At 38.1% G+C, this 288358-nt stretch overlaps 12 protein-coding genes and 1 long non-coding RNA gene across 14 annotated transcripts; 6 read left to right on the forward strand and 7 right to left on the reverse strand.

The window, feature by feature from the left end:
* The first annotated feature begins 500 nt into the window (after nt 1-500).
* LOC114456366 (synapse differentiation-inducing gene protein 1-like) lies at nt 501-9635 on the forward strand. The gene is made up of 4 exons (XM_028438085.1): nt 501-848; nt 2678-3168; nt 7843-7980; nt 8979-9635. The coding sequence occupies exons 2-4, from the start codon at nt 2749-2751 to the stop codon at nt 9135-9137; spliced, it is 717 nt and encodes a 238-aa protein (XP_028293886.1). The 5' UTR covers nt 501-848; nt 2678-2748; the 3' UTR covers nt 9138-9635.
* A 14970-nt stretch (nt 9636-24605) lies between these two features.
* vsx2 (visual system homeobox 2) lies at nt 24606-31715 on the reverse strand. The gene is made up of 5 exons (XM_028438076.1): nt 31295-31715; nt 31049-31133; nt 30595-30718; nt 25169-25349; nt 24606-24922 (listed from the first exon to the last, which is right to left on the reverse strand). The coding sequence occupies exons 1-5, from the start codon at nt 31713-31715 to the stop codon at nt 24606-24608; spliced, it is 1128 nt and encodes a 375-aa protein (XP_028293877.1).
* A 4409-nt stretch (nt 31716-36124) lies between these two features.
* On the reverse strand, nt 36125-51005 carry lin52 (lin-52 DREAM MuvB core complex component). The gene is made up of 6 exons (XM_028438096.1): nt 50959-51005; nt 48556-48630; nt 48418-48455; nt 48216-48282; nt 48015-48098; nt 36125-36404 (listed from the first exon to the last, which is right to left on the reverse strand). Exons 1-6 carry the CDS (start codon nt 50975-50977, stop codon nt 36349-36351), a joined length of 339 nt encoding a protein of 112 aa, XP_028293897.1. The 5' UTR covers nt 50978-51005; the 3' UTR covers nt 36125-36348.
* Nucleotides 51006-51956: 951 nt separating this feature from the next.
* Nucleotides 51957-63364, reverse strand: pomt2 (protein-O-mannosyltransferase 2). The gene is made up of 21 exons (XM_028438045.1): nt 62811-63364; nt 62386-62470; nt 61219-61323; nt 61027-61135; nt 59164-59272; nt 57814-57973; nt 57625-57731; nt 57463-57545; nt 57070-57179; nt 56918-56978; nt 56762-56822; nt 55758-55836; nt 55446-55597; nt 55271-55362; nt 55104-55180; nt 53890-53961; nt 53735-53794; nt 53554-53659; nt 53333-53473; nt 52974-53085; nt 51957-52460 (listed from the first exon to the last, which is right to left on the reverse strand). Exons 1-21 carry the CDS (start codon nt 63095-63097, stop codon nt 52355-52357), a joined length of 2274 nt encoding a protein of 757 aa, XP_028293846.1. The 5' UTR covers nt 63098-63364; the 3' UTR covers nt 51957-52354.
* A 2646-nt stretch (nt 63365-66010) lies between these two features.
* Nucleotides 66011-183267, reverse strand: LOC114456338 (latent-transforming growth factor beta-binding protein 2-like). Its single transcript, XM_028438029.1, has 40 exons — nt 182045-183267; nt 175796-175869; nt 163560-163818; nt 137635-137900; nt 135503-135685; nt 130233-130439; nt 127023-127306; nt 125561-125663; nt 117530-117604; nt 110049-110171; nt 109795-109959; nt 106890-107210; nt 104823-104842; nt 104571-104607; nt 102801-102926; nt 101328-101456; nt 101070-101189; nt 100628-100747; nt 98529-98648; nt 97318-97440; nt 97088-97213; nt 96045-96170; nt 95703-95828; nt 94255-94380; nt 93693-93818; nt 90367-90492; nt 90116-90235; nt 89893-90018; nt 87438-87560; nt 86006-86128; nt 77637-77765; nt 75770-75904; nt 74140-74337; nt 73979-74071; nt 72740-72868; nt 71944-72084; nt 71031-71204; nt 70665-70931; nt 69403-69552; nt 66011-66806 (listed from the first exon to the last, which is right to left on the reverse strand). Exons 1-40 carry the CDS (start codon nt 182473-182475, stop codon nt 66631-66633), a joined length of 6126 nt encoding a protein of 2041 aa, XP_028293830.1. The 5' UTR covers nt 182476-183267; the 3' UTR covers nt 66011-66630.
* Nucleotides 136440-150664, forward strand: LOC114456377 (uncharacterized). Its single transcript, XR_003672820.1, has 3 exons — nt 136440-136544; nt 149834-149983; nt 150550-150664. It is a non-coding gene; the product is annotated as an uncharacterized LOC114456377 (long non-coding RNA).
* A 24542-nt stretch (nt 183268-207809) lies between the features above and the next one.
* Nucleotides 207810-228475, reverse strand: arel1 (apoptosis resistant E3 ubiquitin protein ligase 1). Its single transcript, XM_028438039.1, has 22 exons — nt 228376-228475; nt 226978-227208; nt 225950-226118; nt 222667-222887; nt 220873-220944; nt 220242-220468; nt 219895-220132; nt 218876-219045; nt 218604-218784; nt 218276-218520; nt 216091-216168; nt 215859-216000; nt 215627-215748; nt 214817-214892; nt 214632-214741; nt 214367-214546; nt 213921-214046; nt 211778-211907; nt 211649-211707; nt 211462-211551; nt 211199-211374; nt 207810-209992 (listed from the first exon to the last, which is right to left on the reverse strand). Exons 2-22 carry the CDS (start codon nt 227123-227125, stop codon nt 209890-209892), a joined length of 3063 nt encoding a protein of 1020 aa, XP_028293840.1. The 5' UTR covers nt 227126-227208; nt 228376-228475; the 3' UTR covers nt 207810-209889.
* On the forward strand, nt 228418-230457 carry fcf1 (FCF1 rRNA-processing protein). Its single transcript, XM_028438091.1, has 8 exons — nt 228418-228510; nt 229285-229349; nt 229445-229516; nt 229599-229747; nt 229829-229901; nt 229982-230069; nt 230176-230270; nt 230366-230457. The coding sequence occupies exons 1-8, from the start codon at nt 228508-228510 to the stop codon at nt 230412-230414; spliced, it is 594 nt and encodes a 197-aa protein (XP_028293892.1). The 5' UTR covers nt 228418-228507; the 3' UTR covers nt 230415-230457.
* A 1358-nt stretch (nt 230458-231815) lies between these two features.
* Nucleotides 231816-241343, forward strand: vash1 (vasohibin 1). The gene is made up of 8 exons (XM_028438081.1): nt 231816-232072; nt 233358-233732; nt 234269-234357; nt 235740-235796; nt 236040-236114; nt 236431-236812; nt 238655-238764; nt 240045-241343. The coding sequence occupies exons 2-8, from the start codon at nt 233517-233519 to the stop codon at nt 240115-240117; spliced, it is 1002 nt and encodes a 333-aa protein (XP_028293882.1). The 5' UTR covers nt 231816-232072; nt 233358-233516; the 3' UTR covers nt 240118-241343.
* Nucleotides 241344-244389: 3046 nt separating this feature from the next.
* Nucleotides 244390-252656, reverse strand: angel1 (angel homolog 1 (Drosophila)). 2 transcript variants are annotated; one of them, XM_028438043.1, is made up of 10 exons: nt 252388-252656; nt 248369-249235; nt 248049-248284; nt 247343-247412; nt 246833-247275; nt 245605-245740; nt 245394-245504; nt 245245-245278; nt 244996-245159; nt 244390-244888 (listed from the first exon to the last, which is right to left on the reverse strand). In XM_028438043.1, exons 1-10 carry the CDS (start codon nt 252479-252481, stop codon nt 244728-244730), a joined length of 2316 nt encoding a protein of 771 aa, XP_028293844.1. In that variant the 5' UTR covers nt 252482-252656; the 3' UTR covers nt 244390-244727. The 2 variants fall into 2 exon arrangements, with proteins under 2 accessions (XP_028293844.1, XP_028293845.1); XM_028438044.1 differs by lacking the exon at nt 248369-249235.
* A 2094-nt stretch (nt 252657-254750) lies between these two features.
* Nucleotides 254751-259232, forward strand: lrrc74a (leucine rich repeat containing 74A). Its single transcript, XM_028437179.1, has 13 exons — nt 254751-254943; nt 255121-255296; nt 255382-255489; nt 255598-255691; nt 255905-255954; nt 256029-256110; nt 256205-256290; nt 256367-256561; nt 256651-256746; nt 257719-257862; nt 257987-258091; nt 258207-258292; nt 258635-259232. Exons 1-13 carry the CDS (start codon nt 254835-254837, stop codon nt 259230-259232), a joined length of 1929 nt encoding a protein of 642 aa, XP_028292980.1. The 5' UTR covers nt 254751-254834.
* Nucleotides 259233-261076: 1844 nt separating this feature from the next.
* Nucleotides 261077-272117, forward strand: rps6kl1 (ribosomal protein S6 kinase-like 1). The gene is made up of 12 exons (XM_028438046.1): nt 261077-261190; nt 262451-262570; nt 262642-262815; nt 263057-263181; nt 263875-263967; nt 264083-264130; nt 266207-266339; nt 267289-268638; nt 269687-269776; nt 269872-269954; nt 271718-271813; nt 271917-272117. Exons 3-12 carry the CDS (start codon nt 262680-262682, stop codon nt 272025-272027), a joined length of 2265 nt encoding a protein of 754 aa, XP_028293847.1. The 5' UTR covers nt 261077-261190; nt 262451-262570; nt 262642-262679; the 3' UTR covers nt 272028-272117.
* Nucleotides 272118-274205: 2088 nt separating this feature from the next.
* dlst (dihydrolipoamide S-succinyltransferase) lies at nt 274206-286018 on the reverse strand. The gene is made up of 15 exons (XM_028438070.1): nt 285862-286018; nt 282745-282778; nt 282615-282651; nt 281729-281790; nt 281560-281634; nt 281426-281481; nt 281119-281227; nt 280375-280536; nt 280134-280219; nt 279939-280036; nt 278033-278163; nt 277591-277664; nt 277424-277507; nt 277148-277315; nt 274206-274889 (listed from the first exon to the last, which is right to left on the reverse strand). Exons 1-15 carry the CDS (start codon nt 285922-285924, stop codon nt 274755-274757), a joined length of 1374 nt encoding a protein of 457 aa, XP_028293871.1. The 5' UTR covers nt 285925-286018; the 3' UTR covers nt 274206-274754.
* Between the last annotated feature and the right edge of the window lie 2340 nt (nt 286019-288358).

Below are 288358 nucleotides of genomic sequence, written 5' to 3' on the forward strand. Positions count from 1 at the left end.
GCACAGTACAACCCTATACTCTACATTAATGTTGTGTAAACTGGTTACAATGATACATTTCAACATAATAAGAGGATTATTTGAGCAGGTTTAAATGCACATTTAAACTGGCATGCTGATGATAAATGCAATTGGATTCGTGTGAAATATTAATTATAATAAATGTGCAATAAATCCAATTGGGGGTTATTTCCGTGTAATAGTCTGAAGCAACGATGAGCCACGTGGATTTCTGTGACAGGTGACAATGACATTGGGGAAAACAGTTATTAAAAACAGGATGAGAGGGAATCCAAGCAGACATGATCAGAAAGGTTCCCAGTGGGTTTAGAGAACATTCATACCTCCAGTTCAGGTGTCAATTCAATATACAGCATGATCTGTCAGAAAGGACGTTGAACAATGATCTGAAATGTTTTTAGTATCAAGCTGATTCAAAGACAATCTATACTGTGCTTACGCAACAAGGAGAAAGCCGTCGGATCTGGGTAAAAATCGCCCCCATCCACCCAGTGAGAGCAGGAGACACCGGGCGGGTTAACGTGGTCAGATCCGTGATCGCTAAAAGAGTTAATATCCAGACTCGCTCAGCCAATAGCTTGTCTGGATTCTGCTTCAGCTTCCGACAGGGTTTGTTTGGAGCCTCAGTGCGCGGTGAGATCCTGCGCGTAAAAGTCCGCCCTGTGCCAAATGCGCTCTGACACGCACGGAATGACGCCCTCCTGCACACGGATGTACACGTTGAGCTTTATAAAGAGAGGTTAGCCTTAACCTAGCGTCTGTTTCTGAGTGCCAGAAGCTCCGAGGAATGATGCTTCATAAACAAACAGGAGGACTTTCTGCTCCAGGTAGGAAAACTGCGCTTTGCTTTCTAGAAATGTTCGGGTTGTGAGGGTCATTTTGGGGAGTCATCGTCATGCACGCTGCTGAATAAACTTTTATTTAGGCAAATACCATTAGATTCGTTTCATGTTATTCTAAGGCATAATCACAAACTGCCATGAAGCAAAGACCGGATTGACAGTGTGTAAGCCTACATGTTATCATCTGAACACACACGCGCGCGCACACACACTCTCTCTTCTTGGATAGTCAGGTAGATTATTGTGGAGGTGGGGTGTGACGTGTGGTCGGATGTGTGTAATGGAATTCTATGTTATCTGCAGTCACAGCCTGAAAAGCATGACAACAAACAGGGCAGATGACAGTGTGTGTGTGTGTGTGTGTGTGTGTGTCAGAGGCCACAATAGAACGTTTAAAGGTTATTGATGCAATTTTTTTGCACAAAAATCCATTTTGGTTTTATTTTGCTGAGCGCGTGTATTTTATTCTGCAAGATTTGGTTCCTTACATCCCAGACTTCATAAATTATTACCCTGACCTTTTCTAACCTGTGGAAAAATCTTACCTTTTCTCTTGCACTTCGATTTGAGCTGAAAGAAAGTTAATGATTTTACATCTACAAGTCTAATTGGTAATGATGAAGCTCTACGTTTAAGGTTTTACCTTTTATTTGAGCACATGAGCTAAAACATGGCTCATCGTCCCCAGGTTTGATAAAGGCGGAAAAAGTCGAGTTTGCATGTTCTCTGGGTAACTGGCTTCTCAAACTTTTTCTCTTACGCCCCTTTGAAAAATAAAACATTATCTGGCTCCAAGTTAGTTTAAAGTAAAAAAAAAATTTAATCTTTATTGGGAAAAAGTAAAAACTGTGACTATTCCTCTCATAAAAACTCATTAAATAATATAAAATGTGCAATCATCTATTTAAGAAGAATAAGAATAAAGTAGGCTAATAAACAATAAATAAGAAAGCCAGGAAATTATAATTTATTTGTTATTTATTTTAGGTTGATTCATATCTCTATAGTGGGTGAAACCAATTTAAATTATCATCAGACAAAAACTGAGAAGAAAAGAAAATTGGTCAAAATAACAATGATAATACTTTGTCTATTCTACAAGGCAACAGATATTCCCTGTAGTTTAACTAAAAAATATTATTGCACACTCAACTATGCTCAGTTCACACAAACTTTTAACAGCTCTTTAAAATCCCTTAATGAAGATATTACTACATAAAAAGCCATTTCCAAGATCAGCAGTTAGCTAAAGTGGCTTCTTGATAAAACTGTATCTATTTGCTCTCTGTGATCAAGCCCAAATTATTTCTTTTAGTTGCCACAATTTAAAAAAAAGAAGTAGTATTTAGTGATTTAGTAGCACTGTGCAACACAACAGCTTGCACCTCGAATCAAGATAAGTGTGTAAAGAAGATGGATGGATGGATCGATGTCTATCATAACTTTTCAGGGAATTCTCAAGGGTGGTTTCACAAATGGCTCAACTTTATATGCATTGAAAAGAACAATGAGACCTGCTGCACTTTCCCACATTCTTCCAATAGATTATTTAGTATATAGCATGGAATATGTCATTTCCTACATGTTTCTAAAAAGCCAGCGGCATGGGAGAAAACGTCTAGCAGATGGTGATTTCCTGCATCAGGCTGGTGAGAGCTTGCGAGAGGAATGGCAATTCCCAAACAAGATGAAATATCTGTATGAGCCCATATATTAATATGTTCTGAAAGTCTTTTTGAAAAGTTTGAACACATTGTTTCGATGTTAATTTCCCTCCTCCAGATTTTAATAGTCTGACATGTTTTTCTCCTCAGCTACAAAAATCCTAAACCATCTATGGACTCCAACCTTTGATGAACTTCTCATCTGAACTAACCCCCCCATCATGGAGAGCTTAAGTGAACTTCAAAACCCCCTGCTTGACAAAACCAGCAGGCATCCGGTCCACAACGAATACCAGTGTGAGTTCCCCAGCCAGCAGCCTTATCAGGACAATCTAATTGGCTACTACTACACCAGTGCTGACAACAAGCAGAAGACTCAGCAGTTCCTGGATGCCACCTCTCTTCATCTGGCAGTGGAGGCTTTTTACAGACCCAATTTCATCTTGTATAAGGACAATGTGAGCCTTCACAGCAAGGACTCAAAGAGTGAGAGCTTTGAGACGACTTTCACTGAGAGCAAGGAGGCTTTGTTAGACGGCGTTTCCACGGAGAACACAGTGGGCAGCGTACAAGAGGAGAAAGATGTGAAGATCCAGACAGTTTCATACGACGTGGAAGACGAGCAGGGTCCAGAGTATGAGGTCAGAGGTCATGGAAGAGCAAAGTTTGTCACTAGTCGAGTCATTACTTGGTGTTCTTGAATTACACTTCGATGCACTCACCAAATACAGTTTCAAGAAGATATTAGCTGATAAGTAATGAGTATTTTTCAAGCAAACAGTTAAACTAAATATGCAATAGTTCTGCAATAAGCTGTGTTTGCATATTACATTTAGTGTTTGTTAAGAGCAAATTATAAAAGCAGTAAGCTCCATCTGCAAAAAGACAGATTTGTTCTAAAATTGTATTGATTCTAAAAGTTAATTGTCCACACAGAGAGGGCAAAAATGACTAAATAACTGGAGAAACCTTTTAAAGTATTGTTGCAGAATAAGATAAAGGGAAGAAGTGTTGCATGCTGCATAAAGTTTAGCATTAAATAATAAAAGTGCAAGGGAGTTAAACTGACAATAGAGGATGGACTAAATACCAGTTTAAACAGACTTCGAGACCATTACTTTTACTCAGGTCCAAATCATGGGCTATAATGAAGATAAAACTGACAACTGATCCGTTTTGAGGCAATGTTGCACATCAGGGAGCATGGATGTGACTGTTCTGTCATTGTTCTCACAAAGGATCACTTTGGGTTTACATTTTCAGTTTTTCTTACTCTTAAATTTTAACCAGAAAATACAGGCTTGGGACCTTAAAATGCAGCATCTGTGTGGACAACATTATGTTTACAAAAATAAATGTGGGAGGTGCTTAACAATATTAAGTAACGGAATGACAGTGTTTCCAAAAACTATGACTGTGTTCGAAATGGCACACAAACCTATTATACACTATAAACTCAATGAGTATATACTGTCTACTATCTACTATAAGTATGATTAGGATGATGGCCATTCGCACTTCCAAGTTTCCAAAAATGTATTTCGAACCTACGACAAAATCCTGAAGCACACTGAGGCTAAATATCTGTTGATTCGCCACCTTTGAAAGTTCTAAAAACATTTTAAGCGAGAAAGTGAAAAAACATAATATGAACTTGTGGTCATTTGATTCATAAAACTCACGTATATACATTTCATTTTGACATTTCGGAAATTCCACATTGTCGGCCATTGTGCTACTGACGAAACTTCCGGTTAACTTCAAAACAAGAGCGCTATTTACAAAAGTATTAAAAAGCTAATGGAAGACCATTCGGGCTGAACTGACACACAACACAATAAGCACAACTATAACATCACATTTCACCCTCACCTTAAAACAGTCGACTCTTCCCCACCCCTTCCATTGTCCTACCCTGACTCCCTCTTCCCCCTAGGTGTAACACTGTCCTCTCTTTTTATATTCTCCCTTTAAAAAGTGTTTCTTGCCCTTCCATAGGGAGGGCTGGTGATGATCACAATTATGCAATAAAATGTATTCACTTACACTTATTTATTGTAGTGTTGACCTTCGACAGCATGTGCAGACAAAGTAAAAAAAACAAAACAAAAACAAAAAAACCTAATGGAAGACAAGAAGAGATGCATTGAAAAGGGGATGTTTGATTAATTAGCTAGAATTCGGTCCCAGGGCGATTTCATATTACGCTCGCAATGCATCATGGGGTGGTTGAGTATGACTAGTGTGCCTGCCATTCACACTGTCCCGATATACGTAGTATACACACGGGTATTTCTCATGTACTTAATCTTTTCATACTATCTAATGTGAAAGCACTACATTTTGACGTCAAGCTTAGTATGAGTTAATATGACATTTGGAACATGGCCTATGTGTCCTTAACCATTGTGGAATGCAGCCTGAGCCTGGTATTTATTAGGATTCCATTTGGTTAATATACCACTTAGGTCGTAGTCTTAAGTGTCATACAGTTTCTTTAAATCAATTGTCTGAAGAAAAACTGTGGCAGTAGAAAGAGCACCAGCTTTTTGAAAATATCATTTCACTAAAAAGAAAACCCAAGGCTGGGAGTCAGCAAGAAGGATAGCACCCTAACTGGGCTGATGATCACACCAGCTCTTGTCACTTGGAGGCCTGGCAGATAAATAGAGACATAGAAACAAGTGCCGTTAGCGCCATAAGCGACGCAGCTGATTCATGTGATGGGAGCAGGTGTGTGCCGGAAGCCAAACTTAATCTACATCAACCCAGGGGAGCTTTAAGCAAAGAAAAGCCCCCTCTCCTGCTTAGATAGAATACTTCTTTTCTTTTCTAAAATGTGCATGTGTGTTGAAGATTCATCCATGTACCACCAAAGCACACAACCAGTGCCACATGTGAGCCAAAGCAGCTTTTCTCTGCACAAAATCCCTTATTTAGAGGCATTTCACCATCATGGGATGAAAGCAAAAAAAAAAGGAACAGAGCTAAGCTTGAAAAGCTTCATATGTGCAGGATTTCAGAATGCACAGTAAGGAGGATCTGTACTCACTATACATGATGCAATTAGGGGAAAAGCAACTCTGGAAATTCTGTAAGTGGCTGTTTGACACCGGTGTGTTGAGAGAAAGTACATTGTCGGGAACAAAAAGAAGATCTGGTACAAGCTATAACTAAATGTGGCTACAGGTGTGTGTGTGTGTGTGTGTGTGTGCGTGCGTGCGTGCGTGCGTGTGTGTGTGTGTGTGTGTGTGTGTGTGCGAGCCCCGGTCCACTCCAGACACTAACAAGGCCTGGGAGAGAGCTGTGACAGGGTTGTTAAAGGCAGTGTGGCTCACTGGGAAGCCTCATCAGTTATACTGGCAGACCTGACTGAGACTGTGAACCTGCTCGTCACTCAGGTGTGCTATCAGGCTTTGGTACACAGATGAAAAGAGATTACTTCTTGTTTGTGACCACCAGTAAAACCATGTAATTTGAGCTAATCCAGCTGCCGTGTGGCTGGATCACGCCTGCATGCTCATAAGGCAGATAACCAGGAGCATCATCTTTTGACAGATGGTTGGTAACTATTCAGATAATTGTGCACTAATCCTTCACTCACCTGTAACTTGCATAAAAAAAAGATAACAAAAAAAAACAATGTTATGATTATGTAAAACAGTGCAGACAAAAAAAGAATGCAAAACATGAACCCAAATTCTATTTTCTTATTTTAAAGGAGCAATAATTAGGGATGGATGATACGGACCAAGACTCATACTTTGATATTGTTTCTCAAAATGGCGATGTAAATCTTGATATTTTTAACGCAATAAAGTTGAATGCAAGCTGATGCAAAATGCCACAAAGGCACATTCATTAATAAATAAACAAAATACTTTATTTTTTACTACTGTAATGTGTGTTTATCCGATTCCTATTTTCAATTGTCTTTTACTTAATTATACACTAACGTTTATTCTTTCTTTCTTTCTTTGTTAAACGTTTTTATTCTTTTATTTGTGATTTTTTTTCTTAAGTGGCTGTAACAAAAGCAACTTCCCCCTGGGATTAATAAAGGAATTCAAATTCTGATTCTGAAATAGCTGCACAATATGTGCCACTTTTGGCTTTTTCTCCTGTATGAGTGAGTTCTGTAGAGTGGCTTGTTTAGGGAGAAGTCTCAGAAATCCATCTAACTGTGCTTTTCATTCTGTTATGAGAAGTAGCAAAAGCAGCGACTCCTAAAACGAGTATTTTAACACAAAATAAGCTATGAAATAAAAACATATTGTTATCCATTATATTGTAATTTTCTATATCGCCAAAATAGAAATCTCGATATATCTTGGATCTCGATATATTGTCCAGGCTTAGCTATAATGATTCGGTATTTATTCAGAATTCTAAATAATTTCCAGCATTCTAAAATACATTATTGAGTAACCATTTAACCATCATCTATTCTAAGATAAATTGTTACGGCTTCTGTGAGTACCTTCAATGAGACTGTTTCATCTTCTTAAGGATGTGCTTGTCTGGTTCCTCCAATCTTGGCTCACATATTGATTGCAGTGTTGTGCTTTCTCTTCCCCATGCTTTGATTGATCCCTAAAGGCAGCAGCATCAACAAATGAAACCTGCACCTGATGAGTCCTGCTTATTTAGACAAACACTGCTGCTTTCTCTCCTCTTTTCTTAAGGTCACTCATGCAGCCACATCCATCTGCTGCAGGCGTCATTTATCTCATGCTCTGAGTGGCATTCAAATGTATCATTCATTAGCCTGCTCTCTTGTTGCCTTGGTTTTTTAGTGCCGACACTGTTTTGCGGGCTGAATGAGCGTCCTGCTTTCTAAGGTGTTGTTGGTGTACTAAAGAAAGATGGTGTGTGGCTGTCGGAGCAATTTGCCACATAATGGATACCGTCTTCCTGCTGTTTCTCTTTTCACCTTGCAATGATGGAACTATCCATTAATCCTGTGTTATCTGTCAGGCCGCTCATGGGTGTTGACATGGAAATCCTCTCTGGCTGGCTGAGCACATCCTGTTCTGTGTGGCTTTGAAGGGGAGATACACTGGCCCAGGGTTGGGGGATCAGGACTAGGATGGGAGTTGTCACACTGCATCACACAGAAGGGCTTTCAAATTGCTGGTCTCGACTTTTTAATTGTCAATTTGATCATTTTAATGTATATCCAATTGTTTCAAGACCCCTGCAGATTAAAGAAAGAATGTGTCCATGTTACTGATGTGTAAATTAAACCCTCAGCTACATCCACCACTCCCTTTTTCTGACACCTAATCATTTTTCATGCACCTGTTGTCTTCCAGAGTGACAGCTCCAGTGACAGTGAGAGTGAGGACAACTTTATTGTTCTTCCCCCTCGAGACTACTTGGGTCTGGCCATCTTCTCCATGCTCTGCTGTTTCTGGCCCTTGGGCATAGTTGCCTTTTACTACTCTCACAAGGTAAAGGCCCTGAGACCTCAAGCAAAGTGATTTTCTCTGATAACACTGCATTCTACTTAAGGTCAATGAAAGGAAGCTCTCAGATAAGTGTTCCCAAAGACTATTTTCCACTTTTACCTGCCATACATTGGTTTGAGATGACTGTGAGTGCACTATGGTAGACTTGTCAGTTGTTCATGTTCCAGTTAGGCAACCATTTAGCCTGGCAATAAGCCACACCCACTTCCTTACTTTTTGTAAGAAAGAGGGTATGGTAATGCCGTTTCTGCTCACTTCCACGATTCGAAAGTAACGTCATATCTCCTGCGCCAAGCAATGTAAAAACAAGTATGGCGCCCGAAAAGACGTTCAGAGTTTTGCTCTGCTCTGTTTTTAAAAGACCAGGAGATATTGTTGAAACCACAAGAAGAAGATGCTTTAAAACCGTTAAGTCTGTACTGTACTACCCTCCATTTTCCTCTGCCGGCTCTGTTTAAGGAAAAAGATCTACACCTGTCGTCACGCCCGCTCTTTGTTTATTGGTTACTCTGTGTGTGGTTGTCCCACCCCGCCCAGCCCCCCAGAACTCAAACGCCTTGTGAACTCTTCCAGATTAATCACCAGTATTAAACATTGAATAATACAAGGAGATTAGGAGGGATTCCGGGCTAGAAACTATTACCATTGAGAGTTTATGTTTAATGTTATTCTAAATGAGCAGACTTTATATCAAAGGTGATTACCTTGCCTGTAGTCAATTATAGATATATATAGATATATTCCAAATGAAATAAATTCATGGCAATGCTTGTCTATGTTTTTGATAGTAAACCCAAACACCCAAACAACCCATTTGTCACTGTCAGAGGAATAAAGAGCTAATTGCCATGGTAACTAATGGCTCCCTGAGAGCGTTCCTTATTTTCTCTCTTTTAAACTGTGACATAACACCTACTCATACACACAGCCCTGATGAGTAACACACTGGCTCATTCCACTTTCTGCTTTGTTTTTGTCAGTCTGGCAAGGCCATAGCCAAGGGAGACTTCTCCAGAGCGGGGATGAGCTCCAGAAGAGCCCTATTCCTGGCCGCGCTTTCCATCACCATCGGAACAGGGATGTATGTGGGGGTGGTTGTGGCCCTCATAGCCTACCTCTCCAAGCCAGGACACGTATAGCACTCGGATCAGTTGGTTTGGTGGAAGATGATGAGGAGAACACTGAAAAGTTATCCTTTCCCTCCTGAAGAACTTTGTGCAGCTGGTGGAAAAACAAGAAGCTGTAAAAAGAAAAACAGAGCAAAGAAGAGAAGTGACTGGAGTTATATTTGGATGCTTTCTCGGTCTACACAGTCTGAGCTGTACAGGAGTATAAAAACACTACCTACCTTTAGTCACATCATTTTTATTTGACCTCTATAGGTGTACTATATATATCAAATACAGATAGTGTTTTAATTACTGTAAGCAAACATCCTTGAAAAAAACTGTAGAACTCTTATGTGACTGTTCATACATAATACTTTTTGTTTTTCAGGGGAGAGAAAATGACTCTTAATGGAAACAACAAATTAAGGTGTTGACAGTGAATCCAAAGCTGCTAAGCAGTGAACAAAAGAGGCATTAGTGCCCAATGTGTATTGTAAATTTAAATCAATAAACTCATTTGGCATGAATAATGAATCTAAACCGTGTCTCTTACTCCATTCTTTATGTTCTTGCTTAGCGTTCAACAGCAAGGTTTCAATCTACTTGAAGGTAATCAGCTTGAATAATGTGTGTTTTTTTTTTTTTTTACGGCATTATATGACAAGACATAAAAGGAATATATATGGTGAGTAGCTAAGCCAACTGATTACATGGTGTAAAAGCTGTTGTCCCAAAGTTATTGTTCAATTTAGAGTGTGAATGTCTTTCAGAAATGGTTGTACTTTAGGGGTGGGTTCATGATACGATACGATGGATGACAATGGGCTGACGATAACGATACAATTCATATTTAAAATGAAATTAAAAAAATTGCAGTTTGAAAAAAAAACATGCTTTTCTTTGACTTTAACTAGCATACTTACATACTTCTTCTGGGTATATGTCCTTTTCAACTCAATAGGAATGTCAAAAAACAATAACATAAATAGGACCAATTTTTCCACAACATAAATATCCACAACCCAGATTTAAGATATAAACATGTCCTCTTTCAAGAGTATTAGCATGTCTACATTTTCTGGCAGTACCTGAGTCCTTTGGGTATTGACTATGTCTCAAAGACAAACTCACTTGGGACAGATGTAGCAGGGATGGAAAGGTAGGATTCAAACTATATATCATCTTACCTTTAATGGTTGAGTGTAGAGCATTGATGCTGTCCTTTAGCTTTGGGGGATAAATATGGTGATATTATCGATTATTTAAAAGGGGCAATGCATATTAATAAACTGGCATGATGTAAATGAGCCAGAGTAAGCCAAAGGAGGCCAGTTTTCATCTGGTGTCCCTTACATTAAGGAATTAAAGATGGATGGAAAGATGTTATTCTGTGCCATGTATGATTATTTCACTGAACACACCAGATGTTAAAAAAAAGACCAATTTCTGTAATTCCCATTTTCTTAGGGTGACCAGACTTCCCGATTTAGTCCCGGTGTCATGGACTGGGTTTACCTCCATACTGAGATTATTTTACAATCTCAGTATGACTGCTACGTACTGAGATGTACCCGTGCTGGAATTGCCATACACAATATCATAGAGATTTCTGTACTGATTTTAAAAAATGCTTAAAACACATCAGTCGACCATCAATAAAAAAAATCGACCAATGATATAAATGATGAAAATCATATTTTTTTTTATCACTACAACAGCTTATTATTGTAAAGTTACATTAGTTTAACTGCTATTATTGCAATGTATATTATAATAATGTTTTTTGGAAAATAAATTATTCCTTTTCGTATTGAGTTTTATTATAATCATGTTTTTTTTTGGAGAATAAACTATTCCTATTCGTATTGAAATTGCTGCATAAGACTATTACTTTACTCAAGTTGCTGACTGAGATTGTCACTCACTCAGCACGGCAGAAGTAGTAAAAATCACAGCGGAACTAGTTAAAACTCATTTTCCAGTAGTGCGCATGCTCATAATCGATCTCAGTAAGAGGTAAACTCAGTCCGTGACACTGGTTTTTAGAGTTACGTGTTCTGGTCGATTTCTCACAAATCATTGTTTTTCCACAAGCTCAGTCCCGTTTGTCCAGTTTATTAGGAAATGGACGTCTGTTGCCACTGACCGAAAAGACCCTGAAAGCAGCAGCGCATTTAACTTAAAAAACGTGATCCCTGTGGACTGTGACCTGTCAGTCACAACAGTTGCCATGGTAACGCTTGCAATTTAAAAAAAGCTTCCACGTGTTGCAACTCAGTGCTGATTGGTCGATGGCACTGACAATATTACTTGTTCGCTTCCTCTTCCTTTTTTTTATTATTCATAACTATTTGATGTTAACTTAAAATGTAGGGTTTTTTGACTAATGGCCGCTTTAAATTTGGTTCAACCGTTGCAATAATACATTTAATCCAAAAGGAAAAAAAAATGAAATGTAATTCATGTGAAAACTATAAAAATAAGTTTCTTTAGAAAACTGTCGTCTTCTCTGGGAAAACTACTTTTGTGTGTGAAAAATGTGATAACCCTACGTGTTCTACATTACTAACTGGAAGGACAAATGGAATTATAACAATTCCCTGCATATTTCATACTTGTTGTATTATTGAATGATGTTGGGAGAATAAAAACATGCTTTGACTTTGGTTAATAATAAATCAGAGTAAAGATATGTTCCATTACTTTTTGTTATCATGCTAACGATACGCTTAATGCTACAATGCTTCAGGCTAATGATATCCCACATTGTTGGTATGCTATCAGAGTAATGATTTACTAACGGGCAACAATGCTATCAGGCTAACAATATGACATCATTAAGCTAAAATAGAGCTATAGTTAGTGAAGCATATCTAAGTATGTCTCTTATTTATTAACAGCTTCTCTCAAGCAAGTCCCTAATGCATGAAATGTGGCTATACGAGGCAGACGGGGGCGAAAATGCCGCTCTCATCAATGGCGGGTGTACAGGCTGTTGAAGAGGGCTTACTCGGTGAGAAAGTGCAGCTCTGCATGTTTTCTCTCCCTAGCTAGGAAGCGTCACCCACGCCCGAGCTCCACTCACACACCGGCTTCCACAGCTAACTCAGACCACCAGCAGCAAACTGGTTTTGTTAGTCATCCACCCCCAGGAATAACAGCAGGTTGAAGCTGGTTTGGTTTTAAATGCATGGTATGGATTTAGGTTGAGTATTGTCTGCAATGAGTGATAATCAGTGGTCAAAGTACTCACGTTACTGTAATTGAGTTGCTTCTATGGGTATTTGTACTTGAGTATATTTCTAAATCAGTCATTTTACTTGTACTAAAGTACGTTTTGAAAGAAGTAACTTTTTTTTACATTTCTACAACCAACCGTTACTGCGTAAATTATTATTATTATTTTTAAAATGATCAACAAACATTGTGAGACTACAAAAAATGAAATGACCAGACAACAATCAAATCATAGCCAACCAACCAGATAATGCACGGCGCCAAAACAGCATTGAATGCTGGTTATTTTCTCAGAGTTAAGAAATGTAGTTAGACTTAAAGCCTGATCATTTTTTTTTATCATTTTATTTTATTTTTTAAATAATTATACATTTCGACAAACCTTTTATTTTATACAGATACCTTTGTCAAAAATAAATTGAGTTCCAATTTCGCAATTTCGTCTCTTCTTTTTTAAATTTATACATGAGATGTTTACTGTATACAAGGGAACCGTAGCAAGATTTATTACCAAAAATAAAACTAATACTTTTTACTTGTACTTGAGTATTCTATGTATGACTTACGTGTACTTCACCTTGAGTACAATTACAATCAAATAACAGTACTTCTACTGTATATATCATATATCAGGACTCTCTACACCTCTGGTCATAATTCAACTAACACGCAGTTTGTCTCCGTTTGTGAAAAGGATCTCAGTTGAAGTGCATTAACACTTCACGGAAACACACGCACACATACGTCAGAGGTAGAAAATGTAATGAATGAACAGGAACAAAAAAAAGTGCAGAAATGAATCTGGATGGATAAACACATAACAGCTGAGTGCTGCATTAATAAGGTGCATTCTTCTCTTTGTAAGACTGAAAGGCACTTTCAGATTTCTCTTTTCATTTCATGAAATGCTTTTCGCCTCTTTCTGACGCATAGGCCCATACGATTCCTTGAGTGTGCCACGCTGCTGAAAAGGATCCATTAAAAGTGGTAGCAATTATACAAACAGCATGGGTCCCCATGTGGTGACTTTCTATCTTTTCAACAATTTTGCTAAAAATGGTCCTTAATGTGAATCTGAGAGTGAAAATGTGCGAAAAAAAAAAAGAAGCCATTTAGAGACCCAAATCTTATCTGGGTAGAATAAATAAACTGATTGTCTCAGCATTATGTAAGATATCCTGAATCTGAATGGTCTCGTCCCTCTGATAGATTACAGACACTTGAATGATCATTTTTCATGCAGGCACATAAAATTGAATGTATATTTGATTATTCCAGGACACTTTCTAGGCCAACGGCAGCACCGACAACTCCAGTGAAGTGAACTAAACTCATCATTATACAGACATGAATACCAATGAGCTTTGTACGACCAACTCAGCATTCTACATGTTACATATTTCAGACGCTTTTTTACTCCACTGCAGTGTGTTGACTTGTTTTACATTTGCATTCCTTCTATAAAACTGTGACCTCTGCAGGTTGCACGCCTCCAGATGTACGTTCTCTATGAAAAGTCTGCAAAACAACTCGTCCTCTCACAAGCACAGAAAGAAAATGTGGGTTTAAATGATGTGACAGCTACATTTCTGTAAACAGCTGCTATCGAAAACATGTGATTAAAATCAGGAGGTGCCAGCATCTCACTCAAGCTGTGCTCAACATGGTCCATGACCCTAAAAGTAGGACAATACCAGGGGCAAAAGGGAGACTTTATGAAGCTTTTGAAACCAATGAACATCATTCCTTTTAGAAGTCAGAGGTAAAGGCAGAGGGTAGTGACAGAGGAGGATGAGATACGTCTAGAAATACTTAAAAGTGCCATTGATGTTACTGTACTGTGAGGGCTGAGAGAGGTTTGCAGAAGTGCAAAGACATGAAAGGCGTTTGTTCCTCTACCTTCTTCCAAGATCTTTTGATTGAAAAGCTTGAGGATAGCTGACAAGAGTAATACCATTTCAATGTGGTCTATTGTAGTTATAGCCACAAGTAAAGTTTTTAGCAGACTAAGCCTAGTGGCTTGCAGAAGAAAGAGTGGGTGTACAGAGATTTTCGGAGTCGTCTTACGGTGCCACATGACCTTGAGCTCATGTGAAAACAGTGCACAATCTGTTTGAGTGTTGGAAATGAAGCATGTAGCTAAAAATTTTTGTCCCGAACATTTAGGATGTGGTGAAGTGCTCTTTAGTTCTTTTGTAAACCCGGACTCATTTTCAATTCTTACCTTCGCCAAGGAGGTAATATTTCCACCAGTGTTTTTTTTTTTTGTCATTTGTTTGTTAGCAAAATTACGTCAAATATACCAAGTGGATTTTGACAAAATTTTAACCAAAGATAGACCTTACGTCATGGAAGATTCCTAAAATTTTATGGAATCTTCCATAACGTAAGGTCTGTCTTTGGTTAAAATGTGGTCAAAACCCATTAAGTGCATTTGACGTAATCCTTCTGAGGGGATCGGGATTAATATACAGATTCTAGATCAGTTTAAAGAATCTAAAAATCTCATCTCTCATCACTGGCAAAATTTCAAAATGTCTTATCTTGGTTCGTAATTGACCGATCTTTATGAAATGTGACTCAAAAAATGGGGGTGCCCATACATTTGGACCTACTGTATCGTCACTAATGGGAATATATATTTCTTACAAGTCTTTGAAGTGTGAACGACCATAGTACAATGATCTGGAGCATTGATCCACATAACTGCAAATATCTGGTAAAGAAGATATTTGGAGCTTGATGAACATTTTATGCTACTTTTTCCATCTACTGTGTTCCATGAAGCATCTTGACGTAATGATTGAAATACTAAGATTGTTTTTTTTTTGTTTTTTTTAATGTAGCAGACTTTTAACCATAATGGAATGGCTTTCAATGCCCCTGTATTTCTGTAAAAGGTTGAGTACCTTCCCTTCCACCCCTGAGCCCTTTGCAGGTTGAATCTATATTCTCTGCAGGTTTTTATGGCCCTTTTTCAGTGTGCACCGGGAAATGAAGACATCCCTGCAGCGTGCTTTAGCACAACATGTCAGTATTCATTTCTGTAACCCCTGTCTCTCTGTGTATCCAGCTATCCTCTTCATTCTCCTTCTCTCACTCAAAGCACACATTCACATCAGAGTTGAGGCAATCTTTGAAGCGGTTCCCAAACACACACGCACACACACACACACCTGCTTATCTGCTCTCACACCTTTGTCACACAGCAACATGCTGCTCTCTGTGGCGTCGGCATTTGCCAGGACACACTGTGGACTGATAAGAGCCTCACAGACTCTTCTGACTTCAATTATCATTCATGAGCAACGTGGGAGGACTGTCTCAGTGTTAAGGTTTCTCTATTTTTTTACAAGATCACACAGGACTGTTTTTTTTTTTTTATTTCTGCTTTGAGCATTCCTCAAAAGAGCCAAATTTAACCATCTTCATTTATAGCAGTTTTTAGATAAGACCCAGCCAAATGGAAGGGTTTTTAATTGCAACTTGAGTACCCTAGAAATCTCACAGGGTGGAGTAATGGTGTGTTCTGACACATGGAACACCAATTGGGAAACAATACATGCTGTTAGGATAATATAAGAACAAACAGAGTCGGTAACACATTACTTGAAGTTTTATACATAAGGCTGACATTACGCTGTCATTGGCCACGGTTACTTGATGTTTTATCATTCGGAATTAGTTATTCCGAATTAAATCATTCAGAATTAAAGTGTTCTGCTTCATGTTTACATGGTAATAGTAACTCCCGTATTGAGGTTTACATGGAAAACCAGTTAATTCCGCTTTAGGTGTGGGGGTTGGGAATACTCATGTCGAGAAACACACAACATCCATTTTATTGTTGGCTGTAACACAGAAGACCACATATGATAACTATTTTTTCCTTTATTTTGATTGCAGTTTTGAAGCATCAGCTCGACAATAACGCACTTTGGTCCACGGAAAAGCCCACAAAAGCCCAGTAAAACTCCGGAAAACAATAACCAGGAATAAAAAGTTGCTCCCTCATAAAGATAGTAGCTCTAACAACCGTTACAATGATAAACTTTGGCGATATTACAGCCTGTGCAGCAGTATGGGGATGCATTTACTCCATCTCGGGTATCACCCGTCCAGTGAAGCCTGTTCCGTTTGCTGATCTCCATGTTTTCATTATATCCATGTCTTTTAAGGCTCATTAAGTAGTGTCGGCTCTATTCCGGGCCATGTTGGATTATGTCGTCACCCAGCGCGTCATCGCCGCAAGTCGTAAATGCGCTGAACAACTGGAATAAACTTAAAGCGGCTTTAATTGTTGTTAACTTTTTACAAAAAAGAGGAACAATTTAATTCGGAATTAAAAACGGAACAATCCAGCTACCTAATTCGGAATTAAGTTTAATTCGGAAATAAAATAGCATTAGGAATTAAGTGTTTACAACATCAGGTTAAAGAGGAATTAACTTTTATTCCGCTTTAAAGAGGAATTAAAAGCTACCATGTAAACATGGCCACTATCTGTCATTAGCATGAATAAAATGTCATTAAGCCGTCATTAGCTGTGTTTCAATTATCCTTGGAAATGCGCAAAATCTCAATAGCGCAATTCAAACTGGTAACGGAAACACCAGTAATTCGAAAAACCACTCAAATATCGCTAAAATGTTTTTACGCTTTCATGAGGAGGAATTTCAGACGTTTTGACTTTTTCTGCAAATACACGTCACACAACGTCACGTACCTGGTCACATGACCACTTCTCTCAGAGAAAACAATGGCGCGGTACATGTAAATAGAAGAAGAAACCGGGACATTTCTTAGCATTAGACTTAAAATGTATTAGTGCCACATTAGACATGAAACAAGGTAGGGTTAAGGTTAGGGTTCAGGGTTAGGGTAACGAACAACTTTTATTGACAGCCCATCAGTGTTGGGAGTAACTAGTTATTTTTGTAATATATTACAGTAATATATTCCTTTTTGAAGTAACTCAGTAGTGTAAGTCATTACAAAAGTGAATCGTGGTAATCTATTACTTGTTACAATTAAAGTAACTCAAGTTACATGCATATTTCATTTAAGTGCACATTTGCTTTGTTTTCTCACTGTTTGCAATTATTTGAAGAAAAAAAGATGATCATTATCGTTAAATATAACTTATGGGGAACAAATAAGAGCTTTCTGCTCCTGAAACAGCAGAAGTATTTGAAACAAAACTCAGACCAATGTTATTCGAACACTATCAGTGTGATATAATTAGTGTTCTGGACCATAAGTAACTGAAAGTAGTAAAAACAGTAATATTGTAATACAAAATATATTACATTTTTGTCCCAGTAACTAGTAATATAAATATATTACAAGTTTAGAGTAACTTACTTAACACTGCAGCTTGATGACACCTTATTAATGCTAATGACAGGTGTCATGTGATAATACTGACAGAGCAATGTCAGCCTCTGTGTATAAAACTTCAAGTAAAGTGTTACCACCGAGTCTTATATAGTTGATGTCTTTCCCAGTTGACTGGAGTTGGCATTGGAAAGCACTCACAGATGGCCTGCTGAAAATACCAAGCAGCACTGAAGGCAGGAGGATGGTTTCAGAGATTGACTGCTGGTCTTTTGCCTCACATCATAAATCTTCCACGGACAAGCAGTCAAGTCCAACTTGAGGAGATAACTGATATCCCTTTCCAGAGTGGGCAGCAGTAACAGGGCTGTTGTCTACAAAGCTGAGCTTAGACAGAGGAGGTTATCCAAGGACGAACTACTCCAATTACAGCACTGTAAACATGGTACTATTGCGCTGCATTTTACATTAAAAGCGGTCTCAGCCAAGAAAATACATATAAAAAAATATGTTTAGTTTAAAAACGAAATTAATTTCTCATTGCAATATTAAATCTGTCAGGCTAGTTAATGAGCAAATGAGATAATAGAAATGATGTTATGTCTGCTTCGTCTTCTGTTCCCGACTGACTAATCCAAATTAAAATATTAAGCATTGAATTGCCTTCCACCATCTACAGCAGATTACCATCAGCAATCTATTCCAAAGGTTTGTGCAGCTACTTTTTATCACACAAAGAAAATGAAGTGATTGCATCAAATGTATATTCATCAGCATACTCATTTTAGGGAATTCTGTGAATAGAAATAATTACGTTTACTTTCCAGTGAGATGACAAAAAGAAAGGACAGCTTTGGAAATATGAACCTGTGGCCTGTCAAGCTTCCTCTGGACAGCAGCGAGGATCATTTAGCTGCAGTATCAATTCAATCTCCATTAACCCACAGCAGACAAGCTCATCACCATCAGCACCTGCAGGGTGACAAGAGACGGCAAATATCGATCAAGATATCCGATCATGTCTGCGATGAAGCTTGTACTATACCCTTGCTATCATTTTATTTTCTCACTCTGACAGACGAAGATCAATGTTGAAAATGAAATATGTTCCAGCCCCTGGCTTTCAATATAGTGACTATATTATGTCAGAGATGTGATATTACACTAGATATATCTATGTGCATACCATCCAACTTCTTGTCTCTACTTTTGTTTTGTATATAAGGAAAAATAACAAAAGATCAAGACTGCCATCATGTGGTCAAGATTCTGAAGTGTCTCCAGAATTTCTAAATTTAGGCAAGGCAAGGCAAGGCAAGGCAAGGCAAGGCAAATTTATTTATATAGCGCATTTCATACTCAAGGCAACTCAATGTGCTTTACATGATAAAACATTCAATTGTTTAAAATCAATAAGAACATTTAAATCAATAAGAACATTTAAAATCATCAGTAAAATCAATTAAAATCATCAGTAAAATCATCATTACATCAACAACATGACAAAAAATCTCTCTCTCAATCATATGCAGTAGAGAAAAAAAGTGCCTTTAACTTTGATTTAAAAATGTTCACATTGGATGCTGACTTCAGCTCCGCTGGCAGTTTGTTCCACTTCTTTGCAGCATAACAACTAAAAGCAGCATCACCATGTTTACTGTGAACTCTGGGCTCCACTATCTGATCTGTGTCCATAGATCTGAGAGACCTGCTGGGTTCATACCTGACTAACATGTCACTGATGTATTCTGGACCAAACCCATTCACAGATTTATACACCAGCAGCAGAACTTTAAAGTCTATTCTGAGGCTGACTGGGAGCCAGTGTAAAGACTTTAAAAGAACTGATGCAAGCATAGGGACAGTTATTAGTTTTACCCAACGCCTAAAAAAAGATTTAAATGCAGTCAAGGCAAAACAAACAAATAAAAGCAGTTGACCATTTAATGTCACTCTATTGCCTTACTACAATACATTTTCATCCATGGAACAAACTATGCATTATAAACCATCTTGTTGCAAGTGAAAAATAGGATATTTATCTATAAAAGCATTTGAGAGTAATGAGGTTTTACACGCAATATAATTTAAATCAATCTACACAGGTTAAGGAATGCCAGTCATTCTCAGTTGTGTTGATTTTTAAGTGAAACTACATCAAATTGTGAATATTATTTTTTTGCCATAAAACTTGCAGTGTTCAGACATCATTTTACAGCATGGACAAACATATCAGGTGATTATTTGTAGTTGTTGTTGTTGTTGTAATAGTAAGCACTAAATTTAGTATATTTAGACAACTAAACATGTCTAAGTGCATGCAGAAAATCAATATTTAATTTATTTGTAAAATATATATATATAAATATATATAAATTATAAATAAATAAATACATAAATGAATAAGAAAGAAAGAAAGAAAGAAAGAAAGAAAGAAAGAAAGGAAGGAAGGAAAGGAAAAGAAAAGAAAAGACAAGAAAAAAGTTTAGATTAAATAAAATACTTAATTTTTCAGCACATAAAATAAAAAAAAATAGAGAAAAAAAATTATGAAAAAATAAAAGCATTTACACCAAAAAGGTAGGCGATTTCTAGGACTCGGTGAAGCCAGGATAAACACAGAAAAATAATAGCAAACTATAGCATACTGCAACTGAGAGACATTAAAAATGCAACAAATTGTGTCTTTAAATAATTCAGTTTTAGTGTAGTTTTACATAAAAGATTTGAAGCAGATTTGAAGTATTAATATAATGTGCTTTGCTAAAAAAAAATTAAAAAATTGATCCTTAAAATAGCATCACTTTGTTGTTTCAATATTTCACACTTTTAACATTCAAAACAGGGTGTTTTGTTTTTTTATGCACAAAATCACTGCTAAACCAACACTGTTTTGTTTTTTTAGGCAGATAATTATCAAAGGTAACAAATTCATACATTAGTACACATGATAAAATATTAATAAATGTCTTATACTAGCGACAGCTTGTTGACGTTAGCTCATGTATGCAGCATGTGCTAGTAAAACTATCAAAACATAGCGCTCATTTAGCATTTCAAACTCTTTAAACTGACTAACGGCGGGCTACATATATTTAATAAGTACAGGAATTAGTAATAGCTTCTGTCTTTTCTGTCTGTCTCCTGATTATTTACCTTTTCCATTCAACGAAGGGTCCATGTTTGTTTGAAGCGCCTCACACATGAAGCGGACTGCTCTGCGTTGCCAGATAAGAACAGTATTTATACCCATAAACTGTCAAAACCCCACCACGTTCTTCAAGCACCTAAAACCCAACCTGGCAACACAGCTTCCGCAGCAGCTCACTCTCCTGTCCGTGCTGCTGCACTGTTATAAAAGTTTTTAAGGAAATTAAGACATACTTCTTTATTATCATTCATTCATTATTTATTTAAGAAATGAAATTTGATAAAATGTCTTAAAGTGTCATTATTTGTTTGTATTTTTTGTCCAGCTGCTCCATTAATTAGCTATCGGACCTCATGCTAGCCGTTAGCTAGTTCATAAAGCTGTGCTCAAAATTATACAAACACCCATTATAATTATAGCAGCAGTAGTTGAAGTTAATAAAATCCTCCTGATTACTCTTGTAGACATAAAAAAAAGTCAAAAGTAAAAAAAAAAAAAATGTAGAAACTTGCCACCAAGGCCAGTTGAATGTGGCTCCTTTAATGCAGGTTTTAGATGTAGCAATGCTAGCATTAGCTCATCTTAATAAATACTAAATATTTACCACTGTTTCTCAATCTCAATTTTTGTGCAGACAATTTGTTGTACATTAAAAATATTTATTTTTGTTATGAAATGTTTACAGATGTATTCTTTTTATATATTAGTTTATCTTCCCTTTATGCTTTCAGGTAATTAAACATGTACATTTGCCAAAAAGAGAAGACATTGTTTTGTATTCACACACTGGACTCTCTACACTCAAAGGGCTTAAATGTAGATTTTGACATGAATGCTTTGTTACAAAATCTAAAAAATTGTTTTAGGCAGTGCATTTGTGTATGCAGTGTCCTCATCCTTTATGTCATATTTGTTCTATTTCCATACTATCTATTTGTGTTTATAATTAATTTTCTCTGTAGTTTAGTTGTCTTTATGTGTAGATTCTGATGGATATGTAAAATGCTTTACTTTACTTTATTCATCATGGCTGTGCAGTCAGGACTACAAACTCCTCCTCCTCTTGCTTCTGAACTACATCTCCCACGTGATCAGGAATGGTGTAGCAAAGGTGTGACTGATTGCTTGTATCACAAAAAGCCTGTTCATTGTAACCATACTGTTTGTTACCCTGATGAAGGTCCTCTGACTGAAAGCTTGGCTAAAAAATGTTTTTTACTTGCATTAATCCAAGTGTGCAGATCTCTGTTTTTTTGCACAGATTAGTTTATGAAAATGAGTTTTGGGCCCAGAATGATGATTTTAATGCACATTCTATTATTGATAAAGTCATTATGTCTATGACTATTGTCAGATAATAATGTTCAGGCTTTAGTTGTACTGATAACACTATGCAGCAGAGGGCAGTAAAGTACCTTATATCAGGACTTCTTATTAGTATTCCTTTCCTGTGTGATTTCTATGTTCAGGGGGAAAAAGACTCTCAAAAGGATGTACATGCTGCACCTAATCTCACCAATGAAAGCCTAAGCTCAGAAATCCAGCTAAAAAGAAATTGAATGTTAATAATGCATTAGTGGAGATTTCTCCATAAATCATAAATCTCCCTGATCTCACTTTTCCTGGATTGACATGATCTTATGAAGGTCTTCAACATGCAGATTGCTCATCACTAGGGATACTGTGAATTACCTCCTCATATCCAATGTAAACAGCTTGATCTTCAGTAAATCTGATCTAATATAACCTTCTATTCCACTCTTTAAGGATTAAAAAGCTCTGCACTTTAGAGGAATAATCCTCACTCACTCTGTGTATGTCTTGGCCTAAATGACTGTATTAGACTACGGCTTTATGGAGGTGAAGGCTGACTCGGTATGTAAACTCACTCACATCCACTCTGAAAACTGCATAAAAGGCTTTTCAAAAAATATCTTTAGAAATATATTAGTATATACAGAACGTGTGAGATCATTTAAGCCATTGTTCTATTTAATACATTAAATAGAATAATGAATAATAGAAGCATTCTTTACCTAAATGAGGCTTAGAAACTGTTCCCCAAAGACACACCCCTAATTTGAACCCTCTTTTAAAAACCTGTATGGGGTTCAGAAGTTAAATCAAGGAAGTAAAGAAGAAAATGATAAACCAAGCAAGGTGAAGCATCTCAATTGCACATAACTTTTTGGTCTGGGAGCACTATGTTCTTGTTTGGTGCTTACTTTTAAATCAATATTTTCTGTAACCACCTCAGAGGAAATGTGACATTTTATTACCGCCCCCAAGCAGGTAACATTTTCACCAGCATTTATTTATTTTGTTTGTTTGTCTGTTAGCAGGATTTTTTCAAATGTACAAAACAGATTTGGACAAAATCTTTACCAAAGACAGAGACTAAGGTCATGGAAGATTCCAATTTTTTTTGGATCAATATACTGACTCTAGAGTTTCAGCTCTCATAATCAAAAAAGAATGTCTATTTGTACGGTTGCCGTACGGACAACCCCCGGTGTTATTGGTACGTTTACCAAAGTACAAGTAGGTGGCGTCTTAGCGTTAGGTTATAACCCAATATCGCAAATAATTTTTATGGTTAGGTTTAGGGTAAGGTTTAGTCTATAGTCACGTGACCTAAACTGGTCAATGAGGGGTGCTGCGTACGGATAGAATGTCAGTATATTGATACGGCAACCGTACGGATAGCCACTGCCATCAACGGCAAAATTTATCAGTTCTTAGTTGACCGATATTTTTGAAATTTTGCGCAGTTATGTCGGGTTCGTTCCTCAATTACCCCACAAGTTCAATCATGATCGGATTCAGATTGCACATTTTATCGCGATGTTTTGAAAAAATGGGGGTGCCCATACATTTCAACCTACTGTATCATCATTAATGGGGATAGAAATTCCTTAGTGTGAATGAACAGTGCACACTTGCACCCCTGCATATACTGAGAAAGATTATAGTGACTAAGCCAAGCATGCAGCTGGGGACTGTCACCTAATGAGCCTGGTCAGCAGAGCATCATGTGACAACAGGTAGCCATACACGCACAACAAGGCCCACTTTGGCCATTTCCTCCATTCAGTAACGCTGCCACCGCATTTACTACTATCTCAAAATAAATAAATGTGGAAGAATTGACACCAAAAGCCACATTTAATAAACTGCAATTCCTATCTCATGTTTCATCTTCTTGATTTTACACCATATAAAATGAAGGACAGACTTTTGTAAGAGTACAAGAAAACATTGATCAAATTGTGCCATAGTGAAAGAGAGTATATCAATTATATACAGTGTGATAAACAGCAACAATGACTTTCTTCCTCTTTTAAGAGGTCTGTCGGTGAGATCTTTCTGATTCAAAATGTCACTTTTTTACCACTGTACAATAAGATTAACATAGATGCCACAAATGAACTCTCACACTCGGACGTTTCATTGGAAAAATTGGTATGTTGTGCTTTTTACTGGATAAATTAATACTCATCTGGCTCAAATATATTATTGTGGGACACTCAGTATATACATTCAGATGTTTACACCCACGCTATCAGAGCTTCCCGTCTATAGATTAGCAAAATGGTTTGCTTTAAAGATAAAAGTCGGTTGGATCCTTCTGTGCAGCAGCCAATCAGATGACTGTTCTTCTTACAGAAGTCCAGACATAGGAATCAGGATAAACCTGATGTATGGTGGCTAAGTACACATACCGAGAGCAGCAGGGCTCATGAGTGTAATGGTCCTCAATGTTGTCGCACTGACTATGAGCTTTTCTGCTCTTCTGCAGGACTCTGAGGGTTACTGGCCTTCTCCTCGGCCGCCTGCGTTTCCTTTGTGCCATCTAGCAACGCGTCGTGTGACACGGTCCCCAACACTTTAGCACTGTGCTCCTGTGCCTTGGCCCTGAGTGCAGCGATGCTGTTCTCTCTCAGTTCCTCTTTAGAAATGGTGGACTTGCCTCCTGGTCTCTTCTCCTCCACCTCAGTGTCTTCAGCCCTCTGAGAGATTGGCTGCCGAGGTGTATCGCACCGTCCTGTCGCTGCTGGAGTCACTGTCTCGGCTGACTTTTTGTGCATCCCTGTAAAGAGTTGCGGGTATTCAGATTTAGAATAGCGTCTGTTGATTGGTAAGCCATCTTGGACTGAAAACAGCAAGCAAAAATAGTTTAGGTTTAGAGAATAATGCGTATTAGGGGATTATTGGATGTTAATCTTGCCTAATAATTCAAAGCAAACAGCAAACAGAGCCTCCAGTGATTAGAAGAAGTTTTTGAGAACGTAAAGATGTAGAAGTATTGAGCATCTACTAGAAAACGAGTCCTTACCGAGCAGCCAGGGAGCACAGGACTCCATGATGCCGTCTTTAGCTGACTTGAGGATGGACTCTGGCAGAGGGATGGAATGCCTCACCATGGCTCCATACAGTCCATACTCTGCCATCACAGTGCTGCGACCCCAGCATTTCTCCCTCTTCCTCCACTTAGCTCTGCGGTTTTGAAACCACACCTGTGAGGGCAGAAGGAAGCCCTCAATTACGAGTTAAATTCTCTGCGCCAGCAGACAAGTATAGGATGTGAATGTAAGCAGGTCATTGCTTCAGACACTCAAACAAATAAGGCAGTGGCTATCCGTACGGTTGCTGTATCAATATACCAACATTCTATCCGTACTCAGCCCCCCTCATTGGCCAGTTTAGGTCACGTGACTAAGACTAAACCTAACCGCAAAACCTTTACCTAACCCTAAAACACTACGTACGTGTACTTTGGTACTTCGTGTGACTAAGACTAAACCTTACCCTAAACCTAACCATAACCATAACCATAACCATAAATTGTAATGACATTGGGTTATAACCTAAACCTAACCCTAACCCTAAACCTAAACTTAATCCTAACCCTAATCCTAACCCTAATCCTAAAATTATACGTACGTGTACTTCGGTAAACGTACAAATAGCTCCGGGGGTTGTTCGTACGGCAACCGTACGAATAGACACTTTGAACAAATAATATGTGTAATCTCTGCAGCACGTTTTAAATCCACTTCCAGTTCTCGCATTATTTCTGACTAGGGCTGTGATTCACATTATTAGTTAGTTAAGTAATCTAAACTACTCATTAGTAAATCTGGATACACTGTAAAAAAATATATTTCTTTTTCTGTAAAAAAAAGAAAGAAAGAAAAAAAAAGAAGAAGAAGGCAATAACCAAAACACAAATGATTCATTATTCTAACTATTGTTCTGTGTTGATGTTAAAATGTTTGTTTGTTTTTTGCATGTGTTTTGCATGCTTTGGATTTTCAAAATTGCGTTAAACAATTTAAACACAGGTACAATCGTTCCTGGTCAGTGGTGAAGAACTTGACGGTTGAATTTGGGTTTTTTAGTTAATTTGAGGAGGATTTTTGTTGAGTTTGTATGTTTTAACAGCAGTGCCTTATATATTATAGTTAAAAGGTCTTTTTTTGTTTAAACATTTAGGATTTATGTTGTGTATTTGGATCTAAGTTCTAAGATCGGCTAAACATCATAAGCTTTGTGTCCTTCAGCCCCTTTTCTTGCACGGCGCCTTTTCTTTTACAGCTGTTGCCAGTTTGTTGCTTGTGCTTATCTGAAATAAACGAATAAAATCACAGAAAAATACTGTACAACGATGTTCAATAGTGTATTTTATTATTATTATTATTATTATTATTATTATTATTATTATTATTATTATTATAGCCCAGTGGTCCAACAACTATTGTAACCTTGGTACTACTTGTAAAACATTGCTTTCTTTAAACTTTGTTGATAAAAATTATATCACCTCAGTTTTTTTGTTTTTTTGCAATAACACAAAAAGTTATAACATTAATTACCATTATTTGCAATTCTAAGGTTTTAAGATGTACTTCAACAACATCATAATGGAAAGAAGAATGCCAGTACAAAACGATTTTTGAATTATGATGAGGACTAAAATTGAAACTCACCCATGCATTTTGTTCCATGGGACTAGATTATTATAATTTTTTACCTTATTGAAAATAATTTGGAAAAGCTGTGCTTATTATAGATCTCTAGGCTTATTTTCAATGTTCACATAATATCTATCTTTTATTAAATATTTATTAAAAATAAATAATTTTACCATACAAAGCACTCAATAATTTTAACCTAATATACAGTATGTTAATGGTTACAGCTATAATTCCCAACATAAAATTGGTAACTGGATTAAAGGTTGACTTTTTAAAATGTGAGGCAGAGCATTAAGGATCAGTTTGGATCTCAGATCAGGGGTTTAGCACTCACTCTTCTTTAAAGACTTAAAACCTTCCTAATCAGTATGAATACCTGCTAAACCAACTCCTTTCCTTAGCTATGCTGCTGTAGGTTTATAGATATCCTTGTGGTGCAGAAAGCATCTTGAAACTGTTTCAAAAAGTATAAAAGTGCATCTTAACTTACTAGTGTATAGTAGTTACAGTTACAAAAAATGATAAATGGGGAGGAGCATGCACAGAGGCTTCCTATTGGCTCCCCAGTCCAAAATAAAACACGATAACCAAGAAAAAATAAAGGATTTTGTTCTATACGGCCTGGTTCTTTTGCTCTATAGTTCATTATGAACATGTTTCCCCAGGAAATACAGCATATTAACAAGTAACAGGAACAGCGCTTGCTATAAAGTGACAATCCGGCATCAAAATTGTACAGAATTTATAATGAACGCGCACACATGCATGTTTAGTTCGATTTGGGACTGAAATTTGTTTCTGTTTAATATTTATCTATTAACAGTTAAAAAAAGAATTAATGCAGCCAAACTGTATCTATAATTACAGTACATTATAGAATAGAATAGAATAGAATAGAATAGAATAGAATAGAATAGAATAGAATAGAATAGAGGGGAAATTCACATTTGCAGCAACACAGTAAAAGAGCAGAGAATAAGAACAAAAATAAAGACTAACAAGAATTACTGACATGAATTACAAAAACAACAACAGCAGCAGAAAGAAAAACAACAAATGTGCAAATAATACTATAATATTATAAATGGTAAATATTATAGTTAATAATATTCAGGTTTGTCAAGTGAGATGCATGTTGTCATACAATTATTTTGTACCAATGATACATTTGGGAGAGGATCCGGGGTTCCAAACTCACCTAGGGCCCCAATTTGTTCTCTGTTCTTTATTTTCCTTATGCTTAACCCAAACTAAAAAACAGTCTGTCTCCATCTCTGAACCAGGTTCTTCTTTGTAATTATAAGCAATGCTGTATGATTGATTAGCTGAATAAAAATCCGAATTTCAGGAGGTATTTTAAAGTTGATCTGTGTGATTCAAAGTGACCTGAGATAACAACTGTCCCGTGTGAATTCAGTCCATTGATTTCCCTCAGGCTGCTGCTGCTGCTGCTGCTCAGTGCTACAGGTGGAAGTGACACCTCTGCCTCCTGTCACTGCTCATCTGCATCACGTGATGCCTTCACAGAGCAGGACAGTCCACTATGTGTGTGTGTGTGTGTGTGTGTGTGTGTGTGTGTGTGTGTGTGTGTGTGTGTGTGTGTGTGTGTGTGTGTGTGTGTGTGTGTGTGTGTTAAACACTCTGCTGGCCTTGTGCTGCTGCAGACTGCCAGTGCAGGGGGACAGCAGATTAAGGATTGAAACATCGTTTGAAAGTGTATTTTTTCTGTTATTTCCGACGTTATAGCACTGATGCCCTGTTTATGAGAGATTGCTAATCTGGAGTTTGTGTGATGTGATGTGATGTGAGCAGAGGGTGCTGAGTGAGGACTGGAGCAGCGACCCTGGGGCGCACACAGGCTGATTGAAAAATAAGTTAATTTCAGGCCCGATCGATGGCGGCCAGGCGGGCAAATATCACGGGAAATTAAACCACCGGGACTCCGGGGAGCGACGCTATTGACCCGCGCTAATAAATTCAATGTAGTTATTTCATTTGATCTCCCTGCGTCTCAGCAGCACAGCCAGGCCTCCAGAGCTCGTCTGATTTAACTAATTACACTCAATGAGAAAATTGGGTGTTAATTTTATTTAGGGGTTGGGAGGCGACTTATTTATTTATTTATTTATTTCCCTTTATTATTTATCCACGGCTGTGGCTGTTGCAGGCCGTAATGAGAATGAGATTAAAAGGCGGCCCCGGCAGATGGATGGTCCGGGTCACACTGCAATCTCAGTCCGCCTTGATAGCTTTGATTAGGTCGTTAGCAGGAGATCTGCTCCCTTACAACTAATGGTTTTACATCCGACTGATGCTGATGATCAGCTGCACATATTCAGCCTGGAGAGGAGAACAGGCTTTGTTCACAGCCTCAGATTTAAAACACAAACGCAAAACATATCTCTATATGCAAATAAACGACAGGTTCAGACTATTTTAGACTATTTGTTTTTCTAAAAATGGTTCATCACACGATTTTCTCCATTGAGTCACAATAATTATCCCACATTAAACATTGATTTAAAGTGTATCCTATATATTTTCCGTGATATTAAGACGAATAACATTTGGTTTGAAATTCTATATGAATAGTTGGCTTTTATTTGGCCAATCCTTTTTAGATTTTAAAAAACAAAACATATAAATCCCTTGAAGCTATATATTATCACTGTATCCCCGTTTTGTGATTAAAAATGATCTAACACAGTTATTGCATAATAGTAGTAATAATAATAATAACTATTATTATTATTATTATTATTATTATTAATAATATTATTACCTGTATTAATAATCTCTGTCGAGTCTCTCTGAATTCTTTTTAGATATTTTTGTCTAGCTGCCTGAGCAGAATGGAGCTTGTAATGTAAAATACATTTTATGTGGAGTTTGTGTATTAATTCAAAACTACTTCAAAATATATGAACAAAAAAAAAATCTCAATAAAATAAAAGTTAGGTATACAATGACCAAGAAGATAATCAAATCTATAACTAGGCTACGATAACGTTATAGTATTTTGTTTTTTCCAAATTAAGATTACTTTGTTAAGTTTATGCATGGCACAAAAAAATGTATTAGCTGCCTGCTTTATTTTACGACTACAGAGTTACAATTATTACTAAGATGTATGAACTTCTTTAAGTTATGTTTTTCATCATTTAATTGCCCATGAGGATTGATTATTATTATCTCCTTTTAGTTGAAAACTGATTTGTTAAATTACTAACTGAAGTGATTGTTATGTCATAAAAGGAGCTTATAGTAGTCAAAATAATTGGTCATGGTCACAAAGTATTTACTAAAGTGATACATGCATTTTCCCCCTATTTTTTCTCCAATTAATAATAATAATTTCTATTTTTTTATTGTTTATTAGGCCCTCCACCATCGTTCTTTCAATAGTGAAGCGACCTCCATATGTTTTCTCACATCCAACATCTGGACAACAGAGGTTGGCTCATTTAATTCCAGCAAGGCTTTTAGTTATGAATTAATATATGCTATATTAATGTGCAAGAATGTTTTCATGTTGCATTTCTCCACATATGTAAGATATTTTATGATCTAATTTCTATCTTAAATTAATATTTAAAATTTTTGTGTGCTGACAGTGGAATATTTTATGAATTCTGCATAATACAGAACCCTATATTCAAATGCATTTAACAAAAATAAAGCAAATCAAATTTGCAGTTTATAGCAAAAATGAAAAAAAAAAAAAAAAAACTAAAACAAATGGTAAAAGTGTAAAAATACAATGTATGATATTAGTATTATTTACCTGTATTCTGTCTTCTGGCAGCTCTGTTTTCATGGCCAGCATCTCTCGGGCATAAACATCTGGGTAATGTGCTTCATTAAAGGCCTTTTCCAGCTCCTCCAGCTGAAATGAGGTGAATATGGTCCTATGTGGAAAAACGGATTATTATTTTAATCTTCACAGGACTTTTGCAAATTTCAGTAAATCCCTAAAAAAAAGAAGATTATCAGTAAAAGAAGCACAGATTAATTCATTATTTTAAATAAATAAATAAAATGTGATATTGCATTTATAAGGAATATGTGGTGCATCAACCTTGATAACAAATTATTGCATATTAAGACCACAAAACGATTTTCAAAAGAAGTCAAATAATCCAAGTATTAAAACCACACATTAATGTGATTTATTTCCATTTAAGATACATTTCTTCTATAGACAATATATAACTCAAATAAACAAATGAAACACTGACCGGTGACGCCTTTTCTTGCGTTTCTTGCTTTGACTCATTGAATTCTTTGATAGTTTTCTTTCGTTTGATGATAAATCTTCTGAGTCTGGATTAAAAACGGGAACAAAAAAAAGGTTATGGTTAAATGACAATAAATAGATATACCTTTTATTGTAACAGTTCATTTAAAAACCTTATTAATATTATAAATAATAATAATAATTGGCCACATGCATGGATGATGATATTAGTTTCCTTGGTGTGTACCTGAGCTGGCGGACTGGCTGGTGTCCAATGGGCCGGACCTGCTGTGTGTCTGCATGTGAACATTTTGTCCATCCGTTAGAACCGTCTCCAAAAACGCTGGTTGGCTGTAAAACGAAGGAATCCCACCGGGCCCGATTAATCCCATCCCAGCAACACCCACACCGGCGGTGCTCAGCATGGACCGAGCCGCGATCAGGTGCGCCCCGGCCGGCAGTGAGCTCAGCGGGTACCTGGGTGCTGCGCTCGGCTCCTTGTTCAGGCCCAGGATCTCCTGGATGCCGAACCCGGTGCACCTGTGCGGCTGCTGGGTCGCGATGCTGCTGCTCTTCGGCTGCAGGCTGTTAGTATTACCGCCTACTGAGCTTTTCTCCGACTGATTCAAACTTTCCGATAAAACATCGCCCTGCTGCTTCCCCGTCATGATGCAGCGCTCCTAAAAAAAAAAAGAGGCCTATTTCTTATTGTTATAATTCCGATTAGGTCCCCAGTGTATGATCCGCTCCGTGCAACACACACACATAGAAAGAGTCCAGGAGAAAATGGTCCTTTTATCCAACAGGTCCATCCCAACAAGAGGCAGGGGCTTCCAGCCAATCAGCTGCAAGGATACAGGATTCCTGTGGATCAGGGATGCAGCACATAGGCCCTAAACGCCCTCCTCAGATATGCATTTTCTCCTGGACTGTATGGATGGTAGGAGAAGGATTCAAACTATTTTACACAAAAATGAATGAACATATTCCTTTTTTTTTTTTTTTTGTATACTGTCAACATGCAGCTGACAGAAAAAGGCAAAAGAGCAGAAAGAAAACAAACGTACGTTCAGTTATATCAAATAGCCTATTTTAAAGATGTATTTGCTAAAATAATAATACTTTGCTATATAGAAAATTAAATCACCTCCCTGGCATGTGATACTTAGACGTTTTGGGAAATTACCTCACATACACGGGTGGTTTTTCTGGCTCACACGATGAATAGATAATTGATCTCCAGATGTAGTGCATGGGAAACTCAGCTCACGCAAATAGAAAAATACTGCGACAGCTGGACGACAGTAGCCCATGCAGTCTGCCCGGCTCTGCCCGGCACTAATCCCACATCAGTGCAGACTGCAGCAGATTAAAGCACCAGGGTTTTCTCCGAGGAAAAGCGAAATGACAGTAATACAGGTTTATCATGGTGAAAAGCATAATAATAATAATAATAATAATAATAATAATAATAATAATAATAATAATAATAATAATTTTTGAAATGTAAAATATTATGAATAGATTTTTATTTTTTGTAGTTAATAAAAAAATTCATTGATGACATGGGAAAATTGCATTTAAATTGAAGGCCAAATGAGAATATCTGGTAAAAGGGCTAATTAACTAACATCAAAACCCATCCACATGTTACAGCTGATTAATGTAGTTTTCTACATTATACAATAATAATAATAATAATAATAATAATAATAATAATAATAATAATAATTTTATATAGGCCTTTTTCATTAACACTCAAAGCCCTTTACATTGATGTGCATTATTCTTTCACTCCACACATGGTGGTGGTAAGCTACTATTGTAGCCACAGCTGCTTTGGGGCAAACTCATAGAAGCGAGGCTGCCATAGTGCCCCATTGGTCCGTCTGACCACCACCAACACTCACTCACACCACATTCATACTAGGCAATGTGGGTCAAGTGCCTTGCCCAAGGACACAACGACAATGACATAGAGTGGAATTCGAACCCCCAACCCTACGATAATTGGACAACCCACTCTACCACTGGGCTGAAAATTCTAACAATGCATTGTTACATGCAGCGTCATGTAAAAATACATCAAACTTTACATATTTCAGTGGCAGTAACAATCAAAAATCATGTATGTAAGACCTAATTAAAAGCACTAGTCATTTAAAATGAACAGAAATAACAAATCTGATCTCAGAAGGTGTGAAATGAGCAGCTGATGCATGAGCAAGGAGAAAAACGTCACTGCTGCAATTACAAACAGGCCAGGTGAAACTAACTAGGGCCTATTTAGTGCACTGCTATTAATGAAGAAATCAATGTTATTATCAGGATATGCTAATGAGACACCAGCCTGCTGGGATCCAGCCATTTATTAACCAGGATGGCTGTGAGTCACCATGACCCATCCATTACATGGAGTTACTGCCTCTTCTCACTCCATCACCTTTCCTATAACTGCACACACGCTATGTTTTCCTTTACCACTTCTACCTCTGTGTTCCTTTCCCGTATTAATCCTCGTCATGAAAAAAAAATGGATGCACACTCATTTGCATGCAGAGGAGATGCAGCCTAATAAGGCTGTAGATTAAGGGAAGATTTAGTCCAGTCATTCGTGTAGATTGGGTTGCCAATCAAAGACGTGCAGGATCTGAAGGCTGGAGATTAAAAGAAAACAGCTGTTGGAGATATTTTTTTTGTTTATGCACCCCTCACCAAGCTTTACCTTCTCATCATCATCATGATCATCATCATCAGCCTTCCTCCTGCTTCAGCTCTGCATTGGGGATGTTTGGATTCAATGTATACATCTTGGTAGAGGTGTTTGTATACACACAGCTCAGGTATCCTTCACACAGGAGCAGGAGGTCAAATCTGATAATAAAAAAAAAAGATGAGAGATAAAAACCGCCCACTACAATGCATATCTAATGTCATGCATGCCAAAAGCTTGAAATGTATTTTATATAAATAATATTTACATTTCTTGGTGATTACATGGAAATATATAGGCATACATTATTGGATTACAACTTTTAATTTGAAGGTATTTTGCATTTATACATTTTGTGTAAAAAACAAACCTCCAGTTTTGTGAAATCTAAATAATGGGATGCTTTTCCTTCTTCTGCTAAAGCCCACATCACAGCCAGAGCTTGTATTTTTCCAAAAGCACTCAGCCACGGGACAAGCCCTGAAACCCCGCAGCTTTCTCATGACTCCCCCACAATGGTCTGTTTGGTAGCTGCCCGTTAGTATTGCTTAATTAGGCGGGGAGTTGATTAATGTGAACTAATTGACAGCTAATTTAAGGACTTCAGGCACATCAGATTGACGTTGTTCGGGGCAGGCTATGTCAGGTCTGAGAGAGCATTGCACCGCAAAGCTATAATGGATGGATGAAGCGTTTCTCTTTTCCCCTCTCTCCATTGGATGAGCAGCTCTGCAGAGAGTGACCTGCTCCTGGAGGAGTCTGTCGGCTGCAGGAAGCCACCCGTAAGAGCAGCAGATTGAAGATGTCAGGTCGCTTCCCACGTCAACGCTCAGCAGAACAATCAATGCTCCCCAGTGAGCATCAACAATTGTCTGGCCTCAACTGGTTTCTGTGGCAGCAAGCCTGAGCTGGGCTGAAACTTCATTTAAGTTATATAATATAATATTCCCAACATAGCAACATCTTCCTTTAAAGAATGAAAGCAATTTACAGCTCTGTTCTAAACTAAAGATCAAGTTTAGTTGTATATAATGCTTCTGAATTTTTCAAGGATTTAAACAAAATTGGGATAATATCATCCAAAACATTACACATCTCAACTGTTTTAGCTGGAAAGAAAGCATAAAAACACATTCTCTCAACCTAAATATTGTGTGCATTGTAAAACATAATGCAAATATTATCATTCTTTTAAAAAGGTGTGAAATTGTAGTATAATTGTAATAACCTTATTTACAATTCATGTTGCTTTGTGTAACTGCTTGTATGTAGGTTCCACAGTCTACACACATTAGGTGTCAAGGGTAAATTTCCTGAAAAAAACTTGTCTGAATAAATGAAACTTTAATATAATATTCAAAAAGAAGTCCAAGAACTTGCTGGAATTATTACGCGGAAGTCAAAGACACATCAAAGCAACCAGCAGACACCTCTGAAGAAGACTTGCAGTAGACAGTCGAAAAATGTCAGGATATCAAAGTAAATTTCCCGAACTTTAACATATTATTCAAAAAGAAGACAAAAAGAGCTTGCTGGAATTATTACATGGTAGTCAAGGACACATCAAAGTGATCAGTAGGTGCCTCCGAAGAACACTGGTAGTTGACAGTCGAAAAAACACACGTCGGGAGATTAAAGTACATTTCCTGAAAAAAAGTTGTCAAAAATAAAAAAATAAAAAATCCTAATCTCACCATTTAGAATGACCATGCATTTAACGCATTATTTGATAGAAAAGTGTTCCGTGTATTCTTCTGTGCGCACACAAATACACACACAGACAATGGAGGCCACACCGTGTAAGGTAGGGGGCAATAGTGGCCTCTGTCCGTGTGAATCGGAAAGACGATTAGGGGCTTATTAGTGGCCTGTGGGGAAGTGTAAGTTGGGAGTGAACGGCTGGAGCTCCAGCGACATCCCCTGCAGAGAACAGTCCGAGGCATTGTCCCACCTAATTATGGCAGAGGGACTTCTTTTTGTTTCCCACTCTGCATGCCTGTCCGATTCCCTTTTTGCCCGTCCGCTTGCTCCCACACTGCTGAAGTGTGCTAATTAGAAAAGAAACGGTCCTCGTAATTATGTCAACTCTTATTAACGATGATGACAATGAGCAATATTATTTTTACGCAATGTTTTGTGTCGGAGACTCTGCTTCCAGTGCTCATTAGAAGGAAAACATGTCCTGGTTGGAGGGAATGCTGCGCACACAGCAGAGAGGTGCTGCACCCTGTGAAATGGCACAGGAATGAAGATATTGCCCTAATTATACCATCGTCCAAAATCTGATGGAGCTTAAATCAAACATTCATATTTAAAAGTTTATTATGCAATCCATCTCACAAATATGTTTGTTTACAATACAAGTCATAATAAATAGAGAACATTTATTTAACAACAGTTTACAAGTCACAGAATAGTTAAAATAAAGGTTAATCATAAAAGCAAATGAGTTTAAGGGAATCATCAGCTGTGTGTGAGTGGCTTGAACATCGAAAGTCACTGTTTGTTGTTTTACAATTATAGAAACAGCAGAATCATCCTTAAACTCTACATGTACTGTCATCTAAAGAGGAGAAGATCCCTAAATGTCACTTTTTGGGTCGCTCCAGGACGTTCAGGAACTTCCCCCTGGTCATTTCTCTGGCTGGAAAACAAGCACAAACAAACATTTATTTAAGACAAAAAAAAAGTCAGATACGTGCACATACTGTACCTACGGTCGAGCTCAAAATGATTGTTGGTTTTTCTGATTCATGTGATGTAATCGTTGCATTTTGTCGACTCTTATTATCAGTTATATGTGACTGACAACACACAATATTATTAGTTATAATAATAGTTATTTACGCACTTTTAAGGCAAGTCAAGGCAACTCAATGTGCTTCACAATCAAAAAGTGCAACAGAAAACAATCAACAGCTTAAAATCCATGAGAACATCATTTAAAAAGGTTTACTGATTCCAGTTTCCTTATTTAACAGTGACAAGCAGAACCCACTTAGAACCTTCCTACATGTCTCCTCTTGGTCCGACATCTTCAAGACTCTAAGTTCTTGATCAGATTCATGTCAGCACTCTGAGTAGGCTATTCTAGGACATTGACATCATTGTCTTTGAACCATTTCTTCTCATGCTTGATGATGGTACTCCAGTTGTTGCTGAGCTTTTTGTTGTTATTTCACTTGTTGAGGATATTTAACTCATAATACAACTTCACAAAATGTATTCCTTCCATCACAGCAAGGGTGTGAATAATGTAGGGCAGTGGCGGCCTAACGGTTAAGGAAGCAGGGCTTATAAATGAAGGGTTATCAGTTTGAATCCACTGTGGGACAAGTGAGCAAGTATCTTCACCCTAACTACTTCTAGGTTGTCATTGCAAATAAGAACTTGTTCTCAATGACTTAACTGATGAACTAAAGATGAAATAATAGAACATTTTGAGCTTGACTGTACATTCAGGAGTTGCTCTGTTTGGTTGTTCACTAATCCATTGCTTCCTAGGTGTCATATGTCTACACAGTTTTTTTTATTTTTTTAGCCATGCTAGTTTATATTCTGGGTAGGGTGGTTCACAAAATATTTTTTTCCCCAAACTTTGCCAGATTACCTTTTGCCTTGTTCCAATTGACATTTTAGCATCTGCACCAAAATGGAGTTAATTGCTGCACATTTACTGTATGTATTGCACACTTTTTTAACAATGTTAATGTTTTTATAATGTTTGAACTGTTTTAATGTTCTTACTAATTTATTACAAATACAGGGCGGACCATTAATGACCATATTTACCTTTATATCGTTCAAGTTTCTGATATCTGTGAAAGTTACGGATTCTTCAAAAAATGGGAAAAAGTGTGCCACCCTTTACTGATGTTATATTGGCTCAATTTTTGGTACAGATGTTCAAAATGACAACATAATGTGATCTGGCCAAATTTGGAAACTTTTACTTATACCAATATATTGTGAACCACCCAAATCCTGGGTATGTGCTAATGCACATTGAGTATTTAAACACACACACAAAGAAAGAAAGCCAAACACCCTTATTATGAACCTTATCAGGACGGAAACTAGAAATTAATTTTTGGAAACAGGCAACAAACAACATTCCCGTATTTTATAAAAAAGCTTTTATCAGTAGCTTGTTGGCTACTGAGTCAGGTGCTAACTGTGCAGCTGTTAAACTTAACTACTTATTCAACATTCTTTGGTTTGTTGCTAACTTCAGAAAAACTGTGAGACTTACATGGCTTCAGCCCTGTTCCCTTTAGAGCAGTTGGTTGGTAATGCAGAGCATGAATTTAATATCTAGACTGTCACACTGGGAGGCAATTTATACAAACATCTGTTCATTCAGGAAACGGAGAACAACATAAATGAAATAGGGAAGAGCGTTCTGAGCGCATGCCTGCTGTCTCAGCGTAACAGTACACTGAGATTTAGATGCAAGCATCCATTAAAGTGCTTATTCAGGTACTACTAAACTAAAAAAGATGTGGCTCTTACTGCAGCAGTCTGGTTCTCTAATGCGGGTGTGGAGATGAAATTAAAACGAAATGTAGAAACAAATATTAAAATTTTCGTCCTTACACTACAGAAGTGTGAAGACAGTAAAATAATTTCCAAGCAACAATGCAAGTCCATATAACAAACGCGAATTGAAGAGAATTCAACACATGTAGTGTAAATAAAATGTAGGGAATTATTCACATAAGTCAGTTTTACAACAAGGTAGACATATTTGAATGGGATCCTGTGAAGTCAGCCTTGATGAAATGAGTTTTCAGTGCAAACAATCATCACCGTGGAGACAGTGGGACTGTGAATATCACAGAAATAGAAAAGCATTCATGAAAGTGACAACACTTTGTTAAAAAACATAAAAAGATCAGGCCATCTGTTCCTACCGAGGTTTAATCAGCTGTTAGGATGAGTTCCCTTTAGCAACTTCATTTGGTTTTTAACCAATCGTGTACATCAGATAAATATTAGACTGTAGAGAAGCAGGAGGAAACTCATCCCCCTTGAAGATGCTTGCTCCCAGGATGTGATTGGGATGTCAACTGCAGCAGCCCAACCTCCCCTCAACACATCGGCTAATGAAAAAAAGCCAGGGCAGTTAGTAATTCAGATGAGCCGCCCATGGTGGAATGATAATGGTGCATTTGGGCGTGGTGGCACATCACCTTGAGGTGTCCATCATTAGGTTAAGGATGATGCTAATTGAAATGGGATGGATTCATTTTGCTCTTCGCTGTCCCTTCAAATCACCCCAAACAAAGTCATGCAGAGGGGGCTTTAGATTGAAATGAAGCCGTCGGAATTATACGCGAGAAAGCAATTACACCGCCATGACCCCAAAAATTGTTGGTGAGCTCACTCTCATATTCAGAGTACCGCCAACAGGACGAGTAGTTCATATTTCAAATTCTTTCACACTTTCTTCTCCGTTATTATCATATCTACCATTTACGGTCAAGGCTAAGCTTTAAAACTAATTGTGGTTGGTGGCATTAAACGCCCTGAGATTTCTCAGCCCCATTGATGCCTCATTAATGACAGTTAAGTTTAGCCCCCTGTGCTAAAATCACCTTCATCATCACTATTAAGACATTATTAATAGTTTTTACTGATGATTTTAAATGTTTTTGCTGCTGATTTTAATGTTCTTATTGATTTTTAAGCAGTTGAATGTTTTCCGTTGCACTTTTTGGTCATGCAAATCACATTAAGTTGCCTTGTGTATGAAATGCTCTATAAATACATTTGCCTTGCCTTGCCTATTAACCAAGAATGTGTGGCTTCCTTTGTACACAACAAAAAAAAAGAATACATTGACAGAATGATTAATATAGTGAATGATGAGAAAATATTACTAGATGATAGAAAATAAACCTCGACAAAAATTGATCATGTTAGGACAATTTAAGCAAAGGGTTACGTACTGTATGTTGCTGATAGTGGTAGTCAAATTATAGCCTCCTCAGGTAAAGGCCTTGGTGTGTGCTATCAGTGTGAGATGGTATCTGGCCTGCTTAGAGCAATCTTACCAAAACCGATCAGGAGAGAGTTCTGTAATTACATGACAATGATACTGTATATATATAATAAAGTTATAGTGCTTATTATGGGTATTTAGTTATTGATTATTACTTGAAATTTGATAAAGCAGAAACCAATATCCTATTTACAACAACTCAATTAAAACACACATTTTCCAATTTCCCCCGGAAAGAACATGTACCGATATCTATCTATCTATTCATCCATCCATCCATCTACCGGTATCTATCTATATCTACTGGTATCTATCCTTCTATCTACCAAAACCTATCTATCTACTGTATATCTACCGATATCTATCCTTCTATCTACCGGTATCTGTCTACCCATCTATACCGGTATCTATTCATCTATTTACTAGTATCTATCCTTCTATCTACCGATAACTATTCATCCATATCTACCGGTATCTATCCATCTACTTACTGGTATCTATGCTTCTATCTACCGATAACTATCTATCTATATCTACCGGTATCTATCCTTCTATCTAACAATATCTATCTATCTACTGTATATCTACTGGTATCTATCCTTCTCTCTACCGGTATCTATCTATCCATCTATCTATGTGTTTTTAGAGTGTTTTATTGAAGCTTCTTTTCCCATATATAATCAAGTTAAAAAATAAATGAAAATGAAACCGTTTGGTTGAGAAATGGTTTTCTTTGATCACGTTTTGTTTGGCACTATCATTCCATACAAAGATATCTACTTTTTACTTCATGTATCACAAGAATAAACTAAATCCAGCTGGTATGCAAAAGAGGACAAAACAAGATTTAAAAAAATGAAGTAGACTCGGAAGCTTCTCAACACACTCACACACTGGGCTCGTCATACACCCAGAGAGATCAATACTGATTAGAGGGACTTAGAGATTTGTTTAGTTGATTAGAAAGGTCAATTACTAATTTTGCACTAAGTTAATCAGCATCTTGTTACGGCTGCCATCCATACTAAATGACACCTTATGGATTGTGCGGGCCTTTGCCTTGCCCTGTTGATTTGTTGCTGTCTAATTATCATTTAGCCCTAACTCGTCAGTTTCTATCACAATCTACTGCAGCTCTTTAGTAAACACAGCCCCAACACACTGTACATACAATGTTCCTTTTAATCGGCTACTTCAAGTAGCAGAAATTTAATCTATAGTTCTGTATGAGTGCAAATCCGGAAATTTCATTTGCAACCTGTGAAGAAATGCTTGGGGAGGGGTGTTTAAAATGTTGCATTTTTTACTAATATGACAGCTAGCACGTTGCACCCGTGTCGTTGTAATCTCCTGTTCCACTCTGGTAAATCATTCTCATTTGGCAAATCCCAGGTGGATCATATGTAAAGTCAAGGGATACGCGGTGGTGTAACATCTCACTTTCCTCTCATTTACGGAGAGTGATTTGGGTGTCATTGTCACAGCCTCCTCCCAGCCCACCACCACCTCTCCCCTGTGAATAAAATGAGAGTAATCATCACTTTGTCGCCCAGATTTTTCCACCCCGCCCTCCTCCATTGGCGCGCTCGGAGCAAGCTGCTTAGACCCCTGTTAGCAGGCAAAGACAGATGACCACCTGGGTTAACAGGAGTCATGGACCCCCGCCCTGACTGCCCCAATTCACTTTCATTAAGAGTAAGGAGGACGTACGTGACCCTCACTGGCCATCTCTGAGTGCTGCTGTGCTATTATGGGATGTAAGCTTTATTTAATGGATTTAACATCCACTTTCAGCATCATTCTCCCAGGGGAACAGTGCGTCACAAAGGAGATGACACACGCACGCCACGCGCCGCATACACACACACTCGAAGACTGGAAACATTTGGAGGCACACGCTGGTGGCCTGTCCCGCACCCAACACCCCCGCAACACATACACCTGACGCTCATGTTTGTGTTCAAAATTCAATTACCCACTTATTGATACTTCACAGGGATATTTAAGATGCAGACACGAGCTGTGATTTCCCAGGGGAGCCACTGGTTCCTCTTTATGTCCCAACTGAGAGAGCCGACCCCTCCTCCTCTGAAGCATTTTCGCCTGGATGAAACACACACGCACACACACACGCAAACAAACACAACTGCACTTCCAACCCCTGCCCCAGCCTATGCCTGTTCAAGAGGTGTCCTTATTAATAGGCAATCAGTCAAATATCATTCATTAAAAACCCTAAAAGGTTTTACAGCCACACAATAATTAGCCAGGAAAAAAAATCCAATGAATTCCTAATGCCTTTATGGAAATGAGGTGTCATTTCAGATCTGCTCAGGGAGGCGGCAGGCGGGCAGGACTGAGGAGCGGAGTGTGTTTGTGTGCGTGTGTGTTATGCCTCCACCTTCTTTCACACAGCTCCAACACTAATCCCCTGCTTAAGATACGGGTGAATATCTATCTGATACAGCAGTGACCTGCTCACAAGGAGACGTCCCTGCCCTGCTGTGGTAAAAACGTGTGCGGAACCACAAACATTTTCGCAGCACGACAGGTGCAATGACAAATGCTCGCACAAGTGTGAAAGAGCAACTGAAATTGCTTGAGCAATGCCACGGTGGGAACCAATTTGAGCAAACTAATTACACACGGCCAAAGTTAACTGAGTTGTGAAATGACAAAAGTGGGCGGTTGCTTCACTTTCTGAGTGAAGAAAGTGCCGTCTTGAAGAACATACTCCACAACAACCACCATCCATCGTGGCTATGGAGTGAAAAGACAAGCCCGTTGAAACGGCGAAGGTTAGGAGAGATAAGAAGAGCAGGAGTGGTGGTGGAGGGGGGACATCCACTGTTCCTCATTCAGCAGCTGTCAGCTCCAGGCACTTCATAACCGCCCGCCCTGCGGTCAGCACGCCCTGATGGATTGATAGAGGCACATAAGCACCGGTGGAGCCCACTGAATGCAATCATATTCGGCAACAGCGTGCTACTAATAGGCCAAAGATTGATCCTGAGGGCGAGGAGAAGGTGGTGGTGAATGTGCAGCCATTAGTAGCTGTCAGGGAAGAGTGACCTTCAGTCTCACCTTCACACAGAACGAAGCAACTCTAAGGGTTCAGCTCAGGTCAGCCAAGACTGGCATTATGGCATGGGAGGGGGGGTTGGAAATGACAACAGGTAGCCCCACACCAAGAGATACAGAACTACCATGTCTCCTTACCTTCTGAGCATTGGTTTTAGGGATAAGAAAATCTGTTTTAGTGACACAATCTATTATTCAAACCAGGAAAACCTTGTTTTGAGTTTTACAAAATCCGGTCTAAACTTAAGAGTCAAGTGCCTTCACATAGTACACGACTGCCGTCGCTTAAATCGCCCGTGATGAATTGCTTGAATATTGTTGCTTTTTTTGGTCGCTTCACTGCTCCAGTGATGTGACGACCGGGGAGTAGTGTGTCTGCAGAGCAGGAGGCAGTGCTGAGAGGGATGCTGCATCAAGAGGGCTGTAGACTTCTTCTCCAGCCGTAATTTTACAGCACTTATAATAGACAGCGCCACATGTACTTACGGTTTAACTGCTGAACATACGGAGTTACTAAAATATGAGTTCACTCAAAATATGATTAAAATTTAAAAGACTTATTCAAGGAGTATAACGCTTTCATTTGGCCGCCTAAAGTTGAGGATGTGTACAGCCCTCTCAGTGCAGCCTTCTCGCTGTAGCAGGAGGGCTGCAGCCACAGCTCTACAGACAGTGATGGCCTGAGAAGTTGTCGCTTGAAGTCACATGAAAAGTTAAACATTTTTCAACTTAGCAACTTGTCGTGCCATCTAGTCGCTGGAATTGCGCAAGTCGCGTCACTTGAAAGGATGTCGCTTGATGTCGAGTCATACATTGATTTGGAATGTAATGTAATGCGTTTTGGTGGGAAGGCATCTTTAGCGATTTTCCCTTAGCAAAGATTACAAGTTTCAGTACATTATAATGGTCAAAGGTAAGAGGCTAGCAACCAAAATATTTGACTTAGAAAAGAAGATTTGTTGACAAAGAAGGACCCACTACTTAATGTAGCAAACAATTAGATGTTTAAAATGGGATTTGCCACAGTTTTCTTCATTTGTGGTTGACCTTTAAACACTTTCAAATGGCCTGCACAAAGATTTCATCTTTTTGAGAGAGGAGAGGAGCCATGGGGTCTGTAGAATGTTGCTTTTTTCGTATTAAGTAGCAGTAGTAGTAGTAATAGCAGTAGTAAAGAAAAGCAAAAACTTTCTTGCGGGCCAGCACCAATAGTCCCATTAACTTGTACCAGGTTAAGTTATGAAATGGCTGTTGTGAGTCCCTTGAGGTGGAGTATCTGTCCTCTTTTCTGCTTTCATATAGTAACATCTGTATTATTAACTCACACCTCTGGATTGGGAAATTCATTCGATAATAAGACTCAGACGAGCTGATACACAATGTGCTTGCAAACAAATGGTAGAGCATTACCCAGTAAGGAACTTCTCCTAGTTTCATAATTACAGTTAGACCTCAGACCTTAATATTAAACAGTGTCCAGTGCATGCACAGTACAGTACGATCAAAGCCTCCGGTTTTTAATGCGAGATTTTGTGGCACAAGATTTGATGTGTATGTGTTTGATACACTTAATATTGACACTCAGCCACTTGTTTTAGAGAGAAAAATGCCATAATAATGTGTGATATTGTCCCAAAATATGGAGGTGAGGGTTCAGTCCATGCAATAATGGATAGTGAAGTTTTGTATTGCCAGATCTGACATCTCAGTCTCTTTGTAATATATTCAAGCAGCTGTTTACAGGGAAAAAAAGCATTTAAATGCAATATATTGTCCCAAAACAAGGGTATCATATTGCCTTTCTGCCTATTTTCAGATTTTTATTGTTGTTTTTTCCAGGTTAAATAGAAATAAATCTAAAAAATAATTTGATCAATAAATCAAATATTGCCATTTCCGTAGGGAAGTGAATTTAGTATTTTCTGTCTGTTTTCTGTGACCACAAAACAATTGTAGGCCCTATATAAGCTAAGGATTTCAGCATTAGGCACAAAGGTAGCTAAAATGAGAGAAAGGAGCTGATCTAATAAGAAAAAGCTGTTTCTATCGTAATCCACTGACCAGTTGTTGACACTGATATGTGAAGAGACTGAGAGGACTGAAAATAGCAAAACCTTAAAAATACCAAAATAATTTTTAACCTGTTATCTTTTATTTTGTCAATAAAATCCAACTACTATTCTTTTTTGTTGGTGCTCTAAATGTAGCCAAACTATAATCTACAGTATGTATTAATTAATATAGACAAAACTACTTATCTTTAAATAGTATTTTTGGACTTTCTTGTGTTGAAATGATAACTGTTGATGGCTCTTACGTAAGGCTGTAGTCATGATGAGACAACAAGTGTAAAAGTGTAATATCCACAGCCTGGAGCAGCCGTGTTAGCAGGTCCTTCACAGTGCGTCCCACAGGAACGCTCAGCATTCAATTACCTCCAATAACAACACTTATCAGAGTCCTCAGTTTTCCCCAGAGACTCCAGGCCTGATGCCCACGCTCAGCCGCCCACGACAGTGGCATTCATCACGGGGCGGAGTAACAGCTGGGGCCTCTGGAAGAGGCACGCGTCAAACCCCACTGGGACTGACTGGGATGGCGTCACGCAGCCATTTATGAGAGCACTGGTGGGGGGAGGAGGAGGAGGGAGCTGGTATTTGTTTTTTTGCTCTCTTATCAATCACATTTCAACAAAAAAGTGACAAAAAGTTGCACAATAGTTGTGACTTTTAGGCAGAAGGGGATGATTTCAAGATTGAGTTTCCTTTTTCACAGCAGTGGTCGGTGAGTGTTCACTGCTTGATTGTGATCTGCCCATTAACCAGCTTCCTCTTTAATGGTCCACATGTCACAGGGGGGGGTGATTGGGAGGGGGGAGGGGCTGTAAATCCTGTCCCCTGCCCTCGATATGCCGCGCCTCAGCCGAGTGTGTTTATGGGCACTGAAGAGTGCACAAACATGATGAAAAAGTAGCTGAGATTTACAAGGACTCCCCCTGACAGCCAGGAAAAGGAGAAAATTAAACCAGAGAGCATTAAACAGGCACCGATTACAGGCCTGCTCCGACACCAATAATAACCATCATTGTGTGCCGTCATCCTCAGGTACATGACATGATTGCAAATGCCCATGGCCCGGCTTCTAAACAGCAGACATCTTCCCCAGAACACACACACACACACACACACACACACACACACACACACACACACACACACACACACACACACACACACACACACACACACACACACACACACACACACACACACACACACACACACACACACACACACACACACGCTCAAGAACATCTAAGAGATGATGAGACGACTTGAGGCCCACAAAAGCACAAAAAGTCACACACGTTTTGGATGTTTTCTTTTTGTTAAATTCATCTCTTTAGGGATTTTTCACTTGCCTCTTGTTCTCAGATCCAGTAGGAGCAGAAACACAGGCACCGTGGATGACACAGTGAAGGGAACACCTCAACTCCTCATTATTGGCAGTGCTTTTTCCAAAGAAAACATGCAGACCACTTCTTCTATTCGGGGACAGTATGAGCACTTAGCAACATGTCTCTAATCCATACTCCAGCAGGATTATGACAATGGAGGGATTGGATTAAAAAAAAAAAAAGATTTTGCATCCATCAAAGGCTCAGGTATTTATTGTAAGGGCTCTTGTTAGTACACTATTCCCTTATTCTCAGCATTTCCATTTAATAGGATTGCCTTAAATTCCTTATGTAGGCTTATATTTGTAGTTTGACATTAAAGTTTTAACATCACAAGAAGTCAGTATTGGCGATGTTGAATATGTAATTTAATGAAAACATGCAAACTTAAGATGTGGATTCAACAATGTTCACACTCAATAGTAATGTAGAAGTACATAAATAAATGCAGTGAGCACCACCTAGTGGTGACAATTGACTCGACAGTTTCCTGCCTACAACACAACTAAAAGGCATGGGTGTAAGTATGAGATGCTGTTCTTGAACACTTTGTATAACATGCAGAGGCTTCTAGTGAAGATTTATTAGCTATAGCATTAATAAAAAAAGACTATCCTGGACATGTTTTTAAGTGGGTATGTTCAACAGTTATTCAAAGTGTAAATTTATGTATAGCAAATTAATCATAAACAGGTCAAACTAACACAATAAACTACATTTAATAAGGTATAAACATGGGGTGTGATTAGTAGTGATGTAGGCTTGCTTCACCCTAAATCTAATGACTCTAAACAGAGAGAGCAGTGCCTGACTTTATGCTTCCCACATAAATAGGGAATTATTTTGCAAGTGAAAAAAAACACCTGCTTTTGCAGCTTTATAAAATTGCTTCAAAAGCATAAGCCCATACATTGGCAACTTATAGACCTTGGTCTGATTTTGTGTGTAAGCACACAAAAATACATCAAAAACACAAAAACAAAGAGGAAATTCACAAAACAGCAAAAATAGTTGTGTCCCGATCCAATATAGATATCAAATATCGGTCGGATATCAGCCTGAAAACGAATGTTGGATTCAAATTTCCAATTTTTTTTGTTTTTTGCAATTCATTTTTTATTTATTCTATTCAATTATAGAATACTGTAGGTATTATGTTGAAGGTTAAAATGTATGTAACCAATTGGTTTATAATAAATAGGTCAGTTTTTCTCATATCTACTGTTGCTGACTATTGTTCTCTGTTTGAGTAACATCACTTGATCAAGTCTTTTCTAACATTCCACACTACAAAATAAGTAATTATTCATTTTTATTAAAAAAAAAAAAAAAAAAAAAGGTAATAAAAGTATGTGCGATTCATGCTGATATTGTATCGGATCAATATCGGTATTGGCCGATATAAAAGGCTGCAATATCGGTATCATATCAGAAATGAAAAAGTTGTATTGGGACATCCCTAAGCAAAAACACACAAAATGACCTTAAAAACAAACAAAATGGCCCAAAAATGAAGCGAAAATACACAAAACACTGCAAAAAAAAAACACAAAATAACAGACAAAACTAAAATATACGGTACAACAACAAAAATACGCAAAATAACTCCAAAAACAAACAACCCAACAACACAGAAAATCCAAACTAAATGATAAATAATACATAGATATGAAGTGCATGCAGAGCTGTATTTGTGTGGGTTTTGTACTCACACTCCTCTAAGCCCAGCTGGTAAGCGAGATTCTGAAGTCCTTTGACTTTCTCCATCATGTTTGCTGTGGTCAGACTTCCCAACTCTGCAGACAATTTAATACTCGTCATGTCTGTACAAGTTGCTTCTGCCAAATCACATTTCATTTAAAAAAATCTTCAGTCTAATAATTAATATACACTATTAAACTTCCTAAAAATACCTTTCAACATCTCAATGTCCTCTGTCTCCAGTGCGGCCATCCACTTAGGAGGCGAGTTAGTGATGGGCTGCAATGAAGATGAAACAAAGATGTTATAAAACAACTGACGGATGATATGCAGGTGTTGGCTGTAGCGGCGCTCGATCTGCCAAATAATTATGTTGACTGTAAATCAAACAGCTACACTCCAACTATAACTTACATTTTTACAAGATGCAGCAAATTCAGCAACCCCAGGCACTGTGATGGATCATGAGGATAATTAGTGTTAAATATTTCATAACAACACAGGAACTAACGATAAAATTTAAAAAAAAGAAGAGGGAAGAGACAGACTTACACTGCTCTGGCCACAAGTCTGGAGACGCTCGGTCCAATTTTTCAAGGCTTAGCAGAGACGACTCAAAATCATCTCCTACAAAATAAAATAATAAAAAAACAAAAACACAAAAATTACATAGTGCCAAAAAACAACCAAGTAATTTTATGGCACTTATGTACAGGTCATTTGATGCCCAAGGCAAGAGTGGACAAAATGAATAAAAAATAAATAAATGTTTTTTTTTTGTCTATACACATGATGTACACATTATTATTTATTTTAAATATCAAGACAAAACAATGCAATTCTACGACAACAAAAAAAATACAACCTATTTTAAGAATTAAAATAATCACTGTAAAATAATATAAAATATAAAATTTAAAAATTAAAATACACTGTACATTGTAACAATATAACACCAACAGGTATAGTGCAAATGTCCTGAGGGAAAAACAACAACAATGGCGCAAAATCCAAAAGCAATGCAAAACAGTGCAATCAACAGTTAAAATAAAATATTAAACATAAAAGTTTCAGGGCAAATTTCTACTTTCCTGTTTGGTTTTACTAGTCAGTAGCACAAATCTTAAAACCAAAGAACACAATGTGAAAACAAAACAATAAAATGACATAGAACGAGAACTAAAATAAAATAAATACGCATAAATATGGGCAGAAGATCAGCAGGTATAGTTACAGATTTTTTACATTATTTTTTAATTACGAGAAAACATGTACAATGACTGTAAAGGTTATGTTTCATGTTTGTTATATCTTTTTAAATTATCATTATTTTTAGTATTAATTTTATTTGGGGGTGAGTTCAATTTGGTGCCCCTCCAGTCGATAGCGCCCTAGGCGGCCGCCTGTGTTGCCTGTCGGGAAAGCCAGCCCTGCTTATATATACAAGCATATAGAAAATGAAATACATGTTTTAGCTACTCAAATAAACTCCAAATGTTCAAGCTTCTACAACGATAGGGAAAATAAATTATTTTTAAGAGCAAGACAAATGTAAAATAGGAGCAAAGAAATCCTGATAGATGCACCCTTGTTTTTTAATGTCTCACAGTTTATTCCAAAAACAAGTAATCTCCTAAATAATAATAATAATAATAAAAATAAACTTCTATCTTTACATCTCCAAACGTAAAAAGCCCTCTCCAAAGCTGACCCATCTCAACCTTTCTTTAGCAAAACACCTTTTCTAATATTATTGTTTGCTTACAACAATAAGACGCCTTTATTATGAACACTATGATATTTACTTGTTTTAAATATTTTTTCACCTGCTTTTAAAATAAATATAAAGTCATTAAGCAAACACCTTAACTAAAAACAAAGACACGTGGTTATACTGGCTGTACATCTCACTATAAATGCATCACACATTATTAGTCACAGTATTTATTTTATTGCAAAACAGGAAAAAACTCACAAATGTTATTTTAGTTAATTGGGTGAACAGTAAGATTTTCTCCCTCTAACATTTATTGGGATATACAGTATGTGTCGATGTCTCATTTGTCTACAAAGTGGCCCTAATTGTTACGATGTTTATATTTATATTTGAATATTGTGTTTATATTTTATTATTTGTGTTTGTCCTTTCTTTCTGACTACTTGTGATATTTTTCTCCTGATTATTTATGCCTTTCTCATTTTTTTTTTAAAATGATGGACGCCGGGACTTCTGACCATAATTTTGTTATATGTATGGCAGCATATGCATAATTATAATAAAAATATTCTGATTCTCATAGACATCAAGTGGCAAAATATTTCAGTAATATGAGGTATTTTAAATGTATCTGTTGAATGTTGATTACAAATGTACAGCCTAAATAGAGAGCTCTTATTGTGAAAGGCTAGAAAGGAAGTAAAGAGATGTTTTGTGTGTGTGGCATTAATTTGGTATAGAAAAAAATCACAGAGGAATTGGCACACATAATAATATAATATATTTACCTTATATTTTTTAATAATATATTTTCCTTCAGCAATGTTAATGGCAGCGAGATGCAGAAGAAAGCCTGTGGTTGATATCAATACTCTGGTATCCATTATAACGTCTTATATTGTCATACATTAGTAACATTAGCGGCAGTATACAAAGGTTTTTACTTTTTTTTTTTCAAAAATGTTGTTATATATTACAAAATATGCAGACATAGGACCATCCGTGCAGATTAAACCCTGATGTCCGATGGATGTAACACTGGCGACAAAACAGCAACACAGGGCTGCTGCCGAACAACTAACACCTCCAAACAGTCCAAATACAGCATAAACAGACGTATTTCAGCATTTCCAGGTACTAACTAAAGACAACGTTTAAACTCTAATCGTTTAAATGTGACTAAAACGACGTTATTGACATTTTACCGCAGCGTATCAGGATAAGGAATTAGAATTTACCTCCATTTGGAGACGCCATCTTCACAACAATCACGTGACTGACGTTAGCCAATGGCTGCAGCCGCTCGAGCTGTTGACGCGTCATTGTATTTCAAAAATAAACCAACAGGGGGTGCTGCAGAGACGCAATAATAACTTTTAAAAACTACTTTCACCTTCAAATTGTGTTCATATCATGTTAAACCTTGTTGCTTCAGGTAAAAAATGACCAGTCCATTAAAACGCCTCAATTAAACTGATATAACACATTTATTATTACTAATTTTGGCATTAGATTGTATTAATAACTTGAGCTTCTTGTGAAAATCACACATTTTGAAACTCTGTTATTTGCGGCTCTATGCCTCATTGTATTGGATTACAGCATGAAGTTAAGTTTGACAAAATGTAATTTCTGAATTGTAATTTATTATTTTTACGATAAAAAGTAATTGGTTGAAACAAAATGTACATTTGTCTAGATTAAAACCATTTAAAATGTTTACACAATCACAAAAACAAACACTTTTTGTCAAAAGTGACTTATGTTAGCTTTGATATCTCTGTAGGTTATCTCCATATAATTGTCTTTGCAAATCTTGGGACAATCTAATCAAAATAACTCCATTTTCCAGAGAAATAAGTTTGAAACTGGCCAGAACACAACATTAGCATTAAATCAATTAATTTGTATTTAGGTGAAAAGCGAATTTTAACAAATCTACCTTTACCAACATCTCTACCAATGAGAAATTTTGACAACTTTCCTAAACTATAATTTCATTTGTTTGGGTTTTTTGTGTGTGAGATCAATATACATTTCAGGAAACATTACAAAGCTAGAAAATAACTGCTTGAACAGCTTTAACATCAGAAGTTGTGATTGGTCGTGTGTATTCCATAATAGAGTAGAGGTGGAGAAAAATGTAATATAATTTTACAGTTTTGTCAATGAGAAATTCATTGTAGAAGAGCACACAAAAATATACAATATTACAAACATGAATGAGCACAGAATATTATTATTTTTTTTTTTATTAATCACAATCAAATGTAAACACAGGTTAAAACAGTTTAAAAACCTAAGTCAGAAATCAAAAAGAAATGTAAAACCAACACAAGGGAAATGTAGAATTAAAGCATCACTTTCATTGGTTCATTTCAGGCACTTCAGCTCATTGTAATGTTTAACAGTACAAAGAGGATCCGTGGTGGAAAACTGCCTGGTGAATGATAAGTTTGTCCTCTGTGCTCAACAACACTGGCGTTCGTACCGTTTGGAAGCTAACCAAGTTCTTTACTGGCAACTAAAACATCAGGAAATGCTACAAAATACTTACAATAAATAGATGCCATCAGTAGTTTGTCCAACACCGAAAATGTGTGAAATACTTGTGTAAAATAACTCTAAGGTTGATTAAAACTCCCAGGATGCCAACCACTTTAGTCCAGCCATTGAACTGCCCGGCTCGTGTGAAAGAGGACCCATCATGCCGTAGGAGAGTGGATGAAACAGGTAGAAACTAAAAAAGAAGACAAAAAAAGCAAAAAAAAAACAAAGGAATATTAAAAAAGAAAGAAAGAAAGAAAATGAGGGGGGAAAAAAATCTAAAGTACAAATGTAATGGCAATCTTTAAATAGATTCTTATGATTTCATTATGTTTTGCTCACCAAATGGCAAAGACTTTTGTCAAGTACACAATTATTAAATTTCAATAGAAAATACAGTGATTCAACTCACACGTTAGTTAGAAAGGAACCAACCCATCACTGGTTTAGGATACGTTTTTAAATTACAGCATCAAAAGAAGAAGAAAATTAAACCCTTAAAGATAATTTCAATATGTTAAATTAAAAATGATTTCATTTTTGGACTAAAGAGACATCACTATAAGTCACTGATGATAGTTTATAGTCTCTCCTTTATAAAGTTGCTAACTGGAGTCTTAAATGTTAGATTTTAATAAGAGCTGTTAGATAGTAACACGGATCTGACACTAAAGACACAATGTTGTGATAAAGTAAATGAGCTCACCTGTAAAGCACAGCCAACAGAAGCACCATCAGCCCGAACCTGAACAGCCAATCACAGTAAGGTGGGCGGAGCAGCAGGTCAGCACTTTTCAACAGGATGTCCAACGTGATTCCTGAAACCAACGGTAACCAACGAGTCAGTTGGTTAAATAGAGATAATGATAAGTGGTCTGTGGTGTAATGTCTGTAATGTTGCTAACTTTTTAATTTTACATCCTTTGTTAAGGCCAAAAAATTATCATTTCTTTTTAATTGAGGATGAATTATACTTCACAACTGCTGAATGATTGATAACTAATATAATTAGGTAGTGTTTGATTGAAAATTAACGACTTTAGAGGACGCTGTTAGCTTTGCTACCTGTTAGCATGCTGTTGAAGAGCATTGCAGGGAAGTAGTGGTGATAGTAAAGGATTCGGCTCATGGTGTAAAAAGGAACATAATGAAGAAGCCAGCCAAGAAGCAGAAGTCCTCCACCGCTCTTAAGCACACGAGCATGTTCTGAAACAGATGGATGGATGTTTAATAACATATTTTATCCCCCTTAAGCATCAAAGTGGAAACACATCCATCCATTTTACCGACTCTCTTTGCAGCCAATGGCAGACCTCTCTGGATGGCTAAGGAAGCCACAGACACCATGAGGAGATACAACGCCAAGCTGAACAAATGTGTCCACCAAACCACCTGCAAAGCACAACTCAATCAGACAAACTCCCACCTCTTACTGAGAGAACCAGAGTGTGAGTAGAGAGGACATACCGGGTTTCCCAGCAGGTAAACACGATACTCGGTATCATTCACTCCCGAAAATCTCAAACCCTTCAGAATAAAAAAAAAAAACTGAAATTAGTCAGGTGGTGTGTCCAGCTCGGGCTTTAAACTGGGATCTTCTTCATGTGAATCATGAAACATACCTGGTAGTTGATAGGCCAGTGCCAGGGCTTGGAGTTCATTTCGCTGTTTTTTGGTTTTAGGCCACTATTACCCTTAAAAAATATATACCAGGGGTGTCAAACTCATTTTAGTTCAAGGGACACATATGACCTAGTTCAGTGGTCTGCAAACTTTACTCTCAAAGAAGCCATTTTGCCTCATCTCACCTGGATTAAAGTCCTTCTGGAGCCAAAAAAAAGCCTTAAGTGATGTATTTGAAGGGCTACAAACAATAACTTGAATTTGATAACACATGATCATGTCGGTCAACAGGGTTAACTAATTGATAATTTATTTCAACATATCAAGGATGCATATTAAGTTAGCAAGTTGGCAGTTAATTGAATATTTCACACAAATAAACACAAATAAAATAAACACAAATAAAATAAACACAAATAAAATATCTATTTTCTTCCAGAAGTCTTTTTGTTGGTTTAGTTATCTTACCAGGGATTTAAAACTTAAGGTTTGCCACAGGTGCCGTAAAGTTGATGGTCTGTAGATGTTTAGGTGGTGAAGTAGGAAGGTGACAGATTTATTGCACAATGTGATATAATTTTAGGTTGACAAATGGTTATATCATGATTTCAATTGATGTCAATGTCAGTTATCATTAATACCCTCTGTAATAAATGACAATTTATTATTTTAATATTTTTTTATAGCTATAGGGAGCCATTGTAAAAGAGTCAAAGAGCCACATGAGGCTGCAGAGCTGCAGGTTGCAGACCCCTGATCTAGTTGGACCTCAAATGGGCCAGACCAGAAAAAATCTATGTTTTTGTGAAGGAAAAAACACAAATTCAAACAAAACCCTGAAGTTAAGCAATTGTTGAAAATTCCTGGACTTTGCAACAAATTTTCTCAAAATTTGCAATGTAATTTCACAGAATTCTGTAGAACAATTTGCAAGAATTTTCCAGGTTGTTTTTTTTCTTTTAATAATTGCGATTTAATATTAATGTAAATAATGTAGTACTGCAACCCCCAGCAAATTGTATCTACAATTCATGTGGTAATTTATAAAAAAATTCAGTTTTTGCTGTCATTTTTCCTTTGAACAAAGTCTTCCTGCGGGCCGAACTACATGCTCTGGTGGGCCGAACTTGGCCCTCAGACCTTGCGTTTGACATATGTGACATACACTGTAAAAAAAAAGCTGAATACTGCTTGGTTCTGTGCAGCTACTTACTCTGATCATAACAATGTGAGACTCCACAAGTACTTCCAGAAAATTGGGTTTCAGAATTGAAATGCTGATGTTGGGCACTGCAAAGAAAAATGAAACATTTTCCATTTCCATTTAGTGTAAAACTCAACAACAATGACAACAAAATAAAATGACAAAACTGATCCTACGCTTTGGATTGAAGTGATCCTCAATATTCCACTGAGAGCTCGGAGTCTCCTTTATGTACGGACTACAGGTCACCTCTTCCTGTTCCCAGCCCCTGAACAGGAGCATAAACCAACCTTTCACATAAACATACACAATGTAACTAACAATAGAAGCAGGAACGAGGAAGATTCTCACCACTTTGGAAGGATCTTGCCGGAGGAGAAAAGCACGCAGCCGGTGGCTCGGTGTCGAAGACGGACTTTGCTTCTCAGTACCTTCACCAGGTCACCTTTGTGACCCCCACACACCTCCACCTGCCATAGGTCGTTAGCATCACCCGTGCCATTCTACAAACAAGACAGATATAAAATAGTAGAGATAAAATAAAGTAGAGATGACTGAAATTAAAATTTAAAATGTTTTTTCTTTCAACATCTAATACAGATTTATGATGTCTATCACAAAAGTCTTCCATATAATGCACGTTCATGCGAGTGGCTCACTCACAATGCCGTATCCTGTAACCTGGTGGTGCTTCTTTGTCAGTGGGGCTTCATGAACGTGACTGTGCAGGTTCCGAGTTGTTCTTAAAAGAAATTGTCATAAAGACAAACCTTGAACTCCAACTTCAATATTGGAATTTGCGATGATGCCATTGAGGTGAAAAGAGGGAACAATGCTGCGTTCGATTGTACTCGGAACCCGGATAAATCCAACAGAACGAATCAGAAAAGTGCAATTAAACGGCCCTTGATCTCAATATGCTGACTCGGGAATTTGGTAGGATCCAAGCAGCCCGGGTCGATCGGAATGGCATCTTAACAAAATGGCGACTCCCACCGTGAGATGTAAACAATCACTTTCTCCTCAACTTTTACTTTTATGTGTCGTCTAATTTGGCTTTTGTGTTATTAATTCAATTCAACTATATTTATATTTATAGAGCGCAAATTACAACAAAGTAATCTCAAAGCACTTAACAAAATAAAGAGTCTATAGTGGGAAAGAAAGAACGCAACAAGATCGACATGAACAAACATTTAGCGACACTATTAAAAGTGTAGAATAACTTAGTGGTGGCATTTCCATTCCCACTCTGTTCATTTGAACGCTGCTCAGCATAAGTAGTGATGCCCGTATAGTTCAATGCATTCTACAGTGTGGTTCAATGATGCACTTCTCTCTTACTCTTACCCTCAAGGAGCTATTATATTAGCCCAGCAGGCATTTTTGCACCTCAAAAAACATTAGCTTACGACTGGCCAGTCATGTTTTCCGACGCATTAACCTCAGAGGTCGAAATTGACAACCCGGACCTTTTCGAGTTCCAAGTGCAATCGAACGTAGTATTATTGCCCCCATATTAGGAAAGCTGTGATATTGTCATTTCAAACTAATGAAGACTCCTAGTTGACAACAATTGACTTCTTTCAGCTTTAAGAACATTCTAATACTGCCTATAAAAAGATGTGACATGCTTTATTTCACATCAGTGAGTTTGTGGTTCTTACTCTTTGTGCTCCAATCGAATTAAGTCACCATGTCGTACCAGGTCAGGGCTGCCAGACTGAGCTGAGTGCACACAAACAAACAACACAGTTATCAGGGTTCAAACACCATATTCAGTAACCACAAAACAAATCCCATTGGAATTTTCTCATAATTACTTTTATTCGGTCTGTGAACCAGCCACAGGTTGTTGTAGTCTTTGTGCAGGTAGGCTGTGATCTGCCAGCCAAAATAAATCACAAAAATGTCAACATAACAATCCATAACAGATTAATAAATAAGTATTTTAACATTACATCTATGTCCTGACCTGCTGCTGCTTCGCTCCCACTCCTTCAGGGTATAAATGCCAGTGCGAGTGCAAGTAGCCTCCAGCAATACGAAGGTTCTTCATGGTAATCGTGGAGCCGTAAGCCAGATCTGCACCAGAAAAATCACGATTTTGGGAGGATAATGTAATGACACCAATGTGAGGATGAAAAATAGTGTTTGATCATTTGTTGATAGCAACAAGGAGAAGCATTACTGAATGTGGGGGGAAAAAAAACACATTGGCATGTTACTTTGGTTACGATACTAAAATGTAAGCAGATCTGTCAGCCCGTTAAGTTGATCTCACAATATGAATTTTTATTTGACCCTTGTTCTGTCTTTTGTAAACACAGCAGCAGCTGCTTTCACTTAAATTCAAAGCCGGGCTCACATTCAGGCATGGATGCATTGTGCAGGTTGTTTCCAATTAGACGAGACTGGAATGCAGAGCTGAAGAAACCGTCTCCTGGTCCACTGGAAGCAGAAAACAACAGGGACCGTGTTGTGGTGAATATCACCATGCAATCACAGTTGATTTAAAAGCCATACTCACCTTTTATTCAATACAGCAAAGTGAACTGTAAATATTGTGACGTAGAGAAAGAGAGGAAGCAGGATGAGGCCCAACACTCGAGCCAAGAAGTGCTTTCCAAAGTCCACCTGAAGCCATGAAATCAATGACAACATTTAATTGTATACTTTTAACAACAGCCATAGTTGCTGATCAAACGCTGCTGTGTACCAATGACAGGCTCAGGTCTCCCAGAATCCTCCAGAGGTCCGCAGCTGTGTTCAGCCCCACCAACAGGATGACAAACAGGCCGACGAATTTTACTCCTAAAGCCCCAGCGAGGCTCATACCAGTCAGTACCAGCCACAACCACCAGGAGGCAGCGAACGGCCTGAAAGGAAGCAGCAGTACATCAAAAAAATAAACCGACACTTTATAACAAATTGTACAACCAATAATAGAGAATTAATAGAAAAAACGGCATATAAACCAAATTGAAAAGCTGAACTATTGAATTTGAAAAAACAAACATTTGGTCCAAGAGCTCAATATCTAACAACGACACGAAATGTAACATAATCCAAATTGTTCTTAAAAAAAAGTAAGAAAACCTGAAATGTAAGAACTGTTCAATAATGTAACAACAGGGCGTGGCTCAAAACGTTATTAAAATTTTTTAATAATACCTGAAATGTAATAACTGGTCAATAATGTAACAAGATGCTGAGCCAAAAACATAAAAATTGTTTGCCTTTTTGATATATATATATATATATATATATAAACTCTTATATATCTTTTACTTTTATTGTTATTTCTTTACTTTTCTGTATTCTGCAAAGCGGCTTTGGGTCCCAAAAAAGCGCCATATAAAATTGATGTATTATTACTATTATTATTATATACGGTATGTGTGTGTGTATATATATATAGTAAGAAAAAAAAAGTTAAAAAAAATGTCAAAATTCTCCAAAAGGCTTTAATTATTATATACATATAAATCCATAAATCATAGACTTACTCTATGATGTAATAATATTATTACACTATTAAGGGAAAAATGTTTTGCCTGCCCCATAATGTTATAATGACGGTAAAAACGTTTTTACATTTTTGGCTCAGCATTTTGTTACATTATTGACCACTGGTTGTGACATTTAGGGTTTTATTACATTTGGTTTCATACATTTCGGGCTACGCCATGTTGTTACATTATTGACTAGTTATTATATTTACATATCGGGCTGTAACAGTCCCTGCTGTGTTTACGCAGCCATACTGTACACCTCAAACTAAAAAGCAACTAAAATGATTGGGTGAAAGAGGTATGTGGAAATTTTATATTGGAAACAATACAAAGATAAATATATGGATACTTAATGTGACTCTGCTTCTTATTATTTGCTCTTCAAATAAATTGAAACCAACAAAACAATCAGCACTAGCATCAAACTCATAAAAGTCAATACAATAAGTGTGCTTAATATAATGAACAACCTGAGTGTATTTACTATTGAATTTTATCCAGTTTTTATCAACACTGCACTGGTTACCAAAATAAGACAAAGGCTGGTCTCTTACCTGTATCTCTGCTGTTTGAACTTGACCATACTCAGCACTGCTGCCATGATAAAGAACATGAGTATTGGGTCTAACAGGATGTACTGGGTGATGGTGATGCAGCCAGTGTCTGTTGGAAGGATGACAATAAATGGTAAATTATTAGCATAATTAGCAACTCACAAGCAAAAAGAATGGTAAACCTATGGTGGTATGGAGGTAGATTGTGTCTTTATTATTCAATGATAATAAAACAAATTCAATAATAATAATAAAAATAAATTCAAACAAAGAAAAAAAAGTTTTCTTTATATTTAAGACCCAAATAATTGCAATTGAAATTTTTTTTTTTGATTAAACTTTTTTTGTATTGAAGTAATCTTTTTTGTATTTGGGCCATAATATGGGTAGTACATTTGTGTCTTCATTATTCAATCACAAAATAAAACATTTTAATAAAAAAAAGTTTACTTCAATCAAAAATTTTCAATTTAAGAAAAAAAGTGTTCAAATGCAATATTTGGGTCTCACATATTTTTTGTATTTGAACAATTTTTTTTTTGATTGAAAAGATTTTTATTAAGAATTTTTTTTTATTGAATAAAAAAGGCACAGATCTAGATCCATATGGTGGTACCTACAAACAAACAGGGATTTATTTACATTGAGAGCTAAAAAAAAGATGGACAAAGTTTGCTTATATGAAGTAATTATTTTCAAAGAAAACAAATATTAATGTCAAGCTATTTATAAAACATTAACCTAAACACATAACATGTCCGCACTTGAAAAAACTCGACCTGACATTTAAAAAATCCTCAAAATATTAACTGTCACAAAAAATAATTAACACTTCAGTGAATGTATAGTTGGAAATGGTTCATCCATTACACCTGTTTATGTATAGCATTTTATTATGTACTAGTTTCTGTGACAAACACAAAGATAAAATGTTTTGCCACTCATCAAGAGCCCTGAGTGAATGTCACCTTACAGCAAGGTATCAATGGTCCGCCTCCTTTCCTAGAATCCCCATATTAGTACCATTGTTTTGATGCATGAAATGTTGCAGGGTAATGAATTCAGATTTACACCTACATATAATATCAGAGTCTAAAAATAGACTTTAAAAAAAAGCCATTTTTTTCACCAAAAACTATCAGATCGGAAACATTTTAGCACTAATCTAAAACCCTGAGTGAATGTCACCTTAAAGCAAGATATCAATGGTCCACCTCCTTTCTTCTTTAAATTCAGTCCACGACAAAGTTTTTTTCAAAATCCTCAAAAACGCTGTTTTTTTTCTGCCAAAAATCGACCGACCGGAATTTTTTTTTCATTACCTGGAATCCCCTCATTAGTACCAATGTTTTGGTGTGAGAATGGTCGGTGGGTACTGATTTAAAATACAATCCAATCCAACTTCATTTATGAACCCAGGAAGAGGGGGACACAGTTCTGTACAAAATTGACAAAAGTCCATGCACTATAAGATAAAACAATAAAACAATACAAAATATAAAATAACAGTGTACATAATATCAATGCAAACCGTACGCCTAAATAAAAAGATGCATTTTTAAAAGAGATTTAAAAACAGGCAGAGATGGAGCCTCTCTGATATAAAGTGGCCATGCGTTCCATAGCTTCGGACCTGCGACTGCAAAAGCTCGGTCAACTCTGAGCTTTTTTCTGCTGTCTGGCCCACTTAGCAGTCGCTGGTCAGCTGATCTAAGCGCCTGAGCAGGGACATAAAAGACCTACACCACTCTAAACACACAGACAGATGGACGGACGACGAACTGATGACAATACCATTCGGGCGAAGTTGGCCGAGGGTAAAAAGGAACGATAAGCACAAATCTGATGCAAACAGTATCTCACCAAATATGAGGAGTGTGGCAGTGATGAGAGCAGCGGTGTGAGAGTGAGACAGCTCCAGCACGATGAGGTAGGCAAAAACAGGGAGGAAGGAGCCCAACACAGCACAAAACTGTAGGAAGACATGGAACGTAAAGCAGATTTCCTCTAGAATCGACAATCTCCATAGTAACGCGTGTGTAGAAAGCAGCTTACCCCTCTCATCCCCCAGTAGTTGTGGTGTTCATATTTGTCGCCTGGCTTTATGAAAGGGAATGTACCGTTGTAGCCAGTCATGTAGCCAGCAAGACCGATCAGCATCTGCAACAGAGGGAAATCTATTAGAAGATGAGACAGTGACCAAGTTAACTAACCTACACAAGTAGAGAAACTAGGGATGTACGGATATATCCTAAATTGGCTAAAAATTGATGCAAATAAGATTGAAATTAAACCCGAACCATCAGCGAGTCTCTGCTAGATCGTGTGTAGTGCATCGTGTAGTATACATGGGGTCACGAGAAGCAATTAACACCTCACCTCAAGTAAAACTAGAAAAAAAATGTATGTAATTATTAAGCACAACAGTGAATAATGACAGACCACAGGACACTGAAACATACTGGGTTTTTAAAAGCCACGGAATAAAAATGGGTTTTAAAAATGGACAGTGACGAGGCATTTCTAACATGTAATGGTTAGGGATGTCCCGATACAACCATTTCACTTCTGATACAATACCAATATTGCAGCCTTGAGTATTGACCAATATCGATCCAATACGATATCATACTTTATTACTTTTTTTGTAGTGTGGAATGTTAGAAAAGGCTTGATCATGTGATGTTAATCAGAAAACAATAGTCAGCAACAGTAGGTATAAAAATAAACTGACCCATTTATTATTAACCAATTGGTTACATACATTTTAACCGTCAACATAATATCTACAGTATTCTACAATTGAATAAATATAATATAATATACATCGCAGATTTTAGATGCAGTCCGGTAAAATATTCATTTTCTGGCTGATATCGGACCGATATCCAATATCGGATCGGGACACCCCTAGTAATGGTAGCTCATTCTCCAGCTTAGGAACTAACAAAATACACTGTAAGAAGGTTATAAGAAGAAAATATATGTTTTAAAACATTTTTGGCAATTTAAATTAAAAACTAAGAATCTGTATTTTGACTAAACTGTTTTTTTCAACAAAATATGATCTCTATGTATTCAAATTCAAGAGTTAAGTGCATCATTACATCCAAATCTTTGATTTGAGTTTTGTTTTGTTTTTTTATCAAATCGGGATTCGAATGGAATCGTTGGTTGAGTGTATCCTTCCACCCCTAACAGAATTACAATAAACTCTATTACCTTTCCAAGTGGTGGATGGACATCAAAGAAAAAGGTGCGGTTGATGTAGTAGCTCCCCATCTTGCCAAAATGTGTTTCATCCCAGCTGCAACAATGAAAGTCATCATATAAAGATTATACATCTTATCTTCCACTCTCTGTGTTTGATTGACTCTGTTGACACCTTCAAAAGCCAACTAAAGACTCATTTATTTGTTCAAGCTTTTAATTGGCTATTCTTGGGCTGCTATGACTTTTATGTTGTCTTGGCCTTTCATTGTGTGTGTACTTTTTGATTCTAAAACTGTGTACTTATATTGCATACTTTTGATTTTAAGCTGTGTTGTGAAGCACTTTGTGGCTTTTTGTCTGTGAAAGGTGCCATTTTAATGTTCCTTACTTACTTACATTCTACCAACACACACACATACAGCAGGTTTACTTACCACACATGAGGAGGTTCTTTTATTTTGTAGAGCCGAGTAGAGAAGGATAGCCCCACCACCAGCACCAGCAGCACTTTGCTGGGGGACACATAGTGGTGGTGACTGGCTGAATCCTGTGTGTATGAGCCATTGGAGGGCTGGGTGTCATCTTCTGACACATGTCCATGAGTTGGACTGTTTTTGTCCTTTGAAACAACAGGAATATTTTGGGGAACTTTCCTGCATCGCACAGCTGAATCGTCCCATGTTTTGCCTGTTAACTGGGATAATGGTTCTTCTTTTTCCATTAGAAAACCACATTTATTCTATCAGAATACGAGGCTGGAATAAAATGTTAGCTAAAATTGCTATACGAGCAAATTTACGAAGCATGCTTTCGCCCAAGATTTAAGTTTTTATTTGTTTGGCTAAAAAAGCCTCTTATAGCACGTTTAACCTGGTCTGTTTTTTGTCGTTTTTATCATTATAATATTAAAAACAAACTCACATTTACATTAGGAAATCTGGCAAATCACGAAAAGCTGTAACAGTAAACCAAGTAAACAAAGCATGGATAGGAGCTCACATACTTATGGGTAATGTAGTCCAATGCGGTTGACTGCGTGGATTAGAGTGGACGCAGTCTAGCGGGATATGACTCAATCTCCCAGAATGCTTTTCAAAAAGCAACACCTTCCCTACGGAAAGTCCGATGGCTCATGTAGAAAACTCTTCATGGTGCATTTAAATAATTCGGCCTCTAGAGGGACCCACAATATTCTAAATGGCATTATTATCATGATATTTAACATATCCAGCTGTAATTAAATTATTAGTTACATTTATTAATTAATAACAGCCGTTTGTTTTTTTTTTAAATTGAATGTTAGATATTTCACAATAAAATATCTTAACACAGCACAGTAGCCTAAATTTCCAGCTCAACAAAGTTACAAAAGATATTAAAATTATTAAAAGTAAAAAATTAAAAAATCCAATTTGATTTGTATCTTTAGGGGCCACTCCTTATTTACTTTTATGTTCTTTTTTTTATCCTTCTCACTTTTAGTTTAATACAAAATACGTTTAAAGACAAACTTTTCAGAAACTATGAACAAAAATCACAAATACTGATATGTAACATGACTTATCCAGTGGTACTTCAGTGTGAACTTTACTACAAAGCAGCATGATAATGAAATAATTCATGCTTTAAAGGAAACACATCCACCCTTTTATAGTCAAGTTAGAAATTTACATTATGTAGAAATGGGCACAAAAGCAGCAGGCGTTAAATAATAAAGTGCATCAATTAAATGACTGGAAACATATATTAACATGTTTTATTTTTTATGACTGATACTGATTACAGCCAAGGTAAAAAAAAAAAAAAAAAAAATGACCACAGCTTTACACAGCATCCTTAATCCCAAGTTATTTGCAGCAATAAAATGCATTAAATATTCCAACTCTGACCTAAATGTTAGACTTCTGGTCTTGTGCAAGCAAGGATTTAAACAGCAACATGACATTTCTTTTGAACTTTTGTAAAATTCAATATATAAAACAAGGACTTTTATTGTTGTGTGAGTTTAAAAACCAAAACAAAATACTGATGTGATGTTGATACATTCATGAAACGAGGATCAAACAGAACATACATGAAATAATGAAGTATGTTTCAAGTCTGTGATCCACAGAAGCCGGTGATGGCGTTTCCAAAGCATTAATTGTCTTTGCACTGAAAATATGGAGACATGTCGCGACGAGAACAGCGCTGCCACTTCCAAAAATATAATTCATTTCTGCTCCACAGGGCAGGGTAAACACACAGTTCCTCTGGTACAATGGCAGTCACTCCTCATACCTCAAAGTATACACATTAAACACATTTGTTTTTTTTTTACAGAGAGAAATCTACAAAGCTATATTGCCAGATTTTTTGTTTTTTTTGTTTAGATATTGTAAGTCAAACAAAACTACCGTTTGTGCTATAATGCATTCAGAGAATAGGTTACAAAAGTAAAACGTAGAAGAAGATCTGTACAAAACAATCCAAACCGCTTTAACAAAGCTTTTGTCTTTACATGCATGCACACACACAAAGGAATGGATTCAAATGCACAACAGGTGACTGTTCTTTATTTCTGCCTTTGAAGCCAGAAAAGATCATCTTCCTTTGTTTAAAGAAGTTTAGCTTTAAAAACAAAGGCTCTGGGCTTATGAAAGGACTGTGCATGTGCTAAATGAACTCTAATTAAAAAAAACAAAAAACTTTTGGAGTTTGTTTTTCCATTGTCTCAAAGGCCACAGCAGTGTTGTTGGTGATTTACTTGTACCAGCAAAGGTTCCACAATGATTTGACACCGACAGAGAAAGTCTTACATGTAGGTTTAGCAGTCGTCTCATCTAAAACACCCGTCCATAAAAAATCCTCACTTAATTTTATTTTTCAGCTTGACAGCAATAAGTCGTACTTCAAAGAGTAACTAAATCCCAAAAACACGTTTTTTTTTTTCCTTTCTTCTGCTGAACATGTGTATTTGGGTATGAAGTAGTGTTAGTGATTGATTCTTGTCCAACTCTTGATTTTTTTTATCAAAGGATTTCAATTTGGTGTATTTTGTTGTAGAAATGTGAGTGACTGCCCTCTATGGGTTGAAACCCAGCTATTACAATAAAATTTAGCAATTGCCTGAGAATGGTGGTTTGTGGCTTCTTACATCACAAACCACCACTTTAAGTCCCGCCCCTTTTATAAAAAGCTAGCACCTGTTGACTCTGAATATGTTGGATTGAGTGAGATAATTGTGAATAGAGATGTATAGTGAGTATTGAGTAGCTAGTTAGCATAGCATAGATTGTTCTTTGGAGATATTATCGTATGGACTGGGCATGGCTTAACTGCTCTAGAAGCCCCGCCCATAATGAAGGCATTTTAAAAAAAAAAAATGCATGAAGGCATTTTTTGAATGTCAAGCCTAGAAACAGGTTATTCTTTCATTTCTCAGGGTTTAGTTACTCTTTGATGGTTTTTGGAAGTTAAATTTAGCGGAAACATGAGTCAGGCTATTATAATGTTGACTGAGTTATGCTGATTGGGCTTTTTTCGCCCACACGGTGCTGATAAAAAATGATTTAAAGCAGCTTTTTGGCAGCTGAAAATCAGAATGGCTTCTAAAATTAGCAACAGCTCAGTCACACACCTGTTGTTTCGTGTGTGTGTGTGTGTGTGTGTGTGTGTGTGTGTGTGTGTGTCTTGGTGGCAAAAACCCAAATCAAATCATACCTTATTAGAGATCTGAATCGTTCTTTATCAAAATACATTTATAATCTCCAAACAAAGTCACTGTAATCAATAAGAGGGACATTATTATTAAGAGAATCATGTGTGCACTCTGAATAAGTTGCTTCTTCTTGTTTCTTTTTACAGAGGCCCGTCACAGAAAAGAATAAATAACATATAAAGGGAAAAAAGAAAAGCAACAGGACATATGTTGATTATCTGCATATCAGACTGCCTGGGGTCACTGTATATAACAGATCAGTCCAAAAAATCCCTTTAAGGCAAATGAATGATGAAAATGAGGGAACACTACATCCAATAGGACACTCACTACAAACGTTCTGCGTGTAAAGGGGCAACAGGAGTGTGTACTGTGCTGTCTGTATATGTATATACATGTTGGCATGTGCATATGTGGTATGTGGGGAAGCGAGTTTTGGACGTCTCAGCGTTTCTGTCCGAGGTTTAGTGTCCGGCCCTTTGGGGGAGGGGGGGAAAGGCCACAGGGTGAAAGGCGGTCTTTAAGGGAGCAGAAGAAGAAGGAGTCAGTGCGTGTCAGTTTGCGGCCTCTCTAACCCCGGACTCTGGGATGGCTGGGATGCATTTGTGAGGCTTGGCAGATGCCACAAAGCCTGGCAAACAGGTGCACTTGTACGACCCCTCCGTGTTGCTGCACTTCCCGTTTTGACACAGTGGGACAGTGTCGCTGATGTCCTCACACTCATTAATGTCTAGAAGAAAAAAACATTTCCTGATTATCATAAAAACCTTCATTGCATTAGTTTGCACAATTTCTCATCAACACCAAACATGGTCACAAAAAAAATAATAAATAAGACAGTTGAAATCTTACTTTTTAAAAGCAAAGGAGAAAAATATTCTAAACATAATGTGTGGATTGAAAAAAGTAAAAAAAAATAAAAATCATGATATACAGAGACTATCTAGAGATATGTGTCAAACTCATGGCTCGGGGGCAAAATCCGGCCCTTTGGAGCATCCTATTCGGTCCACAGGAGAAAGTAAAAATTACAGAGAAAACATGAATTATTGTGTGTAATGTGTTTAATGTTGTTGAAAAAACCCTCAAAATTCTCCTTCAATTTTCCTCAAATTATTACATAATATTTCCCTTAATTAAATAGAAATTGGTCGCAAAATCTAGGAAATTTAAAGTGACGATCCAGTCGAGACTGATATATATCACTTATTGCTTGGATGTGGTCGGTTTCTTACACATTTTGTATTTTATGTATACGTAGAAGTGCAAACTAGGGCATAATAATGTTAAAATTACTCGTTTTCCTGCATAAAATCTGTGGCCCACTTAAGATGAAACTGCAGCGTATTTGGCCCCTGAACTAAAATGAGTTTAACACCCCTGATATAAGTGGTTGTGGATGAAGAATGCATAGTCTGCTACTGAAACTGAAATGTTTGTATGTTATGTCTCAGGGTGATTGATGACTCACAGTAGGTGTGGTGTGTGCAGATGACTGTCATAAATCCATAAAACTCACGCAAACACATTTCATGCCGACATTTGCTACTGACAAATCTTCTGGGATACTTCAAAACAAAAGACATGTTTACAACTAATGGAAGACAAGAAGAGATGCTTTTGTTTTGAAAAGGTCCCAGGACGATTTTACATTCCACTCGCAATACATCATGGGCCGGTTGAATATGATTAGTGTGCTCACCATGCACTAGGGCTGCAAAGGTTTATCGATATCGAATCGCAATCGTGGTTTTATTGACTGCAATAACCTCAAGAGGCTGAGGTTTTTTAATTCTGTCTCTGGTGTTTGAGTGATGCTCACCAATCAGAATGGTGGAGCCTTGTGATCTCAGAATCAGCTGGTACAGATAAAAGGTCTGAGTTTCCATAAAGTAGATCCTAAAGCGTTTAGACAGACGCTCTCTGATTCCTCCAGAAGAGGGCGCTGTCAACGTAAAACCAAATATTTTTTAAAGTAGATGAATGTGTTTTGTTCTAATGTGGGACAATTTGAGCAAGAATATGTTGTTTGACAGTCTACAATTAACATGACTTCCTTCATTCATCGTTTATGCATTTAAATGTATCAAATATTGAAATCGCGAATTCAATCGCAATATTGGTCTGAAAAATCTCAATTAGGTTTTTAGTCAAAATCGTGCAGCCCTACCGTGCACACTTAAAAAATGTCCCCATCTAATATATATCCTGGTATTTCTCGCATACTCAATCTTTTCATACTATCTAATGTGAACGCACTACATACTCATTTTGACGTAGTATTACTTTAGAATGCCATTTAAAACACAGCCTGAGTTAGAGAAGCCAAATCCTTCTATTAGTTCCTTATCTCTTTATTAACCGACATTTCAGTGGTTTTCAAAGAATTTAAAATTATTCTTGGTAAATTTGTCATAAAGGTTTTTGTCAATGAATTCTTACATAATTGGTAACATTTAGAAAAATTGTGGCCCAACTAAAGTCTTTCTATTTGAAAGCACGAGGCCTTCACCATGACACATTGCAGAATATTTCATGTTGTGTATCTTTAAACAAACATGCCGTCATGTTGCGTGTCCACTGGACAGTCCTGTACTTGAATTCCCAGCCACTTAAAGGCACTGGATAACGTTTCCTCTTGGCCTTCAGGAAAGTTGCTCTTTCCCGTTTTTCCGGGAGGTCTGATTGTCATTTGAAAATGATCCTCTTTTAGTCTTACAACTGCTTGTGGAGATATTTGGAAAAGGAGTTGCACAGCTCCCACATATTCCCGTCATCTTCAACCACCTTCCATGAGAAAGCGGCTGCCCTCGATGCTGATTGGCCAGTGTGCTGAGACATGTTGTAATCCAAGCCTCTCATCACATAAAAAGTCTGATTTTGTGATAAAAATAACAGTATTTTCATGATATAATATCTTGTGGACATGGCTATGATTCAAGGCCTCTTTCACTTGGCAGCATGTGATTGGGGAAATATGAGACCAAAGGGTAAGTCATGATGAAAGTGAGCAGTGCACTGCTTTCATTAGATTCCCATAAAACGACTAAAGGCAAGGCTGATAAAATCAAAGCTTCTCCTTGAGCTTGATAATATGCAGCATGAAAAGTTGTCCTGATGAAATGAATCTAAATCTCTGCTTCAGAAGGTCTAGACACAAAGGGAGAATTCACCAAGTCTTGTTTATAAAATTCGGCACCACAATTTTAAACAAGAAAGACGACGCAGAATTTCCACAATCGATAAGGGGAATCTATTCCATGAGTGTTTTCTGCTGGGAGTCTTTAATGAAAACACAATCAGTGAGTTCAGGGGAAAGGACCTACCTATGCAGGCCATTTTGTCCAGGTTAAGTTCGTAGCCGTCGAAGCAGTCGCAGGTGTAGCCTTCTCGCACTCGAACGCATCGTCCGTTTTCACAACCGTTCAGGATTCCACATTCCTCGGCTCGGAGACCCTCGAAACCTTCAAAGCCCTCTGACAGGAAGCAGAGGTGGGATGGAAGTCATGTTAGAGACACAGAAAAGTAAATAAATAAGTGTAAACTAATAATATACCTGATTAAGGTAATCATTTATGTTCAAAGTGTTTCTAAAAGTAACAATAAAAGTAAATACGGGGTCAATTATATTTGTAATTGCACAATTGATAATTACAATTATGACTTTATTATAAGTGTAATTGTAATCGAATTGTAATTTAGTTCAGGTGATTGACTTTGTAATTGTAATTGGCATGGAAATTCTATAAAAACTGTTAACTACAATTAAATTAAATGCAAAACTGTATTTATTTATTCATTATTTTTTTCAGACCTGTGACATTTATTACATTTTGTGCAATCACATACATATCGAATATTCCTATACCTACACACATACAAAATTATACACACCATTTGATGTTAATACATAAAATGTATTATGTCTTGTGAAAATATAGTTCACACAAAAAAAAAAACATTAATTAGACCCACACATACATACATACATACATACATACATATCTCACATCTGATTAGCATGCCTTGAAACCTTGTTACAGTTTTATGGCGTAAACATACGTAGTTGACAATTATTGAAATATGTTTCATATACACTTTTCCCCCCTATCTGTCAGTTCTTTTGAGGATAATTTGAAATACCAATAGATAGATAGATACCAATATTTTCATGGATAAGGAAGCCTAACAAGGTCACCAGGAGATGAAAAACAAATTGGATGATAGATCATATTTTTTGTGTAATTTACAGCTGGGTCAAAACCGACTCATCATAAGAGATGCTAACAACGTAATTTAACTTTAGTAACTGAGAATGTAATTGTAATTGACTTTCAGGAGAAAAATAATAACTGGATTTTTGATTGTAATTGGAAAAAATGTCAGTCATATAATAATTTCAATGAGTTGTAATTGAACATGGATAAATATAGACGTACTTGTAAATTATAAATGTAAATGACGACAACCCTGAAATACATTCTTCACAGATTAATTAATCTAAATCAGTGGGATTATAAATATGAATAACTTTGACGTAATTATCTACCACAACTAAGTCAATAGTATATACTCATTGCTCACCCACCGGAATGAGGGTCTATTAGCTGGGGCTGACGCTCCTGAGGTCGATGTTGAGGGACACGGGCTGGTGGCTGCTGTTCCCGATTGTCAATATTGTTTAACCAAGGAACCCTTACAGGCACTTCAAAGGGTTCTACAGCGCCCGTGTCCCAGTACGGAGGAGGAGGAAAGTGCTCCTCCGATTCATCCGGACCGTAATCGTACTCTGTCCTCTCACGCAGGCTGTCTGCACCTGGTCTCCTGGGCAGGTTACACATGATGGCGTAGTCATCTAAGCCAAATAACACATGAGAAACACTCATTACTCTAATAGTTGCTATAGAGTATACCTATAAAACATGCATCTAATGTGTTGCATCTTGTTTCTCACCTGAGTCTCTCCTCGGGCAGAAAGCACACTGTCCGCTCCATGCAACCCCGTACAAACAGCAGCATTCAGTGTATGTAGTTCTGCGTCCCTGGAGGGGACCGGCACACATGTTGTCGCCCTCCAGTCGCTGCCAGCAGATGTCCATGTGCACATCATGTTCGGTCTCTGTAGTTTCTGAGAGACAAAAGGGTTGAAATACTCATACAGAAAACACCAATTTACTTATTTTGATGTACATAATTAATAGTCCGGAGGCAGAGACTGATAAGCGTGCATTGCGGTCCATACAAAGTTGTTTTTTTGTTGTTTTTATACCTCTGAGGTGTGCTCTTTAAGAATCTGAATGATGACACACTGTCATCCTTGGGCAATCCGCACAATATGCAAACTAACGCCTCAATTACTGAATTTCCCAGTAACTATGCACGGTATCAAAACAATTTTGGTGTATATACACATGTTTTGAAGGGTAAAGAAACAAATTAAGCCATTTTAATAAAGACCACACCAATATTTTGTGCTGAATAGGCATATTAAGGCCGCCATTACTGAAAATCTTGTTTTCGTCAATATCTCACTATCTACACGGTATCAAAATAATTTTCAGTGTCTATATATACGTTTTTAAGGGTAAAAATCAGATTAAACCATTTCAGCATTGATCGCACCAATATTTTCAGCAAAATATGGAAATAAAGGATGGTCCCGTGATTAGCATGCTGGACTCGCAGTCGAGTGGTTGTGGGTTCGAACCCGCCCACCACCTTGCTGCGCATTCTTTTCACATCACCAGCTTGACATGGTGGTCTAACCACAAATACTAAATTATTAATTATAGTATGCCACAAAATACATTATCTAACTTAAATAAACAATATTTAAAATCTTTAGTGTTTATCAGTCACTGTTTCACCTTCTGTGTTATTGAGGGCGATGCAGCTCCGCCCTGTGCCGTCCAGGACTAACGGCGGGCTACAGAAGCAGTTGAAGGACCCAGCCGTGTTGACGCACGCTCCGTTCTCACAGGTATTTCCAAATTCACACTCGTCGTAGTCTAAAATCACAAGAACAGAGCCACAAAGACTTTGTCAAATGAGTAACATCATTAAAACTATGTACCAATACAACCACCGTGTTTTATTAAGATGTTTTCTTCAGCTGCACAAGGGGAGGAGATACTGCATAGCAGAGTTTCAAATCTGAAAAATGTTTCCCCATGCAATAGAATATTTATGATGCACTATAAGAAATCTCCTATAATACTTCCTTATTTAGGTTTATATTTCACCTAAAAACTATGATCATGCAACTTTCAAGTAAATATGAGGTAATGATGTAAACCTAAAAACACATTTTCTGCAACTTCCATACATGAAATATAATAATTTGTTTTTAACAGCTGTACCATACAGTTGTTTTGAGTAATTTGACCATTTGTGACAGGAAATGGCTTTTAATTTTAAAAGTTAACACTTGTCCAAGCCTTCCTCAAAAACTTTTTAAAAATAAAATTAGTGACAGATTTGTGGCCTCCAACTTGATACATCACTGCAGTGACATGTAGTGCCATTTTTAATTTGAAACTTAAAATGACAAAGACGACAATAACCATATTTAAAAAAAAAAACAGGAGATGATGACAGAAATGAATTTAGAGTAGTAAGAAAAGTCTATGTACTGTTTATGAGTATAGTTTAGTTTTTTCTTACCCAAACACTCAAGTCGGATGTTGTCGTAGTAAAAGCCAGAGCGACAATAGCAGGTGTAGGTGGAAAAAAGATTTGAACACTGTCCATTCTTACAGATATCAGGTCCAAACATTTCACATTCATCGACATCTGCAGAGCGAGAGAGAGAGATCTAATGAATAACCTATATTTCTACACAAACTGGAATCTAACACACAGTAGGGTTGAACAAACTCCTTAACTAGTCGACTTAAGTGTTGTCTTGTGACTCTGCCCACGTGATGACGACTAATCGCAGTACCTGACTTTTGTCCAAGATGGCGGTGTTGTGCCAAAATCTATGACCAGAAAAAATCTGTGACCGCAGGTGGCGACAGTTCCAACCCCTGCGGCTTCTCTGCGGACATTTACTCCCCTTTAAACACTTTATAATTCTTTTCCAGTCTGTCTTTACTTCAGCCACCGGAGTGTCATGTTTAAGGGGGAGTAAATAGCTCCTTATTAGCACTCACAGATTTTTTTGGGTCACAAATTTTGACAGCGATTCTTCAGCAAAGGAAGCCTAAGCTACCGTAAAAACAGCCCAAACAAAGTCTAAACAAGGAAGTCTGAGGAAGCCTCAGGGCTTAACAGTTACCGTAGACTCACGGTAGGCGAAGCAGCAGTGTTCCAGGGTTTACTTAGCTTCTATGGCATGTCCCGTGTCTCAGGGGCTGGCGGTGTTGTGCCAAAGTCTGTGACCCGAAAAAAATCTGTAACCGCTGCGGCTAAAGAAGAAGAGTGCTACGTCAACTGCGTAAACCTCTTCGTCGCTATTAAGGAGCTGTTTAATCTCCCTTAAACATGATGCTCCGGTGGGTGAAGTAAATGCAGACTGGAGAAGAAATACAAACGTGTTTAAGGGGGAGTAAATGTCCACCAAGAAGCTGCAGGGATTGGAACTGTCACCACCTGCCGTCACAGATTTCTTTTGGGTCACAGATTTTGGCACAACACCGGCACTCGGCTTGGCGTCCGCTCTTGGTGATGTCATCGACTAGTCAACGTCGACTCAACTAGTATCCACATAAAGTCGACCTTTAAAATTATGAAGTCGTTCAACCCCTAACACACAGTATCTAAACTCTTCTGTTTCTATAGCATTGTCTCTTCAAGTGTAAAAAAAAATTACACGCAGATTCTGAGAATAAATAACTAGCACTAAAATTATAAAAATGACCAAGATATATTTAGTAAATGTATTAAAGCATGATGTGGTACCTATGTAAGGCCGTTTTTCTGCATGATTTGGTGTCGAAGAAACTGGCGAAGACAACAATCCACTGCCGTGAGGGCACAATTGGTTATAATCATCTGAAAAAACATGGCAAAAAATATCAAGTTAGGAATAAAACAACATTTATAGTCATCTTTGGTAGTACCTCTTCCTGGGACCGGACAGGCATGGATTTCACAGTTGTCTCCCCAACCTGCTCCCACTGTGCAGCAGCACTCCTGCTTGGTGGAGTTGCGAGACAAGACGTTATCGCAGAAGTTTGCGTCGTTCAAGTTGTAGTAACACTCCTTCCTTTCCTCAGTCAAGGGAACAGACGGAGTGATGGGCTTGGAATCAGAAGCAGCTGTGGATAAAGGGACACCGAAAGTTTTTATATTAGACTTTATGGTATCACCAGGTCACATCTGAGCAGCGCTGGGGTGGATAATAATTTTAATTGTAATAATCTGTTGCTGTTGTAATCCTAATTGAATTGTAATTGAGTTCAGATAATTGATTTTGTAATTGTAATAGGAAATTCTATAAAAAAAAAAAAAAAAAAACTGTAATTTCTAATCTCTATATAAAAGCAAGGAAGTTCTGCGTGTGAGCGTGTGTGTGTCTGTGGAGTGAATTTCTCCCCGACGTGGTGTCTGTTCGACCTAAAACGTTTTTTAACAGCTTCCACATAGCCCGAGTGTGTGCATCCATTATTTTGGACTTATTTGGTGGTGCAAAACAAATTGGGTGATAATATTTTTTTGTGTATTTTATAGCTGATTAAAGATATTGGTCAAAACTGACCTGTTACTATAAGAGATGCTAACAGAAAGCTAAAACAAGAGGAAGGATACGTTTTATGGGGTTATTCATTAAAGGCTCAGTAATTGCAATTAATTGTAATTGAACTTTAGGATTTGAGAAATTGTATTGACTTTCAGCGGAAAAATAATAATTGTAATTTTAATTGTAATTTGAAAAAATGCCATTCCCTGTAATCATAATTGAGTTGTAATTGAACATGGATAATTGAAGATGGAATTGTAATTGAAAAATGTAATTGATCCCAACCCCATGCAGGACGCATGAGTCTCCATGCATCCTGCAGGTAGAGACCACCTTAAAGTGCCACCGCTGCTGATCCGGCACATAAGCCCAAAGGCATTGGTTCAGGCATTTCAGCCCTAAGCTGCCGGCTTAGCCAAATGGAAACACTGGCATGTGAGTCAACACACCATTCACTCTCACATGATTGATTCACACACGTCAAAAACAAACAGTGGAATGTGGCAAAAAGGTACACAGTGGCATAACTGGGATTTAGCGGCCCAGGCCAAAAAAATAACATCCTCACTGAGGGGCGCGACTCTTAATAGTCCAAACATATCCGATTAATGTACACACACGCCTATCAAGCTGAAAATGTGGCGCTGTCTCTCTGGTTCTCAAAAGTCGTACAGTTGGAAGAAATTTAAGTCATCACTGCTCAGTATAAAGTATTAGTGTTTTAATGATCTCTAAAAGCTGGAAATAGATGTTGTAGATTGGACCACGCTGGTTTTTAAACATGTCTTAGAATATTCTCTCAGCCCTACTTGGAGAGTTGGTAGCCTTATTTCCAAGTGATTAGCTTAATACGAATGTAGCCATAACCCCAAATGTAAACAGACAGTTTTAAAGATCCGTGAAGTGAGCCACGTCCACCTACGTTTGGACGCTGAGCGACGGCTCATTAAGTCAGGGAAAACTCAGGCTTTCAGAGTTAAGTCCTGTGAGTGCTGGTCCTGCTCTATTACCCATGGAGCGGCACTGGCTGGTGATGGGATCAAATTCCTCATTGTCGTTGGGGCAGATGCACAGGAAGCTGCCATCGTAGTTCTCACACAGAGCCTCCCTGCACAGCGCCAGGCTCATCTCACACTCGTTGACATCTGAGGAAGGCAGGAAAGGAAGGCGTGAGGTCACGATGAAGCACGGACACATGAGCATGCAGAAAGACTGAAATAAGGGTCAACGAGACTTGTGCGTGATCATTTTACACCGGTTTTAAAGGACAGGAACCAAATTTTGCACAAAGCTCTAGTCCCATGCCAGATTGCCTCTGCTGCAAAAACAGGCCAATAGTCCCAAAGGTGGCACTACAGCAAGCCTCTAAATTTCATAATTTTGAAAATTCACAACAAATCAACCATATATGCTACAGATTTGAAACTTTTACCAAAATGTAGCCCCAACACTGAACACTCTCTCCTCCCACAATTATTACTCAATTCACACCAAACTTGCTACAGCCACACAGATTTTTAATTCATCAAAAAATTAAGCTTGCAGTGCATAAAAATGTTTGACTGTAAACAGTAATGTAAACATATACAACTTCAATGTTCATTAAAAAATTAAAAAGGACAAAAAAAAAAAAAAAATGAAATAATATTGTGTTCAGAACAACCTAAGAATGTTTGACCAGAGAGACAAGCTTTGATGTAAATTTTCTGTGTTCAGTGAAAGTGAATGTAACCATGTTGAAAATAAACTGAATAAATAAATAAAACATTTTGGAGTCATGGTAGATGATGTTTGGAAAATATCAGAATTTTGTCTCAAAATCTTACAGTTTTACAGCATTTTGAATTTGAATTGAATCATAACATAATCTAATCACTAGAGCAGACATGGGCTCGTCTGTAAATGGTCGCATTTACTGGTTCAATAAACGGGAAGAGATTCAAATTTTGATGTAGCTGGCTATGATTTACAGTCCGCATAAACAGGACTGAATCACAACATAACCTAACCGCTAGAGCAGACATGGGTTTGTCTGTGAACGGTCGCATTTACAGACCTTGGAGTTGCTGTTAGCTTACCAATAAACGGGGAGAGATTCGTTACCTTTACAATAAGTGTTGACTAGGCCACTGGGAGTGAGGCCCAAGGCCAAGGCAGGCTGACTTGATAATAATGTATCATGTTTTTCTGCAGTCAGTGCCTTCTCCTCGCCCTTCTCTCTCTGCTCTGTTTCAGGTGTCGTGAAGCTGATGATGGCAGTTCCTGATCTGTGGTTCGCGGCTCAACTCGTCTGGGACACTTTGATGTTCTATCTCTCTATCCTGTTCTGTTGGTCCTTCTGTCCACTAACCCCAACCAGTCGACGCAGATGGCTGCCACCTCTGAACCTGGTTCTGTTGGCAATTTCTTCCTGTTAAAAGGGAATTGTTTCTTCCCACTGTCGCTAAATGCTTGTTCATGTGGATCTTTTTGGGTTTTTATCTTTCTTATTATGAATTTTATATTTTGACAAGCGCATTGAGATGACTTTGGTGTAAATTGTGCTATACAAATAAAGTTGAATTTAATTTCCCTCATGCAAACAATTAGTCAATGCAAAAATGACATTTATAAACATAACATAGCTGTAAACAAATAACCAACATCTCCATAAAGTCTACGTGCAATATGTGTATTATCGCATTTTTGTCTTAATAACTGAATTTTTGGCAGCGGTTTGAAATCTGCCTAAAAACAGCTGCTGTCTTGTTTTTCCTAAAATTGCCTGGCCCCAACCATAGCTGCACATCAGCTCTGATTATTTACTTAGATGTGTGTTAACAGAACAGTGATGGACACAAGCAATGGTAAAATCCAATCACGACTGCGGTTACGCACCAACACATGTGGTCATGTCTCCCGGTGGGTTGTTGTAGCCTTGGTCACACTGGCAGCGGAAGGAACCATCTGTGTTCTCGCAGAAGCCGTGGTTCCCACAGATGGTTTCATTGTTGCACTCATCAATATCTGCGACCAAGAGAGATGAGCACAACATTAATATTTACAGCATCAGCCCTCGACACAGGCCTTCATGCTGCCTCTATAAACACTACGATGCTTTTTCAAAATAAACAGCAAGACCGTTTCGATCGTACAATAGCAAAAGAAATCAGGGCCATCATAACATGTCAGAAACAGTGTACAGATTCCACTATTCATTCAGGAGGGTTTTCAAACTTTGCTGTTGCTCAATTAATTCACAGAGGCTTTGTGCAGCGTGTGATTGCTGTGGAATATAAAGTGCTTTAAGGTCACAGCTACAGTGACGTATATTTTTACAATCAACAACATTTATGAGCCAAATCTGCTTTGTTTTTAATCTGTTTTATAGAACAAACAAAGCATATTTTTTTGTGTTAGTGAATAAATGAAGAAAAGCAAACAGATCTGGCAGCATCATAGTAGGTCAGTACTTTTTGTTTGCTTGGCAACAATTAAAAAACAACAGAAACATGTGAAGAAGCATGATCTTTGTTAGAGAGGAAAAGTGGCTCAATGATTACTGCTTCTTATCCTAACCTAGACCAGGAACAAATACATGGTTCACTGTAAACGTACAGGGGAGGAACTTAAATCTCACACCACCACTGATTTACTATAACATGAATGCAATTTCATACACGTCAGCATTTAAAGTGTTGGCGTCCTCTTTTTTCATTTTTGTTCTAACCCACCATATTTCATACAGATGTACACTGGGCATCTGCTTTTAATTGTAGTTTATGTATTTACACATTTTCTGACGTTACACAAGTCAAGGGAGTCTTCCAAACTTCTAAAATTCTTATATATCTTCCATCACTCAGCGGTGTTTACAGTTTCAAACATTTTCAAAATGTTAGCCATAAACCAATATTGTATTTTCCTGCTATAATTCAGATTCAGTATTTTGTCAGCTTTTTTTCAGCAATCATCTGCACACCAGCTCAGCTTTCAGCATTCACAATGATTTGTCTCCATTTCTACTCAAGTCTACAAATGCTATATGGAGCTAAATTGGAGCATTTTTCACCGCGGATATGTATAAAGTTAGGAGCAAATGTAAAAGCAGCAAAGTGATTAGACAGACAGATTTGGCAATATTCCCAATATCACCAACCACACAATGACCAAACACTCATTTGATAGTGGAAAGAAGGCAATCAGGAGGTTGGCACAAGAAGAGGGAAGACAGGGAAACTAGACAGACAGACAGACAGACAGACAGATAAAGGCTGGGATGACGCATTGACGTAATCGATGACGTCAAAGCAAAATATGCGCGCCAATGCCAAAACAAAGATGGCGGCGCCAGAAAATAACTAACGCGAGTGGCTCCTCCGAGTTTCAAAAGTACAAGGCAGTGAAGACACGCATTCGTTTGTCGAAAGTAGATGTTCCCCGTAACCCTCGTCCTTTATCCCGGGTGTGACCGGACGGCAGCGCGTCAACGTGACAAGGAAGAAACACCCGCCGTGACATCGGCGGCAGCAGCAGCACACACACGCATACAGACACACACACAAAATAAAGTTTATTTTTTGTTGGAAAAGCACTTTCTGTGTGCAGTGTATTACTTTAAGTTGTTGTTATTTTCATGTGAATGAAGAATTAAAGGAAGGTAGGTGATTTTCAAAAGCTAGCATGATTTTGAATATATGTATGTAATTTCTGTCAGGACATAAACACAATTTCAACCAAAAACTTAAAAAGTGTATCTGGAGAAAATCGCCTACCCTAGCTTTAAAATAGGCACTTTTTCAGTAAGCTAGGCCTATGTGTTTTCAACATAAATGCCAGCTCCCACTGCCTTTTTATTTTTTATTGAATGCTACCTCTGACTCTGAATGCATTATTTTGCACTTTTATATTCTTACTTGAACTTTATTTTGGAATTTTTAGATGAATAGCAATATACACATATTGCGATTTTAAGGAATTCATGTTTTTTTGCTTTCATTTTAGATTTGTACATCAACATGTATAAATTACTTTGAGTCAATTAATGGGGAGATAATCGAATCGAATGAAACTGGAAAAATTAATCGTTAGATTACTAGATGCAGTGAGGAAATAATCGCTAGATTAATCATTTCAAAAATAATCATTTATCCCAGCCCTAAGATGGATAGATAGATAGATAGATAGATAGATAGATAGATAGATAGATAGATAGATAGATAGATAGATAGACTTTACCGTCTGTCCCGAAGCAGTGACAGAAACAATTTTTTTGACATGGCCACAACAGCAACACATTCAGCACAATAAAACACATAAAATTGGACTAAAGCTATCACTGCCTTAGAAACAACCAATATGAAGCCAATTTAAGAATTAAATCCAACAAAATATGAACTAGCTCAACTCAGAGAGCAAAAAACTAGAACTAACAATTAAGCAGACCCTGAAGTCAGGAAACCAAACGGCTTTACTGTTTCATATAAGCTTCCCTTCACAAGCTTTCATGAAAAATATATTCTAGACCTACATTGTTACCAGAAGGTTGATTTGAACAGTTGTAGCAGATTTCATCCCACTCATATGTTGGCCTGTAAATTCCCTAAGTTGTCCAAAAAGTGTTATTTGCCATGAAGGCAATAACATCTACCTCAGTTGGGGAACAAACTATTCACTGGAAAAGAAAAGCCTTTTTGGAGTTAATCCATACACTTGTATTCAACTCTTACGATGACAACCACTGTCTGAGGGCTCTGTCAGTGTTCCTGTCTCAACTCCCCATGATGCATCATGGCTCAGGGACAGGGAATAAAAAACTCTTAACAAAAAGGCAACATCTGACACTAAAAATTATTTTTAACAAAAAGGACCTAAAATATTAATATAATTAAAACTAAACATATTCTTTAGCTAAGAATGGAATATTAAAATAAATTAATAATACTATGTTTTTTTTTTTGAGATATTGATACAGGCAGGTTGGAGAGAGATGGTTGGAAGATTTTTTTTTTTTTAATATGGAGGATTTATTCGTTGGGAATATCAGAATGCTCATCACAGCACTGTGGGTTTGTGGGAAAAAAAAAATGCAAACACATAAATACATCTCAAGAGGATCTTATTCTAGCAGGACATGGGGTCGTTTCTCTTAAACCTTTAGTTTAACACCGAGTTGAAAGGTTGTCTAGAGCAGTCATTCTCAACTGGTGGGTCGGGACCCAAAAGTGGGTCACGGACCTGTACTGGGTGGGTCGCAGACAGCTGGTCAAACATAAATAAATACTTACAGTAATGTCTCTCATGTTGGGTTGGACTTGTCTTTTATTTTGAAAGAAACTTTTGTTTTTGACAGGCATGTTGGGAAATGCTTGTTCCACAGGCAAATATATAGACTTATGTTTAAAAAATGACTATATGGATTAATAAGATTACATTTGGTTGGTTGAATTCTAAAAAAAAAAAAGTGGGTAGCGATTCAATGACGTTGGCAAAATTGGGTCGCAGAGTGAGACCAGTCGAGAACCCCTGGTCTAGAGTCAGTATATCCTCAGGATATTGTCAGTTATACCCTTAGTATGAGTCAGCATTTCTCACTCTCCTTTAAACAAAAAAATATATATAAACGACCACTTAAACAACAAAAACACTGGGACATAGCAGGATTGTCCTTAGTATTCTGCAGGTACCGTGATTGGTAAAATCAGGCTAAATTTGGCAAACGAGTTATTTGTGAAAAATTAGGGGTGTCCCGAAACAACTTTGTCCCTTTTGAATACAATAATGATATTGCATCCTTCAGTAATGGCAGATATTGGTCTTAAACAATATCAGCAGAGATCATTCATACTTTTATTACTTATTTTGTAGTGTAGAATGTTAGAAAAGGCTTGATCAAGTGATATTACTCAAGCAAAGAACATTAGTCAGCAACGGTAGGTATGAGAATAACAAACCCATTTAATTTTAACCAATGGATTAAATACATTTTAAAGGTATTGTGGACGATGTTTAACTTCCGGGTGGATCATCAAAACTATTGGTCCTCCTAATTGTCAATCATGTTTACGTAAGGCTGTCGTACGTGCTCGTGCCCGGTGCGCACTTACCGGTGGCGAGTCTGACATAGTGGAAGACGCTCTCCCGCACACGTAGGCATGTTGCGCATGCGCATGTTTTTCAAAAAGTGGAGAGGGCATTTCTTTTCTAAACATCGTGCACAATACCTTTAACCTTAAACATATGAATATTCTACAACTGCAATAAACAAATAAAAAAACCCTCAATAAATCCAATAAAAACAACATATATATATATATATATATATATATATATATATTGTTTTGGAAATTTCAGATGCAGACTGATATAATCCTATTTTATCGGATATCATTTTTATGCCGACTTAGGACCAATATTCCTTATCAATATCGAATCGGGACACCCTTAATGAAAACAGAGAGAATAATAATAATAATAATAATGATGAAGAAAAAGGGATTCAATAATAAATAAATGCTTTACAGCATTCAAATAAAGACGAGTCGACATACTGTAACTACACCGTAACACTAAAGAATCTTGGTTTTAAGTGTCAAACTGAATCAAAAGGGTTCACCGGTTAAATCCACGGGTGTTGTAGGGCTTCAACCTTTAAAGTCAGGGTGTACGTAGGCTTTCGCTAATTTGGTATGTGTCAGAAAAATGCCTCAGTGACACAGATTAATGATCTCACACATGAGAAACTATTTCTTTGATCCAGGGGTGCTGTGATTTGACAATGAATGAGGGGGAAGATCTGGTCTGTGTGCCACGTGTTAACCTGGAGCACGGAACAGCCAATGAGGACGCAGGAATCTCAGACTGCTGGCTCACCCTTCACCGCCCACACTTCTCCCATATTCACAGGGCAACCCCTGGCCTGATTACTTCCATATGGAGGGCCTATTTCACAAGTGACTACACAAGGATGAAGTGAGCTTTTGTTTTCAAGGAAGTATTTTTGTGCAATATTTATTTGAAAGTTGATCTACAATCTGAATTGTGTTACTATAACAGCAGCAGCAGCCTTTCAAATCAATCAATACCATTCTAGATCTGCACAACAGCTCAATAAAAAACACACAATAAAACGTGACATGTCTATACATTCACAGGCGAGGGAGGCCACCGCAGACAATTTCCGCCCTAGGGAAACGTTTATTAAAGACGAGGCAAAGCTTGTGGGGATTTTATAGGCTTTAAAGGTAATTAAAGTTAAAAACAATGACCTGAAAATACACACGTATACAAAAACCTGCACACACTCACATAAAAACATTTAAAAACTATAGACTCTTTCTATATCATGTTAAATATAGCACAGTTGTGGGTAACGCGTACTTCGCAAAAATACTCTGCTTTCCCCTTTTTGTCATGGTCTCTAAATCTAAAGGAGTGCAGTCAGCAGAGCCAAAAACAACAACCACCTCTCCTTTCAAAAGTCAGTGAGTAAAAATAAAACAACACAACTCAGAAACGGCAAATCTGCTGTGAGCTCGCCTTAAAGTTCTGAGGAGACAAAAGTGCTCCAGAGTGTGTGAACGCTTCTCTTTGACTTTTACCTGAGGTAAGGGCAGCAACAAAGGTGAAAAAAGCCAGCATTGTGTGTAGCATTGACTTTCACAATAAGATATTGGTCAAAAATAGTCAGTCGTACATTTGTGTTTGACAGAAGTCTCGACTTCTACCTCTTTATGAGATATTTCCCATTTCCTAATACAACAATGAAGACTGCACACCTGTTTTTATCTTGTCTCATAGAACTCTTTCATTTGATTGGCTGTGTATGTCAATAACACAGTAGCAAACCTCTAAACTCCATGTGCCAACTCAAGGCCCGGGGGCCAAATCAGGCCCTTTAGTGCATTCACTATGGCCCGCAGTAGAAAGTAAAAATGACAGAGAAAACATCTACAATTGAATTATTTGGTCATTTACACAATGTTTCATATCTCAGTCCCTCCAAATACAAAACTCAATTAAACTCCACAATATTTGCAATTTTCCTTCTTTTTTTAAAGTCCTATAATTTTCCTGAAATTATTCCACAAAATGTCTCCAAAATAAATGCAAATTGGTCACAAAATCCAATAAATTTAGGTGATGAACCTGCAGTGACTGACGTGTCACTTATTGCTTGGATATTGTCGTTGCTTTACACCATTTATACATGAAAGTTCAAATTAGGGCAGAATAGTGTTGAAATTGCTCATCATCTTGCCTTTAATCTGTGGCCCACATAAGATCAGACTGGTCTGTCTTCGGCCCTGAACTGATATGAGTTTGACACCCCTGTCTGAACCAAATTAGAGTCAATGTTCAACTACAGAAAATGAATATCAATTAGGAATAGGCCGATATGGATTGTTTAGGGCCGATGCCGATACGTTTTTTTTTCCCCATCAGCCTGAGCCGATGACCGATACGAACTGTCGATTTCGTTGAGCCAATATTTGTAGCCGATACAACGTTTGCTCCTGCAATTTACATCATCAAAATTACACAATGATGGTAACAAATGGTACGAGTCTCAATTTTTAGAAAAGGAACATTTATCGAAATTAACAAAGATGAGGTAAAACGACAAGTTAAAAATATTTCTGCTCTCTGTAAATAATGCAGATCGGCAAACGCGTAAAAAAAACGCAGAAAACGGACGATAATGTCGGTCGGCCGATGCATTGGTCTATCACTAATATTAATGCAGAGATACAATTTCATGTCTGCCAATGGATCTCTCAACCACACTGTGTGTAGTTAACAAGGCAAACCCAGAGCAAGTTAAAGAAAATGCTCTACAGCCTTTCGACTTGTCACTACATACAATTGTAATATAAAACACACACACAATCCAACAACGCTACTGCTTTGTAGCTGCTTGGCTGTGTTTTGACGCAGAGGTAAGCAGCTGTTTTCCATCAGACTTTATCACATCACAGTGCTCCACACTCTAAAGCCAGAGCCAGACAGACATCGTCATAAAAGTGCAGTGAGGAGGCAGCCACACATACTGTAACCACGGTCAGACCACTGTGTGCAAAGGTAGGGTCTGTCAATGATGAGCACCAAAGTGGCATTAGGTAATACTCCTATAAAAACTCTGCCAACAACAAACACCACAGTACCGTACAAACATGCACCACTCAACTCTAACGCTCTGGGCCTACTTTTCCCAGTTGGTCTCCCACTCCCTGGTAACCTGATGGTAAGTATTCGATAAGAAATCAATTTTCCTGTTCTTTATATCTGCCCCTCTGAACTCAAGAACATGGTTTGTAAAGTAAACCCAACTCTGTTTTACAATACTTTCACAAGTTGAAACTAAAACCAATGTGAAACACGTGCTGAGGTTTATTTTACTCATGACACCAAAATTGTCATTTAGACAGAGTGTAATAAAAAAAAAGAAATATTATTCAATCAGAAAAATGATTAAACCACAAGATTGAACCCCCTTTTTTAAAATCTTCTATTTAATTAGTTAAAAACACTTATTATTTAAATACTATAAGATACCAACGTTAAATGTAGGAAGACCTAACCTTAGATACGTTGATAACCTTAGATACCTTGATCCCAAATATGAATTCTAGGTATAAGCATTCACCCTTTCCCTCTGTTCACGACCACCATTATACACTTGAGCTTGGTATGGCGTCACCGTCTTCAACTTCTCTACATTTGTCACCAGATTGGCTCAATAGCTTAAACGCCACGACACAATGTGCACAACGATAGCATCACATTATACTTTCAGCACAACCAAAATAGTTGACTGCTTACTTTCCCGACTCCTTCCACTGCCTCACCCCAACTCCCTCTCCCATGTTCCTTTCCTCCTCACCAAAGTGGAACACTGCCTTCTCTTTTTATATCGTCTCTTTAACAAGGTTTTTCTTACCTTTCCTTAGAGAGCCTGGTTATGGTCACAAATAAGCAGTGAAACAAATGTATTTATGCTTGTTCTTTATCACAAAGTAAAAGGTAAGTCATGGAATTTATTACATTTTGCACAAGGACTAAAGGACAAATACTTAGTTCATAGAACGTTTGTTGTGAGTACGTTGTTGAAACAAGTGAATATTTTTATCGCTAAGGCTAATTTGTGACGCACGCCCCTTGGTGAAAAGATCAGTACGGCATCTTGACATTTTTTCTTTTTCAGTTTTCACTGTGTTCTCTGTAACAAAGACAGATATTAGTTATCCCATTATCTTTTATCTACTCACCACAACCTGTGGTTCCCTCCAGTCCGGGTTCACAACCCATGAAGCACCTGTAGGAGCCGATGGTGTTCTCACACCGCCAGGTACCACAAACAGAGCCCTCAAAGTCCTTGCATTCATTCTGGTCTGCACAAAGGAGAGACACACGCTGGTTAGTTCATTATCAACACAAGCACAACCACATGTACAAACGTATCATATCATATCCAATGTTTCCAGTGATTGGCTAAGCAGAGGAAGATGGCCCCGGAGGCCTGTGGAGTAGCTCTTCACAGTAAACACAGCAGGCAGCAGGAATGGCCAAGAACAATATTATCACAGCAACCAAAGAACGTGTGAAGGCGCGACAGGGAGAAGTTCCAGAGGGAGAAACACCTCCTTCTCACAATGGGGTCATTCATGCTTCCCTCAGGAGAGCGGGAACTCACGGGCCTTCAGCTACGTAATTCAGCCACCTCCCCAAGTCTGAGAGCGCACTAACAAAGTCTCTACACCATAAATAGACACTTTCACAAAAAGCCCATTCTATCCTACCTTACCATGCTACATCATCTAAACCAGTGGTTCTCAACCTTTTCAGCCCATGACCCCCAAAATGAAGGTGCCAGAGACCGTGGACCATCTATCAGGGAGAATAAAGGGGAGCTTTTTGGAGCCCATCCATAAAGTCAGCAAAACTATGGTCCATTGTTATATGAATCTGTGATAACCACAATTATTTATTTATGTGAATTATAGCCACTGTTATGCAGGAATTTTATTATTATTAGTGCCATAGTATATAGCCTTCTTAAAGATGTAAATTCTTGTTTTAATCGGAAATAAAATGAGTTAAAAGTGACCAAAAATGGTGAAAAAGGTGTTGAAATAGGATTTTAAAAACTAGAGAAATTGGTTAAAAGTTGTAAATTAGAGTGTCCAAAAACGGACAGAAAAATTGTTCAAATTGTCAATATTGGAACAATTAGTAGAACCAATTAGTTTAAACTGGCAAATAATGGGCAGGGCAAACAGTGAATGTGGTTAAACTGGCAAAAAATAAGCATGAAATGTGATAAAAAGGTTAAAAGTAACAATAATGGGTCAACATATACAACATTAGGTGGGAGAAGTTGTGGAAAGGGTTTATAAGTGCCAAAAATTTCTGGAAAAAAGTGGAAAAAATGTTAAATTAGATGGAGAAGTGGCAGAAATCAGAGTAATATGGCAAAATACATTAAAAGGAGCAAAAATATGGCAAGACAACGAGGTTAAAATATGGCCAATTAGTAGTTGCAGAAAAAGGGTAAAAATAAGCAAAAATGAGCTAAAAAAAAAAAATCTTAGTTCCTTGAAGGTTTACTCACACTCAGTGGAGATATGAGGGTTAAAGCCATCACTACACACCCTGTACATCCACAACTGATCATTATAGGGACGTATGACCAAGTCTTACCTTCACAGTCCGCTGTATCCTCATTAAATTTGAAGCCAGCTTCACACAGACACAAGAAGGAGCCGTCTGTGTTAATACACTGACCCCGAACGCAGATGTTGTCCTTACTACATTCATCCATGTCTGAAGTGAATTAAAAAAAAAAAAGCAAGAGAAAGACAACCACATTAAGAGAGATAATTACAGAGAGGGTGGATCAACATTTCTTATGTATGGATGAGCCCTTCGTAAGTTTCTCAAATGAATTACCAAAAGAATGTGCAATCAAGCACTTGTCTAAACATGAGATGAATTACTTTTTTAAAGTGGGGAAACTTGGAGAAAACTAAATAATTTATCTCAGCTTTTTTAGAATGAGCACATTTTCCCCAGATCTGTAAAATTAATAAAGAACACAGAGAGTTTGATTAGTAGGGGATGTGGGATAATAACACCATTACAAGATGACATGTAATATGCATATGGGGTGGGGGGGGGGGGGGGGGTTACCATTGTGTCTGCATCGTAAAGGATACTGATCTATGGGAACATGTTGTGAATTTTCCTTTGCAACATCCTTCTGCTTGTTAGTGGAATACAAATGGTAAAAACAACAACCTTATGACATTTACCTCAGGGAGCTCAGACTAATGTGATCAGCTACTTTGTGTTCAGATTTTCTGCTATTCATACATATTCAATTTAGAGAATTTGCCTAAATTGACTAAATTGAGTTTGTAATGTTAAAAAAAAAAAAAAAAAAAAAAAAAAAAAGATTAAAAAAAAATGTAGAAATTATAAAATACATTCCTTGGCTCTTGCCCTAACAGCACAAATCAAATCTAAACATTCCTCAACAATAAAATGCATGTGAAGATGCTTCTGATTGCAAGTTTGTAGGCTCTCAACACAGATGTCCTCATCGGTCATGGTTGATGCCACTCCCCTTCACGTTTGCCAAACATCTGAAATCCACCAGCTTCAGGGTAACGACAGATAAAAAAAAACTAATTACCAATAAAGTTCAAATGCCCTCATACTTTTTTTTTTTTTGAAGTGAAACTTAAGGGCAGAACAAGACACTAGAGGGTCAACCATGATTGACAAGACTCTGCATGTCAAGTTGTGTCTCATGGATGGAAAACGCCTATTTGAACACAAAGTTGGTTGTTTCTTAATGCTTTTCCCCCCAAAATGACATCTATAAAAGAGTGAAAATAGGGGTCATTTTGCGGTGCACTGGTGAGCATTGCTGCATCTCATTGCAGGGATCATGGGTTCATGTCTTGGTCAAGCCCTGAGATAGACGGGTTCCTAAGGGATTTAAGATGAGTGAAAGTAAGCTAACATAAGCCTGAAGAACCTATCAACAAGAAAAGGTGAGACAAATGTTCAAAATGATCTATTAGAAACCAAAAAAGTAAAAGATTAAAAAAAAAAAAACATAGTATATCGACCCCCTGAAACCTATGCAATGGGAAAAAGACAGTACTTAACACATTGGAGAAAACAAACCTTGCTGGTACTGGACAATAAATGAGAACTGATTCTGTTTATAGCTTAAACAATTGAAAATTACTCTTCATCAGGAGGGAAAATTCCCTTTTGTGCACATTTGCCTCAAAATCGACCTCTTCTGAATGCTCTGACATCACGCTGACATTATGGCCTCTAATGACTAAGGCCATCTTTCATACTTCTAGCCTTCCAGAACATTCATCCCTTATTGGAGTCTCATGTCACAGCCGTATTCCATTTATTGTGTCAACGCTTTATGTGCAACGGCAGATTGCAAGAAAATATTAGACAACCACTGATTTATAGGATAATTAAAGGACATTACTAGTTGTGGCGGTCAGCCAAAGTACCTGATGCAGACTGAGATAATATCTGAAAAACTTTAGGGCAAACGTGCATGATTCAGAGGTGACCCTCACTAATGTAAACAAATGCCAACCATTAACAGGCTGTATCGATGGACTAAAACACTGACCTTTCACCTCATGATTAGATCATTCATTGTTCCACTTTTAACTGTTTCTTTGACTATACTTTTTATATTAAATCTCTGATCTGTGACTTTATTCACGTGGTTTTTCACCAAATGCTCTGAAAGTTTCTGATCAGGCTTATTTCTATGGGTTTCCAGTACTTTCCTTGGAAAGGCGTCAAGTTAATGTCCAAACTGAGGAAGTTGATGACGCCAAGGCCCATTACAAACGAAGGTTAGTATGGGAACTTATACCTCAGTCACAAACACAAAGGTAATAAGTCTATTTGATTGCAGATTACTCATAATTAAATTGTATGTTTTCTCAGAAGAGGAAATATTTTAGGCCAAGATTAATTTACTTATACTCCTCAAATTCTGCTGATGTACTTTAATCAAAAGACTCTCATTTGTTACCTTTTTTCACTCAACTTTTATTGGTGGGAATCATGTGTGAAAGCTTGGAGTGGCAATGTTTTCCTTTACCTTGGCAGCCGAGCGTTCCATCGATGGTGGTATGCCCGTCAGAGCAGACGCACATGTACGAGCCTTCTGTGTTCACACATTCTCCTTCCCCGCAGATGCCCTCGATGGTTAAACACTCGTCGATATCTGTCAAGAACAAACACAAGCTCACACAGCTGTCGACATGCCACCAGGAGGATACAGTTACCGACACGGGTTATTTTACACGTGTGTGCCTAGTTACCTCTGCAGGACGTCCCGTCCACCAGCTCTAGGCCAGCAGGGCAGGAGCAGCCATAGGAGCCGATGGTGTTCGTGCACTTGCCCCCAACACAGAAGCTCCCATCGTCACATTCATTCACATCTAAAATGACACAGCAGAGTTCTTCAGAAAGCCGCAAACTGAAGATTGATACTAACAGAATGCAGGAAGCATGTGAGGAAATACAGGCATCATAAACGATGACTGGAGGAAAACATATTTTCGTGAGGTACCTTGACAGTAGAGCCCGCTGGGTGCCACTGTGAAACCAGGATCGCAGGCCATGCAGGAGAACGAGCCCTGTGTGTTGGAGCAAACGCCTGTGGGACAAACCCCCGGGGTCTGGCACTCGTTGATATCTAAGTGATAAGTCAAGGCAAATTAGGTAGTATAGCGCATTCCATACACAAAGCAATTCAATGTGCTTTACATGATTAAAAAGTGCAACAGAAAACATTTAAGTGTTTAAAAATTAATAACAACATTAAAATCAACAGTAAAAACATTTAAAATCAGCAGTAAAAACATTAAAGAGTAACTAAACCCCAAAAGACAAATGTATTTGGGTGTGAAGTAGTGCTGTTGATTAATCCTGGTCCAACTTTCAATTTAGCATATTTTGTTGTAAAATGTCAGAGTGACTTCCCTCTATGGGTTGAAACATGACTATTACAATTGATTTTTGCTATTGGCTGAGAAAAAGATCATGTGATGTTTTGGGACCATCTTACATCACAAACTAGCACTTTTAGCCCCGCCCCTTTTATAAAAACTAGCACTTGTGGGCTCTACAAATTGTGGTGAGTAGGTTGGATTGAAAGAGTGAATAGAGAGGTATATTGAGTAATGAGTTAGCATAGCACAGATTGCTCATTGGAGATTTTATTGTATAGCCTGGGTGTGTCTTAACTGCTCCAACAGCCCCGCCCATAATCAAGGCATTCTTTTTAAATTTCCCTCTTTGTGGCAGGTCAGGAGAAAGCACGGGTTACCGTGTAGTTACTCTTTAAAACAACAATAATATAATTAAAAATCTCCCTCTCAGTCATGCGCAGTAGAGAAAAGAGTGCCTTTAACTTGGATTTAAAAACGTTCCCATGTGATGCTGACTTCAGCTCTTGCAGCATAACAACTAAAAGCAGTGTCACCGAGAGACCTGCTAGGTTAATACCTGACTAACATCTCACTGATGGATTCTGGACCAAACACATACACAGATTTATACACCTGCAGCAGAACTTTGAAGTCTTTTCTGAGGCTGACTTGGAGCCAGTGTAAAGACTTTAAAACTGGACTAATGTGATCCGACCTCTTTGTTCTGGTCAAGACCTGAGCTGCATTGTTCTGAACCAGCTGTAGCTGTTTGATGAGGGATAAGGGAGAAACATCCACTATAAGTTACCATCTTGGCTACTTTTTAGCTATTTTATCTGTGAAAAATCTTAGTGACTCAGCTTAATGCACTGGCACAATAGGCAAGTCCTTCCTTATTGGATTGTACTGACAGGGCTTTATTAAAAGAAGTCGAAAGATAAGTATGTTGGACTGTCAGAATGAACAGGAGTTACAGGTGCTACAGACACTCATTGGTTAATTTTTACGTGATCGTCTTACGCCAGCACATATGGTATTTGCAAGCGTTTGTTGAGTGATTTATGTGGCTCCCTTTTAAGTAAAATAAAGGCAAGTTGCAAAATATTGGGGCAGAGGGGTGTTTGACTTCATTTCAAATTAAACTCTCAATATTTACCATGGCATCATGAACGTCCATTAAAATCCCATCAGAGGCCGACTGGGACCAGGGCTTGTTTTGTGAAACATTTTCTCAGCTAAAAGATTTCTATCAGTGGGGGGTCTTGCGCTAAGCTTACATCCACACTTGTGATTAAAGAACACACCAAAGTATCTGACTAACTTAGACCGTTAGATCCCGTTTTAATAACACTTCCTTCCCTGGTTCTCATGAAGTCATGACAGATCCAACCTCGTGTTGGTCAAAGTCACATTTTCTTGTCAAGGTTAATCACTAAGTAAAGAGTTGTAATGAAGCTGTGGTCACTATGTAATATTGTTTGAACTTTTGTTAAAGCCGTCATCATTGTGACAATTTACAACAACCCTCCACAACAATATAACTGTCTTATTTATTCACATTTTATTTGAATATAACTTATTTGCTGTCATTTGTGGATAGTTCTTCCATTCTTGAACCATTTTTTAATAGAAACCAATCAGATTGGAAAGACTTGGAAAAAAACACAGTTCTAAAGAAAACCTGGCCCAATTTTCTTGCCATTCAAATTTGGTATTTATCAAGTTGTTCCAAATCTTTACACTTTTGCCGACACTAATTTTCTTCTTGTAACACAAAAACTTGTGAACTCCACAGGGGCAAATGTGATGAAAAAATTAGTATGGAACACGTTTCATGGTGCAATTGTGCGAGTAACATGAAAGTAAATACGAGTTAATTTAAACAATAGGTGCTTGATGCATACAGTCAAGGTGCAAACTCATAAATGTCTTGCTTTCAGTATGCAAAATTACAAAGATTAATGTCTCCTTAGTAGGGGTGTACATTGCCATTAATCTGACGATACGATACTAAATGATACACATCACAATGCATCGTGTTATCAATATTAGAAATGTTCAAAAATGGTACAAAATACAATTTATTTATTTTTTTACATGCGAGGAACAAGTAGAATCATTAAACACGGGACGTGATGTGATCTGTCTTTTGTGCCAAAAGATGGTATTAACATGGGATTGACCATTTCAGAGTGGCCTGGGAGCTGTGTCTCAAATATGGGAAGGATGTAAATGTTGACACGCATCATCAGTAGTGTTCCTTTGAATCGGGGGTGTTTTAGCCTTTTTAACACTAGACACATTCATCAAAGGTGGCCAGCTACAGGGTGGTCAAGCCTGAGCTTGCGTTCCATAACTGTTCACTGACACCTAGTGGTTGAGTTAAGTGTTGTCTCGCAAGTCTGTTTACGTGACGTTGATTAGTCGCAGGACCTGACTTTTGCCCAAGATGGTGGTGCAACACAGCAAACGAGGGTCCTAGTATCCCTGCACGGCAAGGCACCACAACATCAAGTGTTTCTTGCTGGATTTACAAACGTGTTTAAGGGGGAGTAAATGTCCGCCGAGAAGCCGCAGGGGTTGGAACTGTCACCACCTGCGGTCACAGATTTTTTTGGGTCACAGATTTTGGCACAACACCGGCACTCGGCTGCCACTCGGCTCTGCTTCGGCTCTTGGTGACTTCATCGACTAGTCGACGTCGACTTGACTAGTATGTACATAAAGTCAACCTTTAAAATGATGTAGTCATTCAACCCCTACTGACACCTAGTGGCCGGGCGCTTCCGTGCTCTGCAAATGTTAGCGCAACTAAATGTTTTTTTGGTTAAAAGACATGATTAAAAATTTTATGATTAACACATTTATAAAATATGCTCAATCCACTTAAAAAGACAACTTCAAATCATCAAATTGCATCAGATGGCAGCCTAAGATAAAGAGATAAACAAATGGAACCTTTTACCTTCACAATGTTGACCATCGGCAGACAGTTGCAAACCAGCCCCGCAGCTTCTACAGGTGTAAGATCCTGCAGTGTTTATGCACATCTGACCAGGGCACATGTTACCCAGCAGGCACTCGTCCACATCTGGATAGAAATACACAAACACATCACAGCACAAAGTCACCATCTCCTGCTTCAAATAAATACTAGTTGTAATCAGTTGAATATGTAATCTCTGGATAAAGACGTATTTAGCAGTTTTTTCTTTTATATAAGAGGTATGTCATTGTGTTAATCTGTAAAAGAGGAGAGAAATCCAGGATGAAGCAATGATGTGATCTCTAGCAGTACTTCTTAGACTAAGAACAAATGAAAGGACTTTTGTTTTAAGCTGTTACACCTGACGTTATTTTCCCATAAATGATCTCAGACAGGAAACATGATGAACAGGGTTGGCACGTTTACCAGCAACTAAAGATCTGCTTGATTTTGAGAAGAGGTCTGGCCTGTCTAATGGAAAGCAACCAAGTTCAAACAAAGTGAAGAATCATCTGGCACCAACGCAGCCAAGAATTCTTACCATCGCACTGCTGCCCATCGTCGGACACGCTGAAACCAGGCTGGCAGACGATGCACGTGAAGGAACCCTGTGTGTTAGTACACGTTCCCCGGGGGCACGTGGTTGGCAGCGCACACTCGTCTATATCTGTTGTGAACATCCATGTTACAAATCAAATCAAAACGTTGTAATCATGAACAGGATGTAATTTCACGTTGAGCCAAATCCATCACCTGACTTTTTTATATGACCCACAACACCTTCAGAATAAGATTACAGTTTATTCTATACTGCTTTACCAGTGTACATCCAACATAAATCACATTTCTGGCATTTTTTTGTCAATTTTGTGATAGATACTGCTTTCTGAAATAATGGCAATACATATAATATATTTGGCAATATTATTGGCCGATATTTGCCATTAAATGTAATATCGGTCTGCATCGGTATTGGTTTTTACACAGATGTTGAAAAACTGATGTGTTGTTGATTGACACAAAATAATACAAATAAATATGGCCCTTTTTCATTGCTAAATTTGAACACATTTTCCTAATTATGTATCACATCAAAAGTAGCCTTAACATGTTTCCATGGAGAATTATATAATGTAACCTAAAACTACATGTTTTGCAGCATCACACATTATAAAACTCTTGTCACTTGTGTGTAAGTTTATGCATGCAAGTGTAGGAGAGTATTGTTTAAAGATGGGCAATATTATTGGCCCACTGATATTATTGGTCGATATTTGCTGTAAAATGTAATATCACTACAGTGGTATTGGCTTTTTCCACAGATATTGGAAAAACTGACATGTGTTGTTTGAGATTAAATATTATACTGTAAACAAATATGGCACTTTTCCATTACTAAAGTTGAAAAAATGTTCTTATTTTTCACTGATTTTGAAATTTAGTGATGGACAAAATCGGCATATTGGCAAAAAGGTAATATCAAAGAATCCTAGTTTTGTCACCAACTTAATCACCAAATAGTAATGTACAAACTGAATATCACACTGTTTCCATTGCCACTTACTTACAATATCATCTAATATCATTCTTCACAGTCAAAAAATAGTAAAAATATAGATTAAAAACTACGCTATATTTCTAACTACAGTATAATATCATCTGCTATACGGTTTATTCTGTACAGTGTCCCTGTGGTTTGCTGGACTCCAGCTAACTCGGGACAGAAGACACGAACAGTGTGGTGGTCCATCACATGGCCAACCCACCAATAGGAGTTGAAATGGGAACAACACAAACCATTGCCCAACAAAATAATGTCTCACTGAACTATTGAGACATGATGATCAAAGAGTCTGGCTGTACTTCAGTCAGACAGCCTATTATATTTAAACTCCTCTAAAACCATCAAAGGCTCGTGGACTATTCTAGACGTTTCTCTGTACATTCTCAAAGACTTTAATACAGTGTTTCTGTGCTGAATAAACCAACCTTCACAGAGTTCCCCATCGTATGACACTCTGTATCCAGTAGGGCAGTTTTCACATGTGTAGGAACCCTCTGTGTTCAGACAGATCCCATTAGCACAAGTAGACACAGACAGGCACTCATCGATATCTAGGAAAACACACAAAAAACAACAACATACAGTATAAGCGTCAGTATACACACGAGATGACAGAATGTGCACATCTTTCAATGCTTTAACAATAAAGGTCAATGAAAGCATTATTTATTGACGCCTTACGTGAAAGACAATGAACAGATGTAGAATGTTACAAAAGAAGATCAGATTAAAAAATGCAACAAATACATAAACATAATGCAATTTACCTTCACAACTCTGCCTGTCCTGGGAAACTCTGTAGCCAGCCTTACATCTGGTGCAAGAGTACGATCCTTCTGTGTTAACACACACTCCACCAAGGCAGAAGTCACCTTGGGAACACTCATCGACATCTACAAAAACAAACAAACACACAAAATCATATTTAGCATTAAATCTCAAAGTTCTACCAGTAAATTATAGAGCAAGGGTCACCAACCAGTGCCCGCGGGCACCAGGTAGCCCATGTGGACAAACAGAGGTGCCCTCAGGCCTGTTGTAAAACCAATGAGCTCAGTCAAAAATGTAATTTACATGCCAGGCTTCAAATTCACAATGATAAATACAGACAGACGGATGTAGTCACTGTCTTAGTAGATAGAGTACGTTTTATTTTAATAATAACCATCTACATATGTTTATTTTCACCTAAACATTGTGAGAATTGTGTTCAAATATTACAGATCGGTTTTTGTTAAAGACTGTGCAGATTTGGTGTTTAGATTTTAATGTTTTTATTTAAATTTATAAAATCTTACATAATTGTTGAATAGTATCAGAATAACTTTATTTATCCCATGGGGAAATTACTTATGTCACAGAAGCTCGAGCAATATAAGAAATGAAAAGAATAAACACTGCACAAAGAAAGAAAAAAAGAATTAAGCAGAAAACTTTTAATTAAATAGGGATTAAATACAAGTGCAAACATTACAGTAGAAATAAATAAAAATAAGATTAAAAAAAATAATAATAATAACAGTAACATAAATATAAAAATGCACAAATATAATACAAATATATACAAGCAGAAACATGATTCCATTAGTTAAAAGTAGTTAGTGGCTGGAAAATGAAACAATTTCTTAAATCAAAAGGAACAAAGTGTTATCCCTCTGATTAAAGTAAAACTGTGAAATCTTAGTATTTCAGTGTATATCAAACTGGTAGCCCTTCAGATGAATCAGTAACTTTCAAGTAGTTTGTGGTTTCAGAAAGGTTGGTGACCCCTGTTCTAGAGTAAAACTCTCTCTGATAGCTTGTGGCATACCTTCACATTGGAATCCATCCGCAGACGGTGCAAATCCAGGTCTACAGCCTCGGCAGGTGTAGGAACCTGCAGTGTTGATGCAAACTCCTGCAGGGCACGTATTACCGGTGGCACACTCGTCAACATCTGGCAAAAATGTAGATTTTAAGAGAATGCATTGCAGTTAAAAGAGCTGTAGACTCACATAGTTAGCAGTCATCAAGTACAACAACTAGGTATATGTTGCTGACCTTCGCAGGATTTGCTGTCAGGGGTTACTTGGTAACCATGGTTACAAGTGCACTTAAAGGTGCCATCCAGATTGGCGCAGCGCCCGTATAGACAGACTCCTGGATGCAAACACTCATCCACATCTGGAGGAGAAGATATATAACGGACAAAATAAAGACAACCACCAACTCTTTAAAGCCATCTTAAAATTTAAAGTTCTTGGGAAAAACATTCAGAGAACTTTTACTTTGAAATGGGACGTCAATATATATATATCAATTATATCGCGTAATTGATCATTATTAGAATCATTACATAAGTATAATTGCAATTGAAAACAATCTGTTGCTGTTGTAATCATAATCTAAATGTAATTGCAGTTGAGATATTTGACTTTGTAATTGTAATTGGCATGGGGACTCTATAAAAATGGCCATTTACAATGTAATTAAATGCAAACCTGTGGAACCATGTTATACATACGTACGTAGTTAACAATTATTAAAATATGTTTCATATCAACTTTTCCTACTACCTTTTCTCTTCAGGATCATTTTACCATTTAAAATGTATTGAAATCTATAGGGTAAACTGACAGAAAAAAGGCTCAGACACCCAAACCAAATATAGTAATATCAATATTTTTGATTTATTAGGAAGGCTCAAAAGGTAACCAAGAGATGAAAAACAAATTATATGATAGATAACTTTTTAGTGCATTTTACAGCTGATTTATGGCATGGGTCAAACTGTCCTGTTATCATAAGAGATGTTAACAGAAAGCTAACACAAGGTTCAAGGTTTTTTTATTGTCATCTTCATGTTAACATGAAAACTAAATTTGTTTCTCAGGACTAGCATCATATAAGAAAAGTATATATAGTGCAATATAAACAAAATACAACAGAAATAAAAAATATAAAGAAATAATAAAGAAAAAAGTACATAAAACTACTGTAAAAATAAGAGTGCAGGTACCAAGGTGGATTTTTTTTTTTTTTTTTAGCATCAGAACCTTTTATTTTTAATTTATTAAAGGCTCAGTAATTGTGATTTATTTTAATTTAATTTAATTTGACTTTCAGTGGAAAAATTATAATTATAATGTAAACTGTAATTGGAAAAAAATGGCGATCACCGGAATCATAACTGAGTTGTAATGGAACATTGATAATGAAAGATGTAATTGTAATTGAAAAATGTAATTGACCCCAACCCTGCTGACAGTTACCTTGGCAGGTGTTGTCAGATGAAAGTTTGTAGCCTTGGAAACAGTTGCACCGAAAGGATCCCTCGGTGTTGACGCACCGTCCGCGACCACACACGGTTTGGTTGAAGCATTCGTTTATGTCTGAGGAGAATAAAGGTTCATTACAGGAGACAGCATTAAGGTTTCATCCAACCACAAATAAAGCACTCATTTACAGAAAGTGGTTTGAAAGGGTAAGACTCAAGTCAGCAGTGTTCAGCTGCAAAAAGGAAACAATTACAGCACACTTAGGTGAGCTGCAATTACATCACATTTAGTGTGCACAATGACCGCAAACAGAAGCCGTTTAATTACCTCAGTGCAAAGAAAAAAAAAAGTCATTCATTAGGGCCTTTCACAGCCCAAGGCAGCCACTGTCTTTTCCACCTCATGAGTCAAAACTGTTGACCCACGATTGCACGTGTGGAAAAACCCCTCACAGAAACACTGTTTTATGGTAGAATATTACCAAGTGTTAACAGTAGCACTTTCTACACAAATTAAATTATGTGGGTTAATGCGAGGGGAGGGAATACAGACACTAAAAAGTGAAAGATTATTGCTCAGGGTGAAGAAAAGAGCTGTTAAAAAACCAAAACAGGGGAAAAACAGAAAGCTCCATTAAACAGGATTTGTAAGCAGCGTGTTTGTGTGATGAGAGGAAGAAAAGAAGATGAATTAGAATGAGTGTGCTGAAAGGTTTGCCTGGGCTTTAATGTGTAAACGCTGGATGAATATACGTTTTCAGAAGTGTTCAAAAGTATGAACATTTTGGCCTATTCTTCAGGTTAGACACATTTTTATTCCTCGACATGTAAAAACATCCGTTTTTTATCACAAGTCTCCTGCTGAAAGTCCTTACAAGGGAATAAATTATCTATTACATGAACCATTTGGCAAATAGAGCCTAAATTACTTCAGTCTGCTATTTTCAATTGACTAAAGCTGGTGTTACCCCTCATTTTCCCTTTTCCCTATTACCATTACTATATATAACAATTCAAATCAGTGCATTAACAAACTGAATAATTCTGCTTTATTTGTGGCATTAAAATAAATCAACAAAAGAAGGTCAGAATGGCTCAGAAGATGATAGAAAAAGAAAAAAAACCTTTAAAACCAAACAATACTGTGGTATTTTCTTGTGTTTGTGTGGCGTGTAAGCCATTCACATTTCTGGAATATTCCCCCTGAAGCTTAAGTTTCTAAACAAATCAAAGGGGGTGCAAGGTCACGCCATGGAGAAGTGGTAAGTAAAACCAGTTGGGCTATTATGCAACCAGGTTACTTTAAGGTTGGGAGCTGCTAGAGAGATAAAGCTTATAAACAAAACACAGGGGGAACAGTGTGTGGACCACTTGTGGAGTCCAAGAGGTACGACTTTTTGCAGTCAAGCACAGACAACATCACGGATGAGTAAGAAATCGTGTTTGTGCACCGGGAGCTTTTTCAACAGGGGGGAACTGACCCCCTTTTTGTGCAGCTGCTCGGACCTTTCCCTTCGCCCACCATTGGTGATTAAGACCCTGCTGGGCCCAACAGGACAGAAACATGCAACAATGATATACTGTTTGTTTAAGACCTTAGCCAAGAGAAAATATTTGGACTCTCCCAAATTGAAGTATTCTAAACAATCATTTGACGGGGCTACTAATACCAAAAGATCAGCAATAACACAGAAAATGTGTTTAAGCAGTATTGGGAATAGGCGCAGGCTTTTTGGGTGGAGAAGATAATAAAATAGATGTGGAAAAACTGAATTTACAAAGGCTGAGGATTGTACCCACGTCATAAATACCATCATCACTTTGGTCTTGAGCTGCCATGTGGGCCCACGCCGGGTGACGAAACATGAACTAAAAGTTTTTGGAAACTCAAACATGAGTTTTTGTAGCCACAATGCCTCGAGAGGCAAATAGGGCAAGCGTTGCGAGTCAAGCTCAAAATCCCCAGACACCAACAATTGAGATATCTTTAGTGTCAAGGGGAAATGCCAACTTATTTTCAAAGCAGTGGTTTTGGAAACACCCATAAAGGACTGTGTGGAGCTGCTGCTGTAACGATGTGTGAGGCTGCCTTACCCAAACATCTTTCATCGACAGGTCTGAACCCAGGGCCGCAGGCCTGGCAATGAAAAGACCCAATGGTGTTGACGCAGATGCCGCTCGAACAGGAGCTGGGATCTCTACACTCGTCTATGTCTGCTCCAGAGAAAAAGCAAAAACACAAGAACATATCATTTGAGTTAGTCATTTCCAAAACAATGCTGCGAGGATGATTTGCACATACTTGGAAGAATCAGAGGGTGCAGGGTTTCAAAATGTTAATATATGCACACAAACCTCTTGTTACCGAGAAAATTACATTTTCTTTTTTGGCTTTGACAAGAGGAAAAATACAATATGTGCTCTGTTTCTGGAGTACTCAGTCTTTCATGGTAGAAAACATTCATGTCTGGCAAGAGCTGCACTGTTACCAGAGATTTTGTCTGCGTGTAGGGAATTGTGCACGCATGCAAGTCACCTTCACAGAGGCCTCTCCAGGACTTGGCGAAGCCACCGTCACATTCACAGGTGTAAGATCCCTCTGTGTTGACACAGTTGCCGTTCTGGCACTTGTTGGGCATGCTGCACTCGTTGATGTCTGACAATTTAGAAGAAGAGAGAAAAGTGAGCGTCTGCTGTGTTCCTTGGCAATAATTAAAGCAGGATGTATTTTATGACAATGAGAACATGAACTGCAGGATACATCCCATATCTTCGGTCCATGTCGATGTCTTACCTTGACAGAACTTGCGGTTCTGAGTGATCACCTGGCTGTATCCACTGTAGCAGTGACAGGAGTAGGAGCCGTAGCTGTTAATGCAGCGGCCCTTCCCTTCACATGGATCCTCATCGCACTCATTCACATCTACAAAGCAAAAGCAAAATTATTCAAAGTTCATTATCTGATGTATGAAACTTAAAGATGCTAGAGACGATTATTTTTAACAGAAAATGACAGTGTAGGCCTCTAGCAGATCAATAAATTGACAATCATGTGCTCAAAAAACATGTAAAAGGTTGAAATCGTCCACCAAAATTTTACTTCATTATTAATGAACATCCCACAATGCAATGCTCTAAACTTCACTGATATTGTCAGAAAACCAAGGCTGTGTTCGAAATGGCTCACTCCATACTACACACTACAAACTCAACGAGTATATACTGTCTACTATATACTCTAAGTATAGTTAGGATGATAAGGGTGATGACTGTTCCCATTAAAGTATACTTCCAAGTTTCCCAAGATGCATTTCGAACCGACAGTGACAAAAACCTGAAGCACACTGAGGCTAAATATCTCCGGTGATTCGCCACCTTTGAAAGTTTTGAAAACATTTTAAGTGAGAAAGTGACCAAGTAGAATATCAACACGTGGTCATTTGATCCATAAAACTCGCAAAAAACCCATTTCATGGCGACATTTCGTTGACTTTCGGAGAACCCGCTACATGTATTGTAGGCTGTACATTTTTCAGAGAACCCGCCTTTGTGCTACTGACAAAACTTCTGGTTAACTTCAAAACAAGAGCCCTATTTTCAAAAGGGTTAAAAAAACAATGTAAAACGAGACGATATGCTTTTATTTTGAAAAGAGGATGTTGGAGTTTTAGCTTGATGTTGGTCCCAAGACTTTTACATTCTGCTCGCAATGCATCATGGGGCGGTTGAGTACGAGTCGTGTGCCCACCGTGCATACTTAGGAAATGTCTCAATATAATATACATCCGGGTATTTCTTGCGTACTCAATCTTTCTATACTATCTAATGTGAACGTACTACATACTCATTTTTACGTCAGACTTACTATAAGTAGTATGTTAGTATGCGATTTTGAATACAGCCCAAGTGTTTACAGTGGACAGTAAAGCCACAAATTCAAGCTATTACATCTTTTTCAAGCAAATGATCTTCGATTTTCTTCGAGAAAAAAATCATCTCCAGCAGCTTTAAGCCACACGAGCATTTCTAGACTGCACACCAGCATGGTGGAGCGGGGTTGTGAGCCAACATCTGTGATATGCAACACATTTCAGCCTACGATACATGTACCATCAGACATCACTGAACAGGTCAACATGAACAACCAAACTCTTTTTAGTCAGATGAAAAATAATTAGCGTTAAAGATTGTCTGAATACCATCTTTGGGTGTTTCAAAGATACCTCAGTCTAACCTACGACTCTCTATCTTCCGTTTTATTACTCACCAACGCAGTTGGTCTGCAGAGCGCTGAGCTTAAATCCTGTCTCACATTGGCAAGTATAACCAGTCTGCACAGGAATACATCTCCCACGGCCACATATAGAAGGGGTGGTGGCACACGTGTCCGTACCTATGGAAAGCCAGAGTGATGTGCACCGTCATTATTCTGGACGTAGGCAGGAACAATGATAACTTTGAGGAAAACAACTATATAGAAACAGTAAAACACAGTGTATGGGAACCCCTCTTTCTGTTTTACAGGTGAAACCTTGAATGAGAGGGCAAGTTCCTACCAGGTTTGGGGTCATTTATAATTGTAACTGTGTAACTGATAATCAATTACATTTTTAATTTAATTGTAATTTAATTCAGATAATCGATTTTGAAATTGTAATTGGATATGGAAATTCTATAAAAACTTTTCTTGCTACCTGTCAGTTCTCTTGAGGATAATTTGAGCATTTAAATCTAGAAGTAAACGGACAGAAAAAAGGCTCAGAAGCCCACAACAAAAACATTAATAGCAATATCTTCATTGATAAGGAAGCCTAACAAGTTAACCAAGAGACAAAAAACTAATTGGATGATAGATCATATTTTTTAGTCTAATTTACAGCTTATTTAAGACATGGGTCAAAACTCACCAGTTATAAGAGATTCTAACAAAGCTAACAGAAGCGGAAGGTTATGTTTTATGAGCTTATTTAATTATTAATTGTAATTGAACTTTAGGAATTAAGAATGCAATTGTAATTGACAATCAGGGGGATAATAATAATTTGAATTGGGAAAAATGTCAGTCACCGTAATCATAATTGAAGACAAAATTGTAACTGATCGCAACCCTGGTTCCTATAGGTATGGTAGGATTTCATAAATGGTTCAACAATAAATGGGTCACAAATGTGTTTCTTTTCTCCAGTCTTCATACATCTGGTGTCTGAGACATTGAGGGAGCGTTGCTTTCCACCAGGCACACTTTATCTTGGTTTCTCGCCCTCATAGTCTCTGAGCAGCACTGTCTTTAAGCCAAATTGGCTCCGAAAAATCAGACGAAAAAATTAGAATCCTTTCCTGCTTTACTTTGGGTATGTTTTCAAGAATTTCTTATTGGATGTTGTCTGCCAATATTTGACAGAAAGCACATAAATAACCAGCCGAGCTTACTTGCTGCTTTCCTACACGTCTTCCATCTCATTTGTACCACCTGGTAATTGGCAGAGGAAATGCACACATTCATTTTGTTGGTGGAATCATTTACATATTTCACCTGTGGTTGAATCTATAAAGTTTGTTTCCTTTAAGTCTGGCCTTAAATTATTACTGGAGGTGTCCAGAGAGGTGTCTATTAAAGGGGAACTGAAGTGTTTTATGAGACACTAGCACAAGTACAATTTGTAGACAGCTACCAGGCTAAAAATCACAAAAACAGGATACAGCATGTTTTCTCTGCCACAACTGCCAAAACTGGTCGTCACATCATTTTCCCTCGGCCTGCAAACATTTACTATACCCAGAATAAAATCGACAAGAATAAAGCCAATGTTAAGCCTTTAATGTCAATGTTTTTACTGGCATCAACGGAAGGGTGGCAAAAATCAAGACTGCCATCGCTGAATGGGAGCAGTTTGATTTTTAAAAACACATCGCCGTCTATGCCTGAGATCAACACTAAAAATTGGAGATGCTAAATCAACCTACGGAAGTGACTTAAGAACTTGAATTATAGAGTGTGAGACTTAAGAATGAGACCAAGATAATAAAAAAAACACACCTGGATGTTTTCGTGGTGAGTCAGTCACAACATCTGGCTAGAAAACAAAAAAAACAGAAGATTTTAGGTTAGACTTGTCATCGTCACATTCCCATCCATACAGTATGTCTGGAATCTGGAATCTTTTCAAGCTCTTTACTAATTAGACATGTGTATTCACTAAAATGAGGTCTGAATAACTTATATAATCTTTGTAAGAAAAACATTTCAACTAAATGCACCAAAGAGAGCTGACGGGGAGTGAGAACTTACCGGGCTCAGAGTTTCCACTTCTGCCCGAGGACCGAGAAAAGAGGAAAACGTTTATCAGTTAACAAGGTACTGAATATACACACAGCCAACACAGAAAAAAACTAATTCCCTCTGAAAGTACTTGACTTGCATCATTGGTGGTCTGTTTCCTATTATCTTATTAATGACACTTTCATATCTGGTTTTTTTTTGAAGATGACTAAAACATTTTTATATACTAAGAAGCACAGTTGACGAGTGGCCAAGGCAAAGAAAAAAAGAAAAGAAAAAGAATGACAATTGATGTCTCACAGTAGGAACGAGAAATGTTAACTATTCATAAATGTGTCTTCTCATATAAATCACACTGTCATGACGTTACCAGTAAAGTATTGTCAAAGCCTTGTTTAAGATGATGTAGCCACAAAAAACCCAAAGAACTGTGTTTATGCCTTTCTGTGATGATGATGATGATGATGATGGGCTTTTCATCTCCATGAGTTTAGTTTGAATCTAACAAAGATTAATATTGCAACCAAACATTTTCCAGCGATCAAACCATTTCTTTGGCCCGTCAACTGAGAAAAAACGAATCTATTTGGTTTAGAAATTCTTTATTAAGTCATCCAAAAGCTGCCTTGCATGTCAACTACTGTGGTACTGAATTACATAAGAGTTTCGAGCTTCACAGCAAAACTCACTCTATCTGTTGAAATTTAGAGACATATTTTTTTACCAGAAGGAATATTCCTGTGCCAGTCCGTCAGTTTCTGGTAGAGGCTCATGTAAGGAAGACATGTGGCTTTTCTTGCATTTACTGAGTTGCAGTTCCGTCGCTCTCATGTTGACTGATTGTGGAAGTGCTGGTCAATAATTATTTCCAGCTCTCGAAACATGTGTGTTTAAATGATGTTTTACCAAAGAATGCCTTGTGTCTGCACGGTAACGGAATGACTTGTTGCATCCAAGTGAGATGTGGATACTGTGTCTTGGTAATTCTGAGGTTTTAAGTAGATCTAGTCAATCAGCCTTGTTATGACAATCATTTTATTCTTGAGCAGTTCCTCCGTACTTCTTACGAAATCCGAGAAGGCGGGATGTGGCTTCTGACGGCAACGATTTAACCGCTGGACTTTCAAATCATGTAGGTTGCAGGGTTGGGCGTCCGTGGATTGTCATGCATGTTTCATTAATTGAATGGTAATCTGGGATGTGATCTGGGAAATTCCCCAATTTGAATCTGGGAACTTCTGAGGTCATGCATTCTTGGTCTAACTTATTGTTTCCCAAATACTACCCAAATTTAATTTGTGAGTATGTTTGAAGCCAAACTGTCATTTGGAGAGGGGCCACTATTATTAGGAGGTGTTGTTAACACCATTGTTTCTCAAATGGGGGTACATGTACCCCTAGGGGTATGCAGTAGCACTACAGGGGGTACTTGAAAGAAGCTGGGTTTCCATTACAGATTTTTGCTTTGTTTTGGGCAGGAGCCTTGTAACTCCCATGAAATCTCATCCCGCGAGACTTCGCTGCAGGAAGATAGACAATCAAAACTTCCTTATAACACTCTGTATTCCTTTGTTGTTTCATGTCTAATGTGGCAGTAATGATTTTTAAGTCTCCTCTTCTGTTTACACGTACCGCGCCATGTTTTCTCAGAGACCAGGTACCTCACGTCATGTGACCAGGTACGTCACGTTCTGTGACGTGCATTTGCGTAAAAAGTGTTTCCATAGCGCTTTTGCGACACATTTCTTTTTTTTTTTTTGTGACACATTTCAATATCAAAACGTCTGAAATTCCTCCTCATGAAGGCGTATAAACTTTTTAGCAATATTGTGTGTTTCCATTACCAGTTTTTATTGTGCTATTTAGATATTTGTGCATTTACAAGAGTCATGGAAATGCAGCTAGTGATGTGTTTTAAGACTTATTTATTCCATCATTATGCTCTTTAGTTGTTTTTTTAAAGTATTCTGAGCAAACTGTTGTACTTGGACTCAGAAATAAGAGAACAGGGGGTACTTGAGCCAAAAGAGTTTAAGAACCACGGGTTTACACAAAGGCGTGTACATTAATTCTTACCCTCTGGGTGCTTTGGTAATTCTCTGGCTGGAGGAGACGATTGTTGTGGGGTTAAAGGGATGTTGGGAGTCTGTGGAGTTTCATGATACACGTGAACCTGGGGTATTTGAGGTATCTGTGGGTAACTGGGACGTTGTGGTTGACTAGGAAGTGGCAGCGACGGCTGAGAGGATGGTAGCTCAGGATACGCAGGGCTCTGTTCATCCAAGGACAATCCCGTGTTCTGTAGCTCATCGTCCTCCAGCTGAATGAGCGAGTACTGCACGTCGGAGCGTGAGTAGGTGTATCCGTGGCCGGCGGGGCAGATCTCCTTGAAATGATCTGTTGTACGTGAAACAAAGAAGATATAGAGGTCTGAGGTCATTAACGTAACAGAAACCATGGGCAGAGTTTGACTGCTGCTCGTGTTACCATCTGATATTCACACAACACCATAAGCCATACATGTAATGTTGTTATCACAAGCAGGCAGCGCTTCACTCAGCTTTATGAATGAGCAGATTAGGTTTCATTGATTGCTACCCTGCTGAAAAGTGAGCAAGTCAATAACAGCACGACAATGAACTTCCAGTGAAAGGATTTGGAGAAGATCATCGAATATCTGCTTAGTCTAACAAACGAACACATACAAGCTATGGAACTGGAGAATCATGTAATACCGACTGAACTTTGAACTCTTACAAAGCTTGAACAGTTTGGATAAATTAATGTCTTTGTTGTACGAGTCCAACAAACCTGCGATGGTTAATCCATTACAAGAGGGAAGTGAGAAGCAATGTGTCCCCTACCTGACCTAAAACCAGAAACTCAATGCCAAAAAAGTCTGGAATAGAGACACAAGTAATGACAGATGTGGGGGTTGCCGTAAAGTCTTGTATAAATGCAGGAAACAAGGACACAAGAGGCCACGGACAGATTAATTTAGAGTCGAGGGAAATGAGGCAGTGTATGATCAGGAGCCACATTAGAGGCACGCGAGTCCATGTGAAATAAAAGGAAAGATCACCTTGTTAAAAAGTCATGGTAATGAGCCTGGCTCTGCTTTTTTAGAAAAAAACTTGTCTGGCCATACAAAGCCAGGCACTGAAGTACTGTGTGTGTGTTTTTGCACCGTGTCGGTCCTGGCTGAGCCGCACCATTGGAGGTCTGTATCTGTGATATTTGATCTATGGCAATCCCAATAAATCACTGGCCAGTACCAACACCCTGTAAAACTCTCTCTTAGAAACTATAAAGATTACATCAGGATGAAAAAAACAAATATTACAACAACTTCCTGTGTTTTAATTGGCTCAACCACAGATTTCTGCTGTAATGCATTGAAGATCTATTGGGGGCAAGTCAAGACCAGCTCCCTTAATCATATAGCTTTGAGGTTTGAGGCAAGTTCTTTTGGGTTGCATTACATTTTAAATGCCTGTATTAACAGAGTGGTTAATATACTTCATTTGTATTTCAACTGCAATATACAAGTGACCGTTGGTTGACAATAACACCCACTAACAAGCCCTTAATGTGGATTTTGGTTAGGTAAAATCATTGAAAAATAGCTTTGTGCTATTGCTTAACCATGCACTATTATGTCGTCTGTTGCCTCAGAAGTTCCTCCAAATGTTTGCAATCACATGCTCACGCCTATAACTGAAAGACTGCATGAATTAATATGTTACTCATTAAAAGGCCATTGTTAAGCTAAATCAACTTTTCTGTGCTTTAAACATCATAAAGTGCTATTAGGGCTTCATACACATGTCCAAAGTGTTTTTTTTCATTGATTTCCTCAATCGTTAGTTAGAGGGTGATTTGCTCCTTTCTTACTGCAGGGTGAGCCCAAAAACCTCACTCCAATTTGATGACGCGTTCCCACTTTGATGATGATGAGCTGGAGAAGCCGCGCCTCCAGGAAGCTCTCTACCGTGATTGACATGTAAACCGACACGCCCACAAATGTGAGCATTTCAGCGTCCTTCGCGCAGTGCTATGTATGTATTTTCTACAGTCTATGTATGTACCGGCGAACGCCCCGCCCCCACGCTCTGTCTCGTGTTTATAAAGCAGCATGAGCTTGGCTACGGAGTGGGTGGGAGGAGGGCCGTCCTCTGGACCTACGTCACCGTGCGGGGAGGAGGAAGTTAGTGTCCCATCTTTAAACACGCCCACTCATGAATATGCATAAAAAAGCCGCAAATCAGCCTGTTTGTGTAGAGTTGGTTAGAAAGTGACTTTTCAGAGGCTGAAACTCTGGAAAACAGGCGAGTTTGGGAAAATAAACCTCAAACGCTATGTTTTTTGGATTCTTAGAACAAATGAAAAATAGCATGACATGGAACCTTTAAGAAAAACAAGTAACTTCAACTGTTATAAGTCGAGAACCCCACAACAGTAAATAATCAGCAACTGTATATATACTTAAAAGGATTGAAAATCTAGTTACAGTTCGTTTGAATGATTATAACATTAAAATCTACTATAAACACTAAAAAGACATTTTATCCCCAAATATTACTCAGTGAAATGTATTTATACAGAATTTCTCACCGAAAAGAAGTCATAATGACCTCACCATGAGAAAACATAAAAAACGGAAAAAGATACAATTAAATGTAAAGCTGAAAATGATGTAAGACAGTGGTTCCAAAACTGGGGGCACGCCCCATCATGACAAGGGTTTGGGGTGTGTGTGTGTGTGTGTGTGTGAAGGGGGGGGGGACAACAGCCTTGCTGAACATTAAAGATTAAAAATAGAAAAAATATAAATGTCTTTGCACTGAAATAACTATTATTATTATTGTTCTAAAATATCTGAATGCACACATGTTATTTTTATGAGTTTTGAAGAACCATTTTTTTTTTACAATAAAGGTCACATTTTTTAACAGTGAAAAGCAGACATTTGAGAACTTACCTGTTTCTGGCAGAGGACATTGTTCACATGTGGGACCCCAGGCCTTTCCCACTCTGCTGCAGCAGCATATCTGTTTGGTGATGTGATTAACAAGCGGTAGAGAGCATGTTCCTGCTGAAACCGACCGGTAGCACATCGCCCTCTGATCAGACACGGCTTTAACCGCTGGAAAAGAAATAAGTTCGTTCATTCGATGCTTCTGAAACGTTTGTGTCTAATATAAAGGTTATGCTGTGATTGTGAACTTTACTCACACACACAGTGACTCCTGGCAGCATCCAGCATGTAGCCTAGCTTACACGTGCACCTGTAGCTTCCTTTGGTGTTCAGACAGTCTGCATTCTTACAAAGACCAGGCAACAGGCACTCATTGATATCTGAGGAAAAAGGCGGCGCAACAACGTCACAATTCTCATTTGGAAATCCTATAATCCTTGGCAAATATTTTTGCACTCCAACAGACTTCCTTAACCGCTCCTACGTCGCTCTGGAAGCAACAGCAAATCTATTTTTCCTCTAGGCATCAATCGCCTGTCTCCTTCACACTTTCTGTCTCCTTATTTCTTACTACTTTTATACCTTTTGGGAAAAAAGACAAAGCCATCATTCTTTACTCGCTGACAGATTCATTATCTTTTTACATCACAATCCAAGTTTATTTCAACGTCGGTGTCACCTTCGCTCTATGTCTACATCCACATCTGTTACATGTATTAAAGACAAGTAGACTTGGACTTTCCCCCATCATATCCAATAAGCACCTTTAAGAAAATAAAATGTCATTAAACAATAAATGTGTGATAAATTCATCCCATGAAATTGGCTTGGGATGCATTTGCTGTCGAGCCAAACAGTAAACCAAAGCCCAACACCTGGGGTGAGATTAGCTCATGTTTTAGCATAAAATAGTATATCAGTATAAAACCTGGAGTCCAAATCATTCAGAAGCTGAAGAAATCCTTCACACAGGTTTGACTGTAAAGCAGGGGTGTCAAACTCATTTTAGTTCTTGGCCCAAATAAGGAGCAGTTTGATTTTATGCGGAAAAACGAGTAATTTCAACATTAGTGTGCCCTAGTTTACACTTCTACGTATACATAAAATACAAAACATGTAAGAAACCAACAATATCTAAGCAATAAGTGACAGATATCATTCCCAACAGAATCTTCACTTAAAATTTCCTAGAGTTTGTGACCAATTTCTTGTTAATTAAGAATTTTTTGTTTTTCAACATTAAAAATGACTGCAAACATGCGCTGAGGCACTTGAAAACTGTGAGCCCCTGCAAATACTGTTGAATTTTATTTTCACAATAATTAATGTTTTCTCTGTAATTTTTACTTTCTCCTGTGGGCCGAATTGGATGATAAAGTGTCGGATGTGGCCCCCCCCCATGAGTTTGACACATGAGCTTAGCAGCTACCAAGACATGGGTGACTTAAGCATGTTGTGATGTTTCTTAAAGTTAGCGTTTTTTGAGGATAGTTTATTTCCATTGTTTAAGAAGGTCTCGGCACGTTAACCAGGACTCGATCAATGAAAGCTACATTATTCGTACGTTTAGTGATAGGTTCACAAGTACAACTGGCTTTCTGCTTGAGCAGCTTCAGAATCAGTAAGCTAACAAGAGACGAGCCGACTGCTTAAAGTGCCAGTCGGGAGCACAGGGGGACATTACTGAGGCGCTTAGTCATGCGATCACCCTGGGACCAGGCAAAGTTTGTTGTTCTGCTGTGTTTAACAATGAACACGTCATTAGGTCTTTTCCTATTTGCCTTGACGCCCGGAACCTGACAGCCTGCCACCACAGATTTTCCCAATTCTAATTAATCTGCTCTTGTTTTGTTGTTTTGCTTTTTGTTGGAAAATGTGAGATCAGATGGAAATTGTGGCTCAATCAATTTTGTGAGCTGACTTCAGCACTGTAAACCAGAATAAGGTACCAGAACTTAAAAAATGAAGGCAATCGATTGCCTCAATTTTTTTTTTTTTTTTTTCTTTTAAAGTTGATTAACTTTAAAGTCAAAATTTTCCAGAACTTAAAGGTTGGGTAACTGGCTACTTGTACTTTTTGATGACAGTTAAAGGTGCAGTCTGCAACCCTTATGAAAGTAACTTTTTGTCATATTTGCTAAAGCTGTAACTATGTAAGGACAGCTTTACATCAAACTAGTTTGTGTGAAAAAAACAGACTCATTGAGTCCCGCCCCCTGCTGCTCCTGCAGCCTTTGGCAGATTGCCAGAATGCACCGCAACCGAGCAAAAAGAACCAATCAGAGCCAGGATTGTGTTTGATGGGCTGTCTGACAGCTGTTGTTCACAGGCCCCGCCCCTTTCCCAGGGCTGTAGCCTTTTTTACAGTGTATGGTCTGGAGGAGTAGAACATGGAATTAATGACTTTTCTGCTTGAAAGGTAATTACTGCTGCTTGATTTACATTATTATTTGATTTGTAATTGTTACACTAGAACTCTGTAGTGCATGTGTTTGTTCATGTGCGCGCAGCAGTCTCCGTGTGGGCTGCTGTAAGTGACAGTGTTGTTACTGCTGTTGCTGAGGTGTGGCACATAGAGAGAGAGAAGCGCTGCAGTGATATGCTTTTAACAGAGCATATTATATTACTGTGATGTTGCTGTCTGGCTAACGTTAGCTTGTTAGCTCCTCTGAGGGAGGGACTTTGGAAAGTTTGGAGGCAGGGCAAGAGAGCAGCGGGGAGGGATCAGAGAGTTGCAGACTGCACCTTTAAATCAAAGTGCTATATGAAGTTTATTTTAAAATAATCCCTATTTGAAACAATAGGACTTTATCATTTTTAACATGTAAATACTTAATTCTATTAAGTTGTACTTAAGTTCTGTTTTTAAGTTATGCTTACTTTACTCAAAAATTCCGAGTTAAAGTGACTCACAAAGGAAGAACATGTTACACCAGCTTGACATAATTAAGTTAGTATAACTTTTTCTATGACTTTGAGTATAAAGTACTTACTCTATTTAATTACCTTGAACGTTCAGATTTACAGTGAGTGTTTTCTGTTTCTTTGCTGTTTACTTTCTACTTTTTCATTGAAAATGGACCTGGCTTGATTGTGAGGTTGAGGAAGCAGTCCACACATGATATTCCGATTTACACTTTAGTGCAGCACAGCTGTGTATCCAGGTAATGTGAAAATATGGGTTTGAGTTCAGGTCCGATTTGGGCTCAGCCTTCATCACATGGGGTCTTTAATCCGTGGTTCGGTTGAGCCCCAGATTAGTCGTATTGTTACATTCTGCTGCTGGGTTGATTGGGATTGAATCTGACTTCCATGACAGCCTGTCATGAACAGCACTAATCTCAACATATATTTTCAACTTCACGCATGGGTACATTGACACACTGTTTATGGGACGAACTCCAATAACTGGTCAATATTAACAACATTAGTATTATTATTTCCCCTTTGGTGAATTGTTTTATATATTTATTATAACTGTGTTCTCCTTCTGGGTGTATAGTGCAAAAGCATGATCCCTTTTCCACTTCAATGGCAACTAAGTTAAACTTATTCATAGCAGCTGCTTTTATAATCCAATGATTTGCACATTAATTTATTTGCATCCTAAAATAACCCTGGTCCCTCTTAGCAAGGAGAAAAATACAGACACACAAAAAACCATCTGGAGGTTAGTTTATGGAGCAAATTTGCAGCAACACTATTATTTATTGGCTGTTAAATGTAAAAAATAAAACCTAAGAACTACTTTGAAACTCCCGAGCTAAACATAAGTCAAGAAAGCAAATATGCATCATTTTAGAAACTGAAAATTGACAGCACCTAAATGTCGCCAAAAGGCATAATAATGGAGGATAAGGTTTTTTTTTCAGGCATATATCAGTGTCTCGACCTGTTGACCCAAGTAGCTTTCAAGATGATGAATGTCAAATGTCAGCATTTCAAAATTGCTCGTCGTCTTTTTTATTAGCACGATCTAAAATGTCAGATATGTAAGACTTCTATGGCCACTCTTTGAAGTGTTGAGTAATAAAATCTGCTTTTAGCACAAGTTAAGTGCCGTCAGCAGCGGCTACACGTGAGTCTCCGTGTGCGTTTCATCAAACAGGCGCCGCTACAAATGGCCAATTCAGACAACCTCGATTCTGGGAAGCAGCTCCTTAAGATAAGGAGGAATCTCTGAGGCCCGGAGCACAGAACAGGGCATCTTATCTTCATGGAGTGAGGACGCCACAGCCCACAAAGCCGTGGATCACCAAAGCACTAAATTTAGCCTGCATTAGAATTAAAGATACGCTTGGCTTGGTTCCATTAATTTCCTAAACTAAGTTTGGCTGGATATCATCTAGATGGTTAGCTAGAAATGTATTAAAATATAAAGGCAGCTTTGGTTTTCCTTAGAGTCAACTGAGCTCTAAAACAAAAAATAACTATATATGGATAAATCGTATAAATGACAGCAAATTTACACAAAAATATCTTACAAAATATGCAAAAATACACAAAAATTAGTCCAATAACAAACAAAACAAAAATATACAAAATTAATTCAAAAACAAGCAAATTTGGAGAAATATATACAAAACGAGTAAAGAGAGCGCACACCTCTGCCAAGCTCCAAATCTTCTATTCTTATCTGAATCAATGATTCTGATCATGGTACCATGATCATTCACACTTTAAAGGCTTAGAAGAAAACTGTATGTATGCGCCCCCATTGCAATACACAATCAGGATGGATCCAATCCGGATAAGACTCGGTGAGATAATTGAGGAACAAGCCCAACATAAATAACTGCAGTAGAATTTCATAAAGATTTGATTATGAATTGAGCTATGAATTTTCCATATTTTGCCAATGATGGGAGAAAGGATTTTTTGATTTTTCAAACTGATCCAGAGTCAGTATATTAACCCAGATCCCCTCCAAAATTTGATGTAATCTTCCATGGTGCAAAGTCTATCTTTAGTTAGAATTTTGTCAAAATCCGTTTAGGTACTTTTGACATAATCCTGCTAACAAACAAACAAATATACAGTGCTTTCGTAGATAATTCAGGCTCCTGATCAGCTTTACTTTCTTATTAGAAACAAAGTCTGAAAACATGAACTTGTTGAACCAGTCAATGAGGACTGTTAAAGACATGGGCAGAGCTGCCCACTGGACCGTTACGTTTTCAAACTCTAATGGCTTTAGTAGGCACTGGTCTTTGGATTATGACACGAAGAATCAAGTCAGTGACACAACTCTGAGTGGCTTATTGGGAAACGGTGGATTTCATTATTCAAAGCGTTGACTAACTCTCATGAGAGTTTTAGCTCCCAATTCAATCTGCATCATTGTTAATGGACAGAGTTGGCAGAAACACATATTTGTTCGATAGGCAAATGGGACAGAACACAGTACGTGGTTAAACTAGTATTTCAAGGTCATTTTTTACAAGCAGATGAACATGAATGAGTTCATTATATATTTTTAGAAAATGGGAGCATGGAACATTTTTTGTTTTTATGTTTTTTTTTTTTTTTTTACCAGAGACTTATTTTTGCTCTAATCACAGCCTGCAAAAAACAGTTCTGCATTCGCAACCTTTGGACCAATTATAACGGGGGCTCCAGGTGTGCACAGGCTGCTGAACTTTCACCCCGGCTTCAGCCTAATTGTAGTCTTAACCTAGTTCCCAGAGGGGGTGGTGGTGGGGGCACCTCTTTGTAAAGGTTCTTATGGTCTTTGCATACTTATCATGAAGAATATTTTCACCTAAGTTATTATCGCAGCCCCCACAAAAAAAGTTGGCTCCATTTTTAAAACTGTCATTTGTCGAGTTTGGCATATTGTGTGTGCGTGCGTGTGTTATAGTGTATATAACGGTGTTCTCCAAGCCCACAACTCATTGTAAACAAGAGCGGTTAAAAAACGCAAACCTCTGCGAAACACCGAATATTCTTTTTGCCATATACTGTCAGTTATCTGGATCAATTATCCTGATCAAGGTACCATGATCATTCACACTTTAAATTAAGGTTACAGTAGGTCCAATTGTTTGTCCAGCCCCATTATTTAAAAACTTGCAATTTATTGTACAATTATGAAACTCAGTGGGGCAAATGAGGATCTAACCCAACAAATTCCATAAAGATCATTCAATTACGAACTGGGATATACAATTTCTTCAATGATGAGAGATTTTTAAACTGATCCAGAATCAGTATATTTATCCAGATCATTACATTGGTGTCATGATATCAAGGGATGTCTTTCTGCCTCCACTGCTGATCAATTAAACAAAATTGATTGCACAGTTGTTGTTCAATGGTATTGTGATTTATCAGAGCGTTCAGCTTACCAGGCTCCTCGAGTTTGGACGCAACTCCCAGTCTTAGTACGGGAGGCTGCTACCCTCTCCACCTTTAAGGCTAAACTCAAAACCTACTTATTTGCTAAAGCGTAAACCACATAATAGCGTTAACTTAACCACTAGGAACAAAGCCCTAAACCTAAAAAAAATAGGAACTAAAAACTAAGATTATATAGTAGAACACCAACACTATATTCAAACACAATCCACCATCTACACATACAGTAGCTCTAATGGGTTGCAATGGGTGAAGTCCACTCAGACAAGGTTGTGCCGGGTTGTAGCCAAACCCCCACTTCTGAACCTCAATGTATATCCATCACACTGCTTACACACCATTTACACTGATGTCCACTCCATACTCATTCTCATTACACTCACACATAGATTAGCACCAAGTGTTTCCATGCAGGCAGACCTGATAATACTGTATCATGTTTTTCTGCAGTCTGTGCCTTCTCCTCGCCCTTCTCTCTCTTTTCTATTTCAGGTGTCTAGAAGATGATCAATGGTTCACGGCTCAACTAGTCTGGGACACTGATGGTCTATCTCTCTATCCTGTTCTGTTCCTCCTTCTGTCCACCAACCCTAACCAGTCGAGGCAGATGGCTGCCACTTCTGAACCTGGTTCTGCTGGAGATTTCTTCTTGTTAAAAGAAAAACTGTTAGAAGGGAGTTTTTTCTTCCCACTGTCGCTTATGCTGGTTCATGTAGATTTGTTTTTTTTTTAAAATCCTTTTTAATACAAATTTTATATTTTGATTTCTTTGAGATTACTTTTGTTGTAATTAGCACTATATAAATAACGTTGAATTGAATTGAATCTTATAGTTTTGACCCTAAAAAAATATCAGAATAATGTGACCAAAGAGCTTTAATGGTGCTGAACCACCTTGTAAAACAATCACCAGTTAAACTGAAACATTTTGTATGGTAGTTTTTGCAATCTATAAAACACCAATCACGTCTGAACATTAGAAAAAAATGTGTTATCATCTCAAGATAAAGACTCCATGTTCTTGGTCTTACATCAGTGGGTGGTAAAGTGTCAGTGTGGGTAAAACATTAACTATCCTTAACAAATAGACATAGAAAATACCCCTATTATCCCTTATCTGCGTTGCTCATCCCAAAAAAAGCAAAAACTTGTTTATGTGTATGACAAATATTAGCTCTCTGACGTCAAAATATTTGTTCTGCATGATGTGTTTTTCCGAACATAGCTGGGGAATCACCAAGACTACAATCGTCATGTGATAAGAAAGAGACAGGGATTAAAAAAGTTTATGCTGCATTTCAGTACGATGAAGTCAGATTTCCTTTTTCCTATTTTTTTCTACCTTGTTCAAATATGCTTTTAGTTAAAATCAACTGTTTACCTTGACAATGCGTGTGGTTCAATCGTTTAAAGCCTTTGGGACACTCCACTAGTCCGTTTGCGATCACTGCATATGCTGCAACACACAGAGAAAAACACACAGGTTAAAAAAAGACACCATCCAGAGCCACACTTCACAGTTACAATGCATAGCCTTCATCATCACAGGTGAGGAAGAGATTAAGAGAAGCTCTACTTCCAGGGGGAACCATATCACTTACAGATGTGAGCATCTCAGTGTGAGGAAAAGTGAAGGAACCCTAAATCCAGCCTTGTGGGAATTCCAGAGTGAGTGTATGGAAATGGATCCCCATCAACCATACTAATGAGACAGCCTTGCTATCCCATAATGCAGTGTTTTACAACTTTGGGGTCGCCTGAAATGTCTAGTAATTTATTAAAAATAATTACTGATTAAAATTAGATTTTATTTGATTGTTAAATTCTTATTACCATTGAATCATTTTTAAAAATGAAAACACGACACACAATCGTAAACGATTGTATTCTATACTTTCACTTTCTCAAATATAAAATTGGAATATGTGAAATAGGTCACAATCCAAAAAGGTTTGGAACCCAAATAACCATAATGGAACGATACAGAGACAGAAAAAATAAGCTCCTGTTTCATAAATATGTTAAAGAAGCCTGTTTGAAACTTTGAAAAAATCAACTTAAACAAGAGACTAATGTTTTAACCCTGGTACAAGCTAACATTATTGTATGATTCATAAAAGCAAACAGCTCAATAAATGGTGATTGTTTGGCTAAAGGAATTAGGTTTAAGGTTTATCTTCTTTAAATGTTCGGGGTAAAGATTTGTGGAAGTGCTGCAGTAAATCACACACTGTGTCTGTTACAGCCTCATAGAGGCCAAATTGTTACTGACAGAGGGTTAAAAACACAGTGTCGCTATACATTTAGCGCTCGGTCAAGCTCCTGAAAAAGGTAAAGAAAGGTCAGCGCGGCTATCGTGGCAAAGAGAAAGTGCACGTGTCCATATCTGTGTGTGTGATAGACGAGGAGCGAGGAGAAGGAGCGGGTGTGCATAATGTTTTAGCGAACACAGACTGATTATTAGGAACAGATCTTTCTATGACATAACATGATATGACATGTTACCATTGAGATCATGTCGAAAGGAGAAAATTCAAATTTGATTTTGAAAATAAAGGGGCAGTGGAAGAGAATGACATGCTCGTTGGCGCAATAGAACTGTTTCTCACTTTTTTAGTCAGTTCAAATTAAAATCACAAAGCTTCAAGGAAAAACTGCAACAACGTCGCTTACCAGAGTGATCTAATCTGAATAGCACGCTATATTTTTTTTTTTTTTTTTTTAATAGAAAATATTCAGATTAAGTCAGTTATAAGGTCAGTGTGATACACTGTTACTATCACTTGTCACTTTATTGCCCTGAAGCCAGTTTGTAGTTGTTGGAATTGTAATACTAAATTTTTTTTAGCAGAGAAAATCATAATATAATTTACTCCAAAAAGAAAGGTAACGGGTTGAAATTGCTGCTCAAAAGTTTGTTTTGATCTCCACTCGAAACTCTTACTGACATTTTTGGAAAACGTTGCATTGCATTGTGGGACGTAGATTCCGTAAACGGATGCACAGAAGTGTATTTACTTTATTCTTCCTGTGATTTTGTGCATTTCTCGCCAGAAAAGGAGGACAATGATTCTCATAACACCATTTTTGTTTTAGTTTGGTACCAGTATTCAAAATGAAGTAAAAACACTTCTATGCACCACATCCCACAATGCAATGCGTAAAAATGTCAACAAACAAGCATTTTTGGTGGAGATGTTTAAACTTTCAAGTGGCAATTTCAACCTTTTACCACCTTTTTTTCTTGCAAATGAACTTTGATTTATTGATTAATGAGGCTTAGGCTGAGAATCCATCTAATAAAATATTTTTGTGTCCAGCAACTTTAATTGTCAAAACATTGGGATTACATGCATTTTTGTTGAACAAATAAAAGACTTAAGCAAACAATCATTGATTTACAAATCTTTGTCGGAGCTCCTGACCTCAATGTTGGGGACCTCTGTTTTACGTATCAAAAGACATCATTGTATAATAAGACACTAAATTCAAAATTCATGTTTATGATGGTATTTTAATGTAAGTGCCTCTGTGAGAAAATGGTTACCATGGCTATTTTATGACCCTTGTTTTATTACCTTTTCATAGTATTGCAAAATACTGGAGTTGTCTCTCAAAGACACAAATCATATCAAAGGATCTGCATTAGTTAGACAAATATTAACAAAGATATAGATAATGATGAACACTGATGAATCTGTTTTCAGGTGCGTCTAAAAAAAACATCATGCAGGGAATAAAAAGAGCATTGAAATATACCTAACACAAGGCAGGATGTGATTTCCCTCAAAGCTATAATAAATTATGCCCTTTAGTCAATGAATGAATAAAACGAACAAAACCAATCCCTGAACTCTCACAATGACCATGGAAAAGACCAGTTTACCTAGTTGCATTGCTTTGATTGGGCAGCTTTGCTCTGTAAAGGTTGAGGTGATGCTTTCAAGAAACCAAATTGTCGCTGCTTTGTCAGCTAAGAACAAATAATTGCTCCTAGCAGAATGCTTTTGGGAGAGGATGGAAAGTCATACTGTGTTCATGACTGTAGCCCGAACATGCAACAGTGTTGATAGAGTGGGTATTCTGGTATGATGTCAAAGGGCATCTTAATGCCTAACTGGGCAAGCAGTACCAAGCAAGACCCTATGTACTCATCTGTTTTTGAGCCACCTTTACAACAAACAAAAACCAATCATTAAAATCAATCCATATCTAGGGTTAGTCCACTGCTATTATAATTTAAATAAAAAGCTATCTCTGCTTTAAACTGTGTACAGTAAAAAACAAGCCCAAGTCCATGATTGTATCTTGTTCTCCCAGGAGCAAGTAACTGTAGCAAATGATTTTCTGGGAATGAAGTCTTGGAAGCCAAGTTATGTTTTGTTCCTGCTGTGACCTAATGGACCTGGCAGGTTAAATTTACCTGAGGTTTGACAGAGCAGAAGTGGGTCAACAAGAATAGAGCAACAAGAAAAAAAAGGGGGAACTGTGTCAAAGCAATGCACCATTTTTTTTAAATTTTATTTTCCTTGCTCTACTGCAACCTAATCCCATACCAACGTTTCTGAGTAATGAGCTGTTGTGGTAGGGTGCTGAGCAGGTTCACCAACAGAGATCGGATCAAGGACACAGTCTGGCCAGAGTGACAGCAGGGTGCTAATGTCAAGGGAAACCCAGTGGGAGAGCCCCTGAGGTCCTGATAAAGCTTATTAGCAGAAAGAAGAATACAAGGTCAAGGTCAAGCTAAAATGTTAGAAAACTAAATCTTTGTAAAAAATGATTTATAGATTGCAAAGTTCTATTGATTTGACATTAAGTTTGGTCTCAAAATAAACGGACAATGTCCTTTTCAATTATGCCCTAAGGGGTGGATTCACTAAAGGTTTAGGGGTATTAAAACGTGTGCAAACGTCACTCCACAAGCTAAAAAGGGGTACAAACCCCAGGGAGTCAGGATTGCGCGTGTTCACAATGCGCCCACAATCCATTTAGCGCGTTTCCCTCCCATAAATATGTAAAGTAGGCAGATCTCATAAGGGGCACAAAAAATGGGAGGAGGAAATGCAAATAAATTAATGCAGTGGGCGCAATGCAATTCATCAAACCAGGAACTCTTTGCGGTGATTGTTTGCAACCAACAGGCAGGTGCAAACTCACACACAGAGATCATCCCTGCACTGAATGTTGACAATACACAGCAGAGATGGAAAAAATGCTCCAGTATAAGAAAATAATTTAAATAAAACAATAGTCAATATTAACAGCCAGTGAAAGAAAATGCAGAATAAAGTGTGAGTGAGAGGGAGAGAAACAGCCGAGGCTGCCCGTGGGAAGTCTGGAGCCTGGATGCTTTGCGCGGAGCTCCATGGATGTCGCTCTGGAAAACACAGCTCCAGTGTCTTCCTCTCCATGTTTTGACCATCAAACTCTCGCGTCACATTGAGCGTCAGGCCAGAATCAGCTGAGCAGCTGCGCAATTTAGGCACAATGTTCACATATGATAGTGTGTGTGACAGAGTGCTGCTCAGGTCACATGACCACTTCGGAGAGAAGTGGTCATGTGACCAGGTACGTCACGTCCTGTGACATGTATTTGTGGAAAAAGTGTTTCCAAAGCACTTTTGCAACACATTTCAATATTAAAACGTCTGAAATACCTCCTCATGAAAGCGTAAAAACTTTTTATGATATCTGAGTGTTCCGGTGTTTCCATTACCAGTTTTTATTGCGCTATTTAGATTTTGCACATTTCCAAGGGTAATGGAAACACTGCAATTGTTGAAAACACTTCATTAAGTTTCTTAGCTGAAAAACATCTTCAATAAACCATTTCTTTTATTCTGTCACCCTCCACCAACAAGACTGTTTTTCTGAGTCTAGCCTTTTAACTAAACCCATGCTTGTTTCCAAACCTTTAAGGATAACAAGCTCTATGTTAAACTTCATTGACCCATAATAATTTAGAAAAATGACAAAAAGCAGGAATAGGTGACAAACTCACCACAGAAAACGAAGACATTCCATGAAGTTCACTCCACAGGAAAAGAAGGAAACAACGCCAAGATCTCCCGAGGAGCCTTTTCAGCAAATTACTTTCTGAAATCCTGCCATGGGGCAAACTGGTGCCACAGTCAGAAGACTAGGAGTGAAAAGAACTTCTTAATCACCAAAGAAGTTTCCTGGACGGCAAACCCGTTACCTGTTGGTCTTTGAGCCAAAGCTTCACAACTTAAAAGTATATGCAACTTTTCTCAAAACAGGATTTTTTCTTTTTGTCTGCTTCACAGCACATTAGTCAGTCTGGCCATCTATACGAGTCACTCTATAACTAATGCATTCCTGAGAGTGTGGCTAAAATATGGGTCTGATATCATCACTGAACACTGCCTTTATTCAGTCTATTCATACACTGGAGCTGTATCTACTGCTAGGATATAGTTGTGCTTTACCATATTGCATGGGCTTATTTAAAGCAGCAATGCAAAGGATGTGATTAAATGTTTATTTAAAAGGTTATATGTATAAATGTGTTTATCCTGTTTAAAACAATGCTACAGTGGCCTTTAGTTTTGTCAGACTTTTCTAGATGTGGACTGCAGCTAACTCATTGAAAACAGATGAACAATCTTCAATAGTCTTCTTCTTCTTCTTCTTCTTCAATAGTCTCCTGTGGAAAAATTCACCACATGGACTATTTCTGAAATAAAGAACACAATGGAAAACTGCCACTGAAAAAAAGCTTAAATTAGCCTATATTGCATTACAAAATCTGATAAATAGTGGGATTTATTCATAAATAGTCTTACTGTGTCCTCCTAGCTAATAATTTCCATTTAGCTTGTCAAAAAAAGGTCAACATTAATACATCAAATGATGACAAAAGTCAAGTGTTGTCTTTATCTAATCAACATGGCAAGTTTCAGTGGATTTGTTCCAGTTTGTGTCTTGGTCTTATATTTCTGGCTTTTGTTGATTATTAACTAGCGTTCTTCATTGATCAGGAGCTAATAAAAACCACAACGCACAGGCTTTGACCACTTAATGGATGTCAGATTGTCCGTTAAAACTAGATGTGAGATTTGGAAAGGATGACTTAATGTGAAGAAAATCTAAACGTCTTTAATCAATAAGGGTTTTCATTTGAGTTGATGTGAACTTCAGAGATACCAATGGGGCAGCGAGTCTTTATGCTTTTAACTTGTTTCTAACTTGTGTGCCATCACCGGTTTTCTACAAACACAATTTGGTGCAGCTTCATTTTGTGACTTTATGTAACAGGCTTGCGCAGAAACCAGCGTGCCATGTATGAATAACTCCAAGGTTCTGTTTGCTGATCTGATCTAATCACAAACAGGGTTACAATATGTTCTCCAATCTGATCAATCAAATAGGGCTGATTCAATCACACAGATTTAATCGGGTCCGTGTTGAAGTTGTTGGCTTACGATTCATGCAACTGAGAGCGTTATGCTAATAGTAGAGCAAAAGGCAAGCTGAGGCCATACCGTTTCATTATATTATCACAACTCCCTGATTTTATTTTGTTAAGGATAACAGAGGATCCAGTTTTGAAATTAGCTTTGAATGGACAGTTGAGTAACCAAACCGCGCCCTGGCAGACTCTCTTGACCCAATAAGCAATTGGTTAGCTCCCAAACTCTGGGTTGTTTTGACCACTTCCACATTGATCTTTAATACCACAATAATGGAATGAACCGGTTTGAAATGCATTGAGCACAGCTTGTTTTAAAACTCCACCTCGTCATGAAACACAGAAAGAGGGAGCGGGCTGCTATGGTTGATCTGGATTTTATTATGGACCAGGAATCATCATCATGAATGTTTTAAAAGCACTGGCTCCTACAGGCTCTGACTCCCACTGAGATGGGACACAGTGGCATCTGAGCCGCTTCACATACACACACTATGTTCCGCTTTATTGATACAACATTGACATGAAATCCTCTATCTTATTTGTTTTTTTGGGGGAAAACCCATCAAGCTATTTAACACCACAGATGACATATATCCAGACTGTGAAAATACAAACAAGATATGTTGAGGGTTGTGGGTGGAGGAGACTTAAACACATACAGTACTCCTGTTTTTGTCCCACATTTCATCTAAATATGTGGGCGCCGCAAATGACACCATGGTGTGTTGATGTGTGTTCTTCACTCCAACTACCAAGTTAAATTCCTTGTTCTGTTTTTAAACTGTACCTGGAAAATAAAATCCTTTCTGACTAGGAAAGTTTGCGAAACCCTTGCAGAAATGTTCTACTGATATTTTGAGTTTGCCTGTTTTCACCTTGGGTCAAAGGAATATTGATGAGGTTTCTGTTAACTGACTAATGGTAAATGGACTTGCTTTATATAACGCTTTATCCCCACACTGAAGCAGTCCCAAAGCACTTTACATAACAGCTCATTCACCCAATCACTCTCACATTCACACACCAATGGGACAGAACTGCCATGCAAGGCGCTAGTCAATCACTGGGAGCAACTTAGGGTTCAGTGTCTTGCCAAGGACACTTCGACACATAGTCAGGTACTGGGATCGAACCCCCAACCTCTCGATGAGAAAATCTCTGTCAAAAGACAAGGAATGCAGTTAAAGAATAGGGCTGAGAGTCCAAAGTGAGAATAAAAACATTAAGATTATCCCTTATTAAAGTTCCGACCAAGACTTCTGTTTCAGAATCGTATCTAACTTGATATTTTCCTCTCTTTCATTGTTTAATTTGTACTCATCACCTGCATGTGAGCCATGCTTTCAATAAGCTGCCACCTGAAATAGCTTCGAAATGAGCTAACATTGTATTGACTGCTGCCCTCTGAAACATCAAAGAATGGAGCTGAGGGAAACATCTGTGAGCTCAAAGACATCATGACACTGACTGACGATGAGGAATCTGGCCTGCCAGGAAAGATAATAAAAAGGTCTTTTTTAATACAGGATATAAAGTAACAAAGGTAGGTGATGTTTGTTTATGATCAATATCCAGACAGTCAATAGGTTCAATCTGTTAACCAACCCACATCTGTTGGCACGGCTGTAAAAAGACGAGGAAGACATGGAGTTAGGCAAGTTTTTCTATGTGGCATCATACTGGATCATCTCCAGTGTCTGAGAGAACCCACATGGCTTTCAGATCAAGTTAGAGTCTTTTCAAAACAACAGCAGATCTGGATGGGTGGCACATGTTTTCCAGTGTCTCCAATGCCTCTATCAATAGTATGTTCAAATTATGAAACTACTACTAAGACGGACTGAATCTGGCAGTTTGGATGGAATATAAGCAAACCAAGAGATTTACAAATAAGGCATCAAAACATTGTAACAAAAACATTGACTGAAAGATTGTGGAATTGGGCTGAACCTCATGAGTTTGGTCAGATGGGCATACCTGGTTTTTTTGGACACTTTTGGCACTTGTTGAGACCCCACGAGGAACCAACACTTCCACAGCAATCGTCCTGTTTAGTCAGGCCAGGCAGAGGCTTGCCGCACTACAATGAAACACATTCGCGTAAACACACACACTATCTTTGTTTGTCACATGAATAAATAACATTCGGAAGCTTTCATTAGCAAACAGGCATACTGGATTTAATGCCACGTTAATGTTTGTTTGGAAAACAGGAAATTATAAATTAGTATAAACATTTTTATGCTTCTTTTGGGTTTTGTCCAATTGACTAATAGAAAATAAAGTTGATGATCAGCAGAAACACACAGCAATAATTTATGTGATAATCAATATTAGGGGTAGGACGATACAGTGAGTTCATGATACAAGAAGACAGACGATGATGGGCTCACAATAACAATACGACCCAAAAAAGTGCAGTTGGAAATAACCATGCTTTTATTTTACGTACATGCTTTTTCAACTCAATACAATCTGGTATGTGGTAGATCATGTGGATTTACACCCCCCTGCGTTATTCCTCGAACCTTTGACGATACATCTAGTGACATTTTAATATCACAATATTTTGTCGCACTACAGTATATATTGTCCCACCTTTATCAATTATTGTAAATTGATTTTGTAAAGATATAAATTCACCTGTAGACTCTGTAGACAGTTCAATAAAACTGTAAGGTCAACAAACAAGGGAGTTTTCACCATCCAAGCCAGGTATTGCACTATTTTAAAGCTAGTAAGGATCGAAAACACGTCAGACACTACTTACAGCTGCTGGCAACATTTCTACGTTCAGCTATTTTGATCATTTGCTTACAGTCAAACTGTAAGAAGAAGGCACCAAGGGTTAATTTGAAAGCAAACTGAGACCTTGACCTTCAGCCGTACCAGAGTTCACTTCTGTAGTCCGCATTAAAATTTGGGTGGGGAGGTTTGACCCTACTTTGCCATTTTTCATCAATCACACAATCCATCAACTCTTAGTTTATAAAGTGACAGTAATGTATAAAGAAACAAAGAACCATTGTGGTTTCTAGGGTATGCAAAGAGGGGCATACTGGATGAAAACTCATTTGTCCACACAGCAATAAATGCTTAACAGCTTTATCACATCAGTGAACTTCACCTTTGTCCTTTAAATGAATCATAACTTATTGTCTTGGTTGGGTAACTGGTGAAACCTGAGATGACCAGTGCGGTCAGAGCTTCAGTGTGGTCAGAATTCTAGAAGTGAATGTTACATAAATCATTCCTGCAGGCTGCCTTCCTGTTTAGGACAGCTGCTCGGACATCGGGTGAATGGATGAGAACATAATAACATTTGTAGTAAAAACATATCCTTTCACTGGCTTTAGTGTCTTGACAGTAATAGTTCAGCTGACCTATATCTGTTATTGATGACAGAGTATGCATGGCTGTAATGGTGTCCTCATAGTACCTGTCCATCCACCGTTTCCTGAAAGCATCTGCCCACGTGTCCATTCTGATGGGTGTGAGTTGTAGAATGGCTGTTCCCGTTACCATTGCCTTGTGCTTGTCTGTTGCCATGTTCAATGGTGTGCTCGTGTCCGTTTCCAGGCTGGGAGCGCTGCTGGACCGAGTGAGCGCCTTCTGTGCTGCCTGGTCTCTGCCCAGGTTGGACTCGAGCTACCTGGTGGATTTGGACTTCGGCCTCCGGAGGGTGTTGAATGTGAACGTTCACCAAGGATGGATGGAGTGAGGCTGAGGAAGGAGAACATTAGAAGATTTATATTTTTCGAATGGAATTTCTGTCATGTGTTTCTTTTTCCCCCCTGTACTGAGCAGTCAGTGTGTGTGCTTGAACGGTTTAGTGGAGATTTAACAAAACTACACAGAAAAAAGATTTTTGGAATGTTCTGGTTTAAATCAATTCATTAAAAACCTAAAACAAAACATCTAACAATGTTGGAAGATGTTGCAATGCAGAGAATGCACTCTTTTGTGTTTCTGACAGAAGGGAAACATCTATCTTCAGGGAGTGCCAGGGTTTTTTTTCTCCGAAGATTCCTGACTAGTTTTCATGAATCATCGTCACACGGACACACAGTGGAGTGTGAGGAGAAGACCTTATCAAGACTCAGGCACATGAAAACATCTCCATCCATGTGTAACACATGCCGACAGAATGGGCCACATTTTTTTGCTGTGACCTAATAGCACAGACTTTGGTAGTTTTTTTTTTTTTACGTCATGCTTTTACCATACAATGTACAATATATCTTTAAGGGTAATTTAAACTAATTTTGACAGGCCTTCTGTTTTTGCTTACAGGTTGACAGGATGACAAATTGAGCACAGGGAAATGTGGAGGAAATAAAGAAATTATAGTTGGAGGAGGTTTTTTTTTGCCACATTCTCAACATAAATTTAGGATGTTTCTCTTTTCTGATTCTAACCTGTTTTCAGGTTCAAGTGTGTTATCACATGTTTACTTTAAAGGGCCCATGGTAAGTTAAATCAACTTTTCTGTGCTTTAAATATCATAAAGTGCTATTTGGGCTTCATACACATGCCCAAAGTGATTTTTTCATTATTCCCTCAATCGTTAGTTAGAGGGTGATTTGCTCCTGTTTTACTGCAGCACAAGCCCAAACACCTCACTCCAATTTCATGACGCGTTCCCACTTCGAAGACAAATTTGACGCAGCACTGAGCTGGAGAAGCCGCGCCTCCAGGAAGCTCTCTGCCGTGATTGACATGTAAACAGACACGCCCACAAAAGTGAGCATTTCCCCGCCCCCACGCTCCGTCTCGTGTTTATAAAGCAGCATGAGCTCGGCTACAGAGTGGGTGGGAGGAGGGTGGGCCGTTCTCTGACCCTACATCATTGTGCGGGGAAGAGGAAGTCAGTGTCTCGTCTATAGACACGCCCACTCATGAATATGCATAAGAAGGCTGTAAATCAGCCTGTTTGAAATGTCACTTTCTTTACACAGAAGCTAAAACTCTGGAAAACAGGCGAGTTTGGGAAAATAAACATCAAATACTATGTTTTGGGGGTTCTTAGAACAAATGGAGATGGGTGAAAAATAACATGATATGGGACCTTTAATTAAAGCTGATTGCGACGATCAATAAAAAAAACAGATAAAGACATACTGAAGGCCTCATAAATCAATAAATCGAAGGCATTTCTTAAGAAAAAACTTTAAAATTTACTCAAAGGTTGGAGTTGCCACTTAAAAGACTATGGTTGACTCCATTAAAAACAACAGGTTTGTTGACAAATGATCATGTGAGTTGAACTTTTTGCGGATTGCATTGTGGGATTTGGAGTCCCTTTAAAGAATGTCAAGACAGCACCAAAGTGAATAATCTTTAACAATTATTTTTACTTTCTTCTTATTGTGATTTATTTTGTTTATTTCCCAGAAAAGGAAGATAGTGATTCGTTGTCACATTTGTTTTAGTGTGTTTACGGTGTTCCGTGTGATATGACGTCACTCGGATTTCAGCCGTATTCGGGTGTTGCCATAGAAAGGCAAAATTTCAACATCAGCCGTGATTTTGTCAACAACTGTCTTTGCATGAAAACACCAACAAATCACTTCAGCAGTGTTTTTGAGTCACACTGGTATCAGTAGTGGATAAGGACAACTTCTGGATTAAATATAGGTACCGTTTAAAAATGTTAGTTATCATCGCAAACAACTTTTAGTCAGACCTCCATTGTTGGTTTAAAAGGTTGAGTACAACAAAGCAATAACAGGAAAAATATACTGTAAACCTTGACTGGATTGTCTTAGAAAAGTTCATGATAAATTTGACTGATGCCCATTTAGTTTGGATTAAAAACGGTTCAACAACAAAACTGGAACTTCTGAGTCATATATTAGTTATTCCACTTAAAACAAGTTCCATTGCTGGCCAACATAAACATTAATCGCACTTGGATTTCAAACCACTTTGTTCAGTAAATATCATAGTATAGTAATCTATCAAACTGTAAACACAGGTAAAGGTTTAGAGCAACTCACAGATAACAATAAAACAACTTTAGGTAGCATTAATGCCTCACAGATAAAAGGGTGTGGTTTTGACCCACAATGACCCACCTCCAGAGGTGACAAGAAACCAAGTACACATACTTTGATACAGTACTTCTGGAGTTTTTTTGGTATCTGTACTATACTTGAGCATTTCTTCTTTTGATGACTTTTTACTTTTACTCCTTACTTTTTGAAACAAATATCTGTACTTTCTACTCCTTACATTTTAAAAATGAGCTCGTTAGTTTTAAGACCTTCGAAGACGACGTCACAACATAAAAAGACGCAAACCAGCAACTGCGAAGTTGGAGGAGAAGCTTGAAACATTTTATTTACAAATATAAACTTCAATGAGTGATAAATTCTCCAAGTCTAAAGGGTAACTGATTTAATTTATTTCAATGTACCAGATTTCTACACATTCTTAAACATGTTAAATCATGCTACATTTGATCTATTATGAGTGCTACATTCTCCAGGTGTTCAAAGGTAACAGATTTAACGCGTTTCCATCTACCAGTATTCTACAAGTTCTTAAAAAAATAAAGATATGGAATTTGCTGGCCTTATCATTGAAGGATTATTTGTTTTACCCTGCTGTAAAGTAGACACACATATTCATCCTATAATGAAGTCACCTTGCTGGTTGGACAGTGGTAGTGTGTACATTGAGTGGGATGGAGAATTTCCTCCATGGTGGCTGGTGTCTTTGTTCCTGTTGGGATGAGGCGTGGATGGAGGCGGGGATGGCAGGTGGCAAAACTTCCCAGTAGCGTTGGATGGACACCAGCACAGGTCACGTCCGATGCAACGACCGCCATTCAGGCAGGGCAGCTGACAGAAGACTGCAAAGAAAAGTAAGGGACAAGAGTTTATATAAAACTATATGAATAGGATTGAACAATCAGACATTTTTAATATACAGGAGGTAAAAAGGCAGAACAGGAGTCCTAATAGAATGTTGTGAGGACAATGAGGGCAAAAAACATTCCAATGGTTGCGTTGTTTTCTCCCAAATACCTCGTTCCACATGAGGATTATACAACTTTGTCTGGAGGGCAGAGCTGTGGCACTGCTCCACATGTTGCACCGCCTTCATCGACATGTTGTGACTCTTGTAATTACACATTTACACATGCACAAGAAATGGCTGATGATTGGTTGAATGATTGGTGAATGATTCATCTGTTAATAATTTAAAGTACATGCAATGTGCAGAAGTTTATACGGAAAGGTTGTTTGGTTGGAAGAGAAGGGAAAGAAAGAACAACTTTCCTCAAATTTAAAGAACCGTACCATTTTAAAGGGGGTGAAAATTAAAAGCTAAGTGAACTCTGAGCATGGTGTGAAATTTGATTTATAGTTTACAATTTGTCATGGAGAGTAAAAGCGTTATGAGTAGCCAGATGGTGTCCGACAGCATTTTCTTTCCACTGCTTATCTCCGAGCTGATTGGTGCCAGCCAAGAACCAAACAGGGCCGACGTGTTCTTACCCTCATTCACTCTGACCTGACCTTCCCTTGCTCGCAACATCAAAGACAGATAAATAAAAAGAAATATCCCGTCATGAGGAAACAAGAACAATACAAGTATTTTTTATTATGACAGGCTGTGAATGGTAAAAGTTTGGGGATTTGAATGCATGCTGGGGAATGATATTCCTGCCCTAAGGCAATTCTGGGCTGTCAATAATAAGCGCAATGACAGTCTCACACTGTGCTGTAAACTTACTGTGTATTCTTTGAGGATGTTAATTATTTTCTTTGATGTCTTTGTTGGTCACACATCCCTAAAGACGGGGCTCTGAAACCTTTTGGATCTAGGGAACCCTTATAGGGAGACACTTTTCCAAGAACCCCCTTATAATCCTTATGTTAATTACCTGAATGGCATTGGAATGATCTATTCTTTGAAGGCTTCCACTTAAATATTGTAGATCTTTGTAGTAGAAATGAACATAGAGTACTTGCACTAGTCTTGTAGTAACCTAAAATGTGTTCAATGTATTACCAATAAATTTTATATTTGTACATATATTTAATTAAAAAAAGAATGGAAGCACTTTTTATTGCATAATATTAAATCTATTCAAACAGCCATCACACTTCCCAGTTGGTTTTATTGGTGGATTGGATTAGTTGGTCCCCACATGTAGTTATGGGGACCAACTACATATGGTTGGTTCCCAAAACTAAACTTTTAATAATACAACATGAATAATATATTATTTCATTGTAATGTTAGGACCCCGCAGTTTGTGAACCTTAAAGAAAGGCAGTGGTTACCTTGAACTTGGCAGTGGTGACCTAATAGTTAAAGGGCTGAGCTTCAGCCAATCAGACAATACACCCAGTGCTGGCCAATGACAGGTTATCTGTGGCACTGTGTCGCATGAGCAAAACACTGTAACTCAGCCAATCAGACAATACTATGACTTCAAATCTCATGACTTATGCTGCGTTCAATTGCACTCGGAAACCGGAAAGATCCGGTTCGTCAATTTCGACCTCCAGGGTAAATGCGTTTTATTCAGTAAGCTCAGAAAACCTGACTGGCCACAGTAAGCTGATTTTTGTTTTTAGCAAAAATGCCTGCTGTGTAAATATATTAGCTCCTTGAGGGTAAGAGAGAGAGAAAAATGTCATATACTTTAACTATGGCTAGTGAAGGGGTATCCTGCATGCGTCATTGAACCATAGACTGTAGAAAGAATGCATTAAACTATGCGGGCATCACTTCTTACTCAGTGGGGATGGAAATGCCACTACAAAGTTATTCTGCACTTTTAATAACACCAAATTTGACGACACATACAAGTAAAATTTGAGGAGAAAGTGTGTGTGTGCCGCCATTTTGCTAGGATGTCATTTGAATCGACTCGGGCTGCTTGGATCCTGCCCGAATTCTCGAGTCAGCACTCCGAGCTCAAGATCCATTTAATTACACTATTCTGATTTATTCTGTTGGATTTATCCAGGTTCAGAGTATAATCGAAAGCAAAAAAAGACACCGTTGACCATAGCCCCGCCCCCCCAGAAAGTCAGATTCTTAGTACTCATTGCTGCTTCACAAGCATTTCTGACAAACTTTAACTTTCTAAACCTGATGTTTTTTACACCATCTTTTGGTAAAGCCTGCAATTAAAATTCACTACAGGAGCCGTTTAAAGAGGCAAATCTCTAACTGGAGGGTTGCAGGTTAACTTTAAATCCTTTATCCCAAACTGCTTCTGTGTGTGACAGTGCAGGTTAAATGTGAAACATTGGCATGTATAGACCAATATAAATGTGACACTGCCCTAATCCTATCAATATCCTCTTAGTTGCAACTTTAATACATGTATAGTTATATACAGAATATTGCAACATCTGATTGTATTTAGACTTTAAGACGTGGTGAAAGAAACACAGATTGAAGTTCAAACTGAGGCTGAGAATGGGGAATTCATGTGATTTAAGTCAATTCAACGTGAGAAAGCTTGGTCTCAGTATTTGAAAACATCTCGGTTATGGACTCTTTCATCCCAAGGGTTGATGGAGAACGGTTGGGAGTTTCTTAAGGAGGAGAATGTGAACCCTGCTTGGACAAACTGTGGCAGCACTATAGGTCTAGGTTCAGTTGAAGAACAAAATATTCAGGTAAAACACCTGGACTGAACTGATGGGTCTCAATTCAAGTCTTGGTTTTTGTGCAACATTAAATAAATAATGATTTCCTCCAACCAATATTTACAACCACCATATAATTTGTCACACTTATGTTTTATCCTTTTGATAGTGAAACAATTCAATTCAATTCAACTGTATTTATATAGCGCAACTTACAACAAAGTCATCTCAAAGCAAATAACACATTCAGATTCATCATCTTCACCCAGCACAGAAAACTGTAATACACAGCCGTTCTTCCTGCTACTGCTAAACTGAACAAGTTGTAATGCACGTGGTGTTCTGCTTCTGCTTCTGCTCTTATGTAACATTAGATCTGTTGTATTACTGGAATTCCTCAATTTGATTCGTTATAACACCAGTGTTTTAAGTGTTTGCTTTCTTTCACATTTCAGTCCTGATTGATAAAGCATGAGAAACCTTTTGAATAAAGGCAATTTTTTTTTTTAGGAAAAGCCCATCATTCTTTCAGAAATATCGTCGGAAAGACTCTAAAGCTACATAAAAAGGAGGCACTTTAGTTCTTAAATCTTGGTTTTGAGTCTGTTTAAATTATGTAACGTCATGAGGCCTGTACTGGAAAAGAGATTTAAAAAATAGGACATGAAATAAAAAGCACATTTGAAGTTATAATCGGTACATGTGTTTTTTTTAGAAAAAGAAAGATGATCATTGTAAATAGAAAAAGATCAAACAGAGTTAAGTAAGTTGGGGAGAGAAGATCCAGTCAGTGTCTAGACACACAGAAAGCTAAATTATCATCTCGAGGCTATTAAAACCTCCTGATGTGGGGACGCGTGTCAGCATTGGCCTTCATTTCTTCACCGAACCAACAAAGCACGGGACAGCAACTATTCTTAGACAACTTCCTACTCTCGACTCCGCGCACCTACTTTGCCCGTCTGCCGACCTGTCTGTGCGTTTGGCAGACTAGACGGGCATGCTGCACACACACACACACTTCTCACTCAATAAACAGACTTCTACTTAATCTAATATCAGACTTTAAAGTGTTGTACACAGGGTGTGTATCAAGAGAGCCTGTTATAATTATCCTGCCAGATTTTACAGCACCACGAGGGCGACATAACAAGAGCATGAGATAACTGTTTGCTGTCCACTTGACATTCCTGGACCTGCACGCACACTCAAACAATAACAGGATGCAAAAGTAAATGGAAAGCAAAGCAATCTCCTTTTAAACATGCCATTTCATTTCACTGGTGATGCTTCTGCGTGGGGAAGGGGCACAAAAACAAACCACTGAAGACGAAGTTCGAGGTGCCAGGGAATGTAATGGTGTAGAAGTCCTTTGCCAGGATGTTGAAGTGTTTGGAGTATCTGCAGTGTGTTTCAAAACCCCATTAATGGGCACATAAATCTGCAGCATGAGCCTGTTTACATATTCATAAGTCAGCTTGGGTCCTCCCTAAGGAGGCCCGTGCTTCAGGGTGGTTGCCTGTTTGTGGGCTGACTGACTTGTATTTATGGGAACTGGTAACTGGAGAGGACTTATATATGTATGTGTGTGGTATGTGCACCCTTCACCTCATGTCCATAGGTATTAATTAGTTTGAGTCTGAGCTGTGCTCTTAAAACTGATGAGACAACTAAGAAACATGCAGGGGAGGGGGCTCCACCTTCCCCTTGGCATTGACCACCCCTTTCTTCCCATGGACACTGCTGTGTGGATTTGGAGCAAAGCCTTCAGAATAAATAGCAGGTTTAATGCAATCCTTGTCCGTGCTGCTACTCTTTCTCTCTCTGCCACTCTCTCCACTCCTTCATTTGTCCTCGCTCTCTCAGGGCGCATGTTAAATGCTTAACGGATGGGGCCAACCGCAAGGTGTAAACCGCAGAGAGCCGGGGCTAAGTGTGTGGAGCGTGGGACCACCAGCTCCACGTGCGTTCATACGAGGGGAGATTAGCCCCTTTTCTGCACTGCCATCTTTTAATCTGTCTCTCTTTCCCTTTGACAGTGAGAGTTTCTGAGCTTTAATCTGCTCTACTCTGCCTCCTCTGTGATTGTGGCATTTAGTCTAGACAATATGCCTTTGGAAGCCACGTTCAGTCAAGCTCACCCAATAAAACAGCTAGAATGGAATAAGAAAGTAAGCAATGAGACTTTTAAAAGGTCCGAAAGAAAATGAAAGAAATTTTGCACCAAACCAGAGGGAATAGCAATGTTTGAAGTCTGGCAGATGAGTGAAGAATACTACAAAGGCCTCTTGACACTTACATAATCTGAAGCCCTGGTTCTTTGGCTGCTGCTGCTGCTGCTGGGCCGACGTCTCGCTGTAAACTGTGGTGATGTCTCCTTTCTCGCAGCTGTTGTAGCAACGTCCGCCACTACACACTCTGCGGCACATCATCGGCGTGAAGACGATCTTGATGCGATCCAGGTTGGACGTGAGGTTGGCTCCTGGAAAGCACACGCACACCTGGTTAAAAGGAAGCAGAAGCAGCAGCAGCAGACACGGGGCAAAGACGAGCTGCATCCTTCCTCTGTCGGCCTCTCTGTGACACACACTCCTCATCTGGGTAAAGGGAGGTTTATAAGTGTGAGGGTGTGTGCTGACAATGGGCCAGTGGCACGCTGAAGGGAAGCGAGCCGTGGCACAGGCCAGCAGATGAGGACGGGAACACTATTAGATAGCGGGCTATTGGCCAAGCACTTTATCGTCGTGTGGAGGTGTTTCAGATTTGTATGTGCGAAGGAGACAAAGCAAGCAAAAGTACAAGTGAATGTGGTGTAATAGTGGGAAGCTGTTCAACAGCCGTTTCCCTGGTAGAGAGCAAAACAAGAGAAACTAGAACAACAGACAGCTGTGTATGTTGGACAAAGACTCAAGAAGAGAAAAGTGGAAGACATTCCAATACATGGTCTGTTTTTCTTATTTCTGTGGGTGAAAACCTGATGGATAAGTGCCTGTCAGGTCAGAGAAGAGGCATACAGGAGAATCCCCCCCCCCCCCGAATATAAAACACGCATGTACACGACAATAAATAAAGCATTGATTCTTAACGTCTGCTGCAGACCACCAGAGACTGAGGTGGGTGGAAGCACAGCTTGGGTTAATGCCAGGTTTTACTCATCCTGACTAATGCTTCCTTCAACAGTGACCATACGGGATGTGTATAAACAAATGGAGATGCTGCAAAGTGCCCCACAACGTAGAAGTGGTGACACCCTCTATAGATTCAAAACAAGGTTTGAATTTTTTTTTAGTTAACCTGACTTGACGATATGAAGCTGCTGGGAAGCCGTTTTATTGCACTAGGTAAGTCATTATTTCGGTATTCCTCATGTGTTTTAAATATGAACACTGGATGCCTTTAGCTTCATGTCATTCGATTTTGTTTCTTGCCTTAATCTGTTTTTCATCCCATCAATGTGTAATTTAAAACATGTTTGGTGTTTGTTGTTGTCTCTCTTTTTTTAAGTTTTCCAACCCTTACTGGTTACGCGACATGGTTCCTCACCACTGAGTCTGGTTCACCTGGATGTACGGTTTTCCTTTTTACAGTAGCTTATATTTACTTATGCTAAATTATATGGTTTCCTTCCTTTTATTAAATTGCCTTGTTTGTTATGGGAAGTTCAGGTGTATTATTGTGATTTATGGTAGGGATGTCCCAATACAACTTTTTCACTTCCGATACGATTCCAATATTGCAGCCTTGAGTACTGGCTGATACCTATATCGATCCGATGCGATGTCAGCCCGAATCATACATACATTCACTACTTACTTTCTGTAGTGTGGAATGTTAGAAAAATATTGATCAAGTGATGTTACTCAAACAGAGAACAACAACTGACCCATTTATTATTAACCAATTGGTTACATACATTTTAACCTTCAACATAATATCTACAGTATTCTACAATTGAATAAATATATTATAATATATGTATTGGAAATTTAAAATGCAGTCAGATAAAATCTCTAATTTTTGGACTTGATGTAAAGCAGTGGTTCCCCCTTTGCATTTTGGTTAAATAACATGTATGTACCCTCTCCATAATTTTATATCCTCCTAAACCTCTAACTGTGTCTCAAACATTGGTTCCCTAAGACATGATCTAAAAATGAAAAACAATGAGCGGAATTTGAAGTGGATTTTTTATTTATTTTTAATTTATTTTTCAATACCAAGCAACTTTTATAGAAGTATAGTAAGTAAGTCTCCTTTGTAAAATGTAGCTGATTATTTCTCATATTGTCAGAAGTGTGATAATATGGCCTCGACAGCATTAATTAATCATGTTTCAATTAATTAGAAGAAAATATAGTATTTAACTGAGCAATGATACTGATAGTTTGTGGTGAATTTGTCCAAAATATTTGTTTGGTTTGAAGTTCTCACCTGCTGGTAACAAGGCGTTATTGTAGTACCCATGCAGCTGGTTGCCATTGGTCGGTCTGTGTGCACCATTAGCGTGCACGGTCCTCTGTCCGTTCCTGTGATCATACCGGCTCCTCGGCTCGTTAGCAGGACCAGTGATGTAGCCGTGGCTACTCGGCAAAGCATTGGAGGTAATCGGGCCAGAGAACGATGGATAACGTTTCACAGTGCGGGAGGTCCCAGTCTGCTGAGGTGAAGGGTCCGGGGGTCCGCGTTTCACTTGGGTCCTGTCAGTCACATTAACACAAAACCATAACCAAATGACATCAGACGAATAGATAATATCCTGCGTGTGGAAGCTAGACATAACCATCATCAGCATCTGCACACCAGTGTGAAATCACTTCCAGTGGAGCAACAGACAGTAATACTCCTGGGAGACAAAGTTGCTGAGGAAGTCATTTTTATGTCTGATTGATTTCATGGATTAAGCGCAATAATTAGGAAATGATCTGGTTTTAATGAAACAGATAACATCATAAAATTGTTTCGAGTCTTTAAGTTTTCTAATCGACATCTGCAGGATGTCAGAGACAAGTGACCATAACTTCAAATTTATTACCGATCAATAAAATAATAAAAGAACTGGAACACATTGGTTTGTGTAAATCTGTGAATGCTTGGTCGGACTTAAGAGTCTGATTACCTCATTAGATCTTTCCACCATGACGTCAAAATCTTTCCGTCATCCACTGTGTCTGCGTGAGTAGACTTTTAACTTTCTTTTGTCTAAGTGTGGCCGAACTGGGAGAAATATTCTGGCTGTTACACTTGACTGGAAAATAATCAAAACTGGGTTACAACAGATTATTTCTTATTTGCGCAACTTTGGGGTTGAAATTCGATCAAAGAAAGTGACTTTGGGGAGGTGTACTTGCCTACCTTGTGGTCTAAAACTGATTTTGGCAGATGATCCCTTACTAAAATATATTTTCTAAATCCCTCTGATCAACTCTGGCACAGTCTGTTCTTTTCAGTTCAGCTTTGTTTTGTTCAGACACACAACTGAACACAGCACACCTGCGGCTTTGTAACGTGGACTGATATATATAGCACGAGGATTCATCACATGTGGAGGTGAAGGCACACACCATCTATTAACACATTAAACCCACTTTGTCAACTAATACAATACTAACAATAATGATCACACCAAAGAAACACTTGTGTCAAAAGCTGTGTCCACACAAACGCAAACACACCCTGTCCCAGCTGTGCTAGAAGCAGTACAAGTCTCCGCAGGTCTCTTTATTCACACAGTATAAACTGCATTCTTTCTGCCGAGAGGAACGGGACACTAAATGAGAAGGTGGGGGGGGGGGGGGGGGGGGAGGAAGAGATGAGACAAATGTTGGATAATTGTCTCTAACGTCACCATTTGAGAACACAACCTTTGGCTGACAGCTGCTGACCCAGATTGTGGATCTCCAGGGTGGTGTACTGCAGACAGAATGTGACATGCATTGGTGTCAAGGTAGTAAAGACTGGCAGAACGAGGCAAACCTAGAAACCTTGTCCGTTTTAGGTTATAATCAGGTCCTTTTCCATCAACGGTGACAGTTGGCCTGAAAGCATCCGGTATACTTCCAGGTCAGAGCCAGATGTTGCTCTCTCCAGCTAACTCGCTCTCATTAGCAAAGCTACTTCCTCCGTGTATGAGCTCACCGCGACCCACCTTGCCAGCAGATCACGAGGCATGGAGGGAAAACAACTGGTTCTGTATGTTTGATGTCATCATTAGGAACTTAAAGGCCCCTCTAGTGCAAGGAAGACCTGTTCCCCTGTCTTGTTCTGGGTGATTTAAAAGCAATTTAAAAAAATCGTCTGCCATGATTACAAAGTCTGATACTGAAAGTCATTTTTCAATTTTTGTGTCCAAAGGAGTTGTTCTAATCAAATCACTGACCAGAGAACTGCTGAACAAACATGTACAGAACTAATAGCAGCTTTTATTACTAAAGCTGTTTGCTTACTAAATACTGTGTGTTGCCAACAGGAAAGATGAGCAAATGTCTGAGACAGGTTTCATCTGTTTGTGTTTTAGTTTAACCAGCACTCCATTCAGATTGTCTATTTTTTATTGGTCACAAGCAATAACACTAGACAGACACCTTCAGAAGAACAGGAACTTCGAACAGTCCCCTGATGCAAGGCACAAAGTAGACAAAGTAGTGTACATTCTGTACAGGCTGCCAGTCCTTCATGGACCTATTAAACAAGACATTCAAAGGGACACACAAACACACACATTATCTGTGTGTGCACTTTTTGCACAGGACAAGCTGAATGTGTCAACCAGAGCAATAACCAATGACCTCCTGGCTATGAAGTAGCTTTGCTTACAACTGTGGTATGGGGCCTTCTTCTTAAGATCAGAATGGATATGATTTTTTTGATAGGTGAAAAGCAATCAATCACTGTGATATAAAAGGATAATTCTGACTACAAGTATTCTAGTGTCATTCTAGAATCAAACATCATTTATTAAATTTGCCCACTTGAAAGTGTGTATTCATCTCCACCAAAAACACTGTTGACATTTTTTGAGTATTGCATTGTGGGATATAGAGTTCCATAAATGGACGCGGAGAAGTGCTTTTACTTCATTCTTACCATGATTTCTAGTTTTTCTTTTTCCAGACAAGGAGGAGAGGGATTCACTTGACACTATTTTTGTTCTAGTTCATTCCCGGTATTCCCACGTGATATCAGAATGAAGTAAAAACACTTCTATGCACCTGACTCTACATCTCCACATCCCATAGAAAAATTATCAGGAGTAGGAGCTTTAACTACTTCTTCTCAATTCAATATGAAGTTAGTACGGAAGTCGTCCACCGCCTACCTGCCCGTTTATAACAAGTAGTTATAAGCATCTAGAGACTAAATGCTTTTAGGTTTTCTTTCATATATACGCTGGGTTTTTCTATCAGATATGTATAAATGTCTGGCCATTGAACATCGGGCCAGGAGCCCACATCAAATGGCCACTTGTTTTCAGGAACGCTGAATGGGTCCCGCAATCGTTTACCTGTACTTAAAGTGAGTTTCCTTAAATAAGCGACCGCGTCCTCAGGTGACAAGTTTTCTACATACTTAGAACTATTTGAGCCTTAACAGCAGTTCATTCATTGCCATTTTTTAATTTTTCAAGCGTCACATATGCGAATAACATGGTTTCTGCACCGAGTACGTGTGCGTCTCATGTTTGTCCACATTGAATGTCTGTCTATTCTTATCTTTTTTAGTACAAGTCAAAAATGTTTGTGCCAAAGACTAATATTTACAATGTTTTAGATCTTTTTTCTGGCCTCCAACTAAGAAATGAAGTCACTGGGAGTCACTTTAACTTTCACCAATTACGATTCGTACTACATGTATGAAAGGCAACTAGAGCAAACTCTCATCACACTTGAGGAAATTACACATCACTGTAAAGTCCAAGAAATGTCAAAGTCCGGGAAACAACACTAAAGATCTTTCAGTGCATTTCAACAAAAGTATTATTTGGCACTCTGCTGCTATGTATCTTTGGACTCACTACCACATTACAACATGTGAACATGAGTTGTCGCGAAGGAATGACAAGCAGTGTAAAAGGCAGTCCAGGCCCAGTCTCTTGACCCAGATAAGTAGGAAAGGAGACGTGATTGGAAAACAAAAATCACACAGTCACTCACTGGAAAAAAAAAAAAAAAACTGAGAACTGGAGGACAGTCAAAAAGTCAAACCCACATCTTCGCGGGGGCCTTCCGTAACCATTGCTGTGAGTAGAAGACATTAGACCCAACTGGCAACGTAACTGATTGGTGCGAGTTGAAGCTTTTAAACGTTTTAATGCCTGGTGGGATTGTGCCGTAAGAACTTAAATTTGTGTTCTTGTTTGAGTGCCAGTGTCAACTTAAGGTTGACATTTTTCTTTACAGTTAGACGATGATTACTGCTTTCATAATCAGGTCACCATTTTGACAGCAGACACGATCAAGTTTTCTGACGGGGGTTATAAAAGCTTGGTGAATGATTGTGTGTTGGGGGTAATTTTAGGTCATTTTGAATGATCTATTGTAGTGTATGTATATGTGAGTTTGGGGTTTTCTAGGTATTCCAGATCACCATGATTCTCATTGGGCACCAAGGCCCCAGAGAATACAAATATATATTTTGTGTTGCTACTTCTAATATTTGTTTCTATCAAAATGATCCAACCCACTATCTGTTGACAAGATGTACAGTAGATGTATTTTTAATATAAGTACCACAGGCAGCATGTTGGTGTAGTGCAGAAGTGTCAAACTCATTTTAGTTCAGGGGCCAAATACGGACAAGTTTGATCGCAAGTGGGCCGCAGAGGTGGGGAATAAAATAATTTCAACGTTAGTGCTATTTTGTATTTTCATGTATAAATGAAATAAAAAGCATGCATGTAGAGTATATAAGGCACCAATAATATCCAAGCAATAGGTGACAGGTAGTGACTATATTTAACAAATATGGGAAAATTTAGTCAAATTATTTGCAGGGATGAGCAGGATATTGAAAAACATTAGGCTTCTTTCAACAATTCAAGAGTAAAAATGACTAACATCTAGGTGTGTCCCGATCCGACATCGATATCGGTCTGATATTAGCCTGAAAACAAATATTGGATATCAGATTCAAATTTCCGGATTTAATTTTTATTTTTTCCCCAATTAATTATTTTTATTACCTTTTTCCAACAATTTTATACAAGTCACTTACATGAATACATAGAATATAAACAGAAAAGAAAAGAAAAAAAAAAGAGAAAAATAAATTAATTGAAAAAAACAACAATTAATTAAATTAATTAATTAATTACTTGTAGAATATTGTAGCTATTATATTGAAGGTTAACATTTATGTAACCAATTGGTTTTGAACCTTCCTGAGCTTTTGTGGGCCTGGTTTCTCTCACTGTACTAAATGATTGCTTAATTAGAGTTAAAGGGTTGTTGGCTCTCCAACAGACTGGTGCCCTGTCCATGGTGCACCCCACATAGGACCAGAGGTATGATGGCCACAATATCCCTCTAGTGGAGCGGGAGACAAGTACTTCTCAGACAGGGAAAATCTGGGTTTATCTGATGATGTTCTTCACCCTAAACACTGTTCCACGCACACATCTATTCAGTGACCCAGATCCTTAAAAACTGTTTACATTCTAAGCCGTTTACTCTGACAAATGAGGCCAGATCAGTGTTTATGCAAAGCACAGTGCTTTAAGGTATGGGCTGATTCATTCACTGTTAGGTGCTTCCCTCCTTTTTGTTAATACATTTCGATATTAAACAAAACACACTGGGATCTTAATGTGTCTCGTGCAGACATCCCGACTGCTGCCCTTTGTTTTGCATTGCTTATTGTCCAAAATGTTAGAGTTGTAATGATTTTCCCACAGAAACACATTAAGGTCTATATAAATCACACCCAATGTTTTTTGCTAATGTAAAAGACAAAAAGCTGGTCTTCTTTGCTGGATTTGCCATATTTGCAGACAATCAAATGGCATACAACGGCATGAGTATCTCAGTCTGGGTCACACATTGTCACTTTGTCACACTGGACTGGACACAACCTTTAGAGTGAGGCTTCGGTCACTGGACCTGAAACATCCAGCACAAGAGTTGCTTCATTTGGTGAAGGGGAAATCCAGTCATTACTTTCTTTTTTCAAACAAAATATTTCAATGTTCCACTGCCCTCTTTCCAGTAAGGAGCATCAGCCAAAATGGCTTAAATGCACAAGAACAGCACAGATCAGGGGCAATTAGAGGCTATTTGGTTATGGCAACAAAAGGAAAGTGTGAATAAAAGCTGACACAGATTTTTTTCATTCTTTGGAAGTGTTAACAACGTTGTTTTGATCAAATATTGTGCTTGGATTTGCATGTCATTAATCTGACCGCAGGGAACAGCAAAAATTGAGCAAACAGCAGGTCAAACAATGAAAACGTTGTATTGCAAACACTCTTGGCAACAATGAATGAAAAGATTTACGAGTATATTTGGGACATTTGCAGTCAGAGGGGAGCACTGTGTGAACCATTTCAAACACAGTTAGCACAAACCGTTCCTGAAACAACAAGATGTACTGGTCCAATTCCAGTGCTTTTAAGAGGTTTCTATCAAGGGGCTAAGTGATGGTTAAGAGTGCAGGGCTCAGGTTGAGTCCAGTAAAAAGAAAGAAAGGCAACAGGTAGAAGGAACAGTATTTCAGATGAGGTACAGATACACTGGGGAGACACTTTAACACGTACAGAAATGTTCAATCTTTACTGCGCTCGCTTTTAAAATACGAAACTGTCAGGAGAGACTTTTTTCACTGGAAGGCTTTGCAACAGATGGTGTGGGACATTTCGCAGACGAAGGAGAGTGCAGACTGCTGAAACTGGTCCCAGGAGCTGTTACTCAACATTAGAGACAAAGTACAAATTCAACGATGGTATGAATCTCTGTGACGTCCATGACATTAACTAGAAAATATCAAGGAAAAGGGAAAGTCTTAGAGATTAGCTGTAAAGATATTGGAGGATCATTTCGACGTGTGCCACCAAGTATGATATGTTCACTTGAGAATTACAGCTAATAGGGATTAATCCTTAATATCTGATATTTCATTAAAAAGGAATTACTAATCTGATTATTTTTTGTTGATAATACTTTAAGGAGGATGAGCTAGATTTACATTATTTGATACATTACTCAGAGCCCCTGAGATAGGGGATAAAATTTTTGTGTTCCATGTATTTTAACCCTTTATGAACGGGCATATTACTATTTTCCAGTCCATTTTGTTCTGTTGTCTGCCACTTATTCAGGTTTGGGTCGTGGGGGCAAGATCCTGGTGTTTTAGTAGAAAATGTATAAAGCAGCAGACAATCAGACGGATGTCAAGGCAAATAAAATAAATGTTGATGTAAATGTCAAATTTCCAAATGGCAAAGCAAACAGATGCCAAAACAAGGCAAATGTATTTGTAAAGCGCATTTCACCCAGCAATTCAGTGTGCTTTACATGATTAAAAAGTGCAACAGAAAACATTTCACAGTTTAAAATCAATAAGCACATTCAAATCAGCAGTAAAAACATTAAATCAACAATAATATCATTAAAAAAAATGTAAAAAAAAATCTTCCTCTCAGTCGCATAATGAAGACAAACAAAGCAAAGTCCAACCAAAAATCAATATACAGACCAACCGAGTACGGACAACACTTGTCACTCCCACCTTAAATAGGACAGAGAAGGCAATCAGGAAATTGGGCACATGTGGGTGGAGTCGTAAGAGAGGAAAGCCAACCTACTCATACTCAAATATACAAGCTGAATAGACTGGGAGTGTAGAGACATATACAGGAGTCCTGATCCATAGAGACAAAACTGAGAATAAACAGAAAATATAGCTGCAAGAGGCAATAAACGGCCCTCGCCTTCACCGCGCTGCTTTTGCTGCCCCACTTTCGCTGCGCCACCCGGCCTGCGCTGCGCCACGCCGCATTTTCCAAAAAAATTATATTTTTTCATTGCCCAAAATTCACAGCTCCACCCTGCAAACACCGTAAAAGTTATCAAAAATCCATGGATGAATTTCGGTGTCCCACTTCTCTAGATGATCTCCAGCGATTTTGAACCCTGTCAGTGAAACGCCCGCGAAGAAATGCGTTAAAATACAACATGAGCGAAAATAGCAATTTTGCAATTTTCAATTCATGATTCTGGACTTCCTGTGTATTTTTTGGCATGGTCTTAATAATATTTTTTTTTTGTCTTGTCATGGTCTACTTTTTGTTCCGACACCGGGAAACAAAAAATCCAATAACAACGTTTCCCTCTTTTTGAGTACCATGAACTATACATTTCCGAAAAGCGTGGGGGCATGCCATGACATGACAAGGGTCTCTGGTCACTGACGAGCACGTGGCGTTTGCATAAGCTCCGCCCCTTCACTTGTAGTGTGGCCATTATGAAAGCAAGAGGACCTTCACCAGCTTGTGGCACTCAGGCCTAATTATCAAAAAACTAACAAACTCGGACCTGACCTAAACAAATCAGGAACTATATCCAAAAACAAGAACGGAAGCAAAGCAAACCACTGCTGAAATAAAACCCCATAGGGATTTGAGCCCATAACCCATGAATAATAAACTTACGAATACAAACCAAAAAGACAAAATTACAATTCAAACCAAATCGCAAAAACGTTACAATAAACTTGCAAAATATTTGGAGTTTGTCATTTTTAAGTAACATCTCCCTGAACTGCATCACCCTCTCTTTAACTTGACGTCTTGCGGAAAATCAACGCAAGTAAACGATTATGACAGTGGAAGTTCTGCTCTCCGGATTTAATTGGTAATTTTTCTATGGAAACAAATGCAATTTGCAGAAGCATCGGTGCCCTTTACATACCAGAAACTAATTGGATGGGTTTAAAGTTCTCTATATACATACTGGCACAACACCACTGTAGCTGTAAATTTAAGGTCCCCAACAGACGAACCCTTCCTTGCCTCTGCAGTCGGTGACTGAGCCATCTGCAGCAGCACTGGTCACACCCCACTGCGGTCACATGTCGCATTTCTCACACTTCGCACAGCAGCACGTTCCCATCCAGCCCTTTACACACTGCTGAGGTCTTTGTGCATTTCTCCCAATAAAAACACTGAGGTTTGATCTTCAGCATGTGCCAATAAGTATAATATTTAACTTTGGGGTGGATTTTTTATTGTTTTGTTTTTAATGTATGTTCCACATAGCAACGAGGTCAACTGTGTTCATTGAAAAGTCAGAAATAGCTCTCGACTGACCTCCGTCACATTAAAACTCTCTAAATTACAGCTTTTTGTGAAAACTCATTTTACAGTAGTAAATGTTTTAAGGCCTGGACTCTTGGCCTTTCATTTCGTGAGGTAATCACACACAGTTTGCTCATTAACAAAGTATTCATTTTGGGTAAATAAAAAACCCAATATACCAGAAGACGTATGCCTATAAAGGTGATATAATCTGTCATCCTGCACCTAAAATGTATCCTTTTAATTAGTAATTGACTAATTCCAAGTTACACATTTACTCCTCATGCATTATCCCACTGTAGGTATTGCTAAATGCTTGTTCATGTGGATCTTGTTGGGTTTTTTTCTTTTTTATTATGAATTTTATACTTTGATAAGAGCACTGAGATTACTTTGTTGTAAATTGCGCTATACAAATAAAGTTGATTTGAATTGAATATACGTGCTTACAAAAGGAGGCACATCAGTGAGCATTTAAGTCCTTCTTGATAATTTCTCTCTCCATTATGAGGCGGATAATTAGGGGTCCCGGTAGAATATTTCCCCTCGTAAAAATCTGGGTGTGTCTGCGGGCTTATCACACTCGCTTTGTAGCCTGGATGGAATCATATTTTCTCCATCTGGAAGGCCTTCCAGGAATATTGCTGGTAGCAGCAGGAAGAGTCTGGGTGAAATGAATTACAGAGAAGTTTGGATGGATTTGGGAATGTTTTCATCCCGCCGCTTTAATTTATTGCAACAACTGGATCATGCATACAAAATATACAAAAGAAATGTAGTGACATGGACTATGCTGTTTAGATGAGCCAAAGTGCTTGAGAGACAAATTATCAGATGAAGTTTCATATAATACTATAGCTATAACTTTTCCCACCGTCTGCATGAAAAATGGTTTCTCTGTGACTCTGACCTCATTGAGGTTTGTAGAGACTTCATGATCCAAACACATGACTACTGCTGTCTGCTCCATCACAGGCCAGAACCGTGAAATAAACAGCTCCTTTTTTTTTTTTTTTTAACTCCAGGGGGGCAGTAGCAGTGCCAATCTGTCTTTTTTCTTTCACCTCCACATTAACAAAATGGAATTTTAAAGGTAGAAGAAACCCCAGAGTCTGGATGGAAATGACGGCGTGTGGTTGCTGTGGTTCAGGGGACAGAATCTAACTGCTCGGAGGTATAGCGAGCTCAGAAGCCATTCTATACTCCCTGGTTTATTGTAGCTGCTCTAATCATTCATTTTGTAAAACACCACAAGACAGGTCAGCAGGAAGTGTCTTTACAAAGTGCTGACTGAGGTCGTGCATTTGTCAGTGTCATATGTCAGAATGCTTTGACAACAAATCTGAAATAGTTTCCAAAAACAGATCGTGGGAGGGAACGTAGACAAAAGCAAGTCCAAAAACTAATTTAGGGTATCCCCAGTGGATGGCTTTTTTTTTTTAACGTGGTGCGTCTATTGCGGTAAGACAAGCACACACGTGTCAGAATGTGTCGAGAAAAGGCAACGGAGCATCACAAATGATCGTGGTAGCGTTTTATTTTACTTTATTGCTGTCTCTCTATGCTACATGTTTCAGTTAAGCGCTAAAGAGGGGTTCAACCCACTTTGTATTAGGGATGTCTCGATACAACTTTTTAACTTCCAATACCGTACTGATATTGCAACTTTGCATATTGGCCGATACCAATATCGGTCCGATACAATATCAGCATGCATCATGCATACTTTTATTACTTATTTTGTAGTGTGGAATGTTAGAAAAAGGCTTGATCAAGTGATGTTACTCAAACAGAGAACAATAGTCAACAATTTAAGTTCACTTTAGTTAATTTATACTGTCAGTATACGGTGGGAACAACTGAGGGCGGGGTCAAATCAACAAAAACTTATCGAAGCACTTATATCGGAGATTTTAGACGCAGTCCGATAAAATCCGATATTCGTTTTCTGGCTGATATTGGACCGATATCCGATATCAATATCAGATCAGTACACCCCTACTTTGTATTACTGGGATCTGTGATTAATTTGACCCAACTGTTGGACAGTTCCAAACTGACACTAAAAGGGGAAAGATAAAGTAACAAAAAAATCCTGTGTGATATATTATTGCATTACAATGTGATGATTAGAAATTTCCTTTCAACTTGATGTTTTTAACCTCAGGTCATTAAGTGAGCAAAATACTGAGTAACATTCAGTCCTGGTTAGTAAATGCAGCTCAGAGACAATCCAGACCATTGTTAGGCCGCTGAGGCAGATGATTCCGATTATAACATGCGGTTTGTTATTGTATCATGTCCTCAAATGATACACTGGGAGGAAAAATGTCTCATCAATCAAACTAATGGGGTATGAACCCCAGGACTTTCTTATGATTCTGAGGGTGAATGGGAATCTCTGGTATTTTTGTAGGCATTGTGGGATTTGAATTTACAAAATAATACATATACCCTTGAATCCTTCTTAAAGCAGCTGGGGATGATTCTTTTTAAAAACTCCACCGGTATTTCATTCAAAAGGTTGTTCTCATCCACTACTGATGCCAGTGTGACCCAAAAACACTGTCAAAGTTACATTTCTGGTGTTTTTACAGAAAGTTGTGCCAAAACAATAGCCGATGTTTTTGTAGCTTTTAACGGAAACGCCAGAATGTGTCTGAAATTTAACATCACACAATAAACAAACCAGTAGAGAAATAGCAAATATTGTTTTGTCTGGCAAAGAAACACAAAAAAAAAAAAAAATCACGCTAAAACTGAACAAGTAAAAACACTTTTCTTAAAGAAACTTTTTCACTTCACCACCATCTTTGCAATTCTTCTATAGGATTCCCAATCCTACAAAGGAATGACTGAAACGTTTCCAACATTCAAGTCCCATGACCATTTATCAACAAACCCAATTTTTGTGATGGAGTCAAAAACAAATGTTTGTGATCAGCAATTTCAACCTTCAACATTTGCTTGTGAGTAAATTCTCCCAAATTTTGGAAGCGATACCTTAAATTTATTTGACTAGGAGGCCTACATTTTGTTGTAAAAATGTTAGCTTTTGTCCCCAGCAGCTTTAATATTCCTGTTGCTGTGCTGGTACTTTTTCTGCTCTGTAAACAACATTTTTTTCATTTTTAGCATCTTTTTTTTTTTGCACTTTCAGACTCATATTGTGGCAATCAATAGCTGGAGGCCAAACACTCATGGCAATCATTTGCTTTGTGTTTGCAGCAGCTTTTCAGTGCTTTTGTCTTCTAAATTTGAATATAATAATCAGAAGAAGACCTGGTTGAATCCATATTGGAAGTATTCCACATGCAAGACTCAGCATTTTCTTTTCATTTACAGCATGTGAAAGGTTCACTTGAGGACATGAGAGATCCAAAGCTGAGTCTGCACTCTGCTCTATTCAAACTCCCAGTAGCTGTGGTCCATGATGATGATGATGATGCTTTCCAGCCCAACAAAACAGAAGCCATGCAACGGTTTTCCATTCATGTAAGTATAGTGAAAAAGCTTACCAAGAACCAAATCTAGGTCACAGGTCAAGCTCATTACATTAGCATGGAAGCTAGTTAGTTACGCGACCCTTCACAAGTTCATTCCCGGACAACCCATAGATACAGATCATAATGTATCTAGTTCAATACAGAGATACAGAGCCATTCAAAGGGATGCTTCTCATCCAACCTGTGGGAAATGCCCTGCCCTTTACCCTTTACTCTACATTTACCAAATTCCCCATCTGTAGGCCTCTTCTGTTCTGGCAGCAAATAGAAAAGTGAGACAAGAGGAGAATTCTAAACACATTGGCATCAAAACCAGGTGGTACAGCCTGAAAAAGTTCCAAGGCTGAATTTTTAAATATAATTTTAAGTCAGAGTCTCACATACCATACACACAGTCCATTGTATCAACTGCTGTAAAGCTACTGCCTTGTTTAATTTATTCTCCTATCTTTTAACATCTAGAATATTTGCCTTAAGTTCTCACGCTTTATACAAGCAGTATTTTGGCTGTCATTACTGCCAAAACACTCGTGATGATGGTACAATTTCACACAGGTGCAGGCTGACCAACGCGATTTGACAGGAGATCATGGCAACGCCGGTGGTGTGGTTTTTCTGCAGAGGGAGTGAAAGCAACCAGTGGTCCATGATTAACAAGGAGAACTCCCACTATGACCACAGTTTCCTCTGAGAAAGCTGTGCGGCTGTGAGCAATGCCCTGAGTCAACACACCAGATAACTACCGGGCCTATTAGTCACCAGGAAAATAGCGGGACGGATTTAAAGCAAAACAGTAAATGCTGAGAAAACTGTACGTGTTACTGTCTTCTGGGGAGTCTTTGCTTTTCTTTACCATTGGAAACTAGAAGCTACTAAATGTGTGACCATCGCTGAGGCCAAATGAGCTTTCTGAGTAATGTTCCAACATTAAATGTAAAGCAATAAATTCTGAATAAAATAAAGTGACAAACCCCTGCTGATTGTAGAAATGAGAGGATTGACCTTCTTGTAAAAACTGCATTACCTCAACTTGGACACAACCTCAACAGTTGCCTCACTGCTCTAAACAGTTTTGTGACTTGATTGAAAGTGAATGGTGGTGCAGTGGGCTTAAATAAACAGCATGGAGTGGACACATCAACATTACTTAATAGTGACAATGAGTTGTTGACAAGACAAAATAAGAGTTGATACATTTGCAATCATGTAAATGATAAAATGATAAAATAAAGTGTATTTCTTAAAATTAAATATGGGTGCTCAGTTGGCCAATTGGACTGTTACGGTAGCGTGGTTAGATCGCAGCATTAATGGAACATTAAAAGTAATAGCAGATTTCAGGAGTGGAACAGGTGGATTCTGGACTAATGCAGCAATAACTCATAGTGTGCATGGATCATGATGGTAGTGCACGCACGAAACAATTAGAATGCAAACCTCAGCCAAGTGTCAATACTTCTCTTTACCAGATAGTGTATTGGCAGTTCTACAATCCGACAATTTCATTTAGCAGACATTGTTGTCCAAAGCGACGTACAACACAACGAAGAATTTAGACTGGAGAAAAAACCTTTAGTAAGTGCAACAAGTACTTCAACTTTGAATGGCCGCATGTGCTTCCATCTAGTACTAGAAGTTTTTGGGTTTTATCTATTATCTGGATCAGTGGTACCATGACCCAGATAACAATTTATTTAAAGGCTTGGAAGAAATGTATATCCCCATTAAAAGCGACACAACATAGGTCCAAATGTATGGGAACCCTCGTTTATTCGAAAAACAGTGATGAAATGAGCAATCCGGATGAAACTCGTTGGGGTAATCGGAAAGTAATGGTAGCATGGTTAGATTGCAGAATGAATAGAATATTAAAAGTAATAGCAGCTTTCAAGAGTGGAACAGGTGGATTCTTGACTAATGCAGGAAGAACTCATAGGTAGTGTGCATGGATCATGATGGTAGTGTACACACGTAACAATAAGAACACATACCCCAGTCAAGCGTCAATACTTCTTTATCAGATACAGTATTGGCAGTTCTATGATTTCAGTTAATAGACACTTTTGTCCAACAAAAGCAAGAATTTAGACGGGAGGAAAAACCTTTAGTAAGTGCAACAAGTACTTTAAGTTTAAATAAATGGATGTGCTGCCATCTCGTACTAGAAGAAGTTTTTGGGTTTTTTTGTATTTTTATCTGTTATCTGGATCAGTGGTACCATGATCAGTATCACTTTAAAGGCTTGCAAGAAATGTATATCCCCATTAAAAATTATACAGTATAGGTCCAAATGTATGGGAACATCCATTTATTTGAAAAACTGTGATGAAATGAACAATTTGGATCCAATCTGGATGAAACTCGTTTGGGTCATTGAACCAACACGACATAACTGAGTCAAATTTCATAAAGATTTGGTAGATTACAAACTGGATATGGATTACTTTTGCCATTGATGAGAGATACTAATCCAGAATCAGTACATTGATTTGGATTTTCTCCAAAGGTAGGGCCCGTCTTTGGTTAAAACTGTCAAAATCTGTCACTTACTTTTCAAATAATCCTGCAAAAAGTCAAACAAATAAATTAGTTCTTGACAGAGATCATAATAGTGCAAGTGGAACGCAATACAGGATTGTAAAGATCAATTATAAATTGGTCAGTAGTATCCGTTCCAAGATTTTAAGTTACTGGGAAAACCACAGTCTTACTGGAAAATATGTATTCACTGTGGAGACTAACAATGATTGAACTGACACATGAATTAATCTTTTATGTCCCAAGAACCTGCAGCTCAGCAACACACAAACAGGAACACGTAAGTCACAACTAGCATTTCCCGAGCCACTGCTGCACAGTACACTCATATCCACAATCACAAAAACAATAAAAAAAAAAACCATACAACCTGTACCGGCTCAAATGACTGAGTTTACACAGTGTGATAGGCTAGTTATTATTATATTGTGACTTTTTGAGAAAAATAGCTTTTTATTGTGATTATAGATATTCCATACCAACAGTTCTTTTTGTTTTCATTACTCTTGTGATTCTCAGGCGGGGGGTGCCAAAACTACACAGCCATGAGCAATACAGTTGGATGGAGTTTAAATATGAAAGTGGTTTGAGGTTAAACGGGAAGTTTGGGTTGGAATCTAAAGACAGATCAGAAATTAAGCTGTGACTTACTGAAGAACTGTGGCTCAGTTTCATTATTGGCATGAGAGATACTACTGAAACACGGTTAAATAGGAAGACAGAGGAGGGTGTTATAGGTTGTTCTCATTCATTTGAGGATAGTGCTAAAATGGGTGGAGTTTTCCTTCATCTAAAGGGGATGAGGCAGAGGATTCTCCAGAGGCACCACTTTAATAAACCTCTGTCTGGAACTAAAACAAACAGTGACATTAATCAGGATCTGATGTAATTTCACAACATAGAACATCAAAAATCACTCTAACCCACATGTTTAAGGCCTGTTTTTGTTTTAGGTTGTAGTGCACGACTGTGTGTAAATTCAGAACAATGCCTATTATTCAACAACAGACCTGTGTTTAATGTGTCATGATGGAAGTTTACCAGACGTCTGGTCATCAGTTTAACTATAAATCGACCTCTAATGATGGTGAATAAGTGCCACAGGGCAGAACAGATATACAGCTGTCCACACTCCCGTTATGTAAGAGAAAGCAGAGCTAGCGATGACCTTTGATGGGATTGATGGCATACTGCGCACATCCTGCTCAGCCCTGGTCTGTTTCCTGCAGAAAGCTACGGTCAGAGACAGAATTGGCTGATTTGCTGACATTAGGAACTCATAAAAAGTGGTAAATACACCCTCTGTGCGTTATCAAAATTCCTGTTTAGCCAGGATTATTCACCATTGGCCCTGACCTACACATTAGGGGTTGAAAAAAGTGTTATCTGCCGGATCTCTGTCTGACATAAACAACCGAGCATAGACTTCATAGGAAATACTGGGTTGTAGTAAAAACCTATTGTTCCACTGCACAGGTCAGTGGAGGAAATCATTATTTCTCAGTTGTATATACAGTAAGAATGGGACTGATAATCATTTTACAGTTTGCTACTGCAGAGCAGGCAATACATCTATTGAGTACATGTGTGTGTATATTATTCCACTTTAAAGTCCCTATATAGACCAAATAAAGATATTGTTTCTGCATAATATGCTTTCATTTGATCTGAAACAATCTATTTTCTGTCAATAGTTTAAAAACGTATCATGAAATACTTGGCAAATGTTTACTCTGTATTCCACATTTGCTCTTAATTCAAATCTTCACAGTTCACTGAACTTTCAATCAGCCTGGGTGTCCAATCAGGTGCTAGAGGGGGGTCTGTGTTACAATGGCCACCCCATAACTCAGTCCCTGCTGATTTCTGAAAATCTCAATCCAGCAGAAGCCTCACATTCTGTAATAATCCCAACCAGACAAGAAATTATTAAACAGCCATGCGTGAACTTTGATTATTACGCCTGAGCTCCAGCTTTTACAAAATAGTCAATTTTTTCAGAATGACAAGACAATAAAATAAACGTTAACACTTTATATTTAGGTGCTTGTAATTATCCTGAATAAGTAATCAACAATAATTAAAAGTTAAGTCTTTTATAAAAACCTTGTTAAATTCTTATTAACATTATTAAGGCTATATATGTGTAATTAAAAAAGCTCTATTATTTATTTATTGATGTTACTAACAAACTGAAGCTGCTTGTATTAAGCACTCATATTTAATTATCTTCTTAATCAGGCCTTTTTAAATGATTATTAACATTAATAAGGGTATATATGTGTTAATAAAAAAGGTTCATGAATAAAGTTAAAAAATTAATGTATGCATATTATATCCTCATTAATGTTAATAAGAAGAATTCAGAATTATTATCTTTGAATTACTACTTTTTAATAATCATAACAAGCCTTGATATAAAGTGTTACCTGCCATTTTCCTTGAGCAGCATTAACTGTTCATAAGTAAATGATGACTTTATTGATCCTACTAATAAAGTACTTTTCCCTTATTAACATATGATCACAGCATGAATAGCATTGATTAATAATTTATGAAGCTTTTCTATCAACACTACAAATACAGCCTTACTAACTTAAGCATTTCATATGGCATTATTACGGAGCTCAGTAACATAAATATTGCTTATTACAAGCAGCTTCAGTATGTAATAACAATAAATATTTTAATGAAGATATTTTATTAACACTTATATAGCCTAATATTAAATTTTTTTTACATTAATAAGCCCCAAAGTAAGTTATTATTATTAACTACTGCTTAAATAGCATTAGTTAATATATTTATGAATCTTTTTTCTGCATTAACATTTATATACCGTTATTTATGTTAATAAGGGGTTTATTAACTTTTAATTACAGCCTATTGAGGATTATTACAAACACCTCAATATAAGTATTTGCTTTACAATTGTATATTATTTAGTCAACACAAATGTGAGTGTTAGTCGTAGGGACCTAAAATAAAGCTTAGGGTTTGATGGATGAGTGAAAAGCCTAAAGTAAAGAGAGAACACGACAGGGCCGTGTTTGTTCTGAGATCATTTAGGTTAAAGCTGCCATCAAAACACACAAACACACACTCTCAAAGCACACACTCATTATCAGCTAGCTTTGTTGGAGCTAACATCTGTACACATGATAAATAAACAAACAGCCCAGAGATCACATTCACACAGAAAGAAGTCATAATATACCAATAATCAGTTTTTTATTGTGACCATCCTTGTAAGGGGTTGATTTTAGAAAAACACTCGCACACCAAACAAGACTAGCCTCACTGCTCGCCAAAAAATCCCATGAGGATGATGCAAATTAAACCATGTCACACAATCACATATTTATCGCTCATTAGACTAACAAGGACTTTGTTTATGGGGTCAAGAAGGCTTCTGGAGCATCCAAAGTGAAGATTTGGTCACCCCAAAGCCCACAAATCATGCAATAGGCTAATTTTCAAAAAGGAAATGTATTTTCTACCATTATAGGCTAGAAAAATATTTCAAAACCTTTATTTTGCACACCTTGACAAGCATCTTTTGACAATGTCGAACCAAAGAGAAACAAATAATTAAATGTTTCCCAGGCCATTTGTTTCCATGTGTCATTCTTCAAAATATTGTTTACATCATTGGATTTTTTTTTTGTTAATGATTAAATAGTTTAAGCCCAAAAACAGCTATAACTTCATCATTTAATTGTCCTACCCTGACTCCCTCTTCCCTGTTCCTTTACCACTCACCAAGATGTAACACTGCCCTCTCTTCTTATATTCTCCTTTTAATAAAGTTTCTATTCCATAGGGAGGGTTAGTGATGGTCACAAATATGCAACAAAATACATTTATTTATTTAATTGCAATAGTAAAACATGCATAGCTGTCATGGAAAAATTGCACTACATGTAGTGTTGACCTTCGACAGCATGTGAAGACGAGGTGAAAAAAAAAAAACACAAAAAGAAAACATTTACTTTACGTAATAACACTGCCTATATTGTATTTTGATGTTTTTAAAGTCTTTAACTGTGCTCTTTAAAGGTCCCAAGTTATGCTGTTTTTCACTCATCTCCATTTGTTCTAAGAACCCCAAAAACATAGTATTTGAGGTTTATTTTCCCAAACTCACCTGTTTTCCAGAGTTTTAGCCTCTGAAAAGTCACTTTCTGAGCAACTCTACACAAACAGACTGATTTGCGTCCTACTTATGCATATTCATGAGTGGGCGTGTCTAGAGACAAGACACTGACTTCCTCCTACTCACACAGTGACGTAGGGCCAGAGGACAGCCCGCCCTCCTCCCACCCACTCCGTAGCCAAGCTCATGCTGTTTTACACAAGACAGAGCGTGGGGGCGGGGCATTCGCCAGTACATACATAGACTTTAGAAAATACATACATAGCACTGAGCGAAGGACGCTAAAATGCTCACCTTTGTGGGCGTGTCTGTTTACATTCAGTCACGGCAGAGAGCTTCCTGGAGGCGTGGCTTCTCCAGCTCAGTGCCGCGTCAAATTCGTCATCAAAGTGGGAACGCGTCATCAAATTGTCGCGAGGTGTTTGGGCTCACCCTGCAGTAAGAAAGGAGCAAATCACCCTCTAACTAACGATTGAGGGAACCAATGAAAAAACACTTTGGACACTTTCTATGAAGCCCAGATAGCACTTTATGATGTTTAAAGCACAGAAAAGTTGATTTGGCTTAACATGGGCCCTTTAATGGTAAAAGGTCCAACAAGAGGCAGAGGTTGTAAATTAGCATATGCAGGGCATCTGGTTTGTGTCTAAATTGAAATAATGTCAAATGCATTTGTCCTTGTGAAATAAATAACATTTTTTTTACATGTTGGTCTGTAATAAAGCAAGAAAACATCATCTCCATTCAGCCACTGACAAACCTCAACCGCATAGCAAACCTTTTCTCAACCCGCTGCCTCCTGACATGTGCACGCGATGAGGTTTCAAATCAATAAAGAAGTCTTGGCTGCTCCTACTGAAGGCCAAGCAGCAGCAACAGCAGCTCTGGATGAAGTGATCACAGCTCATTTTGGACTCCATCCTAGAATTGCAAGGTACATTGTTGATCTTAAGGGATTACCTTCTCCCTCAGAGTGGCTCCTTTTAATGTTATCATTCTTTTACATGTTAGCCTCGTGGCCCGTCTCATTTTGTTTTCTTCACTCTTTCTTGTTCTTGGCGCCACTTGACAAGCTGGGTCAGTAACAGGGTGCTGCTGATATAACAAGCCCAGACCGCTCTAAGGCAGACATGTATAGCACCTAGCACCTTCTCTAGTGCAGAGAAATTAAAGGAGACTGGCAGGGTGTTGCTTGTGCTGGAAAGCTTTTGCTCGCCTTGTATAAAAACGAGAGCAGGCTAAACACCATCCATCTAAGATGGCGCATCAGTCCTCCCTAAAACCCCTCACTCCTTTATTCTACCTTGATACCAATGCCTCAGTATCTGACTCTCACTGTCCGTGACCTCATGGTTTCTTTTCTTGGCATGAGAACCAGTAGGGGGAATCTCAAGCCTGATTGATAAAAACAAGCAGTAAATGCACTACTTTTCTAAGGAAACACTGCTCCACCCTTAAATGTCAGCCGGAATACAAAGAAACATGTGTCAGAACACGAGGACCATGCATGTATCAGTAGTTGGGTTTCCATTACAGATTTGCTAAACAAAAGCAATGTTTCTAAATGTCGACTAAGTATAACTTCACTTTGAACGTGTTTCCATTCAACGCTGTTTTGGGCAGTAGCCTCGTAACTCCTGTGAAATCTTATCCCGCAAGATTTCGCTGCAGAAAGACGGATGCTCAGAACCTAAGAAATGTCCTGGTCTCCTTTTCTGTCTACACGTACTGCGCCATGTTTTCTCGTAGACCTGGTCACGTGACCAGGTACCTCACGTCATGAAACCATGTACGTCACGTTCTATGACGTGTATGTGTCGAAACGTCTTAAAATCCTTCGCATGAAAGCGTCAAAACCTTTTGGTGATATTTGAGTGCTTTTTCGAAATTCAGGCGTTTCCATTACCAGTTTTTATTGCGCTATTTAGATTTTGCGCATTTTCAAGGGTAATGGAAACCCAGTTCGTTATTATTCCTGAGTGTGTTTGTCACTGACACACAGTGACTCGTTTTAAATAAATACCTAATTCATGTCTAAAAACTCTTCGCCAGAAGGTTTTATTTAGTCTTAAAAATGACAGAAAATAATATTGGATACAATATAATTGGAACAGCTAATGCTTGAATTAGTTGAAGAATTTTTGTTGGGAAATGACTCATGTTGAACTTAGCAGCACCTCGTACAAACAGTCAAATGACCTCAGCTTAGACATAACAGTGAAAATACTCATTGCAGAGGTACTTGTGATTCAACGGGGCCGTCTGCCACTGACAGTGTTCAACCTGCTGTTGAGTCTCTCATTTGATCCCAGATCTGTGACTCAGGACACAAATATGTCCTGTGCTGTGAGACAAGAACAAAAGACAACACATGCACCACAACTGCGCACTTTTTCAGAGGGCTTGTATTGATTAGAGGACTTACTATGACTTGAAGATAATTGTTTTGAGGAAAAGAGGATGAAGAGAAAACAATTTCAGGAAATATCGGCCAAAGATTACTGAAGGGTTTTACTACCACAAACACGAGGGTGACTCTTTAGCTTAATTCAACAACAAGAATACAAAGAGACACAAAGTCCTCACACGATGCAGCAAAAACAACTGCAAGAAGTTTCAGTAGTTTTAATGGATGGAAATTACCCAGATAACAAACTAGCTAGAATGCAAACGATGACCTCAGTGTCCAAACAAATGACGCCGTTTTTACCGACTGCAGTGGAATTAAGAAACCTCTGGGCTTTAGTCCAGCACTGAAGTGCCATTTGACAAGATAAGTCGGGAGCTGCAAGCATAAACAATCCATCAAAAGACCCCCGGAAACGAATACGGCTTTTCAACATCCCTGATCAGGAATATGGTTCTGTGAATTTTAAGCTAATTAATCAAACACAAAAGTTATTTCCAACAAAACTGGAATCGAAAACAGTCGGACGCCTGAGCCAAGAACCCATTACGTCTGTCTGATTAGCGGTCTGTAGAGAGTTCACTGAATGCACTAAAAAGAGGCCTTGGTCAGAGCAATCATTAGCTGGATAAATCATAGCCACAGTTGTTCCAATGAATGAAAGAGCAATCTGACAATTTACATATGAGACGTTACGGAGATCGTGCTGCGCGACACGAGTGAGTGGGAGAGAAAGTGGACTTATTAGGGCACGAGTCTGGGGGGACATTGAAGAGATTTAGAGGCGTCATTCCAAATGTCTGAGGTGAACAAAATGGCACGGATCGTATGTCTCCTAGACAACAAGGTTTTTTCTGCTCCTGGCTGCTCTACAAAGACTTTTAAAGAACATTAGTTCTAGATTATATATGATCTTTTATGACTAAATTTAGCCTTTATCGCATTCCAGACTTTTGTCATTTTTCAAGTTCATACATGCATGTTTTGACTATTTGTTTTGCTCAGAGTTGATCAAATATTTGAAATTAAACACAGCCATGTGGTTTCATTAGGACAATAAAAACAAACAGCATCTTGTTAGTTTGAACTACTGTTTGTTTAAGAGCCTTTAAATGATTTGTAATTGCTGAAAAGTATGTCATTTACCCCCCTTTCTCTCAGCCTGCGTGGATGGCAGTAATCCCAGTTAAAACAAACATCTCCTTGTTAGAAATCTCTGTTTAAGTGGTGCTAAACATGTGGCTCATGGGCCAACCACAGGGTCCCTGCAAAACAAAAAGAACTGTAGCAGACATAACACAATGCTATTATGTCTGATGTACTGGTGACATTTTTAGGGTGTTTTCGGCCTTGGATAGATGATTCAGGTTCCCCGAGTTGACAACCATGACTGTGATGTTTTTGGGGTTGAGGTCTATAACTGGTCTATCCAATGATACATTGTAAAATAAGGGATGTTTCCAGAGTTAGGGTTTCTTGAGAATCTTTTGTTTTAGAAACTAGAAATGTACAACTCTAAATAAAAAACTTATAGGAGAAAATTGATATTTTGTTTCATAATAGTAAGTAAGTATTACATCCAAAAGTTGTTCGCATCTATTATTGATGCCAGGATGCCCATAAAAACTCTGCAAAAAAAAAAAAACTCTGCACATTTTTGGTGTTTTCACAAATTGAAAAATGTGCGAAAAGAATGGTGGATGTTGATACTTTGGCTTCCACGGAAAAACCCGAAAACAAATTAAATCTATCGTCTGAGTGACGTCATATCATGGGGAACACCATAAACAAACAAAAACAAAAATGGCATCAAGTGAATCACTGTCTTCCTTGTCTTGCCAAAAACACAATAAATATTTGTAAGAATAAAGTAAAAACACTTCTTACAGAAACTTTTCTGCTTTGCATTCTTCAATGGGACTCCAAATCCCACAATACAATGCGTAAACCTTTTCCAATGTTCGAGTCACATGACCATTCCTTGACAAACCCATTGCTTATAAAGTCAATAATAAACTTTCTTTCAACTTTAACCTTTGTGAGTAAATTCTCAATTTTTTCTGAAGAAATACCTTTGATCGGGTTAATATAATAATGTTATACACTGTAGTTATCTCCAGCAGCTTTAAAGGGGACATATCATGCTAAATCCACTTTAAATGCATTTTGTTGTATATTTAGAGTGTTTAGAAGTACAGAAAAGTTCAAATTAGTCTCTTCAGGTGCTCCGTAGATGTCTTTATATTCTGTTTTTGTCATATTTTTCAATCTGTTTTGATTTTTCTATTCTCTATTACGTTTTTTGAACATCATCATCACAGTATTTGCAGCGGAACTGCCAAATTAGGACCTCGACTCCAGGCCCAACACTTCGAGCAATCCGCCATTTTTCTTTCTCGCTTTTATTTTGTAGTCCAAGCTCAAGGATGCCGAAGTTACGAGAGGATAAGTCACAATGTTCGGTTGTTGGATGTAGTAACCCACACGCTTCATTACACCGTCTCCCAGCATCAGAACCTTTTCAAAGTGCCTGGTTGAGTTTTATTTTTCACGGAAATGTACCCACATCTGTGGGTAAGGTCATTTTTGTGTGCGCGAAGCACTTCAGGGATGACTGCTTCAGCAACCTCCGCCAGAATAAAGAAGGATTTGCTGAAAGACTTTGTCTGATTGAGGGTTCAATTCCTTCCATCTTTGGAGACGACGAACAGAGCACTTTGGTAAGCTGTAAATAATGCTAAAAAGTGTGATGATAAGACGTCCCTGTCTGTTTTGTTAGCATTAGCAGTTGCACCGTCTTCATATGTTAGCGCTGTGTGCTCGTTTTAGATCCTTGATGATATGGCCAACGTGATTTAATTTAAGTCTAAAGTTTTCATTAGTCATTTCATTTTGCCGTTTTTGTCTTTGAAAAGACTGTATTAAAATGCATTTCGTGACGTTAGCTTGGCGCTAGCGTTAGCTCGGTGCTTGTGTTAGCTCACTTGTTAGGGTTCTGCAGGTTCATCATCTTCATTTTCATCTCGCGCCACCGGGCCAGACTCTGGCTCAAACATGTAAGGCTGGATGGACAAGTATTCCGTTGATGACATTTTGTAAATAACGTATGAATAAACATTTTCTGCGCCGCTAGACAATCGTATCTCTTCTATCAAACTACAAAAATGGCCGAACAGGGTGGACTTGAACCGAGTGTCCCCTCTGCAACCTGGAGAGGGGGCGGGGTATAAAGTGTCTCATTTGCATTTAAAGAGGCCGCACCAAAACGAGTTGCTCTTAGAAGCACATCAGAAAAGGGGTAGAAAAGGGGCGGAGCTATAATAATGAGGAATTCAGACCCAAGCATTGCAGTTCTGCTTTATATAGACCACAACTGTATGATTTATATGTAAAAAGGAAGGATTTAAAAGCATAATGTGTCTCCGGTAAGTTACGAATCGACCCAGATCTAACTGTAGCTATGTGACTGAACCAAAATGATATAAAAACATTCTTTACACACACATATAACTGATAAAAACACAAAGTCCACTGAGTTTTCCCAGTGCAAGTAATTTCCAAACAATGCCAAAGTTTGAAAAACCAAAATTGCTTTTTCTAAGAATGACAATAGCATAATAATGAATACCTGAGCATCAAAAACTGTGGGAGTACATTACTTCAGAGGAATGCGACCATCTGTGAGGGCTGAAGTCAATCAACAAAATTTGTTTGTGCTGCAAATGCAGGACGTTTGCCAACAGCAAACTATCCGAGCCTCGCTGACCTCTCAGCAAAGAGTTGGACAGACGAAGGCACGGAGAGTTGGGGAGGATTTTAGAACAAAGTTTGGATTATAATGTGATTTATTTTTGTAAGAGCAAAAAACAAGTCTAACAAATACCGCTTTAACAATGAATATGGGTTTTTATCTAAGTAAGAATGCAATACTGTCCTGGTCTTTACACTCCGAGTCTGGTTGTTCTAGTTTTATTTTCATCCATTTTCTGACTCGCTGTTACTGCTTTTCAGTGTTGCGGGGATCTGCTGGTGCTTATCAGCTCTCAATGGGCTTTATTAGCTTTACTTTAATATTGTTAATCTATTTGTAATAAATATGATTAATGAATGACATTTCTCCCTTTTTCTAATCCAAATCATGCAAACTCACAAGTTCCCTGAGAAGCTTTAAAAAAGTTAATCGAACCAATGATGAGCCAATAACACATACACGTGCTCAAGATTGTAGTGATTTACTATTTTTATGTCTTTTTAATGTGCCATATATCTTAAATTAAACAGTTTGTTCAGGACTGAATGGGGGTAGGAGTGTTAACATAATAAGTGAGTTTATAGCTCTACTGAAATGTCTGTATAAGTTTCTTCTATAAGATTTAAAGAATATGTTTTGCCTTCTTTATGTATTTCTATTTCTGAAAGTGTTAGGCTGTGCTTTAACAGGAGGATGCACAGAGAGTCACTCACGCTGTGTGCGCAGGCAGTTTGGTGATCGCAGGTTGGGGGGTCTGCACATTGGCTTTCCTCGCTGAGGGTCTTCTCTGCGGTTGGTCTCTCTGAAAAGGGTTGGTGCCGGGCTGGACGCGCCTGAGGCCACCGCCGTCTCGAATGTACACCTGCTCCGGGGCCACCTCCTCACAGCGGGGCCCCTGGAAGCCTGAGCGGCACACGCACGTATGGGGCCGACTGCAGGAGCCGCGGTTCTGACAGGGGGGTTGGCAGTTGGCTGAAAAGAGAGCACAGATGGAGATCGAGTTATCAGCAGGTCATGTTAGAGTATGTGCTTCCTTTCCTGCTACAAAGAAGCAGTAGCAGAAAAGACTCTCTCAACTGCAGGAATCATATTGAATTGACTCAAGAAGCTATTAGCTTTACTCTTTAACCATTCAGATCAATTTCTTCCAGAGTAGAGCCTGAAGGGGCTGCCATGTCAATTTTTTCCACAGTCTGACTGCCCTGCTTAGTCTAAATGTATTTTATTACTTGCATTATCCAATTTCTCTGGCGTCTAGGTTCAGTCACAGCTCCATCAAGTGCTACCCTTCCATTTGTCTTTCAATAACTTTGGACATTAACTGAAAATCCAGTGTGTGGTTTCCCCGTAATACAAGCAGCTTCGAACTGTATTAAAAGCAAGAGGCCATAAAAATCGGGTGCACATATCTGACACTCCATCAAACAATTGGTATTGGTTGTCTGAAACTAGCACAAGCCAATGAGGCGGATAAATGTGTGCACAATGTTTGTCAATAGTCATGGAAATATGCTGTATGGAGGATATTTCGTAGTCATGGAAAATATGCTGTCCACATTCCTCCCATCAGACTCAAGATACTTCACCTACACAAATACAAAATCAACAAAGCTGTGATCTTGAGACAGTAAATGGCACATGTGGATTTATGACATTGTCCTCAATCAGTAAATCAGACCACTGGTCTGTGGTGGCAAAAGCAAACAGCAGCGCTCTGTCAACAGCTCTATGGAATGCTATTGACACAGATGCAGTGGACACTGACAGATCGCAGACAGGAAAAAGGGAGGAGCCCCGAGCACGGAGGACTTCTGGCAGTCAAAAATGAACCCCAATGGGTGCGAACAACTCTCTACCTGCTGCAGTGCTTCCTGTTATTGCACTGCGGCCCAGGTTATGGCCTCTTGATGTTTTCTTTAGTCCTGAGTGAAAGCACACTCGACCCCCGGATCCCCCGGGGACAAGAGTGCCAAACATGACGGCAATATGTATGAAATTGTAACATAAGATGTTTATTTCCACAGAAAGATTCCAGCAATGTCAGCCAAATCGGTACGCTGGTTTTCTCAGATCATGTTATTTAAAAACCACTGCAATGATCATGTTATTTGAAAACCACTGCAATGCACACTGTCAGGCAGTGGTTTGATGGGAAAAACTAACAAATTGAGGATTACTTTTCAGGCAGTCATCACTCTCTTCCACTGCTCCACATTAAAACAAATTTAATTTTGACCTATTAAGTCACTCAAGCAAGTCTTTTTAACTACTTGTGGGAATTATATAGTTATTCTGATGAGGTGAACACATTTGAAGTATTGTGGATTTGTATAACCTGACATGTGATATGAATTTTCCATCATGGGATAAAAAAGTGAATGTCAGAGCTCAGTTTGGCAGGAAGTAAAATACATCATTAAACTGAAGTGGGGTCTGGCAGGACGCCACCATTTGGTTCCGAGCCTGTTTAACCTCAGGTTTTAGGGATGATGTGGTGGATCGAAATAGGTCACAGACTCTAACTGATATTACACTGGAGGTGGAGAGCTCTTGTGAGACTGCACTGAAGCAAAGTGAGAACAATGTCCTCACAGCTGAACCAAATTGTGCAAATCCACTTTTATCTTAAAGGAAAACTAATCGACACGGATATGCAGCCTCAGGCCCTGATGAATCCTGCACGGTCATTGTGTACCGTACAGTGTAGCCATGAGCCCTGCCTGTGGGCTGCTCAACACATTGTCATGGTAATTGCTGTCATTCAGAATTGTCTTGCACATCATTAAAACTAATTGCCCAACATTCCAACCATTTCACAAATATGTGAAGCAATTAATACTTTGCGAGAGTAAAAAAATAAAATGAAAATCCATTGGAAATTAAAGAGCAGAAATCCCATTTCAACATTCCTGGCATTGCCACTTCAGGCCTGATTATGCCCCGAGACAGACTGGTCAAGTTAATGCAGACCGAGTCCAAAATCAGGAGGTCATCTCCAATAGCAGGCTTCTTGCCCCCTAATTGTGTGCATGACACATCAGTAGCCAATATGAATCTCATTCAATATGGCCTTAGCTTAAAAAGTTTTGATTCTTCCAGTAGGTTAAAACTTCGGTTTGGCACGATTACAAACTGGAAATCATTTGTAATAGTGTAAGAAATTTCAGGTTTTAGAGAATATCCATAAAGTGCAATTTTGCAGGATAAACAACAACTTTTCTCTCCAGCGCTCTCAACCAATATTCTTTGTTGGATTAATGGCAACTGCACAAAAATGTCAAATGATACGCCCGTGAGGAACTTGTTAAACTCCGTAAGAAAACAGGAGTTGCTTTTTTGTTCCCTTTGGAGCTGCTTGCTATTCCAGAATAATTCAGCTTTCACCACATGTCTAATTCTCGAAACCTTGATATAAGCCATAAAAGATGACTAGGGACAATGAGGATATTTCTTTAATATTGAATCCATATTTCAATTGCCCCCTAGCCTCGCGGTACACATAGTGGGAATCACCGCATAAGTGTTCTAAAAAATTTGGGATAGAAAAAAGTATTCTCTGATTCTGATCCAGATAGCGTGTAAAAAGAGGAATGGATGGTTCACTTCCCAAGACAATTAAAACTCTGACATCCTGTTAAAATCTAATGGATGATATAGACAAGTTAAGACTCTGCTCGTAATAGGATAAAGCTATCCCAGATGCTTCACCAGGTCAAGTATTGCTTATGAGTTCCTCATAGGATTGCCGTTACCAATTCCAGCTTTAGCTTTGCCACTCCTCTCCCCTTTTCCACCCTCATTTCATTTTAGCGCTGCCTTCCAGTCCATTACAAGGCACCAGAGATTTGTAGTCTTTTCTTTCAAATAGAGGCATCTTGAAACCAGTACTTGACATACTCGAACAGAGGAGACATGGCTTTTCAGGAAAAAACTATTGGTGATGAAAGTATAATCACGTTAGTCTAAGGAAGTCTGAGATTATTATGGGCCATTATGAGATTAAGGGGCAGGGAGCTGTGTCAGAGATCAGAATTTAGTCAAAGGGTTCCACGAAAGGTTCTTTCAAACTCTGATTCAATGAGACAGGTGGTTGGGGATAAAGATCAAACATTTAATACTTTTGGTTCTCTGTAAAACCATATTTGTAAACACTGGTGTCAGATTGTGGTTGTAAGTACAGGTAAAGTGTAAAACTGCTGACTGAAAAGGCCATCTTGGAAAGCTCCTGAGATGACTGCAGAACTTGGAAGAACGCAAACCAGACAGAATCTGACAAATTTCATAAAATGCAGAAAATGTTCAGGATAGGAGCCAAAGCATGTGGTCAAAAGTGAGGACTTCTTTCTCATATTTAGAATAAAGAAATGGTTTATCGTGTTGGTATTACAAGTGGATCTCTATGCAACACACGACTTCCTCAGGATTAACCATTTTAGCACAAGTTCCAGGCATCTAATACATTAATGACAGAAAGATCAATGTTTAGGTCCTTTCTTTCTCACTCTCCACTTTTGATGAATCCATCCATATCGCCATTATCTGGTCCACCAAAATAGAGTAAAGATTGTAAATGTTGAAGCTGTATCATGTTTCTCTCTCTTTCTTTATCAGGTATTCTGGTGTATGAGTTGATGGTTCCTGATCTGTGGCTTGTGGTCCAACCTCTTTGTGATACTCTGAAGTTGTTTCTATCCTGTTCTCTTCTTCCTGTCCACTAACCCCAACCAGTTTGGCAGACGGCTGCCTCCTCCAAGTCTGGTTCTGCTAGAGGCTTTTTCCATATTCAAAAAGAAGTTTTCCTCTCTATTGTTGGTGATGCTTGCTCATGTGTGGATGACTTGGGTTTTTTTTTTTTATTTAAAACATAACTTCATATTTTGTGAAGCATGCCGTAAGATGACTTGTCGTAATTGGTAATTTATAAATAAAGTTGAATTGAATTTAACACAAATTCCAGTAGTTACTTCTCTCAACCACCTAAATGTGGGGAGTTTTATTAACCTACCTCTGACCCACGACCCTGTGTCCATTACTTAAAGCCAGCCTGTATTGTGCATGTACCTCGCACTCCCACTTTCTACTTGTAGTGGGCCAAATGCCGGCCACCTCTGTAGAGACATTCGGGATCTGAGGGAGTGTGTCTAAAACTTGTAAAGCCGACACTCTGTGAGATGAAGCGCTAACTAAAAATCCCACACGCTCCATCCTTCTGAGGAACGCATCCCAACAACTTCCATATGGTCATAAAGCAGGAGGGTGCTATGATATATGGTGGGCCACAGGCACTCCAACATCACGCTGGCCTGTGTGGGTGTGTGCCACTGAAAGACAGAGGGTTTGTAGCTAAGGCAACTCAGTGAATGTCCATCAAGCTCAGGATAGTCTCCCTCTACATTAGTACAACATAGAGGGAAATTTGCTTTGTATCAATTAAAAAAAGGATTGATTTCTTTTCAAGTTTAATAGTGTTAGTGTTTTTTTCTTTAATATGAACAAAGAGCTTAACCAAATAACCCAATTCCTCCATAAAGGTATCCAAGTACAGATGCTGAATAGTTTCTCATTTTGCCAAGGGTTTCTCTGTGGTAGCTATTAGAAAAACATGTGCTGCAAGACTCTGAGGCAGGACCCAATTGCAGCTTACAAGCAGATGAAGCAGCTGGAGGGGAGAAATGTCAGGCCTGGTTTAGAGAGAAAAACTGCTGTCCAGTGTCTATGCTAATGATGGGGTGTATGTACTGATTAAAGGATCCGTCTAATGGGCCGTAACTCTCCACAGGGCAGCAGAAGAAGTTTCATGCACCTGAACTGTAAACTGTGCAAACCCCCCCGCCCAAAAAAAAAAATAAAAGAGAGGACTTAATGACTTATGAGGTGGAGGAAGCCTCTGTGGTCGTCTGTGCAGCAGCAATTTCAGCAACAGCTCATTGGCGTCACTAGAAAGACCAACATCATTAAAACCTCCTCCTGGTCTTGTAACACCCAAATTGGCACTTCGGTTTCTTCTCACTAAGTTAATTATTGCTGTTTGTCAGACAGTAAACTTTTGGAATCTAAGGATTCACAATCTGTCACATGTAAATAATGTTGTGGCCCCTTCTGTAGTTGCATCTCAAGTCTAGTCTAAGCCTAGTTTGCTTTAGGTTGAATGAGGTGAAAATTTTTTTTAAACCTGCAAAGCCAAATGTCGCTTATTTTTTGTTGACTATAAATTAGCAAGTGACAAAACGTGAATGAAAACTGTATCAAAAATACATTAATGTGTATTCTGGATAATATCGGCACCGAGAGGCAGCAATGCTCACCAATGCACCCCAGTGTGACTTAAATTTAATTCCTAAAGCTACTAAATTAATGGGTGTTTACTAAAACACCAAAACTACTTATTTTGTAATATCTGAAGTTAAACTGGATTACTACTATTTTTAAAATAGCCATCAAAACTAGAATAAATTACTAGCTAAATAACTAGCATTCCTAATTGGCACAAAATGCTGACATGTGGTAATATCAGTAAATGCTAAGAAATTAGCAGTGTCTCCTTGTTTTTATGATCCATTGAAGTGAGCTTGTTGCAAAAAAATCATAGTGTGTTTATGACCTCTGGCTGTACAACAGTTCAAGCATTTGGTTGGAACAGTAAATAGCTCTCCAGTCATTGGAAACACATGCATGTGGTGTGTATAGAAGAGCAAATGGCATATTTCTCATACCTCTTTATGGGGTTTTGTCCCAGAAAGTCACAGTATTTCATTCAACGTGTTTATCTTTTGCATTGTGTCACAGAGGTTAGCGTAGAGCAAACAGACATGTCTTGTATCTATTAGGTGAAGAGGGTGAATCTATATATTCTGATACCGTTTTTGAAGGTTCGAAAACGCTCACACATGTATGTCCTTGATGCGGCACCAGCTGCCTGCCACATGTTACCAGCATTTCACCTGCAAAGTATTGCTTAACCCAAGGGAATTTTGTTGACAAAACTGAATTTTATTCAATTACGGTAATATGTTGGTAATTAACTAGACATGATGCTCTACAACTTACTTCTGTATGGATTTTGAATACTTTTACATAGTTTACATGGCTGTAGGTACCACTAAATGTTAAACAAGCGAGTCCAGCCTTTGACATGACTTACATGGCTTTCAGGGTGTCCACGCTGGAGAGCTGTAATTCTGTTAAAACATTCCTAGGGGAGATGATGGAATTAGAAAAACGTGGTACAAGTTATACATTTTGTTCGGAAAGAGCAGAAATGTCACATCGTGATTGGAAAGGTAAGCAAAAGCGAGCGAGGAAGAATTCAGAGGCACATCGGCGCTAAGAAACGCACAGCAGTCAGAGCAACGCTGGAAGGCAACCGCAAAGAATCTCATTTCTCCAGAGTTTCATTTTGTCAATCTTTAACTACTTAAGAGACTGAAAACAACTTTATTCCTCAACATGAATGGTGCTCCTTTAATCTTCATTCCAAAAGATACTGAAGCCTGATTCAGCATCCATGTGTGTCGCGCTCTCACTGTGAGCCGTGCACGGAGTACGTTGCCATATGTGCTGCACGCTGTCACCAAAACGCAGTGATGTATAGCATGGTTGATATTAATTCTGCTGTCGAATCCAAAAGCTTTTCCCCCAGGGACCATTAAGAGCTTCAGTGAAATTAAAGCCAGTTCCTGTGTATGCTGCAGGGACCTTTCGCTGGCGTTTCCTTTTTTTTTAGATTCTATAGTGTCTCGTTCACCCAGTCTGTGTGTAGTAGAGCATGCCATTAATCCAATTACTAAAACAGTCATGTCAATGTGTGTCACCAGCACCAGCAGCAGAACTCTTTAGTGAACCTGCCAGTCTAAGCCACACAAATGTGTTGTTCACCTTTTAGTCTCATATAACAATGACAGATCTTCACTCTTGTTAAAGCTGTTATAAAATCATAGAATACACCTCTAGATCAATATATAATTTACTCCAAAAAGTAAGAAAACTGGTCGAAATTGCCACTTGAAAGTTTGTTTGCATCTGCACCGTAAACAGTCAGTTTGACATTTTCACGCACTGCATTGTGAGATGTGGCGTATTGGCGACAGATCCATAGAAATGTTTTTATGTCATTCGAATATCACCAGAAATACCGGGAACAATCTAGAACACGTGCCAAACTCGTGGCCTGGGGGCCAAATCCGACTCTTTGGAGTATCCATATCGGCCCGCAGGAGAAAGTAAAAATGAGTGTAAATGAAACTCAACAATATTTGCAGGGGCTCACAGTTTTCCGGTGCTTATATTGCATGAATGCAGTCATTTTAATCTTAAAGTGTTTGAAAACATAACAACTCTTACAAAACCCTTCAATTTTCCTCAAATTATGACATAATATTTCCCTTAAATAAATAAGAATTGGTCACAAAATCTAGGAAAAAGTGAAGATCATGTTGTGACTGATATCTATCACTTATTGCTTGGATATTGTCAGTTTCTTACATATTTTGTATTTTATGGATAGGTAGAAGTATAATCTAGAGTACAATAATGTTGAAATTACTTGTGTTCCCGCTTAAAATCTGTGGCCCACTTGAGATCAAACTGCTCCGTATTTGGCCCCTGAACTAAAACGAGTTCAACACCCCTGATCTGGAACAAAAAGTATGTCAAGCAAATTATTGTCACAAGAAATCACGATATAAGGAACTCCACATCCCATAATGCAATGCATGACAATTTCACCAAAGGACTGTTGAACGGTGAGATTAAAAAAAAAAAAAAAAAAAAACTTTAGAGCCGCAATGTCGACCTTTTTTTCTTTCAAATAAAAATAATAATACAGGGTAAAGAAGTCAAAGTTTGGTATACAGAATTAGATGGACTTAGCAGGAGGAGTCCTTTTGACTACCCATTGACTTAGCAAGCACAGCTTCATTTTACAGAACAGTTTCCACTGTCTTGGATGTATTACAGTGCTCTAAAATGTCTGTTTTTTCTGTCTTGGCGAATGAAACTTACATGAACAGACTCACAGAGCAGTAAGTGGACCAGTAGCTCCTTGTAAAACAAGCTCCAGTACACTGCAGTAGACCTCAGTTAACCGAAGTACAATTGTGTACATTTGATAGGATATCTGATCCACTAAACCCTTTGCAGCCAGGTTTTGAATGAAAGCCACAAGAAAAAGAAAAAAGAAAAAAAAGAGAGAAAGACTAAGCCGAGTCCAGGCACATCCAAAAGAGAGATTGAATTTTATGTTCTTTTCCAGTAACATATTCGCTGAACGTCTTTATTGTAATTGCTCATCTTTCTGAGAAAAGGTATAAACTAGTGAGATTGCTTTATAAAACTGGAGGGTGCTGTAACGATTCAGAAACAAATGCTGTTCACTTGGTTCTAATGGTTACCATTTCTAACATGATTCAATAGAATTCATTAAAAAAAAAAAAAAAAAAGTTGTAGTTTTGACGGCGTATTATCGTCACATTAGAATTAAAAGAAATCTGAGCGCTACAAGATTAAACTCGTGATATGTCGAGAATAAAGTCGCAATTTTAGTAGATAAAGTCGTAATATTTCAAAATTAAAGTTGCATTTTTACAATAGAGTCGTAATTTTATGAAAATAAAGCTGTATCTAAAAAAAATTGTAATGGTATAGCGTTCAGAATTCCCTTTTGAAGTAAATGCAGCAAACACAGAATCCTGGAGTCGAACACTTCCAGCCAGTTCCTTCCCCACAAGAGGTTATTTGCTCCAAATCAGTCTATTTCTTTTGTCGGAACAAACGCAAATGTCTGCAAAGTCGCTTTAAAGTCCTTAAACTAATAACAGTGTGGTGATAATGGGCCAAAAGGCTCAGTATTTTGCCATGTGTGAAACCTAAAGAGAAGTATCTCACTAATGCTCCACATTCTCCCTAAAGCACTTGTGACCGCAACACAGACAAGATCCTGTTTGTATTTCATTTTTTTTCTCATAAAATTATGACTTTAATCTCGTAGTGCCCAGATTTTTTTTTGTATTTTAATGTGACCCTAATAAGCAGCCGTAATTAAAGATGTCAGTGTCATGTTTTCACTTTGTGTATCTTTAGTAACTACGAACCTTTGCTGAATGTGGGAATATAACTAAAATTTAAGCAGAATCAACTCGTGGATCACTATTATAGTTCATGTTACTGACTAGACCATCATGGTAGCTTTTGACCAGCTGTGCAAGCAGGCCTAAAGGACATATCTGAATAAAATCTGAATTATCACCGTGCATACACTGGATTTATAATACAGGGTTCTGTTTTAGCTTTTAGGTGATGAAAAAAAAAAAAAAAAAAAAAAAAAAAAAAAAAAAAATCACTTTTAAGCCTTCCATCACAAGATAAAGCCGTTAAAGACACAGGATACACTTTAACAGAAGTTATTTCATCATTTGTCTTGCAGTTTTAAAAATGAGTCAGTCAACACCAAAGCTGTTAAAGCGCCCAGACATTCGCGAGCCAGATAACAATCTGTAATAAAACCCACAGGGATCGTGTTCACAACATTACTTGAGACGTGCAAGTGCACACAAGACAGCTAGAAATCCACTTTCTGTGATATATTTGCTATGAATGTAAAACTAATCAAAAAAAGGAGGTATTGTTAGCAAGTCATGATTGTAGATATTCAATAGACACTTCCAGACTTTGCTCCAATCCCTCCAACAACAATTTTCAAGACATAATGCTTACTTTTACATTCTTTTTCTTTCCTACTGTGAAGAACATGTCGTCTAAACCTGCCGTCTCCTAATAAAGTAACCTGAGTCTCTGGCTTGGACAGAATAAAGATAGCTCGAGTTTGCTTTCCTGCATGTAGGTCCTCTAGTGGTTTCTATAGTCCCCACTCTCGTCTAGGGTCTTTGTGTCGGCACCCTGCAGGCCGGGGGGTTACACTCAGCTGATAATAGTGTTAGCCTCCAGTCAGAGTTGGGTGATGGCCAAACTGTAAGAGGGTCCAGATGGTTGGACCATCCCCTGGACTACTCAAATGCACTGCCTTGTTAAATATTATGCGCGTTAACCCTAAACCTGTTATTTTTTGACAGATTCTGAGTATTTACTCTTTTAATTTGGGTAGCTTCAGCAACAAGTCAAATGTAATTTACACCTTGGTGAGTTTGCCTTTATCTGGGGACTTCAAAAAACCAGCGGGGGGGTTATTTGCATGGAAGGAGGAAAACAGATCTAATAAGGGACGCAAGCATGTGTGTGCGTGTTAAACAGAGAGCGCTAAAGACAGGGCGAGTAAGGAAAAAAGGTGTAAACAAGTGAATTACTTCGATGTTCATGGGTTTTTACTTTGCCTATAACTTTTAAAGATAACTTTGACTAAAACCAGTTCTTTTTTCAGTCTTCAGCAAAGAATTAAGGTAAAAACAGGCTTGCCCTCAATGAAAGCAAATGGATCAGGAGAAACAAGGACGAAAATATTGACAAAAACGTGTACATTAGGTTCAAGCCGGAACAAATGCTGATAGAAAACATTACAGGCCTGCTGTTGTAAAGAAGTCAAAAAAAATTAATGGCCTGCACTTCAGTGGGGAGCGCCCTTTGTCTCAGGTAGAAATATATTTCCTGATCGCCAAATATATGACAATGAGTACTGGTACAAGTGAGATTTAGGAGCTACATTTAGGTGAGGTGGCCCGATTTTCCCCTTTCACAACCAAGTATGGCAAACGCCATATTATCTTATAAGATTATCCTGTGGTCTGAGGTGTGTTAAGAGTGAATTTGTTCTCATAACCGGCTCCAAAACAGTCGTAAGTTAAACCTGTTCAACATTTATGACCAAAACTCCTCATTTGTGGGGAAAAAAAGTGACGACTCCCGACTCATGAGCCCGTGCTTTGTGACGTGGAACTAAATGTAGCCAATCAAGAAGCGAGCGGACTGAGGAACACTTAATGTTGTGTTCTAGGCTAGAGCTGTAATCGGTTATAAAGTGCAGAAATAAATTTGTAGTCTACTTGTTGAAATGTCTGTGCGGTTTCATAGATATGTTGGAAAAACCTCCAGAGAACTTAAAAACTTGTATATCTGAACACAAAAGAACCGACCCAGCCCATTGGGTTCAGGCAAAGATCTACTGATCTTCTCCAGGCAACTCATCATTTCCCAGCTGAAAATTCAACAACAGCATGTCCAAATATCTCAAACTTGGCTGACTGGTATAATATTGCATTTAATTCCCCAACTTTATTGAGTAGGGGCTCTGATTTCAGGTGGGGTTTCAAGTCAATTTTTCAAGTAAGAGGTTGGAAAATCCCAAGTTCCCAGTTGCTTGGAACATAGCATGAGATCATGTTTTTTAGATCTCATTTGATCACGCGATATGTTGCGCTTGGAGGAAGATTAGTGGTGGAACAGGTGTAGTGTGCTACAGTATGTTGAGATTATCAGAGCAAGCACACAGTCCATCAAAACTGTTCAATGGTAAACATTTTTATCGGCATGTGTGAAGTCTGTAAGCGATAACATCTCTTCAGATTTGGAGAATCCTTGTGTGTACCCCACTTCATTTACCGCCACCCTGACAACACATACTTGACCATTCAAGAGGTAGAAAAGGAACGCAGAGAATGTACCACCAAAACATGAGGTGGATCTTGACCACGGTCAAACTTTTGTGATTTAGAAATAGTTTTTTCAATTGCAATTTCAGTCATAATGTGGTTCAATATGCAATCATTTTAAACACTGCTTTAAACATAATCAATAAGGGAAATACTGCCAAGTAAAACTTGTAAAAATTCTTGTTGACAGTATAGTTATTTGTGTTACTATTTAATCACATTCTCGTGATTTATTGTCTAGTGGTGGTGATTACATTAACCGATATGCAACCAAACATAATGACTAAATCTAGGAGAAAAGAGCGTATTTTAAGCTGTTCACATTTTTAAACTTTAATATGAAAAGCACTTACGTTTTATACAGCGGTTGGTTCCTGGTGCCAGAGCCCAGCCCGAGCAGCATTGCTGACCTCCACAGACATTTGGCCTGGATGCAAAACACATCAACAACACCCTTAGTATATATTAAAAAAAAAAAATCCCAACAGCATAAAGTTGAAATAAGGCAATGTTTGCATGTATGCAAGTTGGAGTGTGGAGGGCCATTAATCTTTGCATGACATATGGATGGGATTTCAAAGGCTGTCATACTTTTAAGTGTTGGTGATATGGTGTTCCAATTAACGTAGAAGCCTATGAGATTACTCAGTCAGTAATTATATTTAATTTCATTTAAAAATAATTTAAGGCAAAGCACGAACATCCCTCTTAACATTCACCAACGAGTCCCTTTAAAGTGATTACAAAGTACACATGGGACATACCAGTCGTCGTTTTTTTTTATATCCAAGCAAATGTAAGGTGGAAAGATTTGAACACTTTATCTCTCATTTTTAGCTCAGTTGTGGGTGTTCAAAAGGTGTAGAGAGGGGAGGCAGGCATTTAATAAAAACTCAAAATCCAGAAAAATGAGCAAAGTAAAAAAATCAGAATTCATCAAAACTAACGTAATTTGAGACAAACATATAGAACGGGCAAAAATATACAGTGGAACACAGACAATCCAGGGACATGGCTACAGCACGCACTCAGTGCTCAAGCACACCTTAAATCTGTCAGGAAAGGTAATCAGGAGATGAGGAACACCTCAGTGGAGACAGGAGGAACCACTGAATCTCTCATACACACACTTACAGACAAGACATTTTCAATGGACAAAACTAACAGCTATATAAACTAACAGAGTATATTAAACAATACATGGAGCCTCCAATTACCCGGGATTGCAGAAAAATTGAGAAAAAAAACAGAATTTACGTTCTGAAAAGGAAAAAGCAATCTGACCCGTTTTCTCGCTCTCACTTTATTTAAACTTGGGCACCAACATGACACAGAAAAGCACCACTTGCACGTTTGGGACAATATCACACATTCATACACTATTTTACACTAGAAAATGGGTGGTTGAATGTCTAGAAAGTAAGGATGCACCGATCAATCGGTGCCCATTTCCCTTATTTTGGGGAATCGGCGATTGGCTGATCCTTGCATATGAAACCGATCTTTTCTACCAAAGCAAAGGTCTTAAAGTCTGTCATAAAGTCAGCCACTGTCCTCTTCTGCTGTGAGATGACTGACAGGCCCGCCCACCAGGTCATGTGTGCGCATGCCTCTGCTACACAGGATAACAAAAGTCACTGAGGCACGGTTCTATCTAAAAGACACCCACAGAGCACAGAACCCAGACTGTGATACGCAGTTTGTTGCGTTGAGGTGAATGATGAAGGGCTAGACCACAAAATTAGCTTTAGAGCACCAGCTAACGCACTGACATTGCTCTATGTCCTACCCTGTCCTGATAAGATATTAACCACAAGATGATATCTGAGCCATGTTGAGTTGAAAAATAACAAGGGGTTGACGTGTTGACCTCGGTTGGATGACAATCCTGTTGAAGGTGCTGTTGAGTGGCCAAATCACAAAAAGAAAAACAAAAAAAAGTTACACTGCATTCCAGCTGCTACTGGCTAGTCAGAATAATCATGGAGTGTGATTTGATTAAAAAAAGAAAAAAAAAAGACCTTAAACCACCAACAATGTTGCTGCTTACATTATCAAGCTTAACCTGTATTGGCTTAGACTTGTCCTTTTTGTCTCCAGTAAAACTCCACCCAAATAAAATGTCTTGGTGCTTGTAAAGTCTGAAGGGCCCATAAATAAGTATGTTTTACTGAAGCATCACTGAAGCGTATCAGGTATAACATAAAGTTGTTTAGCCTCTCTGGCAGCCTTTGCGTTGTCATAAATCAGCCACATCAGGCCTGACGCATCAATCACCACATTTAAAACCAACGTCATTCATACATGTAACCCAGACCTTTAGATAACATAATAAACATGGTGTCACACACTAAAATGGGGATGAATGTCACCTTGTTCACAACATGATGTATTTTTAATAACCAAAAGATTTTTACTGCAGATACATCCCAATCCATCAAGAACGTGACAAGTGAGTGAGTCATTCTGCCTCTGCATTCGATGCAGAGCTGCAGGGCACACGCAGCCAATGAGTAAACAGGGAATTTCAAGAGAAAGTTTGTCATATTAAACCTTTCTCTAAGCAGCTGCAGATGATTCATCAGACAGTCATAGATCAAAGTGTTAATAATACCACACGGGCTACTTTACGCTAATGTTTCCACTGATTCACGTGACAAAACCACTTTCGTGTGGCTAAAAGAAGCTTATTCATTCAGCGCTGAAGTAAGTTTTCTTGGCAGTGTCAAACATAGGCATTTGTTCCATGTTGCAATGAAGCATGTTGAATCAAATTCCATAGGCAGATATTTTCTTTGCTGGATGCTTTAAATAGTCGTCACCTCGCTTTCACCGCTGAGCTGTCTGAGTGACTGATGGGTTTAGAAGTGCTGTCTTTTATTGTGGGGGTGGATCGGAGCCATATAAAAGGGACACATGACACATTTATAATGGTTTCGGGATGCAAGTATATACAGGATCAGTGTTTTATAATTTCAGTTGGATTAAATGTACGGTAGTAACAGTAGCAGTGATTATCATGGCTTCTTTCCACATTCCTGATCTAAGTACTTTTAACTGAGTAAGAAAGAAAGGTGAGTGATGGTAATTATCTCGTTCCTGAGGTGTGTCCGATTTTCTGTGATTGCGGGAAAAGGATGAAAAAAAGTCATTCATGATCTGAAGCTGAGAAAGCAATCCGCTCGTTTATAGTGTTTTTTTTTTTAATTTTATTTCTCTCTGTACTTGAAATTGGACCCCAAAATTGTGACATTGAAATGCCTCACATTCATGTTTTGGGATAATATCATACATTTACACGCTACTTTACAATGGAAAACGCTTGATTAGTAAGTGTGACTTCTGGACAAATGCGTCCAATTCTGCAAAATCTCTTGCTCCGTGTAAAGGTTCGAGAAGTGATCGTGTTATCCTGTGATTAAAAATCAATGCAGAACTTCATCCAAAGTGTGTGCTTTAATGTGTTGTGATGAACAAGCAGCTCAGATTATAACTGCATTCAAATCTGAAAAGGTACCATTACAAAGACAGATTAAGCTGTTGGTGTATTAGCTGAACCGGTGATGAGTTTACCTGGTGACACGACAAGAATCATTGTACCTCCAGTCACACGTTTGCACTGAATTCTGTTCCAAACGTGAGGATGATTCTACAATAAATTAATTATGTTTTCGGAACATATGCATTTTTAATGGCATTTCCCCCTTTAAATGGTTAGCTAAGGGTTTAGCATTGTGGCTAACGTCAACCCACGATGTATCCTTGCGTGATTTTAGCATAACCATCCTATTTATGTAAATTCTCTCTGAAAAAATACACTGTAGAACTAATAAAAGTAGTTGACTCTATTAGCCTTATTTAGCATGTTTTGTACAGTTTGAGAAAGTTTATTATCGACCAAAGCCATCTAAAAAAAAAAGGGAAAGATGATTAAATAAACATAAAGTGGAAATGGGTCTAACTTGAAAGTGAATTTTGGAGATTTTGAAACGGAAACCTGGAGGCCCTATTTTTCTACAAGTATAACACAATCAACACACCCCAAACTACGTGAATTTATATTTCAAGCATCATGCTGGCCACTGCCCCCTGCTGGCGAGGATGAATATGTCCTATACAGTGCAGCAAGGCTAACGCAGGGCACATGACTTGGACACAGTCTATCACAGAATTGTAATTCTAAACCACTTAATGCACAAAGCAAAAAAAAAACAAAAAAAAAAAAACTGCCAGCCAATAATCGAATGAAAAAGGTTACGCTAGCGTACTTTTTTATAAAAGTTTTCCTCATTTTACACTGTCATTTTCTAATACAGATTAAAAAAAACAATTTTATACATGAAGTAATAATCTAGGACCACTATGTTGTGCTTGGGGAGCGTTGCTGCCTATCTGGGGGCATTTACTCCACCTTGCCTCCAAGGACAGGAGGGATATGCGCTAAAAACCCATGTGACTCTGTACTGGATAAACAGGCCATACAATAATATGTTTACTTTATTTAACGAAACCACCTGAACCTCAGTGTCCGGTGGAAAGATTTGGCCTTTGATCAAATGTAGAGACGGATTATTCCTGCTGTACGGGGTCACATGGGGTCAGGGGTCACTGTCAGCTGACTAATGGCACAAAGAATGAGACAATTCAAAGACTTCCGTGAACTTAAAGCGCATGTTTTTTGGCTGTGGGAGAAAAATCAAGGTAAGTGGAGTAAATAATAACACACACAACTAAGCTAAAATCAGATCCCTACCGTCACACCTACGTGGACTGTTTTTTTTTTGTTGTATATTTTACCGGAGATTTTCCATGGAAGACCAGATAATTTCCTCGTGTGGCAAAACAATTAAGAACTCGATCAATGCATCTCAAAAACAGCAGATACTTAATGTTGGGTGTACCCAGTCTATACTGGTTAGGGTTAGAAAAATCAACCAAAAAAAAAAAAAAAAAAGTAATTGGTGGCCAACTCTCTTTGGATCATGTTGGAAGTAAAAGCAGGCCTGATCAAACAGGTAAGATACTGTAGCTTAAAATGGTGTAGTTTACTGGGAGCCCTATTTATTTGTTAATTTGTAAGAAAAACAAAACAAAAAAGCCTTAAACGTACAGTCATTTGTTGTTTTTTGTTCTCTGCTTTTGAAGAAATTGGATGTTGAGTTTATTATCCTCATCGAGTTTGTATTTTTTGCAAATGTTCAATAAAAGTAACAAAAGTGGTGAAAATATACACATTATTTTGTATCAGTTTCAGACAGGATATTGACAGTTAAAATGTTAGTGCTTATCAGTATATATGTACGCATTTATTTTCTATACCCGTTTGGTTAATTCTGTCAATTTCTTGCAGCATGCTCTTGATAACTTTACTGTAATCCATACAGTTCATATTCAGCCCAGACCCTGTGCTATGCCACAGAATGCACGGCCAATTATTCAAATGTCTTTGTAACTTTTATACTGGCCATGTGTATAAAGCTTTACCCAATGGAATCAAACAATGTTTCAAGCAAAAAGGTTCATTAACAGAACAAAATGGTTTTCACATGGGAACAAACTAGAAACAAAGTTAGACTGTATAAGAGAGGCATGCCCTGCGTACACACAAACACAGATCTGCAGCTCTGAGAGGGGCCACAGCAGAAACAGGTGTTTCCCATCACTGAGCAAAATTACAAATGTTCACCAGCCAATGCTTTGGATGAGCCCCTGCAATGCTTTGCCACAGGCTACAACACATTGAAGTGGTCTGCAACTGCTCTCCTACTATTATTTAGACACACTGTAATATGTGTAGAAATGGGAGAAAAAAAAATGAGATAATGCAAAATGTTCAAACAGTACACCCCCTTCATATTAGGGCTGGGCAATCGAGATTCAAGATATATCATGTTTTCTATTTTGGCGATAATGAAAATTACAATATTGCCTTTATCTATGTATATATTATAGCCTGTTTTGTATTAAAATACTCGTTTTAAGAGTTGTTGCTTTCACTACTACTCAGAATGACATGAAAAGCACAGTTAGATGGATTGTGTAAAACTTGTTCTACACAAGCCACACTACAGAAATCACTCACACATGCTGTCCCTTATAAGGAAAAAAAAAAGGCCAAAAGTAGCACATATTGTACAACTGGTTGTTAATAAATAAGTCTGTGTTGCATTTTGCATCAGCGAATTAAAAAAAATAATCGAAATTCATATTGTGTATATCGCCATTTTGAGAACAAATATCGAGATATGAGTTTTGGTCAATATCGCCCAGCTTTACTTCATGTATACATTTGCTGTGCATTAGGAGGCTCCCACTATCAGAGAGATCAACATCAGCCATTATTCCATGTTGTGCTCCTGAAAACACAACAGAACATGGACAGTATTTTAATTCACTGGATTGACCTGCAACCTTTCAGGGTGATCATTTGACTTTTAAAGTAAAACAGGAGCACTTTGTTTCGTAGAGCCTATTACATCACTAACTAACGTGGTTTTCCTTGCAGAAGGAGGACATTCCTGCTTTAAGTGGGCCACCTCCAGTTTACAGTAAACCACGGGAACATGAGACAAGTTAAATAGTTTAAAGATGCTTTCACTCACCCAGTCAGACGCCTCGTTGTGCTGGCAGAGCCAGGTCTGCTGCTCTGTCTGCGGTTGGCTCCATGTACTCTGGCTTTCTGCTGCTGGACCACCGCGTGTCTGGCTGTGCGCTGCGGGCCGGGGACGCGCTCCTCCTGGGAGGCGCCAGCAGCGAGCACCGCTCCTGCTCTGTCAGCATGGATGGATGGTTCCTCTGGAGCTGATGTTTCCCTGCGCAGCCTGAGAGATAGAGGCTTGGTCTCTGGAGAGAAATGACCCGTTGATTCTCGGTCCTGTGAGGGGTGACCTTGGCTGATCCCCCGGGGCTGCCGCGGATCCCAGTCCGCTCGATGAGAGCCATCTCCCGCTGTCCTCCCACCTGTTGCATCGCTGTGCGCAACACTCAACAAAAGCATTAAAAACACGAACCCTGCTCGCTCCATCGCAGGCATCCAAATGTTTGAACGTAAAAAATAAAAAAGAATAAAAAATTAAACACCTCTAATAATTAAACACTGATACAGAAACAAATGATGTTTAAAAAGACGACATCCTCTCCCAGGAGTGAAGGAAGCCCGGATCCCTCTCCATAATGCACAGGTGAGACTCCAACAGAATGTCCTCAGGTCAGGTTATCAAATCAGCACCAGCTATAGTCCAAAAAGTGACAAACTATCAACTAGATCTCTTCCCAGTGATGAGGAAAAAAGTCATTTCATACTTCAATATTATTCCATCTGCATCAGTTTAAGTCAAACAAGGAAAAAGAGATGGAGCTGCTGAAGCTTTTTATTCCCACTCCAAGAGAGTTTGAATCTGTGCTCCCATTGATATCACCACCTCCTTGGATCTGAAGTCACAGGGAGATTTTTTTTTTTTTTTTTTTTGGAGGGATTGCATGCGCTTTGCAAAGAAGAAACTCCCCCTTGTCGGTGGTGGTATTGTTGCTTCCACTCCCTGCACCGCTCGCTCCGTGTGCCCACACGCACTTTCTCTGTCAACTTGCATGATGTTACTGCGGCTCTTTCCCTGGGATCCATCCCAAACGGGAATGTGGGGAATTAGCAAGGATGCATCTGCGTTAGGCATTACATTCAATTTAATCCTGAAAGGAACAGACTACTACTGTATTTTAGCTAAGATAGAACTTCCAGATGTTCTTATTTAGAGCTACAGTAGCTTTGGTGGTTTCAGTTTAAGACAGTTTCTTTAAAAGAGTAGATGATGGAACTGAGTTTAGGCTTTTTATAATCACTGGGGAACTTTTCAGAATGTTGCTTTGCAATCATGACATAGGGTTTAAGTTATAGAATAGCATAGCAATAGTAATCAAATGGTGATTATTTTTAATATTTTGGGGTAAGATCATGTATTGCTTCTACTCATTTATTGTTCATTGTTTTAAAAACAAGGCATATTATGGATTTTGGACCCCTACTTCAATTTATAATGTACTGGAAGCTGACGCCATAAGAAAAAACACGAGTATTAAAAAGCATCAGAGTTATGTAACAAATCCCATTCATATCCCTTTCCTCTCTGCTTTCCCTCTGTCTGGAAATAACACATTTCTCTTCTCCCGGAGGATCTTAAACAACCCAAAGAGAGTTGGCTCCCTCCTCTCATTCACCCCACAAAGATGCACACTCGTCTCTTTTACGAGTGGTCCCCCAAGCACCATTACCACTCACAGGCCTTCCATCCAAAACAATGAATAGACTGCAATCTTCCCATTCATGATTTCTCCTGTCAGGAAAAAAAACCCAACACCTCCAAAACACATGAGGAGTGACATCTGACCAAAGACACGTATGCACAAGACGAGTACAGTACAAATAGCAGGAATTTAATTTGATGAGGAAGTTACATTTGTCTTGTGATTATCCGGCAGACTCACCCCACCCCCAGATTGTCAGCCCGGCTGCCCCGTGTGCCGCCTCTGAAACTGATCTTGGCCAGTTGACCCCTATATCTTTGAGGGTGACCAGAACATGCATAGACAGATCTTTTCAGTGACCCCAGAGGGTGAGCAGCTGGCTGGAGTCCAAGCGTTGCTTCTCTGTCGTTTCATTCATTGGGTTATGTATGGTTTAGTTTAGATTCTTCATTATTTGCATGACAGGGTCGAACCGGGTGAGGGTTTTTGAGAGTGGGGGGGGGCGCAAGATACACGTTCCCAATGATCCCAAACAACATTTTAAGCATTAATTATATGTGTTCAAATGGAATACTCGCTAACACCATTTGGTACACTGTAATGCAGCTGCTTTTGTTTGCATTTGGTGGGATTGTTGGATATAGGAAAAGATTGATTAATTAAGCTACTTAAGCTCATAAATCACTTTCTTTTTCTTTTTTTTAACTGGTATTTCATCCAAAAGTTGCCAGCGTGAACCCAAAAACTCTGTCAAAGTGACAAATTGGTGTTTTCACTGGCAAATGTTTGTATTTTGTATTTCCATGGAAACACCCAAATAAGGACAAATTTGGAGTTGCTGCATATGATGATGACCACGATAAAGAAAGCAGAATGAAAACAATGTCTAGTGAATCACTTTCTTCCTTGTCTGTCAAAGGGACACAAGAAATCACTGTAAGAAAGACATAAAGAAACATTTCTGCTTTGGCGGCGCCATCTTTGCCTTTTTCTGCTCGACTCTAAATCCCACAATGCAATGCGGAAAAATACTTAGAAGTTCAAGTCACATGACCATTTGTCCAAAAATAAGGATTGTTTATGGTGGAGTCAATAAACTTGCAAGCGGCAATTTCAACCTTCAACACTTGTTTGTTAGTAAATTCCTAACAGACGATTTAGGAGAACAATTGAAATGTTAGGCCTTTATCTCAATTTTACTGTTTCCTCCTTAATTTTCTATATTCCACGTTCCATTGTGGTTGTTGCTAAAGGGCCATTGGTTCATTACGGGGCTTACATCCAGAGATGAATACATGTATAGCTACCATGTTAGATGTGGAGAACTCATTGACCTAAAACACATTGTTGGACTCCTGTGTGGGCACGCTCTGCTACTCAGTGGGCCAGGACAAATCCACATCTCCAACCCTGACCTTGGAGCTTAGAGGTGGCATTGCTAAATTCCACAACAAAAAGCAAAGATCACACATGGAATGATGATGATCATGAAATGATTGACCAAGGTTTTCAACTTTCAACACTTGGAATTACTAATTCAAGCCATAACTGCTCATTCTTACTGCCAGAAGGTGGCAGCAAATTAGTCAATAGTGTTAGAAAACACATCATACCCATTCACAGATCATAACCAAACCTACTTACATACGGTTATAGCAAAGCTCTTGAAGTAATCAGTCTCCTTATCGTCTTTTTCTTCCAACATGAAAAAGTATCCTGCCTTTAAACTTGCTAAATCTAAGTTGCAATCCTTTCTGTGTTTGGAATGTGGGCTTTACATCCAGCCAATCTGATACAATTTGTAGCATTTAAAAGGAACTCTAGAATAAATACTAGGAAGAGGTCTATGACTAACGCTTCTGCACAAAGAACCCTTTGAAAGCCTTTGCATGACAACCAAGCTCCTTGTGTCTTTAAATGCATGACAGAAATGTAATTGTATTACATTGCACAGTTCCGAACAAACGTACAGGATCACAGTATAACAGTTACACAGAGAAACAACAACGTCACAAGATGTGTGCGTGTGTGTAAAGCTAACAGTATTTGTTAGTGATGTACACCAACACTGTAACCAGAGCATTCTTGGAACTCAAGTTATTTGGTTAAAACCTTACATAACTGCAAATCTTCCAACTGACTGAAAACAAATCTATGAAAATAAAGTATTTACGTGCATGATATTGTTCCTTTTTTCTTTTAAAACATATTTAAAGACATGTTGGCAAAGAGGAAGAACATCTAATTCAAACTAAGATTTGTAAACATCCAACTGTCAATCTACAGTAGGATCACAGATTACTTTTTGTACCAAAAATCATTAATCCTACTGTCAGGGAATAAATAATTGATGGGGGGAAGCCATGCAGCATATCTTAAGTTGAGAATAACTTTCCTGGTAGTCAGTGTGAATCAGTCAGTGAGTCAGTCAGGGAAATAACCTTGCTTTAGTGAGCAGATAAAGCAAAAGCCACATATAAAAACAACATGTACAACCAATAAACAGATAGACAGGGTAAATACGAGCGTAGTATTCGATAAATACAAGCATAAAGTAAAATTAGACAAAGAAATACTGGTAAATAAAGTTGCTTGGACTTGATTGGATAAATACATGTCACTAAATGTACTTTAAATGTTCAATTAAGCTCTAATCTAATTTTGTATATTTAGATACCAATGGAATGCTTGTATTTAGCATAATAATAGTGCAACTCCTTTAGTGACCATCCATCATCAGATGGGCTGAACCCTTCACAGCTTCTACCTTTAAGCAGTCCATCATTCCCATCATTGGTGGGGATATTGTTAATAATGGTAATTGCAAATAAGATGATAACATCATACTATAGTGCAGTAAAAATATCTAGTTCAGGGGGTGTCAAACTCATTATGATTCAAGGTTCAAATACGGACCAGTTTGATCTTAAGTGGGCCGGAAACTTTAGGTTGGGGACAAAGAGCACTTTTAACATCATTGTGCCCTAGTTTTCAATATCAGTCCCTGTAGGATCTTCATTTTACAACTTCTTGATTTTGTAATTTAGAGGAATTTAGTAGAAATTTTAAAATGTATGAAAAAAATGACTGAATTCTAGTAATATAAGCATGGGAAAACTGAGAACCCCTAAAAATATTGTAGAGTTTCACAATAATTGTGAACTTGAAATATCTACAACTTACTTATTTGCTAATTTACATAATAATTAATGTTTTCCCCATGCGCTATAAAGGGCTGGATTTGGCTCTCAGGCCTTCAGTTTAACACCTGTGATCTAGCTGAATAGAATTAAAAAGTTCCGAATAGTCAATGGACATTATTATTGCCCATTACGTTTCAAAACAGTTAATATACAAGTAGTCCTTCCATAATCAAATCTAGTTTGTGAGGTCTTTTCCTTCACAGTTGTTCTTAGTTTTCTACCCCCCCCCCCCTTAAATCAGGCTGATGCCCTGCAGCTTTCCCCTCCATGGAGCTGTTGTCTGTGACCAGGCCACAGGACCTTTAGGCCTGTCCTATAGCAGAGACAAATAGCTGTGTCCTGAACGGCATCAGTCCTACTTCAGTGTTTCATGGCATCTCCAAAAACGACCGTGGAAAATCAAGGTCAAGCATTTTCCACATTAGTTGCTCCACCACGAGGATAGAAATGGATATCTGTTGCAATTATCGTCCCACCCCCACCCCATCACACCAGCAGAGGAGAAATAAAGGGCTCACTCTCTAAAACCCAAAACTACTGGCTGATGACTTGCTTCAACACAGTTTCATAACAGAACAAGCTTGATTTCCACAAAATATAAGATAGGAATGATTCAGAAAGGTGACTCCAGTAATCTCAAGTTCATGCCAGCTGCCTGGCACCAAACCATGTTAATTATCTTTATCTGCACACTGGAGTATTTCAATGTTTGGTGAAGTGACCAAAGCTCTGGAGTGTCATTGAACGACAAACTCTCAGATTTTCAAATAGTTGAAGCATGTTGTAAAGTCTGTCTGTGCTCGAACTTTATTTTCTTTACTTTATTGGTGTCAGACAGCAATGTGTAAAAGAGCTTTTACTTTTGAAGCAGGACCTGTAAAACAATGTTCACACATATGCAGGAAGCATTACGCTGTTTTAGTTGCCTCCAGAGGGCCGGTTCTCTCCAACCAAAGTGCCTGTAAATATCCAATAATGTTCATAACATTGAGAGCCGACATGTTTGGTAGAATCCAGCTTGATACAAATCTTTTTTTTTTTTTTATGTGTAATTGTTAGCTTATAACTCAGCCTCTTGGAATTTTGATGAAAGACAAAGTAACTCTGCTTGGTTGCCACTGAAAAATTTATTTCACCGCTGAGTCGTACACCTAACAGGCCGACCGCACGCACAACACAAATAGATTCACCCTTCGTCACTTGTTTTTTTCCTCACTCTGTTAAGTAACTCCTTCTTTACTGCCGGGAATGGTTGAGACATAAACTTTGTTTGGTGGTTGACTCATTCATGACACGTGCCTCCTAGCCTCAAACACAACATTGCACCAATGTGATATGAAGCTGCTGTCTCAGGCATATTAATTGGTTGCTGTAGTTTTCAGCTTCTAGTACACAGCACTTGTGTATAATGTTCACATGTTGATGGCATGCTTGGTTAGCTCCAAGCAGGGAATCACATGCTTTCTTCAGCCACAGTTAGAATGGAACATCTCCTTCAATGCCTCCAATTAAAAGTGAAGGTCCAGTGCCAGAAAGTTATGATGCGATTTAACTCGCTGCATGAGGTCAATTTGATCTGAAAGGCTTCCCAGTACCTATGAGAAATGTTATTTTTCAATCCATTAAACGTTTTCCCATAGACCACTTTTGTCAAACTCAAGGCCCCAGGGGCTAAATCCGGCCCTTTGGAGCATCCAATTTGGCACGCAGAAGAAAGTAAAAATGACAGAGAAAACATGAATTATTGTGTAAATGAAACAACAATAATTGCAGGTGCTCACAGTTTTCTTGGTGCTTATCACACATGATTGCAGTCATTTTTAATGTTAAACAGTTCTTCAATTCATGACATATTTCCCTTAATTAAATAGAAATTGGTCACAAAATCTAGGAAATTTAAGTGAAGATCCTGTTAAGACTGATATCTATCACTAGCTGGATTTCCATTGCCCTTGGAAATGCACAAAATCTACATAGCGCAACAAAAATTGGTCATGAAAACCACGATTTTGAAAAAAAAAAACCACCTCTATAACAAACGTTTTTACGCTTTCATGAGGAGGAATTTCAGATGTTTCAGTATTGAAATGTATTGCAATAGCACTATGGAAACAATTTATCTGCAAATAAATGTCAGAACGTGACGTACCTTGTCACATGACATGTTGGACCTGATCATATGACCACTTTTCTCAGGGAAAACATGGCATGATACATGTAAACAGAAGAGGAGACCGGGACATTTCTCAGCATTATACTTTTAGTATAAAGTAACTATTAGTGCCACATTAGACATGAAACAAAATAATACGAAGAGTTATAAAGAGGTTTTGAGCTTCCACTTCATGGGAGTTACAAGGCTTCTGCCCAAAACAACCTTCAGTGGACACACGTTCAAAGGGCAATTAAACTTTAACATTTAAAAATACTGCTTTTATTTTGTGAAAATCTGTAATGGAAACAGCTATTTATTGCTTGGATATGGTAGTTTCTATTTCATAATAGATCTCACTATGGGATGTGACCTCTGTCTACATCCCTCAGAAGCACTCTATTTCACTATGCCAATCCTGATTGGTGGACCAGTTCGCTGGGAGACCCTCCTACCTCCTAGAAAAGGAGAAGACGCACAGGTGGGCACCATTCAAAAACCTCTTCTCCTCACAGTTATCTCGGGTGTTTTAATTAATTAACTGTTCACAGACGGGATTTTCTACTTTCCAGGTGACGGACGTTGGCAGCACTATCGCCTACTCAAGACCACACCAGGTCGAGAAGTGGTTAAAACAGCTCTTACCTTGCTCTGCTTGGTGAGTGCTGTCTTCACCGTCACAAGGTACGTGGAACCTCGAAGCCTCAGCTCCGGCTGACTGCTCCCTCCGACGTGCTGCGGTGCACATGTTGGTCCCAGCGGCCTCTCATTCCTGTGACAGTCCCGCAAGACCGGAGCTCATGGACCTCAGCACACCTAGCTGCAGTACTAGACCACTGCCCTCGACGGCTCAGGGCACCTGCGCACATCAGCCCCCCCTCCTGGCACCTCACTACGGTGGTACAGCCCAGCTCCAGCTCTGTACCATGGTACTCGAGCTTCCGAACTCCAGCGACCCAGCTGCTGTTTAGGAATCTAACGCTGTCCCCGGCGTCTCGGCTCACGTTGGCCTGCACCGTCACTAGCACCACGTGATAGCGCAGAAATGGAGGCTGAGGCTCCTCTTACCGAGTGGATGGGATGCTCTGTGTATCACCTTTGTCCATGTGGTGGGAGAATCTCCAACAAGGATGGGCACGAAGCCTGCTCGAGCTGCCTGGGAACATGCCCGAATAACAATCGAATCTCCGGGCTCTTATCAGCACTGTGCGGTATCCACAGGAGATTGGGAGGACGTTTAGCAAGGGCCGAACATGACCCCTTTCCCTGTGCAGGGTGAGGGAATGTGGCCACTCTCTGATTCTGGTGGCTCTGCATTGGCTGGCCATGCACCGTTTGTCGGAGATTTACCAGTTGCTGAGTGCTCCCTACTGGCAACTCCCACCGCGCAGAAACCTGCTGTTGCAGGAGAGGGGCACAGTTTTTCATCCATGCCCAGAACATCTGGTGCTGTGGGCTTGGCCCCTGAGTGGCACAATCTGCCGGCCGTAGGGTTATCGCAGAGTCCACTAGATCTCTTTATGATTGCAAGTGGAGGGTGTTGGAATAATGGTGTGTCCAAGGAGGCCACATTCCCTATCAGTGCCTGGTGGGTGTGATTCTGTAATACCTGCAGGACTTGATTGACAAACACAAAACCTTTTCCACTGTGGAAGTGTATTTGGCAGTGATTGCCACGTGTCACGTGGGCTTTGGGGACAAACCGGCAAGTCAGCACCCGCTGGTCTGCCGGTTTACGAAGGGTGCGCACAGGCTCCTCACTGTGTTTCTACTATGGGATCTGGCGGTGATTCTGGAGGGACTTAGAGTCCCCCATTCAAATCGATGAAGTTTGCCTCTTGTAAAGCTGTCTTGTTGCTGGGTCTGGCTTCAGCCAAGAGGGTCAGCAACATTCATGCACTCTTGGTTCACCCGTCATGTGCTCAGCTTTTCCCAGGTGATTAGAGAATAATTCTGAGGCCCAACCTGGCTTTTGTGCCAAAGGTGGTGGGCTCATGTTCTCCCACTGACCTACTGGCCTTTTCTGCCTCACAGGGTGAGCAGCGGCCTCATTTGTTGTGCCCTGTTTGTGCGAGCCGCACTTATATGGGCAGGACAAGGTGCCTCAGGAGGTGCGAGGAGCTCTTTGTCTCCTGGGCCAATTCCTGTAAGGGGATGCCTGTCACTAAGAAACGCCTGTCACACTGGGTGGTGGAGGCTATTGCTTTGGCTTACTTGAGTCATGGTCTGCAGCCACCTATGGGTCGGTATGCACAATCGACTTGGGGTCTTGCCACATCCTGGGCTTTGTTCAGGACATCTGTGCGGCCGCGAGCTAGTCCTCGCCCCTCACATTTGTCCGCTTTTACATGCTGGACGTCTCTGCCCAGTGTGTAGCGCAGGGAGATATGAGTGAGATGTGTCGCCAGACTGCCCTTCTTTCTCAAATGAGGAGAAAAGGTTTGCTTATTTGAATGGTGAGCACCTGTCCGTCTCCTCTTTTTATAGGAGGTGGGAGGGTCTCCCAGCGGACTGTCGCGCTTCACCGGTCAATCAGGATTGGCATAGTGAAATAGGGTGCTTCTGAGGAATGTAGAAAGAGGTCACATCCCATAATGAGACATCCTACTCATAGAACCAGGGTTACGAGAGTAACCTAAAGTTTCTTACATATATTGTATTTTATGTATACGTAGAAGTGTAAACTTGGGCACAATAATGTAGAAATTACTTGTTTTCCAGCATAAAATCTGTGGTCCTTAAGATCAAACTGCTCCGTATTTGCCCCCCCAAACGAAAATGAGTTTGACACCCCTGCCATATACCAATCGGTCAGACCAGACCATTAAACATTCCGTTTATCATGAACAAGCTTAGAGGAAAGATTAAATGACATGACTTCAAAGTGCATGGACTCATTCTCAGGCTTTCAATAATTGCCAGACACCAGTGTTGGGTTGGGATCCCTCCAGTATGAGGGTTAATGGGGTGACACCAACAGCAGGCTAAAGTTCAGTCCATCATTGAAACTCTGTTAAACCCTGATTCATGCAACAAGGCAGCAGGGAAAGAGTAGATAGTGTCCGACTGCGCTGACCTGCCTTCAAGAGCCCCCCGGGCAGAGAGAAACCAAGGCTTCAGACAGATGTTTGGGAAGACTGCACCATTCATCATCGCGCTCTGAAGAAATTCCTTACAATCTCTTTGAACTCCTTCATTATATAGTGAAACATGTAATGTAAGCCTTCCAAGAGAGGTTCAAATAAATGTTGGATGGATTGACAAATGGACAGATGTGCAGAGGTGCACTGTTGCTTGATTGAAATTTCACTCAAGTACAAATAACATAAAATACTCAAGTACATGTAAAAAGTAGCTTAATTAAATAGTACTCAAAGTAAAAGTTACTACTTTCACCCCCATGTTTATTTTTGGTAATAAATCTTGCCACGGTTCCCTTCCATACAGTAAATATCTCATGTAGAAACTTAAAAAGGAAGAGATCAAATCTGGCACAATTGGGCCTTTATTTTCCACAAAGGCATCTGTAGGAAATACAGGTTTTGTCAATGTACAACTCTTTTAATTACACCAATAACTTCCAAATTATAATGTAAAGAACTCTTAAACAGTGCAATGCCAAATGTGCCATGTGGGTAACATCACAATAGGAAGAAACCCCCTACCTGTACCGAAGAAAGTGGCTGGGCATTGATCAGAAATGGCACAACTAAGAACATATGGATTATGTTCAGTGTGCCTTCATAAACAGTTTATGAAGAGACCATGAAATGGAAATTAAAAAAAAAGTTCAAAAATTTCCAGTTTTAAAAATGATTTAACTTTAGTGCCTGCTGTAGGCCTGGCAATGTGGAAAAATAACTCATGGTTAGTAACATGATTTGTCGCCAACTTGTCAAGAACATAAATCCCAAATTTCAAGTGGAAATTAGGAACGCTCTAGGGGAAGTTTGCTTTTAAAAATGGTGTGGTGTGGGCAAAGATTGAAAAAAAAAAAAAAGTGCCAAATTTGACCTACTAAATTCAAAACTGCAGACCTCCTGTGGAATTTAGAATACAGGTCCAAGTTACATTTTTGCTAGTCACGGTTTAGTGCATTTACCTACTGAATGCCATACAGCTAGTTTAAACCACTGAAAAGTTACAAACTCTAGGTGGCGCTAAAAAGTCCCAGAATTGCATCAACAAACTACACCTTAGATTTTTCACCAAGCTATACCATCCTGCCAAATTTCACAAACTTGCACCCCCGGGAAGGGCCTCAAAAAGCCAAGTAATACAAAAAAATCCTTACGGGAACAATAGGGCCTTCGCACCACTTCTGGTGCTCAGGCCCTAATAATTTACTCAGTCACAGTTGGGTGTAGAAATAAAACAAATGACTTTACTTCCTTTAAAACGTACTGAAGCGCAAGCAAAATTACTGATTTAGAAATATACTAAAAAAATTTACAAGTACCCATAAAAGCAACTCAATTACAGTAACGTGAGTACTTTCACCTTTGCAGATGTGTTGGTGTGGTTGTTTGGGTAGATATACAGTCCCCTCTAAAAGTATTGGAACGGCAAGGTCACATACTTTGTTTTTGCTGTATACTGAAGACATTTGTACGGTGGCTGGGAAGTTGTCAGGTGAATGCATTTACAGAAACGAACACAAATGCAAAAAGGTCACACCTTGTTCTTCTCTGTTCTGGGGCGTTAAAAACATCCGCCAGAAACGTGTCCATCTGTAATACCGGTCCGTTGGAAAGACTTCCGTTGTGGCCATTTTGCATTCGTGTTGTGACCTTTTTGCATTTGTGTTCATTTCTGTAAATACATTCACCTGACACTTCCCGGCCACTGTACATTTGGGTTTCAGATCAAAACATGAATGAGAAAAGTTCAGAATTCCAGCTTTTATTTCATGATATTTACATCTCGATGTGATGACAGAGCACCTTTTGTGTTAACCCTCCCACTTTTCAAGTGAGCAAAAATATTGGAACATTTGACTGACAGGTGTTTCTAGTTGCTCAGGTGTTGCCTTTTAGATTGATTAAACAATAAATAGTTCTTGTTTTTGACTTTGGGTTTCACCTGTAAAAACTGCATTAGCTGAAGACCAGAGAGCCGTCTATGGGAGAAAAGCAAACTATTTTGAAGCTGAGAGAAGAGGGAAAAATTGATCAGAGCTATTGCACAAACATTGGACATAGCCAATACAACAATTTGGAAAGTCCTGAAAAAGAAAGAAACTACTGGTGTACTGAGCAACAGACATCGAACAGGTTGACCAAGGGTATCAACAGCAGTTGATGACAAAAACATTGTGAGAGCTGTGAAGAAACGCCCAAAAACAACAGTCAGTGACATCACTACCAACCTCCACAGGACAGGGGTGAAGGTATCACAAACCACTCTTCGAAAGAAGACTTCAAGAGAAGAAATATAGAGGTCATACCACAAGATGCAAACCACTCATCAGCAAAAAGAATCAGAGGGCCAGATCGGATTTTGCAAATAAGTACAGAGATGAGCCACAAAAGTTTTGGAACAAAGTTTTATGGACTGATGAGACCAAGATTAACCTCTACCAAAGTGATGGAAAGGCCAAAGTATGGAGAAAGAAAGGATCTGCTTATGATCCAAAACACACAAGCTCATCTGTGAAGCATGGTGGAGGTAATGTCATGGCTTGCATGGCTGCTTCTGGAACGGTCTCACTAGTCCTTATTGATGATGTAACTCATGATGGTAGCAGCAGAATGAATTCTGAAGTCTACAAAGCCATTTTTTCTGGCAATTTACACAAAAATGCATCCAAACTAATCAAGAGAAGCTTCATCATGCAACAAGACAATGACCCAAAACACATTGCCAACACTAGACAGGACTTCACCAGGGGGAAAAAGTGGAAGGTCGTAGACTGGTCAAGTCATTCACTGGACCTTAACACAATAGAGCATTTTACCTCCTGAAGAGGAGACTGAAGGGGGAAACCCCCAGAAACAAACAAGAATTGAAAGATGCTGCACTAAAGGCATTTCAAATGAAGAAAGCAACAGTCTGGTGAAGTCAATGGATCGCAGGCTTGATGCAGTTATTGGAAGTAAGGGTTATGTCACCAAATATTAAGTGTTCACTTTGTTAATTTAATAATGTCTGTTCCAGTACTTTTGCTCAATTGAAAAGTGGGAGGGTTATAACAAAATATGCTCTGTCCTGAGTTGTTTAACACATCCAGATGTAAATACCATGAAATAAAAGCTGGAATTCTGAACTTTTGTCTCATATTCATGTTTTGATCTGAAACCCAAATGTCTTCAGTATACAACAAAAACAAAGAAATTGATCTTGCTGTTCCAATACTTTTGGAGGGGACTGTACATGGTGAACTAATACACAACTATTTCAAGTTTTTTCTTCCTGAATGTCTCCCATCACTTTCAAGGTCGTAAATCACAGCCCTGAGGGAGTTTTGAGTCTCAACACATTATTGTGAAACTCTGTATACAATCTGGCACCACATGCCTCATTCACTGTTTTCATTCACACAAACAATCACGCACACACATCCACTGGCACGATAAAGTGTGAAGTCATGGCTGCAGGGTCTCAATCAGCTCATACGGAACTGGTTTTCCTCTATTCCCCAGCACCGCTGCAGAGAACTTCTAAACACCCAAAAGCAAAGATAACATGACAACAATGACAAAACCGTACACTCAAAACAGTCAACCAGGCACTTCATTAACTCCTCATGGCACAATGGAATAAGAAGAAATCAATTAAATGCTTTTCCTTTTGTTAACATTCCAGTTTAATCTGATGTAAAAGTATTCCTATGACTCTGCCTCAGCCTGCCTGCACTGATAAGTTTTATACCAAGCACTCCATAGGGAGCCGGAAGAGAGGCCCTGTGTGTCCAGAGCTCCGTCTCCTGAGTACTCAGCAGGCATCAAGGGCAAACATTCATTAGGGAGCCCAGTCTTAAAAAGCCTGCAGACAGACGTGCTGCAAAACAGCCTCAAGTGCCAGAAGATGTGAATTAATGGTTTCTTTAGCAAATGCATTTGTGTAATAAGGTGACCTAACAAGTGTAATGACATGCTGTTGACTTTCTCAGAAGAGTTAAAGATGCAGTTCTGGTTTATATGGAGCTTTAAGAAGTTTTTTTAAAGCCTTAAACTTTGACGATACTCTTCCAATGTCACAAGTCACACACACATTCACTGCCCTATATATTATCTAGATCAGGGGTGCCCAAGTCCAGTCCTGTAAAGCTTTCCTATCCAGCATGTTAAAGATGCTCTCCTTGTCCACCACACCTGATATAGATTATCTGTTATCAAGCTTTCTGTAAAGCTGCACAATGATTAGATTCAGGTGTGTTGGAGCAAATATATATAGCTAAAACATCTAAAACATGCAGGACAGGAGCTCTCAATGACCAGATTTGAGCAGGTTCTCAAACATTTTTTGGCTCAAGGACCCCTTTTTTTTTTTACTCCTGAATCCAAGTACACCCTTTGTCTGACTACAACATTTTGCCTAGAAAACTTTTTAAAAAATAATAACGAACTGTAGTGCATAATGATGGAATTAATGAGTGACAACACACATTTTAAAGAATCAAATTTTATATATACATTTTGATTTACTGCATTTTAGTTGAACTAGATTTATATTTCAAAAAGTGAAAGTGCTTAAGATTGTTTTGATAAAAAAAAAAAAGTGTCAATCTATTTTAATTTTCATAAATTTCAGAAGACCCCATTTAAACTCCAGGCGGCCCTATATGAGGTACCGACCCCAAGGTTGAAAAACTATGATTTAATGGCTCCTGAATAAATTAACTGCTATAGTTTTTATCATTTCTGTTCATCTCACACCAAGATTGACACTTCATTCTCAAGGTTGGATTGTCATGTTTTTAAAATTGGAATATCCTTGATGTAAAAAAAATAAAGTCACATGTATTGGTACCTCCAGGATCTCAGATGTTGAAGAACTTGGAAAATGTGTTATTTTTTTTTTTTGTAATTTGATAAATTGGAGGAATAAATAAAAAGCTCTGGAATCAATTTGCAATTAGAAATGTCAAAAATAGTAAAATATGAACAGAGAAACTACAAGCCCCTGTATTTATTAGGTAATGACAATAAATCTTTAAATTTGGAGAGACTGAGATATTTGGAACTAAACTTTAGGGTGATTTATCTCATGATTCATAGTTCTACAAAACATCACATTTAATGAAAAAAACAACTAAATCCTAGCGTGGGCCAAGTGGAGGCTTTGGCAGGCCTAGATTTGGCCCACAAGCCTTAAGTTTGACACATGTGATCTAGATTACTCAAGGTTAGCAGTCGTTTCAAGACTTACCTCTGTCTGTCAAAGTGTCATCTGGTAATTCACGTAACCCTAAGGTGCTCCCAATCAAAGCAACGCACGGCAACGCTTCAAGAAAAGCTGACTGGCTCATCACTAGTGAGCAGCCACACCTTAAATAGTGACAGAGGGTAATCAGAGAGATTAATTTCACCTGTGAGGGGCCAGGCAGAGCCAACTAAGTGACTCACTCAACCGCACACACCAACAACAACACAGGGAGGAAAGCAGACCCACAGACAAACTATTAAACACATAATACAGAAACTAAACAATGCAATATACAAAAACCCGACCCCATCACAATATGAATAAAAACAAGCTGCCACACAAAGGTAACTGCAGCAAAGTTGAGGTTTGCCAGCTGGACTTAAGCGCACCACCCCGAACCTTCTCAAACTGAGAGGCAGCGTTTAACTCAAATCACACTTTTCCATTGACAAACCCACAAAAAATGCATCTGCAAAATGAAAATAAAACCCACAAAGCCTGACAAAACCCACACAAAATAACTGGTACAAACCAAAGGCTGAGCCCAATAGAAATAAAGTATGTCCAAGAGTACCCCACAAACCACAGGTCGTAACAGTTATGACAAATATTATCACAGTGAAAGGAAATGTGAAAGCACAAGTGCACATTAAGGAAGAATGGATAGTTTAGGTTTGATATTTTATTGCACGTTGATGCTAATTCTGGGTCGTTTCTGTCAGGTGTTCTGATTGCAGATGCTGCGTCACATTATTGGCCCAGACTAGACTTTGTTTATCAGTGGAAAAAAATGGAAAATTAAGCAATGAATAAAAATAGATTGACAGATAAATATACAACTATTTACGTACACTTCCAACAAAACGAAGCTCATAAAACCTTTCCTGTTTCTATTTCAAAACAGATAAGATGACCCAAACGAACCAATCACACTAAGCCTCACATGAAAGGCTTTGAACCAAGCTTGTTCTGAGCAGAATGTTTGGTTATATTTCCGAGCACATCTTTGGCCTGAAATGTTTGGAGTTTGTCAAAAAGCTGCAGAGGATTACACGTTGATGGGGGAGAATCTGTGTTTGTGGTGATGACTTGACTCTGCCCATTTGATGTCTGTGTCATTATGATGGATTGTGTTGTTTAAAGTTTTGTTTGAATGTGAGATTTGATCCAAAATGTACAGTTTTTTTCTGTGTGTCTTAGTCTAAACCACATCTGGAGGCAACATGGAGGCGATTATCACAGTACTAAACAGAAAATAGCTCATTGTTTATCTTTTAAATATCCAGAAACTTGTTATATGTTCTTTATCATTAGCATTAGCATTCCTACCAAAGGCAGGGAATGGAATGTTCTCCTATTTGTGCGGTAATGTGAATTGGGAGTGACAAGTGTTCCCCACTGTATTTACATGGAGGTTTATTTACACATAAAGAATCCTTGAAAGATCCTTTCATGTTTTGGGCACGTTTGTGATGTTTACTTTGCCACAAGTATGTAGCTTTTCACTTGTTTTGTTTGATTTGAACACAATTACAGATTGTTTAAGGCGATGGAAAATAGGAGCTGTTGAAATACGTCTGACCAATTGACAGGAGCGATTCAGAAAAAGACAATTGTATTATCAGCAGCCAATCTGATGACAGTTTGATGGCAGCAGAAACTATTAATATTGCATATTGTGTGTGTGTGTGTGTGTGTGTATTGAGAGTGTTTCACAGCTTGGACAGTGTCACTCTTTCATTTCTCCTTTTTGACATAGTCCAATTCCTGCAAGTCAGTGTTTTTTTTTTCTCCTTTGATCAGATGGATCAGGCACTTCAAAGTAGTTTTCCTCCTGGAAGACAATTCTCCTTCTAAGATGAGTTGCATTTGGTTTTTGGTAAGATCTATGAAGTTCAACAAAATCAGATGTAATGTTAAATTGTCTTTTGTGCCAAAAGATGAGGTTTCCCACTTCAGAGTGGCTTGGGAGCTGTGTCTCAGATATGAGAAGGTTGTTTTTGGAATCATCATCAGTAGTGTTCCTTTGAATGAGACTCCCTCATCAAAGGTGGCCAGCTACAGGGTGATCAAGCCTATGCGTCATGAAATGTCCATATATCCAGATTACATACAAAGTCAATGGTTAGATGCGTCCCAGATGCGAAATTTTTCCTGTGCGGCGGTGCGGTCCGATCCGCACGTCAAGTGCGTTGGCCATGCGAGCACGCTCCCGATTTTACGCATATCCGCACATTCGCAAGAGTTGAAAATATTGAACTCCTGCGACTGTTTCGCATGATGAAAGCCAATCAGAGTCTTTGTTGACGATCAACAAAAACACTGGTCTGTTCACCTATTCAAAAATGGAGTAGAAACTGTGTGTGACCACCTGGAGCTGTATGACATGGCCTTTATAACGGGGACTGGACTAGGAAGGATTTGGTGTGGAGAAGAGTCAGCGAGGAGGTGGTAGTAGCAGGTAAAAGTGCTCTCTGTAGTTTTCATCTTTGAAAGTCGGCACTGAGCTAGGATAGCATCAGCTGCTAATCACACCGGCTTTTTTTCACTGGTGGTTTATGTTAATCAGAGGAGAAAAAGGAGCGCAGCTCCTCGCTTCAGCAGCCAGTGAAACTCACCCAGTTGGATGTGTCGCCGGTAGGCGGGACTTTGCCTCAGAGGTACGTTTTGTGCGGCAGATGCGTGCGGTGCCGCAGAAGACGCATTCGGTGTGAACGCGGCATAACTGTTTGCCACTCTCTGCTATCTGCAGCTTTGGGCCCTTTGATCTTTTTCTCGAAACCTGTCCTGTCGCCATACCGATGATCGAGGTTATTTACTAGAGATGGGAGCACATTATGCGTGGCTCTGATGATGAAACTTGCTTTGCTTGCTTCTATTTCCCACAGCTCCTTCCATCTGAGCTTTCTCTTCTCCAGGCTTTTCCATCTACATGATAGTATTCTATTCAAGACCAGGCTATCCGAGACCAAGACTTCTGGGAGTCGAGAGCATGTCAAGACGTGACCAATACCATAAAAAAATCATCTTAAAAACCATGCCAAGGTTTAACAGCTAGAGAGCATTCTCTCTTTAGTTTTCTTTTTCTTTTAAATACATTTGACAGACAAAAACAAGGTGTCTACAACTCTTTTGAAGCAAAACATGCAAATCTTGACATATTTGTTTAACTCCCAGTCTGAGAACGAGACCAAGACCAAGACCTTCAAAATGTGATCTTGAGACCAAGGCCGGTCTCTACAATACAATACAACACAACAACATGAAAAATACCATTTACAGGTATAAAAACTCCTTAGTGTGGCAGTCGACCTTTGACTTTGTATTCCTTGAAGGACTGCAAGTGATCACAGTTAAAAGTAAAATACACATGCAGCTCCTCACATTGCTCATAAACCTCACGTCATCACCTGTATCTTGTCCTTAATGTCTGCCCCAGACTAGTGACCTATAGCTGGCATCCTCATTATTCCTTTGCACGCCGACGCCCTCAAACAGGAAGAAAATCTTCCGCTGACTCAGTGACGATATCACAGGGAGCAGAAGGAATGCATTGCATCATAAAAACCTGATAATACCTGTTTTTGATCAAATGGGTTTCAATCACTGAGAAATATCACTTCTGTCTAGGAACGGTGACGTTAGTCTGCGTGCGCTTTTTTTTTTTTTTGGGGGGGGGGCAATCACTGAAATGGAATCAGACTTAAACATGAAACTAGTTTTCTAAAGATTAAAGTGGTTCGTCATTATCTCAACTGAGAGCCAGACATGTCACGCACACGCACACGCGCACACGCACACACACAGGTCAGCAGCTTATAGCAGGTGTGCACTCTCTCTTTCTCTCCCTTTTTCATCATTAACTGTCTCTCTTCATCAAATTCTCCTAAAACACGCTAATTGCCCTCAGAAGCCTCGTCACACTCTGATATTCACGAACCAAGTTAAACATCTACATATTGTTGGAGATGTTCATCCGTTGGCTTGTTTTTACTCGGCTCACACAAAGACTTAAATAGTTTCTCACAACAGATTCAAAGCCAGTGCACAGAGGTGAAGGCAAAGTATGCTGCAAGGTAGATGTTCCTGATTTAAGCACACACACGCACACGCACACACACAGACACACACACAGCACATGTGGTCTCCAGATGTGGCTACTATTGCTGTTTTTTTGTGCTGATCTCAAAACCTTGTGTCTTTGCAGAACACATGAATGAATAAATGAATGGAGTAATTAATTAATTAATTAATTAATTAATTAATTTCACATTCAGCTGGAAAACTGAATTGTCTACTAATGAGTGACTTATGGCTGTGATCTAATTGGTGCAATCTCAAATTTTTTTATTTTCTCCTGATAGCGTCATTACATGCAGAGCTGTAAAGAGTACTGATGTATTCTACTTAAGTAGAAGTGCTGTTACTTCTTGATTGAAATTGTACTCAGGTACAAGTAAAAAGTATCGCAATCAAATAGTACTCAAAGTAAAAGTTACTAGTTAGTTTCATCCCCCACATTTATTTAAGGTAATAAATTTTGCCACGGTTCCCTTGCATACAGTAAACATCTCATGTATAAACTCAAAAACTAAGAGACCAAATCGTGCACAATTGAAGCTTAATTCATTATCCACAAAGGCATCTGTATAAAATAAAAGGTTTGTCAAAATACATAAAATGACATCAATGAATTCAATTCAAAATAAAGAAAATTTGCAATCTCTAAGTGTAGCTACATTTATGAACTCTAAAACAACAAGTACAAATACTGATTTATGAATATACTAAAAAAAAGAACAAGTACCGATAAAAGTAACTCAATTACAGTAACGCTACTTTCAGCTCTGATTACATGATAGCTAGACATCAAAGAAAATCTCTGAAAAAGTACATTTTGTGCTTTGTTTCTGGTCTGCAGTGGTTATTATAGTGTTTATATTCTGGCAAATGTGCTCAAAAGAAGACAATGAGGGTCACTGAGGTTGATTGATGTACTTGGAAAGCAAAGGTTGGCCACTGTGGCTCAATGTAATACATGAGCTGTGAGCTCATTTTTCTGCAGAAGTTACACAGGACACAAATATGAATCTCAAGGTTTAACTCATTTTAGCTCCGGGGCCAAATATGGATAAGTTTAATCTGAAATGGGCCACAGAGATTGGGAATCGAACAATTTCCTCATTAGTGCTACTTTGTATTTCCATATATAAATGACATAAAAGTATGTAGAGTATATAAGGCGCCGACAATATCCAAGCAATAGGTGACAGGTAGTGACTATATTTATTTAATTTGGGGAAATCTCATCAAATAATTTGAGGATTGAGCAAGATTTGGAAAAACTTAGGTTTCTTTCAACAAATTGAGAGTAAAAATGACTTCCATTGTGTGGAACAAGCATGAGAAAACTGCAAACCCCTGCAAATAATGTAAAGTTTTATTGAATTTGTGATAAATTCAATGAAACTTCACTTGAATAATTGTAAAGTTCTACTTCCAAATAAAACCACTGAAATTGATATGATACCGTGATATAAAAATACTCCCAATTTCTGCTTAAGTTCAATAATTCCCCTGAAATGTTTCAATTTTTTTAATATTGCCAAAATTCTCAAGCTTAAGTTCCTGTGGAAATTTGCCAGATATTTTATGCCCCTTTGCAACCCTACTGAGATATCCACAACTAAAATATTTGTCCATTTACACTGTTTTCTCAGCAATTTTTACTTTCCCCGACGGGCAGATTTAGATGTTTTCAATGGCCGGATTTGGCTCCTGGACCTTGAGTTTGACACATGTGGTTTAAACGATCTCAGAATTTGCAAATGATAGGAAATCTGTTTTAAGCACACTAATCAAAGCATAAAAAGACTGTATGAGTGTGTTATGATGTAACACAGCGGTAGTGTCTGTATGACATAAAGTCTCCTCATAGATTACAATTAGACAAGACTCAAAAACAAGACTTGTGTGCAGGGACTAATCTGATTCTATCTCTTTTTCTGTAATTAAAGGTCAAAGCTGCATCAAATGAACTGACTGTTTAAGATCAGGCTTTTGACTATACTTACAAGCTTCATTTTATGGCAAGGATAGATAGGCTTTTGCTCCACGGGGGAATGTAATGATTGATCCACCAAATGTGTAACCATTCCATTGCCAACATTTGCACATAAACACACACACACACACTTTGAGCAATATTATTGTTAACGACTTGTGAGTTTAAATCAGACAAGTGCGGTTGAAAATGAAGAAATATTGAATAAGAATGTTTTTGAATGAATATTGAGACGCTTCAGCCCTTAAACTGCAGAAATTTGGTGAGAGCAAGAGAATATATGTTAAGGTTTAATTTATTCAGACAACAGTTCCTCAGGAAATCCACTGTAAACTGCCAGTCTTCATCAAAGGCGTCTCCTGATCACTTTGATGTTTCCTTTGATGTTCCCTTGACTTCCGCGCAACAATTACAGCAATATTTTTTTTGTTCTTTTTGAATAATATGTTAAGGTTTAATTTATTCAGACATCTGTTCCTCAGGGAATCCATCTTGATCTGTTGACAAGTTTTGACTGGCAGCTGCCAGTCTTTGTCAAAGGCGTCTGCTGATCGCTTTGATGTTTCCTTTGATATTTCCTTTGATGTTTCCTTTGATGTTTCCTTGACTTCCGTGTAACAATTCCAGCAAGATTTTTTTGGTCTTCTTTTTGAATAATATGTTATGGTTTAATTTATTCAGAGAACTGTTCATCAGGAAATCCACCTTGATCTGTGGACATGTTTCGACTGTCAACCGCCAGTCTTCGTCAAAGGCATCTGCTGATCGCTTTGATGTTTCCTTGACTTCCGTGTAAAAATTCCATCAAGATTCTGATTTCCTGAGGAACCGTTGTCTGAATAAATGAACCCTTGACATATTATTCAAAAAGAAGACAAAAGCAATTTTGCTGGAATTATCAGTATCTTAGCATTACATTCTTGTGCTATGTCCAGTTGCCAGACCCTTGTCATCACATGGATGTATGTTTCTGGGTTTTTTTTCCCTCTATCTGCAGTAGCATTGATTTTAAAGTCCAACATGTCTCTGCTCATAAAATAAGTGGATTTAAACCCTATCAGGGAAACTGATGAAGACCAAAGTGTAGGCGGAGTTTAAGATTCTTGCTGGGGGGGCAAAAGAAAAAATAGAATTAAATATATAGACCATCTCGAGATTTGCACCAACCACAATGTGTGAAACATATGCATTAATGCAAAAATGATTAATAACATAACTGATTATGTTGACTACAACAATTTGCGCCGCCGACGTCGTTTAATATTGTAAATTCATGCTAAAATCCGGCCTTCTGGGTGAAGTGTCGCTTTACCATTTACATTGTGAAGAAGAATTGCACAACAGAAGAAGAACCAACCTAAAGTCTCAAAAGTTTAGGACCATTTCACTGAAAACTTATACTACACACCTGAGGTAGAACTAACATCTGTAACATGAAACTAACAGTAATATGTTGGAATCAAAGCAGCAGAAAACTATTTTTCATTAAAAAGAAAATCTCAATAACATTTCAACATGGTTTCAAAACTGTAATGAAAAATTGCTCGCCCTGCCCCCCCTCAAAAACTCTATGTATACCCCAAAAAGAAGGAGTACCAGTAGTTATTAATGTAGATAAAAAAAATCACTAAAGGGAAAAAAAAGGGGGTCGACTTTCAAGTTCTCATTTTCTATTTTCTAATCTAAAGAATGCATTGAGCCCTGACGTTTACCACGGTTCGTCATGTCATGTTGTCATTGTGATTTACAATAAGCTTCAACATCCCTGATTAAGATGGTCTCTGCTATGGCAGTGTATGAGGAATACCTGCAGCAGCCCCAGCTGTCAGTAAATCTGTCCGATCGGGTGATGAGGACATGCGTGTCGGAATGGAGAGCAGACCGATTCGTGGGCGTTCTACAACAAGAAGAAGGATTAGAGTTAATTTTCTTACAATGTGCAACACATTTGTGTTTTCTGCTCTGTGGGGATTGGCTGTCTGCAGACAATCGTCCTTTGATCCCAGAGAGTGATGGACATGTCCTCAGAGGGAGGGTGTCTGTCTGACTCACACATGCTAAATGAGGCACTGCCTTTTCGTTTATGTAACTTCTTTTGGGGGAAAGAAAACCACCCGTAAACTTAATCCCACGGGAATTTGGCAGCCCTGCACACCAAAACCAAGCTAGGAGTCAGCGCTGCATGGAGGTGCTTATGCATGGAAATTTTATTTTTCCCCCCACAAATTTTTTGTATCATCATCATATTATTTAGTTTAATAGTTACTGATGTGTTATCAGTCTCCCACAAGGTCTGGGAAAGGAGGATTGTCCCCCTTTGTGATATCTGGGCCCTGTTTAGTCTTTAGGAAGCATTCCTTGGGGAAATTTGAGAGGGAACATTATGCAAATTCACAGGTGCACACCAAGAACAGATATCCCCGACTCCCGCCCAGAAGTACTTTAACATGCCTTGGTGCTCCTGGTAATGTTCAGGCCCCTGTGTGAGGGGATGCTCGGGGACTGGGTGTTTGTAGTTATGGAGAGACATGCACATCCACATGGCCTCCAGCAACCATCGTGGGCCTACTTGGAATCATTCTCTCTGCTGTGGAAAGCCACCAAGTTCATTCTGACACATAAAAGTAGATTGGAGGTTCACTTTGATTTCACATCTTTAGGGTGCGTGCAACTGGAAGTTATTACAGTAGAGTTACCATCAGGTAATAGATTTTTGTAAAGCACCTCAAACTTGATCACATACTCTAAATACATTATTGAACTGGAATAGAAAGTATCAGCTGATAAAGATAAACTGAAGTTAAATGAAAAAATGTTCAATTAGCTTTTCTTTGTATTAATATTTTACCTTTGGCCTATAACACATGAACCAGTATCAGAAAATATACACCTTTCACAAAGATAAGTTAAGGCTCAACGCAGCTTAAATAGATAAATGTGAGGGAATTGTTTTAAATGAAAATAAATTGGAAGAAAATTGGGAAAACTACATGGAAAAAAGGCAACGTGCACATTTGCAGAGCCTTATTACCTGACATATATATATATTACCTTTAATCAACCACCTTTAAATGTTTATTTTCACTGAAACATTGAGACAAATATGTTCAAGTGTAAAAGATCGGATTTCATTAAAGATGATGCAGATTTGGTGTTTAGATTGTGATCAAATAAAAGTAAAAAATTGGGTTTTACAAAAATCTTACATAATTGTTCAATTGTAAGAACATATTTTGGTTAGTAAAAGCGTAGTTAGTGGAATAGAAACATGACGATTCCCTATGAAATGTTTCCAGAGTGGTCATTTGAAAATAAAACATTGGCATAAATTAAAGAGAAATATAGTGTTGCATGTTGAAATTGAAGTATTTCCTAACTTTTTATGTAGATGCAAAGTCTTCCTTCATTTAATTTCCCTCTAATTAAACTGGAATGAAACTGGGAAATTGGAGCAATATTTTTGTTTACTGTGTATTAAACTGGTAGCCATTCGGATTATGTTTCAGATTGATTAGCATGGGGATCTTCAGTTCTTTATAGTGAGGATTTTAATAAATGCTATTCTTTCTTTTAGCTTAGATTTGCCATATGAATATTGTGCTTTAATATTACAATCAGAATCAAACCTAAAGAATGAAAAGTAGGAATTCCTTATTTGTGGTGAATTCCTGTCAAATGTACAGATAGCGCCCCCTTGTGTCTAAAAGGTGCATTTCATTTAATTTTATTAGGACCCCAATAGCTTCTGAAATCTGTTGCATTGCCATTGATTTTAATCTTTTTTCATTTTCTCTTTACCATCTTAAACAAATCAGAAACCTATTAAACTAAGGTTAAGCAATGCTTAAATCTTTATTTTAGAGAAAACATTCCCATGTTTATCCTATTCCTTGCTTTTACAGAACTCTATACATTTTATGAGCTTTAACTGCTCTCAATGTGGAATAGTGAAAATAACACAAAGTATTTCAAATGATTAAACATCTTACACCATCACAGAGTCAGAGTCCCCTCCCTGCGCGTGCGTGTCTAAGTTTCTCCACAAAGGCCATCAGCATTCTTACTGGAATAAACACTGAAACACTCCAAACTGAAGTAAAATGTTTATTTTATCACTTTTTATTCCCATAAACAAAAAAAACCCACGCATTCATCAGCAGAGGCTCAATATAATAATAATAAAAAAAGTACTTCTCTCCATAGTCATCCATGTCACCGTATTTACAATCACTAAAATTCACACGCAAGCCTTAGACTTCAGAACCGCTCCAATCAATCATAAACAAGGTGGCCATGAGGAGCTGTACATTAAATAAAGACAAAACCGCTGGACATGGACACACATCCTTCATATTTGTTGTGGTCTAATCAACCTGGGATGTTGAGTCTTCATTAGAATCAAATACATTTTTGGTATTGGTGCAAAAAACACACCTTTGAGAAAACATCTGATAAGAACTTTTAGATTTTTTTTTTTTTTTTTGCGTTCTCAGCGTATAAATGCACAACACAAACAAACATGAACCAGGAACTTTTTAGCGCTGTAGTGTAGTGTGTGGTTAAAGAGCCAACAAATGTATGAACATCTACGAAAAACAGAGTAACTGACGATCAAGTCAGAATTAACACCGCAGTCTGAACAAAATACTGTGAAGGAGAATTATCTCCGAATATCGTCTCTTTCACTGAAAGTCACTTTTCCTAAATCTCTGACTGGCAGCACAAACAATGACAAATCGAAGATATGGATTAGGAAAAGTCTGGAACAGCAGAGGAATCGCTGAGGAATGTGAGCAGGAAAACAAACAAGAAACCCACTGTTGGCTCAATATATTGATGAGATGAACACTAACACTATTAAAAATACTATGTTAAGGTTTCATTTATTCAGACAACTGTTCCTTAGGAAATCCACTTTGATCTCCAGACATGTTTCGACATCTGCTGATTGCTTTGAGGTTCCCTTTGAAGTTTCCTTGACTTCTGCATAGTCGACAAAAGAAGTAAAAAAGAACCTTGCTGGACTACACAGAAGTCAAGGGAACTTCAAAGGAAACTTCAAAGCGATCTGCTGAACGCTTTGATGTTTTTTATGAAGATTCCTTGCCTTTCTCGTAGTAGACAAAACAAGACAAGAATCTTGCTGCGATTACTACGTGTAAGTCAAGGAAACTTCAAAGAAAACATCAAACAGCAGACGCCTCTGACGAAGACTGTCAGTGGATTTCCTAAGCAACAGTTATCTGAACAAATGAAACAACATAGTATTCAAAAAGAATCCTGCTGGAATTACTATTAAAGCTAAATATTTGTACGACAATGAAGAAAAACAAGATTGAAAGTTTCCCAATGAACAATGCTTTGCTTACTAATTTTTGTAGTGCATGAGTAGGTCTATGGCCAAAGATTGTGTAGTAGTGAGACGGTCGACTTTGATGTTCCTACATGAAAGACACCTGTGTAAGAGGATGCATAGGAGGCAAACTGAGGTCAACCAATTAAAGGCTATGAAGGAGAATAGAAAACTCATACTGCATATATTACAACACATTAGCATTCACACCCACAGTTACCTCTAGAAGAACTTACACAGTATAACTATTACCTAATGCAGTTGACTAATTTACTACCACCTACCCAGGATACAATCAGAGGCAAAGGGCATGAATAAGGCAAGTTATATTAAAAACAAACAAACAAACAAACAAACAAAAAACATTAACCATTCTTGAAGTATGGGTCAACATACAGACATTTTTTCATGACAGAATAAGTTAAAAACAGAAAAAAAATAGACATTTCTTGGCTAATTTTAAAAAACCTTAATTACCCAAGAAAGGAAAGAAAAATAATCATTTTAGCAATCAAATGTGCAACAGCAACAAAATCCCTTCTCCTAAACCAAAAAGAAAATGAAAAATTTACACAAGCACAATGGTGTACAAGTGTTGAAAACAGTGATATCTATTTACAAACACACACACATCTGTCCCTGATCGATTAAGGCCAAAGTGCTGCAGAAGCAAACATGATCCACGTCACCCGTAGGCCGCTGTTGCACTTAAGTGTTCCCCAGTTTGCAAATTGCAAAAGAAGCAAAATGTACATTAAAACTAAAGGTGTTCATTCAACCACGTTTCATCTCCAGAACATATAAAACAACACAAAACTCAGCATGAGGAAATAAAACCGGGCCAAACCTCAACCCTTCACCAATCAGTGTTTCTTTTTATACAAAAGCGAGATATCTTATGTACATGCAGTAGTAATAAAGTTGAGATGAAGGGGTCCCAGTTGGAGCACAGCTTTCTGGGACTTCCTGAAATTCTCTCTCTTGAGCCAAAAAAGTTCCATTAGTAAATGCGGTGGTGCACTGCTAGTGTCCCTTTAATGGATAAAACCACGATGGCAGCAATGGTGTGGTCAGAGCATGCCGAAGCCCTCGCTGCCCTCACTGATGGCCAGCTTCAGAAGCTTGTGCAGTTCCTCGTACGAGTCGTAGGTGGGGAGGCACAACTGGTTAAAACTGGATAGAAAACACCAACTAGTTTCAAATTTGATATTCACGCACAAAATTTGATAGTATATTTACAGAAGCTGTGTGTTAAATAAAATGCTTTTATATGGTGCATAAATCACATTATTTTACTCAGCTGTAAGGGAAGCTTTTAATTTCACGCAGTAGTCATTGAATTGGTTTTTTTTTTTCTCACTGTGTGAGAAGTTTTTTAATCAGATAAAGACATGTTTAGGCCTCAAATATTCCTTGTGATTTGGATCTTTTTGTGTAAACCCCCAAAATATCTGCCATTGTTTTTGCCACAACTTTCAGTCCATGAAAATACCAGAAACGTGTTGGAAAGTCACTTTGGAAAGAGTTTTTTAGAATAAAACACAAAATGTTAAGGTGAAAAAAAAAACAATTCCATGAATCAGTCTACAGAACTGCACATCCCACAATGCAATGCAGGAAACTCTTCTGACAATGTCAATAAACAGAGGGTATACAGTGGAGATCAAACAAAACAAGCTTTCAAGCTGCAATTTCAAACTTTTACATCTTTTTTTTTTTAACAAATGATTTTTCATTCATTGAGTCATGAGGCCTACACTATGTCTTCATCTGATAAAATATTTTTGTAAATTGCAAAAAGCTTCTTACAGATCTTGAAAAGTAACTAAACCCTTGCTTTCTCCTGACCTGCCGGAGGGAAATTCAAAACATGTCTTGATCATGGGAGGGGCTCCTGGAGCAGTAAAGCCACGCACAGTCTATACTATAAAATCTCCAAGAACAATATATGCTATGCTAACTAGCTACTCAATAATCGCTATTCCTTTCTATTCACAATTATCTCAATCCAACCTACTCACCACAGATTGTAGAGTACACAGATGATAGTTTTTATAAAAAAGGGCGGGGCCAAAAATGACGCACAATGGTTCAATGACGTCACAGAATCTTGTTCTCAGCCAATAACAAAATACAATGGTAATAGCCATGTTTCAACCCAAATTCATTTGACTAAAATGTTGAGTGTTGGACCAGAATCAATCAACAGCATTACTTCATACTGAAATGCATTTGTTTTCAGCAGAAAAAATGGTTTTTGGGGTTTAGTTACTCTGGATTATAACTAATAATTAAAATTTCTACAAAGTCTTGTAAACCTTGTATATGACTATTATTTAGTGTCAGTGAAACAAAGCTAAAAAGCATGGGTATTCTCACCAGGTGTGTGCGGTGGGCAAAGTGCTGTGTGTTGGTGCTGCAATGATCTGAAAGGAAGGGCAGAGAGTGTTGAATCCTCCTGGGGGGAGCTGGGAGGAGCCTGTGGTGAACTGCAGGAGCCGGGCCAGCTCTTCCTGGGTGAAACTGGAAACCACTGCCCAGAACCACTTCATCACCTGCAACAGCGCAGAGAATAAATAAGGGTACACAAAAAAAAAAAACCTAAATTCACCTTTTTAAAATTGACAATAGGCCACACCTACCTTCTCTCTGAAGTGCCACGAGCCTCCAACTATTACAGCGTGGGCCTTAAAGTCCTGCACATTAATGTTACCAGTCCCACACATCAATAGCTACACACATTAAAGAAAAACAAACACACACACACAAATAGAAAAATTAGCCTGTGTTTTAACATGGCAGGGATTTCATTGCTTGGATCTCACACACCTCCAATTCATTCTCATCAAATATGGCGAGCAGGTTTTCTGGAACCAGTTCGTTGAGGCCTGCAGTAAATTAGGAAACCATCACACACTCATTACAGGACGTTTAAAACGGCTGGGCTTGTTTCCTTACCTTTGAGAAAGTGGTCGACCTCATCTCGTACTTGACTGGCCAGTCTGTACTGGGCCAGCAGGTTGAGGTAATGCATCTTGTTTTCGTTGTTGACGGCAATCTGTGCTCCGCCCGATATTAGCTCCACCACCTGAGAGAGCACGAAGACACGGAAGAATGAGCTCAAGAAAGAAATCTAAGAAATGTCCAAGAACAATAAGCTGAGTTCAAAATAAAAACACAACGTCAGCAAAGAATAATATTCCTTTGACTTGTATTACAACAATCATGTCAACACTGACATCATGATGTCTAATTAAGTCAAAACAAACCAAAAACATAGAAACACAATCAAAAATACTGACACACACTGAAGGAGCAGGCCAAAGAGAGCAAAAACACAGTTTGTAACGTCAATCCAGGCAGCCTGAATACATTCAAAGCACTAATAGGAGCACAGTTAGGGCCGTATTCTCCAGTCCAGGCTCCAGACATGCCCACCGTAAGTCTGTAAATGAAGGCGGTCTGAAGAAGGCACACTTCGCCATGATGTCATTTCTTTTATGTTGTCCTAAAATTATGAAATACATGAAGTTTTCCTAATGCTTCTAAATGTCATTGAATTCCACAGGAATGATCAAGCACTCTTTTAATTTGAAAAGCCTTGGTTGAAAAACAATGGAACAGATTAATTTGATAAGATTATTGCAATGTGAGGATCGGCCGCGCCAGTTAAAAACTCCTCCCCCCTGGCCTCCACTCATACTAACGACATTAACGTTTGTTTGTGTGGAAAGCCTGATTTTATTAACTTCTTACATTCCTGCATTCAGAAATGATCAGCGTGCATTAGTCGTCATCATCAATGTTTTCACTTATTTACTCTGTAGTGGATCAAACTGTGGCTTTACGTTGTACAGAGTATGAAAATAGTTGGACATCAGTCTGAGCAGCGTGGACGGCACGGGTAAAATAAACTGTCTAGAACTGGTAAATGTGAACATATTAGGAATGCTGGAAAAAAAAAAAAAAAAGCTGATGGTCAAACCTTTCGCGTGCTTGTGTGACTCCCCCCACCCCTGTGACAGCATGACAGTGTCAGTTTGGATAGATTCTTTCTGAGTCTCTTCTGCAATATTATGAGTGCGTGCGGCTTAAATTGTAACTAAGTCCATATTTCTAGTGCAATATAATGTTTTACTTTATCAGGGCGCTGCACTTATTCCAGGTTCAGAAGCGCGTAGGAGGAAAAAACTTAAGCCATTGGAAGAATGCGTTTGAAGCCAGATGTGAATGGAAACCCCCACATGTCAGGGCCGCTTCACCCACAGTGCATAACTGGGACGAAGACGCGCAGTGACTGACTTAAGTACAGTGGCAGAATAGCGCACAGCCAAAAACAGCGCCGCTAGGCAGCTTTTCTGACTTACGAGCATGGGAGCATACAGCCCATAATGCTTTTATATATACTTTCACTTATGACTAAAGAGCACAGTAGTGCTGCTAGATCATAGATAAAATCATAATCACTATTATTTGTCAACCAAAAAGTTACTTATTTTTTGTACAAAACACATTCTTTAAACATGAATAAAATTCTTCAAACACTAAAATGCAATATGTTCACTTTTGTGTTTTTGCTGCATTTCTCCTGCCATGTTTCATGATCTCTAGGAATAACTGTCCTCATGTTGACCTACATGCTAGGCTAGTTTTAGTTTTGAGCGGTGCGGGGCGGAGGAGCTGGCATGCGCGTGCATTAAACAACTTAAAATTAGTATTATATCATCAATCGCTTTTTCTCGTGTGTGCCAAGCTTTACTCTTTGTAGATGTCCTAAATCGTGGAAGTTCGTTTTGTTTAGCAAATAAAACATATGTATAATAGAATTTTTCTTTTTTTTAAAAATATATTGTTTTTATCGATTGTTATTTTTGTAATCGTTGAGTGTAATGATCAAAATCATAATTACATTTCAATTAATTGCACAGCCTTACAGCACAGTATCAAAATAATCAGTTTATATTCCTCGGTCTTAACTCCTCAGACCCACGTCTTTGCCAAACAAGCGATCTGGTTTGTTTCTGTAGGTTTACTGCTGCTTTCTCCTGTAAAAAGACATCAAGGATAAACGGAAACGGTCCTTTCCAAAGTGTTGCCTCACCTTCTCCAGCTGTCCCGACTTGCTATATTTCTCCTCAGCGAACACCAGGTCCATTTCACTCACATCATTGTTTAGGATGAAGCACACTTTAGTTTTGTAGAACTCTTGGTCGTCTGTCTCAAAGTACTGCAAGTCGGGAAAAGCCCAAAAAACACTGAAATGACACTTTAAATAAACACCACACTTTATCTTCTCAAAGCCAAGTTTGAAAACCTAAATGGGTGGGCTTTAGCTCTCAGCTTTGATATCTTAGTACTTTGGCTAAGCTGCTAAACACACTGGCTAATTCTCCATAAAATAAATAATGACATAAAACAAATCAGGTTTCTTGGCTTTGTGTGAAAGAGATGAGACAAACCAGCTGACTACAAAGGATAAACAAAGAAAACAAGAATTCAACTTCCAAGAAAAATATCTTTGCTGAGAGGAGATTTGCGGGTCAATACCTTGTAGTTCATCCTGAGGCCAATGATCTGGGCCAAGAAAGAACGTGTAAAGCGAGCTCGCACCAGCTGTTTATAAGCTCCGCCCAAGGCTGACTCGTACAGGCACTTTCCTACGATCCGACCGGCAAACTCGTAGATCTTCAGACGTAAATGCTGCGGCCTTTCAGCGTTCGGGTGCACCTGAGACATGAATGAAACTCTCATGAATGTTTCTGATTACAGGAATTCCTAAAGCGTGTCACAGTAATTCACAACCGTTACTCACAAGACCCTGGTTGTTGTCACTGAAGCGTGTAAATAACTGGTTGGATGTGTCAAAGAGAGCCTTACAGATCAGCTCGAACCACTCCCTGCGAGGTCCTCCCCAGTCTAAAGCTGCACAGATACAATTCAGAACTAAACTACATGCATCATGTGACCAAAAACACACACCAGGTCACTTGTGTTTACCTTCCTCATCCTGAAACACAATCTCGAAGTTCTTACTCCAGTCTGACACCGAGAAGTTTCTGGTTGCCTTCAGTGACTGAGTGACATCAAACAGATATTATACATTGAAAACAACCAGGTCTATGTTGGGGTCAATTTTAATTGATAATTAATTAACAATATGGTGTAATTATAATTGTAATTTCTAAAAACTGTTGCTGTCGTAAACATAATTAAATCGTTTTTGAGTTCAGATAATTGACTTTGTAATTGTAATTGCTATGACAATTCTATAAAAATTGTCAATTATAATTTTACGCTAAACTGGAGAACCATGTTACAGTTCTACGTACGGTTCTACACATATGTATTTAACAATTAAAATATGTTTCATAATAAGCATTCCCACATTTTACCATTTTAAAAAAAATGTAATCTAGAGGTTTACTGACAAAACCTATATGTTCAATGATTAGGAAGCTTAACAAGGTAACCAATAGATAGGAAAAAAATTAGATGATAGATATTTGCTTTTAGTGTATTTTACAGCTGATTTAGGACCTGTTATCATGACAGATGCTAACAGAAAGCTAACACAAGAGGAAGGTTAACTTTTATTAGGTTATTTATTTAATTCTCAGTAATTATGATTAATCCTGATTGAACTTTATTGAGAACATAATTGTAATGAACTTTCTGAAAATAAAAAATAACTGTAATGTAATTGTAATTGTAAAAAATGCTCATCACTGTTATCATAATTGACCATGGGTAAATGAAAACGTAATTGTAACTCAAAAATGTAATTGACCCAACCCTGGCTGCACTCACTGAGTCCAGAATAGTGTGTCGAGTGACTTTTAGGCAGGTCTTGGTGCGAGGTCTCTTGGAATGGATGTGCCTGAGTTCACGTTGGAAGAAGTTCACCTTGTCTTGGAACGTTTCGGAGCCGCCTGTGGAAAAAAATAAAATGATTAATAATAATTGAGTAATAACTGCCTCAGGCACTAAAAAGAACTATTCCGACGGTGTGAGTGAGTGTTCAAACAGTGAAGGAACAAACCAATGTTTTTGTGCAGGAAGCGAATAAAGGTGGCAGCCATGATATTCCTGTCTTTGCAGCTGAGCTCTACAGGAGGTTGGATCCCATCATCCACCACCAGGGTCAGGTACTTGTGAACTGGATCAGGGCCGTGATAGGTAAACTGCAACGAGAGCAATCAAACTGAATGCAACATTTTTCCTTTTTTTCTCATGAGTTTTCTTTTTTTTTTTTTTTAATCTTCACTGCTTACCTTTGTTCCAGGACACACTCGAAATGTGAAAAGGCGCCATGGAATAATTTTCAGGTAGAACTCTTTCACAGACAGTTGCTGTTCGACAAAAAGATAAGTTTAGTAAAGCACTTTTCAACACATTTCTACCAAATTCTCTTTAAAAACAATTTTAAAACCTGACGTGACAGTTTGAAGATGAGTTAAACAGGAGTGTTTACTTATCAAATTATCAACTCTCTCTCGAGTATTCTCTCAAGAGACGAATCTATATTCTCCCAACAACTTTTCACTCAGTATCATTTTGTGAGTACATATTTAATTAAAATGTAATATTTATAAGGGATTTTATCCCTAAACTATTTCAATAGGATTAATATTTACTGTTCTTGTTGATGGCATGGCCTCTAAAATGTAAAAAAAAAAAAAAAAAAGCAGAACTGAGCCACAGAATGAGAGCAAGGAGCTTCTTGTTCACTATAAAACAAAGGACAATACATCACTGGATGATAACAGGAAGAAAGTATGATCCCTAAATATGTAGATGTACATAGATGCTTCAATAAAAAATAAACTGTATAGTACTTTAACACTATCGCACATTAAAACACACCAAATCCCTTGCTGAATATGAGGTAGGGCTTGGTAATATGAACCAAACCTCATATCTCGACAATTAGCATGTTCAGTGTCCAAAAGAGGCGACTGGTCTATATCAAAGGGTTGGAGGTTCAACATTACACGGTTGTGTACCTAGATCTACTTTTCTTCATGGGATAATTCCTGTATTAGCTTCCACTACTTCCCCTGCTGATAATACGGTGCGTCAGCAATGGCTAGCCAAAATCCGGACAGATAACTTCACTCCAAGTAGGGACAAAAAATGTGTAGCTGGCATTTATTACCCAGTGATGTTGTGCTTACGCCAAATTAAAAACTAGGACGTGCGGAGACGATTTGAGCTGGCTCTAAGTCAAATAGAGCGGCTGCAGCTGCGAACGTGTTTTGGAGCGCTTTGCTAACTAAGATGACGAAAATCGCCATTATACCAGGTGAGTTTGCATTTTATATTCTGTATTTAGTTATAGTAACCAGTGCATGTAGTATTCAAAGTTAAAGCTGCAGTGTGTGAGTTTTGTGAGGTGCTCCCAGTTCCTTCATCCCCTCCTGAACAAAACTTGCGTGCACGGGCACACTGCGGAACTGTTTGTGACTGTTTTCTCCATAAAGACTAGTAACAAATGTAGGAACTTTATCTTGTGCTATTGGAGAGTTTTCTGATGTTTTAGAAACATAAAAGCATGTATCACTTGCTGCTGTGAGGACAGCAAGAGGCTCAGAGTCACCGCTGCTGCTCACACACAAGCAGCCGAGCTGGAGCAGATCAGAGCACACACCCCCGTCCACACTGCAGATGTTTTTAATAAGCTATTTATTCCGTCTGTTCCCACTCTCTCTCTCTCTCTGACTTGGGGCGGACTGCGCTGACTGAAAGCTTTTCTACTAATACAATACAGAAAAAATATGCATCATATTTAGATTTTGTTTAGCTAAGTTGCTAGATAGCTTCATAAACATTCAGTGCAGCTGGCGTAGCAGAGCCGTCACACACTGTAAAAAATCCAAAACACTTTTTTATGCACCGTCATATGAGGCACAGTGCAGCGAAAGCTGTCAGGGACTCGGCTGCTCAAAATGCCTCGTCATTGGACCGGAAATGTGGTGCCTCGAATGTGGAAGTACATTTTTCTCAAAATGGCGATATACGACATAAATCTTGGTTTTTATAGCTCAATATAGTCTTACCTGAAAGACATATTTAAAATTGTCTTTCAATTGCTAATGCAAAATGCCACACAGGAACATTTACTAACAATTAACAACACAATAAGTACCACTTTTGGCTTTTTCTCATATAAGGGACAGCACGTGTGAGTGAGTTCTGTAGTTTTGCTTGTTTAGGGGAAGGTCTGAGTTAGGAACGCACTCAGCAATCCATTTAACTGTGCTTTTCATGCTGTTCTGAGAAAAAGCGAAAACAGCATCTCCGAAAAAGAGTATTTTGATACAAAATAAGCTATAAAATAAAATATATGGTTAATGGCGATATTGTATAATAGAAATCTTGACATATCTTAAATCTAGATGAATTGCCCAGGCCTAATACAAAGCCAAACAAAACATACAATCTATGTGTACCACTTACCTTTGGTGATATATAACAGTAGACCTTTTTTGGTTTCTTGACCTTTTCAGGTTGTCCCTCCACAGGAGAGTCGTGCTCGTCCTCCTCGTCCCCCATGGAGGGTCTCCTCTGAGGAACCAGCAGAGAGGACGCCGGTAACTGCCATGAAGAACTGCTGTAGTTGCCGCTGCTGTAAAGGTAGGCTTCAAAGTAGATGCTTATTCCTGGGGTGGACACGTTCTTCTCCACGGAGGACTTCTCATTCTCTGCAATGAGACGATAAAAAGTCAGGGCCTCTCGTACTGAATGACTGAAGAGAGCTTTTTCTTTTTATTCAAACCAAACTCACCACTGAGAACAATTAAGTCAAACTCTCCATTGCTGAGCAGCTGATCTTTGTAGGAGATGCGAGCCCTGAAACATCCGGTCCTCCACAGAGTGAGTCTCAGTAGGACCTGGCACTGCTGCTTGTTCAGTATGACTGAGTTAGTGTAGAATTCTTCGGGGCTGTCATCATCGCCTGTGCCAACCTGGAACAAAATGATCATCAATATGTATCCAAGCTACTTGAGGTATAAACAGATTGAAAGAAAATGCTTGAAATGAGAGTGCATATCTTACTGAGTGAACATGGACACTGTAGTTGGTTTCATCGGTGAGGGATGTGGAGTTACTGGTAGGATTTCCGTACTCGTCCCTGGGCTCGATTTGCAAAGTGTGCTGCTGGCCATTTGTTAACACCAGGGTGGAGAAATGATAAGCTATCTTAGTTTTGGATGGAACAACTGTGCCTGAGGAAAACAATACAGATCGACCATCAATATGAGCATTTAGATCATGTGTCAAACTCAAGGCCCGGGGGCCAAATCCGGTCCTTTGGATCATCCAAATCGGCCCGCAGCAGAAAGCAAAAAAGTCAGAGAAACAATGAATCATTGAGTAAATAACCAACTAATTCAGTTGTAGATATCTTCTAAAATAATACACAAATTTAATAAAACTCAACAAGATTAGCAGGGCTCACATTTTCCCTATGCTTATATCACATGATGGCAGTCCTTTTTAATCTCAAATAATTAAAATATAATAAAAAATCTTGGGCCAAATCTGGCCCTTTAGACCAAACAATTTGGCCAGCAGGAGAAAGTTAATCGGGACAGAAAAAACATAAATGATTGTCTAAATTACCAAATATTTCAGTTGTAGATATCTCAGCCCTTATAATATGCACAAATTTAATGAAAGTCACAACGTTTGGAGGATGGCAATTTTTCCATGCATTTATCACAAATTTTCCTGAAATAATTTCTGATAATTTCCATGAATTAAATAAAAATTGGTCACAAAAATAAAGAAATTTAAAGTGAATGCCCTATTGGGACTGATATCTGTCATCTTATTGCTTGGATACTGTCAGTTTCTTCTTTTGCAATAAGTGCAAACTAGGGAACAATAGAGTTGACATTACCTGTTTTCCTACATAAAATCTATGGCCCACTTGAGATCAAACTGCTCCGTATTTGACTCCTGAACTAAAATGAGTTTGACACTCTTGATTTAGATTGAACAATGTGAGAATTTGCTAAATGAGAACATAATATACACAGGTTCAAAATCAAAATCCTACATAACAGTCCCACCTGGCTGGAATATCTTGTAATAGGGACTATAAGCCACATTGAGGCCCCCCAACTTCACAGCCACTTCATAGCGTCCGGCCTTGCGCACTGTGAAGGCTATTTTGACCACGTTGGACTCTGGTTCCTGTAGCACCTCCTGTGTAACAGGCATGTCCAGGGCCAGCTCAATGTGGGTGATGATAACCCTCAGTCCGACTGGACGATGGGCTGGAAAAGGTTGGCCATTCTTATAAAAGAGCTGAAAAGACAAAGAATATTTAAGTACAGGCCAAGTAAAGTGTATTATTTGAATTGTTTTAAATGTTGCAATTGCTTTAATCTGAAACGCATTCAGAATCTGCAATCACCTGAACCTGAAAGCTCATCGTCTGCCCCACTTCCTGCGGTTCTTTCCAGTCCCACGACACCTTGCATGAACGAGGGTCGAGGTAGTTTCCTCGGACGTAGTCGTAGATGCTGCGGTCGCCACGTCGCCCTGGATCCTCATTCTGCAAGAAGCTGACCACACGTGCGGCAAGCTCACAGAGGAACTTGATGGTGAACACAAACGCAATGATGGAAACAGTAATTCCACCTGCAAAAAGAGTCAAAGAAACACAAGGGAATAGCAGTTAAAACCTGCCAAGAATCTAGAAAAAACAAAAAAAAAAATGACCGATTAAAATTAATGATTTAATTTCTTAGTGAAATACAAAACTTTTAGTTGACATATTAAGCTGCTGCTTAAAAGAAAGACAAAAATCTAATTTAACTGAGAAAAGTATGGAAAATTTCATATCTTGTAACATGTAATTTAGATCTTGAATTATTTTTTTTTTATATATATATATCTTTATATATATATATATATATATATATCTTTATATTAAGAGTACAACCACAAAGCAAATCTTTTCGTACAGTATATGATTAAATAAAAAACACAAAGCATGACTTTCACCCACCCACTCCAAACCATCAAAATCGTGACAAACTTACCAACCACGTAAAACATGAGGTCCCTTATCAACAAGCACAGTGCCACAGTACAGCCAAATATAAATGCTCCAGCTGAAAAGACATTGGGACATAGTGTAAATGAAGAGAAATGAAAGCAACACAAACATTAAGCCTCAACATGATGATTTAATTAATTTAATAGTGCTGTGGTGTGGTTTCCTTTGAGAAGGCATGTTAGGATAGTATTACAACTTAAGTTGGTCAATGTGACTCCTATAAACAGGAAGGGATTTTAATGCTGGTATGGTTTCAACTACAGCAAGATGGACTTAAATGATGTAAGTTTGAGTGATGATGACTACATTTTATTGGTTTTTGTTCATTTGTTTACATGATTGAGAGTAAACAATTGTTTTCGGGGTGAGGGAGCGAGAACTAAAGGCTGCTGGTACAGGAATAAGGCAATTTGGTCTAGCTATACTCAAATGATCCGTGACTTATAGTGACAAAAAGTGTAAAATTTCCTCAAAACACATAATCCATACAATAATTTCTTCATTAACTCACTCAGTGCCATTGACGAGATAACTTGTCATTTCAAATACAAACGCTCAGTGCCATTGACAAGATAACTTGTCAATTTTCACGGGCATTACTAAAAAACACCCTTGCGGAGGTCCCTCATCAATATCTAAGCTGTGGGGTGTTGTAGTGGCATGTGCCTTGAAGATGGCAGCAGTACACCTTTAGATGAGAGATTAGCCACTGATGCTACCCAGCAAAGGAGGAAGAAGCAGGAAAAAGTGAGATTATGGTGCTACGGAGTAATATTGTGACGCATCCAGCAGCTCACAGCTCCACATACTAACACAGAACATGTATGGACCTGAGTGGATTATTGATAATGTTGCGATGGTGAGATAAAACCATCAACTAACCGGACTAAACGGACACGCAGTGATGACCCCCAGCCTGTGAGCCAGATAGCAAAATAATAGGTGACACGTAGGAGGCAGCAGCGCACCTTTGGATGAGAGATCATCCGTGCTCAGCAGAGCTAAAAGGGAGAGGAGGAAAGGCGTTTATGAGACAGAAAATGGCGCTACGTACGAGAGTTGACGTTCCCAGCAGTGCACACTCGACCAGAGCATGTGTGGAACTCATGGATAATGTGGCGATGGTGAGATAAAACAATAAAAAAAACAGAGAACGCAGTGACACTCTGCATGTCCGGGAGGAAGAGGAAGTTGTGTGTGTGCAGAATGACGGGAGAGAAACTTGGAGGAATGCCAAAATACAGTAAGAAATCCATTCAACTCTGACCCAGATAGCATAATAATAATAATTTTGCCATCAAAAGCCCAGTCCCAGTGTATTTTTTTTGTTGTATATAAGGAAACAATCTTCAGATGTTAGTTGTCACTAAAGCAAAAAAATAGCTTTAAAGTCACTGACAGGGTTTTTTTAGAAAAAGATTGTTTTCTCAGCTTTTTGCTCTGAAACTGAAGATTGTGTAAAACTTGCTCTATTCAACGGCTGATTACAAAAGAACGAAATGAGCCAGAAACAAATTGTTTTTTTTTATGAAAGTAGAGACTTCAATGTTTCAGAATCTGGTTTCAGATTTTAGATAGTCATAGTTGAAAATATTCTGTGGGTCTTTAAAATCAGTCAAAACGCTCAAAAACGGCTGGCACTGAGGGGGGTAGAAAATCTGATAATGGCTGGCACTGAATGAGTTAATGCCTCAAATCAACACATCATTCCACTTTTTAGTGCAGAAAAGGGCACATATGGCAAAACCTGGAAAGACAAAAGCAATCGGAGCCTCACCAAACGACCACTTCTCATACAGACGCCTCTCAGCTAGGCTGTGTACCAGCTGGATTTCGTAGTCCTGATCGCAGCTCCCCCTAGAGGTCTGGAGGATCCTGATCCCGGTGGCCAACTTCAGGTAGTCGTCGTAGTGGTAGCCCCAAGCAGCAAGGGAAAGCTGCAGCTGATTGTCAAACTGAGACAATTCATCCAGATTCAAACATCCCAGGGTCTTCAGTCTGTGGGAGAACACATGAGATAAAGAGGAATAATTACATAAATAATTTCACACACCACCTTTGCAAACTGACAGTTGTTACGTTGTAACCATTGGGCAACATTTATTTGAAACAAATTGTGTGTTATTGCAATAAGCAGATGATGGATGGTGTGGGATTCAGATTCAGTCCCTTGTTTACAAAATAGTGACGAGACATGGCTTCATGATTTTAAATTCAAGGCCTCACATACAGTATGGATAAAGTATTGACCCCATAATGCTAATGGAGCCCCCTGTTTAAAAATAAATATGTCCTCTACCTGGACTGATTAAGTGTCCTCCATCTGTGATAGAGTGTCATGTATCAAAGTGGAACAAACTCCAGTATTCAATGCCCATGAGCAGAAGGGAAGCTGGTAAATAAAAGGATGGATCTGAATGTTTCAGTTTAAAAGGGCGCAGGAAATACAGGCAACAAGCTGATCATTGGGCACAGTTTATTTTTACCAAAAAAAGAGTGACAATGGTTGTGTTTGAAATACTAGTGCAGTGCCCGTAGGAAGTATGTCTTGCTATAGAAAAGTGAGAAGTAAAGTAGCTTTTTCATGAATGGTTTACATGGGAGCTTTAATTCCTCTTTAATTCAGAATAAAAGTTAAATCTTCTTTAAAATTATCAATTGTAAACACTTAATTCCTAATGCAAATTTAATTCTGCAGGTCAGCAGCTTATAGCAGGTGTGCACTCTCTCTTTCTCTCCCTTTTTCATCATTAACTGTCTCTCTTCATCAAATTCTCCTAAAACACGCTAATTGCCCTCAGAAGCCTCGTCACACTCTGATATTCACGAACTAAGTTAAACATCTACATATTTGTTGGAGACATTCATCTGTTGGCTTGTTTTTACTCGGCTCACACAAAGACTGAAATAGTTTCTCACAACAGATTCAAAGCCAATGCACAGAGGTGAAGGCAAAGTATGCTGCAAGGTAGATGTTCCTGATTTACACGTGCACGCACACACGTGGTATCCAGATGTGGCTACTATTGCTGTTTTTTGTGCTGATCTCAAAACTTTGTGTCTCTGCAGAACACATGAATGAATAAATGAATGAATGAATGACACATTCAGCTGGAAAAACTGAATTGTCTACTAATGAGTGACTTATGGCTGTGATCTAATTGGTGCAATCTCGTATTTTTGATTTTCTCCTGATAGCGTCATTACATGCAGAGCTGTAAAGAGTACTGATGTATTCTACTTAAGTAGAAATACTGTTACTCGATTGAAATTGTACTCAAGTATAAATAAGTCATACATGAAACACTCAAGTACAAGTAAAAAGTATCTAAAAAAAAATAGCACTCAAAGTAAAGGTTACTAGTTAGTTTCACCCCCCACATTTATTTAGCGTAATAAATATTTCCATGGTTCCATTGCATACAGTAAACATCTCATGTATAATCTTAAAAAGGAAGAGACAAAAATCTTGCACAAACGGGCCTTCATTTATTTTCCACAAAGGCATCTGTATAAAACAAAAGGTAAACAAAAAATAAGTAAAATAACACAACACTTTTTTTTATTATTATTATTATTACTCACCTTAGTTACAAACGTTGCTTACCGAGGACACCTGCTGGTCAATATTTATGGGGTATTTTTTTTTTTAGGATATTAGACCCACTTTAGTTGTTTTTAAAAGCCCTGTGTGCAGTCATCTCCTGTAGATTTTTTGCAGCTTTCAATTTATCCTGAGTTACCATGACTAGTGAATACCTGTCAACATTGAGCTGTTGTAACTAATCCTGAGTTACCATGACTACTTGTCAACACTGAGCTGTTCTGCAAAGCTGCATTTAAGATTTTTTTCTGAAATAGTTCAAGAAACGGTATCATTGCAGTCCAAACAAATCCGACGCTGCACACCCTTGAACCAAGCAGCAGCCATGTTGAAAGTCTCAGCTCTGTCTGTCCCTGAACCGCAGAGATATTTGAGCCACAGACACACAGACAGACATAGATTCCTTGCTTTAAAGATAGATCGATAGATAGATGTAGTTTTCTCTTTAACACAACAAAAACATTGTTATAAACTTAAAATAATGTTATTGACAGCCCCTGTTTGCGTCATTAACAAAATAGGTGATATTTAAGCTATGAGGGAGCAAAATTTACATCTTAACCAATGAATACGTCAAACACTAAAAGCATGATATAGCACACCACAAACACTTTATCTGTATAAAGTAATTTAAGACACTCCTAATAAAAAATAAAAAAAACTAAGGGAAAATATTGAAGATGTGTTTGTGGTTTCTTTTTTGAGGATTTGTTAGTTGTTGATACTTTTCCAAAAGTCAACTCATAAATAAGCATTTGCATCAGTGTCTCTGCCTGTATATTGGCAACAGACACAACATGCCACTTCTCACATTAAACAAAAAAAAACAACAAAAAAAAACACTTTCTCAATATGACATCTTGAAATATTTGTTTACTAAAAGATTCTATGAAGGGCTGGATTTGTTTTGTTAAACTGAGAGGGACATTTGTTTTATTTTAAAATTAAATTAAATTAATGAGCAGCAACACATTTTTTTCTTCTAATTTTTTAAACGGTTCTTTACTTCGCAGAAATTTTGTATTGTTTTATTCTAATTGAATATTTATTTGAATGTATGTCAAAAGTAGAACAACATTCTATATTATTTTATATAATATTCTAATAAATGGACCTATGATAAAAAAAATAATCTGTTTGAAACTTAAAGATTTGTATTTGAGTAGCCCTAAACTGAACATGTGCATTGTTGCTGGGGACATACATAGGGTCCCTAAAGAATACCTTTTACTGCAGTGACCTACTGAAACACTGCAGCCCTCCAAAGCTGCCTGTCAGCAAACTCAGCAAACCATGAAGGGAGAAGACTGCCCTCAAGTGGACAGAAACAAACCAACAGAAACATGCTTTTAACCAATACATTTTACTTAAAAAAAAAAAAAAAGCTTGTTGAACTCCTATTGGAATTGTCAAAATGAAAATACAGTAGTAAAAAATAATCCTTTTGATTGCTTACATGTGATAATAGTGCTCCAGGTTCTGAGAAGAAAGCCACTCCTGTAAGGCAAAGTCTCTGAGCAGCTGGATATGAGCCTCTGCAATTTCCCTCCAGCGTCGCTGATCTCTTACAACTTCCTCCAGGCGGCTCGGCACAGTAAAACTCAGCTCTTCCAGTGTCTGCACATCTGGATACACGTCAAAGGTACATACATTTAGCAAGCTTGAATTGGCTCGTAAATCACTATTCAATTCAACTATTCAATAGTCAGATCTTTCCTATGCAATAGATCAGTGGGTCTCTAACTTTTGGGCCCAAGTCCCCCCTTTGTCCGACTACAACATTTTGATACTAGATACATTTTAAAGAATCCCATTGTAAATACAGTAAGTAGAATGAATCAGTATTTAGTGCCTCCTGAATGGATTTATTTCTATAATTGTGATCATTTCTGTTCATCTCCCACCTGTTGTGGGACCAAGACTGAGCCTTGTATTTTCAGTTTATGTTCTAATCAAAAGTTTCACCATCATTATTATGATTATTTCTAAATGAAAAATAAACCTCACAAAACACCATTTTTTAATGCTTTCGTTTGTTAATTTTCCAATTTCTCTCTCTCAAGCAGCGTACTGCACCCCCATTTGAGAAACACTGCAATAGATTATTGAATGTGTGTATGTTCATGTCAATGTAAGGAACTTGTGGACATGTTTTATTGTATTAATGTGCATGCGTATGTACACAAATGTTATATAACAAGAGAGCAGATTAGCATATCTTCATGATTACGTAACTGCACTCTTTCATATATCAAGAAATAGTTTCACTTTCTGTCTTCAAGACTGCGAATTTAGCATTTGAAAACAAAACATGATTAGAATCAGTGCACAGGTGAGTTTTTCTGATTACTAACGAGGTATTTTAGTATAAAAAACTGGTAATTTACCAAAAGTCTGCATACTGTAGCCCTGCTAACTTCACCGAGGTGTTGTAACAACAATGTTTGCATCATGTCCATCTCAACAAGGAACTAACCCACTAACCTTCAAACAAATGCCTGTACTGCGAGAGCCTATGTCTGTGGAGCCATTCTTCGATCTGGCTTTGCTTTCCTCTCTTCCAACACACTTCCCAAAAAACGATCCACAACACTGAGCAAAAGAGGAAGGTCAGGAAAAAGCGGCGGTCCATCAGACCATCTTTGAGCCCTCCCTCAAAGACCACCGTGTGCTCAAAAGGTAAACAGCGGCACACCAGTGGGCACGTCCAAGTCCCTGTAATGGAGGAGGAACCCACTTAAGCAGAAGAGATGCAGAAGCAAAGCAAGATTTGAATACATCAGACGTGTTTTTCTTTTTTTTATTACACCCCATTCCCTCTGGCCTTCCACACAAACCACTCCTTAAGTCACAGGATTTGCAAGTGGAACAAATGACAGGGTGATTACTCATCGGTGTCCTTTAGCTTAGATCAAATGACAGGATGAACTTGACATTATCAATCGATCCATCCATAATGACAGAAACACCCATTCAATAATTTAGTTCATATTTATTCTTGTTTTTTTTAAACCAATATAAGGCATTTTGCAATGTTCAAACAGTAATCAGGGATTGTAATTGGTTGATGATTCATTTCTTATGAAAGGCTGAACACGAAACACAGAGCTGAGCTTTCTGTTTCTCTGTTGATCCTTCAAAACATCAACACAGAAACCTTAACCCAACCCCACCATCACACGGTACAAAACTGAAGATTATTGACAGCAAGAGCTCAACCAAGATATCTAAAGATTAGTTACTAAACAATACAGCCATAATTCTGACTAGCATTGCGTCCAATCACTGTAATAAATGACACTATCAAGATGTTTGATTGTGCAACACCGGGAAATGATTTGCCATATGTCACAAGCAAAGCAAGCGTAAATGACAGCTTCACTGGTACAATCAATCATTCCTTTTATTGTGGTTATTAATAAGGTGGCTATTTATTACTGTTGTTTTTGTAGGCACTATTGTAAATTAAATAATTACAAAATTTAAAAAATAAGACTTTTGAATAAAAGCCTTTGCTCCGTAAAAACACACACACACACACACACACACACACACACACACACAACCGTCTGCAGCTTCATTAACTAAAACACACGTAAAGGCTAGAAATAAATAAATTAGCTCGGGTAACTAATATCAAGTTTCACAGCTAAAGTGTAATTGACATTTTTGACACTGACAAGCCGTTGCAGCAGCAGCACAACACAAAGCAGGTTAGCATAGTTAGCCAACGACAATGTTTAAAGAAAGCAAGCGACTAAACCGTGGTAGCCACCAGTGTGGGCACAATGTATTTAAAGACCAACAGTTAATAAACACAAAGTATATAGTGTGTGCACATTAAGTGTTTATAAACAGTTTGGTTGGGAGCTGCATACATACCTTCGTCTATCTATGGAGCGTTAGCATAGCGACCGGAAAAAGCGCAGGAGCGTCGAGTTTTGATTACGTCATCACATCGCTACACGAGGATTGAAGAAGCACACATCCGCAGTCTGGACTGAGTTTGAAGACATGGTAAATTTTCGATAACTAGTCAACATAGCTTGTTTGAATGCATGTATGTTGATGTTTATTTGAGTTAGTCATGTTCTACCATTGTTGTACGTTTATAAAATGGCGAAACGGCGTTAGCTGGGTTAGCATTGTGGCTCTAGATTTACTACTATTTCTATGTACTGTACTCGCTGCCTATAAATGCGCGTGTGCTGTTACAAGATCTTTACACTGTAATTAAAACAAAATATACGTAATGTGTGTAAGTTAGTAACATCTCAAATCAAACCCTTTTCTCACTTTTAGTGAGCAAAAGACCCCAAAATTATATATAAATGTATTTTGATGCAGATTACAACAAATATACTGCAAATTTTCTAAACTCACTGAAAATAACTTTTCTGTAATTGCCACAACTCTGTATTGTTGTGTGTCATCAGGTGTGTATATTTTCATGCTTGCATAAAGTGTTATCCTGAATCTGTGTAACTCTTTACACATTAAAAATTATTGAAAAGTTTAATTAATATTTTGCACAACACGAGTAAATGTAATCTCAGACAAAATTACATTCACTTCTTTAGGTGAAATTGCTCTGTGTACAGAAGTACTGTTTGTTGTGAGGCATTACATTGGCATTCAATGCTTGAAGTGTACAGCAACATATAAGGACATATCGAATAATCCACCAAAGGCAGACAAACACGTACTTAAAATGTGCTGAATGCTGTTACACAACATGAAAAAATTTGACTTTTGTGCAATGTTGATTCCTATATCTTACCTTCAATCCAGGGGAAGCAGAAAACAAAGAAGTTTGCTGTGATGAAGAGAATGATTAGTATGAAAGACCAGCGGTTGTAAGTTCTGGTTGATAACACAAGTTTTTAATTTTATTTTTGAGCCCACGAGTCATATTTTAAGAGAATGGGATTCTTTTTATTTTTTTTTATAGGAAAGCGAAAGACCGTTCCAAAGCAAAAGAGAAAAAGAAGAAGGATCCGTCTCAGCTGAAGGAAAGAGAAGTGTAAGTTAAAGCAACATAAGCCTTGATCCTATCTCAAATAATACTATAATACATCTAACTTCTCTTTGACCTCCTTGTGCAGAACAAAGCATCCGTCGTGCCTGTTTTTCCAGTACAACACTCAGCTTGGCCCACCATACCACATTCTTGTTGACACCAATTTCATCAACTTCTCCATCAAGGCTAAGCTAGACATTGTTCAGTCAATGATGGACTGCCTCTATGCCAAATGTAAGTTCTTTCTACTTCGTATTAAGTGTAATACAATATAGTAAACAATGCATATCATTGATGAATTCTCATCCAATCCAGGCATTCCATACATCACAGACTGTGTGATGGCTGAGATCGAAAAGCTGGGAATGAAATACAGAGTTGCACTGAGGTACAAAATGTTCAACTCTCACAGATTTTGTTTGAAATACTGTAGTTTCTACATTAGAATGTTTATCATGTATTTTACAGGATAGCCAAAGATCCACGATTTGAGCGCCTGCCGTGCACACACACAGGAACGTATGCTGATGACTGCTTGGTCCAAAGGGTTACACAGGTAGTTAACCATGCAAATGAACAGGAGTCGGTGCAAAAATTAATTATGCTCATTATTTATTTTAGATATAATGGTGTTAAGAAATAATTGGCTGATGTTTCTGCAGCACAAGTGTTACATCCTGGCTACTGTGGACCGAGATCTGAAGAGAAGAGTGAGGAAGATCCCCGGTGTGCCAATCATGTACATCTCTAATCATAGGTAACCACAGTGTTTGTTTGGTTTTCAACATGTGGCAACGGCATGTGTTTTATGAGTCAACGCACCTGACGTTGTCGTTTTGTTTTCTCTCATAGGTATAATATTGAGCGGATGCCTGATGATTATGGTGCGCCGAGGTTCTAAATACGTGTGCAGATTAAAATAAACTCTAAGTGGCTCTTCGGGAGTTTTGCCCACTTTTTTCTTGTTTCATATTTACAATATTGAAGTTTTGAAATTTGGCTTTTTCTGGTGATGTGATTTAAAACTGAATTAAAATGTGCTTATGTTTATGATAACTTACTTGTAATGTGTTTTTTTGAATTAGATAAAGGATTTAATTAAAAAACAAACTATTACTGGTCCTTTTTATGAACATGTCATTAACAAACAGATCCCCAAACACAGTCACTCCAAGAAGCGGTTTTCAGGTGGAATTGTGTGTATGTCATACAGAAACTATAGTTTTAGACATCAGAATTGTAAAAAAAAAAAACTGTTTTAATCCCCGAGGAGTAATTAAATGAGCAAAGCGCGGCACATTAAAAAAACAGCAATAATATATACACACACAGAACAAAGAGCAAGACCACACAGAGGTTGTAAGGCAAACTGGATGATAAGGTGGAACTATGGTCATGAGAGTGCCAAATTGTTATGTATTAGTTATAAAAATAATAATAATAGAAGAATAGAAATACATTTATTTTTACATACGTAAACAGATTTTTTTTTATTTATTTTTTTGCTGATTTACTACTGTAAACATTCAATTATTGAGTACAGTAAAGGTTTGCATGTGGCAAAATGCACACAATATTTAGTTGTAGCTAATTATTATTTTTTTTAATGAATGCCTTTTTATTTTACATTTACTATGTTTTATCTGTTCATCTGGATCTCCATTAGCTCTTCCTGGAGTCCACACCCAATACAATTGACTCATTAGTGCGGTATACAATTAGCGCACATTAAAAACATCTCACAACAAAGCAAACAAACAGTAACAAACCATTTACAAAAGAAACACACAAAAAACAACATTCATACAGTCGGACCTAGTTGCAATTAACAATCAGATGATTAGTTCATTAGCAATATACATTTACAGGTATTTGTCAATATACATTTATAGATTAAAAAAAAAAAAAAAAAAAAAACTAATATAATTTACCAATACTTAATTTTGACTTTTAAATAAAAAATATGCTAGGTATTTTGGTAGTTCAACAAAAACACAGTACTTCAATAAAATAAATAATAAAAAAAAAAATACATAAAGAAGTAGCTGCTTGTGCTAATGTTCCAATGAGCTGCTATTTACACATTTCACAGTGGTTTAATGGTTATCAAGCTGAAATAAAGTAAATAATCAAAGGACGCAAACACTATAATAATTGTTTGTTTGTTTGCAATAATATTGTTTTGCTAGCGGTGGTGAAATGCACAATTTACAAGATTACGTGATTTACGTGATGTCTTTGAAGGCAGCATACCCCGTGGTCGTAATGAACGGTCTACTGTGCGCATGCGCCGTAGCAGCGGATCGGGGAGTGTCAGCAGCTCCGGATGAGACTCCGATACTTCACAGAGCATCTGCCTGAACAATGGACCGGCTGACCGGGAAGGAGCTGGACCGATGAAGCGGATAAACGGGAGGACATTTGGAATAATGAGCCTGAACAGAAGCAGGGATGTGTTATTCTGGGTGGAAATGGTGTGAATGACCTCTAACGGTGCACGGATTTGGACCTTTCTTCCACTTTTGCTGCCTTCATTTGTCCTCCGGGAGGTTGTTTTAGGTAAATTAACAGTTTGGTGTTAAACACATGAATGATTCATTTTCAAACACGTTATTTTCCCCTAAAACTAGGACCCTAAACCTAAGAAATATATTCACCACTGTCTTTATTTATTTATTAACACAAATAGCCTATTCTTGGTGGACTATTGTTGCATGTTGTCTCCTTTCTTATTGCTGGATACTAAGTCCAGGTTTTGTTTTTTTAACTACATACAATTATTTTTATTTCATCTCTTTAAATTATGTTGCAACCAGGGTTGGGGTCCATTACATTTACCCATGTTCAATTACAATTCTGATTATGAGCAGGTCTGGGCCTGCTTAGGAGTTGGATGGGAGACCACTGAGAATTCCAGTTGCCCCAGTGGTATCTGTCATTGTGTCCTTGGGCAAGGCACTTCACCCACATTGAGTGAGTGTTGGTGGTGGTCGGAGGGGCCGATGGTGCACTATGACAGCCTCGCTTCCGTCAGTCTGCCCCAGGGCAGCTATGGCTACAATAGTAGCTTACCACCACTAAGTGTGGAGTGAAAGAATAATGCCTTAATTCTGTAAAGTGCTTTGAGTGTCTGTGATAAAGCGCTATATGAAATCCAATGCATTATTGTTATTATTATTATTATTATTATTATTATTATTATTATTATTATTATTACAGTGACCAGCAATTTTTCCAATTACAATTGTTTTTTGTCCTCAGAAAGTGAATTACAATTACGTTCTCAATTACTAAAGTTCATTTACAATCAAACACAATTACTCAGCCTAAAAATGAAAGTTAACCTTCTTGTTGTGTTAGCATCTCTGATGATAACAGGTCCTAAATCAACTGTAAAATACACTAAAAACAAATCTATCATCTAATTCCTTCCTATCTATTGGTTACCTTGTTAGACTTCCTATTCAATGAAAATATAGGTTTTAATATTTTTAGTGTGGGCATCTGAGCCTAAATTTAAATATATTTTTAATGGTAAAATGTGGGAAAGCTTGATATGAAGCACATTTTAATAATTGTTAACTAGATATTATGTGTAGAACTGTAAAACGGTTCCCCAGTTTTGCATTAAATTGTAATTGACAATTTTTTTATAGAATTTTCATGGCAATTACAATTTCAAAGTCAATTGTATAAACTCAATTACACATTAATTATGATTATGACAGCAACAGATTTTTAAAATCACAATTAAAATGACGCCAGACGCCAACCCTGATTGCTACACAGCTATCTTCACCTATGGGACTCCCATTCTAATTCCTGCTCCTTCTCACTCCTCAAGTGACTTTGGAGCGACTCCATCTGACCCATCAATGCCATTTTTTGCTGGACGTCACGGGCTGGCCATCTGCTCCTTAAACCCCAAAGCAGATTAACCAGTGAGAGGAAAGACCTGAGGCACCAGTGAGGACACGTCCCTGTGCCTGGCTCAGAGGAAAGCATGCTGAGGGCCACAGTGGGTTCAGGGGAGGAGAGGGACGAGGAGGATGAAGGTGAGGAAGAGCTAAGGGATGGAGGTGTGCCTTTCTATGTGAACAGAGGAGGCCTTCCTGTAGACGACGAGACTTGGGAGAGAATGTGGCGTCACGTGGCTCGAATCCATCCTGGTGGAGAAGCACTTGGAAAGAAGATAAGGGGAGTCACTGACCTGCCTAAGGTAAAGTCTGTGTACACTAACTAGAGAGAGGGAGAGAGTGGAAAATCAACAAATAGTCAGTCTTGGTCCCACCTTAGCAGAGGTGACAAGTAACGAAGTACAAATACTTTGTTACTGTACTTTAGTAGTTTTTTTCTGGTATCTGTTCTAGGCAGTGACGTGCCGTGAGCACTAGGGTTGGGTAGACAGAACGTTGCAAATCGAGACCACCAATGTCAACACCAATGACAATTTCATATGTTTCGCTGGCAAATGTTAATTGCATTCAATTGAACTTCATTTGTATAGCGCAATTTACAACAAAGTCATCTCAATGCGCTTATCAAATTATAAAATTCATAATAAGGCAGAAAAAAAAAAACAACAAGATCCACATGAACAAGCATTTAGCCATCTAACAAAATCAACATCGTAAAACACCATTAAAGAAACATAAACAAATATTTTATATAGCCTCCATATATATATATATATATATATATATATTTTTTTTTTTTTACATAAGATTGTCTTCTTGTCATGCTGCTGTCCCACAGATTCCAGTACCAAGTGTGCCTACATATCAGCCTACCACCACCATCCCACAGCGCCTGGAAGCCATACAGAAGTACATCAGGGAATTGCAGTATCCTTTGGCAGGGTTGGCTTTAACTACTGTAGCAACAAAGATGCCTTTACAGGGTTCCCACGGATCCCTTAAAAGTCTTAAAAGGCATTAAATTTGTGAATCTATAAAAAATAAGGCCTTAATAGTCATTAAAATGTCTTCTTTAACACAAAATAAGTATGATTTTGTGATTGTAATTAGTCTCACATTTCAAAATAAATGGTAACATTTGTTTATAAAAAAAAAAAAAAAAGTATAATTTAATTTACTGTAACATCGCGCAATCACGACAGCGGAACCAACTACAAAACAGTGACGTGGTTACAGCTTGACTCTGTGCAGATGCACGTCATGCTTGTAGCGTCTTTCAACAACATTGCTTGTCCAACAAATATTTTGCTTAATGTATTTTCTTAATGGTTTTTATTATTTGTATTTTTGATGTTTGTTTTATCGATTTCGGCCTATTTTTGTAGTCATGATTTTAGTCTGTGTTTTACTGTCATTTTGTGTATTTTGGTATGTTTACTTTGCACGTCTGCACTAGACACTGGAAAAAATGTACCCTAACCCTACGCAATTGATGTGACATTTTCAAAAGTTGGTCTTAAATTTAATTTCAAATGCAATGAAAAGTCTTTAAAAAGTCGAATTTAATTTGACTGAAGCTGTAGGAACCCTGGTTTATGTATTTAAATCGGTGAGATAAACTATGTACATGTGACTAAAAGGTGAGCATCAGCATCGGCAAGTACTAACTATTAACACGTCGATGCTTTTTACAGCATCAAACTCTTCTTCAAACGCAGCGCCTTGTGTTTTTCTCTCTTCTGACTCTCACTGCTGCCCTGACTCCATGGGCCTCATTTATAAAACTGTCCGTAGGTAAGATCACTTCGAGTGGCGTAAGCTAAAAACCAGGAAGTGCGTTTTCACGTTGCCGAAAAACAAACTACACACGACAGAAAATATTGGCGATTTTGAGGACCTGATTTTTGGCAAAAAAACAGGTCATATCTTTTTAAAACACCACAGTATTGGTATGTATAGGTTTAGGCTGATTATAAGCAACTGGGTATCGGTATTGGCATCAAGACAAAAAAAGAAGGGAAAAAAGGTATCGGAACAACAGTAGTCATAATAAGGAAAGTCACTTCCTGTCTCACTTTTCGGTCACTGGTTTTTAAATAAAGGCTATAAAAAGAAAATCAATGTAGGTCAGTTTAGATCCTGCAGTCTATTATAAGCAAAAGCTTGGCATCTGCTCAGATGTTCATTCATCATTAATAAGCAATCTTAAAATATAACAAAGCACTCTTATCCTGTGCAGACAGCCACTGTTTATCCTACAAAAGATTCCCACTGATCGCCTTGGGTTTAACCTTAACTTCCCCCTGCAGGTACAATCACACAGGAACACAGTTCTTTGAGATCAAGAAAAGTCGCCCTCTCACTGCGTAAGTACCAGTACATCTGCTGAATTTACATTCCTGGCATGGTGTGAGGTTTTAAGGAAAGCCTTTGATTATTTTTCAAGATTTGGCTGGACCTGATTCCATCTGTAGTCCAGCTGTTTCACACATTTACCTCAAGTAACACAATACCAACACGAAAGGGGCTAATCACTGCAAGGAAAATCGTTTTTGTTTGCTTGAAATGCCTGCCAGTGTTTTAATGGCGGCTTTATTCTATTTTCACAGGTTGATGGACATCGCTAAGGAGATGACACGAGAGGCTCTGCCAATCAAATGTTTGGAGGCCGTAATCTTGGGGATGTATCTTTAATTTTACAGCTCACGAAATGTGGCATTAGATTAAGGGATCAGTTTTTTCTCAAACCCAAAGAATAGATTTGGTGCCCAAAATTGAACAACAAAACTAACAAAATATTTATCACAATTTACGAGAGAAATAATTTGCATCTGAGCCTACTCTGACATATAAAATGACTACAACATTATCAAGCAGCTACTTAAAGAAGTTCAAACTCAATAGTTTTACAGAAAGGTACTTGTAAAATCTAGACTCTTTGGTGTTATTGTGCTATATCATTTTCAATGAAAAGTGAATTTCTTTGACCTATTGTGACAGTTACCTCACCAACAACATGCCGGGCGTGGAGCGCTTCCCCCTCAGCTTTAAGTCCCATTTCTCAGGGAATCACTTCTATCACATTGTGCTGGGAGTTCACAGCGGAGGACGCTTTGGAGCGTTGGGCATGAGCCGAAGGGAGGACCTCATGTTCAAGCCCTTGGAGTTCCGAACACTGATGGACTTAGTTCAGGGGTTTGAGGGAGCCTACAGGGGTTACTGGCACACTTTACGAAAAGTCAAAATTGGCCAGTATGTTTCCCACGACCCTCACAGCGTAGAGCAGATAGAGTGGAAACACTCAGTACTAGATGTGGACAAGCTGACCAAGGAGGAGCTAAAGAAGGAGCTGGAGAGACACACTCGTGACATGAGGCTGAAGGTACGGCACGACAAAACCCTCACCACACAAACACACAAGTGCCTCCTCACATTAGTGCTTTATGTAAAGCAGGGGTGTCAAACTCATTTTAGTTCAGGGGCCAAAGATGGAGCAGTTTGATCTCAAGTGGGCCACAGAGTTTATGTGGGAAAAGAAGTCATTTCAATATTATTTTACCCAAGTTTACATTTTTATGTATATATAAAATACAAAATATGTAAGAAACTGACAATGTCTAAGCAATAAGTGACAGATATCTGTCCCAACAGGATCTTTACTTTAAATTCCCTCGATTCTGTGATCAATTTCTATTTAAATAAGGGAAATATTATTTAATAATTTGAGAAAAATTGAAGGTTTTGTAAGAATTTTGTGTTTTTTCAACTGTTTAACATTAAAAATGACTGCAATCATGTGATATAAGCACCGGGAAAACTGTGAGCACCTGCAAATACTGGTGAGTTTCGCTAACATATTGATTCATGTTTTCATTTTTACTTTCGAATTAGATGCTCCAAAGGACTGGATTTGGCCCCCAGGCCATTAGTTTAACACATGTGACTTAAAGAGTGACTAAAACAGAAAGCCATGTTTTCTTCTGCTGAAAACCAATGTTTTTGGTATGAAGTAGTGTTGTTGATTATTGTCCAACTCCTGACACTTGAGTCAAAGTATTATAATTGGGTGCATTTTTTGTAAAAATGTAAGAGTGACTGCCCTCTATGGGTTGAAACCCAGCTACTACACTCAAATGTTGTTATTGGCTGAGAATGGTGGGTTGTGATGTTTTGGTGGCGTCTTACATCACAAACCACCACTGTTGGCTCCGCCCCCTCCTATAAAAACAAGCTAATAGGTTGGATTGAGAGAATTGTAAATAAACAGATATAGTGAGTATTGAGTATAAGTAGTTAGCATAGCATAGATCATTGGAGCATTCAATTCAGCCTGCAGGAGAGAGTGAAAATTACAGAGAAAACATGAATTATTGTGTAAATAAAAATAAAATAAATAAATAATAATAAAAATAAATATTGTGGAAATTTAAAGTGAAGATCTTGTTGAGACTGATATCTATCACTTATTGCTTGGACATTGTCAGTTTCTTACATATTTATACGTAAAGGTGCAAACAAGGGCACCAAAAAGTTGAAGTTACTGGTTTTTCCGCATAAAATCCGTGGCCCACTTAAGATCAAACTGCTCCGTATTTAGCACATGAACTAAATAGTATAGACTGGGCATGGCTCAACTGCTCCAGGAGCCACGCCCATAACTAAGGCATTTTATTTTTCATTTTTAGTCTATACGCATGTCAGCCAAAACCTTGGGGTTTAGTTACTCACAAGCTACACGATTTCAACACTATAAGATTTCAATCAGATTCTGCTGTGTTAACATTTGAATATTCTACATATTATTTGTTGTCTGGAATCAAGAGAGATTGATAAAGCTGACAAAGTGTTCTCCTGGCCTCAGCAGATGTGCATCCCCTCTACCTGCTTATTAGATTTCCTTTATAATGCCTTTCCTCCTGCACGCATCCAGCACTTTGTGTAGAGGCTGCTCTTCCATCACTGCTCATGCTAAGATAATAATGGCAACCTTGAAGCTGAGCTCTCAGTATACTAAAACTAATGTGATGACTCCATGCATGGCAGCGTCCATCAATAGCTGCTCTATCAACACTGGGTGCCCAGAACAATCACATTAAAGACGTGGCTGGGTTTCAGCTACCAGTGCTCATGATGAGGTCACAAGCATCATTAACTGAAGTCTGGAACAGCCTAAAGTGAATGAAAGATGTTATTTTGGGGGTAATACGCCACTTCTGTTTTACAGATAGGAAAGGCAGCACCTCCTTCTCCCACCAAAGACCGGAGAAACAGCATGGGTTCCCCCCTCAGGGGACCAGGAAGTCCGATGCGGAGGATCAGCCGAGTTGAGAAACGGTACGAATAATCTCATGCTCTAGATGATTTGGTTCTCGACGTACAAATACGTACAACTGATGTGACAGCAAGTTATTAAATCTGAAGTAAGGGTGCAATTGCATTGGCAGAAGAGTGGAAAATAAAGCTGAGTTGAAGTTTTAGAAGAAACAAAAGTTCACAATTAGTTCAGGAACCATACATTTTTCTTGGAGGTTGAGATTTTGATTTATGAGAAAACAAAAGCAGAGGAATAAAAAATAGTTTTTAAATGAGCTTGCTTCTCTACATCAGTGTTTTTCTAACGGGGGTACGTATACACCTAGGGGTACGCAGTGGCACTACAGGGGGTACTTGAGAGAGAGAGAGGAAAAATAACAAATGAAAGCATTAAAAATATGGGGTTTTATAATGTTTTTTTTTTTTCAGTTAGAAACAATAATCATACTAAATATTACCAGCAACTCACAAAATGACAACAAAAACACACGCACTACGAGAGAAAAATACTTACTACTAGTGGTTAAGGACGCTGGGCTTGTAATCGGAGGATTGCCGGTTCAAGCCTCACCTGGGCCGTCACTGTGGGATGTTGAGCAAGTCCCTTAACCCCGAACTGCTCCCCAGGCGCCGCAAAATGGCTGCCCACTGCTCCTCAGGGATGGGTTAAATGCAGAGGACAAATTCCATTAATGTACTAACATTACATGGCCAATTAAAGGCGAAAGCCCCGATTTAATCTTTAATCTTAATCTTAATATACACAAAAATAACAGAGAAACATACAAAACGACATAAGAAACAACCAAAACGATAACAAAAACACAGATAATAATTTCAATTATAAAAACGACAATAAAAACACACAAAATGAGAGAAATATACTGAATAATAAAAATAAAATATAATAAAATACACAAAGTGACACCAAAAACACACTAAATGATGATAGAAATGATCTTGATTAGAACATGAACTGAAAATACAAGAGTCAGTCTTGGTCCCATATCAGGAAGGAGATGGTCGTAAATGATGAAAACTATTGAAATAAATATATTCAGGAGCCTCTATACTGTTTCATTCACTTATTTACAAAATGACATTATTTAAAATGTGTGTTACCACTCATTCAGTCCATCATTATGCTCTATAGTTGTGTTTTTAACACAATTCTGAGCAAAATGTTCTCTTTGGACAAGCGGGGTACTTGCATTCAAAAGGTAGAGAAAGGGGGTACTTTGCCAAAAAAAAGTTTGAGAACCACTGCTCTACATAACACCTATTTCTTGTCTTTATTGCAGTCCCTCCGTAGAGAAGAAAGTTCTGGAAAAAACACCATCAACTGATATAAATGGATACCAGATCCGTGTCTGAGGAATGAGTTTCATCTCGTCTGTGAAGTAAAAAACAACCCATGCTTGTTTCCGGGGGCCAACGATTGAATCAGAGGCGTTGTTTTGTACACATTGACTTATTCACCAGAGGCCGTGTTGAATAGGTCACCAGCAACTTCTTCTTTCCAAAACAAACACGTCCTTCAGCTTTTTAATGGCGTTTCAGGCTATTTGTGTCGCACGAGAACAGATGCTGGCGACGCTCCAAGCTTTAGCGTTTTCGAAAGTGACAACACAAGCTTTGCTGCTCTGTACGCTTCCTACTCCTGGACATATCAATGTGTGCTCGTTTGCAATATGTACTGTCAAGTGTTTAGATTACATGTCATAGAACAATACTCCACAAGGCAACAGTTATTTGTGCAGTGACTAGTTTACCAAGCACTTCTCATGTGCCTTCGTGGAAATTTTTTTAGACGGAAAGAAAAGGTTTTTAATGATACAGCCCTTTAGTGCCATTTCTTTACACACAGCGAAGCAGTGTTATCTTTTACACATTACACAAACACACTGGTTTGGCACGCTAGAGTCTGTCTGGGACAACACATGAGCCGTTACTGCAGCAGAATTAAGATTCAACATTCACTTAAACAGCTCGCTGACTCAGTCTGATAGAAAATCAAAGGAATTATGAACATCAATTATATATATTGTTACTATTTATGCACCAGGCTTCCAGCTTTTGAATATTTAGTTAAATGAGTATTCGATCAATTATTTTGTGGATTAATCAAGTAATCAGATGAAATATACCTTTACTTGATTGAAGCTCGAATTTAAATGTAAAACTGAAAAAAAAATGGACAACTTAATCATGCCAACCACTGTTTCCCTTTAAACATACAATTACAGTCAAGTAAAAACATGCATATATGTAAAAAAAAAACAAAAAAAACTATGCTTCGAGGTAGAAAAATGTAGCCGTTATTTTTTTGTAATCAAAAGTGTTCGAGAACCTTGAAGAATCGTTGCAGCCCTACTACACGTAGGCTTCCTTTATATTTTGGCGTCCTTTACACCTGCCTTAAGTATTATCAAAGTCAAAGACTTGTTTCCAGTTTAAAGTAGAAGCGTGTTTGTTTTCCAGACTTGACACCACCTTTGATGTATTCTGAAGTTGTTTTGTACTTTTTTTATGGTTTGTTGTTACCAGCAAACACCTAGACCTTATTGCTTTAACGCTGCTAGCCATCGGTTTCACCTGCACGCAAGTTTTTAACACACAGGTTTTTAAAAACACATTTTGTATCAAAAGACTGTTTATCGACATTAAATAGTCATGAGTGTTGTGATCATGTCTGATTTTGTGCTTGTGTAAACTGCTACAGTGGGAGCTGAAAACACTGAAAAAAATATCCTCACTGCATCTAGTTTTTCTGATGTACTTCTTTCAGTTGTTTGTTATATCATTCCATCTCATATGACCAAGGTCAAAGATATCTGCCCCGAGGTCTTCAGGATAAGCTGCTACTGTTGTCTAAAAAAAGTAGCAATAAAATGTAGTTTTATCCAACTCAAGTTTTTAAGATTTTGATAATGTTCTTCTACCAGCAAGTGTTTCTATTTAACAGTTTAGATTAACAGAGAGTTTACATATTCATACAAGCTGAACAAGTCTGTAGCGAGCTGCACACGTAAAACTATAATATCTTTATTTATTTTAGAGGTGTCCCGATACGATATTGATATCGGACCAATATCATCCAGAAAATGATCTAAAATCACCGATATAAGCACTCTGATAAAATTTTCCACAGCGCTTCTATCAATAGGTGACTCCAACAAAATAACCTGCTGTTGCTGACTATTGTTCTCTATTTGAGTGACATCACTTGATCAAACCTTTTCTAGCATTCCACACTGCAAAATAAGTACAGTATGTATGATTCGTGCTGATACCGTATCGGATCAATATCGGTATCGGTCGATACCCAAGGCTGCGATATCGATATCATAACGGAAGTGAAAAAGTTGTATCGCGACATCTTTAATTTTTTTTTTTTACATTTAAAAAAAAAAAGTGAATTTTCACAATGGTAATATATGATGCAAAGTATGATATTAATAATACGTGTATCTCCGCTTTAGGAGCAGGGAAAGCAGCGTCAATTTAGTCTAACATCTTTTTAAAAACAACTTTTATCAAACGAAATAACTTTAAGATTTTAGTCGACTAAATCTGTTGATTGGATACCTTCCAAGAAAAGAGATAAAAACGACTGTATTTTTCGGACTATAAGCACTATCAATGAATGGGTCTGACTGGGTCTATTTTCATACATAAGGTGCACCGGTTTGTTATTATTATTATTAATATTAAGACGCATTAAGCGAAACAAAATAGTCAGATAAGTCAAACTTTATTCAACTCATTAACAATAACTCTCAACATTGTTTAACACATAAAATACAGAACTCACTTTTTCAGTTCAGTATGTTGAAGCACAGTACATACATATCACTCCACGAGGCACCTGACTACGGTGGCCCTATAGCGCCAAAAGTCCATCAAGCAGTGCAGCTTCATAGTTTACCAAAGTTGGACTAAAACATTTTGACATATTAATTTCATACATAAGGCGCACCTGATTATAAGGCGCACTGTCGACTTTTGAGAAGATTAAAGGATTATAAGTGCGCCTTTCAGTCTGAAGTTAGTTCTGATTGGATTTCGTCCCATGTGAACATTACACTTTTGTGATATTACGTAGCAAATATATCAATGTATTTTATAAAATTTTCGTTAACATGTATTTTTTTTAAAGTCACATCCTCGTTATTGTCACTTAAAAAAAATTGTAGAAACTATGACAGAAGTTTTTAGCCAACAAAACTATTAGTGAGTGGAAGAAGACTCGTAAAAATTGTATTAGTTTGGTTTGCTTCATGCAGTAGAGCATTTATATTTGCTAATTTGCTACAAGACAGTCAGATATTTCCAAACAATATTCCTGACTGGTTTTAAAAAATGACAGAAAAAAAGAAAAAGAACAGGCCATTAACTACAGTATGTAAAAGGAGGACTAAAGTGAATCTACCCAGACCCAGTCAGACTGTTTAATTCATGTTTTCTAGCGCACCAGATAGAAAAGCAGACAGTGTGCAGCAGGAGTTGTACAGCTTTGTAAAAGTAAGTTTTGCTACAGTAATTAACTTAAGAGACAGTGGGTGATTGTGTGGTATTCTCATGATGAGGAAAAACTACAAAATAATGGAAGTAAAGCAGCCAACAGGTCTGTCAGACTCAGCCTTAATGACTGCATCATTCATCTTGAAAGGAATTAGCAAGGGATCAATATTATTATTGTCTGAAAGCTGTACAAAGACTATATTTTAACGTGCATCAGAATAAAGCAGCTCTTTACATTGAAAAGTGAATGAAAACAGACAAAACTATAAAAAATGGACTAATCAGTAGCATTTAAGGGCTTTGATAGTTTGTGTTAAAACCAGATGCAGTTGGTTTATTTAAAACCCACTGACCCATTTATTTCTCCTTTGTGCTTAATTATTCCTTTTCCTATTTATTTACCAAGCATTTACACAAGTGCTGATCCAGCAAGTAAATATAAGCAGACTTTCCACACAGGAAACACAACAAAGTTCCTCATACTGTATAAATCAGTTCCAACACTCAACCTTACATGAATTATGCAATCATGCATCAACCGGACAGAGCAGTGAGGCTGGACAAGCAGCACAAACATGTAGGTCACCGTCTGAGGAGGAGCAGCAAAACCAGCTACAAACTGAACAAAACCCACTGGGAACTAAGAGTGGCATTGGATCAGGTGGTAGAATAGGTTTACTCTAAATTAAAAGGTTAGTGTTACAACTCCAGGGTCAGTTTTGTCATTACAGACGACTAGACACGCTTTTCTACAATGCAAACACTGGTATTCATTATATCTAGCTATTGCTTAGCGTGTGGTCAACTTGATGTTAGTAGCAAATAATTTAACTAACTTTAATGTAAATAGAAAGACAATGGATTATGTCAGAACATCTCTAGTGAGCAGTAATTTATTGCATTTCCAACTTGAAGGATTTTTTTTCTTTTGTGTGCCAAATTGTCTTTGAACAAAGGCCAACAATGGATTTGGCCATCAATGCAAATTATGACTGACTATTATTTGCTCAAAAACACACACACACACACACACATTGGTCATGATGATCAAATCAACGAAAAAGAAAGAAGAAACATTGGTAAAATGTATATCAAAAATGTTTATTTAACATTTTTCCCAGTATGAAAATGTAGATTACATTTTAATTTAAAGTTTTCATTTAGAATACATGAAAACAAACCAGCCAAAAGACCCTATGATGTGCTATAACCATTAACTAAAGCGATACATTCTGCGTTCACTAAACGGGAAATTTCTCATCCCTGTTATAGCCCAAACTCAATTTTTTTTATAAAAAAACAACAAAAATACTAATTTTTCTTTTGAAATGTAACTTCTTCATTAAAAAATAAACACATTTTCAAGCTACAAAGACTAGAAACTGCTTAAAAAAAAAAAAAAAAAAAACTTTGCCTATGCACTGTACAACATAGGCAAACTCTGACTAGAAATATCCACATCATGCTGGATGCAACTGCATCTGGAATTGAGCCAGAAGGCTAAGGTGGTCTGAAGGGAACACGTGGTTTGGAAGGCCGTTCATGGACCAAAGGACTTCCTCAGAGAGGAGAGAGAGACGACCCATTAGCTTCAAACCATTACTTGCACACTCCCCACCATCTAGGGAGCAGAAACCATCACCGCATACGTTATTTAAAGCGCAAGTAATTTATTCAAAGCTCCAACATGTTCAAAAACGCTGCTGCTCTTTGAAATGGCCTAAATACCTTTCAGCTTACGGCCTGAAGTGCGTTTCGGGGAGTAGAAGATGTAGTCAACAGTAGCTCCCACGTCTGAGTTCAGGGTGGTCACTTCTGGTTTTCCAGACCCAGGAAGGACATGTTCATAGACAGACTTTAAGTCTAGTCGATGATACAGGGCCTTCCGGAAGCTGTTGAACCAGTTGATTAGGAATTAATACTCCATTTTGCTCAGAGTGTCATGATTACTTGCAGAATAAATTTGAGCAACCTGACCTTTCAGTATGAGACAGACTTTTCCTTGACAAATCTATTTAAAAATGCAGGGGGATTCAAATGTTACAGAAGAAAAAGGTTTAGAAAATAAATAAAATAGTGATTTGTTCTGTAAGTATTGTGTGTGTGTGTGTGAGTGTGTCAGTTACCTGCTGTGTGGTCAGTTACTCCTGGTATCAGTGGTAGATCCAGAGGACGGACACATGCAGCTGGATAGAAGCGTCGCTTCAGCATTAAATCATGGCTGTACTGATATTTCCCTGTGTAAAAAGGAGGGAGCAAAACAAATAAACAGTTACTATCAACTAATACAAGTTTATTATTACAAAGAGATCATTGAGGTGAAAGTTTGATGTGAACCTGATCTTGGACTCTCCTGGTCCTCCTGTACTGGAGTATACTGACAGTGGTCAGTGATTCCCAGAGAGCTGGGCCACAATGGAGCAAACAGTCTGTGACAGGGAGTTTGGTGGGAAAAGTCCTTCTGACCTGATACCTGTCAGACACAAAGTTACAAACATTTGCAGAAATTTTGGAGCTGAATACTATAGTCATATTCAGTAAAAAGTAGAGATGCACCGAAATAAAAATTCTTGCCCGAAACCGAAAATGAAAAAAAGCAGGGCAGAAAACCTAAAATTATTATGCAAATTAATAATAATAACAATATGTACTAACCTGACTAAAATTAAAACATTGCAATTGTATAAATCTATAGTAATGCATCAAAGAGCAAATACATTGAAAATATGAAAATATTTATTTAGCACTGACATTCCAACAATGCACAATATAAAATAAAAATTAAATGTTGAACTTGTCCCCACTGATGCATTAAATAATAGGCAGTAGTTAGCCGTATGGTTGCCATATCAATATACCAACATTCTATTCGTACACAGCGCCCCTCATTGGCCAGTTTACGTCACGTGACTAAGACTAAACCTTAACCGTAAACCTAACCCTAAACCTAACTCCAAGACGCTACATACGTGTACTTCGTAAATGCACCAATAGCACCGAGCGGTTGTCTGTAGGGGTGTGTGGGGGGAAAAAAAAAAAAAAAAAAAAATATCGATTTCACGATATATCGCAATTTTATGGGTGCAGATTATAAATAAATTTTTTAATGAAAAAAATGAATATACAGTATATATATATTATTTATTTTATATCAATATTGTTGTGCAATATTTCAGTGAAAATGTGCAAAAACACTAATATATAATAAATAGGATGTTTTGAAGCAAATAGTATAAACTCAATTTGTCCTTTGAATGATCAATATCTTCTGATGAACATCAGCAGAAACTTGATTTTTCATCTCTACGTTTAATTTTGATATTAACTGGGTAGAATATTGTAATATAATGCGATAATATCATATTGCGACCCAAGTATCGTGATAAGTATCGTATTGCAACATCCTTGTCAATACTTGTAGTTGTCCGTACGAATACCAATACTCGTAGTAGGCTTTTTTCGGTGAGTAAACCGAAAATGTACTTTTGGGCCATTTTCTGCCGAAATTGTCCATGGCAGTAATTTCGGTGCATCACTAGTAAAAAGCACTGATTTTGTTTCTTACCATCCACGCTTGCATCCCATGGTAGTAGAGTTCTCCTACTGTAATGAGCTGGTACAGAGGACTGTTAGGGACAGAATTAAAGTCTCCACACAATATAACATTGCAGTGTTCTCTTTTGGCCCTACACGACTTTATCAAACAGTCAATTTCTGCGATGACGATTGCCAACTGAGCCAGCTTCACGTCGCCTCTCCGAGGGTTGAAAAGTAGGTGGGTGTTGGCGACGCAGAGTGGTGGACCGCATGCCTTCGCTTCAGATGCGAGCGTAGCCACTGGTCGCAGCAGCAGAACTATTCCCACATTGTGCCGGTTTAACAACTCAGTCTCAGGTTGGAAGAACTCCAGCAATTTCACCGTTATTTCAGTAAAATGTCTGCTTTTGTAGCAAATAGCGCAGCCGTCTGTCTTTGTGCCTGTTCGCTGCTTGTAGATACACGTGTACCCTGGACCAACAGATAAAGGTATGGTACCAATACAATTCCAAACACATTTTTATCAAAGGATACCTACCCATCTGAGCGAGGACAGGGTGTAGCTCTTCATAGTAATGGTTTTGCTGAACTTCTTGTAAACACAAAATCTATAGAGAAAAATTCAACATAGTAATAAACCTGGAATTACATTAATAATAAACAAATGGAAGCAATGATGGCCAGGGTTGGGGTCAATCATATTTGTAATCATGTAGTTGATAATTAATTGCCATTATATTTTCAAATGTAATTGAAAACAATCTGTTGCTGTTGAATGGTAATGGAGTTCAGAAAATGTACTTTGTAATTGTAATTGTCGTGAAAGTTTTATAAAAACTGTCAATTGCTATTTATTCAAATGCAAAAGGAGGTTTAGGGGTTAAAGTTAAGATATAATAAAAATTTAAAAAGGCTCAGACACCAAATAAATGAGACAGATAATAGTTTTTCGTTTATTTTACAGCTCATTTAAGGCATGGGTCAAAACTGACCCCTTATTATAAGAGATGTTAACAGAAAGCTAACACAAGACGAAGGATACATTTTATGGGGTTATTTATTTTAATTGTGATAGAACTTCAGTAATTCAGAACTCAATTGTAATTGATTTTAAGGGGATACAAGAATAATTGTAATTTAATTGTAATTAGGAAAAAAGCTGGTCACTGGAATCTTAATTGAACATGGATAATTAAAAACATAAATTGTAATTTAAAAATGTAATTGACCCCATGATTACTCACATCTGGGGACCATTTCTTGAGTTCATTGAGAAAGAGGCAACAGCGATATTTCCAGTCCAGCACCTCCAGGGGGCAGTGTGTGTACAGCTCCTGGTTGAGCTCAATGAGATCCTGAGCCAGGATGTTGTAGGACATTACGGTGAAGTCTAACGTGGTCTTTGTGGAGGGGAAAGGTCCCCCAATGGGCTCCACAGCACCCACATCCTCGTCCAGACTCTCCCAGGCTCTCCATATCACTAGGAATCAAACAAATCACTATCAAAACACAAATATAGAAATCGGAAAAGAGCTTTTACTGTTTAAATTTGTATGGTCTTCACCTTCAAATTGTGTGATTGGCTCTATTGGAGGGTAATAGCTCACATCAGGTAATCTCAACAGAGGACATTGTACTTCTTCTGCTAGATCAGGCTCTGCAGGAAAGTGCCAAATACTTGGTTTTTTGGAATCACCGTTGAGGCCGAGGTTTATTGAAGTATTTGATAGAAGGGATGGAACTATCCACTTTGAACTAGTTGCTCCACCGTGCTTGTCATCAGTAGGAAGTACATATTCATCCCAGACCTCAACTTCCTCAGTTGCTGCAAGTTTCATCGCTTTAATTTTGGTGTGTTCCTCTGCTAAACGGGCAATGTTCCACAATGTGTTGGATTCAGAAGGAGCAGAAAGTGCTTGAATTTTCATGCAGGTTGATTTTTGTGTACTATTCTCTATTTCTAGGCACTTAAATTGTTCTCTCAATGCTTGTTGTAAATCGACGTCCACAGCTGCATCAACACTTCTTTCCTGCATCTTTTCTTTCCCAGGTTGCATGTCTTGGTGAATATTTATTTCACTTCCTGTCTGACAGGGAACTCCATCCTGCTCAGATTCAAGCATCTCCCATTTGTTTTCTCCTCCAACAACAGAATGAGCCTTGGTCATTGTTGATACCGCATCCAACTGTCTGTATTCATGCAGTAGTGCCATTGCTGGTTCCTTGTCAATAATGAGATTTACAGCGTCCCCCATGTATAGATTTGGTTTTTTGGTTTCTTCCTCCGGAGTCCTGGATGGCCCGTGTTGCTGCTCCACTTCAGTGGTTGGGGACTGAACAATTGACTTGAACATGACAGTACCACCACCAAACATCGCCGAGCCATTGACAATCACAGGTGGGCAACCCTTCTTCTGAGGCTTCTGCAAGACTACATTAACGTAAGAATGTCATTAGACACATTCACACAATAATGTTAATCACCTAATGTTTGAATTTCTATTGGTTTTTTCTACTTTTTCTTTTTAATTGCATCTTTGGAATCTGCTGCCACAGGGGAAATGTTTTTTGGATTATCATCAAGTTAGAACAATTGTAGAAACATAATATCTTGTTGAAAAATTATTATATATTATAATTTTTGACATCTGGATATATCACATGCGTAAAATATAGGCAGTGGCTATCCGTACGGTTGCCTTATTAATATAGAGACATTCTATCCGTAAGCAGTGCCCCTATTTGGCTAGTTTAGATCATGTGATAGGTCAGTCATTGGTCAGCTGAAGTTGCGTGATTAAGACTAAACCTTACCCTAAACCCAACTCTAAAAATTGTTGCGATATTGGGTTATAACCAAACCCTATAGCTAACGCTAAACCTAACCCAAAGACGCTATACGTACTAGCGATCGAACATTATATTTTTTTTTTAGGGCCGATAACGATTTATTTTCTATCAGCCTTAGCCAATGACCGATACGGACTGACGATTTTCTTGAGCCGATCTTTGGAGCCGATAGTACTCCCTCAATTTACATCATAAAAATTACACAAAGATGATAAATTGTACAAGTCTCATTTTTAAAAAAATAAATAAATAAATGGAACATTTATTGAAATTAACAAAGGTGTGGTAGAACAACAACAAGTAAAAAATATTTAACGAATAATAAAAACAGGTGATGTAGAACAAGAACAAGTAAAAAAATAGAGTGAGACTTCTCATGAAATATTATGAAAGAGAACTGTTCATCCTTGTCCTGAAAATAGCTTTGACAAAAGTTGGCCTGACTGAAAATATATTTTATTAACAGGATTATTGAGTATAAATATATTTACTTATAGTATTAAACACAAAAGGAAACCATGAATAACAGTCCATTTCAACACAACCCCAGAACATAAATTAGCAGAGGAAAATAACGTGATGTCAGATGCGCATTAAGCAACAAGCTGTTCAAGTTTCTGTTCTAAATGGCATCAACATTAACAAGAATAAATATTAAAACAAGTAGTAAAACTTCTCAGCGCAGCACTGAGTGAGAAACAGAGAGAGAGAAACACTCACACGCGCCAAACCTCCAGCCAGCTGCTCGTTAACTACATGTGCGACGTCACAACACGGATACACGGAACAACCGCTAAGTTAAACAGTTAAAAGATGCTTTATCTGCAAACGCCAATGCCGATGCACGTAAAACACGCAACAATCGGCCGATGAATCAGTTGGTCACCACTACGTACGTGTACTTTGGTAACCGTACCAATAGCACTGGGGGTCTGTCCGTACGGCAACCATACAAATAGACAATTTCTAAAATATATTATATCCAGATGGTGGTGGTAGTAGGGTTTTAGCCTGGATTGATTAGATCTTGAGTCATATCAGAAGAGAAAAAGTTCTTTAATTTGGGGCATCTTTGGTGCCCCATTTTACATTCAACAGAAAATTATATTCAAACTTGTTGGAATTTCTACAAAATCATGATGCATCAGAGGAGCACCTCGTAAACACATGTATTTGAGTCACAAAAACGTCTTTAGCTTTAACACATTCAAGATGGAAAACTTGAATCTGCAAAGGCTTTCATAGCTCTTTAACTGATCAATCCAACTGTTTGTACGACACGTCTCATTCAAGCATGAAGGAGAAATTGGATCAAACATATCACCTTTGTACATTAAATATCACCATCATACTACAATATATTAGGTGCAATAAACAGAGCTTGGGGGCCACGTGCACAAATTGACTCCCAAAACACACAAAATGACAGAAATAAATACACAAAATATCTTTAGGAAAAAAAAAAAACACACAAAACTGCAATAAAAACATATGAAAAGAGAGAAAAAGATACAAAATGACAACATAAACACATGAGAATAGACTTAAAAATCCCACACGATTCAATAAAAACAACATTCAAAAAAACAAATGGGACTTCAAAAAAAACAAAAAATGATTTAAAAATAATTAAAATAAAAATAAAAAAAACAAAAAAAAAGCACACATTTTTGTTTGTTTCCTGTAATAATGATGCATCTTTATTCTAAATCAGGGGTGTTAAAGTCATTTTAGTTCTGGAGCTAAAAACTTAAGTGGGCCATAGATTTTAGTTGGGAAAACAAGCATTTTTTTACATTAACGTTCCCAACTTTGTACTTTACACGACATATAAATGATACATAAAGTATGTAAGGTGCAGACAATATATCCAGGCAATAAGTGACAGATATTAATCCCTGCAGGATTTTCTCTTTTAAATTTTATTGATTTTGTGACCAATTTGTATTTATTTTGGGGACATTATGTGAAATAATTTCAGGAAAATTAAGTTCTTTGAACAATATGATATTTAAAATTAACTGCAGTCATGTGATAAAAGCATGGGGTGATCATCCTCCAAATATTGTGATTTTCATTAAATATGTGTATTTAGAAAAGCTGAGATATTACAACTGAAATATTTAGACAATATATATATATTTTTTTTTTCTGTCCCTATTAACTTTACCCTGCGGGCTGAATTATTAGTTCTAAAGGGCCAGATTTGGCCCCTGGGACTTGAGTTTTACACGTGTTCTAAATGATGACACAGCTATAGTTGTTGATGAGACCTTTGGATCATCAGACAATCACATTTTGTGGCCCCCACTGTTCTAACAGTCACCCATCTCTGTCCTAAGCTAAAAATAAAACAAAATAAAAATAAATAAATGCGCGATTCAATCAGCGCGCGTGCGCATCACATGTGCAGCAGGTGCACAGGTTGAAACAGCAAAACTAAATAAATAACGTGACGTCCTCATCATGCGACCGCGGAGTTAAAGCAAACTAAAGTGACCAAACGTGCTTTTAAATGTTCAAACAAACTTAAAGTTTCCACATTAAAGAAAAAAAAACCCACCACCCCACAGTCACACAGTGAGCACTAAGAAAGTCAACAAGCTGCTCAGACAGCTGAAAGCTACATTTAGCAACACGCGTAGTTGGAAACTAAATATTCTCAACTGATCATCACACACACACACACACACACACACACACACACCATTGAGAGTGTAGAGCAGTGTTTACCTGTAGGCCGTCTGCTCAGGTAGCGAATCAAAGGGAAGATCACATAAATCCACAAGGTAACAATCATGGCAACCTTTGATAAACATCCGCGCATGCGCAATTGAAAGTTTCGTGCGCAGACACGGGTGTCAATCAAACGGACTGTGCCACGAAGCTTCTCAAAGAGCTCCTAATTTAGTTTAAACATTTTCTAGCAAGGAATGTTAGCCTAAAAGTGATCCAGGAAGTGTCCGAGAGCAGCTCTGAGCGAAGAGGAACAGAAACTTTTATCTTAGTGAGGGGGTGTGGTTAAACCCCGTTGCTAAGTGTGATGCAGTCTTCTAAGAGCTGTGATTGGTTGTAAGAGAGAGCGAAAAAAAAACCCTCTGTGCTCCTAGTAATGACTGGAGAATAAAATCAACTGAACATACTTGAACTGCATTAAAAAATGTGTAATCGTGAAATTAATTTAATTCAGCAAAGTGAAATCAATTTATACACAGCTTAAAATGTTTGAACCTCATTCACATGCCGATTATTATATTGATTTATATATTGTAGTTAACACTCTACGTTGATAATTTTACCACTTTATGTATTTGACACTATTGGTGGAGCAGACACAGCTGTCAGTGATTACTGTGACTACTGGCCCTGCGAATCAATGTATCGTTCCCTCTTCTGTGTGGCACAACATACGAGTGAGAAACACTGTGACCTGATGCAATCAAAGCGAACAAATCACACAAGGCTACTATTACGTTACGCTGTGTGAAAAAAGTCAGAATCAGAAGAGTTTACTGCCAGTTAGAGTTTAAAACAATGCAACTCGGTAGATGGTGGGAAAAAACTAAAACACACCAGAAACACAAGAAGAAGAAGAAGAATTAGAAGAAGAAGAAGAAGAAATATAAGCCGGTGTCATGTACTGAGAGTGCATCGTAGCACGCACATGCGCACTACCAGAAAATTACATTTTGCACAAAAATAATAATTGATTTTTATTTAATTTTTGTTTTCAAAGTGAACAGACATGTGTTTTATTTGTTAATTTAGGGTTAGGGTTATAATATCAGTATGGAGGTAAACTCATACCGTTACACCGGTAGCATCTTATTACATCACTGTCGTTAAACATACAGATAATATATTGCTGTCCTCTCTATCTTTCTCTCCGTTTCTGACTGTTTAACACACATTTAGGCTTCTTAAAAGTCCTCCTCACTACTCCTAACAGTTTTACACCTTAGCAGATCTTTTAGGGCCTAAGATGCTTTGTGAATTACTTTTATCCTAACAAGAAAAAATTCTAAGAAAAATCTTAAAATTCAAGGAATTCTAAGATTTTTCTAAGAGTGACATCACTTAGAGCTACTTTTAGCCTTAGGATGCTTTGTGAATACGGGCACTGAAGACAAAAATAAACTTCAAACACAAAATCATGGAGTTGCACTTTACAGAGAGTTTGTTTGTTTATTTATTTATCTATTTAAAAAAAAAAAATTATTGAATTTTTTTAATAATCTACTGAGTAAATTACTAGTACAAGCACTAATGAAGAAGCTGGGTTGAGATTGAAGCACTAAGACCCTTAAATGACCAAATGTATTCTGTTTCCAGAGTTTGAATTTCTGTTCAGGCTCCACATATGGCCTTGTTTTATCACAAGTGGGACAAACCAGGAAAATCATGTGGGTAACTTAAAGTGACAATGTGAGATTTTAATATTGTGGTTTAGATTTAACACCTCTATGTTGGTTGTTTGTTTTTGTTTTTTTTTATTATTGTGAAATGTCTTTTTAAATGTTGACTGCACTTTGAGATTCTTGCACATTTTTTTCCAATGTGGTTTTCATACTGCAAATGGCTAATAAACTGAGCTGAACTGAACTATTCTATATCAATCTGTATAACATTCAGTTACAGATATCTGGAATTTAACTATATAGTAATTGTTTTCTCTGTCATTTTCTCTTCATTTTGTGGCATTTCACAAACAGATACACATACATATTCATACATGTATATGTTGTAAACACAATAATCATGTGAACATGTGAGTTTGTATGGTGTAAATAAGCTCTTACTTAGAGCAGACATGAACACAGGGTAACAATCACATTTTTTTGTGGTACATTTAGCTTTTAGACTAAAAAAAAAAAGATGATTAACCTTATACGTTAAAAATATAATCCTAAAAAATTCACTTTCATATCAATATTTTAAGAATATTTTACTTTATTTATTTACAGTATAGATTGCTTGGAGTTGCCAAAGACAAAAGTTGCTAGCACACCAAGGACATCAATTGTTAATGCTTTCAGAAAGACACTGCAGCTGAGGGATTCAGTTACCTGCTTCATTTCACTAAAGCTGGGCTCACTGGCCATAAGAACTAAGTAAATGCTAAAAGTTTTGATGTATGAAAACCAGAAAAACCAGAGAAAAACTGCTGAAGATTGTCCACAATGTCAATACTCTCTTTTGAAGCGCTTTGCTTAGAAGATGACAATCGTCCATCTTTAACTCAGCACAAAGACTGGGAGGATGAGTCAGACAAAGACCTGGAGTCAGACGGTAAGTCCAGAGAGTTCGTTGTTAAGAGAGATTTGATGGTACTAGCAGTAGACTACATGTCGGACTCCACAGCATTACATTCCACTGTCTTTTCAGCACTTTTCTAAGGTAGAGTATATCTTCTTGTTGTTCAGGATCTCCGTAGTGTTCTTTACTTCCTTGTCTTGTTTCTGTCAGAAAACGAAGAGAACAACAAAGAGATGACCATAGCTGAGGTGTACATCCAGGCTTGCAAGTTGGTGGGTGTCGTCCCAGTCTCGTATTTTATACGAAACCTTGATTCTCCAACAATGTCGCTCATCCACCATGGCCTGGGGCCTTTGGGCTGTAAGGCGCTATCCATTGCTTTGGTGGTAGGCCCATGTCAGATCTTTGTGGTGAACAAATTACTGTAAACATAAGAGAAGAGCATTTCCAATGAGAGTTTTTGGATTTCAGACAGATATGCAGATAAAAACTCTGGAGTTGGGTGACAATCACATTCAAGCTAAAGGAGCAAAGTACCTGGCAGAAATGCTAAAGGCTAATTTCACTATACAGAACCTGGTTTGTATATGAATGTACCTGGCCACGACAGGACTAATCCTTTTTTTTTGTTTTTTTTTTAAATTTTGATTGTTTTTTTTAATTTTACATGTTTTTATTTATTTATAGGATTTGTCCAATAACTGCTTAAAATCTGCAGGAGCTGAACATATGGCCAAACTGTTACTTGAGAACATTTCCATAAAATCCATGGGACTTTCAGGTAATCTGCTCATCGATTGGTATTTAATGTTCCCACCAATGCATGGTAAGCATCATTGCTTCTCGTATGCAATGGCCACTCTGAATATCCATACATTTGTATCCTACCTGGCATTCTAGCCGTTGAGAAGTGAAGAAGTGGGTATAGAAAATTATTGAAGTTCTGATTAAATTATTGTTTTATGTAATTTTGTTTTTGTCATTTCCTCTACAGGAAATGGATTTACTGATGAGGATGCTAAATACTTTGCTGACGCTTTGTCTGTAAGTCATTTATGGGTGCGGGCTAATATATTTCGTCTGTTGCTTGACTTTAGAATGACTTTTTTTCATATCAGATCAATGCAAGGATTAATGAGTTGGACCTTAGCCACAATGAGTTTTGTGTTAAAGGAGGGGAACACTTGGGACAGCTGCTGGGTAAATAAATGAATACTTAATGTTTATCATACCATAAAATGCTGTTTTCATTTTTTTAAAATTTTTTTTTTTAAATTATCCTCCTCATCATCAGCAAACAATGAAGGTCTGGAGGTTTTGAACCTCTGCTGGAATCATCTCAGAATGAAAGGAGCTGTGGCTTTGTGTGCTGGATTGAAAGTATGGCTGCCTAAAATGAATATCTACAAGTAATGCATTCCAGTTGTTTACAAATGTGACATGTTTTCATTTCCAGGTCAATACGATGTTGAAACACCTTGATCTGTCATGGAATGGTTTTGGGAACGAGGGAGCACTTGCTATGGGAGAGGCTCTAAAGTTCAACAACACTCTGGTGCATCTCAACCTCAGCAACAATCGCCTCACTAACGAAGGGGTCAGCATGCTGTGCAGGGGCCTGGAGTTCAATGACACGCTGAGAGTCCTTCTTGTGAGTGGACACTCTTTTACTGTGTTGACATTATTCATCATTAGGACTTCTTTGGACTTTGAGTGTCTCGTTTCTTTTATTTTATTTAGCTGGCATATAACTCTTTAACAGTAGAGGGCGCACTATCTCTGGTCAATGTGGTGAAGAACACACCAAAAACTGCCCTGGAGGAGATCAACATATGTGTGAGTGACACTGTCTCTGAATGAAGTCATGCTACTTGATCAGAACATAAGCAAGACAAGACAATGCTATTTTTTTGTAAAGCCAATTTCATTCTCATTGCAATTCAATGTGCTTTATGATTAAACTCTGGGCTCCACTATCTGACCTGTGCCCATAGAGCTGAGATACCTGCTGCGGTCAAACCCATTCATAGATGTATCCACCAGCAGCAGAACTTTAAAGTCTATTCTGAGGCTGACTAAGAGCCAGAATAAAAACTTAAAACTGGATTAATGTGCTCTGACCTCTTTGTTGTGGTTTAAAATCGAGCTGCAGAGTTCTGAAGCAGCTGTAGCTGTTTGGTGAAGACCATTACAATAGTCCAGTCTGCTGGAGATAAACGCATGGACCAACTTCTCCTGATCTTTCTGAGTCATGAAACTTTTCACTCTGGAGATGTTTTTTAGGTGGTAGAAGGCTGTTTTTGTGATTAGTTTAATCTGATTGCTAAATGTCTGATCTGAGTCAATCTGAACACCAAGGTTTTGGACTTGGTCTTTAGCTTTTAGAGATTGAAACATAAGGTTACCAAAGATAATCACCTCCATTTTTTCATGATTTAGTTAAAGAACTCGCTCACTCAGTCATTCAGCAGTTTACCATTTCTAAGCAGTCACACAACATCTCTATGGGACCAGTCATCTGGGTTCAGTGATAGATATAGTTGTGTGTCATCTGCATTATAATCAACCTTACAGCTCTGCAGAATTTGAACTTAAGGAAACAGATAAAGGCTGAACAGAAGGGGTCAAAGAACGAAGCCCTGAGGAATCCCACAGGCCATCACTAATCTGTTCAATTCAAAGTTTTCAATGCTCACAAAATAACCTTTGTGATACTCATAAAGGCACCTGATACAAATAAAATGAACAATGCTGAGTAAAAAGAACATATATTTCTGATTGTCGTCATCTTGTCTTTAATTGGAACAGAACGTATTGGTAAATCAAAACTTTGTGCATCTGTTGGAGCTGACGTGTCAGGGGCATCCCAGTCTGGATGTGCAGTATGGAGGTGTCGGAGGCTTCATTGCCAAGAAGCCACCTAAACGCATCGACCCGATGAAGGTTATTCAGGTTGGTTTATTGAAATTGTTCTGAATGTGGCACAAAAGTTTTTTTCTAATAATTCATGCGTAACAATAAATTGTTTTCAGAAAAAATAAACTTACATAATGCCTCTTTCCAAATGTTTCTTAAGGACTTTCTTGATCAACGTAAGCTGCGTCTCTGGGACTTCTTTAGGAACATTGACAAAGATGGCACAATGAGGGTTCCTGTTGCAGACTTCAGGAGAGCGGTTCAGGTTTTTGACTTGATCATTACCTGCAGCTGTAATGACTTGATGGAAGATACTGTACTGATTCTTTCAATAAATCTCAAATGGTCTTCTAAAATGTATGCTTTGCTTTTTTATGTAGCAATCAAGCATTCCTCTGGATCGTTACCAGATTGAGGATCTTATTGGGAGACTGGATCGGGACAGGACGGGAATTGTTGACTATAGGTGAGCATTTGTTTATACACTAGTGTGTATGAGATAATTTGGTGTGTTGCGTAAAACTTTTTCAATTTCATTCTCTGGCAAAAAACTTATGATAAATATTGCAAATATGATGCTATAGACTAACTTCAGTGGCCTTAATGTTTGTATATGAATTGAATAGTCATCCATGTCAGTAGGTGGCAGTAGATAGCACAAAATGGCAGTGATATAATATGTATATTGCGTGGTAAAGCTAAATGTGTTTTCACAAAAATACCAAGTTAACCAAGATTGAACCACAATAATCAAGTGAAGGACTATTTAAAGTCTAAAAGGGTCACAATGAACTGTGTTCCTTTATAGAGGACTGGCCGATACAAGAAAGCAAATGATGAAGGATCACAGGCGACAGCTGAGAAAGGTCGAATCCCGCCAGAAGAAAGAGAAACAGAAAAGCGACCGCATCCTAAAAACCTTTCAGAAGGCTGTGGAAGCAGTCACGCCTCGCAGCTCCATGGTCATGTCTTCAGGAGGCGCCAAAGAGGAATCAAGTGGCCTCCAACTCTTCTCTGCCACCCCTCTCAGTTCTTGGCATCACATTGTAATGTCCAACAGCTGCCGCTACTCAGCCACCAACCTCAGCAACGAGCACATCCACCTGCCCATGATAGGGGGCACCAGTCCGTACCGTCCCACCAGTTCTCCAGCGATGCGCTGTTACTCCCAACCCAACCTGCTGCTTGAGTCACCTTGTTTCACTCCAGGGAAGTCTTTTTCTGCTCAGGCCATTCGCTCTGATCCAGAAATGAGTCGCAGCAAATTCAACCCATCTGCTGAAGGCCTCACCAGGTCCAGACCAGCCTTTATTGACAAGTCACCAGGGGGTAAACCCAAAGTCAAGAAAGTAAAAAAAAAGAAAATAAAGAAACTTACTGATAAAGTCTCGAAAATCCCAAAGTGACCTGTTAATACAGTTACAAGTTCTGAATAAAAAATGTCATTTGGAGCTGTTGTTTTTTCTTTTGAGGGTTTTCTTGACTTCATATTTTTTTCTTTTCTTCATTCTCCCTTGTTTGCATTTTCCTCTCTGTTAAAATAGATTGGTAGGAAGAGAAAAGTGCAAAACAGGCACAAATCAAACTTTATTTCATGAATACATTATTTATGAGACAAATGGAGCAGTGCTACACCATAGCAAAGGGCCGTAAAGAAAGGAGTACATAGATGTATATAGAGAAATATATTTTTTGCTTGTTATTTTTTACAATTTACTGAGATTTTCCTTTCTTTTCTTTTTTTGCCACTGACACGCCATGAGTGTTGGTGTAAGAATCTGGGATCCCACGTACGGTATATATTGCGTACATTTGGGAAGAGTAAAATCCAGCTGTCCAAAATGAATGAGTTTTGTACAGGTAAGCAAAATCAGAGCGGATGAAGGCAAATTTTTTATTGTTATTTTTTTCCCCCCACCACAGTTTTTTGGATTTTTTCGTGTTCTGTCCTTGTGGGTTACCGTAGTGCGATGTGAGCCAGTCCTCTCTTTGTTTACATGTGTTTACCCTTTGAGTAGGCTGTATGTGTGCTACAGGCATGTTGAATTTTTTATTCACACTATGCTGAGATGCTAAGGGAAGAGTTTTTTTTTTTTTTTTTTTTTTAATTGTAATGTTATATGTTATAAATTATGTAGTAATCTGATTTTTTAATCAGAAAATTGAAGTTACCGTGAAGTTGTGGCGCTTTTGCCTAAACCTGGGTTAAAGCTTGAAATTGTTGAATGACAGGGAATCATGTACTTTTTATTTTGAGATTGTTCTATGCGTTTTAACTCCAGCAATAAAGTTGCACTTTTGACAATATATCTGATGTCTGCAGTCATTTTTAAGTGCATTGAAAAAAATAATAATCTAAAATTGAATCGAAACTCTTTGTCTTTCTTTGAGGCAAAATCACCCAGCCCTACATCAAAGTCAAAGTCAAAGTTAAAGTCAAGTAGGCCTAAAGGACAAAATAATAATAAAAAAAACCAAACAAAACTTTTTTATGGGTATTTCCTTGCTAATTGCCTTTCATTTTCACCTGGTGTCTATTTCAGTTACACAACAGCAGGTGAAATCATTTTACAATCAGTTTTCTTCCTAACTGGACATGTTGATTTCCCTGACGTGTGGCTAACTTGGAAAGTTACTTTGTTTGTGTTTTTTTTTTTTTTTTATCAGTGTATCAATTCAAAATGTCTGCACCAAAAGAGTAGATATAATAAATGCTATTAAAGTGGTATATATTTGGCTATTTAAATAAAATTAAATTAAAAAAACTTGACCTTTAGTGAGATCTCTTCCTTTCTGCTCCTGGTGTAATGTTACAGTGCAGTGACTGATTATTAACCCCTGTCACTCTGACCCCGCCCTCTATCAGGGACTCCTCCCTCCTCCCTGGGGATGAAGAGGATCCTTCTTTGTGCTGTGGGTGGAGCTCGGCTCCATCTGCCACTAACATTACAGAAATCCTGCCATAAAACAGCATTTCAGACATCATCAGCTATAGTAATTATGGGTGATGATAATGTTATTATTTTATCATTATCATCATTTTGACTATGTTTCTGGTTATAACTACTTCACAAAGAAAAAAAAGTATTTCTAATGCTTCGTGGCAGTGGTTAAAAAACAACCGTACTGTCTCTTTAAATCTTTCAGCATCCGCCAAGATGAGACAGAGGAAGTGCTGTCAGTGAGTGAAATGGTACCCATGAGTGACATCATGTTTAGCCAATCAGCATCTTCCCCTGAGCTCCTCCCACTGGGAGCAGGGAGGTCTGGCTGCTGGTGCTGGTGCTGATGCTGATGCTGCTGCTGCTGCTGCTGCTGCTCGGTGGTGGATACATACATACAGGCCATGCTCAACATACATCAGGTATAGAATAAGCAGATGTTTCCTGCTTTCTATGCATGTTTATTGGTCATTAGTTTTGATACAGTTATGGTACAGTGTAGTTAATGGGGTGCACACTGTGAAAGATGATGGATGATAGTGGAGGAGGCTGCAGAGCTAAGTGTGGTGGTGCAACTAGCTAAATGAATCATAGGGATGGAGATTCATGTTTACTATAGTGTATTTTTAGCTGGTTTTAAATGAGCCGCAGAATGCCATGTAGGATACATTTTCTTTTCTTCGTACAGTCATATTTGTGCAGTGTTGGATACGACTGCACTCATTCTGAAGGTTGTTGTGGATAAAAGCATTCTTTTCCCTTTGGGAATATTGCATTTCCTGTGATATGTGTGGAGTCTAGTGGAGCATATTCACAGACTACCATAAACCCTTGGGCAGAGGTGTAAAGAGTACTGATATATCCTAGTATACTCAAATAGAAGTACTGTTACTTGAGTAACAAATAAGCCATGCTTACAAGTAAAAAGTAGCTCAATTATATAGTACTTAAAGTAAAAGTACTTGTTACTTTCACCCCCCCAATCCGTGTTTATTTTTGGTAATAAATCTTGCCACGTTCCCTTGCATACAGTAAACATCTCATGCATAAACTTAAAAAGGGAGAGACGAAAACTAAATTTATTTTCCACAAAGGTATCTGTATTAAATAAAAGCTTTGTCAGAATGTACAATTCTCTTTTTAAATAAAATGACACCAAGGAATTCAATTCAAAATAAAATCACAGGCTATAAGTATAGCTAAATATTATGTATATATGTAAATTATATTATATATATATATATGTGTATATATACATATATATATATATCTAAAACTGAGAAAATTGCAGCATTCAATGCTGTTTTGGCGCCGCGCGTTACGTTTAATCTGGTTGGTCGGTTATGATGTGATGCATCTGATTGATGTGTGATTATTTCATTTTTTTGTAGTTTCACAATGTCCGTTGATCATTTTAAAACAAAACAAATTATGATTTGCTCAGTAATGGTTGGGTGTTGAAATGTAACAAATGACTTTACCTCTTTTAAAATCTTGTAAAATGACTGATTTAGAAATGTACTTAAAACAAGTACAAGTACCTATAAAAGCAACTCATCTGCCTTCATGTCCTCTTGGACTTTAGCAGCTCTGCTTCTTTCCATTCGTGACAGAGGTCAGGTGCAGGTGTTTACTGACTTCCTGCTCCGCTTTAGAGCTGAACTCTGTCTTCTCTGGCTCAGATCAACATGCTCGACTCTAAAGAACTGTGCCTCGGACCCACGGAGAGCAGAAACCCTCTGAGCCCTGTGAGAACAGACAGGGTTGAATGGGGGTGTTGATAAGACTAATTAGAAGCAAAGGTGAGTCATAGATGTGTGCTTGGTCTGGCTCATTTTTAAGACATGTCTGACCTTTTTTCTGTTGTGTACAGGCTAATCTGGACAGTGACGAGTCCTAAACGCTGCAAAAATGGCAAAGAGGGACTATCTGGTGGAGGCAGCCAAGCAGATCCGAATGGCTCTGGACAGTGAGGTCAACGAGGACTATGAGGCAGCCTTTAGTTACTATAAGAATGGGGTGGACCTTCTACTGAATGGAGTTCAGTGTGAGTATAAAACACACTGTTTTATTAGCTGTTTTTTAGAATGAGTCCAACGTGAGAAGCAACACGCCCCAAAGCATGTGATATACCCATGTGGAGTGGACTAGAATAAAAACAGGAAGTTACATTCCATTGGTCAAACACAGATGTTCTTCTGCTGAGTTGTAAACTGTGAATGTGTTTTATTCTGGATGACTGGAGTGTTGCATTTGCTGATAAAAGAAATGCTTGGATTATTCTAAAGTGGACCCTAACAAGGACCGACGGGAGGCCGTGAAGAGGAAGACGACTCAGTATCTGAAAAGAGCTGAAGAAATCTTCATCACACATCTGCAGGATAACCTCGGGAAAGGAAGCTCACACTTAGGAGTAAGACGATCCCAGCTTTAAATGTTTTTTTTTTTAGTTTATGCATGATTACTGATTGTATATTACAGAAGAGGATTAGGGCCAATTTTGATGGAGAAAATAATTTGGGGCAAATCAAGAATAAAGTCAAAATGTTGAGATTAAAGTTGACATTTTGAGAGTTGGAAATTTTAAAGAGATTACAACGCCGTGTTTATGAGCTAAAAAAATAACTATTTGTTATTAAACCCAATTTTGAAGTATAGTTTAATGCATTATTGACACATGGTATTTTGTAGATGGCCACAATCTGCTGTTTGTTGTCATACGGTGAATTGGCCCTCATCAGCTTCTGTAGATTTCACTTCATTACCAGACCTTCAACTTTTATCATGATATTGTATTTTGAGTTCATTTTCGAAATTTCAACCTTCATCTCGTTTTTGACTTTAATGTTGACATTATTTCACTTTTATTCTGGAAATTTCATCTTTAATCTCAACATTTTGACTTTATTCTCAACATTTTGACGATGGTCTTGATTTGCCGAAAATTATTTTCTCCATCAAAATTGACCCTAAATCACTTCCGTCGTATATAAAACTACGTTTAGTTTGAATCCATTAATATTGTGGCTCCTGTTTTTAAAAAGAAATGCTGTTTGTGTTATGTTGAGCTAATTCTTCACATATGTCGTGTGGATTTTATCCAAAGGGCTACAGCAGTTTGAGATTTCGTCCCATCAGACACCTGAGTTCCCCCGTGGAGGATCTGGAGATGTGTAAAGTGGTCGGTGTGGCTGATAAGGTAGAAACAATCAAATGAAATGAACCAAACCAAACCAAAGATTCTCTGTAAATACTGAAGTGATGCTCCTCATTTCTTTTTGTGATAATCCAAGGACGTTTCTTTCATTTTAAAGGTCCTGATTGTGCAGAGTATGATCAATAAAGAGACATTTGTTGTAAAGGTGAGTGGAAAGTCCAGATAAATATTTGAAGGGTTAAAACAATGTTTCCCGCATTCATTGGTGGGACTGGTTTAGGAGGACTGGTGGGATGGACCAGCAATATACTGGATAAGAAGTTGGAAAATTTCACCTAATGACAAAATTAGAAATAGAAATAGAAAAAAGTTGAGTAAGTTTTTCATTTGTTTTGTTCTCAAAATCATATAGGATAGGTTAGGTTTTACCTCATGGCTTACACTTAGGCATGTGTAATCAGTTTTGGTGCATTTTGGATTAACCTCAGAGTCTTTTTTTAATTTTTGCATTAGTTTCATTCAGTGATTTTATCATACTAGTACAGTGCCCGTCGGACGTATGTATTCATATAGTGGGAGGGGCTTAGGTAGAGTTGTCAATTATAGCCAAATTAATATGTGTTTGAAGGTTGGATGTACAAAGAGGTGTACATACTCTGTACTCTGTAGTGTTATAAAGGGCTATATTTGTGGGTGCAAGGTAAAATAGTGTGTGTGATTACCCTGGTTTAATTCTATGGGACATGCGCATGGTAAATTTATTTGTTGTTGTTTTTACTCATTTTTATATTTTTGCCATTTGGTGTATTTTTCTGTAATGTATGTTTTGTGCTTTTTTTGTATATTTATTGTTTTTTGTTGCCATTGTAGTGATTCTGGAGTCATTTTGTTTATTTTTGTAGCTTTTTTGGTATAGTTTTGTGCATTTCTGTTGTCATCAGTGTTGGGAACGTTACTTTAAAAAAGTTACTATATGTCAAATAATTCAGATTTTTTAGATGCATGTGTCGTGAGGTGCTTCATTAAATTTGAGTTGCTTACAACGGATGTGGACAAAGTCTTCTCTCCTGGATATAATGAACACTTCACATGCACGTTCTTGCCTTTGACCACAATTAATTTAAAGTAGTGTTTGTATCGTCACCTTAAAAATGACAACTTTTCATCAGACTGCTCCACGCTCGCCATCTCTGCTGCCTCATCAAATCTGTAGTGTGTGTGTGTGTGTGTGTGTGTTTTGTGTGTGTGTGTGTGTCGCGTGTGCTGGCACGTCGCCTTAGCCAATCATAATCGCTCACCTTGTTTTTAACCCGCCTCCTCACTACAGCTGAGTAAGAAGCCAGGGTTGCTTTCGGATAACAGTTTATTCAATCAATGCATGTAACGCACCGCATTTAACGTTCAGTAACGATAACGGCGCTGTAACGGCGTAAAAAGTAATTTGTTAGATTACCCCGTTACTGAAAAACAAACGCCGTTACATAACGCCGTTATTTCAAACGCCGTTTTTCCAAACACTGGTTGTCATTTTGTGTATTTTTTGTATAAATATTTTGTTTTTTACTCATTACTCAAAAGTTTAATAAATGATGCATGCACACACAATCACACGCTGTGTTTGCTGGCTCAGGTGCGCGGTCGGCTGTAGTGCACGCACGTGACTACCGTGTGCAGTGATTGGCTGCGCCACGTGACTAAAGGCAAAGGACAATTTTTAAAATCAAATTATTCATGAAATGGACCATTTCAGTCCAAACAAATCCCACGTCGCACAGCTTCAAACCAAGCTGCAGCTATGTAGCAAGTATGAGCTCTGTCTGTCCCTGAACACCAGAGATATTTGAGGCACAGACACACAGACACACAGAGATTCCTTGCTTTAATAGATAGATTTCCTTATTTTGTTGGAAAAAATAGGTTGGATTCAGTTATGAGAGTTAAAAAGAACACATACATGCACACGTTTTGGTCATTTATTACAATCAATGCTTGTTTTATGCTCGATAGAAGTTGTCTTCATTGTGTCTCCTTGAGCTTCACTACGCATTGATCTGCCTGAGAGCTCAGAGGCTTTTAGCCTGTGTGAGCACCTCAAATTTCACAAGCAGCACACAGACAGATTCTTTGTTCTGAAAGGAAAACCCCAGGCATTGCAGCAGTCTTCACTCCTTCTATATATCTTTCTATTCTTTAATCGCATCACAAATAACCTCCTTCTTTTTGATAAAACAGACTTTTACTTCAATTTCAAGTGTTTGATTGTGTGTATTTGTTCTCTCAGAGTTTGGTCAAGTCGAGTTGGGAGAGCCGGGACCAGCCGACCATCATCCCTCAGGGTGTACCGTACATGGTGAAGCTCCTCAGATATTATGTCAGTGAGGATGTGGTCTACCTGCATTTAGAACATGTCAAAGGTGAGACGTTTACACTCATTGCCACAGGAGAAATATTTAATATTTAATCAATGGTTCAGGCAGTGTTTTCAGACCTCTTCTGTTGCGCTTTTTGGTGCCCCCCAATTGCAACCACATTTCAACAAAATGGGTGAAAATTTTATAACCTTTATTGAAAAAGGTGAAAAATTGTTACTATTCTTCTTCGAAATGCATAAATGTGCAATCAGACAATTTTAGAACAGTACAAATAAAAATTTTTGAGTGCAGAGTGGAAAACAAAAGTACCATTTGGTTTTCAAAATGAACCTAAAGCAAAACTTTTACCTTTGATGCTTTTTGCTGTCGTGTGTCCTAAACATATTGTCCTGTGTACTAATTAATGCAGCATAGAAATCAGAAAGTGTATGGTTGCCATATGGACAACCCTCGTTGCTAATGGTACGTTTACCGAAGTGCACGTACGTAGCGTCTTAGGGTTAGGATTAGGGTTAGGGTTGGGTATTAACCCTATATCACTACAGTTTTAAGGGCTAGGGTTAGGCTTAGATACATGACCTAAACTGGTCAATGACTGACGGCTGCGTACGGATAGAATGTTGGCATATTGATACGGCAATCGTACGGATAGCCACTTCCTAGAAATTAACAACACCTCAGTGCTTGGGAAGCATTGACCGACAGAAGCCCACGTCTTTTCTAGTTTACAAAACCTCAAATCCATGTCCTAAAATCTAAAGTTAGAAAGAAAAACAAGGTAAAAGTCAAAAGATTTGGTATAGGCAAGGTGGTTATGTATAAGATAGGTCGTAAGTTTTACCAAAAGAGAAAAAACTGCGTGTTTTTATGCGTAACTGTTTCTTGATAATGAAGGAATTGATTACGTGTTTAAATTTTGTCATAAATTTTGATGGATTTCAGCACTTTCAGCTTCAACACAAAGCTTCTGTATCTTTTTGTTTGGTCGTAGGGGGGAGACTTTTCTCAAAACTGCACAGGCTGAAGAATGCAAAGGCAAAAGAGCAGCCAGGAAGCGTGACTTCTGATCCGATTGGTGTTAAAATGAAAAGCAGCCACTCCTCACCTTCAATCAGCTCTGAACACCAATCGGACAGCAAAGGCAGCAGACATGTGCTTTCAGAGAAGTCACATGATGGGAGCCCCGATGTGGAGTTCCCAACATCCTGGGACGAAACCCAACTGCGCCTGGAAAGCTGCGGCACTCACTCCTACATTGAGGAAACCGGGTGTCTGCAGAACACACGCTCGGCAGCATCATTTTACTCCAAGCTAGATCGGCTAACCTTGCTCTCCAGCCCGACGTCAACGCAGGTCAACACATCCGCACGCATCCACCCACCTGCCCCAAGTTTGTGTTTGCACCCTAGTGATGCTCAGGAAAAGCCAGCACTTCCTCTCGCTTGCACTCGCGTCAGCCAAGCCTTGGACGTCATGTCCGGACTTTGTGAAAAGAAAGCCGGAGTAGGTCTGATCGAGTGCAGCTCAGACTTTGACGTGGCTTGGAAAGCTGCGGATCCGGAGCGCTGCTGTAAAGAAGCGAACCCCTATGCAGTGACTGACAGTGACTTAACGAAAGCTCTAAAACACGCTAACCAGACGTCTTTTATTAAAGATACCGGTTTGAGCTCTTCCCCTGCCATTTTGCATCTTCCACTTCATTGCCAAACCCAGATCCAAGGCAGGGTGTCATGGAATACCAATGGTTCCCATCATGAATCGGTTTTAGTTAATAACGCAGTAGAAGTAGTTGAACCCAACAACAGTCCCACTGAGGAAGAGAGAAATGGAATAGTCTTTATCAGGAGTACGGACAGGGCAGTTTTTTCTGACCAACCGGACACAAAGACCACTTCACAAAACTGTGGTGTTCTTCACCACAACATTACAGGAGTTTCCTTAGTCCTCTCCACAGTCAGTAACAACGGTCCAAAATGTCCCGACAATGACAAACAAGCTATAGAGAAGTCCTTTGAGAAAAACACACATTCTAAAGAAGGTGCATTTGTCGGCTGGTTGTCCTCCGATTCTCTCAAAGTTCAGTCAAAATCTGGAAACGCTCTCACAAATCCAGATGTTCACGAGAGTGAGATAGATGAGCAGATGATAGAGGTGGACGGTTGGTGCCACCTGCCTCTGGTTCGGACCACAGATAAAACCAAACCTAAGACCTACTGGGGGCTTCCAGAAGCAGAGGTCCGTGTGTGGGGGGCACAGATTCTTCTCGCCTTGGAGAGTCTGCACCAGCAAGGCGTCCTGTGTCGAGATCTCAACCCAAAAAATGTGATGCTCACCAGCAATGGTAAGCTTTAAATATAGGGTGACCACACGTCCCGTAACTCCGATAATGTTTGTTCTATCTGAGAAATTTTACTCACGCGTGAAGGAATCATTGAAGACGGTGCTTTGTTTTGAAGAAATCGTCACTCACGAGGAAAACTGAAAGAGGACCAAAGTCCAAGACAAAGAGATAGAGATTAAAATAGACCAAATAACAGTGGATTTAATTGAAAAAGTTATTTATTTATGTATATTTAATGATTATTTACTGTTGTTGAAGTTTTGATGCCTAGGAGGCAATGTTTCTCATCGTTTCAATAAATGACAGATTTTAAGAAGGTTTATATGAGACTTTTCAAAAACAGATTGTTAAAATGCATAATAAAGGTGACTGCTGACTTGAGTCTTTGTTATAAAGACACAATTTTTGCAACCTTTATTGGCAATAACAACTAATTTAGTTCCACAGGCCTGATACGCCTCTCATAACATCGGTATCACTGGAAAGCCTAGGATCTCTAGAACACAACTGGTAACAGTGAAAATCTTGGGATACAATATATGAAACAGACTCTTTTGTTGACCTACCTTAAAGATCTAAATTTTCGATTAATCTCAAAGAAATCAAGTCATAGAATACACAATGTTTGATGTAATTTGACGTATGATACACCAAGAGAAAAGTTATTCAAGACCAAATCAAGAACACATTGATAGATTTCTCAATATGTGAAGAGTAATACTGGTTCAATTGATGATACCCATTAAACTACATTTTGTCACTGCTGAAACTCAAAAATCCCGAAAACTTTTTTTTGGTGTTCCCAATTTTCCCTAAAGATTCACAGCAAGCAATGCAGTGTAAAGAAAAGACTCTAAGCTTTCATCTGGTGCCACTTTGTTGCCGTTACAAGGTAGATTTAAGAAAACGTCGAGTACTTTGAGTACGCCGAGGTCAACCTAAGTGTCCTGTTTTTTGGAAATCAAAATATGGTCACCCTATTTTAATAACCATAGAGGAAAACTGTGCGTGTGATAGGATAGATACATCTTTTTTTTTTTTTTTACAGGGAAAGTGTGTTTGACATTTTTCAGCCAATGGAGTGAAGTTCAATCAGATATTAGCTGTGAAGCCATGGAGCAGATGTACTGTGCACCAGGTCAGTGCTGCTGCCATCTAGTGCCAGTCTATAGGTACTACACATTCAGCAGCACCTGTCCTAATAATTGATTTTTGATCTCTGTGTGATGTAAGAAATTGGAGGCGTGTCCAGAGTGACCGAGGCTTGTGATTGGTGGAGTCTCGGGGCTTTGCTCTTTGAGCTTCTTACAGGAATGGTAAGCCAACGCCCACATGGACTCATGCATGAAGTTATAGAGTAATTTATTATAGAAATTATGTAATTGGTAATTAAGTACAATTATGACATAATTAGAATTGTAATAGTAATTATTTACATAGTTCAAATTACAACATTAGTCATCTCGAAGCACTATCAAAATAGGCATAAAAACTGTCATTCACAATTTAATTAAATGCAAAACTTTCTATGGGTTGCACATATATATAGTTAACAATTATTACAATATGTTTCATATCAAATTTACCAGTCACTTCTCTTAACTCATTGGCTGCCAGCCATTTTCAGAACAGCTACCCCCCTTGACTGCCAGCCATTTTAGAGCATTTTGACTGATGTTTGAAGACCCACAAAATATTTTGTACTATGACTATGTAAAATCTGAAACCAGATTTTGAAAGAATGCACTCTCTACTTTCATCAGAAAAATTGAAATTAGTTTCTAGCTTGTTTCTAGCAGTTAAATATAGGTAAGTTTCACACAAAACGCCAGTTTCTGAGCAAAAAGCTGAGAAAAAAGGCTTTTTCTGAAAAGAACTTCGAAGCTCATTTTTTAATTTTTATGCTTTGCTTTAGTGACACCTCAAACATCTGAACATTGGTTTTCCTTCTATAAAACAACAAAAACAACAATGAGACCAGGCTTTTGATGGCAAAATTATCATCTTCTCTCACCATCGCGACACTCTCAATAGTCGACTTAGGTCCACACATGTTCTGCTCGAGTGTGCGATGCTGTGAGCTTTACAGTCTTCTCCTGTAGCACCATTTTCTCCCCATAAACTCTTTTCCTCTCCCTCTGACCTCTGCCCATCGCAGCTAATCTCTCATCCAAAGGTTCACTGCTGCCACCTACATGGCACCAGTTGGTCACTATATCATAGTACAAGGCTAATATCATGTGAGAACTCCGCCACAGTGTCTCCTAGCAACCCCCTTTGAAAAACACAATGGCAGTGAATAATTCAATTTGAAATGACGTGTATGTATGTCAATGGCAGTCAATGAGTTCATTTTACCATTAAAGAACATGAAAATCGAGGGGTATACGGACACAAAAAAGGCTAAGATGCCCACACCAAAATTATTAAAACCATTATTTTTATGGCTTAGGAATTATTGTGTAAAATATCAAATATTCCAGTTCTAGATATCTCAAATTCACTAATTTAATGAAACTCCACAATCATTTTAGGAGCTTACAGTTTATCTTTGTTTATATCACATGAATGCAGTCATTTCTAATGGCAAATTGTGGAAATAACTCTCAATTTTTCCACAAATCTTTCAATTTCTCACAAACAATTCTACAAAGTTCCTCTAAATTACACAAAAAATTGATAGCAAAATCAAGAATTTCTGAAGTGTTGTTAAAATTGTTCTTTTTTCCACCACCTCTAATCTGCGGCCCACTTGAGATACCCTTTATTTGGCCCCTGAATTAAAATGAGTTTGACACCCCTGGATTAGGGAAGACTAACAAGGTAACCATGAGATGTAAAACAATTTGAATGATAAATTATATTTTTTTGCGTATTTTACAGCTGATTTAATATATGGGTCAAAACAAACCTGTTATAAAAGATGCTAACAGAAAGCTAACACAAGAGGAAGGCTAGGTTTTATGGGGTTATTTATTAAAGGCTCAGTAATTGTGTTTAATTGTAATTGACCTTTAGGAATTCATAATTGAGATGTAATTGAACATGTAATTGTGATTTTTTTCTTCCACCTGTGCAGCCACTGTGGCAGCTTCATCCAGCAGGAATCCACTCACACACCCAGCTGCTCATCCCTGACCACCTGAGCGCTGCTGCTGCTTCTCTGCTCACTGAGGTCAGAAATAGATACAATAATACATAATGGATACATATTAAACTACATTCTAAATTACAGCCAACACTCATATGTTTTTTTATCAACTATTTTTGTTCAACAGTTGCTTCAGTTTGATTCTGGCTATCGCTTGGGCTCTGGAGGTGGAGGTGTGAGTGACATCAAATGTCATCCTTTCTTCAGTGGAGTCTCCTGGAAAGCTTTGAGCTGTTGACGAACTCTGACTATAATATGTTAAGGTTTTTTATTTATTCCGGCCAACGTTTTTCAGGAAATTTACTTTGAGCTCCTGGACTGTCAACTGCCAGTCTTCGTCAGAGGCTAGTCGCTTTGATGTTGACGCTTTGATGTTTCCTTGACTGCCGTGTAACAATTCCAGCAAGTTATTTTTGTCTTCTTTTTTGAATGAAACGTTAAGGTTTCATTTATTCAGGCAAATGTGACAAACTTCGGAAGTCAAGGAAATGCGATTAGCAGACGCCTCTGAAGAAGACTGGCAGTTGACAGTCAAAAAATGTCAGATCAAAATAAATTTCCTGAAAAACAGCTGTCTGAATAAATGAAACATTAACATGTTATTCAAAAAGAACTTGCTGGAATTCTTATTGTAATTCAGCCTTTCTGTGGAAAGAATGATGTGACTGGGACCAGTTACGGGTTACACTAGTTTTGGTGCTTTCCACAAAAGTCACAATACAACAATGGAAACTAAAGGGAAATGCAAAGCATACAGTATGTGGGAAATTTGTGAATGTATTTGATATCATTTTCAAGGTTTTAATTTGTCATTCATGCTCATGAAGAAACATTTACAGAATGAAATGATGGACTTTTGCTGGTTTAGTTGCACGTACATTTATTAGAATTGTGGCCATTCACCATTTAACTATTGTAGAGTAACGTTGATAATCAGGCAATAAAATGACCCATATATTTTTATATACCCTCAAAGGTCTTCTTCTGATGAATTAGTAGCTGTTTTTTCAAAGGGTTTCTTACCCCCCAAAAGAAGCTTGTTCTTGCAAGATGGACAAATATGCAAAAGTAAGGGAATATATGGCATTAGATGCAGTATTGTGTCATCCAAGAGGTGGTAAATAAGTCACATATCACGTTCAACACGAATTCAGTGAAAATCTTTGGAAAAGTTAGCGAGAAGATGTCAGTGTACAATTTTTTTTTTTTTTTTTTTTAAAGTGCTTATAGTATGCTGACACAGCAAATGTAGCCTATGAATACAAGGTCAGACCACTTTCATGTTTATTTAGATCCGTTCTGATCCAACACTGTTCCAGACTAAAACAGATGTCAAGTTTTCTATTTTATTTTTGTAAAATTGACATGATTTTATCTCACTTTTAAGATTTGTGTGCCCTTTGTAACACATCAGGATTAAAACAATGTTAAATGCACTGGAAAAAAATTATAATAAAAATTGCAATAAGGCATGATGGCTGCTGGGGTTTGAAAAAATATTCCCAAAACTAGAGATGGGGTGTAACACAAACTGCACAGCCCAAAAAACATTGAAACCAAGTAAAGTGAATAGCGAACGCCCAAGAATCTTGATTTTGTGCAAATAGATCGTACATGTGTCAATCTGTCCTAAAACAAGGCGGTTTATAGCAAATTAAAAACTAGAAAAGATGACTACAGGATGACTAATAATGCTGAAGGAAAATGAAACACTACACGATGAAAAAGCACTTCCCAAAAAACTCAAAAAGAAAATTAGGAAGTTGAAACAAGTCTGAAACATAGGGTGTGACTTTGAACAAAATTAGTTAAAGTTGAGTTTGTAAAGAAGCTTCTTAAATTTTATTTTCTTTAGTCTTTGGCAGTAAAGAGAGGTTGTGGTTGCACGTATTACAAGAATAAACAAACTCTAAATATTGAGAGTAGGGATGTCCCGATACAACTTTTTTCCTTTCGATACAATACAAATACTGCCGCCTTGAGTATTGACCGATACCGATCCGGTATCAACATGAATCATACATACTTTGATGACTCTTTTTGTAGTGTGGAATGGTAGAAAAGTCTTGATTAAAAAAAAAAAGGAATTATAAACCAATGGATTACATATAATTAACCTTTTAGAATAAGAATATTCTATGATTGAAAAAATAAAATAGAAGATATTGAAAAAATAAATCCAAAAAACAATATATATATCGATTTTAGATGCATTTGTTTTCTGGCTGATATCAGACCAATATCTGATATCAATATCGGAACGGGACACCCCTAAATGAGAGCGACCAGGACTCTGATATTAGATGTGAAAACAGCTGCACAGGATGATGAGTTACCCTCTAATTATAAACCCATCACAATTTTTGCTTTAGAACAAAAGAAACAATCAGAGTAAGAATCATATTCACGCACGTACTACAGTTGAGTAATGCAGCTTTTATTTTTTAAAACTTCTCTTAAATAGTCTTTCTTACATAGCAAAAGGAGATTTTCCTCATCATTTGTGAAACATATGGCAGTAAAACTCAAGGTTTTTTTTTTTTTAATTTGGATTTTTCCAAACATAGTGCTGCTTGGTTTTTAACCCAATATGTGGTTTTTGTTCATTTCACAGACAAAAGAATAAAGTTACTAATTACACAATGACATTTTGGTGCGGTTTTGCCATTTATCTCACAACAAGTGGAAAAATTTTCGTTTGTATGTAGAAAACGACAAATGTTGAAAGATAATATCCATTTTTTTGATCTAGAGACCAGCAGAAGAAACCAAGACCCCGACATTTCAACAGCACCGAACCGTTAATCACTGACAGCTGCACCCAAGTCCATCGTATAATCCAGCTGCTCATTTTCTCACTTTTTAAACCAGTACAACATACATCAACTGGTGTTAAATTTCATCAGGCAAGTACGGCCACTGTGTGCGTTGGGTGGTTCTTTTGGTTGGTGGAGCTCAGGGGCATTCACATGTCGAGGAGCAGCACCCTGGGGTCCTCCACCACAGACTTGATCCTACGAAGGAAAGTCACGGCCTCTCTGCCATCAATCAGACGATGGTCGTATGTCAGTGCAACATACATCATGGGACGGATCTCCACCTACAGGAAGGAAACAAACATTAATAAACACAAACAAACAAAGCAGATGAAGGAAAATAACTTTATTTATAGTGATGTTTGATTATTTTTTAGTTTGAAATTGTAATTCTTCATAACGTATTATTTTAACCCCATCCCTTGATTGCTAAATAAATCCATCAGCTTCCTTTTCCCCACTATTAACAATATGTTGGAGGGTAAACTATGGTGGACAATAGGGCTGGGCGATATATCGAGATTCAAAATATATGAAATTTTTTTTCAGCAATATAGAAAATTACAATATCACCTCTCTCTCTATATATATATATATTTATATATATATATATTTTTTTTACAGCTTATTCTGTTTTAAAACACTTGTTTTAGGAGTTAGTGCTTTCATTACTTCTCAGAACAGAATAAAAAGCAGTTTCACTCAAACATGCCGTCCTTTATAGGACAAAAAGCCCAAAGTGCACATTTTGTGCAATTGTTTGTTGCATCAACAAATTTAACTCAATTGTCTTTCTGGTCAGACTTTATTTGAATTAAAATTATCGAGATTTAAATCGTATACAGTAGTCCCTCGTTTATCGCGGGGTTAGGTTCTAAAAATAACCCGCAATAGACAAAATCTGCGAAGTTGTCAGCTTTATTTTTTACAATTATTATACATGTTTTAAGGCTGTAAAACCCCTCATCACACACTTTATACACTTTTCTCAGACAGGAATGAACATTTCTCTCTTGTTTAAACACTCTCAAAGTTCAAACCTTTGTAGATTTTAAAATATAAACCTGTTTTCAAACATGGAACAGAGTCACACTGCTAGTGATCAGATATTAATGCAGAGCGCTTTGAGTGTCTTTGTTGACGATGACGATGACGTCACGTCAACACAGACACCGGTCTGTTCACCCATTCAACCATGGAGTAGAAGCTGTGTGTGCCCACCTGAAGCTGTATGACACAGCCTTTATAACCGGGACCGGACTAGGAAGGATTTGGCGTGGAGGAGAATCAGCGAGGAGGTGCTAGTAGCAGGTAAAAGTTCTCTCTGTAGCACTGAGCTAGGATAGCATTAGCCGCTAATCACACCAGCTTTTTTCACTGGTGGTTTATGTTCATGAGAAGAGAAAAAGGAGCGCAGCGCCTCGCTTTAGCAGACAGTGAAACTGACAGAGTTGGACGTGTCACTGGTGGATGAACGCAACAATAGCCAATCAGGACGCAGAACACAAAGCGCGTTCATACACTGTAAAATAAATAAATAAATAAATCCAAAATTGTACTGTAAAAAAAATGTGCGAAACACAGAAAGGTGAACCGCGATACAGCGAGGGACTATTGTATCGCCACTTTGAGAAGATACAGTATATTGAAAGAGTTTTGGTCAATAATACCCAGCCCTAGTGATCTTTGGCTGAAAATAGCCCAAAAGCGTATTTTTGATTCTCGGCCAAAACACATCTCACCGTAACAGGATGTTGTGTCCGTGGACACGTCTGAGCACTAAAGCTCATTACATGGATGGGATTAAACCAGCACACACTGCTTGGATAATAAATAAAGCAAAGAAGCTGATTTTCATCAATAACTTCAAAGCACTTTGTGTTTTAATGAGAGCACATATTGAATTTGACTCTCAGTTATAGGCCTGTACAATATAATTTAATGTACAAGTGCGGTCAAGTTAAACATTTTCTTTAAAAAAAAAAAAATATACATATATATATATATAGTGCATTGCTAAATAAATATTTTCATATTTTTAATTGATGTATTCTTTGAAGCCATAAATGCAATGGGACTAATAATTAGCGTAATCATTTCGGCCTTGGTTTTTCCATTTTCAGCTTCAACCATGAATTTTCATTTTGGTGCATCCCTATTATTCATTAAACTTCTTAAAGCTCCATTCTAGTCTAAATACGTATACATATGACTTAAATATTAAAACATTTTTAACAGAAACTGTCAGAAATAATTATTGTGAGTTCCAAAAATTCTAAGGAGCCATTTCTGTTTTTTTTTTTTTTTTTTTTAAATGGAGGAAGACAATCAGAAGGAGAAAAAGGAAAGATAACCAAAAGTTCAGTGCTTTTAAAATAGTCATTATTTTAAATGCTTAAAAACCTGTTTAGGTTTAGTTTTCCGGCATTTCATTAGAAATCTTCATATAGTCATGAACTAAAGATTTGGCACACTTGGAATTTTTCCAAAAAAAATCCACCATTTCTCCCAGAAATTGTTACAATTACAGACATTGACGTACCTTGCCACTAATTGCGACCGGCCGATCAAAGATGCCGTGCATGCCTAAAATAGCAGACTGCGGTGGGTTGATGATTGGTGTCCCAAACATGGAGCCAAACACGCCTCCATTGCTAATGGTGAAGGTTCCACCATCCATGTCCTCCACTGCCAGCTCATTTTTACGGGCCTAGGGACGTCAATTTAGAACTTTTGTTACTAAACACAGCAAAAACAATGACAATGTAACTACCAGCAAATTATAAGATAATTAAAAATGCAGAACCAGTGGCATTACCTTCTCCCCCAACAAATTAATGGCCTTCTCAATATCAGTAAAGTTCATTCCTTCTACGTTTCGGATAACAGGAACCACCAGACCCTAGAAAGAGATGCACAAGATGGACTTTTCAGCTTGTTTGTGTATTTAAGTCTTATTAATGCAACATTATCGACTTGTCTTACCTTTGGTGTTGCCACAGCCACACTAATGTCAACATAGTCTCTGTACACAATCTCTTTGGTTGTATCGTCAATTACTAAAAACACACAAAAAAATTTTGTATATTTTGTAGTATAACATGAAGATTAGTTTTATGCTTTCACCAAGTGTGTGTGGGTGTTTTTTTTTTGTTGGTGTTTCCACCTTGTATGTAGCTAATAATGGCAAGAATAAAAAGCTAAAACCCACATACTTGCTTGTGGTTGTTCATAATACACAGAAATTAGCCTTGTGTCTCACAGTGGTCTATCTAAATAGGTCAGGGTGGTCTAAGAGCTGGAGGTAAGTGAGAATTTGTTTTGAGGTTTGGAAATGATACTGAAAAGAAATAATAGCAGACATGCAAAGGAACTTCAACCGCCACCACAAAGTAAGTTTAGTCAGTCTGTGACTTTCGGTGCATACCAGCATTGACAGCAGGCTGGTCCGACAGAGCGTATGCAGCAGCCTTCACAAACGCAGACATGAAACCCAACTTGATGTTGTGTTTTTTTAGGAAGGCGTCTTTGTACAACTTCCTCATCTCTGTGATGTTGCTACATTAAAAAAGAGAAAACAAAGGTCAGATAGATACGGAAGAGGATTAGGGCCACTGGAGACAAAAAATAAAATAAAAACTTAAATCATATGCTTATCTTTTTTTGTGTGTTTTTTTTTTATATCCATTGCTATTTAATATAATATAAAATGACAAAAACAAACAAAATAAAGTAAAAAAAACAGGACTGTAAAAAAAAAAAAATTTAGACTACAAAAAAAATCAAGACAAAACAAAGATTAAGACAATTTTATATTTTTTAGTCGTGATTTTACAAAAAAAGAAAAAAAAAAAGTTAGGCCAAAATAAATAAAATTAAGACAAAAAAATAAAAAAAAAATCATGACAAAAACACAAGATTAAGACAAAAAAAAAGAAAATGGACAAAAAAGATAACCATAGAATTTATAAAAAAAAGTGTTCAACAACTGTGAATTTTTTTTTTTCTTCTTCTACTAATGGCTAGTTGTTGTTTTTTTGTTTTTTTCCCATTAACCCTAATCCTCTTCCATAGATATAAATAGTTGCAAGAATATAACAACATATCAAAATCAGGCAATGGAACAACGTCAAAGATAAAACAACTAAAATAACAATATAACAGAGAGAGAAATGTTGGCCAAATCATTCTGATTCATATCTGCCTGAAAACTAAAAGTGGGTGAACAATGTTCTTGAAGGAAATGTGGTTTCAAACAGATGTTCAGGCTTGACCACAAATGACTGATTCATGAACAGTGCATAAAAGTTCCTCAACACAATTAGTTGCAGTTTCCACTGACAGATGAAAACTGCCAAGAACTCTTAAATACTACAACTATACAGTATTTTAGGTACTGGTCACATGCTCCACATTTCAGGAGACAAATACATACTTTTTCATACCTACAAAAGAATGCTGCAACAAACCGCGATGAAGGAAACTATTTAGAGTGACCTGCTTATTGCTTCACTATTGCTTGTTTCACTCTTGTATCTTTCCTTTTTTTAATTGTTTGTTTTCCTGTCTCTAACCCTGTTGAAGCTCTAGGGTTTCTCCGCTAATATGATTAGCCCCTCCCAAGACACAGACTCTCCGAGAAAGGAGAGAAGAAGCGATAAAAATCTTCACTTTCTAGAGGCTGTAAATCTTATTGGGCTGTCATAAAAGCCCATATCGGTTGAGGCTACTCATCCACTCAGAGCACAGGTCTCTGCGGGCCCCTGCAGATGCTCCCGCCTCCTGTGCGGACGAGGTCCTTCGGCTCCAGATGAGCCCTAGCCCGGGATGTCTTCCTTCTAAACCATCGATGTCAATCCGATTAGGACGCCAGAAAACCCTGAATAGCTGAAACCAGACACCACGCATTTGCGGGCAAAAGGAATCCTCAAAGTGTCCTCTCCAGCACATGGGGGCGAGTGCAGACAACATTTCCTTGTAAATTAATAAAACCTGTTTTAACAAATCTTATCTTTTGTTTTGGATGGAATTATCACCAAATATTTACATTCCACTGTTTAAGAGGATATCGGGTTTCAAAAAGCTTTTCCTATCGAGCAAATTCTAATCCATAACCATTTGTGCACATTTTGTTTACGGCTTGTAACACTGACGCATGCAGTCCGTAAACACAACGCGTAGAAACAGAACTCCACTACATTTACAACCAGTCAGAAGTTTGGCCACAGCGTCTTTAACTTCATAAAAAAAAAAAAGTGCAAAATATCACCTTTATGCTCATAAATGGCATTCAGCACTTAGTTATGCATGTCAGCTAATTCTGAATTTCCTACCTCATGTCAACCTCATTAAACGTAGTCAGCATAGCGCAGGTGTTTTGGGCTTCCTTCAGTCTCTGGGCAATTCTCAGTCTCATGCGGTTCATCTTAACCTGAATCACACATAAAAACCCTGTTAGTAACTCTTATTCAGTGTGTGTTCTGCACTGCTTCACATCTGTGAGACATTTTTTTTTCTTCTTAATGTACCCTGCTCTCCGTTCTGGCTCCTTTTACCCCTCCCTCTGCTGGGGCTGTTGGTGCAGCTGGGGCAGCAGTGGGTTTTATGGCTGAAACTTACAGATGAACAGGAAAAAAGTTAGGTTTTCCCCCACATTAAGGTTTACAAGAACATCAAACACCAAACAATGATTAATCACAAAGTGGAGAGGTCAGAAATACCAAACACGGCTCTCATATGACGCACGCCGTCTGTCTGAGGACAGCTAACCTGGTTTGGAGTCCATAGCATGTGCTGGCACAGGTGGCACAGCGGGCATGGTGGTGGGAATGGGGCCCACAGTTGAAGCTGGAGGAGGAGCAGCAGAAGGTGGTGGAGCTGCAGCGGTTGGGGCCTCGGCTGTGGGAGCTGCTTCAGCTTTGGGAGCACCAGCTGAAAACAACAAAAACAACCAATGAAGGCAACTCAAGTTTCAATTACAAACAACAATAATAATAATAAAAAAAATATATATATATATGAGAAAAAATATTATGAATACTAATATGAGTTGTTGAATGCATGTGTATGCAAGCTACTAAGCCCCGCCCCTCTCAAAGCTAAAACTAATGCTAGCCTGCAGGTCAAACATGAATAAAGTTGTTGCTAGTGGTCTTCAAACATGGCATGAGAAATGCAGCAAAAATGTTTGGTAAACAAGCAAAGCAAGTCAAATTCTCTTATATGGGAACACTTTGGGTTTGATGATGAAGATCTAGAGCAAAGACATGACGTGGAAGAAGTGTTTTGTTTTGTGCTAAAGTGACTTGATTTTAGTGTTTGAAGGATTTTATTTATGTTTAAAGAATATATTTTACATTGTTTTATACAAAAAATAAATAGCATTTTGGCTAACAAATAATCATGATTTCAATTATGAATAGAATAATCATGAATATTACTTTTTCTATAATCGAGCAGCCCTAGGTTTCAGTGGATGTTTTTCTATTTTTAAGCCACTGAGATTGTACGAACCTCCTTTTCTGAGTTTGAAAAGAGGAGTTCCTCCCTCAACTTTTCCACCATCTGGGACCAAAAGCTCTTCGATCACTCCAGCAGCTGGAGCAGGAACCTGCACGGATGTCTGACAGAGAGAAGTAAACAACATTCATAAGTTGAGGGAAGGGACAGCAGGAATTACATTTAACATTGTTATTGCACCATTATTCAAAACAGAGTGATCATAAACTTATTAAATGGCAATTTTTCAAATGTAAGTTACCATATTTAGCATTGGTTAAGAATGGGGGAATTCATTCTTTTCAGATTTAAACAGCTTTACCTTGTCAGTCTCAATTTCACACACCACCTCATCCTCGGACACCGTGTCGCCAACCGCTGCAAATAATAACTTTTTATGAACATCACAATTTGCATTAGAAGAAACTAGAAGGCAGTTGTTAAATACAGCCTTACCTTTTTCCCACCTGACGTCGCCCTCTGTGACAGACTCTGCAAATGCAGGAGTCTTGACTGTGACGACTTCATTTCCTGGAGGACAAAAACATGTCCAGAGAGAAAAACATTACAAACACTGATTTGCTTTTCAAATTCAGCGAGTTAAAATACAAGCGCTGCAACGTACTGTAGACGACAGATGTCCTGAAGTACTGAATTTGGAAGACACTGGAGCGGGGGTCGTATTTTCTGATGAGAAAAGGGATGGAAAAGGTTTTGGCTGGTGTCTAAGGAAGGATACATGATTCATTCATATTAAACTATAGCTACTACATTCAGCTTTTTATGAGAGAACATATTTAATATGACTCAGCAGCCCAGTCAGTAATAGGCCTGTACATTATTATTTAATGGATACATAAGTGGGGTCAAGTTAAACATTTTTCTTCATATGTTATTTAATATTATTGTGCATTGTTGGAATGTCAGGGCGCAATAAATATATTTATATATTTTAAATTATTTATTCTTTGAAGCATTAATAATAATTCAAGCAATTGCAATGCTTTATTTTTAGTGAGGTTAGTACAGTCAACGCCATAAATGCAATGGTACAAATAATTTGCATAATAATGATCATGTCTGTGTTTCGCCGTTGGTTTTTTCATTTTCGGTTTTTAGTTTCAGCCAAGAATTCTCCTTTTGGTGCAGCCAACTAATTACGGTAAATAATGGCACATACTTATGTAACCTCAAATCTGCAGATAGAAAGCTTAATAATTAGCTTATTAATTCCAGAAAGTTCATTTTGTCTTGTTTTTTGAATAATATGGGAAGGTTTCATTTATTCAGACAACCTTTTTTTCAGGAAATTTACTTTGATCTTTTGACATCTTTCCACTGCCAACTGTCATTCTTCCTCAGCGCTGTCTGCTGATCGCTTTGAAGTAATCAACTTAAATTTCAAAAAAAGTACATTTCCTAAAGAAAAAGTTGTCTGAATGAATGAAACCTTCATATATAAAGCTTATTAAGTCTTAAAAAGGATGAGCATTAACTTAGTGTGTACTTACACATTGTTGGGAGAAACAGACAGGCTAGGCGATAACGCTGTCAGGAGTGAACAGTACACACAATAAATAATTAATTACAGCAAAGAAATACTTATGACCACATTTGAACAGGAAACACTAACACACATACCTGCTGTGGCCCGACGAGCTAATGCATTATTACCCTGATAAAAAAAAAAAAAGAAAAGCCATGAGGGATCAAATCAACGTTGCAACATTCTGGAGCTGTAAAATTTCTACAGTTGTATCAGGAAAAAGTGAGTGGATCATTACATTTGGTTAGGTTTCAATAGTCAGCTGTCTGCAATGTACACAAATGGCATTTGAAGGCAGGGAAGTGACAGCAGTAAGTCAGTCAGAAGTTACATGAGCTCAGTAAACCCTGACCTATGACTTGTTCGATAACTCAGTAACAGGTGAAAGAACTGTGAGTGAGTGTCAAAAATATATCCTGCGGCCCAAATCCACCACAGCTAGCAGACAGTTAGTTTGAATTGTAGGACAAAAAACTAAAACCCCATTGTAGCAAAATATCAGTGGATTTAATGATTTAAAAAACCAAAAAAACATGTCACAACCAGTGTTAATTTTGACAAGACATTTTAATTTTGTTTTCGTCTTAAGACTAAAATTATTTTTAGTTTTAGCCAAGATTTAGTCATCCTATTTGTTTTAATTTTAGTCTTATTTTAGTCTACTAAAATACCAAGCAATTTTAATCGACTAAATCGACAACAGATTTACTGGACAATTTTTCACTGCTGGTATAGGAAACAAACTAAACCTAGTGTAGTTTGTGTGTGTATAAGTAATATATAAAACACAACATTTACTTTATTTTTGTCTTCATTTCCATACAAAAGCAGTAATGAATGACACAAACAGACTGTCAAGCTTGAAATGTAATCTTTCTCCCATAATAATGCAAACAAAAATGTGCAATAAGTATTAATTTGGGACTCAATTTATGCAAAACAAATAGTGAAAATGTCAAAGATCATAAACTCAAAAATCAAACAAAAACCAAAATAAATCAGAATTTACTCAAAACATAAATTTCTAATTCTTTAAATAGCAGCGTTTAAACCACTTAAATAGTACACAAACTGCCGTAAAATAGGCCGAGCAGATGTAGACGAGTTTTGCGCATGCGTTGAAAGGATCTGAAAGGATGCACTCTGTGAAAAGATTAGGTAGTGACAGGTCGAGCCAATGAGAGCAGAACAGGAAAAACGTCATATCCCCTGCGCAAAGCAGTATCAAAACAAACATGGCGGCCGACACGAACAAGACCTTCGCAGCTGCGCTCGGCTCGGTTTTAAAAGACCTGGATATATTGTTGAAACCACAACAAGAAGAGGCTTTAAAACCTTAAGTCTGTACTGTACTACACGCCGTTCTCATCTGCTGGCTACGTGTAGGGAAAAAGATCAACGCTTGTCACGATCATTGTCTGATTGGTTACTCTGCGCGTGTTTGTCCCGCCCCGCTCTGCCACCAGAACTCAAACGAGCGCTTCCAGACTAATTGCCTGTATGAATAATACAAGTCTCAATCAACGACTTCTTTTTTAGTTTTCATCTGCAAAAATATATTTGTGACGAAAATATTGGATCAAGGAAATTAACACTGGTGACAACTACAAAAAGTTTTGAAAACATTGTGTAATATTCAACAGTATCATACAAATATGTAGCCAAAATACATGCACAAGTGTATATGTTGTGCATGTGTATACACTATACTGTATAAACATTATTTCATGATTATTCTGTATTCTATTATATCTATCCAATCCGATATTGATAGACATCAGTCTGATTTTAGCAACAAAAAAAAGAAGAAAAATTGTATTTATTTAATTTTTTTAGGTTATTTTTCAGGGTCTTCTAATTTCTATAATTGTATTCGATTCAATTTTAGAATACTCTTGCTTTTAGGGTTAAAATGTATGTAACCCATTGGTTAATCATAAATGGGCCCGTTTTTCTCAGAACTACTGTTGCCGACTAATATTGTTCTCTGTTTAAGTAACATCACTTGATCAAACCTTTTATAACATCCCACACCTCAAAATAAGTTAAAAAAAAAAAAGTTTGTTTGATCTCTGTTGACATTATCTTGTTATCTGTATCAGCCAAGGCCGCAACATCTGTGTCGTATTGGAATTGAAAATATTGTATCATGGCACCCATACTTTCGATCATAGATTTTACATTATCAAAAATGCTGCCGGGCCAAAATATCTATTTTTATGGTGATGCATAAAATGATAAACCTGTTTCTTATGTTACATACAGTGGATTTAAATTACTCTGTATAAAATTGTAAATACTACAATACAACAAAATGGCTTAATATTTCCAATACACATATCATACAGACTATAAAATGCACCTATTGTGGTACAATTAAAAGCATTGTGCAATTTTGTTGCAAATAATTCCATCACTTTTAAAACAAAGGTCACTGATGATCTAGAACTGTCAGGTGTTGTAGTTTAATATAAGTCTGTGGGTTAATATTTGATCAATAAACAGATGATGTCATGTGCACTTTAAAGAGTAAAATTATTTGTTTAAGTTTTTAAAAGTGCATAATTTAGGAGCCCCAGGCCTCTGGAAATCAAACAGTTGCTGTGACCTCTGAACCACACTGGTTTGACGCCTCTGTTGCAGTGGGAAAAGCACGAGACCTCCAGTAAAGAATGTGGGTATTTTTATCCAAGCAACTCCAGTAAAGCTTCCATTCTTGCAAAGAAGCAGCAATTATTGACCAATGGATAAGGTGCTTATGCACGAAGACAAAATGTCAAACTGTGTGAATTAACGATAACATTTTCCTTTACTGGTGGTCCATAATGTGACCTCAACATGATGACAGCTAGCCGCAGTGAGCCCACCCTTAAGGTTAGCTTAGCATGCACTTGAGAGATATCCTAATTGCCAATTCTAACTGATAACTTCATACAGGCGCTCCGTGTTTGGGACAAACAGCACATGTTCAACTAACAAAACCACACACTCGGTCATTTGGTTCAACTCTTTAGTTTAAGTGTTTGTGAGTGTGCTAATGGAGAAGTGTCAGACTGTCCTTGGTTTCCAATGTTACGGCCTGCCCTCGGCCTAGCTAACTACAATGCTAACGTTAGCCGTAATGGAGCTGAGTGGGAGAGGCTGCAATGAAACACCGAAATAAACCCACGCTGTTTGTGGCATCAGTATCCTTCTATCCGCGTGTTGCCTACCTGGCGAATGACAGAGAGGGAGCGGCTGAAATTCCTGGTGAGACACCGGGAATGGGATAACATGGTGGCTGTGACAGCAGCCTGACAGCGGAAGGAAATCTCTCCGGTGACACCGACGAGCTAAGCTAGGAGCGCGAGCTGAGGAAAGGGACCGAACCAAATGCACAGAGTCGACAGGGGGGGGGGGGGGTTGGTCTTCACTTTTGATGAGGTCTGGATTTTCTCAAATCATACAAGAAAATAAATAATCCATTTTCTTTAGGTCCATACAGTCATCGTCACAGCAGCTTATAAGTAACAGATTTTAAAATGAAATTGATGGTAGAAACCCGCTCTCCTATGAGCCTCTATAACTCGAACTGCGCATGCGCGACATGCAGGGTCATAGGTCGAGAGGGATATAAACGTCAACAAGCTGTGCTTCCTACCTCCTCTCCCAAACTTATGATTATGTATTTTCTGTATTTACCTTTATTGTTGTTAGTTTTTTGTTCGTTTTTTGACTTGTGTAGTTTTAGAAACTAAAGTGTCTGAGTTTTTTAAAAACGCTTATAACTAAACTGTATAAAAACGTATGGCCATTATCGAAGTGTCTATTGATACGGAAACGTTAGGCCATGGAAACATATCAATAGCCAATTGATTTCCAAGAGTGTGAAAAAGCTTATTACTGTTGTATCTTTTTTTGATAGTTGTTCCCAAACAGTGGTACGTGTACCTCTAGGAGTACAGGATCTAATTAAAAAATAAAAATAAATCAGGAAATGTTCCTAGTTCATTTTCAAGCAATTTTTTGTGACAAATTCACCACAAACCAACTGTAAAGTTGCTCAATAAAATGTAATTTTTGTAATTCATTGAAAGGTGAATATTTTATGCTGTAGAGGCCATTTTTATCACACTTCTGACAATAGGAGACGATAACTAGCTACATTGTTTACAAAGGAAACTGTATTTACTTATTATTGAAGTCGTTGCATAAAAGATGTAGTTTAACTAAATTACACTCATTGTTTTTATCATTTATAGATTAAGCCTTGGCGAACCAATGTTTTGAGACACATTTTGGACTTTAAGATAGCCCGTTGTTCCACAAATGAAAACGTATATGAAATTATGGAGAGGGTATTTATGATGGATAAAAAAGATTGGGAACCACTGACGTATAAGCACCATCTTCATGTTCTTGCATAGATCTAAACCACGTGTGTCAAACTCAAGGCCTGGGGGCCAAATCTGGCCCTTTAGACCATCCATTTTGGCCTCCAGGAGAAAGTAAAGTTAAAAAAAAAAGAGATAAAACATGAATAATTGTGTGAATGAAACTCAACAATATTTGCAGGGACTCACAGTTTTCCTGGTGGTTATTATATCTCATGATTGCAGTCATTTTTAATGATAAATTGTTGAATTTTTTTTACAAAATCCTTAAATTTTCCTCAAATTATTACATGATATTTCCCTTAATTAAATAGAAATTGATCACAGAATCGAGGAAATTTAAAATGAAGAACCCGTTGGGACTGATATCGTTCATTTGTTGCTCGGACATTGTTGATTTCTTACATATTTTGTATTTTAAAAGTGTAAACTATGGTAAAATAGTGTTGAAATTACTTGTTTTCCTGCATAAAAATTGTGGCCCACTTAAGAGTAAACTGCGCCGTATTTGGCCCCATGAGTTTGACACCCTTGATCTAAACGATCAGCGTAGTCATCCTCTTTTCTTCTTGCCTGACAGAACCATCGAGCTCAGATGTTGGTAACAGGTGGCCAGGGGTGCACATGTGGCCCTCGGCCAAATTTTGTGCGGCCCCCAAAATTTATGCACAAATTGACTCCAAAAACACACAAAATGACAAATACACAAAATGACAACAAAAGCAAAAATACCCCAAACAACATACATAACCCCCCCCCAAAATAACAACAACACACAAAACAATATTGAAAAAAAATCATTGAAAAAAACAATCAATCAGTCATCATAAAACAAATCACTGGAAATGTAAAATGTAATTAAAATATATTTTGAATGTAATTGAAATATGCCTTCAAGCCAAAACACCAAATAGAAGTTTGTATAACTTAAACAAAGTGTCTAAATAATAGAATAACTTAGTACCTAAGCATAACCAAATGGATATTATATCACAATGGAGAGTTTCTTCTTCTACGCCACAGAAAGTGGTAGAATGTACGGTTGTGTCTTCAACACTTTTTTCACCCTTTTTTAATTTTCATCGGAATATCAGTGGAATTCATTAAAGACCGTGTAAAACTAATTTTGACATTTTCTTCTAAACACATTAAAAAGGTCATAAATGTATTCCTTAAACATTGCCAAAGCCATTCAATCATTTACAATATAATTGTGGAGCTTGGCTTAACAAACTGTGTTTCAAATTTCTGTCTTCAGGATTTATTGGGCGGGTCAGATATCAGGGCCTTGTCACGTAATGGAGCCATCATTAGCATAAACCAGACCCTGCTGCTG

Source organism: Gouania willdenowi, chromosome 22 (genome assembly GCF_900634775.1).
Source record: "Gouania willdenowi chromosome 22, fGouWil2.1, whole genome shotgun sequence".
Classification (NCBI taxonomy): domain Eukaryota; kingdom Metazoa; phylum Chordata; class Actinopteri; order Blenniiformes; family Gobiesocidae; genus Gouania; species Gouania willdenowi.

Excerpts from the sequence above, each read along its gene's own strand:
- LOC114456338 (XM_028438029.1), bottom strand. The coding sequence starts at position 182,475 with ATGCCTGCGATGGAGCGAGCAGGGTTCGTGTTTTTAATGCTTTTGTTG. Across the intron at positions 72,085-72,739 it reads CATCCGACTTGAGTGTTTGG|ACTACGACGAGTGTGAATTT; the intron begins GTAAGAAAAAAC and ends TTGTGATTTTAG. Across the intron at positions 66,807-69,402 it reads GGACAAAATGGCCTGCATAG|ACATTAATGAGTGTGAGGAC; the intron begins GTAGGTCCTTTC and ends TTTTTCTTCTAG.
- rps6kl1 (XM_028438046.1), top strand. The coding sequence starts at position 262,680 with ATGGCAAAGAGGGACTATCTGGTGGAGGCAGCCAAGCAGATCCGAATG. Across the intron at positions 263,182-263,874 it reads AAGGAAGCTCACACTTAGGA|GGCTACAGCAGTTTGAGATT; the intron begins GTAAGACGATCC and ends TTTTATCCAAAG. Across the intron at positions 263,968-264,082 it reads TGGTCGGTGTGGCTGATAAG|GTCCTGATTGTGCAGAGTAT; the intron begins GTAGAAACAATC and ends TTCATTTTAAAG.
- arel1 (XM_028438039.1), bottom strand. The coding sequence starts at position 227,125 with ATGGACCGCCGCTTTTTCCTGACCTTCCTCTTTTGCTCAGTGTTGTGG. Across the intron at positions 216,169-218,275 it reads ACTGTTATATATCACCAAAG|CAACTGTCTGTGAAAGAGTT; the intron begins GTAAGTGGTACA and ends TTTGTCGAACAG. Across the intron at positions 211,552-211,648 it reads TTGATGAGAATGAATTGGAG|CTATTGATGTGTGGGACTGG; the intron begins GTGTGTGAGATC and ends TAATGTGTGTAG.
- fcf1 (XM_028438091.1), top strand. Across the intron at positions 229,350-229,444 it reads AGTATGAAAGACCAGCGGTT|GAAAGCGAAAGACCGTTCCA; the intron begins GTAAGTTCTGGT and ends TTTTTTTTATAG. Across the intron at positions 230,070-230,175 it reads TGGTCCAAAGGGTTACACAG|CACAAGTGTTACATCCTGGC; the intron begins GTAGTTAACCAT and ends ATGTTTCTGCAG.
- angel1 (XM_028438043.1), bottom strand. The coding sequence starts at position 252,481 with ATGCGCGGATGTTTATCAAAGGTTGCCATGATTGTTACCTTGTGGATT. Across the intron at positions 249,236-252,387 it reads CCTGAGCAGACGGCCTACAG|TCTTGCAGAAGCCTCAGAAG; the intron begins GTAAACACTGCT and ends ACGTTAATGTAG. Across the intron at positions 245,505-245,604 it reads CCAGGAGAGTCCAAGATCAG|GGAAATATCAGTACAGCCAT; the intron begins GTTCACATCAAA and ends CTTTTTACACAG.
- vsx2 (XM_028438076.1), bottom strand. The coding sequence starts at position 31,715 with ATGACGGGGAAGCAGCAGGGCGATGTTTTATCGGAAAGTTTGAATCAG. Across the intron at positions 31,134-31,294 it reads CAGCCAGTCCGCCAGCTCAG|ACTCAGAAGATTTATCATCA; the intron begins GTACACACCAAG and ends TTTTTAATCCAG. Across the intron at positions 25,350-30,594 it reads TGCCAGAAGACAGAATACAG|GTGTGGTTTCAAAACCGCAG; the intron begins GTAAATAATACT and ends CTGCCCTCACAG.
- vash1 (XM_028438081.1), top strand. The coding sequence starts at position 233,517 with ATGCTGAGGGCCACAGTGGGTTCAGGGGAGGAGAGGGACGAGGAGGAT. Across the intron at positions 234,358-235,739 it reads AAGTACATCAGGGAATTGCA|GTACAATCACACAGGAACAC; the intron begins GTATCCTTTGGC and ends TTCCCCCTGCAG. Across the intron at positions 236,813-238,654 it reads CTCGTGACATGAGGCTGAAG|ATAGGAAAGGCAGCACCTCC; the intron begins GTACGGCACGAC and ends TCTGTTTTACAG.
- pomt2 (XM_028438045.1), bottom strand. The coding sequence starts at position 63,097 with ATGGAAAAAGAAGAACCATTATCCCAGTTAACAGGCAAAACATGGGAC. Across the intron at positions 61,136-61,218 it reads ACTACTGGGGGATGAGAGGG|TTTTGTGCTGTGTTGGGCTC; the intron begins GTAAGCTGCTTT and ends GTCTTCCTACAG. Across the intron at positions 59,273-61,026 it reads TGCCACACTCCTCATATTTG|ACACTGGCTGCATCACCATC; the intron begins GTGAGATACTGT and ends TCCTTCCAACAG.
- dlst (XM_028438070.1), bottom strand. The coding sequence starts at position 285,924 with ATGTTATCCCATTCCCGGTGTCTCACCAGGAATTTCAGCCGCTCCCTC. Across the intron at positions 280,537-281,118 it reads TTTCAAACTCAGAAAAGGAG|CTGGTGCTCCCAAAGCTGAA; the intron begins GTTCGTACAATC and ends TGTTGTTTTCAG. Across the intron at positions 277,508-277,590 it reads TGGCTGTGGCAACACCAAAG|GGTCTGGTGGTTCCTGTTAT; the intron begins GTAAGACAAGTC and ends ATCTCTTTCTAG.
- lin52 (XM_028438096.1), bottom strand. Across the intron at positions 48,456-48,555 it reads AGACTTGTGGCCAGAGCAGT|TGCCTGGGGTTGCTGAATTT; the intron begins GTAAGTCTGTCT and ends GATCCATCACAG. Across the intron at positions 48,099-48,215 it reads GGACATTGAGATGTTGAAAG|AGTTGGGAAGTCTGACCACA; the intron begins GTATTTTTAGGA and ends AATTGTCTGCAG.
- LOC114456366 (XM_028438085.1), top strand. The coding sequence starts at position 2,749 with ATGGAGAGCTTAAGTGAACTTCAAAACCCCCTGCTTGACAAAACCAGC. Across the intron at positions 3,169-7,842 it reads AGCAGGGTCCAGAGTATGAG|AGTGACAGCTCCAGTGACAG; the intron begins GTCAGAGGTCAT and ends GTTGTCTTCCAG. Across the intron at positions 7,981-8,978 it reads CCTTTTACTACTCTCACAAG|TCTGGCAAGGCCATAGCCAA; the intron begins GTAAAGGCCCTG and ends TGTTTTTGTCAG.
- lrrc74a (XM_028437179.1), top strand. The coding sequence starts at position 254,835 with ATGTCAATACTCTCTTTTGAAGCGCTTTGCTTAGAAGATGACAATCGT. Across the intron at positions 256,291-256,366 it reads CTTTGTGTGCTGGATTGAAA|GTCAATACGATGTTGAAACA; the intron begins GTATGGCTGCCT and ends TTTCATTTCCAG. Across the intron at positions 256,747-257,718 it reads TGGAGGAGATCAACATATGT|AACGTATTGGTAAATCAAAA; the intron begins GTGAGTGACACT and ends TAATTGGAACAG.